General features: G+C 40.1%; 1 protein-coding gene and 2 long non-coding RNA genes across 7 annotated transcripts; 1 reads left to right on the top strand and 2 right to left on the bottom strand.

The window, feature by feature from the left end:
• Positions 1–11144: 11144 nt before the first annotated feature.
• On the bottom strand, positions 11145–239106 carry whrna (whirlin a). Of its 5 annotated transcripts, none has more exons than XM_086300185.1 (12): positions 237525–239103; positions 135253–135471; positions 127527–127652; positions 75229–75512; positions 66234–66270; positions 45347–45559; positions 41572–41793; positions 34233–34307; positions 31448–32033; positions 29768–29937; positions 21319–21441; positions 11150–16073 (listed from the first exon to the last, which is right to left on the bottom strand). In XM_086300185.1, the coding sequence occupies exons 1-12, from the start codon at positions 238266–238268 to the stop codon at positions 15891–15893; spliced, it is 2982 nt and encodes a 993-aa protein (XP_086156311.1). In that variant the 5' UTR covers positions 238269–239103; the 3' UTR covers positions 11150–15890. The 5 variants fall into 5 exon arrangements, 4 of the variants coding, with proteins under 4 accessions (XP_086156314.1, XP_086156311.1, XP_086156312.1 ...); XM_086300186.1 differs by having other exon boundaries at positions 11151–16073; positions 75229–75437; positions 237525–239102; XR_015130362.1 differs by lacking the exon at positions 11150–16073 and adding an exon at positions 28324–28760 and having other exon boundaries at positions 237525–239106.
• On the top strand, positions 77906–79244 carry LOC147325611 (uncharacterized). Its single transcript, XR_015130360.1, has 3 exons — positions 77906–77967; positions 78632–78712; positions 78900–79244. It is a non-coding gene; the product is annotated as an uncharacterized LOC147325611 (long non-coding RNA).
• Positions 182440–183124, bottom strand: LOC147325610 (uncharacterized). The gene is made up of 3 exons (XR_015130363.1): positions 182921–183124; positions 182724–182835; positions 182440–182643 (listed from the first exon to the last, which is right to left on the bottom strand). It is a non-coding gene; the product is annotated as an uncharacterized LOC147325610 (long non-coding RNA).
• Positions 239107–239331: the final 225 nt, after the last annotated feature.

Below are 239331 nucleotides of genomic sequence, written 5' to 3'. Positions count from 1 at the left end.
ATAATTTTAACATACGCACCCAAAGCTTGAAAGCTTCAACTCAACATCTGAGTAGTGATTGGTTATGATGGTGCTCAGGGGCGGGACTTCTCTTAAATCAACATACAAGGGAGGGTGAGACCACAAGAGGGCACCGTTGCACATGGTTTAATTTTTTTCCTCCCATATTTAAAGGCAAGAAAATTTATCTTATTGATACTCCGCACAGGTTTGCACAAACTTAAAGACACAATTTAACAAAATAACACAAAAGACATGAAATTCCTTATTTGTTTTATTTGTTAATGAACTACTGTGCGCTCTAGGGAGATATCAATTTTGTTGTATTCATTTAATAACAATAAAGGTGTTCAATTCAGTTTTTAAAAAGCTAAAAGGGAATTTTTAATACAATGTAAAGGGGAGTAGCGTGTACAGTGCTGTGCAAAACTCTTGAGCCATCACTCATTTCTTTATAGTTTCCATTGCTTCCAATATGTGAGGATTCTTTAAAAGAGTGGCCATGATCTTGAGCAATAGTTCTCCAGACTTTCTGAAGGTATTTCTAAATTTTCATTTGGACATTGGCTGTTTTGTTTTGTTTTTTCAGTCCAGTCTTTATACCTGACACATTTCAGAGGAATCTATTTTGGTTGTTAAGCCACTTAACACTGATCTACAAATCATTCAAGCATAATGAAGACACCTACCTCAAATGACACAAATATTAACAGACAACAAAGAATCAGTTTTAAAGTGTTTCTTCAGGCACCTTCTGTGATGTATGGTTTGGAGATGGTGGCACTGACAAAAAGACAGGAGGCAGAGCTGGAGGTGGCAGAGCTGAAGATGTTAATATTTCACTGGCAGTGACCAGAATGGATAAGATTAGAAATGAGTACATCGGAGAGACAGCTCAGGTTGAGTGATTTACAGACAGTTAGAGAGGCAAGGCAGAATTTTTTTTTTTGGACATGTGCACCCTTTGTTCAGTGGATACAGTGAACAAAGGATGTTGAGCATGAAGCTATCAGAAAGGAGGAAAAGAGGAAGACCATAGTAACAAAAAAAGTCAGAATGAAAGAAAGGAAATGTAAAAAAAAAAGAAAGAAAGAAAGAAAGAAAGAAAGAAACAAAGACACAAAAAACAAAAACATGGTTGTAGGGAAAGAGGATATGAGGTGTGACAGAATGGGACTAGGGAAGATGGAGGCAGTAAAGCAAGCACCCAAAAGAAAAAGGGGAATGCACCTTTTTTTTTTTACTGTCAGATTGTTACAAAAACACATCTTTTTTCCCATTTCTTGAGCTCAATTCATGAAAACTGCCAAAGATGACACAGTGTGGAATGCATTAAATAGTACTTTTTGCATCAACAAGGTGATTCCCAAACAGCTACTAGCTGAAAACTTGGCATATCCATACCTGGCCAGGGTGTACCCTGCACCAGTCCTATGGGAGCTACCCCTGCAACCCTGATAAGGATGAGCAGCAGAGAATAGATGGATCTGACAGAATCTGTGAGATGCATCTAGCCCTTCAGTTGATCCATCTACTGTTAGCTGAAGGCTCATTAGAAACGGCCTCAGTGGGTGGATGGCTGTAAAGCCAGAGGTATGCTAAATTACACAAGAACTAGACTGGAAATTGGTGACAACAGATATGATGGAGTAATGAATCAAAATGTAAAAATTGTTGCTCAAATGATCATCTGTATATACAAAGGATTTCAGGAAATAGGCAAACAGTACAGCCATCTCTAAAACATGGTGGAAGCTCTGTTATGGTTTGGGTCTGTGTTTTTAGCCTGTGTTTTTTTATCTTTTCAAAACTGAACTGACTGAATTACGAATGCAGAAAAGTACCATCAGATTTTGATCCACCATGCAATACCATCTGAAAAGCATCTGATTGGAAACAGTTTTTTTTTTTAGCATGACAGTGACCTTAAACACACTTCAAATGCATATCTGGATAGAGAAACACAAAATAGAACATTATCAGGTATGCACTGGCGTTCCTGAAACACAGACCTCAATCTTATTGAAGCAATGTGTGATCATTTTGACAGAGAGCTGAGGAAAAGGAAGCCAACATCCAAAGAAGAGCTTTGAATGTCCTTCAAAAAGCCTGGAGAGCTATTCTCGAAGACTACCTAAAGAAATGGCAAGAAACCTTGCTCATAAGAATTCAGGCTGTGTTGAAGATTAATGGCAGTAATATCAAATATTACATTCCAAGTCAACTGGAACTATGCAACATATATTTGGTTGTAACATGTTTCAATAAATCCCTTCACCTATTTAAATAAATATGGCAAAATGAAGGGTGGCACAAGACTTCTACTGTACTATATATATGTACAGTAGAAGTTAATATTTTTCATCTGCCTTACCTAGTCTGTATTTGTAAACTAATTCACATATTTCGGTGCTAATGAGTAGTTGGAAACATCTTGAGAATGCAAATAAAAAACAAAACAAAAAAACTTCTGTGGTATGAGTCTTATTCTGAACCCTTGGAGAGACTCAGTGCAGTAAAAAAAAAAAAATAGTGCAAAGGTGTCATTTTAAGGTGTCTGCATATATAAGACAAAAGAGTGTACTGTATATCAGAACATGCATAAAAATTCTCCCCATGGTGTTTGTATGTATAAGAGTGACTTCTCTGTAGGATCTGAGGGACTAAACCGAGAGAAACAGAAAGACATTTGTCCATTAAACTGACATTGACCAGCCATCTCATATCTTCTGACATTATCTGTTGAATACAAACCTTTTATTTTTAAAAGGAAAGCCATAATCCCCTTTGGTAAGGAGCAGCAACAAAAGACAAACTGTGGTAGATTGCTTTCTGGCTTTAATAGAGGGTGCACAATGGCAGAGCTTTATGTGGTCCCTGGCACAGAATTGCCAGGAGAGATTACCTGTATGTTTCCTGTTTCCAGGAAAATACATTTAAGAGGGTTTTTTTTTCAGATAACAAAAAAGTTAAATATACCAAACAAAACCAAGTCACTACCTTATAATCGTCTTTTGAGATCTGACGGCAGACACACAAGCTGGTGACATGAGGACTTTCAATCATAATCTTTCTTAGAAGCAGGCATATTGTAGCTGAATATCTGTCATCTTTTAGGAATTTGTATTACCATTACTGTTTCACAATGCTCAAGGGGATGTGTTCTGATTACAGTTCATCATTGAAATATGCAGATGTTACAATGACAAATGAAATAGCAGGAAATATCTCAATAACCCTGGGAAGTATGAGTGCATGGCATTTTTTATTTTTAGTATAAAAAATTGGTCACTTTATTTAACTGACATTTTTGCCCCTACAAGAAAAAAGAAAAACAAAACTATGATGTAACATCATTTACCAGATTTATATTATCAGTAGCTTAAACAGAGCTATCGAGGCTCTCATGAGTCTCAGCTGGAGACAGAATTGGATTTGCGGCTTGCTGAGGATGGGCTCTGCTATTTGTGCAGCACTTGCTCGAACAGGATACTCATGCTTTCACACAACACTAAAAAGGTGAGCAGTTTACAAATACAATTTAATAGAGGATGTTCCAATAGCAAAATAAAAGCCGTGGTTTTTTTAACTGAAGAAGGGGTTCACCTGCTTCCAGTGCGACTTCAGCAAAGCCAATAAATGCTTTGGTCCAACAATAAAGTTGTTTTACTTGCTGCAAGTGCTGCTGGCTTTGTGACCTCTTTATGATTTTTCAAATTAATATTCAAACGAATGTATTGTTGAACTTGAGAGAGGCTTGTGTATTACAGATAACTGCATTTTCTTGCTGCTTTTATATCTTTGCTTTGGAAAGGAAGACCATCAAAAACAGTAATACTACTGTTACAAAAACAGTAACAGTAGTAAATCGGAGGATTGTGTGCATATTATCAGAAATGCAAATTTGGCTCTTAACTTGAGGGTCAAGGGAACGGTGCTAAACGGAGTTAATGTGAAAAACAATTTTGTGATGCCACAAAAACATAATTTTAAGGCTAGTTTATATTGATTTTTTTCTTCTGCTTCTGTCCTTGAACTCTCAGAGCTGCACACAGATTGTGTACTCAACAATGGAGACTTAATAAGTTTCTCAACATCTATTGGACACACAAAAAATGTAGAAAAGCAAATAACCCAAAGCAAGGGAATTGTTGCGTTGAGCATTTCGAAAATCATGAGCATTTATTTCGAGCACGCAGAACGAAGCAGAAGCGGCCTGCTAAGTGTCTCAAAGCAACACGAGCACGAGTGTTGCCCGGCCCTCATGTTGAGTGATGTGGCCTGTTTCACAGAGTCAATGTTCCATTCATCCATGTTTCAGACTGAGTTCAGGCCAAGGCTTCAGGCAGCCCAGAGAGGTTCTTTCACATTAAACTGGAAATGGTCTTTAGCCAATTTTGTCAGTTACCACTTTAAAACCCTTGCTTTAAAGTTATAGACACTCTACAACTTTCCTTTTATCAAAACTAAAGGACCAAGCTAAAACTTCATGAAACAGCCACAGAGCAAATTGTATGAAGAAAATGTTTAAGATCATTTGAAATAGTTTAAACAAGAAAATGTAGATGCTGCAGTCAACCCCAGCCTTAAGGACAAGCTGCAAAATAGACCACATTTCACAGTATTTCAAAAGCATGTACTCTTTTTCAATATGTAGTATTATTTAGCTGTAGGCCTCCAGTCATATTACAGCATTATTATCTTTGGTCGTATTTACTGAATAGCAGTTATTAACTCTTCTTTACGTGTAGAATAGTCAGTGTGCAGATTCTATTCAGTCTCTATAATTTAGTGATAGTGGAAAAAAAGGATATATGTGTGATTTGTGCTCCTTTTTTCTGCTTTGTTGTTCTTTCACAACAGATTTTATCACATCTGCAGTGCATGTGAATTATAAACCTGTGTTTTTGGAAAAAAAAACCCCATTAAAGTCTAAAAGAGCCAATTTTGTCACGTAACCCAACAGATGCAACAAGTCATTTTGTTTCATTTTGTTCATCATTAGCTTCTCTTTGTGTTATAATGTACTCCCAACAGGTGCTGGTAGCACTCCTCAAGCATATTGATTTGATAGCATCACACAGTTGCTGCAGATTAGTTGGCTGGACATCGACAGGATTGCTCTGTGAGTGTAGAGGTCATCTGAGCACAATGAACTCACTGTCATGGTCAAGAACCCAGTATGTGAGATGGTATATTATCCTGCTGGGAACTGTCATTAGTAGATGGGTACACTGTGATCATAAGGGGTGAACGGTCAGCAACAATACTCAGGTGACCAGTGGTGTTTAAAACATGCTCGGTTGGTATTAAAAGGCCCAAAATGTACTAAGAAAATACCCTTCATGGATTACACCACCACCACCAGCCTGAATCATTGATGCGAGGCAGGTTGCTTCTGTGTTGTTTACACCAAATTCTGAGATTATGATCTGAATGTCACAGCAGAAGTCAAGAACCATGAACCAGGTGAAAGTCTTTCCGTCTTCTATTGTTTGGTGAGATCTTGTGAACTGTAGCCTCAGTTTCCTGTTGTTAGCTGAAGGGAGTGGGACTTGGTATGGTCTTCTGCTGCTGGAGCTCATTTTCTTCAAAGTTCAACATGATGCACATTCAGAGATGCTCTTATGCATACCTTGATTGTAACAAGTGGTTTTTTTAAAGTTACTTTTGCCTTACCATGAGCTTAAAGCATTTTAGCGATTCACCCCTGACCTCTGAAAACTTGACATTGTCACCAACTGCTATTCACTGGATTGGTTTGAACTTCAGCAGGTCATCTTGACCATTTCCACATGTGTGGTACTACTACTCAATCCACTGAGGTACTTCCATGCGATTGGTTGGTTAGCTATTTGAGTTTAGGAGCACTTGGATGGGTGTACCTAACAAAGTGCCCTGTGAGTGTATATTTACCTGTTGTGTTCATTATAGGAAATGACATAAACACGTAGTGGCATTTGGACTGCATAGTGATCCCAGCCATTCCCACCCTATTACTCATAACAAAACACTTGGCCCTAGTGGGCACAACAAGTCTGACACAAGCTACAGTAACGGTGTTCCTTAGAAGTCAGTAAAATGGCAATAGATAGAAGTTATATTAGATAAATTCATATAGAGGACAATATTAAAACATAAAACTAATTAAAAAAATACTTTTAAGTTAACCAAAGAGTTTTTAGTTCGGTTCAATTTTAATTTATTTATATATGGCTAATTCAAAAAAGACCCTAAAATATTAGAGCAAAATACCCAACCAGTAGCTCAGTCCCCTATGAGCAGCGCTTTCCTGATCAGTTTGATATGTTTTCGAGAGTACCTGCTGTCTACCTGATTATCAAGACGAGTCTAAATTAGAATTTGCTTCGAGGGTTTTGACTGTTGCAACTGTCCCGACTTATACCTGCCATTGACGTAAACCAGTAATGTCTCCCACCTCAAAATAAAAGCGCACAGGTTGACAGGTTTTGTTCAGTTATCTTAATTGAAAAATTAAACACACTTTCTGTGTAAAGAGCAGGTCAAACACTTCTCATTAACATGCAGGGAGCAGGTACAAAGCTGGGCTGACTGGGAAACAAAAAGATGCAGCTGAAGAGCAGGAAGAGAAAGTGAACACCAACAAAATCCACTTGTGCAGCTAATAAAGCCAGAGGCACACTCACTGAAACAAATAAACATTATCAATAAAGTCAACAGGTGGTGCTGGCAACGATATGAGTCTGACATTTGCAGAGGAGAGGAGAGGGGCGTAGTGTTGTGCATAGCCACACCATAAGCAGCAAGTCAGCGCGTGAGCTCTGGAGTTTCATGTCGGAGCCAAGGCCAGCACCTTTCAGTCTCGACTTCTGATTAATGGTGCTGTCATCTGCTGCCATCATTTCTCTCCATCATCGCTTCCTCCTGGATGGCCCTTTAATATCAAACAGAATATTAAAGAGAAGGTCGAGCTTGCTGCTGACACCTGTATAACACATGGGGGGTTAAGTCATGAAAAATGTTCAGATCTTGCACTTAAAATATGGTTTAAACGTTTGTTTAATATAATTATGGCCTCTAAACAAGATCACATTAGAAATCACACAGCAATTTTTAAAACCATATTATTTACTGCAGTTCAGTAAAAACATATACAATACTTGCATATTCTAAAATTATATTATATCAAAATTTATATACTGTACTTTTCTAGAACTATATCTTTGAGATAAAAAGCTAGACAGCTATTAAAGTGCAACAGCCAACAGCAAGTGAGAAATGGACAAATTGTTGGCTTTTTTCTTTTTATCCTTTAAAACCTTTAAATTCAAGAGGCTTTTGCAGGAAAACATGAAAAAGGTTAGGCAGTGGGTATTTTATGGTAATGATGTTCTTCTAAAATTCTTGTAAAATCAGATAATCCCTTAGGAGGAAAGCAAATACTCTGTAGTTTAGTTATATAGACTTAAGAGAGCAGATCTAGGCAAATTCTACATCATTAGAGCTATTGTATGTCATTGTTACCAGACAGATTTACTATTTTTAATATTTGCTGTTAAATTTGTGGCCTTTTCTTTTCCCTCTTTCGTCCTCTCTCTGATGGTATGAGTCATCTTTATGTCTGCAACTACTTCCACAATAGGCTGTTTCCATCTCTAACCTACCTCATAGTCATTCACACACAATCAGTCATTTGCACACATTCACACTGATGCAGCTTGTCTTTTTCAGTTTATGTTGGGCTGTGAATAGATCTTAGTTGATAAAACTAAGATAGAACTTAGTTTCCCCTGATGCATCCATATGAGGGTTTGTGAGAGTGCTAGAAAAGTGCTGCGTGTGTGTGTGATTAGATGAATGAGACTTATACTAGACGTCCTATATACGTACCAGCCTACCATTTATATCATGACAGGGTTGATTTGGTAAAAACTCTTCCACAACCTTCTTTAAATGAATACACAGGACCAAAGAAGGAGATATGTTTAGGTTAGGTCTTTTGTACATCAGGCTACTGCTGTCAGTGAAGGTGTTTCTGTATGCAGATGGTGATATATTGATTCACTTTTATTTATACAGGGGTAAATCACAACAGCGGTCCCCACAAAGGTGCTTTATAGTAAAGGTAAAGACGCCCAAATAATACAGAGAAAACTCCAACCATCAAACCATCCCTGAAATCATCAAAAATAAATTAACAAAACTGTGCAGATATCAAGCTTATACTGTTTATGCCAATATGGTTTGGAATTCAATAAATTTAACCTTGTAGGACTCGTTTTCTGTGTGACTTTATCAGTGTCTCACGTCATGATTTTGGCCCACTCCTCTTTACAATGTTGCTTCTGTTGTTTGGGGTTTGTGCGCATTTGTTCATGCACAGCTATTGAGATCTGGACTTTGACTGGACCACTGCAGTCTTGTGGTTTGATCAGATGCAAGTTTGCAAACCTAAGCATGCTACCATGTTCTTTTCATAGTCACACTTGGTCAGTCTTTTTCTAAAGGCCTACAGAGTTTGAGGTGCAGCTCTTTTGTTTTGTTTTTTTGTTTTGTTTTTTGTATATTTGACACTGAACATGAATTTACTGAGGCATCCACCCCTGTGATGATTATAGCACTGTGCTAACACACTCCTGAATACTCCAGACTGGCAAATTTCCAAAGTGTTCTTTCTATTAGAGGCAGTCACACTTGCTGATTATCAGTTTAGGCATTTGATCAGCAGCACCTGGCTTATATTCTTTATTTCTAGGGAAGCAGTGAGGATATACTTGGTTTTTAAGGACTACATAAAGGTCCTGTAAAAACATTTTACAGAATTAGGACCTTGATTAGGGTTAAAGATGTTCTACTAAATGCAAAACAGCAAATAAAACAATAAAACAGTTTTGCCTGGAGAAAACATTAAGTACTGCTTTTTTTCTGGGTGGGTAAGGTTTAAATGCAGTCTCATTTATTCACTTGGATCTATTATTGGAAAAGAACACAGAAATCAATCCTTCCATTGGCCAATGGAAAGATTTCCAAGATAATTTGGAAAACTTCTAAAAGACCCTGTAAAGTGCCTCAACTGTGCAGGTTAGACTTAATACAGCAGAACTAGATACAAACTGTTAGAGATCAAATACATGAAGGAGACGCCTTCTTTTGAGATTTTAATTGCCTGGGTGAAACCGTCCAGTAAAATATTTAATTTATTTTTGTGGTTTACAGGTTCCAACATCTTAAGAGAGGGCACAGATTTATTTATTTTATTTATTTATTTATTTTTGGAGTGTATGATGACACAAAAAGGACAAATACCCTGTATTTCATTGCACTTTCTACAGTACATTCTTTCTTTATACATCTATTTTCAAATATTTATACTTAGCTTTTATCCAAATTAAGTTAGGATGTACTCAGACGAACTTGGTGGATTAATGGACACACTCTAAAGCCTGAACAATCTTAAAGAGCTTTTCCACATTTCCCTCAGATGCTACATCTTAACACACTGTAGTAGCTCACTAAGTTTTCATCAAGCATTTCCAAAAACACACTTGTAACTGTCACAGCTTTAACTGTTGAAGAGTCATAGTTAAAAAGTCTGAATGTAAAAGATTTTATGTGATTACAAAATAAACTAAGTTTCCCTAGTTTGACATATTTTCAAATGAGCAGATGAATGGTTGATAAATTTCCTACCAGCCAAATTTGGATTATTGCTAGAGATGCACTTAAGTTTTTTTTTTGGCAAACGTGCTTCAGTTTAAAGCCAAAGTTTTATCATTTTATCTTAACAATGCTTCAGATGACGTGGGTGCAGACAATCCTGTCTCATAGAAAATATGTATCTATACAAGAAAAGTGCAATCGCAGCTTTATATTTTTAAGGTAATGTATTTGCATCTGTGTTATCTTTTCCATCAATGTAATTAGACGTCTTGTGTAGATTTGCTGGCATTCTTGGGATCGTTGTGATGTGAATTATGGCCAAACATCTCTATTTTATTCTTGTCTGTTCAAAGGACATTGTTCTTGTGATTTTCTTAGATGTAACTTTGCAAATCTAAGCTCTGCTACAATGCTCTTCATAAAGGGAATATACTTTCTCTTGGAAACCCTTCCATAGAAGTCATACTTGTTTAGTCTTTTTCTAATTGTACTGTCATGAACTTTAATATAATACACATCCTCTAGGATGTGTTCATCCACCTCAACCTATATCTTATTACAGCTATCCCAAGGTACATCTAAACACAAATGGTTAGAAAATGAAGGGTTGCAGAAATATAATTTCAAGTAAATCTGTAGTGATATCACCTTTGTGTGTCTTGTTTTAGCTCATTTAATTTGAAAACCACATTTACTGAGAAGCCAGGTTTTTCTTTTTTGTATGATTGACACTGAGCATTTGGTTTATTCATTCCACACGCCCAAGCAGTGAAACCACATCCATGCCTATACTCTGGCCAAGTCTGTTTGTGTTTATTTTTGTCATGGTCCTGGGTCGTGCGACCCAGTGTTTTGTGTTTTAGCCTATTTTGATGTTTATTCTTTGTTTAGGGTCACTAAGGCAGTCCAGCCATTTGTACATACTACCCGTGTATTAAGTCTCCCTTGCCCTTCGTGTGGTTATGTCATCTCCCCTGTACTACGTCTCCCCGGTTCATGTGTCTTGTCTAATCTCCATGTTTCCTGTTTTACTTTGAAAGTCTGTATTCACGGTCAGTGTATTCAGTTTCACTCCTTCTGTCCTGTCGTTAAGTTCATGTGTGTCAGCTGTGTTCCCATGTGTGGCCACTTCCCCTGATCATCCCTCATGTGTATTTAGTCTCTGTGTTTCATACAGTCTGTCTCGTGTCGTCTGTGTTATCTCCCCTACCCCTTGTCATAGTATCCCAGCCATAGTTTGTATTTTGCAGTCTAAATCTCATTAGAGTCATAGTTTCCCAGTCTATGTTCAGGTTTTCCCTCAGTTACTTTGTTGTTCTTTTCCATGAGTTTTTCAGCCATAATAAAAGGCTCGTTTTGGTTGGAATCCACTCCTGCATCCTTGTTTGTGTTCGCACCTGGGTCCACCACACACCTTTCCGCACGGTCTGCCTCCGCAGACCTTGACAATTTTGCCCCCGACTGATCTCAGAACTCTCACAAAGCTCTAGTTATTTTTACTTCCCTCCAGTTTCTTTAAAAAAACAACAACTTGTTGTTTCATCTTTGTGAGCAGCTTTGTAAAGCCATGGGATACATTTTTCATCATTAGAGATTCAAGATCTTGGGACATTTAAAAAAACAAAACAAAAATAAACTACCAGCTAATCAGACAGTTTTAGTATCAGCATAAAGCTTTTTATTATTAAAGAAAACATGACATATGAAAACGGTCATATTTTTGTCACTGTCGTTTTTAGAAAACAATAACTCCCCATACTCAGTTCTATTTTATTATGGCAACTCAATGCAATAATAATTCTGTATTTGGTAATACAGTAATGGCTCTCATTAAGACTTTTTTTACTGCAGGATATCTAAAGATGAGCTGGTATAAACAATCCAAAAAAGAAAAGAAAAGGGACATATAGCAGCTTCACAGCCAGACAGAGATAAAGAAATTGATGTAGACTACACCAGAGCTAAAATGAGAGATATGTTTAGATGGATTAAAACTTTACTCAGAATGATTCTCTTCAGAGCAAATGTAAGAACTGTAGCTTCTTGAGGAGTTCTGAGGAAAAATAGCTTTATATCTAGTGGATTTTTCTTAGGACCAATCTTCTTGAAAAGTGCATTTTTAATAAGCCTTAAAAAAAAACAGATAGGTAAAGCATAAAAATAGAGATCAGCTAATGTTTGAAGTTTTATTGTCACAACAAAAAAGGATCTTCAGGCAGTCCAAGTATTTAATCAGACTTCAGCCTCTTATTTTTTGCCCCATAATATATATTGGTGTCATATTTACAAGTACAAACATAGATATGAGATTAAAACAAATATTTTTTTTCATGATGATTCATTGAAGGTTGACACACAAGGATATGTTGTAAAATCAAAGCATGAACACAATGCTCTCTATTCTCCGTTTGTGTCCAGAATGAATCGGGCATCTTTGACAGCCATTTCTCACAGAGCTGCACTGTTGGCATTCTTCTAAAAAGCCCGGACTACCAGACTCCGGCTCCCCTGTTTGTCTCGTCCAACAGCTCCCTTGATGGCGCTTACATGTGTCTTTATTTGCTGTCTCTTTGTTTTCAAAATGTTCTTGTTTCCATAATTTCATGCGGTATCTGCAGGCAGACACACATCAATTGCATAAAACGCTTAACGATCACACGTTCACACACAGAGCACTTGGATTAATTACTGTAATCACTCCAAGTTTCTACCTGCAGCCTAATGTGAGTCTCTAGAGTGACACATGCAGGATGTTTGCTGTACATCCTCCCCACGCTTGCACTCTTCCTGTGAGGAAGCAGAGCATCTCCACAACAACAAGTGCATCTCATTTGTTACTTCAGTAACTCCCTCATTGTCATTCTCTCTCACTCCATCTCTCACTCTATGTCATTGCTTATCTCCTAATTGCTTTTCTATAAATGGATAAAATGTGACTGTGCATCCAACCACAAGTGCAAAGGAGCGTTACAGAAATCTTTGGCAGTGTCGTCCTCTAAATGTCCCATTACTCCCTCCTTGGGAATAATTACTGCACCGACCATGGCTTCAGCAAGGCCCCCCTGGGTGAAAATAATTATAACTCTGAAATTATGAAATAAAATCATCAATTGTTATTCAGTGGGGGGGAAAGCAGAAGAAAAACTGAGCAATCCGAGAGGGGATTTCATGATCTTTGAGAATACCTCCACACTAAGCTAGCCAAATCTGAAAAACATATCTTTGATTCAGAGTTTTGGGAACATAAACGGGGAGCTCCAGAATCCTTTTGCAGGCAGAGATGGCAAAGGTGCACACATTTGTCACAAGTACAGATCCTTGTGTTAAAAGGTACTCTGATAAAAGCTGAAGTACTGATTCAACTTTTTTACTCAAGTAAAAGTGGAAAAGCTGAAGCTCGTTATTAAAACAAAACAAGGAAATGCAAACTTCATTCTGGCTTCTATTCTATTCTAATTCTGCGATATAGACAAAGGAGACAAAAGTAATGGGAATTTTAAAAAAGTAGCTACAGTACTACAAACTAACAAATGTAGATAGGTGACTGTTTCTGCACCTAAACAGAAACATTTGTATAGTCGAGAGTTAAAGTGGGATTCAGCAGGTGTGGGTGCAGCATGGGGAAATAGTCACTTAGCAACCATTTCCATTGTGTGGTCCAGTAGATTTAGTATACAGGCTGTGATCAGCGGCTGCTGCTCGTGGATTTAGCCAACTGCCTTCAACAAGTTATAAACCAAAGCTCAATGAGCTATCACGGCTGATTTCCATCTCATACACACCTTTATATTAGAATAAAGCTAATACGAAAGTGTAATTCAACTTAAATTTAATGTGATATCTGCTACTCATCTCAACCTCACACTGACCGTGAAGACCACAGCCTACTCTGCAACAGACGAACAAAGTATTTCAACTAACCACTGTAACCTGCACTAAACTGCCTTTCACGCAACCTCTGAGTAACAAAAAGTTTGTACACCTCAATTTGTGGCAAGGGGTCACCACAGCGGGTAGCTCTACATGCTTGATTTGGCAGATTTCTTTCTGGCAGATGCAGGATGCTTCCTGACACTACCCCCAAGGGATTGGTGTTTCCTCCCAGAATCAAATGGGGATCTTTTGCTGTTAGGAAAATGTGTAAACTACTACCCTACACTAATATGAAAAAAAGAGACATAAACTGAGCAACAAATCATGTATATCTGTTAATAAAACAACAACTCTAAAATAAATAAGGACATTAAATGGACATTTTAAATTTCCAGCCTTTTAAATATCACCTTATAATAATAATTTCTTTCTTCTTCTCCCATCCTGTCTTTTCTCCATCTTTCTCCATCTCTGAGTGAATTAGTGGTGCAGTTTGTGTGTATACTGATGATCTCTGCACCAGAATTGCCTCTCTGGATACCCCACATGGATTGCCATTTATATGTTATTGTTCAACCCAAATAGGTTCAAGGCAGTTTGATGTTTGAAGACGCACAGTGACAGGAAATACTCCCCTCAAATGTCTTAAACCTCACGTAACAACCCAGGTAAAGAGTAGAACGTGAAAATAAATACTGAAGTAATGTACAGATACTTGCAATAATGAGGTATTTTTATTTTGTTACTTGCAGAAGTAAGGTCTGATTTATGAGTGTGTAGATAAACTGTAGCAACGCTATAGTCTTTAAAGCTGGAATCTGACACATTTGTTTAAAAATCTAAAGTATGTATTTGCAATTTTACAGGCTGTGTTAATCCGTAGGGCGGCTTTGATTCATATTCATATTAAGTAATGATCATCTCGCTGATGTAAATTACTCCTAAGGCAAAGTGAACATTTTCTCTTTCAGATGCTAACACCATTAAAAAGGTGAAACAAAGAGCGACTTTTATTGTGAAGGAGTCAAAGATAAACAACATAATTGTCACAGTCATTGGTCTATGAAAAAGTGCATTTAAAAATAATTAAGATCAAATCAGTTTTAAATGTTGGGAGTAATCAAACGTTAAGCAGCAGGCACCCTTGGCTCACTCCTACAGCAGTGCAACCAACTCTGCTGCTGTTATGTCCAAATATAATCGTGATGTGTTTAGAGTCATATCAGACTCTAAACACATCACAACTAACATTTTTCCATCGTGCAATGATGAAAAAATGTCTAATTATTGGCTGACAGCTCTAGATAGTAATGTTGTTTTGGCTGACACACCAGCTGTTTGTGATTTTTATTGGCCCCTGAGCAGTAAACGCTACTACTGTTCACCCGGTTAACAAGTAGCATTTATGAGCTCCACTCAAGTCACTATAATAACCTAATTCAGGAGAGAAAAACATACCAATTAAATTATGATATTGGATATAATAAAACACAGTAGAAGTCCTCCACAGAGGTTTTGAATATGATGCAGAATCCCGTTTTTGCATATCGTACTGTGGATGGATAATATTTTCCAATTTGGCCGTCCTAATGTGAAGGCAGAGTTTTAAACACAGATATAAAGAGAGGTGTGTAAGTGCAAAGTCAGGGTTCATGTCGGAGTAAACAAATATCGGTATTTTATTTCTATTTTTGTCACTATGACAAGAACACCCCCCCCCCATTTCCTCTTTGTGAAAGGATGGTATTTTGCTGATGGTCACCGTTATTCTGGTAAAACTTGTGGATTCATGTATTGTCCTCAAATCATCACCATATTTCAGATATATTTAGATATATAGATGATGCGACAGAGGTTACAGGTTCTTTTTTAATTCTATAGGAGTACTTTTATGTGTACATTATATATGCATCTGTATCTACATTTGTCCATTTTTACATATACAAATCCAAACTTGTAAAGCCAAGCAATCAGTTTATCTTAGATGTGCAGTTGTCTCAGTTAAAAGCAGAAAGTAAGTAAAATAAAGTTAGCATGAGACATGGGAGTGTTATGAGAAGTTCCAGAAATCCACACGGTTTAACACAAAAGGTACAGGTTTTCCACTGCAGCGCATAATGTCTCACAGTGGGGAGGTAACAAGTTGAGGAGAATCCTGGACAAAGTCCACGGTGAAAGTAATGCCTTGTAAATTCAAGAGTGGGTTTTCCGAGAAAGGAGAAGGGCTCAGATCAGTTGGTGGTTTGTTTAGGTTTATCCAAGAGTTGTGCCATATAAATCAATAGAATACTTGAATATTTCTGCATCATCACCCCTTTGAAGTCCTCTTCTCTTGGTGCTACCTTCGTCATCGTACTCCCTCCTCTTCCACTCAGCTATAGTGCCACATTGAACTCAGTCACCAAGAAGTCTACGTAGTCTCTGTCTTTGGTCTTGAAGGCCTCGGCAATGAGGCGCGCTGCGTCCCTGTGCTCGCGGCCCCTCAGGGAAACCCCGTTTACCTCCAGTATAATCTGTCCCACCTTCAGCTGGCCGCAGTTATGAGCTGAACCACCCCTCTGAGAGAGACAGAGAAAGAGAGGGGAATTTTAGGGAGATCTTATTTAAAACCCGCCATGATTACATCCAAAATAAATCGGCCTCTTGTGGGAAATACTTGTACTAATATATTTGTTCTTAAAAGAGTCAAGGAGAACAGAAATTCCTCTAAGGTAATAATGGTAAAATAAAATTCAGGAATAAATTTGTTAAATTTTTGTCTCTGAATTTTCTGGACCTGAAGCTGCACTGTGAATACTCTTCTTTTTCCTCCTGGATAATATTTCTGTGAATGATATTTGCCAGCAAATGCAGAATAGGCAGCCTTGGACAAGCCTTGCAGTCTGAAAGTGTTATTTATATGAATTTTAACTTCTAAAAAAAAGAATGACAGAGACATAATCTTGAAATTGGGCTTTAAATCTCCTAATAATAAGTCAAGTCAAATTATACATGAGGTTATATATGTAAAATATTTAATAAATATGAATAGAAAAGGCATTATTTTAGATAATTAAGCCACACAAAAGCTTCAGATTCAAGTCTATTCCAAAAAGCAACATTTATTTGCTTTTTATATGGTCAGAGTTTATGAAAGTGATTTAAACTGGCTTTACTCTTCAGCCAGCCAGAATATATTTGTTTCTAACCTGCCAAACAGGGTTACTTTACCACTTACTTTACCAGGTTTAAAAAGCTTCCTAGAGTTGATGATAATTACTGCCGTTCACTTACACCAAAGTCATTTAAATTGTTTCGGTACCAAATAAAATGTAAATAAGGCAGCATAAATATGAGAAAAAGTATTTAATCAGCATAAACACACCCAATCATATAAAATACAGGCATTAAGATGTTTTTCTATCAAAAAAAGTTGAAAATATTATAAAAATATTAATACAAATGTATAAAACACTCTGCATGCACAAGACATGACATGATTTCATGGTCTTTGTTTTATGATCTATTGTCTCTACAAACTTTCCCTGTTACTGTTTAGTGCATGTTTTGTCAAAAAAATATCAGCTTCCAGTGTCATGCAGTCAGCTATTAGGTGCACTGAAGAATCTCAGTCTAGTAATAAAGTAATAGTAGCTTGGTTTTAACAATAGGTAAGTTGGGAATATGAGAGGATAAAGGGCATAATTATAATATTCAGTTTATAAATTTATACCTTCATTTTTTTTTATTTATAACCAAATCCAACTTCACAGATTAATATAATTGTTAGTATGTATCCACATTATTATGAAATTATTTCACCACTATACTAAATAGCTTTGCTTCATTGCATTCCTGGCTATTATTTTCTGTTTTTGACACATTTCTACTCTTTTACATATTTGATAGCCAGAATATCAGAACGACCTGTCTAATATTGTGTAGCTTCATCTTGTGCCAGCTAACACACCTCAGCTTGCTGACAAATGGACTCAGGATATGTGGTATCTATCACTGGGATACTGTCAATGGATTGTTTGGGACCACTGATGAAACTTGTTCATTTTGCAGGTGTTTGATTAAAATAGGAGTTCAGATGTCAGATAAATGCCTTGGACTTTCTGAGGAGCTTCTACATTATGAATTGTTGGAGAGGCTGGTGCAGTCAGGGAGTGCTGTTATTCACTTTATCTGAGTTTAGGTAAAGACTGTTCTGCTGTACATGATTACCTTTTTATCACCAGCTTATTACCTCACTATAACAAAATGATTGCAGAGCATCAAAATCCAAAAATAATTCTTTAAAGCCAAACATAACAGGATGCATTTTGAAAATAGTTTTCATCTTAAAGAAAAACAACAAAAAAAACACCAGTTTTATGTCTTTCTTCCTGTGACCCTGCTAGGTGACCTCATTATATGTGACTATGAGAGCTAAAAACATCAATATTTCTTTCCAGACAAGGGCTGCATCATCATGTTGGTTATTTAAGCTACAACAATTACTCAGTGTTAGGGGAGCACTTGGTCATCATAATGTGAAGATGGCTGTGATAAAGAGCTGTCGCTTCAATGAGCGGTGATGGGGACTGATAACAAGTGGAAAGGCCAGCCAGCAGCAGTGTTTTTGTCGTCACTTCATCCTCTGTATTTGTGATTGAAGTGACCTAAGATGACAGCCCCGGTGCCCAGAGAGATACGAAACACATAAGCCAGAGGTTTGCCGTATTATGACTCCACAGTGTTTACTTTCAATACTGCAGAGAGTGTCCATTGTACAGGGTACCTGCTCTGATGTGATGCCTGCATTTTTCCCCTGGGTGAGGTGGATGCCAAGTGGAAAGCTAAAAACATTTTTTTTATTTTATTTCCAGAGCAAGTTTATCATTCTGATGCTTGGTCCTGACTGTGAGAAGTACTGAGGTTGTGTGCCTTGCTCAAGGGCCTAATAACATCGAGTTAGCATTCCCCGGGTGACAGAGCAAACTTTTCACAGCCTTCTTTTCCACCTTGAAACCTGAGCATGTGGAAGTCTCCTTTCGCTTTGTTACAAGTGACCTTAAGGCTGCCTTATTATTAATGTCTGTAAATAACTGTGAAGCTATATAGCATTATTGTTCAGGGATGTAGCAAGGGTATCATAAAGCTTGTGGTTTTGTCTTAAAGGTAATAACCCAAGTGAACCACTGTGCTGAAAATGTGCTAATTAGTTTCAGAAATAACTTCGACTTGATTTTAAAAATTGATTTGCATGAATAATTTAACTTATCTTTAGCCGAGTTAAACTTCTCTCATGAAATGAGCTCTAACCTTGTGTCCAATGGCTCCACTGGGGCTCCCCATGCAAGAAAAAGCACCTACTTCCTTTGCTATTAGCCACTGCAATGAGGCACTTTTTCATGTTTATTACTCTCTTGGAGAAGTGTCTGAGGTTAAAAAGAAATAGTTTGGGGTCAAACCTTTTGAGTGGTTGCATCTTTTAAGTTGAACTTCCTTGCTCTCTGTGCTTATGAAACCTTCGATATCACAGACCATCCGGGGCTGAAGGCCTGCTGGCTTGCATATCAGAGTGGAGGCTGAATGGAAGTACAAAACCGCTGCAGTGCTGGCCGTCTTGAAAAGTGATAAGACACCACTTGCTCATTTCTTTCGAAAGCTTAGTTTAATATTTGAGCTAAGCAAAAATGCATAAAAAATAAGACTTGTACTGTTTATCTCTTTAATACGAGAGCTCTCCTGATAAGCTGAGCTTCAGGAGCCTACGATGGACCAACACAACGCCCGATGATGCATGATGCAGAAAAATCCATTCAAGCAAAACAAGTGCTATCTGAGATTTTCCTGTTTATTAAGGACCTGGTGTCTTTTTTTCTCTCACTGAATGAATGCACATGAAACTTCTATTGAGGATTGTACAATAACCAAAGAGATGAATGTGAAACAAAACTTTGTTCTTCTTTGAGGAAAACACAAAAAAGGAACATAAGACATAAGAAAAGCGAGAGCAAGACATTTGAAGGGTAGAGAATACTTGTCTGGGAGATTTGTAGCACTAGCACAGCTACTAGTGCTTCAAATCCCTTTGCAACCCTCCTAACAATCACTTTTGAAACACCCACACAAATACCCAAATACAGGATCTACCCACCAAACCTCCAGTTTATCATCTGTACAAATCCTCCTCATCCTTCTTCTCCTTATTAACACTGCTCTCACTTTTTTGTGTCCTTTACTCACACTTGCTGTCCTTTCTTCCAGCCTGCTTTTGATTTTGAATGTGCTGATTTCCAATCCTTTTATCCCTTCCTTTGCAATCAGCCACCTTTTTTTTTATTTCAATCACCACCTCTGTGGAGTTGGAGGCTGAGAGACAGCTTTGACTGGAGAGTAGACTGGAGTCTGTAGCTGCTCCTAGCACTGATATTAAAATTGTAACTGTCTCATTGTCTGTGTTTAGAAAATGATTAGTGTGGCATATAGTCCTGAACTAGAGCAAGATTTGTTGGCTTGTAAATTACCATGGCAGACAGATATATGCATTCACAGCCACAAGTAATACCTGTCTTTAGAGGTGACTAACCTGCCATTTCAAGCAAAGCTTTCAGAATTTTTCTGTCACTCCGCATAGCTGGGAGCTCAGAATTTTGAGTATTTTTAAATATGACAGATATGCTATAAATGAAAAAGTCTTTGTGGGAAATATAACTGCAACTCTATTTAGCCACAGCATTAAACTGAACATTAAGTATTTGAAATGAGCCTATGACTTCTACCTTTTAGATAAAAAGGTGCTGTGTAATTTGCTGTTTCTGCCCTTTGCCTTTACCCTTTAACTAACACACACACACACACACACACACACACACACACACACACACACACACACACACACACACACACACACACACACACACACACACACACACACACACACACACACACAATACCAAGTGCCTCATCCCGACAAAGTAATTACCAAAATCTCCAGGCAGCTAGGGCTTATACATGTAGGCCATTAATGTTGTAATCATCTCTGTAGAGCCCCAATGACGACAAAATTAGCAGAAATCTCAGTGTGAGTTCAGCTGCTGTGTGAATCCTTATGAAGCCTTAAAGAACACAAGATCCCAGCTGGAAGGTGTGCACGTGGCACTATTACAGAAAATCCAAAGTGTTTCAAGGATAAAGAAAACACAGCTCAACCACGCGAGGACAGTACTCATGAAAATACTGCATGTTAGCAGAGTAAGCAGAGAACTGAATTTAGCAGTGTTATTATGGTGACTGTTTATTTTAAACGCATATTAAAGATTATTCTACTCTTGGTTCAGTATATGAGGGGGTAGCCTAATATGGTCATCTCACTGAAGCTCTGGTTGTGAGTCCAGAAGTCCCACATATATATGGTTCCTCCATTCAGGTGGAAAACGTATTGGAGTGACAGCATTGTGTACATCAAATATCCATCTATCAACCCCTTAGCCGTTCCTAGGCTAGCTGAGAGACATAATCTTTCCAGTGTGTCCTTGATTTACCACGTGGCCTCCTCTCGATTGGATATGGTCAGAACACTTTGCCCTGAAGGCACCCAGGAGGCATCCTAGTCAGATAACCAAGCAACCTTTGCTGGCTCCTCAAACTATGAATTTTGTTTTACAGGCACAAAAATCATAACCAATCGGTATAAGTAGGCGAAGTCCAGTTTAAGATAAATATGCGTTATTTTGAATTGTTAAACATGGAAAGCTACTCTACTAGTGATACACTGGAAATGAGCATAAGAGGTCCAACTTTCAATGTTATTTTATGTTCTTCCTGACTTACCTGTATTGTCACAATTCGTGGCAGCGGCTGGCGAGTGTTGGCTCCACCTTCAATGGCAATACCCAGGGTGCTGGCAGTCTTTGCCACCCTCACTAGTGTAGCGGTAGGCTCCAAAAGCCCTGGCTGAAATAAGGCAGAGTGAGGAACACGAAATGAAAGGCATATTTATAAATACATTCATAACTTTATAAGATAATCTGCCTTCGATTTGTTGCAATTTGCATGGATTACACTGTACTATACTGTATGTTTGGCTATTTTAATGGAGCAACAATGAGCTTCCTAATGGTTTCCCTTGTTTATTCTGAATGAGCAATCAATTTAACACCTTCACAAGTCAGAGGACAAAATAAAACACATTTAATTTCCATTTCCATGATGTAGTCATGTTTATGCTGGGTCTTGTACAGTTTCCTTCCATTTATAGGTGTTTATTTCCTTTATAAATGAATCTGAAACATGTTTTTGGGTTTTTATGTCCAGGTTCCAAGATCAGTGTGAGTTAAAGGGATTCAGTGTAGTGGTTAACTTGTATAACATGTATAATTTAAAAAACATTAACTATTAAAAGTTCCAATGTGCTTTGGGCTTGAGTGTACTACAACAATCACTGGATTACTGAATACTTCAGACATCCTGAAAACCTGTTAACCAAGCCATTATTTCTGTTATAAGAGGACTTGGGCCTGGATCCCTGATAAACTCCCAGAGGATCCAAGGAATCAACAATAAAAGTGCTTTAAGAAAAAAAAAAGGAGACAGAGAGGTTGAATCAGAAATAAAACAAAGGTTTAACAAGCTACACTTTCTGCCAAGAACTGAAATAAAAACTACAGCAGCTCGTTTTTTTTAGTAGTAAGGAAAGGGTTACGTTATTAACCCTTTAAGACCTACCATAGAACCAAGTCCGCCAGAGCTTATATTATATTTTTACATGCTGTAGAGCCATTTTTGGGAGCATTTCAAGTTGCTGTACACCAATACAACCATTATAGCCCAGATTGTAATATATGTATGCATTAAGTGCATAGTAAGTAAGTAAGTAAGTAAGTAAACTTTATTTATTAAGCGCTTTTCGCAGACAGGCAATCACAAAGCGCTGTACACAAATATTAAAATATTAAAATAAACAATAAAACCAATAGACATTATATACAATGTAAAAAATCAAATGTAAATAATGTAAAAAAAATAAAATAAAATATGTAGATCAACAAAAGGCTTGTTTGAACAGAAGAGTTTTTAACTGTTTTTTAAAAGAATCCACAGAGTCAAGCAAACGTAATTGTAGTGGTAAACTGTTCCACAGCCTTCATCATCATCATCATCATCGTTTATTTGTATAGCACTTTAAGAACACACCAGGCAGACCAAAGTGCTGAACAACACAGATCAAAACAACAAGCAAATTAAAAATACCATAAAATCATTACAAACAATAAAATAATAAGAAGGTGTCAGTTTCCTACAGAGTTAAAAGCCAGGGAATAAAAATAGGTTTTCAATCTGGACTTAAAGACCTGCACTGATGACGCTTGTCTAATTTGGAGGGGAAGGTTATTCCAGAGCATCGGAGCCGCAATTGAAAAGGCACGGTCTCCTCTGCATTTCAGCCGCGACTTAGGGACCGACAGCAGCAGCTGCTCAGCTGAACGGAGCGAGCGAGGAGGAACATGTGACTTCAGCAAGTCAGTTAAGTACACAGGAGCCAGACCATTTAAAGATTTAAAAACCAATAAAAGGACCTTAAAACGAACCCTAAAATCAATGGGAAGCCAATGCAAGGAAGCCAGAACCGGAGTGATGTGATCGAATTTCCTACTACCGGTTAAAAATCGCGCCGCCGCGTTTTGCACTAACTGCAGGCGTGACAAGGTGCCCGACCCGACCCCTATTAAAAGGGAATTACAATAGTCCAGACGTGAGGTGATAAAAGCATGAATAAGAGTTTCCAAATTGGGTTTGGAAAGGAAAGGCTTAACCTTCGACAGGCGTCTGAGGTGATAAAAAGCTGATTTTACCACCCCACTTACATGACCTTCAAAAGTAAGCGCAGAATCAAGTTTAACACCAAGATTAGTGACTGAACTTTTCAGATGAGAGGTCAAATCACCAAAATCAACATCTGGAGAATCAGTAGAACGATGCGGGCCATATAAAATTGCTTCCGTTTTGCGACCATTAAAATTCAAAAAATTATTTGCCATCCATAATTTAATATCGCTAAGACAGTCAAGCAGTGATTGACATGGGGAGGTATCCAAATGACTAAAAGGTAAGTAAAGCTGACAGTCATCGGCATACAAATGAAATGACACTCCGTGTTTACGAAAAATCGCACCAAGGGGGAGTAAATACAGCGAGAAAAGTAATGGCCCAAGGATAGATCCCTGGGGCACACCCCAAAGCAGAGGGGCCACAGAGGAAGCGGCCAACCCCAGCTTGACACAAAAACTCCTTTCGGAAAGATATGATTTTATCCATGACAATGCCAGATCAGAAATTCCCACACAGTGATGTAAGCGGGAGATCAGCAGGTCGTGGTCCACTGTATCAAATGCAGCTGTCATATCCAATAAGACAAGCACAGCATATTTACCACGATCAGTAGCAACAAGAATGTCATTCATAACTTTAACAAGAGCTGTCTCCGTACTGTGAAAGGGCTTAAAACCAGATTGGAAAATTTCAGACAATTGCGAGTCGCTCAAATAATCCAACAGTTGGGTATGTACAATCCTCTCCAAGATCTTGCTTAAAAAGGGAAGTTTGGAGATAGGTCTAAAATTTGACATAGTAGAACTATCAAGGCCAGGTTTCTTAAGTAAGGGGTGTATGACTGCATGTTTAAACCCACTAGGAACTTGACCGGTTAACAGACTAGTATTGATAATTTTCAGGATATAAGGTCCAAGGATGGGAAATACTTTTTGGAGAAAGCGGGGAGTAACAACATCATTTGGGGAGCCACAGGGCTTAGCATGTAGCACCAACTCCTCTAAGTCACGCAGAGAAATCGGTGCAAAAGCAGGGAATAAGCTTGAGCAAGGAGAATGCATGGCCGGATCAACAATAGGTGGAATCAGAGGCCTCAGGCTAGCAATTTTGTCCACAAAAAAGGTGATAAACTTATTGCACATAGCCTCAGAGGACGGCAAAAGGTTGTAACCCTCCAAGTTAAGTACAGAATTAATCGTATTGTATAAAACACGAGGGTTATGAGAGTTGGCCGAAATAAGTTGAGAAAAGTAGGAGTGTTTATCGGCCTTAACTGCCCTCTGATAAGTTTTCCAACTAATCTTTAGGGCTTCCAGGGAGACATGCAATCTGTCTTTTTTCCACTGTCTTTCACATTTCCTACATTGTCTTCTAATAGCTCGGGTATGATCTGTTAACCAAGGATTAGTCTTTGATTTACATTTTCTTACTCTCAAAGGGGCAACAACATCAAGCACAGATTTACAAGCAAAATCAAAATACAAAAGTAGGTCATCTGCAGTGGGCAACTCAGGGGCATAAGACATTAATTTGTCAAACAGTATAGAAAACCGTTCGGCAGAATCAGAGCCAAAGGCACGATAACATCGAGCAGGTGCAGTCTGATTTGCAAAAGCGTTAGAAGGAGCAATATCAAATAAGATAGGCATATGATCAGAAAATACTGCATCTTCAACCCGTACATTGCAAACAGATAAACCATGAGATAAAACTAAGTCCAGTGTGTGACCACGTTCTTGAGTGGCACCACTAACAAATTGGACAAAATTAAAAGAGTTCACTAAGTCCAGAAAGTCCTTGGCCAGGGGCTTCCCCGGACAGCAAACGTGAATATTAAAATCACCAAGCAGGAGGATCTGGTCATATCGTGATGCACAATCTGCAAGAAACTCGGAGAACTCTGATAAGAACACCTTGTTATATTTCGGCGGGCGATAAACAATCGCACATAACAACGAAGGCGAGTGGCCCAGTTTACATAAACAGAGTTCAAAGCTGGTGTAGCGAGACGAAGGGAAAAGCTGCTTCAAGTCCAAGTGAGCCTTAAAAACAACAGCAAGCCCTCCTCCGCGACCAGAAGCTCTCGGAACATTAAAAAAGGTACAGTCAGCGGGTACTAGTTCAATGAAAGCGCTTAACTCACCGGGAGATATCCAGGTTTCAGTCAAGAAGAGTAAATCCAGAACACGAGAGAGAAAAAAATCCTTCAATATGAAGGTCTTGTTGACCACCGACCTGGTATTTATTATGACTGGTAGATGGATAGTAATTACATAAATTGCAAAAAAGTGAAATAAACTACAAAAAAAATGAAAATTGTTTTTGTTTTTTTAACATATATTTCTAGTTAGAGAAATTTAAGAGGCTTATCCCTCAAAACTGTAAATACAAAAAAGTTGCACAAAATAGTTTCCCACCACAGGAAATTTATTTTGAGTGTCTTCATAGTTTTATTTTTGAAATTCACCAATTTTTACATACTGCAGGAAAAACGAAAATAAGTATTATAATGCAAATTTGCAAAAAAAATAGCATATGCATCAAAATACACTATTTCCAGCAGTGCAATTTGAGTCCTAAGCATCCCAGAAACGACACAGAAAGTCATAAAGTCAAACATAACTTATAAAAACACCAGTATAGCCTTACAAGGCCCTGATGGGTTGTACTGGCTGTGGTTTAACAGCTACAGTTGCTAATATATTTATAATCATGGCTATTAGACAGTAGAACATTAGATTATTAGATTATTATACTATAAATAGACTCATGCAAAATGGCTGAGTAGGGACTTCAGAACTTGTCAGAACAACCGCCCATTTCTTAGATTTCTTCTGAACCAAAGTTGTCCCGTGATAGTTGTCAGTACATTCAAAAGGAACTGTTTATAATTTACAACTTAAAATGACACCCACACTGCTGCCACAGTGTAACTTAGTTTAACACAGTTAACCGAAGCCGTCAGTCACTGAGATGTGCGTGTCAGTGCCTTGTGATGGCTCATAAGAGGCTCAATTACTCCCTTGGTTTCCGCCCCCAAACTGTCAAAAGGTTTGAGTTGAATTTGACAATCAGAATTCAGAATTCAACTTTGAGTGTGTTCCCTGCGACAGCATGTATAGCCAAAGCTCTCAATAAGCAGAAATTCTTATGGGTGTTGTGGCTGCTTTGTTCCCTTGCCTGTTAAGCTTCACAAACATTTGTTAAATTTGTGTGTGCATACTTATATTGTTGGAGTGGCAGTAAATACCTGCATACAGGAGTGTAACCTCTCAGCTACTATAGCCTCACCGACTCATGAGTTCCCCTCAGCACACAGAAGAGGCAGAGACTAGTTCGTGCCATCACCAAACGTCTATTCAGATCTGCCAAACACACTCTGTGCAATGACACTTACCCGGTGGGTAAAGTCCACTCAACTTCACTACAATAACACAGGAACACAGACTTCTGTCTGCTGTGATTCCTTTGTCTCAAACGCCAAGTTCCAGCATCCAACTGCAGAATAAGTAAGATACTAATCAGTTACCATTTGTAACTGCGTCAACTTACTGGGCAATACTCCACCTGCAGTCTCTAAACCACACTCCACTGCTACATGGAGCTACTATTTTTCTCCTGAGCTTGTTTTTAGGAGGCTTGTATAGTGCCATACATATTCCTGGCAATCAACTGGCAATTGGTCATAAAAGGAAAAGTGAGTGTTCCCCAATTAGCTGCTGGCAGTTGATGTGAAATTGGCTACAAAAGCCCAAGTCACAAAAACCTTGAGACCAGTCAGTAACTCCTTGGAAACCATCAGTCGCTAGGGAAAAATGAGTGATCCCTGACTGGTTAGTGACTGGTAGATGGATATTGCTGTTGCAAGGTGAAATTGGTTGCAAACTGGTTTGTGATGGTGGATTCAAAACCTCCTTACAATTCCTTTGGTTGCTAGCAGATCCTTATTGTTGCCTGTAATTTGCACTGAAGGTCCTGCATTGTCTGCAAACACTCACCAACTGCTTGCTAAGAAAAAGTGAAACTGTGAAGAGTGCAGTACAAACTGGAAATGAACATCAGTAAGCTTCAAAGTAAAAGTTGTGCCTTTTGAAATGTGTTGGTTTCAGCAGTAAGGCATACATTTTACTTTGGAGGTCAATGTGCTCCATTTCTGATTTGGATTATATGAGTGTTTGCAGGCATGTTGGCTTCTTTCATGCAAACGAATGTTTGCAGGCAACCAACACAATCACAAGGATGTTTCCTTTTGGATTTCACACAGCACCAGTTAGCAATCTCCAGCAACCACTTGCCAACCAGTCAGGTAGTACAGATTTGACCGAAGACCAGCTAAAACAGGTGGCCAAAGGGTTGCTTACAGGCCTGTGTGACTGAGGACTAAGAGATATGCTTATATAATCATCCATACTCATTTTAGCCTTGCGTAAGTGAGGGCTACATCACCTCCAGAGTAAAATATCTAGCCCTTTAAATGCTTGACATTCTATCTCTCACTTTGTTCCTTTTGTCCGTCTCATATTTTGGATCCAACACGTCTTTTCCCAAAACCTTTATCAAAACCTGTTTGTTTTACTCTTGGATTAAGAAAACCAGTCTATGAGTGACCTTTCTGACATAAAGGAGTGTGTAGTAGGGATGTGGTTTGGAAGAGATGGATGTGGGACATCCATTAATCAACTCTCTCTTTTATGCAGTAGCATGCTGGAACTTGGAGACAATGACAATCTAGAGCTTCTTAGTGAAAACCTTAAGCAAAACAATTCCCTACACCACTGACATACTTCAATAGCCCAGAGAATATTATTGCTTGGTGCCAATGAAAGGAAGTTGTGAATGCTATTACCCAGGACAACATCAGATACTCATCTATCTTAGAACATGAACGGAAGACCCACAAAAACATGTTTCAGCATTTTAAAACTGGCAAGAGAGAAATATCCAGTTACGTGATCAGTGGTTTACTCTATTTTCTTGAATGAATTCAAGCCATACTTATATACTTACTCAGGTAACTGCCCCACAGTTCTGCTTTCTGCTGTCTTTTGTTTGACATAAAGATGAGAAGACTTAAAAATGCCTTCCTTAAGTTTATTAAGGGCAAGATTTTATGAGCACATAACTCCACTCTTTTCTGCAACCACTTGCCTGACACTCAGGAACAAGCAGAAGAAAACATTTTTGCTTCTTGGTAGTAAAAAGGCAGCTTTTTTTATGTTACACAATCTCTTTGGATGCTGAATTTATCAGCTCTCTCTCCATAAACAATCAGACTACTCCCATCCTTGCTTGTTATTCCTTCCATCAATCATTAAGAACCAGAGAGGGATTTGTGAATTTCATTAGGCTACAGCGCAGTCAGTGATTAAACAAATGATGGAGCATGTGACTCGATGAATGACATGGGTAAGAAATAAACAAATGAGTGAGACAAAGGAAACAATCTGCATGAGCAAACAGAGGGAGGAGAGAAAAGATCAAGGTTAGGATTAAGAACAGACTCTCGAGGAGGATTAGCAATTAAGTGCACACACACACACACACACACACACACACACACACACACACACACACACACACACACACACACACACACACACACACACACACACACACACTTGTACTTCTCTGCTTGTGAGGACCCACTCTGTCCTTGGACGGACATTCATTTCTTAACACATAAATCCTTAACTACAAGCCGAATACAGTTCTGACCCATTTCCCCTGAACCTGAGCCCTTTGATGAAGTGAGGATCCAAGAAAATCTGTCCACTTTTCATATTTATTTTCAAAAAGATGTCTCTACTTTCCCACAAGGTTACCAAAAATGCCCTTGAGTTTAAAATACCAAAGATATAGCTTTCAAAACTGCTTCTAAAAAAGACCCACAGTTTAAAAAAAGGTATTTTTCAGATTTCCAAAACAGCTGTTGTTCAAGAACATCCCCACCTTGGAGAAATGTTATTTAATATTGAAATGTGACCTTAAAAGTCCAAAAATGCCCTTTAATTTCTAAATGTGGCCATTTAATAATAAAGCCTTTTTCCTATTTTGTAGGATAGAGGTGCTTGAAGAATGAAATTGTCCCATGGAGTTGTATCACACATTAGCTGTTGTTTAATCAGAACAATGTATGAATAGTGGAGGTACTAGTCTGGTGGATTTGCCTCTAGCTCCTCGGCATAATGAGTAGTTGCTCTTGCATGATTTACCTTGACCAAACGGCACAGAGTAATTCCACTAGTGAGAATGTGCCTTTGATAATGTCTGAGGTGCAAGTGTGAAAACGACTCGCGAATGTCATTCTTAAACCATAATCTGGTCCTCACAAAGAGAGAAATACAAGAGTACTCATGGCTAAATTATACATGTCTAATTTCCTGAAGTTTGAGCGTTAATTCAATCTTCCATGCATGTTTAGCTTTGAGCTGCACTGAAGAACCCCCCTCACCGGTTTGGAGGGGTTGTCCCCCCCGCCTCCCTCCTGGGTGTCTCGGGGGAGGTGTGTGCGTGAGGAATGGGAGCTACTTTCTTTCCTGACGTGTCCTGACTCAGCTATGTCCACCCCGCTGTCCTCACTGAGGGTTTGGCCACTGTCTGACAGCTGAGACAGGGTGCCACCTGAGGGGAAGCAGGCACACATTAAGTCAGGGAATCTAAACATAGCATGCATTTTTTTGACCTCTAAACCATTAAAATTCAAAGTGTGTATATAGCTCACTGAAGTAGAACATGGTATCAAATAAAGGGAAGTTTTTTAGGTAAAGATGTTATTAAGCAAAAAAAACTATTTTTTGATGTCTTTTGGAAAATCATCTTATTTGATGCCAAATTAAAAGCTTGTTTAGATTAGTGATGTTTGCATACAGTATGAGTAATTTCCAATCTTCTGGGTATTTGCTCAATTAAGCTCATTAAGCCCAAGCAAACACATATTTAGAAAGATTATACACCGAACATTTTTCACCCTCCTTTATATCTGACACTGCATATTTAATAATAATTAGCAAATCTGAGAATTTGAACAGTATCAGTAAATGTGTTCAAACTTCAGCACGTTTAATTCTGTCAATTCTGTATCCAAAGCACAGTTTCATAACCTGCTGACCAGGATCCCACTGACTGAAAGGATTACAATTGCAGCAAACTGCCCATGTGAATGATGCATCAGTCGTTTAATTCATAGATGTTAGATTAGATCACACAGGGTTAGAAAATCCCAAGACATTAAATATTGTCCCTAAATGCAAAGCACAATCTTTTAATTTGAGTTTGTCTGTAGTGCTTAAATTATCAGCTCCAAGTATTGGAACCGATTAATTCGTGCAAATAATTTTTCATTTTATTTTGGAATATTTTATAGATAAATACCCAGTCACTTAAATTGAATTGTTAACAGATTAATTTTAAAACAAATCTGTAACCATATGTATCAAATTCTTTTAAAAACAAACAAACTTCATCCTCGATTTATTTCATTGTTTGGCTCATAGACTGTATATAAAAGACGGCTCTACCTTTCAGGTCTGAAAACTGAGAGGCTTTAAACCTGCATTCTCCCTAATGGTCAGCAGGGGGTAACTGCTTTGGATGCGTTTCCCTGTGACCTGAGTAAACACTTTTTCAATGAAGGTATAGTCTCAAATGCCAGTTTAAATTCAGACTAAAGACGAAATGTTTATTTTAGTAAATTACGGTCTTCAACCACAAAGCTAAATATGACTGGGTAAAACAAATGATATCAAACCCCTCAGCTAGAAAGAAAATCTTCCTCATATTAAAAGGCAAAGTAAAAACTTTTGAAAAGCTTTGAGGATCATTTTTAGATTTGCATCTAACATAAGGTCAGTTTAGAATTTGTTTTTTTACTCTTCATACTCTTCACATGTACCTTTGTTTTATTTTCTTTTTGTTTTTAATGGTATCAAAAAGGCTAAGATTAAGGTAAAAAAAAAAGAAGCGTGCATTGGTTTCTCATTCGGATCTATCTCTCAAAAACACCATAATGGAGACAGTGAAACACTTGACTTTAAAATAGGACCAAACGTAAAGGTCACTTGGGCTGTTACCCATCTTTTCTATACAGCGCACGATTTTCAACATATCAGATCTGTAGCTCTGTATTTCATACCTCGAGCTTGGGGAAGTGGCCGCACCTCATTGACATCAGGTTCTGCGTTGGGCCTGTGAACCTCCACTGTAACAAACTGCTGTTTAGACCCAGGAGAGGAGGTGGGGGAGGATTTGGTCTTGGACGCTGGCTTAAGGGACAGAGAAGGGGGCGGAGGAGGGGCAGGGAGTGGAGGAGGAGGCGGAGGTGAAGGGGACGGGGCAGCGGGTTTAGTGCCTCTGCTGGGCGACTGCACCCTGGGGAAAGGGCCAATGTTGTGCTGAGTGACTGTGGACAACTGAGCGGATGTTGTTTTCTGTTTCTTGGCCAATGCAGAGGGCTCTCTCTTTCTGATAGCTGCGTATTCTTGAGACGGGTCCCTCTGGCGTTCTCGTTTGTGGTGTAAAGAGGGTGAGGCAGGAGCGTGTCCTGGCTCGTTGCCGTGGTTCTTAGAGGCTGTGGCTGTAAAGTACAAGCCTGAGTGTGAGGATTCGGAAGAGGGGCACTTGTTGAGCGGATCTCTTCTACTTGGGCCCCTCTGCACCCCTGGTGGGGGCGGAGGCTTGAAGGAGGGAGGGGACTCGGCTGTGGCGGACTGAACATCATCCTGAAGTGAGAGGATATATTCATCATCATTGATTAGGGGTGTAACAAAATATTGTAGCATAATGTGCTGTGATTAAAAATGTAACCATGTGATTGATGGAGCTGAAACTCGCAAATCAGATCAGTTCTGCGTCTGGAAAGGTTCAACTTTTGTCTGTAGTCATTAAACACCAGAGGATGCAGCGACACTGTCAAATGGGTCGTGCGCCAATATTTTGAAATTAGTTTTTTAGACAATTTGACAGAAGAATTTTTATATGATCTGTTTATGTGTAAGTCTATAATATGCAGGGTCGGTCAGTGTACCTATATTTAGATTTATGGTGATATTATATGTAATTTTGTTTTTCTTTGTCAGGAGTTTGAGACTGCTGAAATGGACTTTCTTTTTCTGCTTATTGAAAAAAATTCACTACACACCCGAATGATTGGAAGGTCCCTTTAAGAAAAACAAACCAAAAACCTTTGTTGAACCAACTATGCATAACTCCTGCACAGTGTCTTGCAGACTGCCGAAATATTTATTGGATTATCATATTTTGGGCTTTTTTCAGTGTTGTTAAAATGTAATTTTCCCCCTCCCCCCTGGAGGAAATTGGTAAAGCTTTTGGTAAATTAGATTAAATTTTCAATCCATATTTATTCTGATAAGTTGCTTGGGAAACTCACAAACTGTGAGAACAAAGTTATAATAGCAGTTAAACAAGATGTATCCAAAATTATTATCCTTCCTTATATTTTTTTTTCACCTTAAAAACACGGCCAGACGATGAGGTTAGCATATGTAGAAATAAACCCAGTGGCACAAGGCTGCATGCTTTAGTCCTAAAAGCTCAGTTTCCAATTACTTTTTCCCCCCAACATAGTTTTTTAATGGCTTTAATGTATACAGTTTCAGTGAAACTAATGAGCATTTTCAATTTTGCTAAACTGTTATAATTCTCATCACTTTTGCAACCTGCTTTTATGATTTGAAAGCAGTTAACGACAACCACACATTGATTTCTAAGCACCTATAATTTTACTCATGTATCCTTCATTCTGATATGTTAGTAACACTCAGTGCATACATCAAAGTACAAATTTTAGTGTGAAAAAAAAAGAAAAATATATTTTTTTGTAGTTTTAAAGATTGTTTTTGAATGCTCTCCTTTGATTCTTGGGCAATGCTGAGAGTTCTCTCGCCAGGGACAGGAACGGGTGCTCACAAGTACTGTGTCCTGTTTGCAGAAACCAGGTGAGGGGCAACCAATCAGAGAAAGGTGCATTTAAACCAAGAGTAAACTTAAAGGGGCAGGATCTACACACTGTACTTCAGACAGTAGATTTTTGTTTAACTGCTTCTAGTGGAGTCCATCACTGAACAGAACATAATAGGTCCCCTTTAAGATGAGTTCATATTGTTTTCTTGTCATTCACGCCATTTTTTTTTTCACTCACTCCCTTGCATTCACATATTAGACACACAATCAACAACTCCCACCAGCTTCACCACCAATTCTTGTTGAATTGAAGTCATTTAACTTGGTGGTTTGATGCTGCTGGGATCCTGGGTTTACAGGCAAGAGTGCTCAAACAAAAACTCAACAGTGGAATGAACAACACTGTGTGACACGAGTGCTGTGCCAGCATGTGGAGCGAGACATAAAATGAGTGTAAAAAAATGGTTTAAAAAAACAAAAGGTATGATTTGAGCAGCAGGTAGCCTTGGGTGATAGCAGGCTGAAAGCTTTCTCCTTAACCTCACTCTTTTATCCTTCTGCAGACAATAAACAAACGAGCCCCCTGATATGTCTATAACTTTGGAAACTGGGGTTGCCATGGTATCTTTTTTAACACAATAGCGCAACAACATGGCTAGCTCAGGTAGGGAGCGAATTGGACAAATGGCACAAAGTGCTGAGTCTAATCTCTTCTTTCTACACTACAACAAAAAAGGACAGAGTGTGCACAGGCTCTTACTTTTACAAAGCTCTACCTCTGTTTCTTTTTGTTTTCGTGAAGTGCAAACACTTATCATCAGTATAAAATTCAAACCCTGCAGGTCACCATGTCTAAAGCATCTCTATCCAGCCTCCACACACAAACACACATCTTTTTCTACCTGTTTTTCTCCCACACCTACTCACTGCTCCCTTGTGCAGTATCCATCTTTATCAGGCTAAAGCAGGGGCTATGCCTGCCTGTCTGCCAAGCTCACCAGAGAGATGTCGGTCAGCAGCATGTTCAGGCTCTCTGGGGGATCCTCCTCATTACTCTCCACAACGCTGTCATTCTGGGAAAAGCAGGACAGAAGCAGAGGAAGAGGATCGGAAGATGGAAAGGTGAAAGAGAAAGAATGGGATGGTGAAAACGGAGACCAAAGACAGAAACAAGGGGTGTTTGAGTTTGATTCAAGTGAAAGTGAGAAAGCTTCTGAACAGATGTTAAACACAGATGTCTATTTATCCCAAAACAAAGCCGAACTGGGTTTGGCGAATGTTCCTCATCTCCTAGAAAAGGGAAAGACGTCATTTCTGTTCGCATTTTCTTGCCAGTCTCAGAGGATGGCAAGCAAATAGGACACGCACATACACAACCACACTCACTGCATAATGTCTTCTTTCATAAGCAAAACACACATGCTGCGAAATCGATAAAGAACCATCAGCTCAGTTCAAAGCAGGATTTGCAGGCTCAGTCCCACTGGCGTGGTAGAGAGGAGGTAATTTGCAGAAGATCTGTGAGCGATTCCAGAGCAGAGGAACTGAGTTCAGAGAATTGCTGCCCTTCATTTAACTCTGACACTAAACCAAAACAAAAGCCCCATCAATTTGGCTTAATTACCCCTCCTTGCCGCATGTGGAGCACTTACGGCCAATTTATTTATCATAAGAGTCAATCGACTTTCTACGCGGAGAGATGCAATTTTACACTGTAAGCAGTCAGAGCCTGCTGCATCCGTATGTACAGTTTGTATGATTATGCTTAGCCACAGTTACAATGCACAGCAGAAACATTACAGTAGGTACAAATGCAGGAAATACTGGGATGTTTGTCGCCTGGGAAGACTGCTGATTCTCCAGTTTTAAAACCTAAGCAGTTATGCAAGTTATACCATTCGTGCTGGTGTAATGTCTGCAACCCACTGCTTTATATGTTGATATTCCTGATCATCTCTTCCCTCTTGACAAACTGCGAGCCAATATTGGTACTACATGCAATCTCAGTCTTAAAATCTTGCATTTTCATTACATTACACTGAAAGGCTACACACTGTTCCCTGATCAATAGGGATGTAATGGTCAATGTCATAATACTGTGATAGCAAAAGTATCAATGGTGTTGAGAAATGTGACACTATAAAACAATATGTTTAACAGGCAAAAGACTAGTAGTCTGAATTCAGCCTAAGTGAAGTAAGGCAAAAGAAAGTGAGATCTACAGAAACCTAATGAATCCTTCCATCATCCTGCTGCACTCCTGCAGAACAGTGAAAATGGCAGATGCTGGTGTTTTGAGGGCACGGATGTAGGAGAGAGATGGTTATGGAACTGTCTGCAGCCGACATCGCAGATGCTCATGACATCAAGACTGTGTATCAGCTTTTATAAAGTCTCTCATGCACACATGATATAATGGAGCATTGCACAGTGCGATGAGGACTCAAAGACCAACACGTAAGTAATGTTGTACTGAAAGACTTTGCAGAGTGATACCAAGGAGTTTGTAAGAGACAAACCTGGTCCTGTTTTAATTGTTCATTGTCCAGGTGTACAGCCAGTAGGTCGTTTTACTTTTACTGGAGGTTGTTGTTTCAAATTGACTTGACTTCTTTGTTTCTTATGCTTGCCATCTTTCATAACATGAATGATATTATATGGAAGGTGGTACTAGCTAGCCAAATCTCTTAAAGGAATGTAAAGACACAGCACCTTGTCCAGTGGTGTGTCTGAAACCTGCTATCTAGCAACATCACACACTAATTTTGTTTTGTCATGATCACAGGTGTATACAGGTCAGTAGTAGGAAATACTTTTAGTGCCTGGTGTAGCTCACTGTCCTCATAAGTGTCAACCTGATGGAACAGAGAGAAAAACAGGAAAAGCCATGCTGGACTTCTTCTTGTCTAGCCTCATCATAAGGCCTCACTCACACTAGAGTGGAAAAAAGAGAAGAACCTCAGTGTTGCCAGGAAAACCCTGTGGTTGGTGAGTGATTGCACTGAATGTTTTAGCTGTCTCAGACTGATTACATGTACAGTTGTGGCCAAAAGTTTTGACAATTACATAAATATTGGAAATTGGAAAAGTTGCTGCTTAAGTTTGTATAATAGCAATTTGCATATACTCCAGAATGTTATGACGAGTGATCAGATGAATTGCATAATCCTTCTTTGCCATGAAAATTAACTTAATCCCATTGCTGTCATCAAAGGACCTGCTGAGATCATTTCAGTAATCGTCTTGTTAACTCAGATGAGAATTTTGACGAGCACAAGGCTGGAGATCATTATGTCAGGCTGATTGGGTTAGAATAGCACACCTGACATGTTAAAAGGAGGGTGATGCTTGAAATCATTGTTCTTCCACTGTTAACCATGGTGACCTGCAAAGAAACGCGTGCAGCCATTATTGCGTTGCATAAAAATGGCTTTACAGGCAAGGATATCGTGGCTACTAAGATTGCACCTAAATCAACAATTTATAGGATCATCAAGAACTTCAAGGAAAGAGGTTCAATTTTTGTTAAGAAGGCTTCAGGGCGTCTAAAAAATTCCAGCAAGCGCCAGGATCGTCTCCTAAAGAGGATTCAGCTGCGGGATCGGAGTGCCACAAGTGCAGAGCTTGCTCGGCAATGGCAGCAGGCAGGTGTGATCGAAGACTGTTGGAAGATGGCCTGGTGTCAAGAAGGGCAGCAAAGAAGCCACTTCTCTCCAAAAAAACCATCAGGGACAGATTGATCCTCTGCAGAAAGTATGGTGAATGGACTGCTGAGGACTGGGGCAAAGTCATATTCTCCGATGAAGCCTCTTTCCGATTGTTTGGGGCATCTGGAAAAAGGCTTGTCTGGAGAAGAAAAGGTGAGCGTGACCATCAGTCGTGTGTCATGCCAACAGTAAAGCATCCTGAGACCGTTCACGTGTGGGGTTGCTTCTCATCCAAGGGAGTGGGCTCACTCACAATTTTGCCCAAAAACACAGCCATGAATAAAGAATGGTACCAAAACACCCTCCAACAGCAACTTCTTCCAACAATCCAACAACAGTTTGGTGAAGAACAATGCATTTTCCCGCACGATGGAGCACTGCGCCATAAGGCAAAAGTGATAACTAAGTGGCTCGGGGAACAAAACGTTGATATTTTGGGTCCATGGCCTGGAAACTCCCCAGACTTAATCCCATTGAGAACTTGTGGTCAATCCTCGAGAGGTGGGTGGACAAACAAAAACCCACTAATGCTGACAAACTCCAAGAAGTGATTATGGCAGAATGGGTTGCTATCAGTCAGTATTTGGCCCAGAAGCTGATTGAGAGCATGCCCAGTCGAATTGCAGAGGTCCTGAAAAAGAAGGGCCAACACTGCAAATACTGACTCTTTGCATAAATGTTATGTAATTGTCGATAAAAGCCTTTGAAACGTATGAAGTGCTTGTTATTATATTTCACTACATCACAGAAACAACTGAGACAAAGATCTAACAGCAGTTTAGCAGCAAACTTTGTGAAAACTAATATTTGTGTCATTCTCAAAACTTTTGGCCACGACTGTAGTTGCGGTGACCAGCTGGTTGAGGTTGAGGGTGCTGACACACTAAGAGTATATTCATTAACACACAGATGGCTTGGGATCAGATGGTAAATAAAGTTTTGTTTTCTTCTACACTTCAGCTGTTACACGCAAATCCCAAGTTCGTCTGGAGAAAGAGTTTGTGACAAAACAGCTCTATCTAAACCAAATAATAATCCCTGCGCTTCACCTGTGTCTCAGTTCTCAGGTCCACTCACAGACCCCATCAACTTCTAACAGAAGAGTTTCATAAACATACCAATTCTTCTTCAGCCTCCCCTCGTTCATTTGAACTGCCACACTGTTTTCACAGAGAGAAACCTGCACTTATACTATATTGCTTTCTGATTATGTGTCCTTATTTTTGAGCCCCCTAATTGCACTGCTCTCGGTAGAATGTTGGTCATTAATGAAATAAACTAACTCTTTCCTTTTGTTTATAAATTTATAATTTATAAATCTAACCCATGGATTCAGCCCAGTCTTTGGCTGAGAGAGTCCACCTGATGTGTGGATTCTGTGCAGCCCCATTAGAGATTTATCACAGATAATCAAAGTATTGTGGAATACAGATTGCATGTAAGTGCCAACTTAACCTTGTTCAATCGAAAACTGAAAGACTGGAGTGTTTTCTTCTGACTTCCCAAACTGAAGAAATGACTTGAAAAGCAGCTTCCAGATGAACAGAATCAGCTTTCTGGCCGTGGTCTCCAACCATTGTTTTCCTTAGTGTGACTGTAGCCTACGGCAGCATGTTTTTTTTTTCTATTAGGAATTTACAACATCCTGTATAATGTGTAACAATGATCAACTGTGCACAGCACCTATTTTCATTCCCAGCCAGATGATGCCCCTACATTGTTCAGCTCTTACCATAATCAAGCTTTTATTGTGTAGCCTAAATCTAGCATGATGTTCTATCTTCAAAAGGAAACATAATACAGTCTGGTCCTGTCCATCCACAAATCCATTTTTTTGCAACTTATTCAGGTCCAAGTTGGTGGAGCAAGACTCTAAGCAGACATACCAGGACCCCATCTCTCCCCAGCCAGCTTCCTAAGCTCTAATGTGTGAATAGGAGGCAGGATGTCCTGCTTGTATCCACAAACCAATGGTAATATTTTAATGTTTAAAATGTAAATAATGTTTAGTTAGAGTGTTCAGACTAGGTCCACGAGGTTCACGTGAGGGTAAGGGTGGGGGTTTGGCAGTTAGTTGTAGGGTAGAAGTTAAGAAGTCAATGAGTATCCACACTATTATAAAAACATGTGAGCATCAGAGGGTGTGCATTTGTATTCACTTGGGTATACCATGCTTTGACTCTAGTTCAGAAATCTACTGTTTTTATTCTCCCAAACCCACCCAGTCACCCATGGGCCCAAAACAGCACCACAAGACACACACATAGATGCAAGGTAAGAATGCAGACCACCACGCACACACCCAGTATCTGTCACACATGTAAATGTTGCTTCTCAGAGGGGAAAGTATAAAGGCAGGCAAAACCCATCCTGGGCATCTGAATGAGAAGGACTGTTTGGTGAATAAATCTGCAGACAGTCGACAGCTTATCTCCGCTGTCAGCTTAGAAACTGTGTGTATGTGTGTGCAGGTTTGCGTGTTCGTGCGTGCAACCACTTATCTTTATCCAGCCAAAGACCAAGATGCTGACACACTCACTACATGCTTACATATTTGTGTTTGAGTTGCTGGCATCTGTAGTGGGATCTACTGTAAATTGAACTGTGCAAAAAGCTTCCTGGTAAACTAGAGCTGTGATTAAAATTATGCAGACAGGCTCATTGTCCCTTATCACAAGAACATTGTGATCAATAACAAGGATAAAATCAAGGAATCTGGTATATTCCATTGCAGGGTGTCTCAGAATGGCTAAATCCAAAGTTTTAGTCTTTGCCCGAGAAAAGCAGCCTTTAACTACTTTGCAGGAACAGCAATTTCCCATGTGGAGCGGCTGCAGTATACTATAGAAAATATTAGGCTCATTAGGTTAGTGTCATATAATAAATGCAATGTAATGACCATTGTCATTGTTGCCTTTTGGTAATAACACTGCAGAGAAAAATGAGGGGATGTAATATTTACTGAAAATTCTTAATAGAATTCCTTCAGAGGAAATAGACCTGGTGATAGTTTGTTGAACTTTTGTCTTAGTGACAGGAATCTCATTGAGACTGAAGCTGAGGGCAAAACAGCAACCGCCATTGGGTGGAAAACGAAGCCAGTGAGGACATGACAAAAACTATAGGAACTGACTCACATTTAAAGCCTCAAGTGGCAATTAGAGGAACTAAAAACTGTTAAAAAGAGTTATAAATATTCTGATTGTGAAGTTTATGGTTAATGCTAAGCACCATTACAGTCAAGCTCACTTTGAGTGACAAGTACGTGCATACGCAGGAAGATGTAGATTGGTGTAGCCACTGTGGGGTCACCCACCTGCACTTTAGTTTTGTGAGTTAGTGTTTCTGACTTTCTGAAACCAAAACTGAACATAATTAGACAAGCATGTGATATTATAAACAGTATAAAAGTTGAATGGAGCCTCTGATTCTGAAAAGTAAAGTCAGCTATGACTGGCAAGTCATTAGCCAATAAACTCCAAAACAGGATTCTGAAACCAGTAGGTGACATCATGGCAGCTACGGCCATAATTTATACTGTCTGTGATTTAATTAATGCTACAAAGTTTGGCTGTCAGGCAATTCTTTGAAAAATACTTCAAAGGCACCGAAACCCACAAAAACAGTCAAGATGACTGTAGCATTAGCCAGCTTTAGTTGATAACTTATCACCTGTAACAGTTTACATATGGGACCTTGTGGCTCAATAATGCCAAGAAGTTGATGGCGAAATTGGGACATATCAGCTTAAAAATGTCAGTCGTGGATATCATTTTATATAATATCCAGAGCAGTTGGTGCTTACACCCTTTTGACATTTCTTGTTCAAATTAAGGAAAGAAAGAAAAAGGCAAGAAGGAAGAAAAGCACTGCAAACCATTTAAAAACACCACAAACCAAGGTGAGAGCTGGAACGCATGCATGTCTGTCTGCCTACGGAGGAACTTAACTCGAGTGTGTATTCTGTATGTGTGGGTCTGTGATGGAAAGCATTCATCATTTTCAGCAGTAATTCCTACCTCCATAATATCTATCAGCCACAGCAGCCTCTCCTACAGAGGGAGAGAGGGAGGGAAGGTTTTTAGGGGTGAGATGGAAGTGAGGGGGTTATCAAGGTGGAAGAAAAACGCAGCCTATCAAATATCAGCAAAAAGACTTTGTAATCTCAGAAGGTAGGCAGCGAAACATATCACTGTTCAGCCAACAAAGTCCACACCAGAAGAGTATCTATTCTGCAGTAGAAACTGTAATAATCCATGGAGACATATCACACTACCATCTCTGTCTTTCACACTAAGCCAAGAGAGACAGAGGAGTGAGCAGACAGCCAAACAGGAAAGGAAGCAATTGTAATACAAACAGTCAGACAGCAAGGCGAACTAGGAAAAAAGGAAATACTCCAATCCATCCATCATATTATATGCAGCAGACTAGACTGCTGCTTTGCCCTCAAAGTGTCAGAAATAAATAGTAATAGCAGCAGGTTCAAAATTACTGTAAGTATTTTTTAAGGAAATAAATTAATTTAAATGTTTTAATGTTGTTTTCTATTGTAAACGTTCATCTTAGTTAAGAGTACCCACTAATTAAGTAGAATCACATAATCATTCCACTAGTAAGCACTACTTACCCGTGCAGAGCTGAGGGTGGTGTTGGTCATGAAGCTGGCTGAAGATGATGTCAGAGTGTCTGGATATGACACCATGGACAGGGAGTCTGGCTGCAGGGCTGAGGCGCCAGCTGCCCCCTGTCGAGCTTTAAGGGCCTGAATTTCCCGTCGAAGGACCAGCCCATCAAAACGCTCCAGGTCCTGTGGCGCAACCAGGCCTCGTACTTCAGACAGCAAGGAGAACTGAGGGGAGGAAAGTACAGAGAAGGAGAAACAAGGAGACAGAGTGATTTGACAGACTCTGTTGGGGGACTGATCTTTAATTAGGAGTAAATCCTTTTTTTTTCTAATGGTAATGCTATCATCTGGAAAATGTTAGAACAACAGTGTCACTGTTCACAGTGAAGTTAGTTTTACATCACCACGGACGAACAAGAGGTCAACTGAGAAAGAAGCCCCTGCTCCACGATCAAAGCCAAGTCCCTTTTTGGAAAAAAACTTGTAGTCAGATAAGACAAAGGTTGAGGTTTTTGGCCACAGTGATAAGAAGTATGTTTAGGGAAGAAAAGGTGAGGCTTTTAAACCTATACTGTTAAACATGCTGTTGGATGCAACTTGCTGAGGAACAATTAACCAAATATTACTGGGGGTGTTTACAAGTTGAAGTAAGTGAACTTATTTATATTGGGCTCTTTAAGATACAAATCACAAGTTACGGTACTTAAAACCAACCAACCACAAAACAAACCCCCCCCCCCCCCCCCCAAAAAAAAAAAAAAAAAAACCCCAACAAAATCCCCTTACCAAAAGGATTTCAGAGATAAAAATAAAGATAAAAAACCAAAAGAAAAAATAATATCCAAATCCAGAACAAGTCCGCTGATCTTACAGATTGTAGATTGGAGTGTTTTGAAAGAGTGGAGGCCATGACACTTTAGTCCAGATTTAGGGGTGGATATAGAGCCCACATTAGATGACTTGAGGGTCCCGCTTGAGAGTCATATATGGGTGCAAAAGTTTGCTGATGTGATTCACCATTCAAAGACTTAAAGGTGAACTCCAGAAGCTTGAAAGAATTCTGAATAATGGGAGCAAGTACAGTGAGACTGGCACAGGTGTGAGGTGAGAGTGCTTCGAGGATCTGGTAAGGAGCTTTGCAGCTGCGTTTGATCCAGGGAGGCTTTACTGAACAGGTGAAGACTGAGTTACAATAGTTCTGGTGAGAGAAAATGAAAGCATGGATAGAATGAGCATGAACCTGTAGGTTTTGATGTACTGATATTTCTCATCCACTTCCCCAGTAAATACCACTCTCAGGGAGTAGTGAGTGAACCCAGTCCTCACAATAACTGTAGTATTTAAAAATGAAACACTGACTTTGTGCTCACAGCATCATGCAAAAGTCTTTTATTTATAATTTATGAGAAAATAGGTCCACCAATTTATTTAAATACGCAAAAATATGGAAAACAGAGTTCATACAAATCTAATAAGGCTGAAAGTCAATATTTTATATGACCAACCAATCTCTTAGGCAAGCTTTCTTGTAAATTCTTTTAGTAGTTTTCAGGAATAGTTCTCCAGGCGTCTCGTCAGCAGACACTCACTGTTGCACCTCTCTCCTGACCTCTTATGTACTTATTGATGACAATTTGAGCCAAATATTTCAAATTTGGATCCATTATTCCTGCTGCTGCTAATTTTTAGTCCAGTTTTTTTTGTAATTTGACACATCTCCTGTTTCCTTCCTTAAGAATGGCTTCTTGATGAGGTCACTCTCAAATTATTAGATTTTTGTGACAGGCTGATATTAAAAATTGAAAGATATATTTAAAATTTAAAATTGGTTCTTTGGTAATTGTCTGTTATTTGAAGACAAAACACTGATTAATCTCTTCACTTAGGTGCATTTTTCATCTGTGAACAGTGTGTAAGTGGCTTAACTAAAAACAAACAAACAAAAATACCCCACAAATAAAAGGCTCAGGTAGAAAGATGGGACTGACAATGAGTGAAAAAGCAGTTTACACTGAAAGACCACTTTAAAAATTACAAGGAAAATTTTGATTTCTTGAAAGCAAAATATAAAAAGCAAGGGACAGCTCAAGACTTTTTGCACAGAACTGTACAATACATATAAATTATACATGATAATATTGTAAGTCATGCCACAGTGGTTCTTTTTCTGTGGTTATAGTTATACAGTTACACGGAAAAGGGACAGAACACACAATAAACAAACCCAACGAGTTTTCCTGATATTTTGCTCCTAGACAGTAACAAGTATGTTTTCCTTGATAACACACTCGCTGTATAACTGTGTAGTAAAAATCTGATATTGTAACTAGCCCTAGACTGAACTATTTGAATAATACATTATTTTGATGTAGAGAACCAAAATAAAATTAAACCGTGTATCATCATAACTCTACAGATGCAACCATATACCAGCAGACCATATTTTCTTTCTACTTTAGCTGATCTAGCAGCAACTCTCCTGTCATTAACCTGTAATTGTGTTTACGTTTTTGGTGATGCAATGAATATAAAATAATTAAATTTGCAGCTGAGCAGACTGGTAATGACTGCCGGTCAACAGAGTATTTGTGAGCAAATTGCATTCCCATTTTACTGTCTGAACTGGCAAATATGTAAATGAGAACAACTGTGTTGTGAATATGACTTTGTTAAGGTGCAGTAAGTCATTGCAGAGAGCAGAGAAAGGCCAAACACAATCAGACAGGTGGTCTCCTTCCCTTATTTCCTCCCTTTATCTCCTGCTTCTTTCTCTCTAACCACAAACATAATTTGGTTTGTTTAAACAATGTCAGAAACAAATAAAATGCGCCACTGAGTTTTAGGTTAATTGCTAATAATGAATGGCATTAATCTACGCTCTTAAGTGAGCTGCATCAGCGGCTCTGATAAAAATAGATCCAATGCCTAAGGATAGCAGAGTGGACAAAAGAGCTGGGAATGAGTCACTCCATATGTGCAGTCAGTCGACAACACAGACTGTCTACAATGGCATCAGATCAGCTGCAGTAACCATGGTGAAGCTGGAGCACTATCCAGTCCTGGGCACATTCTCCAGTTAGATGAAAAGTACGTAGTGCCTGAGGTATTTGGCTTCATGTGAAAAACTGTGTCAGATACAGAGAATTATGTTAAAAGATTTCCTGCGTGAAAATGAAATGAGGGATTCTTCAGTGTTAGGTTTACCTGTGAAAAACAACCAACACAGGCTGGTTTTTGAAATTACTGTAAATTGTGTGTGTGTGTTTTTTTTCATTTGTGGGTTTTTTTGGTACATTTTACACATTATACTGAGAAAACTAAGTGCACTAAGATGGAGCTTCTTTATTTATACATTAGCTTTATTTTGTGGTCACTTTGGCTCATTGAAGTTGAATAAAATTTAGTTTTCTAAATTATTTTTTAAATGAAATTGCTTTTTTGGTGTACTTGCTCGTACAGTATCTCTAAATACATTAATGCCATTTGCACAGGCTTTCTGTCGGCCCATGATACTGCAGTGTACTTAAGAAATTGGAAATAAAATGTCTTTGATTTATCGTGTTTTTTTATAAGGTGAACTTCTGCAGACTATGAGAAAATCACAACACTTTTAAGAGCTGGGGAGGAAGGAAAAATAAAACAAGCATAAATCTCAGAAGAGCTAAGAAAACTTCAATCCCACACAGAGACTTTACAGGAGAACACAGGCAGAAAATGTATTCTCTTTTGATCTTTCTCTTTACTTTGTCAGACTCACACAAGCCTCCTCATAGATTACCTTTGCGTGCGTGTTCAGCAGCTCAAACAGCGCCATGACCAGCTGCTCCACTCCTATGTGTCCGTCCCGGTACTCCTCCACGTAGTAGACCATGGTCTGTCGCTCCGCCTCTGTCAGCAGGTGGCGTGCCTGCTCCTCCAGCATGGCACGGGATTGATTCACTAGACTGGAAAGGGTTACCTGTGAGCCTGCCACACCCTTATAAAAGCCAGACTAGATAAAAGAAAAGAAAAGAGACAAATGATTGACAAAGGCAATCAGGACTTGTATTATTTTATTTTTAAAACTGATTTTGATGTCTTGTTTATTTATTTTGGTGATGGAGTGAAGAAGCAAGCTGAACTGAAGGGGTGAAGAACAGGTCAGGGAGAGGAGTGGTGGTGGAGGCAGTTAAATACAATTAAGAGATGTTTTAGTGAAAGACGAGGCCATGCCTGATGGAGGAGGAAGAGGAGGAGAAGGAGAACATGGGATGAGATGAAGAAAGAAAACCAGAAAGAAGTAGATGTTACAGAAGTAGGAGGCGTGTTCGAGTGGCAGGAAACAGATCAAGGCAGACATAAGATGTCAATCCCATACACACAAAACTATCCATCAAGCCCTTAATTCCTCATATAAAAATTATCATTCTACTTCCCTTTTCCAGCTGTCCAACTACCATCTATTATCATTCGCGCTTTGTGGTGCCAGCACCACAGCTTGCAGGAGGACAGATACTGTGCTGTTCACACATGTGGGTGGCGTTTACAGCCTTTATATCCATCTCTGTAGTGCCAGCTGGTTTTTCTGTCAATCATAAAAACTCTCTGGCAACTTATAAATGCCAATATCACTTCTTCCGCTCCTTTTCTCTCACTGTCTCTTCCCTTTCTTTTCTCAGTTATCTGCTAGCCTGCATGCAGCTTTTCTTTAATTAACTCCTTAATCAAAGACACAACTTCAAAGTCACAGCTTCAGGGTCTGTGTCTGCCTGTGTTTGTACAGACAGAACCAGGAGAAGGAAACAGGCTCGGCGCCGCCTTCCCCTCCTCCCTTCCTATTCTCTGCCTTCACCTCATCCTCAACTCTTTTTAGCACTTGACCGTGTGTATCATCGGCTGTAGCTGTTGCAGTGTCCCAATCTCAGCAGAGCCAACAACTGTTTAATGCCCAAGGTGAACTGTGGCACTACCACACCCGAATCTTAATCGCTGCAATGCTTACCGCGAGAATTTCTCTAAAGCGTCTATGTCCCAGTTATTTACCTCAAGGGCACAGTGGATTGAACTGAAGAGGCCACAGAAGGCATGTTAGTCTGTCTCTTGCTGTCATATTAGAGGGCAGATTGGCACTTGAGGGAACTAATGAAATCGGTCATCAGTCTACTGGAGTGGAACACCGGCAGACTCGTGCTAATAACTTCTGCTGGAAAATGTGAGGATGGAGAGAGGCCGCTTTTACTGTAAAGCTGTGGTTTTACAGTTAATGGACATCCGGAAAAGGCCAGCCTGTTCCCTGGACCTGGTCCATCTCTGAGGTCACTCATTGGCAGGGTTTGTTAAATGCCAGATAAACGGATTGGCAATTTTATCAGAGTGACAGACAACAACGGCTAGGACCACAGCCGACATCCAGTCGATAAAGAGCAAATCAGATAAAGTCAGTTCAAAAACTTGCCCATTTAAATGTCACAACCCTTATCTTTGCCAGAACTTGAGTCTGATTTAAAATAAGGAGGAAAACTTGAGAGGCAAAAGATATGAGAAGATGCGTCTCGTTGAGTCAGTCTCTGCTCGTGCCAGGGTCACAATAATGTAGTGTACAGCAGAGTATTATTCCACTACATCTAGTAGACAAGTAGATGCTGAAAACAATGAGCAAAATGTGTATGACAGCTCCACACGGTTGTCACACTCCATTCTGTACCAGTCTAAAATCTGGGTGGGGAATTAAGCAGTAGAACAATCTCAGCTATTAAAAATTATTCTTACAGTTTTCTTTAAAAGTGGTTATATGCTGTTTTCTGGAGCTGAACCAATATCGGCTTAAAGTGACCAGTCACACACATACTGGTATCGGCGTATATTTATTATCTGATAGAAGAACATAATTAAAAATAATAATTTAAGCATTAAAATAACAACTGAAAATCCCAAAGAATGTGCGAAATACACTACTGATTTATAAGCTAAGTGTTAGGTTCATCGCCAGACATAACTGCTGAAAACTACACAGACTGTATATCAGAGATGAAGGTAGTCATCATGACACGAGCCGATGGTTAATGAAATCCTGTTTCAAGGAATTTAACTGTTGCTAGCTTAGTCTTTCGAAATCAAATGTGATGTGGAAAGGATGAATCTGAGAAACCAAGGGACCCTCATGTTTCAGCGACTTGCCAATCAAAAGGTGGTTCGGCTCTGAAGAATATCTCGTTTTGCTCTTCTGTTTTACTCTAAAACTGACCTTTATTTATGAGCATCATGTAAATAAGATGAGGCACTAGCGATTAAGATCATTAGCTCCACAATTTCTCTACAACTCGATTTGTTTTTGCAATCAGAGGAGGCTATCAAAAAGAATGAGTTCATTTTTCATTTCCTGGAAATCATACCTATTTTTTATACACAGCCCAGATACATATTTTTTCTATATCTTTAAATTACCACTCAGACTGTGTATGTGGTTAAAAGTGGGAGTGGCTATGGTTATGACTAGTTTAGAAAAAAAAATCTAAACGGGCCAAAACAGCTACACAGACTAAAACCCTGTGGAGGAGGTTGTCACATTTGTGTTTCAGTTACTGGGTAATATTCTTTGATGATTGTTATTCCTGGTTTTGGTTATCTTTCATTTATGCTCAGTGATCTTAGTTCTTCCTTCCTGTGGATTCTTCTTAGCCTGTGTTTAGTCTCTGTCCCCATGTTTTCTCTGTACCTGTCCTGGTCCCACGCCTCATGTCTAGTGACCCTTGTCTCTATGTTCCCTCTGACTCCGACTCAGTCATGTCTCAGTGTGAAGCCCATGTCTCTGAGTCTGTGTCTTTGCGTATGTGTCATGTTTCTTGTTTTGCTTTGATAGTCTCGTGCGGTATGTCAGTGTGTCTAGTTTTGCTTCCCTTTGTCTCGTTATGTCTAATTAATCCCAGCTGTGTTTCCCTCCTGTTTCCCATTCCCTCATTACTCCCTTGTATATTTAAGCCCTGTGTTTTCCTCTGTCTGCTGTTGCGTCATACTCTCACTATACTATGTGTTTCTTCCCTCTGTGTTTCAAGTCAATTCAAGTTTTCAATTCCTGGTTTAGTTTCTAGTTTTGCTTTGTGTTTGGATGTGAAGTTCTCCAGCATTAAAGCTGAGTTTTGAGTTTACTCCTCCGTTTATGAGTCCTGCGTTTTGGGTCCAACATCCTGCCACACAGCACACCATGACAGAGGTGGTCTCAGTCCAGTTTCAAAAGAATTCCAGAGTGATTCTCATGTGGTGAGAATGGGATCTAAGCTTGTCCGGGTCTGAGTTAAACATAGCCATGTATATGTTTTCATTCTAGGATATGGAAGAGCGCGGCAGACATTCTGACTGCTGTAGATGGTAGGCATAAAGTCAATGTAAATTCTTCAATCAAAAACACAGCAGCTTCTCCGTGTATTTATTATTGTAGCTCTCAATAAGTGGACTGATTGTTCTCATGTGGCTTGTAGTGACACATTTTTGCTTATTTCTCTGTGTTACAAGAAACCAAATCACTGGAAAAAGCTGTACATTTTACACACTCATTAAACGATTCAGACCACAGTAAGTATGGTGGGAAATAGTTAGAAATGGATTGAAATCTGTAAACATCTGTTATTACATGACCAGATATTATAATAAATGAGGGCTTGTTCTGTATAGCTGTGCCACACTCCCAACCCCAACAAAGAGATTAAGTAGTCAAAGAAAATCAACAGCATTGTAATATGATTGTGTTTTTAGTTTGTTACAGCAGCTTCCAAAAAATAAAAATAAAACTACTTGTTTAAATATGACAGCTGTGATTGAGATTAACCCTGTGATATTACCTTGACAATGAATTTGTCCATCCACACTGTCTTGAGTTCTAATTTTAATGAGGATGCAGATTCAGTGAAAACAAAGCTATATATTAGTGACCAATGAAATTAATTCATGTTTTTCTTCTTGACTTTTGAGAACAGTATAAAGCTGACAAGAACAATCATAGGCTGCATATTTACAGCTCTTATTATCATGACAACAAGTTCAATCCCCACTAAAAGTGCAGATTTCCACAGTTTCTCACATTCCTGATCTCTGTTTGTGGACAGTTCAGTACCATTTTTCCTCACACAGGTTCATGCACCTTTATAACGAGTCGAGGAAAACAACTGGAGAAAGGCTAGAGGGAAGATTACCATGCTGTAGCTGTAACAGTTGACTGCAAATAATGATGGTACAGATCGGGCCTGACCTTGGAGGGCAGAGCTTAGTATTAAAACCTGACACTGTTTCTTCTGGTGTGTTGAAATATTAGAACCTCAGAAAAACAGAATACAACAGCTTTTCGACTCCATCATTAGCTTCATCTGTCAGAACCTGAATATGTTAAATTTAAAGAGGCATTATGGACCTACATTCGTAGGGTGATTGTGTTTGAATATCCGTTTGAACATCATACTATAATGCTCCACCACCAACAGAAGCAGCCATAAACAAGCGGGTTTAATTGGTGGATTCAGATCTCGTGAGCTGTTTTTATTCTGCACACATCTGAGATGTGAAATCGACCGTCCTCTTAATTCACCTGTGGACTGCAAATCAACTTCATTAATGGGACAGGTGTGGTCGCTTATTACTGCAAAGGTTTCTTTCAACCCAATGGTTCTTAAATAAATATGAACGAGAAAAACTTTAACTTTTTGTCTTTGGGAAAATCTTCCATGTATTGGAAAATAAAAATTAGTAAAGAAATCAATCTGCGACAGATCAGGAGTGTTTGAAATTCTTAGAAGACAGGTTAATTTACAATATGTGGTTATAAAACACGGCGCTTTTTGATTACCTCTGCTCACAATGCATGTCTGCTGCCTGCAAATGCTCACATCTATTAAACATCTGACTCATAGACAGAAACATATATTTCTGTACAGCTGAAATTATTATTATTGGCAGACTTGATTTTGCATTCATATTTGATTGAAGTTTGAGTGAAACTGTTTAATTAAAAATATGCACAAACTTCTGATTTGTTGATTGCTTAAATGGATTTAATGTAGAGGTAGTGTTAAAGCAGATAGATAGGTAAGTAAGATAGTTAAGAATTGAAAGGAAATTAATACCTAGCAATACTGAAAACTGGACTGTTTTCCTAACTTGACATTTGCAAGGCACCTGTATGGGTGTGCCATAAAGTTGCACAGTTGCACTCAAGGAAAAAAAGGTTTCCCTTATAACAGAGTAACACTTATGTTCTAAAAAGCTGAAATGAAATAATAAAATGAAATCAAGTCCTTCGGATTTTGCCAAATCCCACTGAAAATACAAAAAAGTATTTTTTAAAAAAAGGTCAGACCACACCTTGTTGTAAAGCTTATCCAGATGGTGTGCAAGCAAACCCACATCTCCTATCAGAGATTTTAGATTTCATTAGGCTTGCTGTCAATATATTCAGACATATCAGCTGCAATCTTTAGATTGCTAACTCAGATGCATTGGCGAGCTTCAGTGGAGACTAGCGTGCTGACAGACGGGATCCATTGGTTTGGAAATCACACCCTCTCAAAGTTTGTGCCCGATCAAGCACAATCACTGTGATAGTTCCAGTTTACAGCTGACAGAGTTTAAACGTGTGTGTATTGGTAACATTTACGTAAGAACCATTGCAATTTGATTTACCATCAGTCATTGCTTCAGATTTATCTGCTTTGTGTTTGTACTGTTTCTGTACCTATTTATCTTTACACAGACTGATGGTCATCATTCCACACTGTAATCTGATCTGTGGTACTTGGAACACACTGAGCAAAGGTATGCCATTCAAATATCTAATTTGCCTTTCAAATTTCTACTGCTTTTTTCTGTATATTTTGCTTTTTAAGGAATCAGAATTTCTTGCAATTTTTTAAAGTAGTCTTTAAAATTTTGAATTTGATTTTTTTGTTAACGGCAGGTCCCATTCCTTCAGTTAAACCTATAAAAAATGCCAAAGATAACAAAGATCGCAAGGCATAAAATGGTATTTTGTACCAGCTAGGTGATTTCTAAAGAGCTATTAGCTGAAAATGTAGGCTATGCTGTTATTTGAGGAAACAGGACAAGTGAAGTACAAGAGAACTATCTATAGCAGATGAACATTATCTAAAAGTCATGTCATAGAAATAGAAAAATAATCCAGCTCCAGATCTGAGAGATAAATCTGGCCCTTCAGCTAATGCATCTACTGTTCACTGAAGCATGATCAGTAAAAGGTCTCAGTGGAAGTGTGGCTGTTAAGAAACACACTTAAGGAAGTGAAAGAGAAACAAAAAAGTCTGAGGTATGCCAAATTACACAAGAACTGGACTGTGAATCAGCACCAACAGGTCAGATGGAGTGATCAATCCAAATTTTAAAATTGTGGTTCAAACCATCGTCCGTATGTACAGAGAGGATCGGGAGAGAGGTAAACAGTGTGTCTACAGCCATCTGTAAAACATGTTGGAGGCTTGATCATGGTTTGTCATTTCAGCCAGTGGTTTTGGGATCTTGTCAAAATTGATGGAATTATGAAGGCTGAAAAGTACCACCAGATTTTGATCCACCAACAGTTCCATGTTTGCGCATGACAATCACCCCAAACACACTGCCAATGCAGTAAAAGCATACCTGGATAGAAAAACACACAGTGGAACACTATCAGTCATGGACCGGCGCTGCTTATTTGCTGTAATGCATTTTGTTGTCTCTCAAACAACATTGACTTGCTTTAGATCAGAGCCCAAATGGGGTCAGAGCAGAATTAATGATTGAGGATTGCTGTGTGACCTATTCTTAATTAATTTGCTTATCGGTCTGGTTTGGCCTTTGGGCTGCAATTACAGGATGAAGGGAGTGAGGAAGGGGGCATGTAGGACAGCTGATGTGACCACTGGGATAAACTGACTCTACAGGCACCAGCCCGAGGATGTGATGAGAGGAGGATACAGGAAATTATAGGATAAACAGAAACCCCTTTGCTTGTTTAAGCAGCAAAATCAGCAGCAGATCACTCTGAGAGAGATTAATATTTATGCCGAGGATGTGTTGCCACAGTGTGAGGTTAGCAGCAGGGGTCGACTCTGACAGTGGCTGCCTAGCTCATGTGGAGGAGCTGCAGAGCTGTGAATTATCACCTTCCTCTGTTCTGCTGAGCCCTAAAGCCCTGCTGTTATACATCTTACCCTCTTAATTCGTCCCCATGCACCCCCTCTTTGTCTTTGTGTGCGTCTCTCCCTCACACACACAAACACACAGACATACACTCTCTCTCATACATATGCAGCATATTTGAGTACAGAGCCTCCACTTTTCCTCGGATATACTGTGCATTAGCTGTTTTTAGGTTATTCTGCACTCATGCATTTGGTTTTATTTCTAACACTGCTTTATTTTCTCTACCTGTGTGCCTACAGAAAGCACCTGGTGTTCTTACAGCCAGCTCAGGGATTTCTAGTGATTCTGTAGAAGCCTGTGCTTTTATATTAAAGCAACTTTAAAGTGATACAGAACAAAATATATTGTGTGAAAACCCAGAAAGTATGTGGATACCTGAACATTGCGAGTGGGGCCCCAGGTGTGGCTGGGGACATCCACAGGAAAAAAACACAACAACAAAACAGACCACAAACCATACAAAGCAGCAAAGAGGCACGCAAAACAAAAAGTCAAAAAACTCCAAAGTACCAAACACAACATACGATGTAATGCAAGAGCTTATTCCCACAGACAATCAGACTCCCGAGGCTTGTACTAAGCAGCAGGATTTCTTCTTCTCTAGGTAACATAAATGTTAACAGGTATGAAATCCTACTGACCAATCAATTCCCCGGGAAATAGCATCGCTATTCCTAGAAGATACTTCTGTGTGCAGATAGTAGGAGGGTGTCAAGTTTTTGTTATTAGTGTCTTTGTGTCGTAGAGCCTTGGATGCACCTATATTGCTCAATTTTTTTTGCCCTGTTGGCAAAACAGATTTTCAACAATTGTATTGTTTTCTAAGCTCCTAAAGCAGAGCATCTATTTGTACTTGCTGAGCTTAGAACAAATTTGCACAAAGACTAAGCCTACATTTGAAATCTGTTGTTGTACTCTCATAGCTTTAACCACCACCGGGGCTACAGCTAAAAGAATTAAAAACTAAAACAGTCTTTTAAACATTTATAAAATGAAATCCTCGATTATAATCCATCACTTCTTCATGCCTTAATGATAGAATTGTGATACTGATGAGCCCATTAACTTGCAATACACAGTAAGCACTTTTGATGGCTTTTTTTGCATGCTTCAAATAGGGTAAGCTTTTTTAATTTAACAGCTCTTTTCCAGTCTTTCTGACTAAAACATTTGAAGCACTCACACATTCATACAGCACCTTTAATACTAAACTACTATACAGTGCTTTTATCTCACACACAGTCACACAGCTGATTTATCTGTGACAGCTCTCTTACTTTCAGTCTGTATGATGTGTTTACATTTCCCTGATATTATGGTTTTCTTTTTGCAAAATCAGCTACTCTGCTGCCAGTACACTTATCCATGCTTATGACCGGTCAGCTTATCCTGATTGCGAATATTAAGGTCAGTAAATACAGATAACAGCACGATACTGAGTATGCCTAAGTTGCTTCGTAGTACAGGGCCCTGAACCCTCTTTAAATATACACAATCATAAACTATAAATACTCACTCCCAGAAGTGTTATGTATGTGAAGTCTGTTTCCTTCTTTATATCTAAGAGAAAAACAATTTCATTCTACCACAGTCTCCTTGCTTTATGGCCCAAGGACAATAAAGTTAACTTTGACTTTAAAGGAAGGAGTTAACAGAACTGAAATTACTTGTTTTAGATAAGGATGAATCCAAATAAGGATTATTTTGAACATCAGTCATGCAAAGCTGCTGCTATAGAGTCCAAGAATAAAAAAATACCCAATTCAGCATTTACAGCCACTGAATGCATTATACACAACAAGATGCATAATCTGTCATCACAATTCTAATACTGCAAAACACTGAACATCTCAAAGAAACAACATATACAAGGTATATATATGTAAATACATTTACTGGGATCTTTGCTTCTGTTTTGGGGGTGGCTGTGGCTCAAGAGAGAGAGCAAATTGTAAGGTCTGTAGTTCAAGCCATGGCTCCTCCAACCTGCACAGTATCCTTGGGCAAGATACTGACCCTGAGTCGTGCCTGAAGCATCTGTTGGAGTTGAGTGGCTGAACATTAGGTTAAAAGTGGTTAGTAGGGCTGGGCCATATTATACCGTTGATGGTAATACCGGTACAATGTTAGGCAACGATAAGAAAATGAAATATCGCGATAGAATATGGGTAAAACGCGCATGCGCAGTGCCTTTGTTTTCATACGCACATTGCCGAAAAAGCATGGCGGCAACGGAGAATGAGAATGGGGAAAGCGGATTGTTGAGTGAAAAGGATGAACCAGAATTGGTTTTTTAAAAATGGTGCAACTTCACTGGTTTTGTGTTTGTCTGTCAGATACACAACAAAGCACATTTTTTTTGTAGAACATGCAAGCGGGCCATCGTTATTGCCGTATTTGTCGGACTAAGGTGCTCCTAAATCTGGGAGTAATCTGGGTCCTAAACTCCGTCCTATTCAGGTCCCAAAGTCAAACAACACTGCAGCATCACTGAGAGTTAGAAAACGTCTAAATTCTTTCATCTTTAATAAAACGATCAGCATTGCTGCTTTACCAGGTGTAACTATGAAGTTTAACATCCAGGCATCCATGTAAACAGAATTTGTTACATTTAATGGCATTAGAAGTTAGCAGGAAGTTAGCAGAAGTTAGCTTGCTAGTTACCTAAGCATGGGATGGGCTGTAGTTACATCCTAAGGTTTTAAAAACTGAGCTTAAATAAATAATTAGCGGTAATAAAAGCAGAGGGAGGTCAACAGTGATCACTGACTGTTTTAGGAGCTTTTTGAGATCAAATAGAAGAAAATACATAGCATTAAACATGTTAACAACACAAAAGCCATATTAAACGCTACTACTTTAGGCCCGGAAGTAGGATTTGTCGCGTCATCACTGAACAACCGGATAGAGCAGCTGTGATACAATACAGCATTAATGAATCAAAGGTACAGAAGTGGAGGAAGCAAGAAGAATGATTTGAATAAAGTTGGATTTATCTGACTGCTTTGTTTCACTTAATGTGCCTTATAATCCCGTGCACTTTATGGTCCAAAAAATATGTATTTGACTTTTTTATTTGGCACACTGCAGTTTAATGTTGCAAAGCACCTCTTTTTAACTTCAGTGGATATTATTCATGGTTATGCTCAGGATATGTCAGCCCATTTCTACTGGAAATGCCTTTTGGTTAAACTTTCAGCAAGGAATTTGCATTTGCACCGTTAAATGTTTATATAGCTTTAATGCATATAAAAATACAGCTGCTTGTTTAAGTGACAATAAATGGATGGGTTGTTTTTTTTGCGCTAGTGCTGAGGCAAGAAAAAAAAAGCTGTAGTATGAATTACAGATTTTTATTGGTTATTCATCATTTTATCTATGTTGCGATCTAAGAGTGGTTATAAAACTTACATTTTTGGAATCCTCTACAGTAGGGGTGCTGAAATTCAGCCTTGCTTTCAGAGGGGACAAATCCACAATGTTTTTGATGCAGTAGTATTCATTTGCTCACAATCTTATGTGACAAATGGCATATTCAGCGAGGATTATAGAGACCATTTGTAGACCAGTCAAGCTCTTTGGTAATAAACTTATTAAAGAAGGAATGAGCACTCTGAACTTCTGCCTGTGTAACTGTGCACATAACATCATAAAACATCCACAAATCTGTAAATTTAGGAAGCTGATTGCAAAAAGTAGGGACTAGCAGGGGAGGAAAAGCAAACACAAAACTCAAACAAGCAAGGAAATGATATACAGTACAAAAATCCACTGGTACACACAGCTGTGTAAAGGTATGCACATTGAAATGCACACGAACAGAATACTTTGATCTAGAGAATCAAAAGGAACCACGACCATCATGACAACATGTATTTCACCAAGGACAGGCTCTACGACAAGGCTTTCAAATGAATGCACAGTATGTTTCAAACAGCATGATACAAGACCAGTGATATCACACTGCTGACACTTTAATAACAGTATCAGACAGTATTACTATCAAAGCGCTTCAGTGACCATGAGGAGTATATACATCATAAAGGAACGGTATAAACTGCTGGTTTCCAGATACTGACAGCGCCATGTATGAATAGACAACCATCTAAGCATCAGGTTGCTGCTGTATATAAACATATTTATTGCTATGCGGCGGTAAGAGCCCAGAGACTCCCAGGGCTCACTATGCTGTCACTCTATGCATTAGGACGAAATGCCTTCATAATGAATGTATGCCTGTTTTGTTTTCCCTTCCTGGCACGGTGGTGAGTTGTAGCAGCTCACACTGTCGTTTTTATTTATTTATTGTTGTGATAGCTTTAACACCTGTTAAAGTTGATTTTTTAAATTTGTGATTCAAGGAACAGTGAAATGGCTACTTTTTATTTTGCAGGGCTTGTAAAGTCAGGTTTTACAAGTCTATTGGTTTTTCTTTGCACTTTGGCCACCTGAGAACCTTCACCAGCTGATTATTTCCATTCCTCAGAGCGAGGCTTGAGGGGCCACAGAGGAAACGATGGGGTTTTAGCGCTGTTCTATGATCATTATGGGGCATGTGAGGTGTTTGGACAATAATATGGAAGATCTCGCTGACCTGACTAAACCCTAGAATGAGCACTGTGAATGATGTGCTTCATGGACCATTGCAGCATGGCAGTGAGATCACATTCACACGGACAATCTGAGCGGCAAGAGGAAATGTGAAAGGACTGGACCACGTGTGACTGAAAAGTGGTGCAATTCCAAATATGTTACTGTGAATAAATGTTCTTGTGGTCTGAATATTGACCTGATAATTGCTGGTATAGGTCTGTATTACTCGCAGAGGGATTTCATTATTGCTTTTGCTGTTTGGATTTCTCAATCAGGTGACACTGAGGTCATCCAAATGACTGTGGCTGTGGTTAATAAACAGATCCACTTACTGGACATGCAGCTGAACACTTTCTCTAACATCTGTCTAAGCTCTGCTGCCACAGGCACATACACAGAAAACCTGCATTTATTCTTGACTAACGCTACTTATTAAACAATATTAGATTTTGATTTATTGAACTCTTTGCTTTTTTGTATCATACGTATCATTTAGATTTCTTCAAACTGAATATGGTAAATATTATGTTGCAAAATTGCTCTTTCCATAAATAAATAATGTTGGTTGGCTTGGATAATGCAGGTTTAAGGAACTTATGCACTCGCTTTACATTTCACAGATGATACATCCACCTTTTTTGTACAGTTAATAAATCTAATTTAAGCTACAAACACTTCCATGCACAAGTCTGACAAAGCAAGGCCTCCACTGCGTTCTGTCACTAGGACAATGTAATAACTCCTTGCAGACAAGAACCAAAACTGTGCTGTGTCTAATATTGCACCATGTGTGAATTATATGTTGCCCACTAAGCTGTCATTAAAATAGCACTTTAAAGTCCTTCTGCGGAGAATATGCCCTTTGCAGTCAGATTATAAATATCTCTTTAAAAGGAAAAATTATGACTTGTTGCTCTTTCTAAAGTCCAGGGGTGTAGGGGCATTGTTAATATTAATTGTCTTTGTCAAATGAGCTGAATACTGTCTGATTTTATTACTTGTGCCTACTGCCCTGCTGTGGTTCAGATGAAAATCAAAGGCTCCATTGACGTCACAAGCAAGAGGGCACTGTTTTAAATTTGTAGCTGAAAACCAAACAAATTCGATCAATAACAGATCAAAATACAAAGCTTTGGGTTTTGTATTTGTATAAGTCCGTCTTTGCTTCAAAATTACCTTAAAACCATGCCAATTATTACTAATTTTTAATTGAATTAAATTATTATTATATATATATATTTTTTTTACAAATATGGATTGGAACAAGATTAGGCTATATTTGTGAGGAACAGGTTAAAGCAGGTAAAAGTGCAGAAAAATGATTCTCTTTCAAAAAAAAAGTAGGGCTGATATTTAAAATGGAAATAAAAGAAGTGATTTGTAAATCTCATAGACCCATATTTTATTCACAACACAGAGTTAGGACAGGTACAAGTTTACCATCTGTTCTTCTTTTAACAACATCTTGTAAATGACTGGAAACTTATTTTTAATTTCAGGATGCACAAACTGTTTAATGCAGGAAAAGTCTGGAGTGTAGAGTCCGCGCCAGTACAGCATCTGGACTCTTCTACTTTGAAGCCGTACTCTTATAATAGATGTACTTGCAGCTAAGGAAGGCCTTACCGAAATAAAGAACCGACAAGCTTTGCCCCCTGAAGATGGCGGTGTTTCTCATGTTCACATATGGTTTTAACCTGCATTTGTGGACGGCACAGTGAGCTGTGTTACAGACAGCAGCCTCTGGAAGTGTTCTGAGCCCATGCAGTGATTTCCATGACAGAATCACAGCTGTTTTTAATTCAGCGTTGCCTTAAGACCCAAATCACAGGCAACCAATAATGTCACTTGCGTACAGAGATTTCTCCAAATTCTTGGAACCTTCAGATAACATTATGTACTGTAGATGATGAGAGTTTTTTAGTGTTGAGGAACAATTTGTAGATGCAGTGTTAATCCACTGGTGAACCTCTGCTCATCTTTAATTCTGAGAGATTTAGCTTCTTTAAGATGCTCTTTTTACACACAGCTATGTTATTTAATGACCTTAATTATTTGCAAAGTTCCTCCACCCACTTCCTTTTAGCACTACTTCTTTTTTAACTTTTGTTGTCCTGTCTCAACATTTTTGAGACATTTAGCTGACATCAAATTCAAAATGAGGTAATATTTTTCAAGACATATTAAAATGTCTCAGTGTAAATAGTTCACATTTTTCTATGTCCTATTGGGGATAAAATATGGGCTTTTGAAATTTGGAAATCATAGCATTCTGTTTTTATTTACAGTTTACAAAACCTATTTTTTGAAATAGGGGTATACTTATAAGCTTTAAAACCTGTGCTAGTGATTGATGAAGTCTACTGCTATATAAATGTCTGCACATTTGAACACCTTGCGAGAAATTTTTTAAACACATTTTCATCAAATTTCTTCCTCTTGTAGTATATGTTCTTGGCATTGATGCATAGGCACCGAGTGAGGAGATGTGATAACTTGTATAAAGCACGGGTGTTCTGCCAGTTAAATTCACAACGACACCAGTTATAAAACTGCAACATCAAAAGCTCAAATCCCCCCTGAGACTTGGACTTTTATCCTGTTACCTCAAATTTACAGTGAACTGCAAAATGAATCTGAAAAGCCAAACAAAAAACCTAAAAGGTGTCTTTCAACAGAAACGCGATTGGCAACATACATGAAATTCTCAAGAAGCAGTTAAAAAATGCTTATGTATTTTGTGCAGGGAAACCGTATTTCCAGCAATGTCCTGCAACATTATATTTAGCACATTAATGGTGTCATCTAGTTGAGTCGCAGTCCCACCTCCACAGTTCATGTATGCAACCAATTCTGGGAGTTTTTCATCAGATGCCAATATTTCTCTGCAGACACTGGATAGCAGAGTGGATAGGATGGCAAGTGTCCTGTAAATTCTTGGAGAAGATGAAAGAAACTAAGTGGTCATAAATTCTCCTGGCTGAGTCCGCTGAAAGAGCCAGAATGGCTTTCCACACATGACAAACACACAGAGCTTGTAATGCAGGGGTAGAATACACATAACAATAATTGTAGAAATGTATGGCGCTGAAATGGCAATGCTTTTACTCCAACAACTAATGACGTGCGATAATATTAATAAAGTTACTGGTAGACAAACGTCAGGTTACTCTCCTCTAATTTACAAAGGTGGGGGAAGTATAACACTGGTAAAGTCAGAACATGAGTCTGAACAATTTCAAAGTGTGTATGATAATCAATAAATCAGGCAAATAAATAAATAAAGACATCATGCTCATGTGAAGAATACAGATCTATTTAGAAATCTATAAATAGCCTACCCGATATTAAATTGATGATTACTGTTTAATCAATCAAACAGAGAGTAGGGAGAATGTTTTTTATTAGTATTATCTTGGAACATGTATTCTTTGAAAAAAACAACTTCTACTATGTACTTTAGCATAATTATGTAACCCTAATGAATAATATTTTATTGAACGTGAAACTGGATAAACGGGGGGCGTGGCTGGAGCCAGCTGCCACAGGGCAGGCGGGTGGGCGGGGGTCACCCTGGGCAGAGGGATAACAATGAAAGACAGACAAACATTCACACTCACATTCACACCTACAGACACCACCACAGAACGCGATGTGAGGTGCTGCTGACTGCTAAATTCAGCAAATGGCCCAAAATTTGAGCTGTGCTGCCCACTGCGCTCTATACTCTCATTTTTTTGATCTTTATACTTAGTCTATGTGCTCACTCCCTGTCAGCCTTTGTTACTACTGGTCACACAAATGTACATCACAACACGGTTGTTGCATTCATGAGTGCTCCCTGGACAGTGTGCTGCTCTTAGCTCAACATAGCACGAAACTGTTCATGCGTGGCAGAGGCCACTGGAAAAATGGGGTTTCAAAAAAGCAGAGGTGCCATTTATGAAGGGCCATTTACGTTTTTTTACTGTGTCACTGTTTTGCGGTCCCTCTTCATGACCCTTTAAAGAAGAGCAGATGCTCTGCGGGAAGCTAAGCAGTGAAGCTAAGCTAATTTCTCTTGATTTGATCGATGCTGGTGGACCTGAAAATCCTTTGCAATAGATGCAGGTCAGATCTGACACAGAGCAGCTCAAATGTTTTAAAATACTTTCATCTTTGACAGAATCCATTTAATGCAAATCAATTTAAAATTGAGATAGTGTTTATTTATTTATTTTTTACTGTTTGTTTAATGTCAAGAGGGAACACACGTGGCCTAAACAGTATGTAAAGTCAAATTTATTTATATAGCACATTTAAAACAAAAACTGTTGACCAAGGTGCTGAACATTTAAGATCATCAAGGGTTAAACTTAGCCATAGAGATGATAGCACTGACAGTAAAACCAATTTTGCTATCTTGGCAGATTATAGCCATTAGCATACAGCGGGATTACTGCGACGTTATTTCTATGAATAATCATACCTGCATATTTAACCTTTTATCTCTGAGCTCCTGATCAGTGAGCACAACCCTTTAGTTTGCATGGCACAAGTTAGCTTTCTTTCCAAAATGGAAACTCTGACACAGTACATAGAAGACATTGCTGTGCAAAACAATGTCTATAACTTACTTTTGGGATCATGTCTGGAGGAAATGTCTTTTATTCTCAAAATACCCCTTGCCTATCTTCCCTGCCTTGGCTCTTTCTTACACAGGAGCTTCATGGCCTCCCTGCTCTGTCAGGAGACTGTCCATCAGAGCTTCCATAATGAAAAGTGAGCTCTCCCTCTCACCCTCTTTCTCTGCAGTCAGCTGCTGTCTCTTCCAGCTTCCCTTTTGTTTCTACAGTCCAGCAAACTTTACTCTTGCTTTGCAATGTCACGGTCAAAGTCAGCAATAAGGACAGCACAAGTGCATTTTATGGTGAGTGAATGAAAATTTAATGTGTTGGGTTTACCACATTATCTGGGTTGATTTAATGTTTTAATAGTGAGTAAATTGTATTAACATGTGTATTAACATGCGAGTGTAAGACTGAAACATGGATCCTTGTAAACAATGTATTACGTAAAATCCCCAAGTGGCCTTATTAGCCCAAATCTGAACTGTACGTGCAGAAAATCTAAAATATGCACAAAATATATACTTAATTTAAAATGACTGCAGTAGTGTCTCCCCAGCTCCTGACAAGACCAATCAAAGTATCTGAAAGTTTTCAACACCAGCTCTGCAGCACATCTAGACTTAATGCCTCTTCTTATTCACACATTTCCAAATTAATTGTCAGTGTAATGTCCCATGACTGGTGAGACTTTTAATGATGGAGTTAGCCTTTAAAACTGAATAGCACAAAGTCTTACAAAGGTTATTAGCAAGCGACATGACTTTAGCAGGACAAATCAGGACAGGATCAACAACAGCAAGTAGCTTCTTTTTTTTTCACCAATGGACTGATGGAATGACAAATGTCTGCAAATTCAGAGTCAACAGTGAAGAAGTGCTCGACATAGTGAGTAGATTCAGAAAAAAAAAAATCACAGAAAAATGTGATCCTCATCTTTTTTGTTTGCTGACTAAATGCAAATGTAATTAATTAATGAACTATATACTGTAGTAATTGTTGTTATTGCTTTAGCAGTGCTTGGGTCGATTTATTGTAAACTATTACCTTTAAACTACAATTAAAATATTTATCTAAGAGACTAAAGGTGAGAATTTACAGGCATAACTTATTCATTCACAACCAGTAACTGAATCAGAATAATATACTATGGTATGCTATGATATTATAGCTTGATACTGGCCTAAAATAGATACATCAGTATCAGTCTGCGTATATGCTTTTCATCCCAGGGTGTAATATTATGCTCTTTTCTCATCAGTACTGTACCCGTATTTGCTGCAGCAAGATAAAAGTCCTCTTTAGAGTCTCTATCAAGGGGTTCGATGGGTGGTGATGTTATAAGTCATGTTTGTCAACAAGAAGTGCCACAAATTGGTGAAGACAAGATCTAAATGTAAGAAGTGTAGGTGGTAACCAATCAATAAAGCAAGCATTTGGTTGCTGATTAGAGAATAAAAAAAAAAAACCACACAAATGGAGGGCAGCAGACAAGAAGAGAGGCAAGACTGTGCGTATACATTCACGCAGGACAGACTCGGCACACGTGAATGCAATGAGACTGGGGCCAATAATCACACAGGAGGGAATACAGAGACAAGCACAGACATTCAAGGAATTGGGATAAGATAAAGCGAGAAAGTCCAGGGATAGGTAACAACACATGGAAATGTAAGTACTAAGGCCTTAGTTGCAGCAACCTGCAAGAGAAAAATGTGTATTCTTCAGGTGGTCAGTAAGTTGTTGCTGGAGGTCTGTGATAACTGGTTGCAAGGCGTTATATGATGCTCCACCAAAAATGTCCTTGTGATTCCTTTGGATCTGCTTGATAAGTTACAGTGAAAGTGTAAAAAATTGCAAAACAAACCATAATGTTAAATGTTCTCCTGCAAAGTAAAAGTTGTGCCTTACCACCCCAACAAACACAATTCAAAAGGCACATCTTTAACTGTGACAGCAAATGTTTTCCATTTCTCGTAGCTTCTAATTGTGAGTAAATGGCCAGTGTTTGCAGACAACCCATGTTTTCATGCAAACTGCAGGCAAACACAGAAATGTTCTGGCAAGTAAAGCAATCAAAAGTAGACTTTTGGTATAGCACCCTCTTTGTGACCAGTTTCACCTGGCAACAACCAGCAGCCTCCAGCAATCACTCTACATCCAGTTAGGGAATCCAAATATTTTTCCTAGCTACCAGAGGTTGCCAAGGACTCGCCAACTGGCCTGTGGGCCTGTGTGACTGAGGTCTAAAATTAAACAGGAAGTAGAAACAAAGTATGACACAGACAAACCAGATGGAGACAAAGACAAGAGAAACATTGGACACATTTACAAAAATCTAACATCAGAAATACAAGAATGAAACAAAACTAATAAATCAAATAAATATGAATATCAAAAAAAAGCCCAAACTCCACAAAACTTTACAAGAGTCCAGGACATACAGGGAGTGCAGAATTATTAGGCAAGTTGTATTTTTGAGGAATAATTTTATTATTGAACAACAACCATGTTCTCAATGAACCCAAAAAACTCATTAATATCAAAGCTGAATGTTTATGGAAGTAGTTTTTAGTTTGTTTTTAGTTTTAGCTATTTTAGGGGGATATCTGTGTGTGCAGGTGACTATTACTGTGCATAATTATTAGGCAACTTAACAAAAAACAAATATATACCCATTTAAATTATTTATTTTTACCAGTGAAACCAATATAACATCTCCACATTCACAAATATACATTTCTGACATTCAAAAACAAAACAAAAACAAATCAGCGACCAATATAGCCACCTTTCTTTGCAAGGACACTCAAAAGCCTGCCATCCATGGATTCTGTCAGTGTTTTGATCTGTTCACCATCAACATTGCGTGCAGCAGCAACCACAGCCTCCCAGACACTGTTCAGAGAGGTGTACTGTTTTCCCTCCTTGTAAATCTCACATTTGATGATGGACCACAGGTTCTCAATGGGGTTCAGATCAGGTGAACAAGGAGGCCATGTCATTAGTTTTTCTTCTTTTATACCCTTTCTTGCCAGCCACGCTGTGGAGTACTTGGACGCGTGTGATGGAGCATTGTCCTGCATGAAAATCATGTTTTTCTTGAAGGATGCAGACTTCTTCCTGTACCACTGCTTGAAGAAGGTGTCTTCCAGAAACTGGCAGTAGGACTGGGAGTTGAGCTTGACTCCATCCTCAACCCGAAAAGGCCCCACAAGCTCATCTTTGATGATACCAGCCCAAACCAGTACTCCACCTCCACCTTGCTGGCGTCTGAGTGGGACTGGAGCTCTCTGCCCTTTACCAATCCAGCCACGGGCCCATCCATCTGGCCCATCAAGACTCACTCTCATTTCATCAGTCCATAAAACCTTAGAAAAACCAGTCTTGAGATATTTCTTGGCCCAGTCTTGACGTTTCAGCTTGTGTGTCTTGTTCAGTGGTGGTCGTCTTTCAGCCTTTCTTACCTTGGCCATGTCTCTGAGTATTGCACACCTTGTGCTTTTGGGCACTCCAGTGATGTTGCAGCTCTGAAATATGGCCAAACTGGTGGCAAGTGGCATCTTGGCAGCTGCATGCTTGACTTTTCTCAGTTCATGGGCAGTTATTTTGCGCCTTGGTTTTTCCACACGCTTCTTGCGACCCTGTTGACTATTTTGAATGAAACGCTTGATTGTTCGATGATCACGCTTCAGAAGCTTTGCAATTTTGAGATTGCTGCATCCCTCTGCAAGAGATCTCACTATTTTTGACTTTTCTGAGCCTGTCAAGTCCTTCTTTTGACCCATTTTGCCAAAGGAAAGGACATTGCCTAATAATTATGCACACCTGATATAGGGTGTTGATGTCATTAGACCACACCCCTTCTCATTACAGAGATGCACATCACCTAATATGCTTAATTGGTAGTAGGCTTTCGAGCCTATACAGCTTGGAGTAAGACAACATGCATGAAGAGGATGATGTGGACAAAATACTCATTTGCCTAATAATTCTGCACTCCCTGTATGGTAAGGAGGTTGTAATTTGTGCTGTTTTGGGACCTCTGTGCTTGTTGATTTTCTTGGTTTTCACCTAATTTTATTGATTTATTTCTTCATCTAATTTTCCATTACTGGTTTGGTTTAGGCACTAAAAACAGGTTAGGTTTAAGAGAAATGCATAACATCTTCCATATAATTCCATGAGGACAGCCACAGAAATAAATTATACCACCTATGAAATACTAGACGCACACAAACATATATAGCTTCTGTGTACAGCTTCCAGTGCATGCACATAGAAAGAGCACATTACTTGTCTTACCTTTCCTGATGCAGAAGCTCCTTGATCCACAGAAAAGCTGCAGAGAAACAAACAAAGAGAAGAAACAAATCACTGAGTCTTAGTGACCATGCAAAAATTAAACAAATGCACTTGTCCTTCCTTGCAGAAATATTTATTCTTTAACTGACAAATATGAGGCATTAATAATCAGCCAATTAATGCAGCACTTCCACCACATATTTCTAAAGTATGCCTACGTATTATCTATAGATACACTAACAAACACTACATTAACACACATTAGTAGATGTTGCAGGCACACTGCAGCAAATGTGTACACACCCTTCTCCAATGAGTGTAAAGCTTATGTGTCTCGTGTGACACAAAGTATTGCCATGCTTTCAAATGTTTGGCCAGATCCTATAGATGTCCTAAATATGTCCTCACAGTTCTGACTTCTGACGGTGACACATTAACCTAAACATCAGACTACTTCTGCAGGAATAAAAACAAACTGTGCAAAGCAAGCTATGATGAGTGACATGGCCAAATATCAAAGAATGGTTAATGTAGTGACAGATAAATGTGTATTAGCCGCTTTATTTCCTTTATGACGCAAACTTGATCCAATTTTCCAGACTGAAAATACCTTTTGACAGTATTGACTGATAGGAATAAATAGATGTGAAAGCAAAGTTAAAGTGGCAAGCAATGCCGATGTTCAAGTACGATGAGTGCACACACAAGAGATCCTCATAATGGGCTCTTCTGCATTAAAGGAGCAAACTTTGAGCCTGTCTAAACAGCTAATAGCAACTCAGTTTCTCCAGCTCAAGTACTTCCTCTCTCAAATACAAATATATTTGGAGCTTTGAATTGAAAGGGGGATTTGATATCTTGAAAGGCCACTTTTTTTTTTAATATAGTTTTGAAAATATCTTTCAGTTATCACAGGCTGATAAATGCACACTACTGGAGATTTGAAGTCTTTGTCATGGCTTAGAGATGTGGCAGAAACAGCTGTGCAGTAAGACATTTCACTAGGAAATGTAAAGACGTGCTTGTCTTCAGGCCAAGCTTTCCAGTAAATATAAAGCACACACTAAAATTCATTTTGGGGGGGGGGAAGAAAAACACCCACACTCTCTCTTCAAGGACATGAAAAGAGGGATTTTCAAACATGTGTCATTTTCTCAGCACCACGTCTCTACTAGAGTGAAATGACTCGAGTCTTTACATTCTGAAGTGCCGGCAATGTAAAAGGCTCTAAATCCACAAGTAAACGTGACAACTCAGCACTGCCTTCAGGAGCAGGAATAAAAAACAGAATATAAAATTAAACTGGAAACACTGCAGTGCAACCGCTCAGTGACACACAGACACACAGTGTGTAGAGCTTGTTTAGGGATTTCAATTCAATAAGACCAGTGGACTTCTGAGACCAGTTTAGCCATTTATTCTTTCTTCTTTAAGTTTTTTTCCCTGTGTTTTCTCTTTGGCTGCTCTCTTTGTAATGCCAGATATGTGTCATGTGCAGTGGTTCTTAAACTTTTCCTCCATGTACCACTTCACAAGTCGAAAAAAGTTAGCGCCCAACACGCTACAATTTTTGGCAATCAGTAAAAATAATCATGGATCCAAGCTAAATGTAAAGTGAAACATATTGCAGCACTGTTGTATCAGATCCCTGGTTTGATAAGATCCTCATGGAGTTGCATCAGGAATGGGATTCTCGTGTGCAAATCTGCCAAATTAAACATGTGGGGCTTCCTGCTGGGGTGATGACAATAGAAGAAGCTTCTACTATATTATCAGCAAGAAGGGGGAAAAACAATCAGTCTCATTTTATCTATAAAAATTATGGTGATGAAAGGGAAAACTCATCAGGGAAGCATATAAGCTAAAATGATCACTATCAACTATTAATTTAATTATAAATGTAAATGATGCATGGAATGATCAACATTTACTGGATTCCTGTTTATTATCCCTGCTTGAGCATAATCCATATTCATAAAAATGTAAGAAAAGTGAAACTGAATTAAAAACCTTGATGGAAATTCACCTATGGAATTTATGGAAATACATGCAACCAATATGCTGAAGAGATGAGTGAAGAGAGGGAAAAACATCTTTAGTATTTGAGTTTTTAGTATTTTTCCCTGCCTCGTGGTGCATGTCCCACCTTCTTCTTTTGATGTTATTAAGACACTGTGTGAAAATTATGTAAATGCACTCATTGCATTTATGTAGATTTATTAAAATGAGAAAAGTCTGTTTAAGTCAAACCAAAATGACATGTAGTTTCAGCTATGTCTTAATGGTTTCACAGAGAGATATCGTACAGAAACCAGTGAACACAAAGTATAAACATCTACCTCACAGCTGAGCTGCAAGAACCCACATAATAACCATGAAGAGACGTCTCAGATGGGAGGAATGAGCAGATATTCATTGTGAATGTAAACAGATTTTTGTTTAGCCCTTGGTGAATCAGAGCACTTTCAAGTTCTGGGTTGTTGGGTCGATGTGTTGTGTGCTACGGAGTTGATGAGAAAAATCAGTCTGGCATTTACATCAGATTTTAATTTGGTTGTTGGGGAGCACATTAATTCCAGGTTGTGAGCTGCAGATGAGTTGTTCAGGTGTGGCATTTAGAGAGGAGCTCCACACTGGAGGGGGTGGGAGTCCCGCCAGAAGTCAGACGTCTGAATACATTAAATGCTTAAAGACGCTAAAATTCATCAGAGACCAACAGGATGTTTTCTCTGCACTTCATCATGTTCTCTTTCTTTTCTGAGCTGTAGGTGTCTCAGGTTTCAAGTTGTTCCTTGTGTCTGTTTTCATCACTGAATGTAGAATAGTTTGAATATTTACTATTGTTATTATTAATAGTAGTAGCAAGAAATGAGAAACTCAGTGCGTCATTTAGCTCAAGTTCTTTTGATTTACTACTACTATTAATAGTAGTAGCAGTATTTTTTTTTGTTAAAAGTTTCTGTTGTGTTGATAATTATAGATTTTCAGTTTCTCTTTGGTACCTGCACTAAGGTAGATTTAGTGAATCCCAGGCCAATCAATCTAATGACACTGTGTTTTTCCACAGGCCAGTGTTAACACTAAAACCCTAAAACATAACAATTATCAGTTCATTATTTATGATCACGTTTTTCATTAAATCAAATCTTCTATAGCAGATTCCCTGGTGAAATCTAGTGTATAATGCATACACTAAAATGCTAAATGCTAAACCTTCTGTGACACGTGCATCAAAGGTACTTCATGTAAACCTCTGAAGCTAATAAAAAAATATTAATGTGGCTGAGTAATATTCAGTGTTTTGCATGCAGTGTTGAGAACAAGTAATAAACCCTCATTTAGTCATTTAAAAACACATTATGAAACACGGAGCATCACAGCAGCAACCACTAAGCCATTGATCCGTGAACTGCTACTACTCTCCTTTAGCACTGACTCACAGCACGAACTACACTTCAGCTGAATGACTGCTCACCGCGGAAAGTAAGTCTACTCCGAGGAGAAGATATTGTAAGAGGATTGATATCACTCTCATGTCTGAATGTTTAATAGCGGATATAAATATGGGACAGATAACTCAAGCAAAAAGACTGTCAATACAGTGAGCCTCGTCATCAGGCAGCCCCGGATGGACTCCAGGCTGTGTTGGCTTTCATGCTCTGGTTTTTGCACAAATCAAACAAATGACACACAAACTGGTATGTTGTGTCATACTGTTTGTATGACACACAAACACAGTTGATGTTTGGACTGGTTTCTTTAAATCAAAACAAGGTGGTCACTTATATGTTGATTAATTTATATTTGGTCTGTTTAGAGACCTCGCCACCCTTCATACATAGAAAGTCAGGAAGATCAGCACAGGAAGGGAAGGGAGCAGGAGATTGATGAATTGGTACACTGTCTGCATCACTGCAGACAGTGTACCAGCCTGCTGTGGTGAAGAGGAAGCTGAGATTGAAAGAGGAGCTGTCGATTAACCGGTCAGTCTACGTTCCCACTGTCATGTATGATCACGAGCTGTGAATAGTGACTGAAAGAATGAGATTCCAGATACAAGGAGCTTCAAAGGGTAGCCTGGCTCTTCCTTAGACATACGTTAAGGTCATTTTGGTGGGTGCTACTCCTCCACTTTGCAGGAGGGAGCCCTTTGAGGTGGTTCGTGCATTTAACTGCTAGGCCTCCTGAATGCCCCTTATATGAGGTGTTGGGACATAACCAACTGGAAGGAAACCCCAAGGCACACCCAAGAAAGGCTGAAAGGACTACAGTATGTTTTTTGGCTGGTTTGGGAACACCCCAGTGTCTTCAAAAGATATGAAGGAGGTGGCTGGAGAAAGAGGCCTGGGAATCTCTGCTTAGACTATGGCCCCTGCAACCCAGATTAGCAGCAGAAAATGGATGAATCGATGAGATTTGCCATATCAGTGCAAAAATGGGTATCAGCCAGGGTATTAGCTAAGCAGCTTCTTCTGTTGAGATTGGCTTTTATCAACTGATACATGGGAACTGCAGGCTAAGCTTAACTCTGTGCCTGGCTTAAAGTAATGGCTCAGTTTAACTTTGTCATAACAAGAGTGAGATCTAGAAAAGAATCTCAGAAACATGCTGGCATCCAGGACTACTATGAGGAGTCATTTTTGGCCAGAATATGTTCTTTAATATGTATACTAAACAAACAGCTCGGACCAACAAAACTACAGTGGCTTGCAAAAGTATTCGGCCCCTTTGAACTTTTCCACATTTTGTCACATTACAGCCACAAACATGAATCAATTTTATTGGAATTCCACGTGAAAGACCAACACAAAGTGGTGTACACGTGAGAAGTGGAACGAAATTCATACATGATTCCAAACATGTTTTACAAATAAATAACTGCAAAGTAGGGTGTGCGTAATTATTCAGCCCCTTTGGTCTGAGTGCAGTCAGTTGCCCATAGACATTGCCTGATGAGTGCTAATGACTAAATAGAGTGCACCTGTGTGTAATCTAGTGTCAGTACAAATACAGCTGCTCTGTGACGGCCTCAGAGGTTGTCTAATGCTGAGCTTACACTGTGTGATTTTTGGCCCATTTTGAGATGATTTTTGAGTTGTGCGACCGTTTTGGCGATCGGCCCGATTTTGGCCTTCATCGTGCATCGAGAAGCGATTAACATCTCACGACCAGCTCCCGATCATCAATCGCTTGGTCGTGAGGCTGTCACCGCAGCTTCTCACACTGCGCACGTGCAAACACAAATGTCAGCGAAAAAGACGACGCAGCACGGCAGTGTAGCGTGTGATCTGGACACAAGCGATGGAGGCACAACTTGTAGAACTTTGGAAAGCTCATCCGAGCCTTTTCGATGTGGCATCACAAAATTATCACGACCACAACAACCGTGAAAATAGTTGGATTTACACTGCTGCTCAATCACAGCTGCCTGATCAATGTTTTTCATTAGCAATTTAGCAAAGTTGATGGTGGTGGTGTGTCTGTGTGAGTGAAAGACAGAGAGGGAGAGCGACAGAATTTCTGTTATAACCTTCATTTTATGGACGCACAGTGTGAGCACTCAGGTCGCATCAGAGCATCGGGCCATATAGTGTGAGACCTGCATCGTGACCTACGAACTTCTAATCCCTGCGAGTCAATTGTACAGTTTGAGCAGGAGCTGAATCGCGCGACTGAAAAAAATCGCACAGTGTAAGCCCAGCATAAGAGAATATTGGGAGCAGCAACACCATGAAGTCCAAAGAACACACCAGACAGGTCAGGGATAAAATTATTGAGAAATTTAAAGCAGGCTTAGGCTACAAAAAGATTTCCCAAGCCTTGAACATCCCACGGAGCACTGTTCAAGCCATCATTCAGAAATGGAAGGAGTATGGCACAACTGTAAACCTACCAAGACAAGGCCGTCCACCTAAACTCACAGGCCGAACAAGGAGAGCGCTGATCAGAAATGCAGCCAAGAGGCCCATGGTGACTCTGGACGAGCTGCAGAGATCTACAGCTCAGGTGGGGGAATCTGTCCATAGGACAACTATTAGTCTTGCACTGCACAAAGTTGGCCTTTATGGAAGAGTGGCAAGAAGAAAGCCATTGTTAACAGAAAACCATAAGAAGTCCCGTTTGCAGTTTGCAACAAGCCATGTGGGGGACACAGCAAACATGTGGAAGAAGGTGCTCTGGTCAGATGAGACCAAAATGGAACTTTTTGGTCAAAATGCAAAACGCTATGTGTGGCGGAAAACTAACACTGCACATCACTCTGAACACACCATCCCCACTGTCAAATATGGTGGTGGCAGCATCATGCTCTGGGGGTGCTTCTCTTCAGCAGGGACAGGGAAGCTGGTCAGAGTTTATGGGAAGATGGATGGAGCCAAATACAGGGCAATCTTGGAAGAAAACCTCTTGGAGTCTGCAAAAGATTTGAGAGGTTCAGCTTCCAGCAGGACAACGACCCTAAACATAAAGCCAGGGCAACAATGCAGTGGTTTAAACCAAAACATATCCACGTGTTCGAATGGCCCAGTCAAAGTCCAGATCTAAATCCAATCGAGAATCTGTGGCAAGATCTGAAAACTGCTGTTCACAAATGCTGTCCATCTAATCTGACTGAGCTGTTTTGCAAAGAAGAATGGGCAAGGATTTCAGTCTCTAGATGTGCTAAGTAGAGATGGACCGATCCGATATTACGTATCGGTCCGATAATGACCTAAATTACTGGGTCGGATATTGGAGAGAAATAAAAAATGTAATTCGATCCATTCAATATCACAAAAGCACCTCACAAAACTTGCGACATGGTGTAACCCAGCTCATAACCTTAGCACGTTGGAGCAGTATGCGTCATGTGATAGAGCGGCTGTGGCTTGCGAGACCTGTCGGCGGTCTGGTTGAGCATTTGGAGCTCACTACCAAATCGGCATTTAATCTCCGACAAAGTTATCCCAGAGAGAAGTAAAGCAAGTGTGTAAATTCACCTCTGAATGTCTGTAAAGCATTATGAGCCAGAGGGTGGGGGGTGGTTCCCTATTTTTGGGGGGTTTTTTGTTCGGAGTTGGCGACCCTATTAGTTAGGTTGCTTAATATTTCCACTAAGTACTCTTAAAATACCAGAATACGGAGGATTGAGTAGGTTTAAGTTTACTGGATTGATCAGTATTGCTGATCCATGAAATATTTTGGGTGCAGTGTATTTTTTACATACAGGTTTAACAGAATAGCTTTAGTTTTGTTTTGTTTTTTAAACTTGAGTATGAACTTATACAAAATGTAGCAAGATATTAAAAAAAAAAACCATTTTATTGATTATAAAATACGCTACATCGGATTTATATCAGTATCGGCAGATATCCAAATTTATGATATCGGTATGGGACATAAAAAAGTGGTATTGTGCCATCTCTAGTGCAAAGCTGGTAGAGACATACCCTAAAACACTGGCAGCTGTAATTGCAGCAAAAGGTGGTTCTACAAAGTATTGACTCAGGGGGCTGAATAATTACGCACACCCCACTTTACAGTTATTTATTTGTAAAAAAGGTTTGGAATCATGTATGATTTTCGTTCCACTTCTCACGTGTACACCACTTTGTATTGGTCTTTCACGTGGAATTTCAATAAAACTGATTCATGTTTGGGGCTGTAATGTGACAAAATGTGGAAAAGTTCAATACTTTTCCAAGCCACTGTAGATACAGTGATGCTGAAAAACTAGGCCATGTCTTCGGCATGAGGCTGGACTACTATTATTCCCTTTTTGTTACTTTTCTAAAAGCTCAATGAAAATCCTTCAGTTCAGGATTCAAAGAGTAAACACTTGGCAACGGTGTGAAGGAAAAACTTTCTTTTAACAGGAAGAAACCTCAACCTCAAGAAACCTGACAGATCCACGCTAATGGAGGAGCAACCATCTGCTGCGACTGGTTGAGGGTGAGGGAAGGGACATAGAACAAAAGATGCATCATAAAGGAGAGTCTGACTTTAATAATAACTACTAATTAAATGCAAACTGGTGTATAACACATAGAGAGGGAAAAGAGGTGAGTGAAGAAGACACACTTGGTTGCATCATTGGAAGCCTGCAGCAGCCTAGGCCCATTGCAGCGTAACTACAGGAGGTTTCTGGGTCACCGGATCCAGTCTTAACTGTAAGCTTTATCAAAAAGGAAAGTTTTAAGCCTAATCTGGTTGGGGCTGGTTCTGTTTTTCCCTTTTGTTTTCCCCTGTGCTTCAAGAAAACCTTGTTTTCCTGTGATATTTCAGTCATCTGGCTCTCTCTGGACCCACAAAACCATATTTGGCTTCAGAGAAGAACTACACTTTGCAAAACTTAAGCTTCCTGCATTAACCCACCTGGCTTCCTAGCTCACCTGCCTGCCTACTCTCTATCGCCATCTCGTCTCCCCATTTGTTCCTGTTGTTTCATTTAGTTACAGCCACTTCTTTATTTCTAACGCTGGTTTTCACCCTCTTTCAGATCACCCCGCTAAATCTGTACCAGTAGCGATTCATTATTTTAAGTTTTTGTTTAACTTTACATAAAATCCTTTCACTGTTTTCATTTTTTGTGAGTCTGCTCATTGGGTCCTTTTGGCTCGTTGTGATGATATTATGCCAACAGATTTTCTTAAAGTAGAATGCCTAGTAGAGCCTTGATCCTCTTCTGTGGAATGACTTCCCAATTTGGATTCCAGAAACGATTCGGTCAAAAAGGACACAACTAGGCAAAAAGTCAGCTTATAGGGAGGATAGCTTTAAGGGGAAAAGGGCTAAAATTGCTTGTTTTTGACAGTATGCGAACTGAAGGGCTGCAAATCCCAAGATGATTGAGGATTTTTTTTTAGCTGACTCATGTAAATCTACTTTACTATATTGCAAGAATAAAAATAGCTGGAATCTGGAAATGAGTATAAAAGGGCTGTTTAATATTTCATGCAGTATCAGAAAGTCATCTTTTTCAAAACCATCATATAATTTTGGGACTGTCAGGACTTACCTTGCCACGCTGCTATTGGCAGAGCTCTCTGCAATCTGTGAGCTGGCGATCCACTTGGTCTCACCCACCACCGTCCTGGTGTGCGGCAGGCGGCCTACGTCTTTCACTGTCATCATCAGATGGCGTGATGACTTCAGGACTCTGACGGCCTCATCGTGCGGGATGCTCAGGAAACTGCGGCCATTCACCTCCAAGATCTGGTCACCAACCTGAGTGGGGGGAGGGGAAGAGACAGGAGTGGCGGAGGGGACTGAGCAAGGCGTTGAGGGTGGAGCAGGCAGAGACTGTCACATGCACAGGTTGACAGGTCAAAGGTCAAAGAAAGGTAACAGTGGATGGAGGTGTTGGAGGTGTATATGAAGTATAAGGTGTGTAATGGATGAGAATTAGAAAATTAGGTTACAGGTTTCTTGTTAAAAGTTTGGGCTCTTTCAGATTGGGCGGTGAACAGAAATAATTACACAAAGATTAAAGAACTCCCTGCTCACTGACAGGTTGAGGACCAGAACTGTTCAATATGTAATTGAAAAAGTTTTCATATGTAATTTCACTTTCTATCAAAGAGCTGAGCCTGGAGGCAGCGGCAGAAGGAGAATAATGATGTCCATACTAAACACCACCTTGGATCGTACCTTCTGTCTCCTGTAATGAACTGATATATTGTAGCTTTAACCCTCCAAGGTGTGTTTTATTTCAGTGCTGGGTAAAGATGAACCTCCAGGACTGCCTCAAACAGCATCTCTTTATTTCTACAGTTATGGCATTTACATATTTACATATGTATGTGTAACAGAGTTAATAATACATATGAAAAACATGCACTTACCTGTTCTTAATTATCATTTTAAGTGTGAATTTTATCATCTTTTTTTATTGTATTTTATTTTGAAAACCCAGAAACCGGATCTCACCCTAACGTTTAGAAGCTGCTAAGGCTTCCGCTCCTCACAGCGCGCGCTTGCACTGTGAGGGTAAGTCCGGTAATGAAAGGCTCTGGCATTTTTATGGTTTCTGGTGTGAATGTTGTTACATAAGTTATATATGTCGATGTATATAGGTTCATATTGATATTAGAAAGTTTCGGTGTAACTGAAACAAAGGCGGGTTGCTGTTAAACAGTGTTTCTGCCGTATTTATGCTCTTTGGCAGTTAGTCTTGGTCAGCCCCCTAGTGGTTGCTGCGCATAGCAGGAAATGTGTTTGGATTTACCGTTTTTCTGTGCTTTTTGTGATGTTGCTTTACATTGTAGGAGCTACAATTGCCAGTACCACCAGAAGACACCTGTTGAATGTGTTTTATGTCTTCTGCAGGTATGTGAGCTTGTTAACAGCCATTTTGTCTGTAAAGCACAAGCAAGTGAAGATGTAATGCGCTATTGTTAATTTGTCCACTAGAGGGAAATGTTTAGTCGGTGGTATTTATGTTTATCCTGTTATTTTGTTTTATACGATTGTGGAATGTATTTTATTAGTCATAAGATTTCTTTTGTATACAAGCTCAGTATGACAGACTGTAAAATGGGAGAAATTATTATTTTCCACCTTTTCTTTATTAAAAAGTTAATTGTAAGTCTGTTAAGACAGCGTGCGCTTGCACTGTGAGGGAGCTACAATTGCCGGTACCACCAGAAGACACCTGTTGAATGTGTTTTATGTCTTCTGCAGAAGTAAACTGTGAAAAGCCAACCCTTCTGAGCGTCTGTGATTCTTGAAGAGCTGGAAGTGTTACATATGTACAGATGAAAACTTGCTCCCAAGGTTGGGCTACTGAATATGGGCAATGAGTACTATCTTAAAAATATACAGTTTGAATACCACTACATGAATGTAAAAAAGTGGTCTATTTCAACCTGTTATATTATTCTTGAGCAACAGATTAAAAGTAAGGTTGGCGATTTGAAAAAGACATCTTGCCTTGGTGTCAATTTTTCTGTGTTTCTGTTTTAGTTTTTCAAATTTAGTGTAGTTGCTGTATAGTACCACAAGACAGTTCCTCTATCCTTTTTGCAGTGATTTACTAGACTGGAGGACAAGCATAGACCCTGATGATTAGATGTATTACAATGAAGACCTGGAAACATGGTTGTTGCGAAGTACTGCAAAACAACGGATCAATGGGGAAGTCTCAGTTCCTGTGTCTAACAAACTGCTAAGCTAGCCATGTTGTAGCTTATGTTAGGTCTCAGTCAAACAGGCCTACAGATTGGTATGCAACCCTCTGACAACCTCTGATCCTTACGGTGTGTTCACACCGAACGCAATGGACGTGAATAGAGCGTCAGGTTTACATGTAAAGTCAATGGAAAAGCGCGATGACACGCGATTGCGGGTCCCGTGAAAATTTGGAAGCAGATTTGCGTCGCGAAAACGCCAAAACGCGTGAAACGTGCGTCAGTGTAGCGCGTCTGGCGCGTTTGACTCGCGAATAAAATCACGCGCGTGAGTTTTTGTGTTGCATTTTGTGCATACGCACGTTTCGTGTCTACTGCTCGAGTTGGAAAAATCTGAACTCCAGCGTCAAATCACGCCACGACAACCAATCAGGAGCCTGGTGACGTGACTGTGACCTAGGTCAAAGGGGCAGATCCAGCCAAAGCCCTTCATACTTCAAAGGAGGGAAGGCTAATCAATGCCGTAGCAAACAACCCGGAGCTGTACGACACCAGCTGCTTTCTGTACCGAGACAGGAATAAAAAGGACCGAGCTTGGAGGAAGATATGTGAAGAGATCGGACAACCTGGTAAGTTCATTCATTTCACTTTTGAAAGTTTTCGCTGACCCGGGGAAGCCGCACAAAAGCTAGCAAGCCACCGCTATTTTCCCACTGACGTACAAATACCGTTCTGCTTTTATGCATGTTGTCATTTAGGAATATATTTTATTGTTTATTAATAAACAGCACACAGTGGTCCCGCTCATCCGTCACTGCTTTGCTTTTTCGCAGATTTTTTTTTCTTTTTGCACCATACAGCATTGCATTCTGCAGCCTGATTGACAAATCTGCTCCGTGTCGTGTCGCCTGCGCTTGCCAGATTTATCACGTTTGGTTTTGATAACCATCACGTCCAATAGAAAAAACAGCACAAAAACACCCATAACTATGACCCTCTTTCGGAAATAGACACCTGCACCCCGAGGGAAAAAGGCGCACGAAAGTGGCAGGCAGATGAAGACAAACCACGGCATAATAATACTTTTACGTTTTGCAATCTACAAAGGTTTGCACTTTGAGAATCAATTGTGAGAACTGTGACCAATGTTCATGTGTGTGGGGAAAAAAAGTGTACAAAGTGCGTGGTGAGGGGCTAGTTATTCTGAGAACCCCTGCTGCAATAAATGAGGGACCACTGTCTACTCTATGATTATTATATTCAACCTGTTAACATGTAATATTGTATTGATAGAACCAACTGATTCTGCAGCAGAGCATCCCCTGTAGCTTCTCCTGGCTCCCCAGTCCCTGAGCTCCTGCTGCTGCACCACAGGTATGTAACTGTAGCATCAGATGTACAGCAAGCACTGATAGCTTTTTACTCGGTGGGATTGCCTTGTGATCACCTTTACTAAATGTCTTCAACCTATCTGATTATATCCTGTTTGTTTTTTTTCGATGTTGAAATTAAAATCTAGTAGCAGTCTTCTCATTTCTTTGTGTTTTGTGCTGTTTTACAGGCCCACAGAGGAGGACGGCTCCGAGGCAGATGAGGGACGGGTCCCAGGACGGTCCATCGGTGGTGGAGCTGGCCATCCTGGTGTCCCTGAAGAGGCCACACCAGTCTCCAATGGAGCATTTCCTCCTCAGCCTTGTTCCTGCACTGGAGAGCAGCTGGTCCTTTTTATTCCTGTCTCTCTGTAAATTCTTATATTTTATATATTCATGTTTAATGTTTTTCTGTTTGAGAATTTTAATATTATTTCAAATAAATTTTTATAATGACTAATGTCTCAGTTCTACTACACAGCAAATGTTGGCACACGACTTGACACATGTAGAATTTATTTCATATTATACTAATGACAAAATATACTAATACAGTGGGATGCAAAAGTTTGGGCAACATTGTTAATAGACATCATTTTCCTGTATAAATCGTTGTTACAATAAAAAAATGTCAGTTAAATATATCATACAGGAGACACACACAGTGATATTTGAGAAGTGAAAAGAAGTTCACTGGATTTACAGAAAGTGTGCAATAATTGTTTAAACAAAATCAAGCAGGTGCATAAATTTGGGCACCACAAAAAAAGAAATGGAATAAATATTTAGTGTATATCAATGTGTGTGTCTCCTATATGATATATGGGGTGCCTTTGTCTGGACGTGCTTCCCATCCAGAGCTGCACAGCACAGAGGGAAGTTCCAGCGCTCCTGGAATCCCTCTGTGATGGACCGCCAGTCTCCAGGTGAAGGCGCAGCCATGAAATCGTCCACTAGACAGTCCCAGATGGCCGTCGCTACCTGGGGGGTGATCTGGCACACTGTGGACACACCAACTCGAAAACTGAACGCGATGGTCCTGAAGGAGTCCCCGGTGGCAAGGAGCCTGGACAAAATTGTTTAAAATGAGTATTATGTGTACTGCAGTTACCGTATTTTCACGACCATAAGGCGCACTTAAAAGTCTTCGATTTTCTTCAAAAAGTACGGCGCGCCCTATAGCGCAGTGCGCCCTGTGTGTTGTAAGGAGGACGTAGTAGAGAACACCATGAGAACGCTAAAGGGTGAAGTGTGGGCGCAACCCTGAAAATGGCAACGAGACACGCTTATGAAGCACAGTTTAAACTGAAGGCCATCAGCTACGCGGAGGAACATGGAAATCGAGCAGCGGCGAGAGAATTTAAGATTAACGAATCGATGGTTCGCAAATGGAGGAAGCTGGAAAACAAGCTCCGGCAGGTCAAGAAAACGCAGCTGAGTTTCCGCGGACATAAGGCGAGGTGGCCCGAGTTGGAGGAAAGACTCGAGCGGTGGATCATCGAGCAAAGAACGAGCGGGAGAAGCGTTTCGACGGTCACCATTCGGCTAAAAGCAGTTTCACTTTCCCTTTTTATGAAACGGTGCCATTTTTCCATCCGGACCAGGACTACGGTAGCGCAGCAACTTCCAGCGGATTATAAGGAAAAGCTGGCCATCTTCCGCTCCTACTGCAGCAAACACATCGGCGACAAAAACATCCAGCCCAGCCACATCACAAACATGGACGAGGTCCCGCTCACTTTTGACATCCCGGTGAGTCACACTGTGGAGAAGAAGGGGACCAGCACGGTAGCGATACGCACAACGGGGCACGAAAAGTCTTCTTTTACTGTTGTGCTTGACTGCCATGCTAATGGACAGAAGCTGCCGCCTATGGTGATTTTTAAGAGAAAGACTTTGCCTAAAGAGAAGTTTCCAGCAGGAATCATCATTAAGGCAAATGAAAAGGGCTGGATGGATGAGGAAATGATGAAAGAGTGGCTGAGGGAGGTGTATGTAAGGAGACCAGGTGGTTTTTTCCACGCATCACCATCGCTGTTGATCTGTGACTCTATGCGTGCCCATCTCACAGCCGATGTGAAAAAACTAATGAAACAAATGAACTGTGAGCTTGCTGTCATTCCGGGAGGCCTGACAAAGGAACTCCAACCGCTGGACATCGGTGTGAACCGCCCGTTCAAAGTAAGGCTGCGAGCGGCCTGGGAGCGATGGATGACCGATGGAGACCACAGTTTCACTAAGAGTGGAAGGCAGCGCCGGGCGAGTTACGCCACAATTTGCCAATGGATTGTAGATGCTTGGGCTAACATGTCTGCTGGCACTGTTGTTCGAGCTTTCGCAAAAGCCGGCATCATTTCCGAGGAGCCGCACGGCACGGAAAGTGACTCTGACAGTGAAGACAGTGAACCTGGCATGTTTGATGGAGATTTAGCGCAGCTGTTCAATTCAGACACAGAAGATGAGGACTTCGATGGGTTTGATTGATGATAAAAATGTGAGTACCAAACTTTGTTTTGCTCCTGCTTTATTGTTAAATATGCACACTTGTATGCTTGTGTGTTGTTGATGATGACGATTACTGGTAATAAAAATGTGAGTAAGGTACCGAACTCAGGTTTGCTCCCGCTTTATTTTTAAATACGCATACGGTACTTGTATGCGCCCTATGGTCCAGTGCGCCTTATGTGTGTGTTAAATACAGTAAGGGCACACATAACTGAGACTGCGCCTTTTAGCACAGTGCGCCTTATGGTCGTGAAAATACGGTACAAAATACATTATTGAAATTACAAAATTACAAATTACAAAATTACAAATTACAAAACATAAATCTTACATAAAACATTTTGTAATTATAAGGATAATTACATGATATATATTAGATATAATCTAAAACAGTCTGCGGTGATGATATACAAATATTCAACTATCCCAGAATTAAACCAGGTCTAAATAAAAAGGAGTGAGTATCACTACAAAGGTTAACTTAGTGGTCCTAATGCTACAGTTTCATATCAGCAAACACCGAGCGCATACATTCATAGGACACCACAGCCATGCTATCATTGCAAACACTGATAACAGCATAAATCGAATTAAATCAGGACTTGATGAGACCTGAGTATCACTAGAAATATTATAAACAGTCGTCTCGATACCACAGTTTGCTTTCAGTAAACACCGAGAGCATTCACTGTTAGCATAGCACATCCATGTTAGCAGTGTATAAATGGATGGTTTAGCATATTAGCACAGGTATCAATAAAGGACTACCGTATTAAATACTTTTACTAACCTCAGGCAGACGGACAGGCGCTCTGCAGGTGGGATTGAGCGCCTATAATTGGTGTCTAGGCGGGCGATTCTTGGACACGCGTTGAGGCGCGAATGTGCACGCGTCAAATTAGGGGCGTTTGGGGCGTTTTTGTTTGTGTCCATCGCGTTCGGTGTGAACACACCGTTAGTCAAAAATGTATATTCCTAAGCAGTTGCTGCTGGCAGAAGCTGGGTGAAATTGTCTGCAAAGAGGGTGCTGGCACCAACAACTGCCTTGTGATTGCTTTTCTTGTTAGCAGTTTGCCTTGATTGCCCACAGTGTGCACTGAAGACACTGACTTTACTCACTGGAATGTGCAAGGTTCAACAGTTCAACAGTTGTTGTTTTACAACTGCTTAGATACAGTCAGCAACCACCAGTTCCTTTCATATCAAAAATCCTTGAAAGAGTAGTTGTCAAACAGCTAACAGATCATCTGCAGAGGAATGGCTTATTTGAAGAGCTTCAGTCAGGTTTCAGAGCTCATCACAGCACAGAAACAGCTTTAGTGAAGGTTACAAATGATCTTCTTATGGCCTTTGACAGTGGACTCATCTCTGTGCTTGTCTTGCTAGACCTCAGTGCAGCGTTTGATACTGTTGACCATAATATTCTATTAGAGCGATTAGAACATGCTGTAGGTATTACAGGTACTGTGCTGCAGTGGTTTGTATCATATCTATCTAATAGACTCCAATTTGTGCATGTAAATGGAGAGTCCTCTTCACACACTAAGGTCAGTTATGGAGGTCCACAGGGTTTGGTGCTAGGACCAGTTCTGTTTACACTATACATGCTTCCCCTAGGCAGCATCATTAGAAGACATAGCATACATTTTCACTGCTATGCAGATGACACCCAGCTTTATCTATCCATGAAGCCAGATAACACACACCAATTAGTTAAACTGCAGGAATGTCTTAAAGACATAAAGACCTGGATGGCCGCTAACTTTCTGCTTCTTAATTCAGATAAAACTGAGGTTATTGTACTCGGCCCTGAAAATCTTAGAAATATGGTATCTAACCAGAGTACCAAAGAGTACTGACAGGGACTAGAAAGAGAGAGCATATTTCTCCTGTTTTGACTTCCCTTCATTGGCTTCCTGTTAAATCCAGAATTGAATTCAAAATCCTGCTCCTCACATACAAGGTCTTAAATAATCAGGCCCCATCTTATCTTAATGACCTTGTAGTACCATATCACCCTATTAGAGCACTTCGCTCTCGCTCTGCAGGCCTACTTGTTGTTCCTAGAGTATTTAAAAGTAGAATGGGAGGGAGAGCCTTCAGTTTTCAGGCCCCTCTTCTGTGGAACCAGCTTCCAGTTTGGATTCGGGAGACAGACACTATCTCTACTTTCATTAGGCTTAAAACTTTCCTTTTTGCTAAAGCATATAGTTAGGGCTGGACCAGGTGACCCTGAATCCTCCCTTAGTTATGCTGCAATAGACGTAGGCTGCCGAGGATTCCCATGATGCATTGAGTTCTTCCTTTTCAGTCACCTTACTCGCTATGTGTTAATAGACCTCTCTGCATTGAATCATATCTGTTATTAACCTCTGTCTCTCTTCCACAGCATGTCTTTTATCCTGTCTTCTTTCTCTCACCCCAACCGGTTGCAGCAGATGGCCCCGCCCCTCCCTGAGCCTGGTTCTGCTGGAGGTTTCTTCCTGTTAAAAGGGAGTTTTTCCTTCCCACTGTCGCCAAAGTGCTTGCTCATAGGGGGGTCATATGATTGTTGGGTTTTTCTCTGTATCTATGAAGCGCCTTGAGGCGACTTTTGTTGTGATTTGGTGCTATATAAATAAAATTTAATTGAATTGAATAGACAGAGCCTGTAATTCACTAACTCGCTTGGCTGTGGTTAGAGCCAACAGCAGAGCGGTTTTAAGAGAGAGAAACTTTAACCCCACTGCCCCGATAGGCTCAAAGGGGTGGTGGGAGAGGGCGTCTAAAACGACTGACAAATCCCATAAAGGGACCAGTGGTCTAGAGACTGGGAGTGTTCGACACGCCCCCCACATGAAGCGACATACTATGGCGTTATTTTTGTGCCAATATTCTGAGCGCACGTAAAAAAAAAAATTGAGCGCACGTAAAAAAAGTTTGCGGGTGCAAGTGTTGCATGAGAAATTTATTTTGAGCGAAGAAAAGCTGAATTTGAGTGAACAAAATTCATTGCTGCATGCAAAAAAATGTATTTCAGTGTTTGCTATTATACACACACAACTTTCGCTCAGTTTTTGCATTTGCGCTTGCTCGCAATGTGTTGCTCGCGCTCAACTCGCTCTCTACACCGTTATAGTTGTGCCACAAAACCAGCCAATCACAGACTTGGATGCAAAAATATCTGATTGGCTGTTCTGGTCTCCAATCAGCTCGAAATGACGAAATGTAATATCCCAGAATCCATTTCGTCCAAAACTCAAACGAGGCAGTGGCGGAGGAACACAGAGTGGTGGAGTTTGAAATATTTCTCTGTCCGGGTCACAAAACTTTTAAGATATTTTCATGCGAGAATGTAGCTGTGTAAACTTGAAATATCTGCTCGATTCATCAAGACATCACATATTTCCATAAGTGCTCTAACGTTTTTGGAGATTGGGTTAGGGTGTGTGATTGGTGAACTAAATGACCTTCTATTAATATACTGACAATCGGTCAAACTGAAAGTGGGTGCTTGGAAACTTAACATATCACCCAACATCTGTAGAAAATAGCAGGTCAGGACATTAAATAATACTTTGTCTCCTAAGTATACAGGAACAAATGAATTCTGGTGGTTTGCCTTATAGTGACTCTATTAAATATAACTGTCATCACAAGTATGTTATAAATTAGTCACAGAGGATGAGCACAGCACTCCCCCCTGACACTGCCACTTGTCTTTTTAATTACTTTGTTCTGGCATTTAGACTTTGTGTAGCGTTTAGCATTTTTAAAGTCTACAAATGTCACTTTCTACCTTTTTTCCCATTCAAATTTTATTGTGGTCAGCCAACCAATCCTCACAATCCTTTTAATATTCTGCTGGAGCAGCGACCAATGCAGATCGCAGACTGAAAAAAAACATTCAGAATCTGCAATGTTTCAGTTTCTTGCGTATTTTCCAACAACCCGAGTTCACCCAACTGCATATCTGCAATACTAATGCACAGTACCACCTCTACCGCTCCATGTCTAAGCACAAAAAAAGCTCTGTCTCTGTAAGCTTCTGCAGTACCATGTTTAATCATTTTTAGTGAGGTCATTTAAATTTGCTAATAGAAATGACACACGTAGGTATGCAAAAGCAATCAATCAAGAAGGCTAACAAGCACCACTGCAGTAAGAGCTGATGCCACTGCAAACCCTTTTTATTTGAGCTGTCAGACTGAGCTGAAGCCTCAGGGACACAAGACAGATCTTAACACAGATTACAAGCTGTTTGTTCCAGCTGTTTGCTTTACAAAAAGCCACTAAAAGGAATCTAGCTGGAGTTCTTAAAGCGTTTGAGAACAGCGCAGCTCAGTTTACTCTGAACTCAGCCCGATTCATCTTTGTTTTACTTGGATTTCACACAGCTTATCCGCACACATGTGTAGAAGACATTTAAAAACGAGCTAAGACATAAAACTCTTGTCACCGTTCTCACTTTAGTGTGCCTGTACAAATATATATGAATATTATTGTCTCCAGAAAACAGTGGTCTCCATACTCTGTTGGGTTCAAGTTAACTTTCTGACAAACCAAACACAGGTTTTTAGAAAAGTTTGGAAATTTATTAAAAGTCAAAGACTCAAATCTGAGTTTTACTTTTTTTAAATTTTTTTAATTTGGCTTTGATGAGTCTATCTGGCAATACATGTCTGAGAGCAGGCACTAATGCGTGCATAATTCCACACTTAAACTGTTTTGTGGTTCTTAAAAGACAGCCAGAATGACTGGAGCGTTAGCTTAAATATACAAGTCAGCTTCCCTGTAAGATAAACTAAATGAGATTTGCTTATTTTATCCTTTAAAAATTCTAGTCTTATCAATGTATTTCTCTGCAGGCTTGAAAAAAAATGGCATAAAAATTGTAGCCGTTAGCTCCATTCACTCATTTTCACTGAAGACCATCTCACAAGTGCCCTTTGCTTTCTCCTGGCTAATAAGCAACCAATTTCTGTGTGAAACAGCTCTCACAGATCACCCATCAAACTTTTCTCAGGTAGTAAAAACAGGACAGCATTGAAGATGACGCCAGCACATTAAATTTTGCTTTTAAATCTGCCAAAACTTTGTTGTTGCTCGGTACCATTGTGTTCAGTTTCCTCCCATTGCATACAATGACATTATGTTCTTCAGTGAACATATCTGAGAAAATCCGAGAATCTATGGAAGAAATATTTAAAAAAAAGATGCTCTGGAGCGAACACATCCTCAGAAAGATTACCTTTCAGATAAAGAAAATAGACAAGACAACACTGGGGTGTTCTCATGATAAGTCTGTAAATGTTCTTAAAAGGCTCGGTCAAAGTGTGGATGTAAATGCCACAGAACAGCTACAGATTTTGGACTCTTGTCTAAGATTCAAAGCTTACAAAAGATGCTAAAAAAAAGCTCTAAATGTTTTTGATCAAAGTTCTGATGCATGCAAGTTTGCACCCAGGATGTTAGAAGGTGTGAATGACATATCACATTGGGGACACAATAAAACAGAAATCATCATGACTTATTTTGTGGTTTTATGCATGTTGAATCACTGCGACACTGTCATGGCTTATTTGGAGTCTTCGAGAGAACACGTTCATTATCACCTGAGCTTGTTGGAAAAAACAAACAAACCCAAAACTGTTCATTTCTGTGGTGAGGGTAGGGTTTTATACCTCAGGGCCTCAAACAAAGCTTAGGGGTTTTGTATAAATGCAACTCTTGCAAAGGAACTAGCAGGTACAATAACATCAAACTAACCTAAAAACAAGCTTTGTACTTTTTAACCCCCCTCTGGCTTTCTAGTACATTTAAGAAAATGAATTAAAAATAAATTAAAAGATATATGCTTGGGAAGTATTATGGTCTCACTGTGCTAAAGTGATGTATTTCAGTGCAGTGTATGAAAATAGCATCGGGGGGTAGTCTCCATAGAGCTTCATTGAGCTCAGTGAGCTGCGAAGTAAAAGTAGGGGAGTTTGTGAGGCGTAGTTTATAAAAGTGAGCCAGCCTGCACAGAAGAAGCTGTACACACTATTTGTCTCTCAAATCTCTGGAAAGTTCTGACTAAAATCGTCAACACGTTCTGCTGCTTCTCCATTCAGCCCACTAACATGAAGACTGCTGCAGCGACAAAATCTCCTTTAATGAGAAGGTGGGTCAAAAGCTACTAATTTCCTCAATGGGAATTTGTATTAATAAACTAGAGTAAAAGTAAGAAAACACTAATACTGTGGCTAACAGCTTTAGCACTATTAACCATATTAAATATGGTTTGGAGTAGTTGTATATCAGTTAATGCTTATGCAGAATTCATGGCATTGTAATTGTATCTGTTTGTGTAGGTATTTGTCTATGCAAAGTGAATTATCCAGGGTATTATGCACCCAATGCAGACAATCTTGTATTCATTCCACCACAAAAACCAGCACTGTAAAGCCTGACGATGTTGAGGCTATGCATAGGTAGAATGATGATTTTCGGAAAAGTTGACTTAAGGAAAGTGAGCATGTTCACCATGAAAGGGGAGAAGTGCTAAACTAACACCGCCACTGAAAATCAAAAAAAGAGTCCAGGAAGCACAAAGAGTGACTGCTGTGGACAGTTTTCATTATTTTTAACATTTCGTTCATTTCTGCCAATGGACTCGCAACATTACATCTCATGAGTGTTTTTGTGTGTTTGATGGATCATTTGGTGGCACATTCATGATTGTACAACTGCAAAAGTGGAGCATAAAGTAACTGAATCTAAGTGACATAAATGTTTTCGATGTATGTCTCCTAACCAAGGGGGGACATAATGGAAGGAACAAAGACATAGAGGACTTGTGGTCAAAAGAATTGGATTTTCCCTTCCTTCAGTTTTACATTTAGAGGGAAATCATGTACCATACCAGGCTCTGTGTAGGACCAACATGCCAGTCTCTTTTAACAACCTACATACAACTGTTCATTTTCTGGATCAAGAGGCTGTGGATGGAAGTGTACTTTTGGCCTCTTCAAATAAAAAGTCCCCCTATAGAAGAAGCACTAAAACTATATCCTTGTTAATGCTCAACTGGTTGCAAACATAAATCCGGTTTACGCCTCTGCGTTGAAAACAGCCTTCGACTACCTTTTCACTAACTTCAATAAACTCTTCTCAGTGAGACCGTGGGCTTAATCACTGAGTGCAAGTCTTACTGAACACAACGTCATGGAAATTAGGAGTGAGAACGGAGGATAAGCACACAGTACTGCTACTCACTTGATTTGCTGTGTTTTGAAATATCAATATGACGACAGTTGTGGTTACACTTTGACCACATCCATGTTTTTTATAGGGTTTATGGTAGTAACAGGTGGTCGCTTAACCAATCAGTGAAATAGTGTTATGATTACATTAATACTTAATTAGAAGTCTGTTCAACTGCTTATTAATACCAGTATCTAATCAACCAATCATATGGCAGCTACTCAATGCATTTAGGCATGTAAACATGATCAAGGTGATTTGTTGAAGCAAAGTTAGCATCAGATGGGGAAGAAAGGTGATTTAAAAGACTTTGTATGCAGAATGGTCGTTGGTGCCAGACAGTCTGATCTGAGTATTTCAGAAACTGCTGATCTGCTGGAACTTTCCCACGTAACCACTCTAGGGTTTACAGAGAATGGTCTGAAAAAGAGACAATATCCAGTGAGCAGCAGCTCTCTAAGCAAAAATGCATTATTGATGTCAGAGGCCAGAGGAGCATGGCAACACTGCTTCAAGCTGAAACAGTACATACATACGTATATACATGCTATACAGTAACTTAAACAACCAGTTGTAAAAACCAAGGTATGTAGAAGAGCATCTCTGAATGCTCAACATATCACACAACGTGAAGACGACTGAGGCTGCAATTAACATGGGCTCACCAAAATTAGTCAACAGAAGATTTTGATGAATTGTTGCCTGGTCTGATGAGTCTGCTGTGTCATTCTGGTAGGGTCAGAATTTGCCATAAACAGTATGAAAGCATGGACTCACTCTGCCTTGTATCAGCGGTTCAGCCTGCTGCCGGTGGAGTAATGATGTGGAAAATATCTTCTTGGCACACTTTGTTCCTCTTAGCACCCACTGAGCATCGGCTCCAACATCATTGTGAAGTTTGCGGACGACACTACAGTGGTGGGTCTTATCACCAACGGTGATGAGACGGCTTACAGGGAGGAGGTCAGCGCCCTGACCCACTGGTGTCAAGACAACCATCTCACCCTCAACGTCGCAAAGACAAAGGAGTTGATAGTGGACTTCCGGAGGTGCAGAGAAGTACACACCCCCATCACCATCAGCGGCGCTGCTGTGGAGAGAGTGAGCAGCTTCCGGTTCCTTGGCGTACACCTGGCTGAGGATCTTACGTGGTCAGTACACACAAACAAAACAGTGAAGAAGGCACAGCAGCGCCTCTTCTTTCTCAGGAGACTGAAAAGATTCGGCATGAGCCCCCGCATCCTCAGGACCTTCTATCACTGTGCCATTGAGAGCATCCTCACTGGATGCATCACCACCTGGTATGGCAACAGCACCGCCTACAACTGCAAAGCTCTCCAGCGAGTAGTGCGGTGCTCTGAACGGATAATTGGAGGTGAGCTTCCCTCCCTCCAAGACATCTACAGGAAGCGGTGCCTGAGGAAAGCGGGGAGGATCATCAAGGACTCCAGTCACCCCAGACATAAACTGTTCAGACTGCTTCCATCAGGAAGGAGGTTCTGCAGCATCCGGTCCCGTACCAGCAGACTGAGAGACAGCTTCTTCCACCAGGCCATCAGACTGCTGAACACGTCATAGACACCTCAGCTTCACTACTGGAACTTCAACATTATGCACTCCACACTGTATATAAATGCCACTTGTTTTGCACATATTCAACTCTGTATATTTTATATATTTTATTATTATTATTTTATTTTTTTACTATTTAATTTGTAAAAATGTGTATACACACACACACACACACACACACACACACACACACACACACACACACACACACGTAGGAAAATATTTAGTATACACATCCAGAAATGCATACACTATTATATATTGTACATATATTTATTAGTTTCAGGTTGGCCATTCTTGTATTTTGCTCGTTTGTGTTGTTGTGTTTGCACATCTCTGTTGCTTGTGGGGCTCGCACACAAGAATTTCACTCGCATGTGCTGTGCCAGTGTGCCTGCACATGTGATGTGACAATAAAAAGTGATTTGATTTGATTTGATTTGTCTGAACACCACAGCTTACAGTACGCAAATATTGTCGCTGACCATATCTGTCCCATTATGACTGGATCACAAAAATATTCTGATGGCTGCTTCCATCAGGATAGAACGCAATGTCACAAAGCTCAAATCATCTCAAACTGGTTTCTTGAACAGTAAATTCACTGTATTCAAATGGCCTCCACATTCACTAGATCCATTCAATACAGCACCTTTTACATGTCCTGGAGTGGGAGATGTGGATCATGAGTGTGCAACTGACAAATCTGCAGCCACTCCAAATCTCTGAGGAATGTTTCCAGCTCCTTGTTGAATCTATGCCATGAAGAATTAAATAAATTTAAAAGACAAAAGGAAGTCTAACTTAGGACTAGAAAGATGTACCTAGAAAAACTAGGTAAAACTAGGTGAGTGTAGTATTTCTGGTGCCAGATGGCTGTGGGAGCAAAATTTGTTCAAATTGTTCAGCTAACCTCTCAAGTACTGCCATGTACTGTATACCAGGGGAAATGTGCATACAGAAGGTGTGAAAATATGAAAAAATAAGGCCCGCTCAACACTGTATGTAACTGATGAATTCGTTTGTTAGAGCCGTGCTGTGTATCAGCAGCTGTTAATAAAATCACATTATTTACACCTGTTTGATGAATTAATACAACTTTGATTATGACTCTAATTACACACTGATGAAGTTTTATGACCCTTCACTCAAAACCACATCATTAATTACAGAAAAATAAATTGGAGAATGCCAGGATACAGCATTAAATTTCCTATAACTAACTATTATTCTAATGGCTCAGGACAGACCGATCAATATTTCAGAAAAAAGAATACCCTCAGGTTATTTTTGACTTTATCTTTGATCGTTTTACAAACAGGCATGTTCTCTGTGTGTACATCCTCTGCAGCAGTTATCAGCACGCATGCACAAAGACGTGGTTAAATCTAAGCCACTTGCTGCTGCTGTCATGAAACTGCAGCTGACGTGTATCACTTCCTCTCCCTCTCTCTCCTCATTATTTTGCTCCTCCATCCTCCCCTCCTCTCGCTCATTATGCTTCTATTTGAGAGTAGATGGGCTGTGTTACAAGCACTTAATTTTTTCTGATCGACCTCTTGCGTCACATCAGAGGAGTCATTGCGACGTCGGATTCTGGACAATTAAGCAACAACCGCTAGCTGTTTGCAATTCTATTTCTAATCATTGCTGCTGTTTTAATAACAACAAAAACACAGCCTTCGCATAAAGGGGCAAAAACAAATCAGGTGGTGGCGTGTAGTTCAACTGACTGCAGCAAAACACAGCACACAGCTTTAGTGAAACATTGCCAATTATAAACTCTATATGTTTACAATGGTTTCCCCTGTAAGTGAACAAACAGCTGGACAGGGCCACGCACACGGTGAAATGTTTCTCTGCTATTTTTGTGCCTGGATGGACTGTTAAAGGGAGGTAAATGTAGGTAAACAACCAGTCAGTACTACAGTGGCATTTCGGCATAAATTACTTTAACAGCTTTTCACAGCTTGTCCAAGAAATGTGTGTAATAAAGAGTGATATATGCTGAAATCATTAAAATGCTGTGTGAACGACGGGATGCTTTTTAACAAAGGAGAATTCTCCGGTGTGCAATGAAAGTCTAGTAGTAGCTTGCTTGTCCACTTGTCCACACCTTCAGTGTAGTAGTAAAAGTGTGAAAACAATTAGAATAATACTGCAATATTAATAATAAACTTTCCATATATGTAGTACTGTGTAAAAGTTTTTTAGCCACCCTTCATTTTTTTTTACAAAAGGGAAAAAGGTGCAATGATTCACTGAAACAGACACCAATGGAAATAGAGTACACAAGGGTGCCTTTTGTTCTGTTCTCTGTCAAGATGATCCCGCAGTGCTTCAATAATGTTGTGACTCAGGCTCTGGGAGGCCAGTCCATGACTGTTAGTCGTTCATTTTATGATTTTCTATTCAGGTGCGCTTCACTGCATTGGGATCATTGTCATTCTAAAAACCTAAGATGTTGTTAATCTGATATTTTCCAGACAGCATTGTATGGTGGATCAAAATTTGATGGTACTTTTTCCTCAATTCTGACAAGATCCCCAACACAACTGACTGAAATGAAGCCAATAACCACAACAGAGCCTCCACCATGTTTTACAAATGACAGTAGACACTTACTGTTGCACCTCTCTCCTGACCTCTTCCGTACACAATTTGAACCACTGATATCAAATTTCATCACTCCTGTTGATGATGATTTTTAGTCCAGTTCTTGAGCACTTTGTCTAACCTCAGACTTTTCTTTCTGTTTCCCTTCCTTAACAATGGCTTCTTGACAGCCATCCTTCCACTGACGCCATGATGAGGCTTCAATAAACAGTTGATAGATCAACCAAAGGACCAGGTACATCTCTCTTTCCTATTTCTACAGGACATGACTTTCAGATACTGTTCATCTGGAGTAGATTGTTTTGTTTTGTTTTGTTTTATCTCCCGCTTGTCCAGTTTCCAGTCTAGTTTGTCGAGTTTGACACAAGGTCACTACACAGCATGCCAAGATATGCCAAGTTTTCAGCTAATAGCTCTTTAAGAATCACCTTGTTGGTGCAAAAATACTATTTTATGCCTGTCAAACCGAGTTATCGTTGGCATTCCTCATAGTTCAGCTAAAGAAATGGGAACAAATGATGTCCCTTTGCAACCAGCTGCTAGTAAACAAAGTGTCCAAAGATACAATTTAAAACTGGTTCTTTGTTTAAGTTGTCTCTTATTTATAGACAGAACACCATTTAAACCCTTGTGTTTGGTGCCTTTTTTAATGCTTGAATGATTCACAGGTCAGTGTTTCAGTAAAAAGAGGACTTTTTGGTTATTATCCATTCATTTATGTATGAATGAGTGGATAAATATTAAATGAATACTTAAGGTTAAGGTCAGCATGACAGTGCCAGCAAAGTCTTATTTAATTGGACGATAAAAATCTCATTCATCCAGTTTACCTTGACTGTGATTTTCCCTCATCATTCACGCCTCGCCTGCAACATTTTTTGTGCCCCAGCATGGGGCCTGTTGCCTAGTTTGAGAACCACTGCATTACACCATGTAAAAATAAAATGAATCTTTTAAACAGACATAAAAATCAACATTTACCGAATTTCCCGGAGGAACCCACCCGAGGGATTAATGAAGTTTTATCTAATCTAATTATTGAAAAAATTAAATTAACACCAACCACAGTCCAAAGTACAAATAGACAAACATCAAGCTGCATTGGGTACATAGATGTGAATAAATTGTAGAGTGCACATTGTCTATACGCAGCCTGACGAAGTTCTAGTACAGAAATGTTGCAAATAAATATATTTTTGCAAGTTAGACAGTCTGCAGGAATCTCTGCGATGCTCGTCCTAAAACTATTTTAAAAAGCAGAGAGACGTTTCCACCTGCTTAAATGTTTCTGTGTCACCGTGCACATGCGCTCTCTAGTTTATTTTGAGTCAGTGCTGACTATGTTGGGGCTCCACAGGAGAAAATGATCTTGCCAGTTTTATTTACTGTTTGGATGAATACAGGGTTAATTCATCTGATTTTCTGATAATCACAATACCTTTGGAGAATCAAATAAGGTATTGTCACTTGTTGCAGGAATGCCAATTATAAAATGCAAGGATTATTATCATGACTAGTTATTCAAGCAGTCCAAGTCCAAGAATCATAAATAAAAATGTAAAGCAAGCTTGATCAAATTTGAAGTTTTACACTCGTAAAACTAAGAAAACTGAGGAAATTCACTGATTTAATTTGCAGGGCAGGATTACAGTGATTATACTGTTTGTTGAAGCTGTGAAAGTTTGGAATGGAGGAATATGCACCATTCAAAGAGAATTTCAACCCTGCCTTCCGCCATCTTGCCCATCCACATATCAAAAACAGTTAGAAACCTTTGAACAAGAGATGAATGCTGACCGTAATCACTCGAGCAATTTGCTTCATAATGGCTGTGGACCTGCAGTGTGCCATATTATTCCAGTGCAGTAATGTGACTGTCACCGGAGAGTGCAACGCATTAGTCATGTAGCAGATAAGTTCTGCAATGTAACATGCAACAATTAAACAAGTAAATGTGTACTGTAATGCATGACAGAGTGTTTAACAGACCAGCGGTAAAAAGATTAAACCAGAAAATTACAGGACCACTAACAATTATTCTCCCTCTCCTCTGTGTTGCTTTACAAATAATTCTTAAAAGAGAGTATAGTCTCCATTTGTAGAAAGATTTAAATGCTAATTAAAGTGCATCATTTGGCAAGTGGTAAGTGATGAATCATATCCTCTGTCTTCCTCTGCTCACACTAATTGCTCCCCAAAAAAATCTATTCTGGCTCTGTCCCCAGCTCCTTTTCTTTCTGCTTTTCCGAGGTGACTCTGATCACAGAAACGCAGTCTGACAAAAAAGCATTTCTTCAAATGTAAGTGTCTTTTTTACTTTTTATATCATGAGCAGGTAAAAAATGTAACAGTTGTGCAAAAGTTACCATTAAGAGTCGCTGGTTGAGGACATTTCCAGCGCTTGAAGAAGTCATCTGACTCCTCAAACTTTGCAGTAATGCTCAGCAAACATGGACATTTTATGAGAAAGTGACTGAAAATCAATGCTTTTGATGGCTGCAAGAATGAGAAAAGCTATAAAAAAAAAGATATAAAAGGGTTTCTGGTATGCAATTTCTACTGTCCAACCTGTCATTAAGAAATGGCAGTTACGAGAAGATATGAAGGACAAGAGTTGTAAGACGAAGAACCATTCGCAAAACCCCCAAAACGCTACCATTTTGTCAGATGCCATCTGGGTCTCACTATGACACATGAAGTTAATGGTGCCATAGTGTACTGCCCCGTTTTGGGGCGAAGCCTATTTTAGGAAGTTCAGGCAGTGGTAGAAGTTGCTGGCTTATCTGCTTGGAGACTAGCTTGCCATAACCCAGGACATGGCAATGACATTGACCTGAGCTGGCACAGGAGCGGCAGTGCAGCGTTTTACTGTGTGGTGTTGGTGTACAAAGAAGCTCAACAAGTAACAGTAATCAGAAAGAAACCTTACCCAAAATCTAATTACAAAAGCCCTTTTCTGAAGTCTACAAAGAAACATCTGCATAACGGATGAAGTTCAAATGCAGAAGTTCATCTGATGATAAGAATGCCTTACCAGCTGTTGAGACTGGAGATTAAAATACTCAGCTTTGGCAGAATAGCAGCCAGTGGTATGATACAGATGGATTTCAGTAAAACCTGTCTAACGACAGGTGTGCTGCTGTAACAGGACAATTATCCAAATTATCCATACTTCAAAATCTGTGATGACTAACTTCAAGTAAAGTCTGGATGATACAATATTACAGTACCTGAAGTCATCTGAGAGTGGAGAAAATAACGAAATTAACAATAAGAAGACCCCCAAATCATTTTTCAAGCTGTGGCATTGACAGGCTTCATATGTACTGATGTAATTGAGCACCTAAATGTGTCTAACAGTTGTTTTGTTTTTTTGAGTGTCTCATTTTTAGGGCTATAATTACATTAGCATTAGGGGTAAAAAAGGATGTTGATTTCAAAACTGGGGTGTCATGACTTTGGCACTCATGATAGTTAATACTGTGTGTTCCAGTCTTTAAATAGCATCCGCAGCACAACTTTGTTACTTCACAGCAGGGTTTTACAAACCTCAACATGTCCTGGGTGGTACAAATATGTACCTGCTGCAGAGCAGTGACAGAAAACAGAAGAGGCAAGGAGAGAGACCATTACACTACCTCTGAAATGTCCTACTAGAGCTGTTCGATCAGGACTATTGTCAAAGATTCATCTGACATTATCGGAGCTCTGTGATGAACAGTCCAGGTCAGACAGCTCAGCTCTGAATGGTGGTGGACAGAAAGGGGAGATACAGGGATAAAGTGGCAGCCACAAACCACTGATCCCTAAAGCTACATTGAGAACAGGGAAGCAGCTTTCTCAGGTCCTTTGGCACTTCCTTCACTTAAATACTTCCTTTTCTGTCGCTCACTCTAAGATATCAGGTCATTCTCTCTCTAAACGGCTGTTGAATCATATTTAAAGATTCTTGCAACTATAGCTCAAAGTCACACTGTGTCTAAAATTTCTTTTTCAGTTAGAAAATACTCAAAATACTGGCAAAACACTGATAACCATCACTGAAAGCTGCTCCTGTTGACAAAGACGACTGTCACTCTTGGAGTTTTAGTGAAGGTCTAGTAAATATTAGTTAATAAAACTATAAATTACTATATTTTAACATGATCTATGCCACTAAAAGTCTACATGTAAAAACGTAATAATTAAAACCAGACCTCTCAATGTTGTTTCTGTTGCTGGAGCCTTTTGAAGCATTTCTACTACAACTATTTTTGCTTTCTGTGCAGTTAATTATACAAAAAAGAACCATCTGCAAGTCTGTCCTCCAGTTTTGATGAGTAAGATTATAGTTTTGTATTTGGATGTTACTTATCCACAATTTGTATATATCTGTGACTACAGATGTAACGTGCTAGCCAAGCCTGCAGGGGTTGGCTTTTAACATAAAATTCCACCTTCTTGTCTAAAATCAGTTTACCCTAGAACACTTTTAAAGCTTCGAATCCAATATTAGCAATTATGACTTTTTTTTTATGTATTTTATTTTATTTTAAGATGTCCCAGAATCATGTAACACAATCAGTGACACAGCAGTAAAACTGTAGTCATATCACATCACATCTTACAGGCCATGCTGGCTCAGAGATGTATCGCAATCACAGCTGCATTCAGGGCTGCTCAATCATATGAGAAGTGGTAGAAACAGTGTGGGCTGCCTGTCTCCAATCTCTTCAGGTCTCCTGGATTTCCTTCTATTTCCTTCAGTCCCTTGGAGGTTAGAAGAATGTCAGAGCGTCCAGATACAGACTTCAAATAGATTCAAGTTTATAGATGATTTGTAGCTTCTTCCAACACGCAAGCGGACAGAAAGAGTGCGCCAAAGACATCACATTTATCTCTGTTTGAGACCTTTATTGGAAATGATTAAACTTTAATTAGGCCGTTTGGCTTCCCTAACTTTCTTTGTATTGCTCATGATTATATGGGCTGCTTTTAACAACTAATTTCCTGATTCTTTTATTACTTTAGCAGTCTGACTTTCATTGTACTTTCCCCTAGCCCACACTGTCTGCTTGCCTTCCTTTTTTTATGTTTAATTTTCTCCTCTTCTATTTCTTCTTTTCTCCTTTGTCTTTTTCTAATCCTCACCTTGTGTATCTCCCATATATTCGTTCTTTACACTCACCTTTTTTCTTTCCCTTCATTTTATCTCTGTATGCTCTGTCCTCTACATCCAGGCACATGTGCGGCTAACCAACATCAGGAGTGCTTATCCACCATCTGTAACTCTGCACATTTCTTAACTTGCACCTTCGCGTTTTATAAAGCTAAATGAAATTCAACCGTGGAGCCAAAGAACCCCCTTAATAAGGCTGTTTAGTTAAAACATGACTTCAGAATATTACTGCCACTGTGAGGAACTAATCCATAATCATAACATCCATCCAAACACCCGAAGAAGCTGACCCTAGAATTCAAATGAACTATCAAACTGTGATATAGCCCCCCCCCCCACCCACCCCTTTCTTCTCTTATGTATTGAGGCGTTCCTTAGTAATTACCCTTATAATTATCTGGAGTCTCATGGCATGTTGCTGAATAAGCAGAATAGTTTTCAGCAGGGCATATATTGATTATACTTAGGTCAGGACTGCTTAAATCAAACAACTGTAGTTGTTTTCATCTGCAGTAAATTATATTTTGCAGCAGAGATTTGTTCTACAATCTCTCTATACTTCATCATGCAGGAAAAGAAGGATCAATGGCAACAGACGTGATGCTGCTTATGGAAAACACAGCGTAAAAAGAAGCTGCAGTGGAGGTGGGTTGCAAAGTGGCTCTCAGAGGAAGCATTAACTGTATGCAGGCTAAAGTTATATATAGTGTTTGTTTTGTTTAACTTGTACAACACGTTGGTCAAGTTAGATTGTTGAAAATGTGCTATAGAAGTAACCTCTGACATAACTTAAGTTGGCTGTATCAATTAGTGAAATGGCATGTACCACAACTTGTTAAAAAAAGGACTCTGGGAGGAGAGGCTGACCAACCAGCTCAAATAAAAAAGTGTGCCGATTTTCAGACATGATGTTCAGGCTACACATTATTCAAACTGAAAAACATGTTCCAGAAAGCAGGTACATTTTATCCAAGTGCAGCCCTTGTTTTGTTCAAGAAGATCTTAGATGTAAAAACTAATTAATCAAATCTTCTCTCTGGGGCTTTTTGAAACTTCTTAAAGGTTAACTCTTGAACTTAAAATAGATTAATGAGTAACCTTATTTTGTAGGATGAAATTTTATATTTCAAACTTAAGACACGATGTTGGCCAAAAATGAAGCGTTTTTTTTATAGCTTCACTGGACAGGACTGACCTTCAAAGGAAAGCTACATTTGGTCTAAAAATGTCATGTAGAAAATAGTTACAGATGTTAAAAATCTTTTTCTTTATAAAATAAGGAAAATCTTTTTTTTTTCCACTCCAAATAAAAGTTTAAAATAGGTAATTATGCACTATTCTATGACATGGTGGAAGTTTTGGAGTATCCTATTTGTGTTATGCTTCTAACATGTTTCCAGAAAGCTGGATAAAATTTTATCCAGGTTTGAATCAATAATGTGACATCTGAACACCTGATCCAGGTTTCTGAATATTCTTGGTTTGTATAAGTAATTTAAACACAACTGCACATATGATTAGAAACCCGTGTTAAATGCCGTCTACACAGAAATATAAATAACCAGGTTTCTCATTAAAAAGCCAACTGGGAAATCATATTGCATGCGAAACACATTTCATTAGTAAATAATTAGCATCATCTAACTTGCTAAATCCTGGCGTGTGCTGATGGTCATTTTGGAAACTACTGCTATGTTAAGAGGATTTAGGCGCTCACAGAAGGCTCTGATATCTGCTACGTGGCTGAGGATTGACAGCCAGATTGACAGTTTCAACGCCTGCTGTTATAAACTCAGCCTGCCTCTGACATTTACAACTTCTGTTTAAGAAATTAAGAAGCAATTTTCTTCCAGACATGCATTTCTATTGTGTTTGCGGTTAAAGAGTTGGACTTAGTTTATCCCACTTTGTGGAGTGCTGTGAAAAAGTATTTGCCCCCTTCCTGATTTCTTTTTCTTGCATATTTGACCTGAGTAAATTCAAAATGCACCTTTTAAGTGATGATTTAATTTACTAATTAAGGGGAAACTATTCAACTTGGGCCTATGTGAAAAAGAAAGTATCACCCCCTGATAACATATATAAATGAACTCAATTTCTCATCTCAAAAAGCAACACACCACGTGATGATCTAAAGAAACAGTTGAAAAACAAAGTAACTGACATATATTAGTCTGGAAAATGTTGCAAACCCTTTGGGACTCCGGTGGGCCACCGTTAGAACAGTGGGGACCCTTTCTAGAAGATTTATCCTAGAGGTCAAAGGAGGTAAGAATAACATCTAAAGCCTGGCAGGTCTCAATTGCCTCAATTAAGGTCAGTGTTCATGATTCAATAAGATAGAGTGAACTGGGAAAAAATAGCATCCATGGAGGAGTTCCAAGGCAAAAACCCCACATTTGCCAAAAAAAAAAGAAAAAAAAAAGAAAAGAAAACCCATCTTGATTATCCCCAAGATAAAAAAATATTCTCTGGACTCTTGAGACAAAAGTTTTAGAACATAAAAAATTAAAAAGAGAAGTTCCCCTAACCTCACAGAAGAATTTCTTCTTCACCCATCCATATATTTATATACTCTTTTGAAGACTGCTTCTTTTTCAAAACAAGCTGATAAGCAGAGCAGGAAAAACATCTTAATGATGCAGCTTTGACAGCAGTGAAGTGCAGCACAGCGAGATGCACCTGATAGGCTGATCATGTGTGAGCATACTAATAACCCACTCCTCCAGACTCCCATCACATAATCCGTCCGCACCACAGTGACATATAAACGTGTGGCCAAAAGTTCAGATCTGTGTACAAAGTCGGATCATTTGTTATCAGACCAGCAGGAGCACTTTCTGTTGTGTACCATCACATTTCAACAAAGAACTCCTGTTGATAGGAGGACATGGATCGTTCCCAAAACAAATCCATTACGTGAACTGGAATCTATGGAGCTTCTTTTCGGTGTTCAAACCAAAACCAGACGTCATCCAAACTTACAGATGTTAGAATAACATCGCAAACACTGGTCCGATTTTTTCTATGTAAATACAAAGTGATTCTGTTTGTTATTGCATTGTATTACACAGAAAAATGGATTTATCCAGTATCCAGACTGCATAACACAGATGTACTGATGTAATTATAACCAAACTGGTGGCATGGCGCAATGGGGTGCAATATCATTTCATAGACCCACCAAGTTGGTCTAGACTTAAATACCTCAACAAATACTACTACTGGCACTTTAATATCTATATTCAAGAAAAAACACTGATTATAGGTGTTTTTCTCTAGTGACAAGACAGTAAAGATGACAACGTTATTAAAATTTGGTATTCTCACCACACTTAACTTGCCTTGTTTTTTAAGGTATAAACATTACAAATTAGGCAATGAGCATGGTTAATATTAAACTCACGGTCACTGTTAACATGTCACTGTCACCTACACACTGAAATACAGTTCTGGTTATAGGTTTACATACACATATCATGGGCATGAATGTCATGGTAATTTGGGGCTTTTAATGATTTATTTTAACTGCTCTTTTTCCAGTGTGTAATGATTTACAGCATACGTCTTTAACAACTGAAAAAAAAAAAGAACTGAATGCATACATTTGAATTCATGCTGGATTTTCTCTAATCCACACACAGTATATATGCATGTTCAAATATATGCATACACCCCCATTAGTATTTGGTTAAATGTCCCTTAGCAAGCTGCACCTCCATCAGAGACTTTTAGTTACCAGTATGACAAGAAGCATATTTCTCTTCTTTCACTATTCTTGGCTGAAATGCTGGAGATCTTAAATTAGCTGGTTTCCTGTCATAGACTTGACTTTTAAGGATAATCCACAATAGATTTCAATAGATTTGATGTTGGGAGTTTGGTAAGGCCATTCCAGAAGCTTAATATTAGCCTGTTTGCTTGGGATCAATGTCCTGTTGGAACACCCAACTGTGTCCAAGTTTCAACTGTCTAGCGGTTGATTTGAGGTGAAGTTAAAGAATAATGATGTAGTTTTCCTCCTTCATTATTCCACCCGTGTTGTGCAATGTACCAGTACCACTGGCAGCAAAACAGCACCAGAGCACGACACAACCACCGCCATGCTTGAAAAATGGTACAATGTTCTTAGGTTTGAAAGCCTAACTTTTAGTCCACCAAACGTCTCGTCACTGTGGTCAAATAGCTAAATCTTTGTCTCAACTCGCCATAAAACCTTTCACCAGGAAGAATTCAGCTTGTTCATGCGGGCACCTACAACTTCCAGCCAAGCTTGAATGTGTCGATTTTGGAGCAGAGGCTTCTTCCTTGGTCAGCAAAGTCTCAGGCCATGGTGATTTAAAACTTCCAGTTCATGGCAGGCTTGAGCATTCGTGGTTACTGGGTTGTTCTGAAAAACATCCTCTCATCAGAAGGTGACTGTTTGGGAGTTCTTTAATATCTTGGTAAAATGGTGATAATTTCAAACACCATGCACTTTCAAACAATTGTTTGAACTGATGATCTTGGAATCTGCAGTTGTTTAGAAACGGCTCTTGTCAATCCATCCATCCTCTTCCGCTTATTCTTGTCAGGGTTGCGAGGGAGCTGGAGCCTATCCCAGCTCCCAGGGAGAGACAGGTTACACCCCTGGACAGGTCACCAGAGTGACGCAGGGGTCTTATACACCCAGTTTTTGTTTTTTAAAGTAATTAAAGAATAATGCTGTACAGTCATTCCCATTGGAAAACAAAACTTCAAAGAATTCATTAAATACCCTAAATTACCATGACGTTTATGCTTAGGGTATGTTAACTTCTACCCACAACTAAGTGCAAAAGTGCAGGAATTGCTCACATATAGTTAAAATGGCACTATATTTTTACATACAAGGGAAAAAGCAGAAACAGGAATAGCATGATGTGTTGTTTTACTGTACAAAAAGATTCACCCTCTCACCATTTTTAACTGCCCCCTCATCCACTCTATCCTGGCGCCAAGCCTCAAGTGCAGTCCACTTCTGTCAAGTGCAAGCCATCCATTTTTTATGCTCTATGACTCTAATCATTGATGAAGTCAAAGTGTTTCCTCTTTAAACTTATGACAATCAAAATACTTGAAAAATTATTTTTAAGGCTCACCTACCCAATTAACCAGTGATTCCACATACAGAAAGCTTCTTTTACTAAAAAAAACCCAAAACAAAACTATCTGTGATTTAATTTGAATCATAGTACCAGTAGACTTTTATCAAGACTGAACATCAGAATGTGTGGCAAGACTAATATCTTTAAAAAGAAAAGAATGGTTTTGCACAGATGCACCATCTTAGAGAGGGGTATTTGCGCTTTTACCTATTTTATGTTGCGTTAGTATGATTATAGAGGTGGAGACTTGCATTGAACATGGACAAAGGTTTTTAAAAATGAGATCAGCACATGGACAAATGATTCAGATTTCAGACTGCTTTAAATGCTTGGCTGCAGACTGGACTTTTTTCTCTCTTAGCTCTGTATGATGCAAATGAAACTGGATATTCTTAATATACTCATCTCAGATGCACAGCTCTAGCTGTGAGCATACAGCATACAGACCCAGTATAAGATTAAAAGGCGATATTTTGAAATGTGGTTTTCAACATTTAAGAAATAAGCTGGAAATTAACGAAACAGGCCTCCTTAATGTGCATTGTTTACACTTCCAGGCTGTACTCAACAATATATGAGGTGTCACTCGATTCAGGTATGAAAGCAGAAAACTCACCACAAAGGACTGTGCATATGACACAGGGCTACCTACAGAAGTTTGATACCAAAATTAACCAGGAAGTAAAGAAGTCCCAGCTAGACATTTACAAGAAAAGTCATGATTATCGACAAATGTTTTTAACTATATTCTTTCTTAGCAAAACTAAAACCTTACGAGTCCCTAAACCAAGTTTTTAATAAGAGGTTTTAGAGTTTAGAGCTCACAGACAACTACGCAGATCACGACTTTAACTTGTAATCCTGTTTCAAACATTATATGGCATTCATTTCTAGGAACGTTTTTGCTGTGGCAGCGACACTTCTGTTGGCCATTTTCCTATCTCTGGTTACTGAAACTATAAACATGTACATTTTTAAAAACAGAAACAGAAGGGGATTATAAAGACTAAAAACAGCCAAAGGAAAATATTTCTCCACAGATAATTATCTTATTCTGTGGAAAAGCAGCTGCACACATAAGAACAGAAAAACAAGGACACAACACCAATGTAATACCTAATTCTGGATGAAACAAAAATTATGTTTCTGTTCAATATGCTTGGAAAAAATTAAATGTGAGATATGTAAGCAGCTTTCTGTCAGCTTATTTTAAGCAGTTGCCTGTTTTTCCCCAATAAACACATTAGTAATTTTAAAATCATATACTTATTTTTTACCTTTCTGTTTAGTTACTTTAGCAGAAGCTCTCTGCAGTTTGGGGTTAGTCACTGTATTATATGTCATTTAAAAGAGCTCTTTTAAGTTAGCTTTCTTTAAAAAACATCCATAAATCTGCAGGTATTGTTCTATTAATCGATACACAGTGTCCTTGGCATCTAAATAAATGCACCAAAAGAAGAGTGTAAGCCTTTTGTTGCTGCACTTGCCAATTTACAGTCTGCCTTCTATAAGAATAAGTCATAATAGAAAGTGGATCAACACTGACTTAAACATTCAGGTCTTCTGCAACTTATCAAGGGTTGCATGTTATCATCTATTTAACACAAATAAATAAATAAATAAATAAAAATGAAATGCAGAAGCAGTGTGTCACAAACTAAGCACACAATTCCAGAGGAATTAAGAGCAGAAGTAGCAAATCAACAAATCAAAAAATGTGACAAAATCTATAAAAGCACATGTTTTGTCAGTTTTTTGGCCCAAAATACTCGGGTGTGTGTTAACACAATGTCGAGAAGGAAAAACATCAGTAATGATCTAGATTGATGAAAGCAAATACTGCTGCCCACCAATCCTGGATGGGTTACATGGCAATTTCTGAAGTCCATCATTTTATAGAAGGAAAGATTATTCACGAGTGGACGGCATTTTATGACAGTTGTCAATCTGCCCACCAAAATCACCCAGAGGTCAGGCTGTGCAATGGTCAGAGAGAGTGCAAAAAACCCAAGAGCTACATCTCACTGTTAAATGCTGACAGTACGACTAGAAACAGACTGAACGAGTATGGCTCTTTTGGAAGGGTTGCCAGGGAAACACCTCTTCTCTCTAAATAGAACATAGCAGCACAGCTTAGGTCTGCAAAGATGCATCTAAACAAAGCACAAACTCCTAGAACAATGCTGTTTGGACAGACAAGACCAAAGTGCAGATGTTTGTCTATGTTTAGCCAAAACCAGACAAAGCATATCAGCACAAAAACAAAACTCTCAAGCATGAGGGTGGTAGAGTGACGATCAGGCCTTATTTCACAGTCTTGATTTTGAGTCGATCATGAACTCTTCGGTATACCAAAATGTTCTAGAGTCAAATGTGAGGCATGCTGCAGCAGTCCAAGGTCCAAACTAGGGCTGCCTCAAATTACTATTTTGAGTCGACTAGTCACCAATTATTTTTTCCGATTAGTCGACTAATCAGATCATACAAGGATGTAAAACGTACAGCTTATTGCACCAGCATGCATCTGCTCTTATATAACTATCATTAGCTCACAGCTTGACGTGTTTAAGGTATGTGCTAACTAAAAATAAAGACAAGATGATAGTTTAATAAACTTTTAGTCAAATTTGCAGATTGTCTCGGTAGAGTTTAATAAAGTCAGCCGTCTGCTCTTTGCTCCTTAAAACATAAGAGAAGACTGGAGTAAAATCTCGACCATCTCACACTTCTGTTTAATCAGTTTTCTGCTTGACGTTTATTCAGCTGTGTACAAACTGTAACTTTAATCTCAGCCAAACCCATTTACTCAGGAACAAATAAAACACTGAAAAAAGCCAAACAATAACATTTTTAAGTTATCTAAGTGACTTATATATCATGTTTAACCTGAGTAGCGAAAGACCGTGTGCCGGGGGGGGGGGGGGGGGGGGTATCTGAAAACGATGTGCTGGGAGTTCGCTGTTCTCACCAGCTCTAGTGGGCCTGACCTCCCGGTCAGCTGTCGAGCGGGTGGGTAACAGACATCTTGTCATGGTCCTGGGCCATGTTGGCCCAGCATTCTTAGTTTTCTTGTATTTTTGTATTTTGTTCCGTATGCCGTGGTTCCTAGCTTCTGTTAAAGATGTTCCTTATTTGATTACCCCGTGTGCCCCTCTTGTATCTATGAGCCCTCGTTTCCCCTCGTGTTTCATTTAATGTTTTCCCCAGCCCGTTATGTCTGTGCTCTCTCTCCTCCTGTCTGAACCTCTGTGTACTTCCTGTTTTACTTTGACAGTCTCTCGTCAGTATGCGTCATGTTGTGTTCACTCCTGCCCTGTCTCCTTATGATTATCTGTGTCAGCTGTGTTCCCCGTGTGCTCCCACTTCCCTCATTAACCCTCTGTGTATTTATGTGCATGTCTCCCTCAGTTCAGTGTCGCGTCGTCAATGTCTCCTCCCCTAACCTGTGTGTCTTTCTGTGTTCCCTCGGTCTTCTGTTAGCATTCCCAGTTTAGTTCTGTTTCCTTGTGAACCCTACAATAAAGCAGTGATTTTGAGTTCAGTTCCTGTCTCCGTGAGTTTTGCGTTTGGGTCCTCATCTGCCTCCACACAGCCAGTTCATGATACATCTCCAAAAACGTCTGAGCATTTTTGCAAATATGTGATGTCTTGATAAATCTAGCAGATATTTGAAGTTTATACAGCTACATTCTCGCCTGAAAATATCTTTTTTTTTTTATTCTGTGACCCAGAAAGAGTAATATTAAAAGTAGCTGCCGCCATTGTTGGAAACTGGAATTGGCTGGGCCATGCACTGAATTCTGGGATAGGTTGGGCCATGAAGGATACACCTGACCCATCTTTCAAATCTGGGGAAAAGGAGGAAGCATTTGTTCGCCACATTTGGAGGAGTCTTCAAATTTGGACAGCCTTCGTCGAGTCGCTGTGACGTAAGCGGCCTACAAAGGCCACCTCCGAAGGATGCGGCCCCTGAATTTGGACACAGCTACGATTCCGGAGACTGCTTCTTCTTCTTCAGCGTTTAATGGCAGCTGGCATCCTCGTAGATACATTACTGCCATTTTTTGTTTCAGTCCGTTATTACAATGTTAAACACTACTACTTATTCTTGCGTCTTTCAGGATCTCACAAAAGTTCAAACGCCACATCGACTATTAAATTAGTTGTCAACGATTTTGATAGGTGACGTAATTGTGAGTAGTTCCCTAATCGTGGCAGCCCTAGTCCAGACCTCACTTTGATTGAAAAGCTGCGGTAGATAAATTAATGATCACAAACCTCAAAGAACTGAAGTGCAAGTTGTCAAAAAAGTGGGCCAAAATTCCTGCTAAAGGTGGTTTTACAAGTTACTGAATCATGGGGTGTATTTTCTCACACACTCTTTCTGCACTTTGGCATAAATCGTATTAAATAAATAATGAAATATGTGCAACATGTCATGTGTTGTTGCTTTCATGCTTTATCTGTTTTTATGTCTTGTCACATATTTATAACATGTGCAGTCAGCACTGAATTGGAGAAATAAAAACAAAACGCAGTTCCCATGTTTGTGCTTCAGTAACGAAACAGTTGTACTTGATGTGACTATAAGGTTAAGATTTCTCTTTTTGTGAAACATTTGTTTTGATATGGTCTACTGAGAAAGGCGTTTCTTTATCACCGAGCACTTGCGCCTTGAGGCACAGGCACTTTTTTTTATGCCTCTCACACACACACACAGAGTGTAGACTTGTCTCATAAATGTGTAGATTCTATCTAAAGCATTCTTTTTTTAAGATAAAAAGGGATGCGCATTTGCAAGTAAATGTTTGGAAAATGTGATAAAAGCCCCTTTAACCGAATTGTCTGTAGTGTAAACCTGCGTGCTCACGTAAATGTTTTAAATCAATGTTTACTCCAAGCTAAGGATGGAAAAAACATTTTACCCTTGCTGTTTCCAAAAAGACCAAATTGAGTGAAAGAGGAGAGAAATGCAACAGAGCACGCATTTGTTCCATCTGTGTTACTGGCTGGCAGCCTGATAACCATGAGAGTACAGTTATTGACAGTTACTTTCACAGGAAATGTGCAGCTTGCATTTATGAACAGCACCTTTCCAAAATCCACAGAGCCTTTTCCCATTTGTCCTCTGTTGAAATTGTATCACAGAGCCGTTGCTGTGACTTTGTAGTCTGAGCCAGTAGATATGATACAATTACCAGTATTTGGCTCAGTGGGGCAATTGATAATGTAGCGAGAACGCTCTGCAGGAGCCACATCACAGAGAAACAGATGGGCTGTATTCCTGCCTTAGCCTAGCTCCTAATGTGAGAGAACATCTGAGTGTCATACCAATCAGAGCAGGTGTGGGTACAGTAAAAATATATGAAGGGAAGGAACATTTAGCAGAAAGACTGTGATTAAACAAAAATGTAATCCTCAGTTCTCAGTGCTAGTGGTTATGATCTGTTTTTCTATCATGATTATTAAGATTTTCACTAGTTGCTACACAACAATCGTTCCTTTGACTCCTCTGGTCTGGGAAAACTGCGGTTCCTACACTGCAACGAATCGGTTATCCTCTTATGCACCTCTGTTGCAGATGTAGAACTGGAAGCAGTCCAAAGTCCCATTCTGACCCTTTGGAATAGCGCATGGACATAACGTGCTGGATCTCCTCTACTATAGCAAAAGGTCAGCCATTTAACTTAAAATTCATTTAGGTGATGAACATACAGTCGCAGGATGCCAAATTGAGCTAGCAGAGTGGGCAGTGCATGATGATCGTGTATGTACAATAAAAAATTCTAAAGTTTTTTCTATGTGCCCTTTGAGGGAGTACAATGGCACGCATGTATCTGAGGTCATTTGCAGTAAATCTCCCTCTGATATTTCAGTATGTAACAGTACTCTGCTTTCACAGTCTGAGCCTGGGGGACAAATCCACAGCCCACTAATGGGTGAATGTCAAAAATACAACAATCCTAGCACGATACATGTCCTTCAGCCTTGAAGACTGCAGGTTTTCCACTGAAAATAACTGTTTTGTCTCTAGGTCGCAGCTGGAGACTCCCTCCTACTCCCCCTTGACAGGAAAGCTGGATCAGTTTGACACAAAAGCTGATGTCTGCTCTTAAGATCCTTGATCACATGTGAGATTTGTTTACATTTTTGGCCACTCCCAATAGAGTGTGTGTGGGTTTGCTGCTGAGAAAGGTAGAGTCTGGTGACTGGCCAATTCAATGAGACTGCTGTCTCTGGAGTTGAACATTGGATGGACAGCAGCCTCTTAAACTTCAGCTGACATCTCACCCCTCTCGCTGCCTCTTCTACAGCTAAAAATGGGCCAGCGGACAGTTTATTTATTGACTCAAGAGCTCTGTGCAAGTAGTGTGCTGTTAAAATACAAAGTCGTACATACTGCAAATATTTGGCACTTTATTATGAGTGAGAAGGTGTTTTGCTGAATACATTATCCTCTTTTTTTCTAATAGGACTTTAGGTTGGAGAATTGTCATTTGCTTGCTTTTTGACTTTTTTTGGGGAAAAGTACAATTCGGTTAGAAGCTACATTTGTTGTTTTGGAATTGCTCACTATATTGAATAATTATGGTGTTCTCCCTTTTTTGGGAATAGGAATAGTGGAATACAATGGAATCATCATACCTTCTTTATATATTTTTTAAAAAGATAATGTTCATGACAGCAGGAATGGATCATACAGTAAATACAGTCCAGCACTTAATCGCTTTACTGATGCAATGTGGAGACCTTTCAAAACAAAATAGTGTGTTTTTTCTACAAAATCCAACGCCATAAAACTTGTAATGGACACCAATAGAGTTGAATAACATCTGTGCCACTTAAATATATAAAATTCTGAAAAAAAGATTTGCTTGATTCTATAATTTTACCATAAACGGTTGAGTTTGCCAATACCACTGGACACACAGGACAACCTTATTGATGCTGTTTGCAGGTAGCAAGGACTGAATGAGTCAACTTCACTTTTACATATAAAAGGGCAGCTCTTGGAGAAATGCAACAAAATCACAGGACTTTGAGTTGAGCTACCGGTTGTCTTGCCCCTCCTCTACCTCTGGCTGTTATTAGTAAACAACCATGGATTTTCTAAAATACTCGAGAGAGTGCATTTGCGTGACTAATCTGCTTGTTTGGTTTTTACTCCAACAATATTGACTAATAACAGAGTAAATTTGCAGTTAGTGCCATCCATCCATCCAGATGGATCATGGGCCCAGCAGGCTAAACAGAGATGCCCAGACCTCCATCTCCTCCGCCCACCCCTCTAGCTCGTCTGGGGTGAATACTGAGATGTTCTCAAACGAGCAGAGTCATGGATCCATCTTGGATATTTTGTCTGCGTTTTGGTCTTCTTTATAAACTTTATTTTTTCTCCTTCTTAATTTTTAAAATTTTTTCTTCTGTTTTACTTTTGTTAAGTTAATGCATTTTAAAACTAGAAAACAAACATTCAGCCAACTTAATGGCAGAAAATAACTTGCTTTGTTAAAAATACTGAATATACACAATTTATATATAAATTGTACTAACTGCAAAAGTACAAAATCAGAGAGTTTAAACAGCTGGTGGTGAAACGGGTATTGTTTTCATGTGAAGAGCAACAGTTGTTATTCACTTCTCAATGGTCCCCGGTGAGCCGGGAAAGTGAGGAAGCTCAGGTGCCTGTCAACAAGCCACACTTTGATCAATGATCCTTTGGATAGCAGGAACACTTTCCTGTTGTCTGTGGAGTCTGCATGCCATATTTGAATCTCATGTTTGCTAAAGTGAGAAACAAGGAAGGCTTCTCCTTCCTTCAAGCTCAGCAGGGGTTTTCCAGTGGTGTGGACCGACACAGTCATAGCTATAATAAGTAGAAATAAATGGCCTGCTTTGCCTTTAAACTGCTTTCCAGCTGGGAAGTCAGAAATAGTGCAATATGGAGCACTGTTTCCACTCCACGGAGCAGGCACATTGTAAAACTGTACCTGCAGCCTGGATTTTCTATTGGATCACAGGGCCTTAATGTTTTATATAAGCAGTGAGAGGATCAACATGTTTTTATGCTTTGAATATTAGTTGACTAACTGTTTATTCTACAAGGGTCGGTGTAAATACAAGGACAATAAAAGCGAATGCTAGTTGAGCTGTTTTAAATTATTTTTAGCTGATGTCAGCCAGTTAGCGCCGTCTGTCCTTGAAACCATGGGGTACACAAACAATGAGCACAAGGTAACTGCAGTGCTTGTTATTCTCTCTACCAGGGACTCAATTAGCATCACACAATTGTTACCAGGCTGCCAGTTTACTGTTGGGTATAGATCATGCAATGCAAGCTTGTAAGTGGTGACATATATGATATCATCAACTCAGTGTACTTTGCTAAATACTCTGACATGACTGCGTTAACTGCATTACAAAAAAGAAAATACTGGCAACTGCCAACGGTACCCCTCACACTCCTAGTATCACCTTGCTCTCAGGTTTTCGCATTTACAAGATTTTAAGAGGACTCACTCTGACCTTGTGGTTGATTTCACTGAGATTCGCCCCAAATTTTTAGTAGATCCTATGGGATCATTTTGAAGCTTTTACGTCGCCTTATTCTCGAGTTATTACATTCACAAACTTCAGTGTACGCCTGCCTGCACGCCCGGCGGGATGACCACAATACCCAATCAGCCTTTTACTGCTGAGTTACTGTGTTTGTACGATCTGTACCATACAATGGCGGGGCACACTTTTTAAACATGAATAAAGTAAATACAGCATACAAGTATTTACAATGCATGTCTGCATGTTGCCTTCTTGGATACACAAAGTGTTTTTGCATCACAATGAAATCCATCAATAAAAATACCACTGAGTAAATGTGCTGACTAATAAACCTTGATATGCAATATAATGATTGTAAACAACTGTTAAATAGAAATGTCCAACAATCTAGTGAAAACGCAAGTGACATTTTGTGGACGCTACGTCTGAATATTTAAAAATATAACTTCCAGTGTCCCTCCTTATCTGAAAACACAATCACCTGTCCACTATATTAGGTACACCTGTGTTAATGTAAATAACTAATCAGGTCACTTCCACAGTGGCTTTACTATTCAACACATACTCAAAATAAGTGGTACAGTGGACATATATACATACAGTATGTATAAACCTACTCTTTCCTAGCTGTTCAGCAATATTTTACTTCTTATTCTCTCCCTGTAATTTTTAGATTGGTTTGCTGGCTACCTTTGACCAGAACTCAGACATATTTCCACACTGAGAAGAGTATGCGGATGCCTCAGTCACCAAATCTTCAAAAAATGTTGTAGGGAAGGGTCACATCCCAGACATTCAATACCATTTATGGAGAAATGCTCTTTTAAAGATTACTTTTATGGCATTTCTGCTGTATTAGACTGCTCACAGTGAAAAGAGGAAGAAATGATGGGCAAGAGAAAATGTAACAAAGCAACAAAAGGATCCTGGTTAATTTCAAACCCATCATAACAGAGCAGCGAGCTCACCAAGCAAGTTGCTATTTCATATTCTGTTTTACCCTTTCTATGAGCCTGTACTGAATTTCCTTCTTGATAATCACAGTTGCTTAAAATTATATCCAGAGAGAGGATAACACAAGCGAACAGCTCTGTTTCAAGTCTGGGCAACGTTATATGTGTTTAAAGATGTTTTTTTCCAGTGTCTGACATCTTCTTTAAGTCTGTTGAAATCTCAAACACTTCATCAGCAGCAGGAGCAGCTTTGAGTAGATATACCAATTATTGCTGTGGGATTTTTGCATGTTGTGGCTATAAAGTCTACATGCTTAAAGTTTGCTGATCTTTGAAACTGTTGCTCGCCATGCTTTCTGTATTTCACCGTTCATCCTGAGCTTCCACACTATAAACAAGTAGCTGAACAGCCCTGCAGGACTTCAGCAAATGCAAAACAAATAGCACTCAATATTCAAGTCACTGTGCTCCCAAAGGATTCACTAGACCTGAACTAGTGAGGCTTCAACACCTAGAGGAAGTTAACTCTGGAAATCCAACACCAAAAATAATCTTGTTTAGTGCTTTTTCAACAGGAATGGATGGAAAACCACCTCTGTGTAAACTTTAATCCATCCATGTGCCACCTAGTTGATCTCCTTAAATAAAAGTTTCTTAAATGCCTCATGAACCAACAACAGCAGGAAAAAGAGGAGGTCAAATCCATCTTACAAAGTCTGAAGTGTGCCCAGATGCCACTCTGGTTAACTTCATGTTTTGCCATCACAGTAGGCATGACCTTTCGCTCGGCCTTAATTAAATTAAAACTGATCCAGGCAGATGTCAACCAAAAGGGCACTGGGCAAGGCTGACCTTTCTTCTCTCTTAGAGTGCAGTGGGTAGGCAGAGGTGCAATTTTAGTAGCTTGGCATGTATGTATGTGGACTAACATTAATGCTACATACTAACAGCAAAGGTTTTTATAAGACTCACAATGCAAAGTGACAAGAGAGCAAAATGATGTAACATTTACTCAGCCGCACTTTCATTTTCTCTGCAGGCAAAGGCAGTGACATCTCAGCGGTGTGATGATTATAGAAGCCTGGGAATAATACAAGCCATCCATCACAGTAGCCAGATGAGAATAAGCTTATAGACACGCAGAGTGAAGCAGTCGGCTGCAGGGTAAGGAGCTGAAGCGTTGTGGGCAGTTATGAGGGAGCATCCTCTCTCCTCCTGAGCACTGACAAGACAGCGCTCAGAGACATCTTTAGTTTACCCGAGTCTGAGCCCCGAGGGTGTTTGCAACACCAGTGATTTATTACGGTACATTAAAAGCTCAGACATTCTTGGCTCTTCTGTAACAAAGAAAATCCTAATTTGAAAAATAAATTAAGTGGTTTAGATTGAACAATAATCACATTTGTTCAGAGAGTCCTTCCAAGTGTTATAAGCCTGGAGTTGTTTGAACCTCAGCCTATTAGTGTCTCCTCTGATCTCCTGCGCATGCGTTTGTGGCTTTCTCTCTCCTTCTCCTTAGCGAACGTCCTGTGTTCCCTGCGTGATGGGAGGCAGGTAAGCCTGGGTGATTGGCTAAGTAAGTGATTGTGACTGTGGTTGTGAGAGAAATGATTTGTTTCAGCCAGCAGACACAAGGTTTCCTTATCTGACCACGACTAATCTGTGTGTAGGATGTGAAAACATGCCTGGATCAGTAGTTACGTTAATCACTTCTTTTTCTCTTATCAAGTAAGGTTATAAGGTTGTATTCTATGGGTTACCTTAAATGGGGAAAAAAGCAGTCTCATGCATTCATGTTGCACCAGGGTGTCCTTAGGCCTGATCATAGCACGAACGGAATTCTGAATCAGCAGAAAAGTCCTTATATATTCTTTTTCCCTCCAAGACCTTTATCTCCAGTCACAAATGAAAACAGAAAGTGTTTGGCTGAATTCCAGGATGAGCCATAAAGAGACCAAGGTATTAACCTCAGTCACTCATCCAGACAAGATAACACAGACAAATCAGGGTAGAAATACTACCCAGTGAGACACAAATACACTCCGCTATTATCACTGCATCAAATTTCACCAAAGACCTTATTAATACATAACTGAAGCTAAGTGAGTCTAATACAAATGCCAAAATATGCCTGTTGTTTTACAAACAGGCGCATAATGTTGCATATGTTGCATACGATGAGGCCGCCTACAGGGAGGAGGTGGATCGTCTGGCTGAGTGGTGCGACAGAAACAACCTGCTGCTTAACACCGAGAAGACCAAGGAGCTCATCGTGGACTACAGGAGGAATGCTGACCCACATCCACCCATCCACATTAAGGGGAGGGCTGTGGAGCGTGTGAGCAGCTTCAAGTTCCTGGGAGTCCACATCTCCGAGGATCTCACCTGGACGACCAACTGCTCCAAGCTGGTCAAGAAGGCTCACCAGCGCCTCTTCTTCTTGAGGACTCTGAGGAAGAACCACCTGTCCTCAGACATCCTGGTGAACTTCGATCGCTGCACCATCGAGAGCATCCTGACCAACTGTATAACAGTCTGGTACGGGAACTGCTCTGCCTCGGACCGGAAGGCGTTGCAGAGGGTCGTGAAAACTGCCCAGCGCATCGCCGGAGCACCACTTCCTGCCATAAAAGACATCTACAGGAAGCGGTGTCTGAAAAGGGCTGGGAAAATCATCAGAGACCCCAGTCACCCATCACATGGACTCTTCACCCTCCTGCCCTCTGGGAGACGCCACAGGAGCCTCCGGACTAAGACCACCAGGTACCGGAACAGCTTCTTCCCCACAGCTGTCAGACTCCTGAACTCTGCCTCCTGACATCTGACCCACGTTAAACTCATGGACTGAACATACACACACCCACAATGGACAACTGTATCCTCAAACACAATAATAACATGGACTGAACCACCACTCACAACCACTAGCACTTTATATAGCCTCTGTAGAAACTATCTACACCCTCACTTATCTTAACTGCACTACTGTATAGCTCTGTGTAAATAATCATTCTGTACATTCGATAATCTTTAATCCTACAACTGTTTACAACTTGCATAGTTCCCATTTCTGTATAGCTGTATATCCCAGATTCTGTAAAGTTATTTATTTCATATTCTGTATAGTTTTTCATATTTATATCCTGTTCATATCCTGTACATAGCTTGTACTCACTACAGCCTGTACATACTTATAGTTATAGAATATTCACAACATACTTCATACCGTGTACATTATAACATACCATAATAGACCCATTTCTGTAATATACTCACATATCTATATTATTGCTAATATATATTGTAATATATCTATATCACTAAAGCACTTCTGGATGGATGCAAACTGCATTTCGTTGCCCTGTACCTGTGCATGTGCAATGACAATAAAGTTGAATTCTATTCTATTCTATTCTATATGAGAGGCCAATATGGACGCTAAGGTCTAAGATAGCTGCTTACATCCTCTTGCGCATACAAATCTATAATAAAGGTGTTTGCAGAATCCGACAGCCTCGTCAAGCAGTTGGAAAGGTCAGGATGTGACATCACACAATGATCTATAACTATGCTAATGTTTAGTATGTGGAAAATCAAGCACACGTCTTGATCTCACTGAATTTCTGAATATTTGATGAAATTACTTTTTTCCAAATATATGTATACTAAAATGCAAGAAAGTAAACAAATTGCCTGTCATAATTTCTCACGAGGCACAGGTAATGTTTTTGTGTCATTGGGTTTGATTAGCAAAAATGTAACACACAGCACAGACTGCCAAAACAATATTTAAAAAAAGGCAAATACACACTTTGAAGCTGAAACCATCCTTGTGCGTATCTATTTATTTTGAATGTGCCCAGCCATCTGTCAGCCTGACGTGGAGGACTATACAGTACTTTATTCAGAAAGTGCTGTGCTGAACCATAAAGTCTCAGTACAGGTGTAATTTGCCAAATTCAGCCTCTTTTTTTTTTATCACAAGGTACGAAACCTAGTTTAAAATTCTTATACGACTGGGAAATAGCCTGTGAACAGCATTCAAGTGTGGGTAGAGTACATATTTTTTTTATTCATGCCCCAAGACAAACTCAACCCAGCTTTAGTGCTACAGCATTACGTTAAATTTGTTAGACAGAGCTCGAGGGCTCCACACAGCCCACAAGCCGTACACTTCAGAATGAGTGCACATTATAAAATCACACTGCTCTGCACAATCTTGAGATCTTTTTAGGCCAGAAGTCTGAGAGCAGTGCAGACTTCCTGCTGAGTGATGAACCCCTGGTCTCTGAAGACAGCGGGGAGCTCATCATCAGCGCTGACATTTGCTGACACAAATATGGAAACACTGACGACGACGACGCATAAATACATCAACAATAAGGTCACTTTAATGTTTTAATTCTTTTCTAAAAGTTTTGCTCCTATGTATTCTTTGTGAAAATATATACATTTGCATAGCTGTTTACATTGCTGTCCTTTATGATAGTGCACTGTGGTCTTAATTTTGACAGTTTAACAAGGGCAGGCTTTAATTACAAATTTTCAATAAAGCAACAGTAGCAAGCTGTTTTTGTGTTGGTTTTGGACGCTTAAATTAGCATCCACTGAATATTAATTCATTTTTTTTTCTTTTCATGATATCCTGACAGACATTGTTTTAATACGGAAAACATGTTTTAACAGCTTTTGCTTTGGACAGCTGACAGTGACTGCTATGCTACTGGTGTCAGTGGGAAAGGTTAGTAATTAGAATTTCACAGACATGAGGCCGTGTATGCTGCAGGTAAATCTGTGACTCATTTTAATGACTAAATACCATAACAGAGATTAATTTTCTGCATTTTTGGGCCTCACCAGATTTCACACTTAAGGAAACTATTTTGGTTTGACCAAAATTCTTGCAACTATGTGCAATAAGTTTTTGTTGCCTTTCGTTGCTCTGAAGACTGGGATAGATCTGGGATCACTCAGTGAGGTGATACACTTATGGTATGGTTTGAAACTCCTACGTCGCCTTGTTCTTGAGTTATCACACTCACAAACTTGGGTGTTCAAAGAGTCATTATTTGCAAACCTTATCAAATCTTAGAGTGACTGCAGTCTGTCTGAGTCGGACTGAAAATGTTTAAAGACAGAAAGGCTGAGGGCAACTATTTGCAATCATTTGCCAAATATAAAAAAATTGAATACAATAACTGGCAATCACAGATTTTTCCTAGTCACAAGAAGGTTTCTGTCCTATTTTTTCCTCTTGTGTGAGCGATCCACATGTGAAAGATTATTTGTGACTAGGGCTGGGCCATATTATACCGTTCACGGTAATACCGGTATAATGTTAGGCAACGATAGGAAAATGAAATATCGCGATAGAATATAAGTAAAACGCGCATGCGCAGTGCCTTTGTTTTCATACGCACATGGCCGATTGTTGAGTGAAACAGATGAACCAGAATTGGTTTGTAAAAATGGTGCAACTTCCGTGATGTGGAACTGGTTTGGTGTTTGTCCGTCAGATACACGACAAAGCACATTTTTTTGCAGAACATGCAAGCGGTCGTATTTGTCGGACTAAGATGCTCTTAAATCTGGGAGTAATCTGGGTCCTAAACTCCGTATGCTTCAGGTCAAACAACACTGCAGCATCACTTAGAGTTAAAAACTGTCTAAATTCTTTCATCTTTAATAAAACGATCAGCATGCTGCTTTACCAGGTGTAACTATAAAGTTTAACTTCCAGGCATCCATGAAAACAAAATGTATTACATTTAACGGAGTTAGAAGTTAGCAGGAAGCTAGCGGAAGTTAGCTCGCTAGTTTCGCTAGTTACCCAAGCATGATATTGCATGTTCTGACGGAGAGATTTCTGAAAAAAATCAAACGTACAGCTCTGCTATCACTTCCAACATAAATGAAGACAGGAAACTAAACAGCAGTGATGTTTGTAGGGTTACTGAAGTTGGGCTAGCTGGTATATAATGATGTGCTACGTGATCGCTAGCGACACAGCTATGTTAGCATAACATACACAGTGAAGCTGGAGGACGAACGCTAACACTTTTCCACTTATAAAAGTTAACGTGAAGGTTCTTCATGGTTAGAGACAAATGCAATCGCATGGCAGGATGCTGTAAACGGACCAAACTTCAGTCAGGAGAACAACTGAGATAATCCATCCACAATACGAGGTTAGTCATTAATATACTGCAACAACATGGGAATAGAGCCGCTGCCAGAGAATTCAACATTAATGAATCAATGGTACAGAAGTGGAGGAAGCAAGAAGAATGAGTTTAATAAAGTTTGATTTATCTGACTGCTTTGTTTCGCTTAATGTGCCTTATAATCCCGTGCACCTTATGGTCCGAAAAATGCGTACTGCACACTGCAGTTTAATGTTGCAAAGCACCTCTTTTTAACTTCAGTGGATATTATACATGTTATGCTCAGGATATGTCAGCCCATTTCTACTGGAAATGCCTTTTGGTTAAAGTTTCAGCAAGGAATTTGCATTTGCACTGTTACATTTTTATAAAGCTTTAATGTACATAAAAACCAGCTTCTTGTTTAAGTGAAAATAAATGGAAGGTTGTCTTTTTGCGCTAGTAATGTTGTGGAGTTGTATTTTGTCTCGCATCAATTATATCGTCGGTTATATCGTTATCGCAAATTTTCAAATATATATCGTGATAAATATTTTTGGCCATATCGCCCTGCTCTATTTGTGACTGTGTTTTTTCCTCTTCTCTTGCGGGTTTCTTGACCTCTTCCTCAACCTCTTGAGACAGTGTTTGGCATTTGGCCCTGGAGGCAAAGCCAGGTGTGCGGTGGAGCATCACCCTAAATCAGCAAAGGCCTCATGGAGACATATTGTACCAGGGAGAAAAACAAGCTTTTTTTTTTTTTAGAGCTGTTACTTATTTAGTTATTTATTTATACATCTGAGCCCTGGATTCAAGTGTAAATGTGCTTGTAATAGAAGTGCCACTGCTTTGTTTTTAGTCAGGTGTTTCTTAATGAGAAACTTCCACTCCACATGCTAAGCACTAGGCACCAAAACAAAGAAAATGGGGGAAATTGGGGCAAGAGGAAAAAACTGTTTGAGTGCTGAAAAATCCAGTTTGATGGTTTCACAGATAAGAAGTGGCTCCCAAGTAGAAAACACATATGAAAAATAAAAACAAACAGAAAAGGGGTGAAAAAAAAATTTCATTCTTATTTTCTTTTTGATAAAAGTTCTTTTTTTGTGGTTGCTAACAGCAATCAAGATATGCTATGCTGAGTGTGTATACCCGTGTGGGCCTTTTAATAGGAGTCTGGCCAATTGGCTGGTTGACGGGCATGAGATGAAGGGCTCAGGGGAGGAGATGTCCAGCCCTCTGTTGCCATGCCACAAAGAATACACAAATCTGTCTGCAATCCAACCAAAGCTATGCACTCAAAGGATCAATGCTGTACTACCTGAGAATAAAATGGTCAGTCTAAGCCCAGTTTTTGTTTAATAGTGTAAAAATAAATAAATAAATAAAATTGCCGCACCATTTAGTCTGTCATATTTGTAGTTTTACTTCTGTTTATTTCTCTTGTTTCCTCTGGGATTTTCTCTGTCATATTTGTAGTTTTACTTCTGTTTATTTCTCTTGTTTCCTCTGGGATTTTCTCATTTCTCTAATTTGTGCCTCCCCATCTCATCTGTCCTCATACTCCTGCCTGTGACCCAGAAATTACTCTTAGCGCATATTGAATGGGGGCTTGCTGGAGAAGCTATAATCGGGGAAGCACAGGTGCATCCTTTGTGTTTTCACCCTTGAGGCATAAAAGAGGCACGGCACACAGCTGGAATATACAAGCCTATCATCTACAAAGTATTTCTTTGCATTAAGTTCATCTGCTTGATACTTTATCCCTTTCACAGCTAATGGGTGCATGGTAAACAGAGATATATATGATATCAGTACATTGTGGCACATGAGAAGAATTTTTATCTGAGATCATAAAACACAGTAATAAGCTATGAAAAAAAGAGAACAGATTGACTCAATACACACATCGTATTTAAGAGACATCGTTTTAAAATTATGGATCCTAATTAAGAATGTCTGAGTTTGTTAATTGACCGTTATCTCGACTCTATTCATGTCTCCTCCTCGCCTCATCTGCTTGCATCTCTGGTAGGAAGGACTGAGGCGTAGAGGAGCAGGAGAGGAAAAGAATCAAGTTTGTACAAAGTGAAAAATGAGAAGATAAAGAAGTGTTTTTCTACATGTCCCTTTACCTTAATGGGTGGCTGTAACTGAGGAAATGGAGGAGGTCATGTATTGTTTGGAAGGCTGGTGGTTCGATCCCTGGCTTTTCCAGTCTGCAGTATCCTTGGGCAAGTTACTGAACCCTGAGTTGCTCTCAGATGTGTTTACTTGAGTGTGAATGTTAGTTAGAAAGCACTTATGTGTGGAAAAAAAGTATTTTTATGAATGTGTGTTAACGGGTGAAGGCATGGTAAATAAAGTGCTTTGAGTGCTCAGGTAGAGTAGAAAAGCCCAATTTAAGGACCAGTCCATTTACCCTTTACCTTCTTCTCGATTGCTTTGATTGAACAATTTTTGTTCTTTGGAAGTAATTTCCAGGTTATTAAAGCCTGGATTTCCTCTGAAAACTGAAAACAGCACATCTTGTTTCAGCACAGCACAGTATGCGCTGCCCCCCCATGGTGAAGAAAAATAGAGATATCAGTCTTTTTAAGGAATGGTCAACCGGTTTACTGGTAGCAGTAAATATGTATAGAAGAAAAGTGGTGAATTGGAAAACTCCATCTGTTGTTTGCAGATTCACTGAAACATCTCTCAAAGGAAATGTCATAACTGGTCAGAGATGTTTGAGACGACAGAAACAGCAGATGTGAAAGGCAAATCCGATTCTTCTAAGAATATGTGCTGGCCCATTGGTTAGAAAGATCGCTGTGCTGATGCACCATGGCCCCACATGGCTGCTTGGCAGTTTTAATGTACACCATTAAATACCCACCACCTGTTTTATGTCTGACCCTCTGATCTGACCTCGTTGTAGGACTAGCATGTGGCACAAATGATTTTCTGCTAAATTAGCTATCACTTCATGGTGGTGCTGAGTTACACTCACTCTGATCATGACCAAGTAGTTATTGTTAACTAGTGACCAACAGGATAGTGTTTCCTGAACGTTTAAGTGTTTGGTAGTTTTTCAGGAGGTTGTTCATTAAACTGTTGATCTAAACTTGTTCTTTCTTTTTTTTTAATGTTTAATGTGACAAGTTTGTAGAGAGAGGCAGATCCCAATGAGAATCCACAGAACACTTGCGTGAAAGACTCAGTCACTAGTTTGCTCCAGTCCATAAAGAAAACCATCCATCCATTCGCTTCCGCTTATCCTTTTCAGGGTCGCGGGGGGTGCTGGAGCCAATCCCAGCTGTCATAGGGCGAGAGGCGGGGCACACCCTGGACAGGTCGCCAGTCTGTCGCAGGTCTAACACACAGGGACAGACAACTATTCGCATTCACATTCACTCCCGCATTCACACCTATGGGCAATTTAGAGTTTCCAACTGAGTCCATTGGAGAAGTCCATGTACGGTAAAAGTCCATTTACCCCGCATTCACACCTATAGTGAATGCAGTCAATGGTCAATTAACCTATCCCCACAAAGTGCATGTCTTTGGACTGTGGGAGGAAGCCGGAGTACCCAGGGAGAACCCACGCAAACACGGGGAGAAACTCCACACAGAAAGACCCTGCACTCAGGACCTTCTTGCTGTGAGGCAACAGTGCTAACCACCGTGCTGAGAAAACCATGATGCATCATATTTCTTTTCACTATAAGGGAGACTATAATGTACAAAATAAGACTTGAAACCTAAAGCACATCTATACTGGCTTCACTTGACCACAAAGCTTTTTTATAGTGAAGTGTTGGTTGTAATGCATTAGTTTAGCAGTTCAGGTAAACAAAGGGATCCACAGCAATATTTGTTTCTGTTTCTTTTCCTCTTTTAAGGGCTGTTGCATAATTTTTGAGTGCACATGTGTTGCTTAGCTAGAGAGACAGCAGAAAGGATAACCTTTATGTGCTGGAGGCATTTGTATTATTTTGAATTTTGTTAGTGGAAAGGACAAAAATAACATCATCGTGTAAATTTCCAACTGTGCCTGGTTGATATGTGTCTGTCACCTGGGAAGAGCTCTAATTTCAGATGCTTCTGCTGGCTGCGCACAGCAGCTCCACAAAGTGGTCCAATGGCGTGATTTTTACAGGGCTGCCTTAGACGATGGCACAGCTTCGCTATTTTGCTTCTGCAGAGCAAATTGCTGTAGAGAAAATACTCAGTTTTTGACTGCAAGGTCGAAGTGGCTTTCGGACTCATAATATACTTTTTTTGTGCAATTACAAATCTGGAACTATTGCTTATGTTATTTTTTTAAAATTGCTGATAATCAGAGAATGGCAGACAGACAGACTTTACACAGGCTTCCTCATTACCTATATGTACTAGGGGTGCAACGATATTCGTATCGATATTGAACCGTTCGATACAGTGCTTTCGGTTCGGTACGCATATGTATCGAACAATACAACATTTGTAATTTATTTTATCAACTTTCCTTCCGATGATGCTGTCTGTGTTGAGCGCTCAGTGAATCTGCGTTCGACTACTCCGCCTAGGCTGCACTGTCGAGCGCAGATCCACTGAGCGCTCAACACAGACAGCATAGTCAGAAGGAAGAGCGCAGGGCAAGCTAGCAAGACACATGGACCTCCCGCACCCTCATTCAGATCTGGCGTTTGGAATTATTTTGGTTTTCATGTGACGTATGACCCTGAAGGTAAGCGAGTCATGGACTAAAGTAAAACAGTATGTTGGATGTGCCATGCAATGCTCAATTACATGGGTGGGAACTAGTGTGTTAGCGCAGTTAGCTCGTTAACGTGTTGGCTGTCTAGCCCCACACACGGGGCGATCGGCAGTAGCTCGTTAACGGAGATTTGCCGTGTTGTGGCGTTAAGGTCATTTCAACGAGATTAACCTGAAAGCACTAGTGGGAACACAACGAATATGACTGCACATTTAAACCGACATCATCCTAGTGCATAGACCAAAACAACAAGCATGCTACTAACTTTAGCCGAGTCATTTAGACAGCTGTTAGCACATGATTCTCCTTATGCTGCTGAGAATATAGCCCAGAAGAAGCGGATAGTATAGCTTTTATTTTGGAAAGAGACATTTCTCTGTAATAAACTCTCTTTTCCAAAGATGAGTGATTCCTCAATCAGATACAGGGCTTGCAATATCGCTAGCCCGACGTCCTGGAGCTAGCGATTTTTTTTCAGTCGGGCTACCAAAATCTATCTCTTCCCTGCCCGTCGGGCTATTGTAGGAAGGAAAAATATATGTCAATGCTTTTGCATTCTTTCAGAAATGTAGCTGGGTAATTATGTCATTGGCATCTGTGAGCCACTGTCAATATGTGACATATTAAAATCGCGTTTGAATTTGCGCTTGTTTTTTTGCTTTCACTTTGCAATCGTGCGAACTGTGTATAGAGAGCGACAGCACTGATCTGTGAGTGATTATAATTTGCGCACCAATTCCTCTGACATCGTCTTATTAATCGTTAGCTTACTATGCAAACATGACAAGTGAAATCTCCCGCAGCTTAAACATGTGAGAGGTTGATTGCGCAGAGAATCGCTGAGCTTATGTGAGTGCGTGTGTAAAAGCAGCAGGATATATATATTTTAGTTCTGCTGAGCCAAATAAGACAGGTCAGGGTGAAGAAGTGACAGCCAAAGAAAAGCTTACCACAAAACGGAGAAGTTATGACAAATCAGACTATAAGGCAAAAAGAAAGTGCAGCTTTATGGTTTCATGGACAAAATAATTTCTGTGGCTGCAATATGACGAACTATATAACCAGGGCTGCACATAAGTGGTCCGCAGGTGCGCATTCGCTGTCAAAATAAAAAACACGCACAAGGGTTAGGGTTAAATTTAAAAACTGTACTTTTGAGTTAAAATATAAATTTATAATTTTAATAAATGAAAAATTAAAAAGGCATGAACATTTTTTTTGTATCGAAAAAATATCAAACCGTGACACCAAAGTATCGAACCGAACCGAACCGTGAATTTTGTGTATCGTTGCACCCCTAATATGTACATATAACAATAATGTTAATGATAACGAAAAACAGCAATATTCAGATGAGCAGAGTGAGAACTCGACAGAACTGAAAAGTAAAATCACCCTGATATTCAGTGTTACTCCCTTGACTGTAATGCTGTAATATTTACTATTAACCCTTAAACACATAATTTCCTCTCAGTGCATGTTTTTTTTTGTCAGACTTGAAAAAACTGAATATTTATCTTGCTCCGTACATAATTTGGACTGTTTTAAGCTCGGCCAGGTCAATAAATTTAAGTGTGTTTAATTTAAGAGTAAGTTAGATGGTGGATTGAAGCCAGTTCTATTAATGACTTTAATTGCTCATTTACAATGTAAATCAAGACTGTGCTGTGAAAATGTATCCAGGTGACATATCGAGAAATGTTTTTGGAAAAGGTATTTTAGAAAAATTAAATAATTGTCTCCAGTCATTAATAAATCCAGTTCTGTGAATATATGACTCACATTAAGTCTTCATGATATGTTTGTGGGGTGGTTAAAAGGATGGCTACACTTTAGTTTAGCCAAACCTTAGCCAACTCCTTTAAGCCAACCCTTTACTCTGCTCCTGGGTGCAAATGCACATAAAAAGCAATGACTCACTTTGGTTTCAAGTAAAACAACTTAGTTTTGTTACTGACCAACAAAGTAACATTACAAGACACTGCTGGACGTTAAATGGTAAATGGGACTGATACTCATATAGTGCCTTTTGACTCATTTGAGGAATCAAAGCGTTTCTACTGTAAGTGTCATTCACCCAATCACACACAGCAACATGGGGTTTAGCATCTTGCCCAAGGATACTTCAGCATATGGACTGGAGTATGGATCGATCCACCAATATTTACAGTTTAACTGCTACTCATGTGCTCCTCCTTATATTGTACAATTGATGTTATGCATATATGTACGTATATGTACGTACTAGAATTTCTAAAAACTTAAAAATATCAGTATTTAATGTCACAGGGAAAAACTGAGTCCACATCATTGTAATTTGTAGGTACTCAGTAGATAAATATAACAAGGCAACTAAGACGAATGACAAGAACACAGCACTGTGAGAGAACAAGAGGAGGCGGTGCTATGCTGGCAGTTGGTGTGTGTGTGTGTGTGTGTGTGTGTCTGCATGTTAGCTTGCTGTTGGAGCATAACTGGCATCAGCCCATTAATACTGTGAAAAATAAGTGATGACAGCTTAGAATATTCAGAACTGACATACAATGAAAAAATCATTAGATTTTGATAACATCAGTTTGCAATTCCATTTGTAGTCATCAACTACAAAGATCGACTGAGGCACACATCTGCTCTCCAAATCACTTGCCCTCTTCAAATTTTGGGAGAAAAAAAATGAAACCAAAAGGGAAAATATATTTTCTATATTTGTGTCTTCATGGCAGGTTCCTCCTGCTAATGTCAGTTTTCAACGCTCGACAGCAAATAAGCTACTCAGCCGAAACACATTAAACAGCATGTACAAGTCACTCGGGTCTGTTGAGATGCTGCCGGGCTTCTTGCGCCTCAGCACCACTAACAACATGCTGTCTGCCCGTGACATGTAAGTTACAGTGCGAGTTTGATTACTTTCTCTCTCATTCCTCCTGGTGTATCAGCAGCAGACAAACACAGGAACAAGAATGACTTGAGCTGGCCTTTTCAGCCTTAGATGGTTATGTGCATTTATCTGGCATGCCTCCTATCCTGATGCAATAATAATATTGTTTACAATAATATTTTGAAATTCGAGTCAGGTCAGTGCATTTGAAAACAAGAGATCAATGCTAAAAGAGTAATAATAAAACAATACAACACATTCAAGTTATAGTTATGAAAAAAATAATCAGAGCTCTGTCTGGTTTAAAAGACAAGTTGTAAAAATTTGTTTTATAACAGTCCGAAGATTTTGCAGCAACTACTGTAAAAGAGACGATATCCTTTATATTTAAATCTGTACAATAGGACATCAAGGATTACCTGCTCAGCAGATAACAGTGAGTAACGTTTAAAGATCAGCGAGGTAGGTGCCAACCCATGTAATGACTTAAAAACGAACAATAAAATCTTAAAATCTAACATGGGTGAAATGCAGTGTTGTTTGCGAATACCAGGTCAGAGTCCCACAGCAGCCTTTTAGACGAGCTGCAGTCGAGCAAGAAACAACTGACTGACACCTGAATAGAGACTATTGCAGAAGTCACGCCGAGATGAAATGAAGGCATGAATAACCTTTTAGAAAGTCTCTGAAGCAGAGAAACGGTTTCACCTTCACAAGTATCACTAAGTTGAAAGAAGCTAACTTTGACAGCAGCATTTATTTGTTCATCAAAAGAAAAAAAATACTGCAGAGGATCAATCCCATGTTAAAGGTTTTTTTTTTGGATCCTTAAAGGATCGACATTGTCAGGTCAAGGCTTTCCAAACGATGTTTCTGATCGTTTAAATTAGGAACACCTAATGGCATCCAGAAACAAGCCACAATAATGTAATACAGCTGTTAAAAGAAAAGCATTATGCATATATATTTTTTAACCCAGTGGTTTATCTGATGGCAAACCGAGCAGAGCCTGAGCTCAGCAGAGGAAGCTGCAGATGTAGCCTGCAGGTACTTTTGCATTTGTAATGAACAATCTCGAACAGACCATATAAAGAAGCTATTTCCTCATATCGCAAAATCAATACAGTGAGATGCACTGTAAAGCAATATAATGAGACTTTTGGCATACAGCAAGTGTTTTTGGCATGAAAACCGTGTGGGGGAGGAGCATACTAAAATGATTTCAAATAGCTAGCTAATCTTCTCATGTGAATTCCAAAGTATAAGTAGCTATGCCGCAAGACATAAGTTAGATAAACAATGTAAAACAATGTAGTGAGAGAAAAATGAAATTGAAGCAATACCTTCAGTCCTCCACACTCTGCTGCTGACCCTTGGTCCACTCCAGTGATGTAAATACCCAAAGCGTATTCCGCTCCCCCTCGGATCATCAGACCCAGAGACCGGCCATCATCTAAAACCAGGTTGACCTATTTAACACAAAGAGAGAAACCAATAAAACAGGATGAATAAGGGTATAAATATCTGAAGTATAATATAAATATCAACATTTTAAATGACACTGCAGTCTCGATTGTTTTCCTTGACGGGCTGCCAGATTTGCTCATGGTGTCGGGCTGCTCACATTGAAATGAAGTTGTGAAACACAATCCATGGAGCAAATGACAGCCCTGCTCTGAGATGGCATTTGAGAGCAAGGAGATGAAGAATTTCAGGAACTACTTAGATGCGGTGAGTCAGCACCATTAATGGGGGAGTCAGAATCTGTTTTGATTAGAGGAACGGCTCTCTGAATTGGTCAATCAGTTGGTTCACAAGGCTCATCCGTGTCATTTCCTCTGATAAGCAGCATGGACAATATCGGACACAGTTTGAATTCAAATAAACCACCACAGGAATTGTTGGGGGACTACAAGATATCTCTGCTACACCACCCAATTAAAGTGCTTCTGCAGGGAGTGAGTGATTTGTAGACGATGTACTGTGCATGACTAATCCGGTGCTTCCCTTAAACTTGTTTTCAAAAGATATTCCACTAGAACCACAGCGTCTATTCGGTTTGTGGCCTAATGAAAAAAAATGTGGTCTCTGATAAAATATGGCCATTACCAATGTTATCCTTGCGCACTAAAATAATTGTGCTTAAGGGCACCTTGTGTGCATCACTCAGATGCCACTGGCTTGGCAACACAGTAGTACACTACGAGAAAAGAGCAGGTCAATGAATCCGACTAAACCAACTAAACCAACTAACTAAAACACTGACGTGAATTTAAACCAATTCAAATAAATAAGGTCAATAAGGTAAAAACTTGTTGGCATATTTTTTTAACCAATAAATACAATTCAGTTTGTTTATATTCTTGGATACTATTGTCAGATTTTATTCTACAAAGTTAGGAAAGCAAGGAAGTCAAATCTGATTTTGCCTCACACATGCAGAGAGGAGATGCTATGTTATAAAGAAGTATAAATGTAATAAATGTAAATGTGTCTGTTTTCTTATACTTTCAAAACTAGAAACATTAGAAGACAGTATTTATGTGTTTCCTTGTTTGTCATGTATACTGTCACAGTACATGCTTATCTTAACCAAAGTTTTAAATACTGAGGTCAGTGTGTGTACAAGCAATCAAAAAATCCCAAACTTCAGACTGTTGTAAATGTTTATTTTAGATATTTTCCCTATTTTTTTTTTAAACAGTATGATGTAACTGAAGGGGGTATGCTTAATATATCATGTAACCTCAGGCATTTTAAGATAAATAGAGATTATCCTCGAGTCCTTGAGTAAAATTATGGACCTGGAAATGAGCATAATAGTTCCCCTTTAAAACAGGCATGGCACTTTTACCCCAGGTTATATATAGTACTGCAGCTGTAGATATTAACCACCCAGCTGCTGCCAAATGACTTGGTTAGCAGAAGAGTTTGAAAGACTTAGGTGGTCCTATTTGCAGTGTGTGCAAGTGTAATGATGGGTTCATTCGACTGTTAAACCACTTTATTGTAAACTGTCAGGAATTCTAGCAGGGCATTGTTTAGTGCCTCTGGGTCATCTCATCAAGACTTTCCTTCAACTCCACAGCTATTTGCATTGGCCCTTGAGCCTCTAGCTCACTTAATTAAGTAATCTTCTAATGTCAAAGGCATCTCTTATTTTATGACACACAACATTACATGCTAATGATTTTCAAATGTGATTCTACCCCAAAACAACAATAAAAAGATATTAGGAAAAAAAAAAAACATCCTAGGCCCATTGTTTGCTCCATCCCCCCCCCCCCCCCTTTCTACTACTTTATACCAGAGCACTAAGCCATGCTTTTTAATTAACAGTTGGTCAAGCTTACCCAGCTTAAACTTCAAAATACTCTGGTTTCTCTATAATTGCCATTGGGGCTACTTGGATGAACCTAGCATTTGTAGAATATCTACATTTGGAAAGCAAAGAAACAACATCAAATTTTACTCTGTCCACGTGGGGAGGCTCAGTATTGCTTAGCTATGCCAGACTATAAATTGTACTTTTCTCCATCACAATGAGGCTCTTGATTACTTGGTTTGATCAGAGTGCAGCTGTCTCTTGCCAGATTTGAAACGAGGGATCAGTTGCACACTGGCGGCTACAAGATGGCACATATGCTAATATCTGTATTAAACAATGTCACTTTCATCCAAGTGATATACCCCTTGGCAAAGACTTGACATCTGACGCAGAGGTTTTACTTTCATTCAGAGCATATTGCACTGTGGTCCTCCTTTTTAATAACAGCTATCTGCCTATCGGCGATAAGCGAGCCACCTTTGCTCACTTCTAGGAATATGCAGGCATTCATGTTTTCTGTGACATTTATGCAGGACATGGAGCATAGTTTTAATTACCAGATTCATTCTGCTTTTTCTGGCACAATATAGCAACTATTGGTGCACACTATATTCCCCAGCATCACTTTAATGCTCTGTCTGTCTAAAAGAAGTCCCAGTGTTCTAATGTTTCTGGTTTCTAAGCAATGGCCCTTGAGACCTGTTTATTTTGGACAGACAAATGCAATTATGTGTGCAAGTTATACTATTTTACTGTATTGAGTGGAATTTGTAGGTACTGTATAAAAAGTTAAACTGTACCACTTCTCACTGATAACGCCATGCCAGCCATTCATTTGTTAAGTTTACTACTGGGCTGAGATCAGTTGACTGACCAGGCCACTGAAGAAGATCCCATTTATGGGGCGATCGTGGCTCAAGAGTTGGGAGTTTGCCTTGTAATCAGAAGGTTGCCGGTTCGAGCCCCGGCTCGGACAGTCTCAGTCGTTGGGTCCTTGGGCAAGACACTTCACCCGTTGCCTACTGGTGGTGGTCAGAGGGCCCGGTGGCGCCAGTGTCCGGCAGCCTCGCCTCTGTCAGTGCGCCCCAGGGTGGCTGTGGCTACAATGTAGCTTGCCATCACCAGTGTGTGAATGTGTGTGTGAATGGGTGAATGACTGGATGTGTAAAGCGCTTTGGGGTCCTTAGGGACTAGTAAAGCGCTATATAAATACAGGCCATTTACCATTTATTTGGCTTGAGAAAGTCTTGAGTTACATTTGCAGAATTTTCTTCTTCAGTATCCACTTGCACTGCGAAGCATCATCTGATCATTTTGCAGCATGTGACTGAGTCTGAGCAGAGGTTATAGCCCTGCACGCTTTAGAATCCTGCTACTGCTATCATAAATCAGAGAGCGCCACTCTTCCCCCAAAGGGAAGGGCAATACTAAAACTCTGACACTCTCTCCATGCTCCATTTTTTTCATGGTCAACTTTGATCTTGGGTACTAACAATGAACGTCAAGGTCAAATGCTTAGCTCAAGTAGCTACTCATGTCCCCCAAGGCCTACAATTTTGTTGTGAAGTTCGAAGACGACTCATAAAAAGTTGTGGGTAAAATATGAAGTTTTTACTGATTTTCACATTTGATGTGACGATGTGAGTTTCACTGAAATGAAATCACATGGAGTTATTGGTATCTAACACAACACAAAATTTTGAAAAATTGTATTTTGAAAACTGTGGATACTAGATAAACAAACAGACAAACAAACAGACAGAACCGATTACATAATGTCTCCATTTGGGAGAAGAATTAACACTAAAGTCACCAGTTCCACTGCAGCCATAAATGCACATAACAGTGTCTCCACTACATTTGACAGATGTTGTAGATTGCTTCAGATCATGAACTGTTCCCCTCGCTTTACTTTTCTCTCCTCATCAAGTACAAGTTAATTTTGGTTTCATCTGTAAAAATATTAATATATTTGTTTTTGGTTGTTGTTGTTTTTCACAGAACTGTGCCAGCTGTGATGTGTTTTTGGTCTAATCTGGCCTTTCTGCTTCTGACTATAACCACTGTTTTGCATCTTGTTGTGAACTCTCTGTATATACATTCATGCTCTTGGTGTTGCCATGGCTAGATGTTGTGAAGGATTCTTGACCAGGGAAAGAGCTGATGATCACAGAATTCTTTCCATGGTTAAAAGAAAAATCTGTATTCATCAATTTTCTGTGATGTTACTGAGCTGGCTGGTGTTAAACTTTTCCATTTTTAATGTATTTTAAAAATATTTTAAGTGCCAGGTTGCCTAAAGTTTTGCTAATTCTTTATAAGTTTATTTTACTTTTTCAAAATTTTACATTGAGTAACATTCTGAATTTTTTCCACAATTTGTAGACAGGTATTAGCAGATTCATGCACATTTGTCCATGTTTACTTCTGAGAAACTCTTAAATGCTCTTTTTATATCAAATTATGTTATTGACCTGTTGCCAATTAACCTAGTTACAAAATGTTCCTCCAGCTGTTTGTGTTTAATTCAATAACTTTTTAAGCCCTCTTTTGTTCCCATTTCAACTTTTTTTTACGATGTATTGCTGTCATCATATTCAAATTGACCAGATATTCATCCATCCATTTGCTTTCACTTATCCTTCTTCAGGGTCGTGGGGTGGGGGGGTGGGGGTGGAGCCTATCGCAGCCGTCTTAGGGCAAGAGGAATACTGCATGTGCAAGTGCCTAATGTAACAAGTGACAAGTGATAAGTGGCATCATATGGCAGGCAGAAAATACCAAAATCAGACAAACCCGCAGCCAACAACACAAAGTAATTCATTAATTTATTGCTGCATGGTTTGAATTATTTACTACCAAGAAGTTATGATCCTAAGCTAAACCTGAGCCTTAGCTGGCCAAACAGTGATTGATTTCTGAAGCATCAATATGAGTGTCTGCGGCACCCAAAGCCAGAGGCGTTTTGAAAACCAAGTTAGATTGGAGGCTTGCTACATTTTAATATAGCTAATAAAAAGTTGTACTACAGTAGAATGACAATAAAATTCCACCTTCCCGAAGAAGTAGCTGAGAGAGCATTGGATGTTTTAAGAAATTTGCCAATAAAAAGCAAAGCCATACATGTACTGTCCGGATGCTACAAAGCAACTTTCAGTAGTTGTGGTATTGATACAAAGCACCTGATTGGACTTGGATGCCGTTCACTTACAAATTCATACATTTCAAATTAATGAATGATTAGTAGGTTTCAGATTATCCAAAAGGGGAACAGTTCTGTCATTATCAGAACAGCTGTGGATCAAAGGAACTCTAGCTTGCATAATTCAGAGCATGGTCTCACTCACAGACTAGAGAGCTGAATGAAGCAATTCCAAAAGAAAATAAACTTAATTGAGACATATTTTCTAACATATTTCTAATTCCATCCTATGCATGACTCAAAATTAATAATATCAGAAATAGAAACTAGAATTTCAATGAACTGCCAAACTCTATTTAGTACTGGATTAATATTTGCTCATCTGCAATGCAGAGCTGAAGTCTGCATTAATAGAGCTGAAGCAGTTAAGATTAATATGTAGCTCTTAGGTGCTAAAAAATTGAAAGTTCTAGTGCAATAAATCTTTTAAACAGCTCTGATAGCTCCTTTCCTGCAGGTCATGAGGTGATGAGAGCGTAAGGTTTTACGGCACTCGAGGTCCAATTATTTTTATCGTTTAAGTTTTTAATTTTAGCATCCAGTGTTATACACTTCTTTTACTGTGCCTAAAGTTAGCCGGCTCACACAACCAAACTTAAAACCAACTCCCATTAAAATTCAGCATCTGAAACATATCTTTTCAAATTTATTCAAACTGTTTTTAACTGTCTCATTTTAAGAAGATTAGAAATTACAAGATAGGACTAATATTTATCCAGTGGCTGTATTTGTCCAGTCAGGTGATGAAATGCTTAAAGTTCAACCTCATGATTATTGTTCTCTAAGGTCAGTTAATTGAACTCTATGAATATGTAGGATGAATGGAGGATGAAGCCTTTTCTAGCTGTCACTGGATTAGAGCTGGGGTGAACTGGTCGCCACCCCATCAGGCTAACACAGTGCAATAGACAACCTTTTCTCCTCACATTCTCACAAACAGCCAATTTAGAATTTCACCAGTTAACCGAACAGGTATGACTTGGAGAAGAAGCTGGAGTTCCCTGTGAGAAAATATGCAGTCACAAGAACATGCATTATAACACCACACAAAAAGGCCTCTGCACGAACATTTTCTGCAATTCTGGGATGTGATCAAATAGTCAGTTTTGCTTAGGAAGGTTCCTAAATACAAATAGTGGACAAGCAGTGCAGGTCGTGTAAATGTTAATTACCAGTGAGTCTTCATTTCATGCTACAATGTCCTGATATGTTCTGGACCTGAACAAACTGTTAAACCCACAGGTTAACTATAGCAATTATGCCGCAGTAATGCAATCTGTCTGTTATGAAGATCAGAGTGAGCTTAAGGTTTACTATAATTCAGCTTGCATTAGTTATGTGCTGAGTGTTGCTGCATTGCCAGCCTTTAGGATTATAATTAATTATTTTGCTTTAGTCACAGAGGCTGAGAGGAGCAATAAAGGCAGGAGTTACCCTGCATCATGTCTGTAGTGGGAAGAGTGAGGGGACAGGATAAATGACAAACATTTCACTTCACTTTACACATTCCCTTTCTAAACATTCTAGCCTTGATAATAACGTCACCAGTTCATCTGAGTTTATAAAGCCTGCGTCAAGCAACACAACAAGAATAAAGTATCTAAAATGGGCTAGGGGACATTGTCATTTCCACACTGCAGACAAATGTCAAAAATACCTACTGTCACTTTATTAAACGGTGTACTCTAAGTGTATGAACCGTCTTGCTGTTTTTTGTTGAGGTCAAGCGAAAGTGACAGGGACTTCAGAGAAAAACATCAAAAACATCAAGTTGTGCCTCAAATGACTCAAGCAAGAGTTAAATAGAGTGGGCATCAGAGTCCAAACAAAGCAGTGCTGCATGGGGACTCGTTGATCTGTATCAGTACAGTGAAAAACCTTCCCTAAAGTGAATACTCCCATCTCAGTCTTAAACCTTGTTCACAGCGTGACGTCTTTTCCAGAGGCAAATTTTTAGTCTGTGCCACTGGAGGAAGTCGAATAGGATTTTTATTTTGTGAAATCTATGAGACGTTTGATGATTTATGTATCAAATGCTTTTAGACTTTGTTACTTACTTTAGCATCACAAAATTTAGCCTTAGCATACACCATTAATCTTTTGGGGGTGCATTCTTCTGCCCCTTAAAACATACTGGTCAATATAGAGCGTCTCTCTAGAAGTTCTGTGGATGTCTGTGTGCAAGACAGGTGCAGAACACTGACAGGTTATCAGTTAACTGTCCATTTCATTTAAAGTTTCTCATTGGGAGTTATGTTGGTGAACTGCTTGTCAAAGCAAACGATTCTTGCTGTTGTTTCCGCGTACTGTCCAAAACCTAATAAAAAGATATAGTAAATGACAGTTGGCTTCTTTCTGACCAATGCTGAAACTAAAAATGTTTTGGAGGCTTCTTTGCTCCAATCAGTGCACATAGTGTAGTGTAATAGTAAACATAGCAAATACAGGCTGTTAAAAGTACAGGAAGGAACTAATTTTATGTTTTTTTAAAAGGCATTTTTGGTCCTCTAGTTTAATGGTTTGCATGTAAGGTCTCTACCTTCTTCTCATCCCCTTCCTGCAGTAGCTGCATGTTGCTTCGGCGCTGACTGTCAGTTCTTCTCAGAGTGGCGCTGCGATGCTCAGGCAGGTCAGGAGGAGGAGACACGCTTCGGCCCTGAGGGTCAACCCAGGTATAAACGTGGTTGGTGACATAGCCGCCTGGAATGCGACCGACTGAACGCACTGAGAGGCAAAGCTTTTTACTTCCCTTGAGCACCTGAGGAGAAGAAAAGAGAGCGGAGGAGAATAAATTGAGGCCAAATAAAAATTAAAAATAAAAATTTGCTTTTCAGTATGTGCTTGAGTTGAAGGAGCAAAGTATACTCGCATATCTACACTTGAGTCAATTTAATTTGATTTGACAAAGCCAAAACATACTCCCACACATAAACATCCATGGTTATAAAATCAGTGTGAGGGCTTAGAAGAAGATATTGAAGTGAGAGACAACACACACAAAAAGAATCAAGCTGAAACGAATGTTTGGTCGAAAATTAAAGATTGCAGAGAGAAATGGCCAATATTTGGAAGGCTTTTCTAATATCCAAAAACCCCAAATGACCAAACAGCACCACCACCCACCCACACAAACAACAACACTTCTAACACATTTCTACAGAAAATTGCTGTTGGCTGTGCCTCATTGCCTTCTGATAGCTTGCATATGTGCAATCCCTCTGCAGATCGATGTATTCCCATGTGCCTCGTGGTCTGGAGGAATCAAGCTGAATAGGGTTGAATCTCTTAATGATCAAAAAAATCCTTGTGTACCACCAACACAAAAGGACTCTCGACTTTCATTTCATACTAACGAAACACACTGTTGATTTTTAAAACAGATACTGCAACAATCTCAAGATTTGTGAAATACTGGCTCACTATAGAGCTAGAGTCCAAGACTGTCACAACAAAGACCACACCACAGCGTGGTAAAAGACTTCCCAAAGTTCCTCTTTGTCAGGAATCCAATTTAATTTGTTACACAGTGTCCCTCCATTCTCTTCTTTAGTGAGCTACAATTAAGCTACCCCTCCCATCAATCTTTGTTCATTTGTCTTCTTGCTACAGTTCTCGCAAGGAACTACTAAATGCTTCTGTTGAAATGCCTATTAACATATGCTCAGAGCAACAACTAAAATCATTACTTGTCAGAGTGCTGTGGATTGCAGCGGAGGCCCATCTCTTTGAGCACAACAACCCGACTGAATCAATTTCACAATTTTGATTTGTGCTGAGAGATAATAACTTCAATTCTGAGGCAACAAACCCCTGTCAGCAGTGAAGATGCCTGATTGTATTGCCATGCCTTTGAGCACTCTCTCCCTCTTTCACCTCCTGCTCCCTTTCTGGGCGGCATCGATGCAGAACTGTAGATAAACATACATAGCAGATAAGTTGAGTAACACATGAGCAAAGAAGGAAGAAATGTGTGCATATAATATCCAAGAAAAACCACAAACTGCATGAAGTAGAAAGGGAAAACTGCATGTCTTCGTGATTAACTGCGCCAATTATGACTGTGGTAACGTCAAAAACAATCTCCTTGTTTTGAGCAATGCGTATTGTCACCAGAACATGAAATGTGTTGCATCCGTCTGAGCCAGAAGACATCACCAGAGGGTCCTGGGAATCAAAACATAATCATGATGGAAGGCTGATACTGAAAAAAGCAAATAAACTTCATTCATTGTTTAGTCAGCATTGGCATTCCCATTGCTGGGTCCATTAATAGTCTAACAGCACAAAACTAGTAAATTAATTTTTATTACCTACAAGCATGGTGAAATAAGTAAGAGTCACTATATATTACTCTAGAACTGGGACACAGCTATAATTACAACTATAGTTATTATAGAGGAGGACAGAAATTTGTATTGCATGGTGATTAAATCACTGCAGAACCTTTAAAAATCAATTCAGGCTTTGAATGTGCTGCACCATCTATAATCTAAAGCGGTTAATTATAGTTGCAAAAAATGTTTTTGAGATGAAGAGTTCTGCACTGATTGCTCATAAAATGTGGTCTGACTTTCATCTAAGTCACGATTACAAACAAACCCCCACTGCTGCTGTTCCACCTCTGACACCTCAGACACTTCACACCCTGCTCACTCCTCCCCACCCCCAACAACAGCATCCAATACACACTCAACACAAGGCTCCAGCCTGTCTCTCTCAACCACCCAGGTTAGGAGGGAACTGAGGAGGATTAATGGCAAGAAGGCAGCGGGTCCAGATGGCATCAGCTCGAGGGTCGTCAGGTCCTGCGCGGACCAACTGTGTGGGGTGATGGAGCACCTCTTCAACCTGAGCCTGAGGTTGGGAAGAGTCCCACAGCTCTGGAAAACCTCCTGTGTTGTACCAGTGCCAAAGACTTCACGCCCCAAGGACCTCAACAGCTACAGGCCGGTGGCTCTGACATCCCACCTGATGAAGACCCTGGAGCGGTTGGTCCTGGCTCAGCTTCGGCGCCTAACAAGCTCATCACTGGACCCACTTCAGTTTGCCTACCAGCCTGGCATTGGAGCGGATGATGCCGTCATTCACCTCCTACATCGTTCCCTCGCTCACCTGGAGACCGCTGGAAGCACTGTGAGAATCATGTTCTTTGATTTCTCCAGTGCCTTCAACACCATTCTTCCCTCGGTTCTGAAGGACAAGCTGGAGAACTCTGGAGTGGACCATCACCTCACTACCTGGATTTTGGACTACCTCACCGACCGACCACAGTATGTGAGGACTCAGGGCTGTGTGTCGGACAGGGTCGTCTGCAGTACGGGGGCCCCACAGGGAACGGTTCTGGCTCCGTTCCTCTTCACCATCTACACTGCAGACTTCTCCCACAATTCCACCCAGTGCTTCCTGCAGAAGTTCTCTGATGACTCTGCAATAGTCGGCCTCATCACTGATGGGGACGACAAGGAGTACAGAGGACTGACTCAAGACTTTGTGGACTGGTGCCAGCTGAACTACCTCCAGATCAACGCCAGTAAAACCAAGGAGCTGGTGGTAGACTTCCGCAGGCACAAGCATTCTCCACTGCAACCACTGAACATCCAGGGTATGGACATTGAGGCTGTGGACAGCTACAGGTACCTTGGTGTTCATCTGAACAACAGACTGGACTGGACTCATAACTCAGACGCCCTCTACAGGAAAGGGCAGAGCAGGTTGTACCTGCTGCGGAGACTCAGGTCGTTTGGGGTGGAGGGCCCACTCCTGAAGACCTTCTATGACTCTGTGGTGGCTTCTGCTATCTTTTATGGTGTGGTCTGCTGGGGCGGCAGCATCTCTGCTGGGGACAGGAAGAGACTGAACAGGGTGATCCGAAGGGCCAGCTCTGTTCTAGGATGCCCTCTGGACCCAGTGGAGGTGGTGAGTGACAGGAGAATGGCGGCTAAGCTGTCATCCCTGTTGGACAACATCTCCCACCCCATGCAGCAGACTGTGACAGCACTGAGCAGCTCCTTCAGTGGGAGACTGCGGCACCCACGGTGTGGGACGGAGAGATTTCGCAGGTCTTTCCTCCCCACTGCTGTCAGACTCCACAACAAAGACTTTAACTGAACAAACACACACATCCACACATGTGCAATAACACTAAGTGCAATAATCCTTTCTGGCATCGTTGTATTTTTACTCAGTTGTATATAGCATTCGTATTCTATTTTTATCTTATTGTATATTTTTATTCTATTTTATTCTACTGTATATAGTATATTATTTTATTCTATTCTGTACAGCTGTGTACTGTATTTATTCTTATTGTATTCTAATTTTTGCGTCATAACTTTTGCACTGTCCACTTCCTGCTGTGACAAAACAAATTTCCCACGTGTGGGACTAATAAAGGTTATCTTATCTTATCTTATCTTAAACAACCTTTGACTAACATTACAACACGACAACAGCTGTACTTTTCAGGTCGTCATTAACACGTTGAATAATCGCACACAGAGATAGTTGAAGTGTGTGAAACTGTGATAATCAGTCAAATAAAGTTGGAGTCAGATGTTTCACTTAAGAAGATGGGACTGCAAGTATTAGATGTACAGACAAAGTCTTGTTATTGACAGTTGGTTGATGAATGTGACCTTACAAACAGCTTTACATAGATGCATTGTGCTGGAAAATGATAGTATAACATTTCTTAAGATCTGGCTATTTAGTACTTTGCAATAACACAAATGGAAATTCGGCACACTCTCTTAGGATTGGGCATCTTCCAAGGATTGCACCAAGAGCAGAATGTGCAATCCTGAAATAGGAAAAAATGCACATGAAGGTAACAAGAAAATTAGAGATACAGTTAAAGTTCTGGCAACAATACAAAAGCCTATGTAGCCTTAGTACTGTGTGCCCACACCAAAACCTTATGCATACTGAAATATTACAGCCACACTAGGGCAAATAGCAGTTAGATACTGGCATGATCAAAATTATTGTGACTGTATGCAATGAACTTGCGATCTTGTTGTTTTGAAATGGTTGCTTTAAAGATGCGAACCATATCTCCAACCACTCGCAGTCAGCTGCAGTCTTTAAATCGACTTTAGCCCATTAAGACAGTGATAAAAATAGAAATGTCTGCTATCAGTTTGAGTCGATTAAACACCATCTGTTTGTAATATTATGGCAATTAACTGTGAGAAATCAGTGAAAATTGGGAGTCTGCTGCAATCCATTGCAGTTCTATTACCATCTAAGCACACACATGTTAAAAAGCAATTCACATTAACTACTCAGATTTAAAGTTTACCTCAAACCTTGTAGATTAGAAATAGAAATTCCTCCACAAACAAAGAAATACTTGCTTCAGGATGGCAACTTAACTGCAAAGTGACGCTCAGTAGCCTTGCTTGTTGTTAGGAACATAACCAGAAAGTTGGCAACAAGTTGAAACAAGATGCATAGACGGACTCAGACTAATTGCAATGTATCTGCAATCTTGGCAATTATAAATTAAACAGCAGGTATTGCACACTTCACATCTGATCAAGGCAGTTGATCATCACGACTACTTGTAATAGCAAAATTACCACCAACTGATGCTACTTTTCGTAGTTGTAAGGAGTCTGCTATCCTATTATATACTTTAGTGTGAATGAGCCATAAAGCATGGTGGTGGTATGAATACAGTTTAGGGCTTTTTTGCATTGGTTTGCTGCGTCAGTCTCATATGTAAGCAGCTATGAAACATCTGGCCCCCTGTAGATTCTCCTTTAGCACCAACAACCTACAAGATACAAAAATCAAGTGTTTACTTATCTATCCAGCCTGTAAGTGATGATTAAACTGCTTGTTGTTTGTTAATTTAGTCAGATTTTGTTTTACAATAGCTGACTTAGATGAAGATCCTGATTCCAAAGGCTTTAAAAACGTTTTGCTCTAACTGTGACACACTTTTGTGGCTTTTTTTGCAGTGATTGCTTGGTCCAGGGGTAGACTGGTTTCCTTTTCCAACCAGCATGCACACAGCCTCTCTTTGATTTATAGCTCCACGCAGGCGCTATCATTGTGTGTGCTGGTCTGAGAATCTTGACTGCATTTAGAGGAAATAGAGGGGGAAGGCAAATGAGCAGTGTTTAGACGCAATGAGAAGAGGGAGAGCAGGGCGTTAGGATAACATGACACACAAGGAGAAAACGGGAAGATGGAGGGTAATGGAGGTAGCGGTGGGAGGGCAGCAGGTTTAACAGGGTCTCTCGTCCTGTGAATAAGAAGCAGCAGTAATCAACAAAGCAGCTGGGGTACACTGGTCCTAATGCCTCATCCCTGGATGAAAGTGCTGATAGTGACACCGGGCTGATGAAGCTCACCACTGCTTCCGAAGCAGAACAAAAACCATTAGGACAATAATGGAATATATAGTAGGGGATAATCAAAACGGCAACGGCAGGTGAACCGCTTTCATACAATGCCATACTCTCACGGGAGTCCAGGCAATCCATTTCATACGCAGAAGCTTACTGCACAAAGCCCGGCTGCAGAGACCAACCACTTCCATCTCTTAGATATGCACGGTTCTATACTGCAGGAGGTTTGTGGCAGGAAAATTACTGACTAAGAAATTACTTAGGAAGTCTGAGGAGTCAAACTATAAAGCCTGGTTATATCGTGGCTATTAAATGGTCCCTATGGTATTGTAAATAATTTTCAACTGGGATAGCTAAAGCTTCAAAAACACACTAAACACAAATCCTTTGATTATGTTCTATGCCTCTTATATGCCATAACTACAAGTTATGTAAATACTAGTTCCTCAATTAGATTTATAACGGTAAAATCTTTAAATACATTTAAATAAAAAATGATCGTTATGAGGTTGGAGCAACATCACCTTTACCTCTGCCCATTTGTGGTGCAGCAGCAGTTTTACAATATAGACCCACGCAGTGTTAAACCACACAATAAACGTGGGTGTAGTGAAGACTGGATATACTTCGGTTCCACAACTATTAGTTAAGACTTAAGAGTTATATTATCTGAACTTTATAATAATTGCTATAAGCCTTTATTAAAGCTCTGTTACAATATTTGGATGGGATTAAATCATTAGCAGCATTAGCTATATTCTAGACAGTTTCTCATGAGGTGCAAAATTATAGAGACAGAGAGAAAAAGAGTGAGAGTAATGTGTGCAAGCTGACAAGGAGACTAATATGAGCTAATGATATCTGACAGCAAGAAGAAGAAACGTTATTCATTTAAATGGGCCTGTTTTGTTAGAAAAGAAGTTAGGAGGACAAAATAGGTTAATATCTATAGACTTATGTACCATCTATCCTCTGACCCAGTGGCTGCTGAAGTAGGCCCAGCTTGGCCACGACCCTGAATTAGGTAAACAGTTATACATGTGATGTCACCTGCTGGTCAAATAGGGTTTTGTTTTTTTTTTGTTTTTTTTAGCATTTTGGCAGTTGCCTTGATTTTTGTGTGTTTTTGTTAAATAAATGTCAAAAGTGCATCTGACATTTTCCACATGTCACTTGCTAACAAAAGGTACGGTAGCTATGTCGTGCATCTTAAAGCATGCCTGTCACTAACTCTATCCCTGCAAACACAGAGGTCAGCACTTGGTACCCATTAAAAAGAATGCAGACCCAGAAGTACTTTTATATACAGTCTATGGTTCAGATAAGGCGAAGTAATATAATCCTTTAGTCTTCTGTTACATTTATTTATTTTTTTGTGCTGGCTGATGATTTGGCTCTAAGAGATTAAGCCAGTCAAAGCTCATTTTACCAAGTGACTTCACATGCTTGAGAAATTATCATGACTGTGTGACCCCCGTACACAGTCACGCACAGAGACACAAAACAAGCGGCTAACGCACAGATGTTCAAGTTCAACAAAGCACAGGTAAAACGTCTTTCATCACTTTATTTACTGCTGTCACAAAACATTTGTCAGCAATAGGAGATTTTTTTTGTTTATCTTTACAAACGTTACACAAAGGTTTGTTCACTCACTACCACACTACTACTATTAGCACAAATTATATTTAAGTACTTCATACACAGTGCTCCTGGGGACATGTCTGGGGACAAACATCTTTTTCCCATTTCGTCATTGTGCTGGTCGATTTATTAATGTTTTATGTAAAAAAAAAAAAAAAAAAAATCCTAATTCCAATCACAGTATCCTGCTCACAGGAGAAATCGAGCATATTCTGTAAGGAATCACGCAAATACAAACATAAAAGCCTATATTCTTTTTATTTGTATAAGTGTATACATTTTAAGAAAGCAAAATTAGGGGTTATGCTTTCATTTTTAGGACCCTCTATAGGTTACGCCTCATGCGGTGATGGATTGCTTCCCACTCCTGGCATATATTTACAAGTGATATTGTCTTTCTGAAACCCTAATGAAGTGTTTAAGAGGTTTTTTGTTTGTTTGTTTGTTTGTTTTGTATTTTCTACTCTAGCTTATAGTAACAAATGAATGACAGCATTTAACTTGAAAGAGTTTCCATAATTCTCCCCGCAGCCCATAATATTCAGACTTCCTGTATGCTTGAGTTGTTGGAGCTGAAAGTCTTTTGGAGCATGATGATTTGATTGTCTTTGTTTTTGTTTCCGTCAGAGGCCTCAAAGAAAGCATAGAGTACTCTAATCTGTCAAGAGATATAAAAATGTTTCATGTGAAAGAACAGGTTTAGAACTGGATGATCATACCTGATATATTAACAGTATTTTTAAAAGGACATAGTTGTGTTATATACTTATAGATGCCCAACTGCAGAGACATGCAGTCCATGCTTTTTCCTTTTTTTAAAAACAAGCAAACACACCAACAAAAACAAATGCAAAGACGAGCCTATTCCTTAATTGTATAAATAGAACATCCCAGAAAACTGACACAGTCAAGTCCCACAAATACAAGCGTATTGTTACCCCTTGGCCCCAGAACTATTCCAAGACTGAAAGGCCTCTTGCAGCTGAAGCAGGGAAAGATCCAATTGATGTACACGAGAAACAAACTCTGAGACAGCTGATCCAACTTTGGTTTGACTTCTTCATAAAAGCAGACTGTTTTCTACACAGATTTACCAGTGAATGAACTCAAGGAAAGGTCTGTGAAGGTTCTCCGTCATCCAGGTCATCGTAGTCTAAGGAGGAAGGAAAGGGTTGTCAACAGTATTGTCTAAATTTTTACTATAGGAAAGTTTCTTGGACTTGAATATGAATAACAACATATGGGGAGTCACTGTTATGGAAACTGGCCACTTTCTGTGTCACTCGATGCTGGCAACATGGAAAGGTCATTGACCAAACAGACCGTACGTAAGAAAAATATGAGTAAATGTGAGTAAAATACATGTAACAGCTGTCCAATGCAATTTTAGAAAGGACTGGAGACTGTAGTGAATTGCCAAATAAGTGGATCCTCTCTTACTTTTTTGTATAGAAAATTGCTGCTGTGACAAAAGATGTCTAGGCTCAGTTTTGCTCCTGATTTACAAGAGCTTTTGGTAACAATATTAATAGTTTTATTTCCATATTTGGTTCCATATTTAGAAGAAACTGACTGCTCGAATAAGGTCTCAGCAATTCTGCAATTCATGTCAAGCAAGGCTTTCCTTGTGACGAATACGATTTCAAAGTGAATTTTAAATGCAAACAGCAAGAACAATATTGATGTGTGGTAACTGGCAAGTTACCAGCTGCTAACAATAACTTCCATTACTCAGGGAGGACTGAGCTGTTCAAGAAAAAAGTGGCTTACAATCTAGATGGAAGAAGAGTGTGTAGTAAAAGCCCTGGGCGACCGTGGCTCAGGGGGTTGGGAATCGCATCTGTAACCGGAAGGTCGCCGGTTCGATCCCTGGGCTCTCTGTCCTGGTCGTTGTGTCCTTGGGCAAGACACTTTACCCTACTTGCCTACTGGTGTTGGCCAGAGGGGCCGATGGCGCGATATGGCAGCCTCGCTTCTGTCAGTCTGCCCCAGGGAAGCTGTGGCTACAACTGTAGCTTGCCTCCACCAGTGTGTGAATGTGAGAGTGAATGAATAGTGGTATTGTAAAGCGCTTTGGGTGCCTTGAAAAGCGCTATATAAATCCAATCCATTATTATTATAAAAGTTCCAAGTTATTGACTGAAAGAATGTTTTATTTTTATTTCAGCTTTTTGTAGCTGAAATAACCAAGACAGGATGACTGGAGAGATGTGAAATCCAATGTTCAGTGCCGGTCAAAAATAAGATTCTCAGTACAGATACTGGGGGATGCTGTTTGCTTTCCACTACCTGATGCAAGGTGTTTTGCCCAAACTGGGATTTTCTGGCTCTATTAACAATGTACAAAAGAAGTAAGTAAGTGCCAGGAGCACAAAATGAAAAGACAACAAACAACAAGGAGTGTAATTCTGCACCCACATTATCTTAGAAAGGCCTAGGAGATTAAAATGACTGATTACTCTTTGCTGGCACTGCTACATTGTGTGTTCATAATGTGTGTATGTGTTCAATTACAGCAGGCCTGGGGAACTCCAGAGAACAAGCGAGCTGCAACAAAAGTAGAACGTGCGTTTGTTTGATGGCTTGTTGGAAATCCGAGTGCGCCTGGGAGGAAAGCGGATCTGTCAGCGGTGTCAATGGATCATAGCTGTGCAGCGTTGGCACAATTTTCAAAGTTCGATCTATCGGCTGCATGCGTTTGTGCCTTTAGGAGAAAGGCGAAGCGTGTGAGTGTTGATGAAGTGCGTTACCCCGACGCTGAGCGGAAACAGAACGAACGCAGGAATCACACGAGCTCGTTTCCACATCAGTTGAGCTTGCATGTGTCACTCTGACAGGTAGGCCCACAAGGTGTCAGCTTCACAGCACTGGGTGCAGTCAGTATGCATTATGACAACAATATGTTTTTATGGTGGTGAGCTACAGTCAAATGGACAGTGAAGATTCAATACCCCATCCCTTGTCCGACTATGTACTAAAATGTTTTTAGTACCTTCAGTTTTCATCTCACATGATACTGTGTTATTTTCTGTTATTTAGCACACAATAACATTTCGCTGCTTAGATATTGTATCAGTCACACCTTGAATGGTAAATAGTAAATGTACTTACATTTATACAGCACTTTTTAAAGTCTTAATGACTACTCAGAACCACACATTTACATGCGCAAACACAGTCACACTGTGCTTTTATTGTATGCATACATCTTTATCTGTCACACAAACATGCACTCACACACCAGTGTATGCCTCACACCACCCATGTCCCAACTAGTGAACGTGGACCAAACCACTGTGAAGGAGTAGGATTGTCTCAATACTGAAAACTGCAAGCTTGATATTATACACAGAAAGATATTTGATAATGTTTGACATTTTTGATACCACATGGGCCAAGAATCACAAAAATTAAGAGGTAATATTATTATTATTTATATATCAATATTAGAACAATACAACCTACCAAAAGATTATCTTAGGTAGTGTAAAAAAAAAAAAAAGTAAATAAATAACAGCAATATTTTTAGGTTATTTGAGGTAATGCTGTGCTTTAACTGAATTGAAACCATATTACATTGCTGATCCAATAGAGTTGTCTCAGCTTCAATCTGGGGCTTTCAGGGAGGCACAACACTTTGTAGACACCGTGTAACGTTTTATTATTAGCATTGCCTCTAGCTGCTATCTTAATGATAACTTAACAGATGGCTACTGTGGCTATCGGATAATGATGCTTTTGGCTGCTCCTTCGAGTCTTGTTTAAACTTTCTGCATCCACAAGTCCACCAGGGTAGGCTTGGGTCTGAGTGACATGAATTTAATTAACAAACGAGCAGCGGACAGCCATGTGCCCACCTGCTTTTTTGTAAGCACGTGGATTCGTCCACTGAGATTTAACATTGCAATGCACCAACTGTGTGCTCCAGGCAGTGGACTTCAAATAAGTCTAACAGGAATGCCTACTTGACCATACTGTCTCCAGCTGTCCCTGGTCTAGAGATTTATGTCACTGGGACCTAGAGGAATAAATGAATAATAAATAAATAAATAAATAAATAAATAAATAAATAAGCTACTTTTGGCAATTCAGTTGCCACAAGGGGTGGCACTGCACACTTGATTTGGCAGAGTTTTACACCAAATGTAAAATTCTGATAAAACCTCACAAGGGATTTGTGTTTCTGGCTGGAACTCAACCAGCAGTCTTTCCTTTGCTAAGCAAAAATGTTAACCACTACAACATTGGAGACATTTGACACAGAAAGTATAATCCTGGTTTAATCAACTTTATTTCCCAAGGGATTTCCAGAGCAGATGGAGCTTCATGTTTGGTTTAGCTAAGATTTTACATTGGATTCTCTTCCTGAAGCACCATTCTCAATTCTGTGACTCCCTGAAGCTCAGTTTGTGTCCTTTAGATAGTTGCTAATAGCTAAAGGGAAAATGTTAACATGTGCATCAGCCAGGTTAACTTTTATGATAACTGTTTAATACTTCAGTGTTGGTGAAATGGGGGCTATACTGACCTCTCAAAAGTCCTCATAAAGACTTTTCAGTGTTGTGACATCAACTACTTCTGTAATATACAGCCATTTACTGTAAAATAACTCATCTGAATTATATGTGGCAGACTGTATAATGTTTTTGTCACAGGACTTACAGCCTTTACAGATATGCAGTGGGATAGCAAAACTGTTAGCTAAAAAGTACAGCTCATTTTTTCACCAATTTCTTTTTGAAAAATAGCTCTGAAAATGGATCAAATCTAACAACAAATTAAGTTGGTAATAAATTGAACTGAAGCATGATCCAATAAATCCAAAGTAGAAACAGAATCCCTGTTTATCTAAAGATTGAGGATCTGAATAATCCAATATTTGGCTAGTTCCAGTCTTAGTATCTCACTGTCAAAAGGCCTTTAGTGAGACCTTTGGGTCATCTTTTATTAAACTGATGATCTTTCTTGCCATTTTAGTGATTTTAAAATGTGAGCGTAGTGGTGTACTATGTGTATAAGCCGACACATGCACATTTGTTAGACATAGGGAAGCAGTTTAGGCTCCAAATGAAGTAAACACTTCAAGGATTAATGAGTAATTGACAGGGCTGCAAACACAGAGACTTAATGGAGCCAAGTCATCACTCACAGGGATTTGCCAGAGGAAAACATCCACAATGCATCTCTGCTACCCAAGCCATCTTCGTTAATCCTTCTATTCCCTAATCCATCTTGAACTGTGTTTTGTTTTCCCATTTTAATTTGAATAAATAGCTTCAGCTACCTGCATATGTACACACGTATGCACACTCATCTCTGCAAGTTGCATACAAAATACAAAAACAGTCTGACACCAAGTATGCCGAAAAAAGACTCGGGAAGCAATCAGTAGTAACACTGTATCTGCTGACGATTTTCTCTGTGTTTCATTTAATCTTTTCTGCTGCTGAGCCCATCCTTTCATCACAATTCACAAGGATGTGAATTATTGTGCCTAGAACTCTACTCTGTGATTGATATCTCTACTTTAAGTTAAAAGTAGAAAAAGATTGATGCTAGCTTTATGCAAATGACAGGATGGATAAAAAAAATTTTCTCTCAGTGTGGCAACAAAGAAAAATCTAATGTTAAAGACTGTTAACCAATTCATCTTATGCAAAGGGCAATCAAAAAGTTCTTCAACTTCAACCAAAAAAGAAAAACAAGAGTCCAAACCAAATTTAAATGTGTCTGCCATATCTGCTTGTATTACTCAGTACTGCTTTCAGTCTGTTATGACCACTTGATTGTAAGTGTTTCAGTTTCACAATACATCTCAAACCTTCACAGAGAGCAAACCTGTTTAGGATCATCACTGGTGGCAAAAGCTGGGACTGCCTATGAGTAAGAGATGAAATGGCAGTCTTCACTGTGCAAGCCCAAAATCTGCATATCAGCTGAGGAGTGCAGCCAGAAGCATGATCATCAGAATTTTCTTGCATATCCACTGGTTGTACACCATGAATCTGAGCCCCAGGATCAGGCTGCCAATGAGAGTTCCACATCGCTCATCCCTTCGTCACTGATGGTCAGTCCAGTCTCCAGTTGCCAAGGAAACCCCCTTATTTAACATCCAGTCAGATGTCAATTAATGGCATCCTGTGCTCTCATTAGTAGTCACTATAATCGTTCACCTTCAAGTTGAGAGCAGTTTTAACTCTTTTGCATTGCCAGCAGTTATTTCACCAATCCTCACTTGAAGCCACTGAATGTCATCGGCTTTTGACGGCCTCTGGTCATTACATCACTGCTAGTTTATTCCTGTGTGGACAACTTATAAGATTTTGATGTGTCTAAGAGAGAATATAGTGGAGCAATCTGGAACAATTTTTGACCGCAGACTTCACACTCAGCCCTCCCGCATTCCCGAAATTCTTCAACTTCATAGTCTGCCCGAAAATGAAATTCAACTTGAAGCCCCACTATTATTATGAAGATGCAGTTTCACACCCACTGATCCTGCTGCACATGGGCCATATGAAGCGGAGTGTCCTCGGTATAATGCATTTTTTGTCCTGATTTCATGAGTTAAATTACTGACGCTTTAGACCCACGGCATTTTCTCCAAAGTATGCACAATACACATTTGCGAGAACCATAAAAATGCAGTGGGAACATGCATGTTTTTAAGAAATTTCAAGCCCTCCTACCTGCAAACAGTGACACCAAAGACTAATAGGAGGATACATCTATGGCTAATAAGTTATAATTATGCAGTGATCAATATGGACACTGAAGTGCGTAAAATTGTACAAAGAGAACAAAGTGTCAAGGCGGCAAGTGTTACTATGGATTAATTTACCCCCCACTTGTTCCTTTAGACCACCTCATTAATCAAGCTCGTCTCCTATAGCTCCTCTCCTCCCTGCCATATCTCTTGTATTGAACCCCATATCTCTCAGTGGATGTTATATATGATGCTGCCTCCAGGACATAGATGCCCACCATCTTTCAATGAAATTTACTCACACAGACAGAGAGCAAGAAAAAGGGAGAGGGCAGATAATGAGACCAGCAAATGCCAATTCATTGCTCGCTCTCTGCTTCATTCATTCACAGCCCTATTGCGCTTCACTGCAAATGAGTATAAATTTTCTGTTTGTGTCAATTTAGAATGACTGCATTTGTCATTGTTTTGTTGTGAAACAACACAATAGCGAGGGCACAGTGGTGCAGTTAGCACTATCACCTCATAAGCCTGCTGGTTAACTCCTTTCTATGAGGAGTTTGCAGGTTCTATCTGAGCCTCCAGATGCTCTCGTTTGTCTAAAGCATATTAGGTAAACTGGTGTTTCTAAACTGGCTGTAATATAGATGTGATCTCAGTATGATTTCAGAGCTATCGCCCTTTTCATTAAGCTCAGTCCGTCCTTTGTTCTAAATTGTGCAAAAAGCCTGTTTTGATTGTCCTGCAGGCAACTGCAGATGCTGAAAGCTCTGTTTCTACCGCAAAACAGAATCAATTAATGCACCTCAGCATTAAGACCTGAGATCTGCATGGACACATCGGAAAAGTGCCTCAAATATCAAATTGGATGGTTCTGAGTAATTATCACTGCTGCGGCACAGAGCCTTATGAAAGCATGTGCCAAGACAAACTGAGTTACTGCAGCTACATCAGTAAATTTAGAGATGGTAAAGAAGTGAAGATGCTTAGCATAGATTGAAAATGTAAATGAGACAAAATGCATTTCTTCATGAAGCATTTGAATGCCTGACGACATGACTAATTTTTTATATTTAGACTTCGGACATAAGAGGAAATGATTAAATACTGTAAATTATCAGATTTTCTCATCTGAACTAACAGAAGATTAATATCATTGCCTCTGAGTATTTGTTCCATCTCCAGAATAAAATGATTATTATGGTTCAGCTAATATATATTTTTTAAATGGTTGGCCATGGTTTAAGAAAATACACTGTTAGTGAGGCTATTTCTAAAGCACTTTAAATCATTGCGCCTAGCATCTGAACTCCAATACATGAAAAATGCATTAAACAGACTGCAATTATATGTATTAAATTGCCTTTAGTGCCTTGCTTCATAAAATACAGGATAAATAGATACAATTATTAACTAGTGGAACTTTAAAGCAGAGGTATAGACTGCTGTACTTGTATAAATTCTTTCATTTTTGTTTGCAGCGGAACTAGAAATAGACAAGGTCCAGGCATTTAACCGCTGTGATTACAGCAACATACAGCAATTTAAGAAGCAGAGGGCAGACAGTCTCCTGAAGGACATATTCAACTGCTGCCTTCTTGGGTGAAGATGATCACACATAAAGGGGTCAAAAAAAATTGGCATCTCTGTCAGTGGGCAGTGTTTCTAACCAGCAGTCTACTGTCCACAAATATACTGTCAGTCTGAAGGCTTTATTCATCTGCCCTCATTTCTGTAAAAGACACTTCTGCAGGGAAGAGGCATGAATTATAGAAAACCGGAACTACAGCACCTCAGCAGGAGCTAGTGCATGTCTGCATACGGTATAAGACAGTCTCATTACGCACCACTAAACTGTGAGTGGCTCTAAGTGTGCGTGAGTATTTCTGTCTGTGTGTGTTTTCCTGTGTCTGCATGTGTGTTTATCTTTGTTTTCAGGCAAGTTTGCCTGTGTGTGGGAAGATCAAAAGAGTGTGGAGGCAGTAAAGTTTCTACTGTGGTACCTGGATAGGAACTTTTAATGCCTGGAGACCTGACGTGTAACTAACAAGTGTAGGAAGGCGCTTTATCCATCACTGTACATGCATGTATACTGTCTGCTTATAGGAGGCATTTTATCATTCTTTCCAGTTATATAATAAAAATTTAAAGTTGCCTTTCATACTATTAACTATTAAAATATGTGTCCAAGATCTAGGCTAGTAACTCCAGCCTGCCAAGGGGAAGAAAAAAAGTTAGATGATATTCTAAGCTTCTGATCTTCTGCCTTAACCCAGGTTAAAGCACATGAAAGAATCATGAATGTGAACAAACTGCAGCAATACTTTTAGGCTCCAAAACGGTCGTTCTGTGAGATAGCCTTGGACAAAATTCTCAGTCAGTAGACGCATATCATAGCAGCAGTAACACTTAAAATGGGCTGTCCTAAATTTCTACCTATTAGGAAAGAACAATTATATGACACACGGATCAATGAAACACCAGCAGCATTGTAAACTTAAATGGAAACAACATGGTTAATAAATATAGTTAAGGTGTGGTTGAAAATGCCTCGCTCATATGATTTGTCTTCCAGATGTTACCATGAAGATTAAAACATACATCACAGTCTAGGATTCAGTGGGCTTCATTATCATATATCAAGCCTATATCTTTATCCAAGTATATCTGATTCAAAGTTTTGCTGTAATAAACTTTGCTGAAACTTTACAGTCTGCATCTGACTTAAGCCTTGATTGTACTCTGTTGCAACCACAGCACAGTGATGACATAAGAGTATACAGAAGTATACTCAGAGCTTTATGGTACATTTGATGCAAAGTACTTGTGTCAGACATAGCTAGTAAAATCACATTCAAATGATACAGATGACCAATCATAACACAAACTTTAATATTAGACAAATATAAACGTAAAGTAGTAAAGCATACGTAGAAAACAACTGAAGTCATCATTTAGAAAATACGGAGAAAAAAAGTTATCCAATTCTAGCTGACTGCAAAAAAAACATGCCCCCTTGCTAAAGATTAACCACATTATTTGGAGAGCTAAGTTCAATTTCCCTTTAGACACATCCAGGTCTTATTACTTGGAAGACATGTTGAATGAAGAAATCATTTAAATAGAACCTGTCTGATAATATAATGTACGTTAAAGGATCTGAAAAAGCAACACATCATGCCATGATATTTGCCAGGAAACACTATGATGACTCCCAGGACTTTTTGGAAAACATTGTGTGGACTGACGAGACAAAAGTTGAACTTCTTTTGAAGATTTGCATCCTGTTACAGCTGGTGTAAGCACTTTGAGATCACCTGAAACAGGCCATTCGTGCTACCAAACGCTCCAAAGTGGCTGAACCCACCTCCACAGTGATGTGAGTGACTGCCAGTCAATTCATTTCAATCCAGTTACATTTATAAACCCAAAACACAATGACATTTGCCTCAAGGTACTTTATATTATAAGCTAAAGACCCAATAAGTTAAGTTTGATTTCAGTTCTTGCTGCCAAGAGTGGTGGTACCATTTATTGGGTTTAGGGGACAATTGCTTTTTCAAATAGCGCCAGGAAGGTTTGGGTAGCTTTTTCACTGAATAAAATCATCATTTAACAACTGCATGTTGTGTTTACTTGGATTACCTTTGTCTAATAGTTTAATTTGTTTGATGATCTAAAGCATAAAAGTGTGAGCATCATGCAAAAAACTAAGAAATCAGAAGGGAGGCAAATATTTTTTCACTGCACTGTAGACACCTTTGTCCCTCAGAGCAAAAACAGAGAAACTGGTTTAGCCTTCTCTTCAACATGCCTGTGAAATAGTAAGCAGAGCCTCCAGCAGGTCCCTGGGGTCTGACATCACTGGGGAGAATGGCACACACACACACACACACACACACACACACACACACACACACACACACACACACACACACACACACACACACACACTCTCTTCAGGCACTACCCAGACACACAAACATAAAAGCGCTGCCTAACTTCTGTTTTTCATGCAAGCAGACACACACATGCACATTCATTCATGTCCTAGGTCACCTTTGATGTGCACAGCTGTGTTGCTATGTGACAATGAAAACAGAAAATCAAAAAAAGAAGATAATTGAGAAAAACAATGTAAGCCAGTGAACAAAGAAATAACCGAGGAGTCCCAGGATACCGAACAATATTATGTGCATTACTTTAAGGATGTCTAGCTACAAGAAGCACCGAGTACCTTGTTTGACAACTACAATGTTATCACATGGCATTAACGCTTCACAATGAATCATAAGTAGATAAAACTACATATTAACATACTAACATCCCTGATGACTTTATTAACATAATAAAAGGTTCTCATCTGGGATCCAGGCCCAGTTTATTATGTTCCAGCTGTCTCTAACAGCAAACATATTTATTGACACCAAAAAAGGTCAAAGTCTATTGAACGTTTGAGTAGATGAATACATAAATAATAAAGATATACAGTAACAAGCACCTTAAAAGTGCTGCTGCAGCACACTGGACAGTGAGAGAAAGAGAGTAAGATGAGCCCAACACACAAGCCAACACAAGTGCTTGTCAATCAGCTAATCAACACTGAAACAGAGCATAGTATTTACTATAACATCAAAGTAATTTTAAGCATTTGTAATAATGCAACAATGATTTAGAAGCATAAAAGGCTAGTTAAACATTTAACCCAAAGAGGTTCAGAGGAAAATAACTTTATTAATTAGTAAAATTAACAGAAATGTATTAAAAAGAAGATTGTACCCACAGGCCTATCTCAGCTGAAATAAAGGTGGCTAAATCTCCAGTCTATTACAGGTCCCAAAGAATACCTATGGTTATTTATATATAAATAATTACATTTATTGCCCATGCTAATAAATAAACAGGTTATTGAATGAGGGGATAAATAAAGAAAGAAATTATTTTAAAAAGCTAAATAAATAATCCAGAAATATTTCCTTATTTTGAATTTTATAACTTAATTAACACCTACAATAATATTTGTCAACGCATTTAGTAAGATAGGCAGTCATTTATTTATCTAGCTTAAATTTTGAGAGTTGTGGTATTCCATATATGAGTTTTGTGTGGTTTACACAAAGCTGGATGCACGGAAATATAAAAGGCTGCTACTTAAACATATGTTAAAACAGTAGAGGAGAAAAGCAAATAAAGTATGCTATAATACAAGGGCACATTGAACCTCTGTAGCTTCAAAAGCATTTGATTTACTGCTCTGCTTTACTGTTTATTTGATTTGGGTTTACAAAAGCAGAGAGGGGCAAGGAGAGAGGAAAATAGGAGGGGATGCAAATGAGTGCATGCGACAAAGGGGAAACAGATTCATACTCTGAAGTCCTGTGCATGTTTTGTTACCCTGCATTAGTCATGCATCATTTACAAACATAAGTCTGGAAAATCACCGTAGAGCTGCAAAGTTTCCAAGTTTCTGATAACATCAGTCAATCATAAAAAAGATTAGACATTTGGTTTTCCAAAGGGCTTTGATTTAATGTCTTAAATCATCATACTTCTGCTGTGAGCACTATCTGGGCGCACACATTTACCGCAGCATGCTGAACACATAATCGGCCATGCCATAAATCAATCAATACCAACCGACAGAAAACCACTAACTTCAACTGAACAGACAGTTTCAACTCCAGTTGTTTTATCCTCATCTTTTTATCCTACTCGTCTTCCTCCCTTCCTATCAGCGATTGTAAAGAGCCTGATTTAGATCCAGAGAACTCATGGTCAGCTTCTCATCTCATCTCAGAAATCAAGAGGAAGAAAAGCAGGTGCAGCCAAAAATTACATAAGCTTTCAGGTAATAAACAAATGCAATCAACGACTGCCAAAAATGCCATCAAAGCCTATTTCATCTCCATTCTGCTGAATAATCTCAACCAGGAAACCTTTCTGAAATATGAATGAAAAACATCCAAATAAGAGCCTCTACGAACACCTTAAAATACATCTTCTTTATGAGCTCCCTGTTCCCCACGTGCCTGGCAAGTCAAAAGCCATTTAGAGCTTTTATATAATATGAGTTTATGAACATACTGAAGCTTTTTATGGGGCCAGTAGTAGGCTGGGAAAGCATTCAGAATACTGCAGTCAGCACCAATAAATAAGCCCTACTCAAGACCAAGTAGCAGTCAATGCCACATCGGTCCATGGAGGATACTTAGGGGGGCAGCCAATTAAATATACAGGTGAGTGGGACAGGTGGTCATGAATAATGCTGCAGAGACCAGCTTATTTGGGTTTAGCCACTTGCACAGGTTTTCCATCTGTGTTTACCTGCATTTGTCAAGGTGCTGCATCTGGCTAAAAGAGATTAAACTTAAACTGAAATGAAATGTCTGTGGCTTTACCTTGGTTCACTCATTCATCTCGTTAATGCTATTCTTGCATTCCAAATATGTTTTCCTTTTCTAAAAAAAAAAAAAAAAAAAAAGAAGAAGAAAAGTCAAAACTGAGACTTTTCTTTCTGAAGTGTGTCTCTGTCTCTCTTCAGAAGGTCTTGGTGCTCAGACTGAATCCCGCTGGAACAATGCAAGTATTCTGCATCTGCAGAGGTCTGCAAAGGCCTGAGAAGAAACTCGCTCCTCTAATTTTAAGGGAGTAAACAAGGCAACATAAGAGAAGGCTGCACAAGCAAATTATGTTTATTTTGTCAATATTTTTAATAAATACAGGTATAAACTTAAGCAGTTTTAAAGAAAGATCATTTCCACATTTTTAGACTCAGCTGTAAATTTTTCTAAATTCTTTGACTCTTTCTACTGGAGAAACACCAGCTCTACAGCATTTGCATTTCTGGACAAATGAGTGGACCTGAATCAGGGTTTTCAACGCTAATAAGGCATCCCAATCCACCCATCCATCTTCCCTCATTTATCCAACGCAGGGATTCTACAGCAGCTGGTTAAGCAGGTTTTTGCAGGCATTCTTTTCCTTTTTTTTAAGTTTCTCCTGTGGGATGTTGCTGCACTTCCAGGCCAGATGAGATAATAATCTCTCTAGCGGTTTCTGAGTTTACCCCAGGGTCTTCTCCCAGTATGGTGTTTGCTGAAAACCTCCAATGGGAGGTGCACAGGAAGTTTTCTGATTAGATGTCAAAACCACCCCAGCCTTGTGATAAAAAAAGAGAACGGTACGCTTTAAAGAACCACAGACCACAGGTGAGGGTTGGAATGTAGATCGACTTGTAAATCAAGCACTTTGCCTTCCGGCACAGCTCTCTTTACCAAGGCCAATGTGCAGACCATCTCATTCTTCAGTTTTCCATCATTTTTGATACTTTAATTTAAGCTTGTTTAGTTATGTGCCAACCGATGACACAAGAACAATCAGACATTGGTGTTAAAAAATGGGAAATTATTTTCACTCTGTCACTGTTGAAAATATCGTTGTTGAAAACAATATAGACCTCCAATATATTAGAGTACTTGAGATTTTGTCTCATTTGTAACTGCAAAGTAATTAGCTTCTCTGCCCAGCCATTAAGAGCCGTTTAAGCCTTCACTGATTTCAAATACTTATCTCAACTGTTCCATCTAGGACATAAGTCTTGTATCTTTCAGCTAATCACATAAAGCAGAAAGACTGATGCTCTCTGCCTCCGACACAGGCTCTTAAAGCTGAGATGTGTCATTATTATTATTCATTATTATTCTGTCTCATTTCCGGTCTTATCCATATTCCAAAGTTTTTTGTCAACTGAAGTTAAACTAAAAATAAAACCTCTAATTTCCAACGTGGAAAAAGTCTCGGTGACCTTTTCATACACCAATTTGTAACATCTGTTTGCTTTGACACCATTTTTTTAAGGTGGAAAAACTACTCCGAAATTCTTCTCGTACTTCATAGATGCACTAGTGACAGGACCTTTCCACAGCAGATATTTTGACTTTATATGAAAAGCACCAGGGTCACTAATAACATTACTCCTCAAGTGTTTCCCTGACTGTGTGACAGTGAGTCAGCAATAACAACAGCCGGACGCTTCATCAAACAGCGCGCTAGTGGGTGGAAATACACTTGACACAGTATTTTCACTTTGTTTACAAAAATGGCAGCACCCTACTAGCTTTGTGTATCATGCATTTAAAATTATGCACGGTCAGAAGCGAGCTGGACAGCATTTGTGTCACAGTGGAATTACAGCACCTGTTTTCATTTGCATTTGAATTAAAATACTGTATTTGAATCCCTAATAAACTTTCAGAGTTTAGCTCTTTATTTTACACATGTGTACAGCTAAATCTCAGCTCCAAAGTAACAAGTAGCATCAGACAGGACCATGATGTCAAATGCATGCTGGTGTTTTCTAGCTCCACACTGTCATAGAAATTTCATGGCTATATAAAAATAATGTCAAAGTCATTCTCCAACCCTGTTTGACGTGTAACTTTGCACACTCTGTGACACTGTCCTATGAATTCAAAGACCTCTGAGGAGGCAGCACTGCAGTAACCGCCTGAAGACATACACGCGCTGTCAAGCCACCTTCCAGCACCCTGCAGTTCTGCTCTGTCTTAAGAATGGCCATCTCCCTGCAATACGCAGCTGTTTTTCACGCTTTCAGTGCTCAGCTATGCAGAAAATTAACTCCAGCGGCTACAGCATTTCCACACAAGCCAACCTAAACACAGTCTCCACCTTTATCCACTCCCTACATCTCGTTTCCTCCTCCTTTCTCTCCTGGATGCGGAATCAAGATGACGTTTCCTATACACCTGCAAACATCCATCTACTCCGTCACATCAGCAGCAGTCAATCACCTGGACACTATTTTATTTGCAAGCATGCATTAAATCTTCTGTCCGCACTGTGTACCAGCACATTATTCACAAGGTCCCCTCCCTAAACTCATTGTATTATCTGTCGATCCATCCATTTTCTTAACTGCCCATCCAGCTTGGGTTTGCAGCAGGGCTGAAGCCTATCCCAGCTGTCACTGGGCAAGAGGCACAGTACAAGCTTGACAGGTCAGCAGTCCACAACAATGCCAACACAGAGACAGACAACCACAAAACCTTCACCTTCATCCCGTGGCTAAGTCACAATCAAGAAGCGCAAGGGGCAAGGGAACACAAGTTGTTGTTTTTTTTCTTTTGCTGCATTGTCCACAGATGTAACATTTAACAAAAACCTCCCAACAGGTAGGGCAGTAATGTGCATGATACGTTAAGAACTTTAATAACCTATGAAGAGTGGAAAACACAGACGTTCTAAGTGACCTTAAAGTGGGCTTAAAGTGCCTAACTGGAAAGCACTTTGGCTCAACTGCAGCCGTTTTAAATGTGCTAAATAAATAAAAATGATTCAACTTAAGTTGTTCCCGGGTCAAATCTGGCCTTTGAGACTGCTTGTTGTGCATCCTTTCCCCTTCATTTTCAAGTAATCTCTCCAGCAGCCCTGAAACAATAAAGTCTAGAGCCCTATAATTCTGTTATTTTAGCAGTTGGGTCAGGTCTGCTCTTGTAGTGCACTGGCTTGTAGTATAATATGACAGAGGCTATAAATAACATAGAATTTCTACAACAGAAAAGTGCCATTAAAGTGTATTCTTTACGTTAAAACTATTAATAAAAACATGGCAGTTGGGATACTGTTAGAATAGAACCAAGATGCCTCCTACTGCTAAATATTATCTCTCAGTTAGCCTCAGCAGTAAAGGGGTGCCAGACAAATCTTCACTGGCACAGGGCACAGACGTGTGCACACACACACAAACACGCAATGAGTCTTTCATTTTGCTGTCAGCTGTCACTGTCGCTATGAGCGCCTTCCCTCTTCCCCCTCCTTGTCCACACACCCATTTATGGCAGTGGCAGGTCTAAAAAGACGTGGGAGGACAGGGGATGTAGAAACAGATGGATGCTGGCACCAGCCGAAAACCAGAGTCTGGCAGAAATGGGCCCAAAGAGAGGCCGAAAGAGACTACCCCATCTGGGCTTGATTCTGCTCAACCAGCCAGCAGCAAACCACGGATTCAGAAAACAAGAATAAAGGGTCCTGTCGCCTGAACACATGTTACTTTTCTGCACTGTTCTGATCTGATTTACAGTTTTGGCTTCACAGCAAATATTTAAAGTAACTATGTGAGTTAGTCAATTTGAATGTTATGATTTTATTTTTATTCCATCTTCAGTGAAGCTATACGTTCAAACAACAAATCGTATGTCATGCCCTCTGCCTCCTCTTCCTACAAGACAAGAGTGTTTCTCTTCCCTTTCTTTCTCCCTGTACATGTCTCTCTGTTGTCTTTTAATTATAAGAGTGGGATCAGGTGCACAGAGTGGGGCAGTCAGCTGCTATCTATCTCCAATCTTCTACTACTTGGCTGCCAGTTCATAAACTACAGCTACACAGTTAGTCATGTTTGAGCAATTCTTCTAGCTTCTTCAAGTCTTAATGGAAAATTCTGCACTTCACGTGCGTGCAGTTGTCCTGGATGTGACTCCTTCCACCGTACTCGCTTTTTGCTTGCCTGCAATCCTCGCTAGACTTGCTCAGTTTCACTGCTTGTTCTCTCTCTTACTGGCTCTGCCAATTCGGCAGCTCCTGTTACAGGCTCTTCTGCTATCCACCTGTAACCTCTACTCATCTGTTAACACAGTCTCTGCTGGATTCTGAATCCCTGCTACTGTGTTTCTCATATTTATTGTCTCTAAAACACAATCTCAAAATCATAACAATACACAAGTACAATCACAAGTACAGTCAGCAACTTTCCGAAATGTGTGTTTGCTTGTGTTCAGTTTGTTCATGCCTTCCAGGGTGCCACTGTTTGAAACTTTTCGAAATGTCTAACACTAGCTAAAACAGAAATTTGCCGACTACATAGTATCGGATCAAGATCTCCCCTGAGTTCTAGCTCACAGATATTTATTAATTATTAACATTTATTTAGGCAGGTAGCAAAACTCTTGAGATTTTAATCTAGCATTTTTTTTTTAATTGCAAGAGAATGCATGTCCAAACATGGGAGAACATGCAAACTTTACAAAGAAACGGCCTGACAGGGTTTGGACCTGTGAGATACTGATGACAACCACTGTTTCACCATACTGGAGTCGATCCGATAAGAGATGAAGTTAACCACTGAAGCCCCACGCCCTGGTACCTGGGGCAAAAAGGAGGATTTCATGTCTAACCGGTTATAACACGGGGTGAGAAATATAAGTCCCAACATGTGTGGTATCCACAGAAACCAATGAATCTCAGCTAAAATCTCATATAAACCATTTCTACAACCACCAAACACAACGAAAACAAGCCATAATTAAACAGACAGTTACATAAATGCGCACAAGTCCACTAAACAAACAAAACCCAACAAGAAATTCTTCAAACTTCATGTAACTGGCTAAAGAAAGGCTGGTTATCTTCCAGAGCTATCACTGACTCCAAACTCCAAGTTTCAGCACACTCTGACCAACATTTACTGAATGAGCTGTATAAGAAGACCACAAAAACACACAGCGGCACTAATGCGCTAAGACAGAAATTGGCTTACCGTCGTGATTTGCTCCGTTATTTTCACCGGTAGCCACGTGATTATCAGCAGTTACCACGCCCACCTAGCCGCATCAGAGCCGTTTTCCATCAACAACCTCCATTTTAGACCCACCTACAGACAAGTAGGTGTAAATTTGCAGTAAATTTGGGCCCACGTGGATTATGGCCTTGCAACGTCTCATTGGTTGAAGTGGTGAATGTGGCATCGTTACTATGATTCTATTGGCTCAAACGATTAAAAAGAGGTGTCAGTCATGTTTGTGAAGGTTCTCAGTCATCCAGGTCATCGTAGTCTAAGAAGTTTGGAAAGAAAAGCGTCTGGACTTCTTTAAGTTGCTTGAAGACGTTTCACCTCTCATCCGAGAAGCTTCTTCAGTTATGAGGTCAAATGGTGGAGAGTCCCAGATTTAAGCTCTGTGGGAGTGACCCACCAAGAGGGGCAATGGACCCCCTAATGATCCTCTACCTAAGCACATGAGCCAAGGTGTGAAAATGGGTGTGGGTCCCAATCAGTCAAGGTTTCAGGTGAGCTCATTGTGAAACCTGGCCCCACCCTATCATGTGATTTCCTGAGGTCAGATGGCCCAGGATGTGAGTGGGCGTTAAGGCGTCTGGGAAGGGATCTCAAAACTGGATTATAGATGGCAGATGCATGTCAATCATGCAAATTTACCAAAAAAAAAAACAAAAAAACCCCCAAAGTTACAGCCCCTCAGAGTTTAAAGAGCCAGAGGCCAATTAAACTCCATGCACACGGCAAAAAAGGGTCATTGCCATGTAAATGTGTGGGTAATTCTTCACAAATATATTTTTTTTAAAAAGCATTTTAGGCCTGTTAATAAAATTAATTAATTTCTGCTCTTTAATACTTAAAAAATTCAACTGGCATGGTGTCCAATTGTGTGCCATAATTGGACATTTTTGTACAATGTCTGGATATTCATGTATTGACAGTGCTGTATTTTTCACTGTTTCACTTCAGAAACATAAATCTTTGCACAGATGTTGTTTATATGTCGGTCACTGAATTTCTGGAATGAAATGTGAACTGAGGCATATTTTTAAAAGGGTTATATGCTTTAAAAAAAAAAAAAAAGGATAAAATCTACGTACTTTTTCTGTGTTCCAGTCTCAGTAACTTTGACACAGTAATATCTGCTTCAATATTTACACCTCTGATGACATTTCACAAGTGTTAGCTTTATTTTGATACTAAGATTGTAAGGACAGAGTTTGTAATTACAGAGAAATAATCAATTAATTTGGGGCATTTCATTTTCGAGCAGGAAGCTCAGAAACCCCTTTGGGGCTTAAGAGGTTAAGTAATACAAATCAGATTAACAACAAAATGCAAACATAATGAGGAAGAGCAGGCCAATTGAGAATGAAGCAAACATTGCAAGCATGCTTACCGTCAACCATTTCCAGGTGTGTCATCTCGCGAAAAACAAACAGAACACCTGTTGGAGTTGTATGTGTGAAATACACTAAAAGTATTGACCTAAAAGTATTGCCAAAAGTATTGACCTATCCAAATCATTGAATTCAGGTGTTCCAATCACTTCTATGGCCACAGGTGAGCTTCTTTTTCAGAGCCAAGTGCCGCTTTTAAAAAAAAGTAGTGCTTGGCTCTTTAGTTTCAGTGAAAGGAACTCCTAATGCATACAAAGACGTTTTGGACAATTTCATGCTCCCAAATTGGAACAGTTTGGGGACGGCCCCTTCCTGTTCCAATATGACTGTGCACCAGTGTACAAAGCAAGGTACATAAAGACGTGTGAGTGAGTTTGGTGTTGAAGAACTTGTCTAGCCTGCATAGAGTCCTGATCTCAAGCCGACAGAACACTTTCGGGATGAATGGGAGCAGAGACGGCGAGCCAAGCTATCTCGTCCAACATCAGTGTCTGATCTCACAAATGAGATCAGAGTTGAAGCTGATATAGCTGCAAAGGGCGACCCAGCATGAATCTAAAGGGAGACGAATACCTTTGGCAATATAGCGTACATTGAAGCTGCTGATGATATAGATCTGCCCACTGCTATTCAATATAGCTTTTTAAGTGAAGATTATACCAATATCTGATCCAAACATTATATCAGTGGGGCAAAAAAGTATTTAGTCAGATTAGATTAGATTAGATTAGATAGAACTTTATTAATCCCTCGGGTGGGTTCCTCTGGGAAATTCGATTTCCAAAAAAGCACAGCACCGACAGAAGTTACAGAGTTACAGAATATTATATATATATATATATATATATATATATATATATATATATATATATATATATATATATATATATATATATATATATATATATATATATAATACACACACACACACACACACACACACACACACACACACACACACACACACATATATATATATATATAAATACAGAGACAATATAAATAAAATATACGAAGGGGATAAATAGAATAAATAGGAATAAAAATAAAAAGTCAGCCACCGATTGTGCAAGTTCCCCCACTTAAAATGATGACAGAGGTCAGTAATTTGCACCAGAGGTACACTTCAACTGTGAGAGACAGAATGTGAAAAAAAAATCCATGAATTCACATGGTAGGATTTGTAAAGAATTTATTCGTAAATCAGGGTGGAAAATAAGTATTTGGTCACCTCAAACATGGAAAATCTCTGGCTCTCACAGACCTGTAACGTCTTCTGTAAGACGCTTTTCTGTCCCCCACTCGTTACCTGTACACAGCAAATTCAAAAGTGTTAAATTTTTTGGTGTTAATGGTCTTCTTGCAAAAGTAGAGTTAATTTTACTCTAAGCAGAGTCACATTCTTTTAATGTAACTGTGGCACTATGTTAAAGACAGAGACATGAAAATAGTAGCCCCCCCATTTTATTTGATGCTCAGAGACATTTTCTTTTAGTAAGGCCACTGCAATGTAAGTTTTACTGTTGTATAAGTTCCGCCAGCAGAGGGCGCTCGGTCCTGCACGCATCGGTAGCTGACGCTACACTAGAAGAAGTAGTGTCAGTGGCGAAGAGGCAGCGTACGGCCTGCGCGCCAAAGAGAACTGATTGTCTTATTTTTCTGTTTTTACAGGTAAGCTGGGTGGTTGATAATATAAACAGATGTTATAAAAGTGACAGACAGCAGTGGCGATTAATGATAAATGTCTTGTGTGTGGCGAATGTTAAGCTAAAGAGCTAATTTCCAAGTTGGTCCAGTTGTTAGCCTGTGCCGATCCAAGTGTTAGACTGTACCGAAACTCTGTGAGCTCGGTGCAGGTGTATTTTTGGGTTAAAGCCACAAGATATATATTTTGCACAATAAGAGAAAATGTGAATTGCTTTATGTTTAGTTCATGAAGAGTGAATGCTGTAGAAATATGTTAAGAAAAACATTTATTTGAAAGAGATCTAGTTTATTAAATACAGTTAAGAAGACAGGTTCATAAATAGATTAAAACAGTAGTAAAAACAAGATAAAACTGTAATGAGAGTTCACTATGTTATTCATGTGTATAGTAAAATGTATTTGTGTGATTTAACCAGTTTACAAAGGTGGTGCATGTGAATGTAAAATTGTATAAGTTACTTGTATAAAGTAATGTCAGCTACACTAGAAGAAGTAGTGTCAGTGGCGAAGAGGCAGCGTACGGCCTGCGCGCCAAAGAGAACTGATTGTCTTATTTTTCTGTTTTTACAGTTTTCTGTAAAAATAAATCTGTTGCATGGGAGATGAGTTGGCCCATCATTTCAACAGTGTAACATATTTTGGCGAGCCAGCCAGGAGGTGGCGCTAGTGAGTCAACACCATCACCAACCACCTTCTTTCCCAAGAGACGAACCTTCAACCAAAAGAAATGGAATCTCTGCAACCTCTGCGTGACGAAGTGAGTGCAGCCTTGTGGCAGTTGGAGAGAGAGCATCTTGTGGATGTCTGCAGGCGACTGAAATGTTCCGGCCTGGACAGCGCAGAGTCTCACAGCAAGACCAAGAGGACACTCATCAGGTTGGCAGAGGGCATGTTTGATGATGTGGAGAAAAGTGAGGAAGAGGATCAAGTGAAACAGTTTTATAAAGACATTGCTGTATACATCCAGAGACTAAGCAAAGGGGAGAGTCAGTCAGAAAGGGAACCCCAAGGCATAGAGTCTATGCAAAAGAAAGATCTTGAGAACACCGCATGTGCTACTCCAGTACATATTGCAGATTACTCACCCAGAGCCCGACCAGAGGCAATGCGAACTCTTCAAGAGGTAACACTGAAGAGGGAGTTTAAAATCTGTGGGCAGATTGGAGAGCATGGGCAGAAGGACAAGCTATCCTATCTCAGCTTGATTCGCCAGATTGAGAATGGGAGTGAAAAAGGGCACTCGGAGACTGAAATTGTGGAAGCGGTAATTAGGGCCATTAGTCCAGGAATGCCCCTAAGAGACATGTTGGAGATTAAACGTGGGTTAACACTTAGCAAACTGCTCACCATATTAAAGGGACACTATAGGGAAGACAGCCCCACTGAGCTTTACCATCAGCTCCTCAATATCTCCCAAGAGCCCAAAGAAACTGCTTTAAACTTTGTATTTCGTGCCATTGAACTTAAAGAGAAGTTGTTATGGAAAGCGGCAAATGAGGAGACAGATGAACTGTATAGCAGAGCCACCATCCAGCGCAAATTCCTCCGCTCCATTGAAACTGGGCTGCTCAGTGACTCTATCAAGTATCAGCTACTGCCCCCCCTAAACGACATAACCATAACAGATGAAGAACTGATTGAGAAAGTCAATGAAGCTTCAAAGCTAGAAAATGAAAGATTTGAGAAACGGAAAAGGTCCACTGCAGCCAAGATTCCCAGGGTCCAAGAGCTCCAAACAGAATGCCAAACAGCCCTGACATCTGCTCAGAGCCCCTCCAAACCCAGAGAATCCCCCGCTACAGTGGCCATGACAACAGTGAAAAATAAAGAGACTAAGTCAGACACGCAGCAGATTATAGAAGAACTACGTAAAGAGATGAAACAAATGTTTATGGCTGCTATGGAAACCAGTCCCCGCCCCATGGCACCAAAGCAACGAGAAAAACGCTGTAAAAAAGTGCAAAGAAGAGGGGAAAGGAGAGAACTGCCTGCACTGTTTCAAATGTGGGCGAGAGGGCCACTACTCCCGTGGATGCCGAGCACCGAGACTGCCATCGGGAAACGGGGAGGGACTACTGAGATGGGACCAACAGTAGTCCAAAGCCCACGGTCCCATAATGAACAGTCAAGCCCACCAACATCCTCCAAAGAAACTGCAGCTAGTGTCCCATCAGCGGTAACTGAGGTTCACTGTCTACCCCCTTAACGAAAGTCACGGTTAGTAAGTGTAACGATGTAAAAGAATGGATATGGTTTTGTTGTTGTTAAATTCCTGTTAAACTTGGGATCCCAAGTTTAACAGGAATTTAACAACAACAAAACCATATCCATTCTTTTACATCGTTACATACACCCCCCTTAAATTCTGTTAAACTCCAAACCAGTTCAAGGGAGTATCAAGGGCCAGAAACAAAAGAACTATGAACAGCAGGTGCTTCGGGGTAAAATCGATACACTAATATTAATCATTGTCGATACAGAATCCTTTTATATAAAAGTGTCGAGACATTGGGTGGTACCAAGCCCAATACCTTCAACAGACTAGAGAAGATGCCATCTACACCTCCTTAACATCACATATAAGAGCACCCGAAATAATACTCCAAATCACAACCTGGACCACACAAAAAAATAAGTCGATGGGATCGCAACCAATGTTGGTAATGGTGTTTGCGCCTGACGAGGCAACTGCCCTTCAGCGTCTTGAGATGGTCTTCTCTCGGTTGAGGAGTCACAACCTTAAGCTGGCCCCTAAGAAATGCCATCTTCTTAAGAGGTCAGTTAGATTTCTTGGACATGTCATTTGTGCGGATGGTGTGAGAACTGATCCGGACAAGGTTAACACCATTACCAACATCAGGGAAGAACAGCTTATGGAGAGCGATGGTGTGACTCCCTCCCAGAAGAAGATCCGGTCCTTCTTAGGAATGATCCTCTATTACCAACATTTCATCCCTGATTGTTCTGCGAAGGCCAAGCCCTTGTTTAGGTTACTTTCGGGACGACAGGCAATTCCCCATGGGAGGAAAGGAAAGAAGCTCAGGAAGCAACCCTCTGCCAAACCATCTCTGACACCAAGTGACTGGACATCAGCATGTCGCACATCATTTCAAACGCTCAAGATGGAACTAGTTAATGTTGTCACCCTGGCTCATCCCAACTTTAGTGAGCCTTTCATCCTGGCGGTTGATGCCTCCTTTGATGGCATCGGGGCAGTACTCTCACAGGTTTCTCCTGGCGAGACAGTGGCTCGACCTGTTGCCTTTGCCAGCAAGACATTGTCACGGTCTCAGATGAACTACCCAGCGCACAGACTAGAGTTCTTGGCGCTTAAATGGGCCGTGTGTGACAAGTTCAGCCACTGGCTGAAAGGAAGGCACTTCACTGCTTGGACAGACAATAACCCCTTGTCCTACATCTTGACAAAGCCACGTTTAGATGCTTGTGAGCAGAGATGGGTGGCGAAGCTCGCGGCATATGATTTTGATCTAAAGTATGTGCCAGGGGTTAGAAATACAGTTGCTGATGCTTTGAGCCGTGAACCATTTGTCGAGTCATGTATTGGTCATCGTTTGCTGAAAGAACCTTATGTTGCCCTGCTAGATGAGGTCAACGGGGTTGTGAGAGGTACTGTGCAGGATGCTTTTCGGCTGACTAACAACTGCCACATTGTTCAAGACACAGAGCCAGACTCACCAGACTCTGTTTCTGAGTGCGACCTTCAGAGCGAGAGGGGTTCGATCGATGCTGATGAGGTGTCAGCTGTGCTGAGTGCGCAGTGTGACCATGGTTTGACCAATGTCAACCCACCTTTATCACAGCTCCCTGAGGTGGACCCGGTCGTTCCTCTTCCCCAAAGCCAGCTCTCGAGCCTTCAGCAACAAGATCAGGCAATAAACAGAGTCCTTTTCTATGTGCGAAGAAAAAGGAAGGCTACGAGGCGAGAAGCAGCTTCAGAACCAGGTGGTGTTGGTGGACTTCTCAGGCAGTGGAAGAAGCTTAAAGTACAGAACGGCATCCTGTACAGGGTGATAAGGCATCACCGCTTGAGTAGAAAGATTTTTCAGTTTGTTGTTCCTGATAGCCTGAAGGTTCAAGTCCTCCTCAGCCTTCATGATAATGCAGGCCATCAGGGCCAGGCACGAACACTTTCCCTCGCCCGTGAGAGGTTTTTCTGGGTCGGGATGGAGAGAGACATAACCAACCATGTTCGACAGTGTGAGAGATGTGTGGTTGGAAAAACACCTGAACCTCATGCCTGTGCACCACTAGAGAACATCCAGACGTCAGAGCCGATGGAGCTAGTGTGCATAGACTTTTGGACTGCTGAGCTCAGCGATAATAAGAAAGTGGATGTCCTGGTCGTAACCGATCATTTCTCCAAGATGGCACATGCCTTCCCCTGCCGAAACCAGTCTGCAAAACATGTCGCACGCAGGTTGTGGGATGATTTCTTTTGTGTTTATGGCTTTCCCAAGAGGATTCATTCGGATCAGGGATCAAACTTTGAGAGCAGACTGTTGAAGGACCTCTTAGAGATGGCAGGTGTGCAGAAATCGCATACTACGCCATATCATCCTATGGGCAATGGGGTCACTGAACGGTTCAACAGGACACTTGGGAATATGCTGAGGACTCTCCCTTCTACAGCCAAGGCTAGGTGGCCTCAGATGTTACGCACTCTCACGTTCTGCTACAATTGCACAGTGCATGAGACGACTGGTTTGGCCCCCTTTTATGTCATGTTTGGGCGAGTCCCACGCCTCCCTGTTGACATGATGTTCCAACATGTGCTGCAAAATGATGATGTGATCAGCCACCATGAGTTTGTCTCACGGTTGCGGAAAGACCTGTTTGATGCCTCACAGATTGCCCAGAACCACGCTTTTCACGAGCAAGCGCGCCATGCCAGACTCTACAACCGCAAAGTCAAAGGCTCACCTCTGGCTGTAGGTGATAGAGTGTTGTTGGCCAATCGTGGTGAAAGGGGAAAAAGAAAGTTAGCCGACAAGTGGGATCCCACGCCTTATGATGTTGTGTCAGTTAGGTCTGGGATCAATGTGTACAGGATAAGAGAGAACCACACAGGCAAGGAAAGAGTTGTACACAGGAACCTCCTTCTCCCTGTTAACTTCCTGGGCTTAGGTGTGGAAGGGAGTCTGGCCTCCCGTGCTGACTTGGACGGAGGGAACCCGAACAGTGGAGATGACCAAGGGTCTGTGAGGTCAACACAGATGGATCATCATGACAGGACACTGGACTGGCTGCTGAAAACGCCAGAGATACAGGGTCTCGCTAATGAGCCGGTGGAAGTTGAAGGTTCCCTCGACGTGGGACACCATTCTCTCTGCGTTGTGGACCCCAGCAGTGGCTCTATCGCAGCGGAGGACCCACCCCCTGAAGTTAATGCTGAAGTGTTTGAAAACTCCATTAGTGAATTCCCCTTGCCTGCTCCCGTGATCAGTGATGCTGCTCTCCGTCAAGGCTCTGAACCTGTTGCCGTGGCTCCTGTGGTTCCCATGGCTGATGTTGACTTAGATCTTGCTATTTGCACACAGCCTCAGACTATTCAGGCGGGCATGCATGGGCTAGCTATCACTAGGTATGGGAGAAGTGTTAGGCCTCCCAAGAGACTGATTTGTGAGATGGCAGCGCAGAAAGTTGAGGAAACTTCTTCTGTTTCAGGGTCAGTTTTTGCATTTCTGACTAGTATGTTTTAGCTCTGAGGGAATTGACTTGGTTTCATGTATCTTTCGACTTATTTTTTTGTGTGGTCCAGGATGTGATTTGGAGTATTATTTCGGGTGCTCTTATATGTGATGTTAAGGAGGTGTAGATGGCATCTTCTCTAGTCTGTTGAAGGTATTGGGCTTGGTACCACCCAATGTCTCGACACTTTTATATAAAAGGATTCTGTATCGACAATGATTAATATTAGTGTATCGATTTTACCCCGAAGCACCTGCTGTTCATAGTTCTTTTGTTTCTGGCCCTTGATACTCCCTTGAACTGGTTTGGAGTTTAACAGAATTTAAGGGGGGTGTATGTAACGATGTAAAAGAATGGATATGGTTTTGTTGTTGTTAAATTCCTGTTAAACTTGGGATCGCAACCATGGGTTTATTTTGGAACTTTTATTTTGAAAATCCGCAGCGGAAGTCTGCTACTGGTAAACAGGCTACCCCCTAAGCCTATAGTTAGTAGCAATGAAGCTTTCGCTGTGTTTGGGCGGAATCCTGTTGCTGAAACCCATGGTTATTCATGTCCCATGTTATTGCAGGGGAATAAATCACGCCTGAGCTCTACCCACTTCGAGTCCAGAGAGTTTTATTCACACAGCGCTGGAAAGAGAAGCTGACCAGGGGTTACATAAGCCTAGTGGGAAACAGATGTACTGTGAACTGTTTTATGGACAATCACCCAGCTAAGGTGTTGTGGGATTCAGGGGCACAGTCCAGCATAGTAAATGAAAACTGGCGGCAAAACCACCTCCCTCACACAGTCGTCAGACCTGTTTCAGAACTGTTAGACAATGAGACGCTCACAGTGTTTGCTGCAAATGACACACCCATTCCCTACATTGGTTGGATAGAAGTCAGCTTCAGACTAGGCAGTGATTTGTCCCCAACCAGTGAGCTGCAAGTTCCAATATTGGTATCCAGTGACCCGGCTGTGGCCAGTGATCCCATCATTGGCTACAATGTCATTGAAGCTATCGTGAACCAGGAAGAAGTAAAGACCAAAGGAGGAAGAAAACAGCTAGCACACTATGTGAGTAAAGCATTTGAAATAACTGTACGCACTGCACATAATGTTGTCAAGCTTGTGCAGAACAGCAGTGAAGGCCCAGAGACAGGTGTGGTAAGGACTGGTGTAAGAAGAGTGCCTTTGTCAGCGAACCAAGTCACTACAGTTTATGTACGGGCACACGTTAGTTCACATGCCCGGGGCCAAGACATGCTCTTTCTACCTGATGGAGCTGACCCACAACCAGAGGGCATAATATTCAGTGATGTACTGGTGAAAATCCCAGACAGAAAAGTACCATATGTGCCCATCCCTGTGACTAACACCACAGACCACACCGTTTATCTGGAGAGCCGTAAAGTGATTGGATACCTTGAACCAGTAAAGACAGCTGGTATACACAGCTGGCATCCAGACTAAAGTAAATGAGCTGACACAAGAGAACAAAAATGGTACAGAGCTAAAGTCACACAACCCGAGTAACACACAGACACGAGAGAACCAACAGAGACCAAAGTCATGGGACCCACCAGTGGATCTCCAGCATCTGGATGAAAATCAGCGAGCGGCTGCGAGGAAGATGTTGCGAGAGGAATGTGAGGCGTTTGCATATGACAGTGACGATGTCGGCTGCATACCATCCCTGAGGATGCATATAAGCCTCCATGACACAAATCCTGTGAAAAAGACTTACATGTCCATCCCAAAACCCCTGCACAACGAAGTGAAAGAGTATTTGCAAGACCTGCTTAACAAAGGCTGGATCACACCATCACGGTCCCCCTACTCATCACCTGTGGTGTGTGTCCGCAAGAAAGACGGCACTCTCCGCCTTTGTTGTGACTTTAGGGAGCTCAACCGCAAGTCAGTCCCAGACCGCCATCCAATCCCAAGGATCTAAGACATGTTGGATGCTCTGGGCGGGAGCTCCTGGTTTTCTGTGTTAGACCAGGGTAAGGCGTACCACCAGGGTTTCTTGGATGAAGAAAGCCGCCCCTTAACCGCCTTCATCACACCCTGGGGTCTCTATCAGTGGGTACGCATTCCCTTTGGCCTGAGCTCCGCACCCGCTGAGTTCCAGAGAAGCATGGAGCACTGTATGGCAGGCCTCAGAGACACTATCTGCCTCCCATACCTGGACGACAACCTGGTGCACAGCAGCAGCTTTGATGAACACTTGGAACATATCCGCCTTGTCCTCCAGCGTTACAGAGAGCATGGTGTTAAGCTGACCCCAAAGAAATGTGAACTGTTCAGGCGAAGTGTGAAGTTTCTGGGAAAGCTGGTAACAGGTGAAGGCTACACAATGGACCCGGCAGAGTTGGCCCCGGTAATGGCATTAAAGGAAAAGACACCTGCAACCGTCGGAGAGGTACGTCAAATGCTTGGTTTCCTCTCTTATTACAGGCCTTTCATCCCCAACTTCTCCCGTGTAGCCCATCCACTCTACAGCCTGCTCAGCCCTCCATCTTCTGAGAACTCTGCTCCAGTCTCAGTCGACAAGTCCAAAAAGGAAGTGAAGAAAAGTAAAGGCCACTTACCATCACGGGCGCTCATTCAGTGGACGACCTCCCACCAAGAGACATTGAACCAGCTTGTAGATGCACTTACACGACCCCCCATTCTCGGGTACCCCGACTTCACAGAGCCTTTTGTGTTACATTGTGATGCATCACAGGTTGGGCTAGGTGCTGTTTTGTATCAGCGGCAGCAAGGCAAGATGAGAGTCATAGCATATGGCTCCCGCACCCTGAGTCCAGCAGAGAAAAAGTACCACCTGCACTCTGGCAAATTAGAGTTTTTGGCTATGAAGTGGGCGATTTGTGAACGTTTCCGGGATTATCTGTACCATGCCCCATCGTTCGTGGTGTACACTGATAATAACCCACTAACATATGTGCTCACTACTGCGAAGCTTAACGCCACAGGTCACAGATGGGTCGCGGAGCTGGCCAGCTACAACTTCACCATCCGCTACCGTCCAGGCAAGACCAACGCAGATGCTGATGGGCTGTCGCGAATGCCGCTGGACATTGAGAGCTACATGAAGAGCTGTACAGCTGAAGTTGGACAGGAAGCCATAAGCGCATCAATGGAGTCTGTAACGGTGGAGGAGAGAGACCCTTGCCAAGGCGTTGGAGTTATCCAGGTGAGTGCTCTGAAATTAATCAAAGATTCTGACACTACCCAGTCTTTTACACCAGACCAGATACGCAGAGCCCAGGAGGCAGATGAAGTTCTGGCAAGAGTGCTCTGGTATAAGTCGCTGGGTAGAAGACCAAGTAGAACTGAGGTGAAGTCAGAGCATCCTGCAGTAGCTGCACTACTCAAGCAGTGGTTGAAGCTTCACGTCGACCAGAATGGTGTCCTGCGTCGCCAAACATCACGGCGAGAGCAGCTACTGGTCCCTAAAGCCTATCGTTCCCTGGTTTTTAAAGAACTCCACCAAGACATGGGCCACTTAGGGGTGGAAAGGACGCTCGACCTGATTCGAGACAGGTTCTACTGGCCGCAGATGGCGAAAGAGGTTGAACACTTTGTTACAGAAGAATGTGAGTGTCTTAAGAAGAAGAAACCGAGTAAGCAGACCCGTGCACCTTTGTCCTCGATCCAGTCCACTTACCCATTCCAGCTGGTGTCCATAGACTTCCTTCACCTGGAAAAGTGTAAGCAGGGCTACGAGTATATACTTGTTATCATGGATCACTTCACGAGGTTTGCCCAAGCCTATGCAACGAAGAACAAAGCAGCTAAAACAGTCGCTGACAAGCTCTTCAATGATTTTGCACTCAAGTTTGGCTTCCCGACCAGACTACACCACGACATGGGCAAGGAGTTTGAAAATAAACTCATGGCAAGACTGAAAGAACTCTCTGGTATCCAGGGCTCCCACACGACACCCTACCACCCACAGGGTAATGGACAGGTAGAGAGATTCAACCGCACCCTGCTGTCCATGTTGCGGACCCTGGAGGACAAGGAGAAGGATGATTGGAAAGAGTCGCTAGCTAAAGTCGTCCACGCGTACAACTGTACGAAGAATGAGGCAACAGGCTACGCCCCATATTACCTCATCTTCGGACGTTCCCCACGCCTGCCCATCGACTTGCTCTTCAACCTGAAAAGGGATGAAGCTCATGTGGACTATGATGACTATGTTAGCTGCTGGAAAAAGAGAATGCAGGAGGCGTACACAGTGGCTTCTCAAACTGCTACCAAGGAAGCTGCTCGAGGCAAAGCGTACTGCGACAAGAAAGTTAAAGGGAGAGATCTTCAGCCTGGGGATAGAGTGCTCCTCCGAAATCTCACTCCTCGTGGTGGTCCCGCGAAGATCCAGTCCTTTTGGGAGAACCAAGTCTACAAAGTGAAGGAGAGGAAAGCAGATGACAGTCCAGTGTATGTGATCAGCCCTGAAAATGGCCAAGGCAGAGATAAAGTGGTGCACAGAAATCTCCTACTGCCCTGTGACTTCCTACCAAGTGAGAAGCCACCAACACAGACTGTTCAGCCCCAAAAAGACTCTCCAACTGTGACAAGGAAGAAGTTCAGACCTCCGCGTAGACAGCAGCAGCCAGGGAATGGCGACACATCGGATGATGACGACAGTGGCACCTTCCAGTGGTACCTCAGGCCGGTTCCAGGGAGACGACAGAGGCAGACTCCGCTTAACCCTTTGGCAGAGTCCTTCCAGCCTCATCTGAGCCTCCACTGTCAAGAAGAGGATTTGCCACTACAGAACGAAGAGGATTTGCCACTACAGAGCGAAGAGGATTTGCCACTACAGAGCGAAGAGGATTTGCCACTACAAACTGAAGAGACTGGGCCTGGGCAGATCCAAGGCCCTGACTCTGACAATGACAGGCCACTGAGTGGTGATGCTATGACTGACATTCTAGCTGCAACTGGTGGTGAGACTGACTCTGTGAGGCAGCGACCTCAAAGACAAAGACAGCAACCAACGGTACTGAGCTATGACACTTTAGGTCAGCCAACTTTGGTTCAGAGGAACTGTACAGTGACTATGGCTCAGGTTATTGACTGTAATGGCTTCTGGAGACCATGGGCTGTGGGAGTGTGTTAAAGCTATGGTTGAATAGATGATGCACACAGAAATGTCAGGTGACATTTAATTTTGTGGGGGAGAGTGTGGCACTATGTTAAAGACAGAGACATGAAAATAGTAGCCCCCCCATTTTATTTGATGCTCAGAGACATTTTCTTTTAGTAAGGCCACTGCAATGTAAGTTTTACTGTTGTATAAGTTCCGCCAGCAGAGGGTGCTCGGTCCTGCACGCATCGGTAGCTGACGCTACACTAGAAGAAGTAGTGTCAGTGGCGAAGAGGCAGCGTACGGCCTGCGCGCCAAAGAGAACTGATTGTCTTATTTTTCTGTTTTTACAGGTAAGCTGGGTGGTTGATAATATAAACAGATGTTATAAAAGTGACAGACAGCAGTGGCGATTAATGATAAATGTCTTGTGTGTGGCGAATGTTAAGCTAAAGAGCTAATTTCCAAGTTGGTCCAGTTGTTAGCCTGTGCCGATCCAAGTGTTAGACTGTACCGAAACTCTGTGAGCTCGGTGCAGGTGTATTTTTGGGTTAAAGCCACAAGATATATATTTTGCACAATAAGAGAAAATGTGAATTGCTTTATGTTTAGTTCATGAAGAGTGAATGCTGTAGAAATATGTTAAGAAAAACATTTATTTGAAAGAGATCTAGTTTATTAAATACAGTTAAGAAGACAGGTTCATAAATAGATTAAAACAGTAGTAAAAACAAGATAAAACTGTAATGAGAGTTCACTATGTTATTCATGTGTATAGTAAAATGTATTTGTGTGATTTAACCAGTTTACAAAGGTGGTGCATGTGAATGTAAAATTGTATAAGTTACTTGTATAAAGTAATGTCAGCTACACTAGAAGAAGTAGTGTCAGTGGCGAAGAGGCAGCGTACGGCCTGCGCGCCAAAGAGAACTGATTGTCTTATTTTTCTGTTTTTACAGTTTTCTGTAAAAATAAATATGTTGCACGGGAGATGAGCTGGCCCATCATTTCAACAGTGTAACATAACTCTGAGGTGTAAAATGATAGTAGTTAAAATCGAGTGTTAAAAATGAGTGTTTCTCTGTCAAATCTGGAGGTGTTACAATGGAAACATTAACTCTTGACCTCTTAACTCTGAACTCCTAGAGGGGCTATGACACCAACAGAGTAAATTCACAGACTCCGCCCCCAGCACGGCTCCAATCGAAGCTGAAGTGAAGCCGTTTCAGAACATTTTGCTCTACATATTTGAGTTGTTTGCCATGCTTGGTAAGTCATTTTTTCAAAGATTGTTTCAATTATTATTATGAGCTTTTACTTCTGTGGCTCTTTGGAGTTGAGACAAAGCTGTGTGAAAGGCATTAGCCATGTTGCTCGCTGATAGCATAATATTCTGTTTTAGCTAGCTGAAAGGTATTGTTTGCGGGCAAATACCACAGCCTTGAAAAACAGCTTGCATGTGAATTTTCAGTCAAACTTTTGGTCAAATACACCTAAAACAATGTCTAGAATGTGAAATGTTGGTGTAATGGTGCTACTTGAAGCCTGAAAATGATCACCCATAAAAAAACAAAAACGAGCAAACAGCAGTAGCAGACGTCCTGACTGGGTTCTACGTTAGCATAGATCCCTCCAGAGTTTTGTGCACACGGTTTAGGTAAAAATTTAAAAGGTTGAGGTTTTACATTTAGTTCAGTATTACCTGTTGCCTGTGTCTTTGTCTTTTGGGAAAATACTTTACACAAGTAATGGCTCAAAGAGGATTCCTTTTTTTTTTTTTTTTTTACTGTGCTGCAATTGTTTACTGGATTATTTGTGCCATTAATTAGTGTCAACTAATTTTTATTCAATCTCCACACAGGGTATGCTTGTGCAGATGGAATATGGGGGAGAGCAGAAGTGCGTTGAAGTTCCACAAAGGGATGAATGAAGGACATGCATATTGTATTGAAGAAATAAGTGATGAAATTCTGTTATTTGCATTTACCATGTCAGACCTTTTGATAAACAAAATTCTAATGAAAGTGAGAACATGTATACTGTTACATCTTTCAGAAAATGTTTTGAAATTGTGGCGCACAGTTCAGAATAAATGTTTTTCAAAAACCATTGCATCTTTTTAGTAAATGTTTATTTCCAAAAGAAATTTCAGAACAGTAAAATTCCCGCTTTTTAGAATGAATTAGAAGATAACTCTTACGTAGTTAAACTAAAATACTCTTTTGAGAGTTAATATATAAACTCTTAACACCAAGTGTTAAATTATCAACTCCAGACAGAGTTGGTGTTTAACACTAAATCAGAGTTAACGTACCAACTCTCCAAAAAGTGTTAAATTAACACTCTCTGGTGTGGACCCATATAGGCACTTTAATAGTGTTGAAATCAAATCAGACAGTGTTAATTTGGACATGCTGGATTTGCTGTGTATGAATGGCACCTGTTTGAACTCATCATCTGTATAAAAGACACCTGTTCACAGCCTCAAACAGTCAGACTCCAAACTCCGCCATGGCCAAGACCAAAGAGCTTTCGAAGGACACCAGGAAAAGTATTGTAGACCTGCACCAGACTGGGAAGAGTGAATCTACAATAGGCAAGCAGCTTGGTGTGAAAAAATCAACTGTGGGAGCAATCATCAGAAAATGGAAGACATACAAGACCACTGATAATCTCCCTCGATCTGGGGCTCCACGCAAGATCTCATCCCGTGGGGTCAAAATGATCATGAGAACGGTGAGCAAAGATCCCAGAACCACACGGGGGGACCTGGTGAATGACCTGCAGAGAGCTGGGACCAAAGTAACAAAGGTCACCATCAGTAACACACTACAACGGCAGGGAATCAAATCCCGCAGTGCCAGACGTGTTCCGCTGCTGAAGCCAGTGCATGTCCAGGCCCGTCTGAAGTTTGCCAGAGAGCACATGGATGATACAGCAGAGGATTGGGAGAATGTCATGTGGTCAGATGAAACCAAAGTAGAACTTTTTGGTATAAACTCAACTCGTCGTGTTTGGAGGAAGAAGAATACTGAGTTGCATCCCAAGAACACCATACCTACTGTGAAGCATGGGGGTGGAAACATCATGCTATGGGGCTGTTTTTCTGCCAAGGGGACAGGACGACTGATCCGTGTTAAGGACAGAATGAATGGGGCCATGTATTGTGAGATTTTGAGCCAAAACCTCCTTCCAACAGTGAGAACTTTGAAGATGAAACGAGGCTGGGTCTTCCAACATGACAATGATCCAAAACACACCGCCCGGGCAACAAAGGAGTGGCTCCGTAAGAAGCATTTGAAAGTCTTGGAGTGGCCTAGCCAGTCTCCAGACCTCAACCCCATAGAAAATCTGTGGCGGGAGTTGAAAGTCCGTGTTGCTCGGCGACAGCCCCAAAACATCACTGCTCTCGAAAAGATCTGCATGGAGGAATGGGCCAAAATACCAGCTACTGTGTGTGCAAACCTGGTAAAGACCTATAGTAAACGTTTGACCTCTGTTATTGCCAACAAAGGTTATGTTACAAAGTATTGAGTTGTATTTTTGTTATTAACCAAATACTTATTTTCCACCCTGATTTACGAATAAATTCTTTACAAATCCTACCATGTGGATTCATGGATTTTTTTTCACATTCTGTCTCTCACAGTTGAAGTGTACCTCTGGTGCAAATTACTGACCTCTGTCATCATTTTAGGTGGGGGAACTTGCACAATCGGTGGCTGACTAAATACTTTTTTGCCCCACTGTATCAGTGGAGCCCTAACTTAAAAGAACCCTATTGTATCCAAACCATTTCAAACATAACAATGGCATCAAATATAATAAGTATCTTAAATGTGACCGACAAAACTCTGCATTTAAAGCCCAAATGCAGCTTTATTTTTTCATTTTTTTCCTGATTCTCCCAATTAATCAACTGAAAGACGTCAAGGATCAATATTTCCACTGAAAGTTTTAATACATAAAGCAATAACATTCAAGTTATATTCATTATAGCCTTCTTCCACTGTTGTTAAAGTTAACCTGTGGAGTTTTTTTTCCTTTTGTAAAACTCCCTTACAAGGCAGATTTTTCGTACCATAGCTCACAGGTGCAGCTGTTTGCATTCATTTGCATTTTCTTGCAATGGCACTATTGAAAGGACAGCGTGTCATTCACATTCAAAATTCAGGAAAACACATGTAAACATGTAATAACACACGTATAAATATTCTTGGTACATGTATTGTTACTTGCGAACAACTTGTAAGTGCTTCATTAGATCAAAGGATGCAATGGAGTGAGGAAACCTAATTAACCAAAACATAATTAAAAGGACTGTTGAAGCACATTATTGCTCAGATTAGTTTGCCAACAGCCATTTTCCTCCCACAGTGTGTGTGTGTGTGTGTGTGTGTGTGTGTGTGTGTGTGTGTGTGTGTGTGTGTGTGTGTGAGACAGACAAATGCAGAAAGACAGAGAAGAGGATAAAAAAACCTTTAAAACAATGACATGAAATATATTTGAGATTTTATATAACAAAGATATTTTCATGCATAATACTTTTTGCTTTTCTGCAGGGATTACTGTGACTTAACAGATTAATGATAACACTACAGTGTGCAAATGATCATTGTCTGATCATAAGTCTTGATTTTGACTTGTAAGTAGGGCACTTCAGAAGGAATAATTCATGTCCTTCTGAATCCGTGAAGCAGTGATGAAGCAGAGAACACTGAGCTGTGCTAAGAGAGCTGTGTCAGAGATTATGATTTCGGCTATGTGAGTTGATTTCATCACGCTTAAGATGTCATCACTCAGAAATAATGAGGGCACAGCTTTTTAACAGTTTCACATATTCTGCATTAGTTAAACTTTCAAAATCCAAAGGTGAATTTGTTTTTATAAAAATTGGGTGAAATATATTTAGGTCAGTTGCCACCTGCTTAGTTTAATTTAACTAAATACATTCAAATTCTATGATACTGTAGTTAAATTCAAATATGATCATTAAACTGCCACAAACCATTAAACAGTGGCAGCAGAAGAAAGTCTCACAACTTGGCAGGTAGTTTAAATGAAGGGGGAGAGAGCTATAACTTTAATTTCATTGGTCAGCAGGACATAAAAACAAAATGCGCAGATTCGTTTTTGCTGAGCTTGCCTCACAATAAGTTTTAAAAAGTTGCTTTTTTCTCTCCCTGTGTGTCACATGAAACAGAGCGACATGATTGGCTAATACATTTCTGGTGTTGGCCGTTGATTGGCTCTTTGAGTGCAGGGATGTCTTTGGTGTTTCAGTATTGTCCCACAGGATTCTCTTCAGGTTTCTTTCAGTGGCGTGTCACTGGTTGAACTCTTTTATAGGCCTTGTTAGGAGAAATCTGAATCCCATTTACCTTCTTCAAGGTCCTGGCACTGTGCACGTTGATCCACTGTCACACTGTCATGAATTATTGAGGTTAATATTATCGGCATCAGACAGTTGTGGCGAGCCAGCCAAAGAGCCTTAACTACACAGCGGCCGTACTGAAAGAGGGTCTAACATAATGCAGTGTTGTTTTTCCTCACTTGTTATTTAATTTTATTCTTGTTATTTAATTTTCAAAAACAACAACAGGGAAACTTTAATTTTTCTTCTTTTTGATTAGATTCTTCTGTAGTTTTAGTCAAATCAATATGCGCTGTACATGCTTCACCCTAATCCACTGCTATAAATAAAAAGAAACTTGGACCAGTTTAGTGGTTGTTCATTTCTACCGTCACTGCTAATATACATAGTGGATCCTTGTTCAGCAGACATAATTTTCTACAGGATATTATACAGCTACACTATATACAAAAATGTACCGGGCCATGTACAAATTACACCTTCACAAGCTGCTCGATCATGTAAACCCACGCCATGAAGCTCCTGGGCCCTGTTTCAGGAAGCCGGTTTGGAAAACTCAGAGTGAAAAACGACACTCACGGTTGAGTAACCCCGAACTGTCCAACTCGGAATATTCCGTTTCAGAAAGGCTGATAACAATTAGTTCAATCAACGCGGAGTTGCTTTAACCCCAAGTGAAGCGCGCGGACGAGGATACATAAAGCCCTGATAAGCGGAGCACAGATTAAGCGAGTCACCATGGAGACGGAGGGAAAGAAGGCGCGGTCAATGTATTTCACAGCGCTTGAGGCCGAAATTCTGATGGCAGCATATGCCGATAACATGCAAATTCCGCGGAAAAAAGTAACACAGCCACAGCTGCAAAAGCATGCATGGCAAAACATAGCCGACAGAGTCAATGCGTGAGTGTTAATTTAAACATTGATCGAGGGATTTCCACCCATTTAACACGTTATTTTATCATATGTTATTTTATTTGTTATTTTATACATTTTATTTTGTGATGTGATGTGAGCGCAGGTGCAACCCAACAGGCCCCAAACGTGCCTGGCAGCAAGTAAAAATGAAATATAAAAATATAGTCCAAACAGGTAAGGTGTAATTGTATTATGAGCCATAGTGCTTGGTCTGTTTGTCCCATGTAAATCAATTGCAGTTAGAGGCTACATTAATTTTCTTTCTGTAAGCACTTATTGAAATTATCTGAGCACATTACAAGTACATATTTGCTTACTCTGTATGCTCAAATGTGGCCCGTTATAGCCAACAGAAAAAAAGCGGAGGCCCGAAAAACAGGTGGGGGTCCACCACCACCACTCACAGAGGCTGAGCAGTTGGCCCTCAGCCAAAACAGTGGGCGCCCTGTGGCCGAAGGCATCTCTGCGGGGACATCCTCTGAGGCAATAACCCCGCAAGACACAAGTGCCTACATAAGGGGTAAATTCAAAATAATACATGATGTGCATACATCCTTTCTTCACAGTCACCTTTGCAGTGTGACACATTCATTTGATAAACTCTTTACCATAATGGATTATTTTGTAGTGAAGTTATTTTCCTACTGATTTTGCCTTCCCTCAGCCTTGGTTGTCTTTGAGAGCATAATGACAATGAAGTGTAAGGTGCTTGGTATGTTTGTTAATTGCCATTTGGTCCCTTGTAAGTTATAAGTGACCTGTATAAACCTCATATTCTATCAGTTGATGGTGATGGTGTACTGCATCTGGTGCAGCCTCCTGTTGAGCCAGACCAACATGCAGTTGTGAGTAATACTCCACAGATTATATGAGTTTACAGTAGAACAGCAATGTTGTCTATTTCTTTACTACAGGAAAATAATGAAGAAACATTGACAGCTGTTACAGAGGAGGAAGCAATAGAGACACTTTATGAGGTTTACATCTTTTAATACTTTGTGTACAGGAAACACAGGCGACCAATAAAGCCAGTTGAACAAAAAATCTGTTTATTCTTCTTTCAACATGTTGAGGTGATGGGTCAAAAGAAATGATTGTGACATATGGTGTCTCTGACTGCGCTTCCATCTTGTATGTCCGTGGGAGGGTCAGGATGTTCATGGTTTGGATCACTGCTGATGTTTGGTTCAGAAGGACAGTGTTCTCCTCTAATTGTGGCAATGTTGTGAAGAATCACACATGTCACAATAATGTCACATGCCCTTTCTGGGGTGACCCTGAGTCTTTGCAGGCACTGGAACCGGGCCTTAAGCATTCCGATAGTCATTTCAATTCTGGCTCTTGTCCTGCAATTAGCCAGATTATATCGCTGCTGTGGGCCCGGTTCAGGGTCAGAGTAAGGGGTAAGCAAATAGGGTAAACATGGATACCCCCTATCACCAAGCAAGTAGCCAGTGAACTCTCCTAAGACAGAAGGGTACACTTCAGTTCAAATGTCCCTGAAGCAATTGGTCTTTATATATTTTAAAGTATTCTCAACTCACCATGTCCAAATTTTGTGCTCAGTGTACATTCACGGAATATTTGTGAGTCATGGACAGAGCCTGGCCACTTGGCTTCCACATTTGTGATAATGTTGGCAGCATCATATATGATCTTCACAGTGCAGAGAACACAAATTAGCATCCATTACTATAATGAAATAATTTGTTAGTTTGACATGCTACAGGGAACTATGTACCTGTACATTAATGCTGTGGAAAGACTTCCTGTTCACATAGTCTCCTTCATTTACTGAAGGAGCAATGATTGGAATGTGAGTGCCATCTGTACAGCCAATCACGCCTGGGAACCCTGAAAATAAATGTGCAATTTAAGTAGTAGTCCAAGTATCACCACATCATACATTAAGTTTTGGTCATCCTGATACCTGCAATTTTGTGGCATCTCTCTTTGATAAATCTTGTGGGTCTATGACCGGGGAACACCACAAACGAGTACAGGAGACGTTTCAGTGCAACTGTAACATTCCTGACTGCCCGACAGACGGTAGCCTTGGAAACGTGCTCAGCGTCACCAATATTATACAGAAAGCTCCCGTTTGCAAGAAACCGAAGTGCAATACAAATAATATGCAATGAACTGAGAGCATGTCCGCGATGTGTCACATGCGTAATATATGGCCTGAGGATGTTATCCAAATAAATTATAGATTGTGCTGAGAAACGGTAACGTTCGCACAGAAAATCATCAGGAAATGATAAAATGTCCAAACGCGTTCTGATCACTCTCTCCCGGCGGTGAGCTCTGCGGAGAATTTGGGCTTCACGATCTACTGGCTCTTCAAGGAAGTGGCACGCCATGTCCGACACTTCCTACTGTCAGGTTTCCGACAAAGGGGCGGAGACAGTCAGGGTTAGTTGTAGTAAACCTGCTAGGGGGCAGGTTAGCTTCACGGAGTGTGTCGTCATAGTGACTCACTGAGGCTTCATCTGAACTCTCTTTGTGAAACCGAAAACCCAGAGTTTTCGTTAACTCAGGGTATACTTACTCAGTTTTTCCACTAAACCGGCTTCCTGAAACAGGGCCCTGGTGACCAGTTTTTGTGCTGATGTTAATGCCAGAGGAGGTTTGGAACTCTGCAGTTGACACAGCAGAGCACGCTTACGTGCCCGACGACACCACGCTATAATTTTATGGGATCTGCCACTTTATGGCTGAGTTGTGGTGATTCCCAAATGCTTCAACTTTACAATAATACACGTTCTGTATGCCAAAGGTTATTAACTGACCTGCTGTAATAGTGACATCCTACTACTGTACTGTACCACTTTATGCCTGAATTATGGTTCAGCTGGAAATTTAAATCATACCTTATAACATAATCTGAAACCCCTCTTAGCCCTACACTGCAACCTGCCATGCCACTCAGTCAGTGCGGGCTGCATCTATTTGATGTGTAGTTACATTTCTCAGGAGATGCACATAGAGCGCTACGGGAGGAAACTAGAGTCACAACTCCAACAGAGTGACTCTAGGAGCCTGTGGCGGGGACTAAGGACAATAACGGACTATAAAGCACCAACAACCGGTATGACGAACGCGGCCGTGACTCTGGCAGACGAGCTGAACACTTTCTATGCTCGCTTCGAGGCTGCAGCTAAGGACTCCAACAATGCTAGTGCTAGCGGCACTAACGGCTGCAGACAGGAAGATACTGCCAGCACCGGAAACGTGCTCGTCATCTCCGAGCATGAAGTAAGGAGAGCCTTCAAGACAGTGAACACCAGGAAAGCAGCAGGACCAGACGGCATCCCAGGTCGCATCCTCAGAGACTGCGCATACCAGCTAGCTCCTGTGTTCACTGAGATATTCAGCATCTCTTTATCTCAGTCGGTGATCCCCACATGCTTCAAAGAGTCCATCATTGTTCCTGTCCCGAAGAAACCCCACCCTGCTTCTCTCAATGACTATTGCCCTGTAGCCCTCACCTCAGTAGTGATGAAGTGCTTTGAACGCCTGGTCAGAGACTTCATCATTTCTTCACTACCAGACACACTGGACCCACTACAGTTCGCTTACCGTCCAAATCGTTCCACAGACGATGCCATCTCTCATCTCCTCCACACATCACTCACTCACTTGGACACTAGAAGGGGGAAATTATGTTAAAATGCTCTTCATAGACTACAGCTCTGCATTTAACACCATAATTCCCTCCACACTCACCACCAAGCTGGAGCATCTGGGACTCAGCTCATCTATGTGTCAGTGGATCTCCAACTGGCAGACCACAGGCAGTAAGGATGGGCGGACATGTCTCAGCCTCCACCACTCTCAGCACTGGAGCCCCCCAGGGGTGTGTTCTGAGCCCCCTGCTGTACTCTTTGTACACATATGACTGTGTGGCCACTACCAGCTCCACCACATTCATCAAGTTTGCTGACGACACCGTTGTGGTGGGCCTGATCTCTGATAACAACGAGGCGGCCTACCTGAAGGAGATTAGGAATCTGGAGAACTGGTGCCAGAGGAGCAACCTCCTTCTAAACGTCAGTAAGACAAAGGAGCTGATAGTGGACTTCAGCACTAAGCAGGAGAGGAACTACCAGACCCCCGTCATCAACGAGTGCCCAGTGGAGAGAGTGGACAGCTTCAAATACCTCTGAGTTCACATCACGCAGGACCTGTCATGGTCCTGTCACATCAACACCGTGGTGAAAAAGGCCCGTCAGCGTCTCTACCACCTCAGACGCTTGAGAGACTTCCAACTGCCCTCCAAGGTGCTCAGGAACTTTTACTCGTGCACCATAGAGAGCATCCTGACGGGAAACATCTTAACCTGGTTCGGGAACAGCACCATGCAGGACAGACGAGCTCTACAGAGGGTTGTGCGATCAGCTGAGCACACCATCCGCTCCGAGCTCCCTGACCTGCACTCAATCTACAGCAGGCGGTGCTGGACCAAGGCCAGGAAGATCGTGAAGGACCTCAGCCATCCCAACAATGGACTGTTCTCTCTGTTGAGGTCAGGAAAGCGATTCCGCTCCCTGAAGACCAACACAGAGAGACTGAGGAGGAGCTTCTTCCCACAGGCGATACGGTCTCTCAATCACACCACCACACAGTACTGACCCACACATACAGTTCTTACACACACACTGGACATTCTGGACATTGTTTTCACTTCATCACTTAAATCACTTTAAGCATATTTGCACTGCACAAGACATAATGTGGATTGCACAACACTGGTCACTACATTCTTCATTTCCAGTTAATACTTGTACAGCTGCTGTTATTGTGTATATATTTATTTATATTTCGTCATACATTCTTATATAGTTCTATATTGTGTATTTTGTTGTACAGTTATTTTATTTTCAACTTTAATTTATATATTTTATCTTATTCTTTCCCAGTTAAATTTACCCTTCATTCTAATTTGTGTTGTACAGTTATTTCATTTTTAACCTTAATTTATATTTTATTCCTTCCTAGTTAAATTTACCCTTTTTAATTTTTCATATTTATTTCCTATCTTATTCATAGCCTTTTCCTTTTTTGTTTTCTTTAGGTCACGAGCAGTTGTCCAAGCATTTCACTACATATCGTACTGTGTATGACTGTGTACGTGACAAATAAAATTTGAATTTGAATTTGAGAGTAGAGAAGTCTAAATCAGGCATTGGAATGACCTGTTCTTTCACAAATGTTTGAAAAGGCTGCATGGATAGGTGCTTGATTTTATATACCTTTGGCAAAGTGACTGGCAACACCTCAGTTAAAAGATTAAAACCCAATGGCCTAATACTTTAGTACATATAGTGTACATCATGATGGGACAAATCAAGCAGATGGTTACATCTAACTGGGTGACCTCACCTTTGTTTGGAGAAGTCCCAATATTTTGGGGAGGCCTAAATGGTCAGGCCTGGGGAAGCCTCTTTTGAATATGATCACTTGACCATCTTAATTTGGCGTCTTTGCTCTTGCCTCTGTGCCATTGGTACAGTGGAGAACCAGCGGCACTGTTACTTGCTCTATTCTGGGTTTAAAAATATTGGCCAGGACTTTCTGTGTTGAGTCTTCATGTTGTGTCTCTGTGTCTGCGTGGGTTTCTTCATTCATGCTGGGTGGTCAATAAGACAAGAAAAGTGCTGCATAAATGCCAGTCTTGTGCCTATCAGTGGGTGTATAAAGAAAATTCTCTTTGAAACATACAGTAACATGGATGTTCATATGTACTGTAACACATGCATATATGCACTGTAGATAGTAATTACTGTATTTTTTGAGCAACAATCCGCTAATCAAAATTAAATTTGGGATTTTTTAACTATGTGTAATCACCATTTAGATCAGAACATTCAGAGGATTCAGTGTGTGCTGCAGCTCAGCAGAGCTCACAGAAAGAAAAAGAAAAAGGAAAAGTTATTTTTGACATCAGAAATGTTCAATCGTTAGTGGAGACCTTTTCAGATAAGGTTAGAGACCGGCGACAGAGATGTGACTCAACGGGACCCGTCATCCAGTGTGACTCACCACAGGACAAACGCAGGCAATTAAAATACAAACAGCGACGTCGGTAACAATTACTCTCCAAGGTAACCTGCTAAATATAAAATCACAGGAATTCCACACAGGTGAGGTGACATTAACAGAAGATTTTTAAACTTTGTATGACATACCACTGTCATAGAAACAAGCAGACGCAGGCTCCATCCCAAACAGTCAGAAGTGAATCAACTGATGGAAGAGATTGCCTCCCCCCCTTCCCCCTCAAGCTAAAGGACCTAAACACAAACAGGTGAGGATAACATTTAACTAACCTGTTTGTGCCTGTATCAAGGTGCCTGAAAATGCACATTTAGTGGTCATTTTTTTGTTTGTTTTTTAATAGCTTTTCAGCATCAATCAGACAGCAGCCACATCCAGTCTTTTGCAAAGTAAGACCCTATGAGTCCCACCCCAAACATCCAGTTTCTATTAGCCCACATGCTGAATGTTAATTATTTACAGAGTTCAATTCTCATGAAGGTAGACCATTAAATTATCTGCATAAACAGGCAAAAATCCCATAGTAGTTTGCCCCAGAAAACCTACCCGACAACTGCCAATTTATCAATAAAATCATTAATCTGTGGATAAATTGAGGTAACTAATAATGCTCAACTCAGATTAAAAAGCAATGGTTGAATGAAACCACCTACTGAAAGGAGTTTAAGCATTTTCCACATTTATCCTGATGCAGAGTAACTTGGAATAAAGTGGAATAATGGTAACACTAACATCTAATATCTGAATTTCTCATTTTTTTGAAAAAGCATTTGGAGCTAATTTACAGTCTTGCCATACCTATAGTATACTTATAGGTATAGTTGAGGATCGCAAGGACCAGAGCCACAGCATCCTGAGAAAGGTGTTTTTCATACACAAAACATAAGTAAAACACCTGTAAAAAGTGTAACTGTAAGATATATATTTAAATCTAGTGGTCCCCACTACAGAACCTTCAATAAAAAGCAATAGCCTATAAATAAAGAACAGACTGAGTTAAAAGCTGCTTCGCTGCGGGAGTCCTGAATGTCTCTTATAGACATTTCAATTTATTTCATGACATCTCCTGAAATGCTTATTCCAACATTAGATCACTGGAGGGAGAAAAATGTGCATCCTGTTGCCTGCAAATCCCTGTGATGTTGTGGAAAATGGATGCATGGGTATGACAGTTTGATTTCTATTTATGAGAATATTAAACTGCATACAGTCAACATTGGAAATAATTGGCACAAAGAGCTCCTGATACCGTTTTTAATAAGACGCCTGTACAAACCTTCCTGTAATGGAAATCAGAGCCACATGGCTTCATTTTGCAGCAAATCAAGCAATGCAAACGACAGAGTCCAAAACACTTTTTGTACTTTAAATGTAGCTTGAAATTGGCCACAGATACGCCTGGGTGCCTAGCACTGCCTTAATGTTGGATTATTTAATTCCTTCTCCATGGACTGTAACATGTTCTAGTCAGCAGAAAGACTTAGGTATATTGCTGTGTGACCTACTATAAATACATAAAATATAACATAGACAGGAATAAATGCAAATTAGGTGATTATACACTGTCCTCTGCGTATTAGACTGTGTTAATATATTTTCCAGAAATTTAACTGATAAAAGATTAAAGTTAAAATGTCTATACAGAATAGTCAAATATACCCCAACAAGGGGTTATAGCACACTCAGGTCCCAACAGCCCTGTATAAAGAGCAAGGCAAAATCTCTAATGGGAATCAAAATTTAACTGTCCAGTTACCCTCACGTGGCCCATAGATTATCTGGTAAAGCACACAAAATCCCAGAGAACACTGGTTAGCAAGCTAAAAAAAAAAAAAAGTAATGAAAATGGATGAAGGAAATATAAAAGACAGGAGTGTTTGCGTCGATGTGAGGAATACTGCAACTAGGGATGTCACCAAAACTAATAACAATGATACTTTTCGATACCATACATTAGGGCTGGGCCATATTATACCGTTCACGGTAATACCGGTATAATGTTAGGCAACGATAGAAAAATGAAATATCGCGATAGAATATGAGTAAAACGCGCATGCGCAGTTCCTTTGTTTTCATACGCACATGGCCGATTGTTGAGTGAAACAGATGAACCAGAATTGGTTTGTAAAAATGGTGCAACTTCAGTGATGTGGAACTGGTTTGGTGTTTGTCCGTCAGATACACGACAAAGCACATTTTTTTGCAGAACATGCAAGCGGCCGTCGTTATTGTCGTATTTGTCGGACTAAGATGCTCTTAAATCTGGGAGTAATGTGGGTCCTAAACCCCCCTCTTCAGGTCAAAAGAACACTGCAGCAGCAATGAGAGTTAAAAACTGTCTAAATTCTTTCATCTTTAATAAAACGATCAGCATTGCTGCTTTACCAGGTGTAACTATGAAGTTTAACTTCCAGGCATCCATGAAAACAAAATGTATTACATTTAACGGAGTTAGAAGTTAGCAGGAAGCTAGCGGAAGTTAGCTCGCTAGTTTCGCTAGTTACCCAAGCATGATATTGCATGTTCTGACTGAGAGATTTCTGAAAAAAATCAAACGTACAGCTCTGCTATCACTTCCAACATAAATGAAGAAAGGAAACTAAACAGCAGTGACGTTTGTAGGGTTACTGAAGTTGGGCTAGCTGGTATATAATGATGTGCTACGTGATCGCTAGCGACACAGCTATGTTAGCATAACATAAACAGTGAAGCTGGAGGACGAACACTAACACTTTTCCACTTATAAAAGTTAACGTGAAGGTTCCTCATGATTAGAGACAAATCGCATGGCAGGATGCTGTAAACGGACCAAACTTCAGTCAGGAGAACAACTGAGATAATCCATCCACAATACAAGGTTAGTCATTAATATACTGCAACAACATGGGAATAGAGCAGCGGCCAGAGAATTCAACATTAATGAATCAATGGTACAGAAGTGGAGGAAGCAAGAAGAATGAGTTTAATAAAGTTTGATTTCCTGACTGCTTTGTTTCGCTTAATGTGCCTTATAATCCTGTGCACCTTATGGTCCGAAAAAAAAACGTACTGCACACTGCAGTTTAATGTTGCAAAGCACCTCTTTTTAACTTCAGTGGATATTATACATGGTTATGCTCAGGATATGTCAGCCCATTTCTACTGGAAATGCCTTTTGGTTAAACTTTCAGCAAGGAATTTGCATTTGCACTGTTAAATTTTTATAAAGCTTTAATGTATATAAAAACCAGCTTCTTGTTTAAGTGAAAATAAATGGAAGGTTGTCTTTTTGCGCTAGTAATGCTGTGGAGTTGTATTTTGTCTCGCATCAATTATATCGTCAGTTATATCGTTATCGCAAATTTTCGAATATATATCGTGATAAATATTTTTGGCCATATCGCCCTGCTCTACCTTACATGGTGAAGAAGAAGAAGAACACGGTCCACACAGCACAGAAAAAACTACACATGAAAGATAGGAATAGCAATAGCAACAGCACTGGCCTGACTCACTGATAGCAAAAGACAGTAAGAGTCAAGTATGGAAGGACTATTTATTGAAGGCAGATCACCAAACAATGCCACTGTGCACAGGACTCCATACAGCCTCATCAAAACTCTAGAATACTTTGGTATACAGACGACGGCATGTCAACTCCATAACTTTAAAGTTCCGAGATCCTGTGGTGGCAAAAACAAGCTCAAATCATCTCTCCTTCTCCACCGTGCTTGACAGTTAATATTATGTGTTTGTTTTGATATGCTGCCTTTGTTTTGTTTTTTTAACCAAATGCGGTGCCGTGCATTACAATCAAACATCTCCAACGTGGTCTCGTCTGTCCAAAGATGTTTTTCCAGAAGGCTTATAGTTTGTTTAGATGCAACTGGTGCTGTCGAGCTCTCTTTAGAAAGAACAGACTTTCTCCTGGTAAACTTTTCAAGCAAGCCACACTTGTTCATTTTTCTCTAATTATACTGTCAAGCACTTTAAAATTTAATATGCTAACCTAGGCCTGTAGCATCGACATCTGTGATGTAGCTCTTGGAATTGTTACGGGTCCTCTGTGCATAGCACAGCTTGGCCTTAGGGTGAATTAGCTGGTGCATCCACACATGGAAAGACTGTGGCAATGTGCTGCTTTCATCAGCTTCTCCAGAACCTCACAGTAACTACCACAACAAACACCCAAACTGAATGGGTCCCCATGATACCACCTGGTCTTTATAGTCCACAAAATGATCTCCTATTGTGATCATAGACTGTGTCCCAATTGCTATCCAGCCTCTACACCCACTACCTTCACGTTCTGTTGCATTATGTGCTATTTCAAACCAACTATCCTTTAGCAGAAGAGGATTATAAAGTCCTTCAGCACCAAGTCTGCACTGAATCAGGATTAGTAACCACACTCTCTGAAGGCACAGCACCTGTTTGTGTCCGATAGGGAGGAAACGTTACACAATGACAGATATGAGTTTTGTGTGAATATTTCAGGACTGTTGCTGCAATCAACACATAGAAATACCTTTTACTGGTCTTCAGTTTGGGTACGACTTTATACCTGATTTTGAAAAGTGTTTCATAACCGTCTTCTGGTGTTATAAATGCCAATGTTAAACAATAAGAAACAAGAAAACAATAAGTGTGGAATTATAGACAATTACATATTATAGATGTGTTTTCCAATAAGTGACACATGGACATAATAAAACCATCTAACAAATGTCGCATAAATGTCAGAGGGAGCCTTCAGCTTCCACACGTGCGATTTCATGCACTCATCACAGAATAATGGGGTAAAGGGTGCCATTTGAATTGGTTCTGGTCCTTTGAAGAGCAGTAGCAGGGGAATACTTTCCAGTAATAGCATGGGCTGCAGCAGCAACAATCCTAGACACAACCGCTTGAGATCTTTTTAATGTAATGAAGTTCTTTTACACTGATCAGAGCTTAGAGAATCTGCTTGTTTACCTAATAGTCAAGCAGGAAATGTGGCCCACGTAAGTTAAGCAAACAAAAATAATATCGCTGCAAGTTAGAACATGGTTTTTGTCAAAAATCTAACCCAAATCTAAAAGTTGCCTTTTATTGACAACATTAAATTTTGAGCAGTGCTTTCACAGAAAACCAAATCTTACAGAACACGAATGTCCAACAAAAGTAAGGCATGGATGTAATGCAGCTGGAACAAGAAGTGACTCCACACTGTAGATGCAAATGCCTGACCATTTTTACTGGATTAGATTCAAGTGGATGATTAGAAAAGTCAGTGAGCATTTGTGCCAGGCCAAGTAAGGGCACATGCCAGGAGCCAGTCAGCATCAGCTGGCCTGTATATATTTAATTAAGAAAAAAGACATCTGTAAAGGACACAGTTGGTGATTACTGTGATTAATGTAACAATAACAGGACTTTTCTTTGCTAATTTGCCTTCTTTCACACAGAGGTTGAAGTATGAGAAAAAAAAAAAAGGAGTTGTCATGAGGGATATTTTAGTAGACTTGGCCTTTTGATACCATCCTTGTCTAGATTATTATGTTATGCTATGTTGTATAACATAGCATAGGAAACGAATAATAGGCCCCCCTCAATAATTATGACCACACTGAACAAAAGCGTCCAGGTTTCAGAGGCACCACTTCAACTCCCTGGGTTGAGCAGGTGATTCAGTTTGCTGTGTGCCTTCCCCCTGCTCTGTCCCAGCTTTCATATCCAATCCCGAAAATAAAAGCTAAAAGCTCTCCACGTTTCTGAATCCAGAATATGTGCAAACAGCAGTAATAACCTCCTAAAAATCTTGTTACCAAGGCTCTCCTGTGCATCTGAAAATATAAATCAGAGACCAAACAGAAGAAAGGAGGAGCAGACCAACAGGCAATCTGTCTGCAGTCACTCCATCCTCGCATGAAAGTTGTGCCTCATTTGTCGCACCAGGAAACTGTTGGGCAGCTACATGTTTTTCCCAGTTTTTCACGCTTTGTGATTAACTGTTTTAATATGCCACTGTTTTGCGTGTGTGTGTGTGTGTGTGTGTGTGTGTGTGTGTGTTTGTGTGTTGTGCGATCAACGTGAATGCTGGCAACCACTTGTATCTACATGAAAGTCAGTTAATTAAAACAAAATATTAAAACATTCATCTCTAGCTTGATAAAAGAGCAAGAGTACAACACACATGCTGACACACTTCAAAGGACAATATTTGATAACCCGCTGACAATGTCAAGATGTTTCCTGCCTCTCGGCGTTTGATGTGAAGAGCGTATGATCACACAAACAAACCAATTTACCAATGAGATGAGCAACATCATGACTGGCAGCATCTTGATCAACTTTGGATGTCAAAATATTGGAGTTTTTATACTCAAAACCCTGGATTTAGGTCTCAAGTCTCTAAAAGACAGTGCTCTTCAAGACAGTGAAGTAATCTAAAGATATCTATACTGAAATATTTTACTCTGGCAGCTTATCTTTTGTTTTCTTTTATGTAGCTGTTCTGTACTATCAGTAAATGATCAATGCTGAGGGCGCAAAAAGGGTAGATACTTTCTGTTTAACATGGGCTCACACCACAGTATGCCCTTTAAAAGTTTGATTTTTAAGACAGTTGGAAACAGTACAGGATGTAAAGTGATAATGTATGGAGTACTAAAAGTGTCAAAACCCTAAACAAATAATAAACTGTCACTATAGAAATTAATAAATTATTAAAATCTATCATAAATTGATGATACAATTTTCATTAATTTATTCACTTTAAATATCAATATTTTAATTATATTTTTCAAAAAAAAAAAATTTTTTTTTTGATGGACTTACAGAGATATTCATTGGTTTACTGACTTAAAGCTACGATCACTGATTTTAGGAAAAATACTCGTATACAAGAGGTCACTCATACACCATCTACAGTGCTTAACAAATTTCTCAGACCTACTGTGATTGTGCATAAAAACAAGAAAAAAAATTTGTGTGTATATATATATATATATATATATATATATATATATATTAGGGGTGCAACGATATTCGTATCGATATTGAACTGTTCGATACAGTGCTTTCGGTTCGGTACGCATATGTATCGAACAATACAATTTTTTTCAATTTTTTTTTTTTTTTTGTGTCCCATTTGGATCTATAGCCATCAGAATTGTTGTCTTGAGGCCAAGAAAGATGCCAAGAGGATTTATTTTAAGTGGATCATCATATTGGTCCATTTGATTGACCTTTATTATAATTATGAATTTATTTTATTTTCAGTTGCAAACGGGACAGACATGACTGTGGGATAGGACAGGGGGAAAGAATGAAAGAAAGAGGGGGAGAGAAAGAAAGAAAACCAAAGGGGAGAAAAAAAAAAAAGAACAATACAAAATTTGTAATTTATTTTATCAACTTTCCTTCTGACGATGCTGTCTGTGTTGAGCGCTCAGTGAATCTGCATTTGACTACTCCGCCTAGGCTCGAGAGTGCAGCCTAGGCGGAGTAGTCGAACGCAGATTCACTGAGCGCTCAACACAGACAGCATCGTCAGAAGGAAGAGCGCAGGGCAAGCTAGCGAGACAGAAGTGGACCTCCCCACCCTCATTCAGATCTGGCGTTTGGAATTATTTTGGTTTTCATGTGACGTATGACCCTGAAGGTAAGCGAGTCATGGACTAAAGTAAAACAGTATGTTGGATGTGCCATGCAATGCTCAATTACATGGGTGGGAGCTAGTGTGTTAGCGCAGTTAGCTCGTTAACGTGTTGGCCGTCTAGCCCCTCTGTATAGGGTAGCTCGTTAACGGAGATTTGCCGTGTTGTGGCGTTAAGGTTATTTCAACGAGATTAAACTGAAAGCACTAGTGGGAACACAACGAATATGACTGCACATTTACGCCGACATCATCCTAGTGCAAAGACAAAAACAACAAGCATGCTACAAACTTTAGCCGAGTCATTTAGACAGCTGTTAGCACAGGATTCTCCTTATGGAGACCTGATATGTTTAATATGCTGCTGAGAATATAGCCCAGAAGAAGCGGATAGTATATAGCTTTTATTTTGGAAAGAGACATTTCTCTGTAATAAACTCTCTTTTCCAAAGATGAGTGATTCCTCAATCAGATACAGGGCTCGCAATATCGCTCTCTGCCCTGCCTGTCGGGCTATTGTAGGAAGGAAAAATATATGTCAATGCTTTTGCATTCTTTCAGAAATGTAGCTGGGTAATTATGTCATTGGGTGAGCCACTGTCAATATGTGACATATTGAAATCGTGTTTGAATTTGCGCTTGTTTTTTTGCTTTCACTGATCTGTGAGTGATGATAATTTGTGCACCAATTCCTCTGACATCGTCTTATTAATCGTTAGCTTACTATGCAAACATGACAAGTGAAATCTCCCGCAGCAAGCTTAAACATGTGAGAGGTTGATCGCGCAGAGAATCGCTGAGCTTATGTGAGTGCGGCAGGATATATATTTCACTACAATGACCTGGATGATTGAGAACCTTCACAGACAGATATATATTTTAGTTCTGCTGAGCCAAATAAGACAGGTCAGGGTGAAGAAGTGACAGCCAAAGAAAAGCTTACCACAAAACGGAGAAGTTATGACAAATCAGACTATAAGGCAAAAAGAAAGTGCAGCTTTATGGTTTCATGGACAAAAGAATTTCTGTGGCTGCAATATGACGAGCTAAAAAACAACACGCACAAGGGTTAGGGTTAAATTTAAAAACTGTACTTTTGTGTTAAAATATATATTTATAATTTTAATAAATGACAAATTAAAAAGGCATGAACATTTTTTTTTGTATCGAAAAAATATCGAACCGTGACACCAAAGTATCGAACCGAACCGAACCGTGAATTTTGTGTATCGTTGCACCCCTAATATATATATATATATATATATATATATATATATATATATATATATATATATATATATATATATATATATATTCACATTTGTTTACATGTGAGCTGCCACACTGGAGTTCTCAGAGACATCAGAAATTAATCAAGCATAACGGTCAACCACCAAAACCGATTTTTCTGTCCAGGCAGGCAAATAAATAACTGAGATCAATCTAAAAGTTGAAAAAGTCTTAAGTTATTTCTCTTTTTTTTTTTTTTTTTTTTTTTTTACATTTGTTCATGAAAAAAATGGATGTTAACACCACTTATATTTTAGCTTTAAAAGAAGTCTCAAAGCACTTGTGCACACTGGTGGATTAATATTACAGAATCATAAAAATGGTTTTGGTAATTAACAATATTCTTCGTGTAGGGCACAAACCTGAATGAACCTGTGAAGCAGTCCCAAAAAATGTGTATTGCACAGTCTGTGTGCAGACTATGTCTGTGATGACTGAATGAATAAATAAATGTTAAAAACTTATCAACTGTGTTAAGTTTAATTGATGATTATTTTATTTTACTGTGCTTTCGTAGAGTCCATTTTCATTTTTTAACTCTTGTTTGTCTTGGTTTAGATATTTATCTGTAAAGAGCAGAAACTCGCTCATGTTAAATGGTCAAACAGGCTTATTGTTGGGACACCTGACCCGAGCATCCTTGTATACCAGATTGTGGCTGGGTGGTTCACTTTTCCTTGACAAGTTTCCATCCTTTCCGTAGTAAGTTCAGTTTCTTTCTTCTGGATTAAGTTTTATAGTTAATCCAGAAGAAAGGCATGGATGGCATTTACTTGGTGCATCTCCAGTCTTAGTGTAGACACAGATTACTTTATAGCACAAAACACATCTACCCATATTTACTCAGCAGTTTTTCTTATCACACAGGTAGCTACAATACACCCTGGTAGTTTTCAGGTTCATTATCTTGCCTGAGGGCCCTTTGACATCCAGACTGGAAAAGCCTGGAACGGAACAACTAACCTTATTAAAATCAGTGGACAATACGCTCGACCGCCTCACAGTCACTCCCTAAATGAGCGTCTTGAATACCTTGCATTTTAAAGTGGTCTGTCCAATCTAATCATGCGAAATACCCATCTTGCCCTGACTAATAAATATGCTGGGCTAAGGTTATGAAAATAAGCTTAAAACCTTTAGAATTTATCCCTCATAAAAAGTTTTAATGGTGCCATTAAAACTCAGATGTGAATAGCGTATGCAAATTCTGTGTAGACCATAAACTAAAAACAGGACAGCCGAAAAGCCAAACAGTGCACACTAACCTCACATCCAGTGCGTTATTTAAGCCCCGACTCAAACACTCGAGTACTAAATTTCATTACTGCTGAAGCTGATTGGTCCAGTGGTTTTTATGATATTCTGCAAATGGAGGCTCATTCGGGGCACTTTGTAATGCAGCTGGAACAAGAAGTGACTCCACACTGTAGATGCAAATGCCTGACCATTTTTACTGGATTAGATTCAAGTGGATGATTAGAAAAGTCAGTAATAGTAAGTTCAGTTTCTTTCTTCTGGATTAAGTTTTATAGTTTCACAGTACAGAACAATAGAAACTGAAAAACAACAATGTGCATGGACAGATGACTCGCCTACTGCAGCTCAAATAGCCCTATGGGTACAGTTAACCTGATCCTGAACTTTATTAGTTTTTGATTTCAGCTGTTTTGGTTCTTCATAACAGTGAAACTGAAAACAGTGTAACTAAGCAGTCAAAGTCATCTGAAACAAGAGGATTTCTTTGTCTTGTGTGAATTTCAGATTTGAGCTCTGCTTGTGCTCAGAGGAAATCAAAACATTCTCTGCAGTGAGTCTGTGTTTCAGATCAGCATGCTGCCCTGCGACTCAGACTGACTCTGAGGCATCTCGAGGCAGCCGGTAGTTTGGCGGAAAGCTTCACATTCATCTGTAGGCAGGTGGTGAGGATAAAGAAAACATGAAGATTAAACTTGTGGTTTGAAACAAACCAACTACTCACTGTGTCTTTGATGTGAGCGAGATTGAAATTTAAAAGAAAAACTGCATCGGTCAAAGCAAAACACATCAAGAAATTGATATTTCATGATTTGTTTTTCTTTGACTCTTCTAATTTGTTCTATATAGTCAATAAAATCACCAAGCTATAGTAGAAATTGCTTTTGAACAAAGTTTTTCAAAACAAGTTGATGATCTTCCAGTTCATATTTTTATCAATTCCCCCACATAAAGAAATAAAATATCACAATGTAACATATTCATGAGTTGAGGAAAATAACATTTTTTTTATGTTTGGGGCTTTGCAATGCATCCTGATAGCACATCAGTACCAAGTTTCATTTGAGTGTGTTGCTTTTTCATCCTGACTGCTTTCCTCTGTACATCTTTGACTTGTATCATAAGGGAGGACTGTGCATTACATGTGTGTTGTGAAATCTTCTTGTAAGGCTCGTGGTAAGAGTAGTCCTCTTTTGTTTTTTGGCCTGCTTGCCTTAACTATTAGGGTCTATTTCAATAAGGGGATGCACTCTCAAATGAAACTTGGAACAGAGAAAGTACGTTGCGCAGGACACCCTGTCAGCCTGAAGCAAACCTCTGAACAATGTTTGGTGAGTTAGAGTTCTTTCTGAAGCACATTAGGAAGACATGGTGTTTACACAGTATGTTACTGATGTGCTATCTTATTTGGGCAGTAAAATCAATCGAGCATAACATCGAGCACAACATGAAGAAGAATATAGAAGAATTTGTTTTAGCAGAATATTTTTTAGCCAAAAAACAAAGGAAGAAATGCCATAAAACTATCTTTTTAAAAAACATCAACAACAGGGGATTCATTTACTTGAATTATTATTCAAGTATTTAGGTCTTGAAAATATAAATCTGACATTAAAATAAAGCAGTGAAGAGCTTTGAGATTTTATGATTGAATTATAAAAGTTAATTTTTAGGTATATTTTCAAACATCTACAGCAAAAGAATGGAAATAAAAGCATGCTTTCTGACCCTAGAGCTTGGCCTCTTGTCTGCAAGGTGGGAAAATATAGAGTGGTAACACTTGGGTGGGGAGGTGGGGATTCGTGAAACAGACTATGAAGTAGATGTGTAAACATTTATTTCATAACAGCAAGAAAAACACACAAACTGCTTTTTTATCCCATGTGTGGACTTTAAACTGTGACCAGCTTTGTTAGGTAACCAAGAATATAAAATCAGACAGGACAAAGAGAATCTCTCCTAGTGACATAAACTTAAAGGCTTTTGGTCCAAATCCAGTGGAACCACTGCACATTCTCCTCTTACTCCTTAGCTTTGTGAGTTGGCTGACCAACAGCTGAACTACAGCAACTGGGACTAACTACAGCCCCACTTTGATGCTAGCTGGATAAGCTGTTAAGAAAGTGGAGGAATGGAAATGTACGTTAAAGGTAAAAAGAAAGTACCCCATCTCTTAATTTAAAGGTTTTATATATCAGGACATATTGACACACTTTTCTTTGCTTTCTTTGCTGCTTCAGTTCATTGAGGTTTGCAGGCATTTGTTTATAGACAAGTAACAAAAATACAACTAACTCAGGTATCTTAATATCTTGCTACAGCACTTCAATCTGAACTTTGAATGGACCATTGCAACATCTTGATATTTTTCTTTTTCAGCCAATTTCTTGTAGATGTGCTGCTGCTGTTGGGGATCATTGTCCTATTGCATGACGTAATTCTGGCCGAGCTTTAGCTGTGAAACAGATGGCCTCACATTTGGTACGAGGTGTTTGTGCTGATATGGTGTGCTTGATTTTTGCCAAAGATTTCACTGTGTGTTATGGCCAAACAACTCGACTTTGGTTTTGTCTGTCCAAAGAACATTGTTTCAAAAGCCTTGCAGTTTGTTCAGATGCAACCTTACAAGCCTAGGCTCTGCTGCCATGTTCTTTTAGAGAAAAGCAGCATAGCATTTGCTTTATCTGAGCATTTGGGTGAATCTCCCAGGACTTCTACTCCAGGGAAGATTGGCACCTGTCTTGAAAGTTTTCCACTTGAGAATATTTTTTCTCACTGTGGCATGATGGCCTTCAAATCATTTGGAAATGGTACTATAACCCTTCACAGATTGATTGGCAGCAAAAATTACTTCTTTAAGATCACTGCTGATGTTTTTCCTCCTCGGAATTGTGTTAAAGTACACCTGAAGGTTCCAGACCAGCAAACTGCCAAAACCTCTTTTATGATCAGTTATTCAAGTGCATTTGATTTGTAGCACCTGGCTGCTCTGGGATTTTTATTCTATTAACAGTCACAGAGGTAAGAGGGAAAAAATAAAAACAAATGAATAAATATCAATATATAATAATACATAATAAATAATAATAACCTCCAAGTACTAAAACACTGTTTTTTTAAATCAGCATTAACTACAAATTTAAAAGCCTACATAGTTTGGTTGAATAAAATCAAATGTGTGAGGAGTTGCTTTTTTATATTTTCAATAAATTTGCTCTCTTTTGATTCTGGGCTGCTGTTTGAGTCAAAGAAGCAATTTTATGGCATCACGTTGGGTTGTGGGAATTTGTGATTAAACTATCCACATATAAATTCTGCTAACATAATAATGATACTAATATAAAACAATTGTAGGTTACAGCCCCACAAATCAGCATTTGCATTTAAACTAACTTTACATGAGGACGTCTGATCTGATCTCGGTTTCCCTCTGCCTCTCTCTCTGTCTCTGCTGCCCTCTTCCTTCAGCCTGTTTGGGAACAGTGATTATCTAAAGCTAATTAAGCTATGACCACACTCCACTGACTGACACGACACCAGCAGCCCAATATAAATCCCCTCAGCACAGAAAAAGCTTTAGGATCATTTATATAGAATGAGTGTGTTTGTGTATTTGGACTTGTCCTTTTCATGATCTCTGCACACGTGAGTACCTATATTGATAACTGGCTCTCGCTGCAGTGCGGTGACGATGATTTTATGGCCCACATTGCTACAGCCAAATCCATTTCTCACCGTGCTGGTGGATCCTAATGGCCCAACACCGGGTGGTCAATGATGAGGTGATGTTCTGCCCTGGCACAGATATCGACTCCATTGACAAGCGCTGGCCTCAGTGGCTGGCCTACTTCTCCTGGGTGCATTTAGAGAAACACCACACGGCTCACTGGGCAAACCGATAACGACCCAACAAACCTTGTGACAAACTCTCTCAAATAAACGAGGCGATGACGTATGATGTGGATTGGCAAGCAAGGAATTATCCTCTCTTTTTTCATTTAACAAGAAAAACTGATGAAATGAAAAGGATCAGATTAAAAGAAAGAAAGAAATATCGTGTGTCCAGAAGCCTGGCTACCTTTCCCCCTGATTAAAAAAGTGCAATGTAGTGTTTTTGACTGAGCTGTTCTAAATCCTCCCACTTGCTGCCTGCTACCATATGTTACTCCTCCATCCCTGGCACATGGGATTTTATTCACAAGAGCAGAGACCACGTCACTGTTGCTGTCAGGAGAAAACAGTTGCACTCTGATTGATGAAACACAATTTTTCGACAATATCATGTTCCATATTTGTCAGACAGATCCAGTGAAGTGGTACAGCTCAGGACTGTGAGTGACTATGTTTCAGTCTGTGCAAGTAAAGAGGGACTCTGATGAAAGTCAAAGGGGGAAGAAAGCATTATAAAAAGGACAGATCCAACATAATTGCAGTCATTTGTGCCAAGTTTTCTGAGCTTGTGAAAGCTGTAAAGACATCAGACACGCTGTTCCACTCAACTATACCGCTCAAGATATAGTGGGTTTGCTAAAGGAGCTGATTTGCAAAACATTAGCAAATCAGCCAATTCTTAAACAAAATTGTTATGTTTAAAAATGATAGGACAATTAAACTGAAAGGAACCAAAAATAAACATCTTATAGCAAAACATTTTAAATTAGAGTAAGTGCAGTGTTGGGGTGATGTAAAAAAAGTAAAAAAAAATTAAAAAAAATTCTAAAACTAAATTCCCAGTATCTCTTTCATAAAGTAACAACATCAGTAAAATTCTAATTTGAACAATTTTCTATTAAGCCTTGAATATTTAGATTCAGGGCTGTAAATTGGCTACCCATAGGCTACTTTGCTCATTGCCCACAAGAGGAAAAAGCTATTTTTTCACCACTTCCAGTATAGCCAGGATATCTGGATAATATCTACCAGTAGCACTTAAATTAAAAAGCTAATAAAAAGCTAGTCATGGTATGGTGCCTTTTCTATCAATTCTGCATATGCAGATATCTGATTAAGGACATTTACTTCAGTCTTCAGTCTGTCGCTGCTTCCTCTCTAACCTGTACCCCTAATCAATCACTATAGACCAACACAGCCTCACATCATTAAGTAAACACTGATGCATAGCCATGTCAACATATTGCGTTTTGCCATAGTTTTGAAAGAGTGGCACAAACATAAACACAGCTCAGCACATTTTTCCATTTGTCATTCTGAACTGTGCCTCGGGGACGCTTAAAAAAAAAAAAAAAAGCGACCAATGGATGTTTAAAATGCGCCTGTCCTGGTACACAGTTTCAAGTGACGTCACTTATTAGAAGTCCTTGTTTTTTTTAGCCGAGAAACTACCGTTTCATCTCAAGACTCTAGAAGAATCAACCAACTTAATGGAGTCAGATTTAAAGATCCAGACATGCTCCTCTACACAACCAACAAGGAAGACGATTATCATTAATTTGAACAAGTGTTTGTTTCTGTCTGGTGAGTCTAATATTGTCCAATATTTGTTGTCTGTGTTTAGTCTCTACCGATTCCCGAGGGAAATAGGACTCATTATCTATGGAGTGAAATAATTCCTCATAGTTGACAGAAATGCTGAGGCAACAGAGGACAGATATATCAAGCGAAGATGAGTGTAAATGATGCATAATGCAAAATGTTTTGAAAAAATAAAAATCAGCCCTGTAAATGTTTTATGAGGGAGAACAATGACTCAACACATTTGTTCAAGTTCAAAGATGCACCACCAACACTGTTAACTAAGACCTCAAAGGCCTAGAAAACAATCTGTAACAATGTGGTGGCCACTGGTCATGAGGGACTGGTTGGTGAGTAGTTACTGGGGGTTGCTGGGAGTTGGTAGGTGAATCATAAGGAGGGCACTGCATCGAAAACCCTTGTTATCTTGCAGACAGGTATAAACCATTGCTGTTGTCACCTGTAGTTGGAACCAGCTACAAGTTGAGCAGAAAACTTGAGAACCCACAATACATGTTGGCAAGTGTTTGCAGTCTTCCAAAGCAATCACAGTCTTCAGTTAAGCAACGTATCTTTTTGTTACCAGTTTCATCTTGCAGTTGCTAGAAACCTCAAGCAACTGGTTTTTGCCAACCAATGAGGGAATATGTCTTGTCAACCTGTGGTTGAAGGTTACTGATCAGTCTCTAGTCTTGCATGACTGGGGCAGTCAGTTTCACAGCAACAGCCATCAACCTTGAGGAACAACTACCGACTGGTCTGGGACATTTTTCACTCACATCCGGTGTTTGCCAGATAATCACGGACCAGACTCAAGGCCTGTGCACTGCCTAAACTCAACAACTGCGCACAAGGCGCCCTTGAAAACCTTTGTTTTCAGTATAACATAATGCAACAAGACAATGCTGCAAAGAATCCTCACAAAAGGGATTGCCAACAAAAGAGAGGCTGTCTGATGAGACAGGAGGCACTGACTGGAATTTCTCTGGGAATTCTCCATTTCATTAAGCCATCAAGTGAATGAGCATATGCATGTGCTTGTTCGATGGGGGATTAAAAACTTATGTCGTTAATCTCACTCTCTGTTTGTTTACAATCTGAAGATAATGACAACCACGAGCCCTGAGGGGAGAAAAAGCCAAATCCTGCTATAAAGTTATTCATCTCTGATTTATCATTATTATGAAAGCAGAGAGAGATCCTGTGAACATAGAAAAAAATTACATCTTCACCCACTGATATGATCACACAAACAAGAATTAAAATCTGTTCCAGATTGAGCTGCTTCCAGCCAGTTTTTCAAGAGCTAAGCTGATTAGCTGCTGGCTGGTACTGATATGTGTGTTTGTGCATCTATCTCTGTGAGGACCTGAGTTTTATGCCTCTGGAATGAGGACATTTCTGAAGAGTGAGGACAATCTGACTAGTACTCACTTTGAGAACAGATCTTCAAAAGGTTGTTTGTTGTTGTAAAGATGAGCAAAGGGTAAAGATGTTGGGGTAAGGGGTTTTATATTTAGCTTAGAGATGATCCAAGTTATAGTAAGGCAGAGAATAAATCCCTTGTTATCAATATTTAAGTCTCAAATCACAGAGCCAAAATTGGCACAAGACGCAAGTCTAGAGAGAGGACCTCATAAAAGTAAGGATCTATCAGCATCCAGCAGCTTGAGTAGCATTAAAATGCTGTAGTAAGGTGAAGAAGAACTCACAAAAATGTAGGTAGGTGTATGACTAAGGGAGACTGCAGGAGTAGAGAAATAAGGGACAGCCAGTTCACTGGTTTGTTCCTAATCCAGTTTAATTAAGCTAAAAGTCCTCCAGCGTTTTATCACAGCGGGCCCTATGGAGAAACAAAGTCGGACAGATGTGTAAGCTGTCATTTCCAAAACACCCTCTTACTGCCTCTATCCAAAACACACTATGATGTGTACAGTCCTTCGTCTCTAACACTTACACATTCCTGTTCACTCTCCATGTGCCTCACTCAGACGACCAGCTGCAGAGTATGTGTGAAGCAGGAAGTCAGAGAAAAGAAGGTCTTGTACTTTCCACGGGTCTTTTATGCTGCACCACTTAACTTTGAGTGACCCTTGAACCAAAGGCACTTAGAGGACACGCACACTTTGACATCAGAGTAGGTAGGCCACTCAGCTGGAAGAAGGCAACACTGAGAGCAATCAGTCATCCACCTAAATTGGCTTTCTCCAGTTTCAGAGCCTACTTCCTGAAATATACTGCAATTCAGATGTATAGGAAGTCTTTTTTATTAAGTTTTGCTGCAGCGACAAGTCTGTTCTGTTTCGCATTATGTGAAGCACAAACAATGACCAGCAAACTAATTGTATCATTATTGGCCCATGAAAGCATTTGTCACACCGGCAATGCTTCAAAAACAGCATGTCTGCACAAGAGCTTGGTCAAAAAAGTGTGTCGGTGACAGCCTGGCAACCTGCAGTTGAAAAATGTGTAGTACAGTGGTTGTCAACCAGTCTCTAGGCTTGTTCGACTGGGGTCTAAGTGAGATGGATAACTGCAAACTGTGGCTGGAATACCTCCCCTGTATAAGACATGTTAAAATTTCTTGAACTGAAAAAATTTATTCCACAAACTGCAAAAACCCACTTGAGTCCAAATCCAAAAGAGAGACAACTATCATACACTCCATTCAGTGAGCCTGTTTACACCCTGCAAGGAACATTTATGCTAATTTACTTAACTGGACTTCTCTACCTTTTAATACGTTTTAATGCAATTATCTGACAAACAACATGGCTTTCTGTTTGGTTCGTTTCATTAAAAGCCCAAATAAGTTCTAGTGTTCTGCTTCACACTCAGCAGATGTATATGTCTGTGAGCTGTGAGGCTTCAACACGCAACTCAAACCAGTGAGTGATATGCATCTTTTTCTCTTAGAGTCAATAAATTCAATCAAAATACTCAGCAAAAAGTAGAAGCAAGTGCAGCAACTACAAACATTACATGCAATGTGTAGCTAGTTTAACTGTTTATATCTTACACCATAATAAACTTATTTCCACTAACTTAAGAGTCATAACTGATAAAAGCACATTAAAATCAACTCTTATAGTTCACATATAAGTCAATTACATTATGTAGAACTAAAATGTGATCTATTGTTGAATAATCTGTCCTAAAACCTGCTTTTTCAAGGAAATCATCTCCTCAGGAGTTGCCTTTATAAACTCATTCAAATTATTACTACATTACACATTTTCAAATACTATCCAGTCCTAAGCAATATAACTACCTTGCTATATAAACTACAGCCCTGAATGTAATCCACAAATTTAAATACTAAATGGAACAGGCTGATCAGCATTCATATTTTGAAGACTTGAACAGTGTGTTACATTCAGCCATGTCCTTAGGTAAACTGCTAACGTATCCTCGAACATAACCCTGCAGTTTGATTGCTTTTACCTTCTTACATGACAGAAATACACCCACAGCTTCCAGCCTAATGACTCACATGCAAAGCAGTCAGTGAAAGCTGAAAACGCCGATACTGTTACATGATAGCAGGGACAAAGACCGACACCATGAGTAAGTGTTGGATGTGGGTGACGACGGTGCTGAGTGCCAACGAGGAGCTCTTATGATATAATGAAGCTGACGACTGCATCGCTTTGCATTTATTATATCCCTCAGGTACATGCCAACAGTTTTTCTATAGCACTGCAGATCTGCACGGTTTTTATAGTTTAGAAAGCCTGTCTGCATTTAAAGTGTCATAACAGAGATTCAACAGCTTCAGCTCAGTCTTACAGCAAAATATTGTATAATAACTTTGTTGGCCAACAGCAAAAATCGCAAAAACTTCTTTTTAGAAGTAATGCTTCCTGAGATTGTCCTTTTTCATGGTATTCATGGGATGGGACTTAATATCATGAATACCAATCTAACGAAATGGAAACTAGAAAATCTCACAGTTTCGCTATGCATGCATAAACTAAACAAACAAAACAGTCGTATTTCCTCTATTTAAAAAAATAAGCTAAGCTGTTATTAAAGCAAGTGTCAGGGTCCCTGGAATTTATTATGTTTTTAGGGTTTCAGTTCATATTTAACATTGGCAAGTAAAATATTAGTTCATTAACTTTTTTTATTTAGGTTTTTTAATGTCATGTGGGGTTCTTCTCTTGGGTTGATCATTTTTACTTCACCTTTGGTAGTTTTCTTGTTTCCATTTTCACATCCTGTTTGTGTGATTGTCTTGACTCCTTTCACTGTTGTCTCATTTACCTCCCGTTTCCCCGATCAGTCAGGTCCTTCCCCTTAATCACTGTCACAGTGTCTGTGCATCTGCCCCCGTGTGCCCTTTGCTTTGCTTGGCTACATTTGAGGACCTTGGATTTCTGTTTGTTCCTATTTTGGACATTCTTTGTTTTGGGTTTTTTATGTTTGTATCCCATTTTATTTGCAAACACTCCCAAAATCGTGTATCTGTGCAATTTTTAACATATCTCTGAAAGTTTTTTCAGTTTATCCAAAAGTATATTTAACTACTTGCTTGATAGTTTAGGCTTTTTTCCTTTTTTTGTTTTCTTTTTTGCTCTTCAACATCAATATTCGCGAGTATCAGACCAGCACGCCTGTACTTACTGCTGTGAACTAAAATTATAATCTTTTCCTAAAATTAACCAGGTAATTGTGCTCCCTCAATCTAATCAAAAATTGAGTAAAAAAAATTCACTAAAATCACCACAAAAAGTATAACAGATGTTGACCTCAGTATCCTGGGTGAGAGTCCAGTTAGGTTAAACATATACCTTGTTAAGCTCTGTTTTAAGGTTACTGAAGTAATGTCTGTGTGTGTCTGGTTATTTAGTGCTGAATTTAAACATACACTCATAAGAATAATATTGATCTTAAATCAGCGTTGCTTATATTTAATGTGATTTTTTTTTAGCCTCTAAGGAACATAAGTAATATATTTAATTCGTTTCAGCCGGTTATATGTTGCATGGATTCGCTAGTAAAACTCAAGGTCAGCCTTCTGCTCTTCTGGGACACATGAACAGGAGTTTAAGTGCCAGCAGCTCCTGCCATCTTTCTGAACCACTCATACACTTTGTCATTGTGCAACTGCAGTTGGCTTTTTTCAGATTGCTAAATCAAAGGAAGAAGCAGCTTCCTGCATCCCTACATCACCCCACCAGCGATTTTCTTTTTTACTGTAACTTTTTTATGACATGATTGCTAATTTTAAAACGTAACCATAGGTTGTAATAAGAGCTTGTGCCGTTGATGTATATGTATGTATATTGAATAAGACTGCTTCTCAGGTGAAAGCAGCCTTTGAATTTCTGGCATTTGCTACACATTGCAGAGAAAAGAAACTTGACAGTCACACGAAGCATCTGAAAGCAGAAAAGTAGACATCTCGCAATTTTATTCTTGAGCCTTCATTGTGTATTGAATATATAGCTGTTACATATTTTACTGGAAGACTCTGTTTACCTTTTCCATATTTAATATCCAAACTTGTTTTTATGGTTGTGCCATTATTACTTTGAGTAATTATCTAAGCATTTTTGGTTTTCAAATTTGAAACATGCATCATGTGTCTCACATTTCAAAAGCGAGATGCACAATGCACCAGTGACTGTCTAAATTGGCTCTCAAGGGTCTACTTCCTGTAGCCCCGTCACTTTCGAGTAAGTTCCTCAGGTAATTTGCATGTGTCATATATCTAACCTAGACACCCAAGTTTTCAAGTAATCCAGCCTAGGTGAATTTTTTGACCTGCAAATTATCAAAACAATTGGTTCCATCATTTTACTCTCTCCACTGTCTTCTTACTATATAAAGATTTTACACACTTTATACTTTTAGATTTACATCTAATACGCATCACCAGCAGGGAGCTGTCAGCTATGTCTCCAATTCATTGCATGCAGCATCTCCAGTGATCTCCAGTGATAAAATTGAACAAGGAGTCATGCAACAGATGGCATGTGCCCCAGAGAGGCCTGGTCTAAACATGGTGGAGTCAGTCTGGGATTATATCAGGGTAAGGCTAGTTCTCCAAGATGCTATCTGCATGCTTAAAAACTGAGTGCTAGGAGAAGAACAGGTGCTGTTTCAAAGGCAACGGCTGGTAAAGACCAAACATAGATTTTTGTTTAGCACCTTCAAAACAAATTCAAAAGTGACTAAAACCTTTGCACAGTATGCTAAGTTCATCTTTTCATTTTTTTTTTATGTAGAAATTTTACAAACAAGTTCAAGTTCTCATTTTCAACAGAGCATACAGACCTGACCGGAAAGCAATAATGAGTAGGAATGCACCTTCTATTTTTCATCTTTCTGTCCCTCCTCCTCCACACTTTCCATCCATCCCTGTGCTTTTGAAGCTCTTAGCTGTCAAGAAGTTGTTCAGGCTTGTTCAGGCGAAGTGTGGGTGTGTGTGAGGAAGTGAACGAGTAAGTGTTTGTAATCAGGGTCAGACAACAGGTATGAGTCAAGAAAAACTACAGAGCTGTTCCAGACAAAGAGTGCGTGTGTGTGTGTGTGTGTGTGTGTGTGTGTGTGTGTGTGTGTGTGTGTGTGTGTTCTAGCACTCCACAAGCATCAAATGCATACACACAACCAAGGCTGACCGGTCGTCCTGCGTCACGTTTTCCAGCTGTCTTATTGTGACACAGGCAAAAACAAAACCACAGCAACAACGCAAAAAGTCAGCAGCATCTCTCTCTCTCAGAATCACAACCCTAAAACAGAAACAGCAGCATCCAGTCACTTGGTGACTTAGATATAAATCCATCTTAACTGCTTGTCCAACAGAAACCTATCCCAGATGACATTGGGTGATAGCCAGGGCACACCCTGCCAGTCTATCACAGGGCCCAAAAGAGAGAAATACATTCATTCAATTAACTTAGCACACATGTCTTTGGGACTGTGGGGAGAAGTCGGAGTGGATAGAGAGAAGCCACACAGACACAGGCCATGGCTTGTATGAGCATAATAGATACATACACGTATAGATATCCATAGAATCTATATATGCATAAGACAAAGACACATATACATAAATCTTTACTGTATAAAAGAAAATCATGATTAATCACTTGACAAACCAAAAGCCAGTGATATTAGCTCAGATTGGACCACAGTGCCCCTTTTGTTTTTCAAAAGAAAAAACTAATTATTAAGGTGAAGTTACATTCTTTAAGTGACTTTGCAGCATTTTAAGTTTGCACAGTGATTATTGAACAATACTTCATGTGTAGCAGGGGTAATCTTTCCTATCCTTTATTAGGTGCTATTTCATTTCACACTTTGTATTATTGGTACAGACGTCATCCTACAAAACACTTAGAAGTGTTTCAAAGAACAAACTAGTTCTAAGTTATTTAACAATTAATCACTACAATTATTGTTAGTATACTTCATTCTGATGTATTTAGTGCAAGGCAGCAGCAAAACATTTCTTTGTATCACTGCTGTCAAAGGCATAAACGGGTACTTTGTTTCTTGGTTTCAGACTATGAATAACAGTTTATCTGGATGAATCCTGAAAGTTGTAAGGAGGAGTAACTGAAAGAGAAGAAGATGACCTGTGTTTTGGATAACATTTTGATTGGACCAGCTTTCAGTGTGTGTGAGGGCAAACATCAACGTGGGTGCCCAAATGTATGTGTAAGACCACCATTTATACAAGTCAGAAAGGGTATAATAGGTGGTGAATAGTGTAATTGCTCCACTGAGGGAGCCAGTGATCAGAGGTCCACTGAGCTATTATCAGAGCCTCTGAGAGCAATTGCTCCCATGAAACCTCTTCTCCTGCTCATACAGAGAACGAGAGCTGACAGGAGGCCCTGGCCTCTTATGGTGTGATGGGCTCTCCAGACAAGCAAGCACTAATGGCAGACGGCGGAGGTCAAAGCACAATATCAAGAATTGATGTATTAAAACCACAGGCAAAGCAGATATCCAGCTGCTTTCATAACGCTCTGACTGAATGCATAAGACCCAAATGAGAAAATGTCCCACTGAGACGTGACAAGGAGGACCAGAAATTCAGATCTTGGGGACTCTGCACAAGGGTGCTGTTTCACAACACTGTGTATTGCCTGTGGTGAGAGTGTATTCTAAGTGTAATGTCATGTGTGCGCTTGCCTGGATAAGGTGTAATAACTCTGTGGGTGCTGATAGCCTTGGGCTTGGAGAGGGAAGGTAATAAAGTATAAGAGTACTCACCCGGTACAGACAGAGGCACCACAGAGACTGTTACATCTCCCCAACACTTGACCTGTCCTGAACCTGAACTTGACTCCCCTCCTCTCTTCTCATGTATGCACGTAAACACACAGACACACGCACACTTACAGTACAAAATCAGCAAAAACACACATCTGCGGAGGTCCGAGTGCATTCCACCTTGCTGACTAAGCTTGACAGCACTCACACACACTTGAGGTTAATGGGGTGACAAGCTGAGGGTAAGGCCTGCATTACAACCTGGGCTCCTTGCCATGTTAGGCTGACACACACACACACACACACACACACACACACACACACACACACACACACCGTGTTATTCTGTATGAAATGACTAAAGGTAGATACAACAAGCTTTCTGGCTTCAGCAAAAGAGAAGTAGTGTAGTCAGGAACACTCTTTGATCTCTATAGGTTTGTCTTGCCTGCTGGGAACAGTGGCGCTGCGGTTACACGCACACATTTTTCTTCATTCAGACTGAAGTCCTTCCGACTGTAGATTTGAGACCAACTGTTTACATGAGATAAGATTTAATATGGCCTGGCATTTACATGCAGCATTGAATTTAATTTGAACGAGTGATACGGGTAATAGTGACGACTACTTCATACATTTGTCTCGTTCAGCGGCTATCTAATCTTTTTGAGTCATGTTTTCTCAGCTCTTTGAAGGTGTAGGGTCTTTTCAGCAATAGTCGCCAATATTCTGCCATCATTTTGTAAATCAACAGTTCAGATGGGAGGATGCAGCTTCTGGAAATAGGAGATGCATACGTCCCAACATGTTAGCATTTAGATGGATGACATTCAGCTAAAAGCCAGCCTGTAATTAATCAGGTTAAACTCTTTTTCTTCTCATTGGTATATGAAAAAAGGCTTTGGCCTTCTGTTAAAACAATGTTCACAAGACTACAGACAAATATTCAGAAGGTTTTTAACGAGTGTTTTTCCTGTTTCAGGAGAAAAGGGAAATGAGCTGCTGAGTATCTGCCCAAATCTCTTTAATACAGTGATGAGAAAAAAAAAGTGCTATGAAAAACAAAAACAGTTATAGTCTTTGCGCTGCAGTTCTGTATTAGCTATTCTAATCTCATTAAATCCAATAGTGTAATCGACTGTTATGCAAGGTAATCTTACAAAATGCACGCATGCTGCACAGCAGGAACAAGTATTTAATTTAATAAAATAAGAACTGCAGCAGAGTTCTCACTGGATAAAAAAGTAAATAATGATTAATGAAAATTAGAAGCTTACATACTGCAATGAAACAAAGATGATAAAGCTTCTCTTTTCATATCCCATTAAGAGCACGGCTGTGGCATCATCGTACCATTCACAATAATATCAGTACAATTCTTTATGTGATTAAAAATAAAGTGTCAACTGACATTATCAATGATCTAGCAGCATGTGTTTATGTTCACTGGTACACAACGACGACGCAAGCCCAAACCTATCAGCATGTCAACCTCTGATGATTTAGTTTCAAAAAAAACAAACTAGCTGACTGGAAGAGGTAAGACCTCCAACAAAGCATAGTGGGCTGCAAAATATGAAAGAAAACTGTTCAAGCTAATGGTTGAAACAACAAAATTATTTCACAACTTGAGGTAAAAACAAAACAAAAAACAAACAAACAGCAAAAAACAAACAAACAACAACAACAAAAAACCCACACTGTTGCGTACATCCAAAAATAAACAAATGAGTCAATTAGGCATTGCTGGAGCTTTTGCTAGTTGCACTCCATGTGACAGGGAGACCATTAATGGATAGACTGATATCTAATGTAGTTTCACAGTGAAATAAGAAAGATTTAAGCAACAGGTTAAAAAGCTCAACCAAGGACACAATATCCCAAGTAGAAAATAAACTTCAATTTTGTTTTGTGACAATATTACGCATCTACTGAAAAGTTACAAGTTAGTTTAACTACGTGTAAACTAAAGCGTATGCAGTGTTGCCACAAAGCTAAGCTACTTATGCTGTGTCACTCTACAAAATGCTGTATCAGCACTGTGATGCTGATGGAACCCATACACTCACACTTCAAAGTAAGTAGTCTGTCAGCATTGACAGGAGCTCATTGAGGAGAGATTGAAAATTCATTTCATTTTGTTTGCGTAAATACAAATTTCTGTTAAATTCAGCTTTATTTATATACCCCCAAAAAACAGCCTCCTCAGGCCACTTTATACAGGAAGAAAATGACAATCAGACAGCCTCATGTGGGTAAACACTAGGGGATGGTGGGAAGGACAAAAACTCCCCTTTTACAGGAAGAACTACTACTACTGTAGTAGGTCATAAGAAATGAAAGAATCAGTCAGCACAACTCTTTGAGCTCTAATGTAAAAAGTAGATGTCTAAAATTATAGAAAAAAAAACTTCTGGTACAGCAGCATAACTGAAAAATGCTTCAGGGTAACCTGATCTAGACCTAACTGTAAGCTTTATCAGAAAGGAAATAGGAGAGAATAATAAATACAATACATGCCGGCTCCTGAAAGATGTAATCGCAGATAGCATTTTTTTTCTATATCCTGAAAATATCATCATTGCAAATTTACTTGAAATGTTGCGATGATATAAACTTTTGAGATTTGAGAAAATGAGACAATCATAAATACTTTGTCCTTTCAATTCAGATAATAAAAAGTTAGGAAATCTGACCTGTTTTCTCCCTGTCACTTAATTCTGCCCTCTTTAGGGATCAAAGGGATCAAATCAGCAGAGGGCACATGGCTGAGGAGGACACTGGTGATAAGTGTGAATTGGAAAACACACCACAGCTGTGGACAGATGAAATGTCCAGCTCAATCACCTGATGTCGCGTCAGCTTCCTCCCCTCCTTCTCATCTCCCTTGATTCACTTTTTTTTAACCTTCATCCATCACTATAATCAGTTAATACAAAGAGGTAATAAATCAAAGCTGAAATGCTCATATTTCCTCAGCATGGAGACAATTATCCATCCGCAGCTGGATTTAAGTCTTTAAACAGGCCACCTTGTCAGCAGTCATAATCTAAGCCGAATCAGCATTTATCATGACCACAGCTGCTTAGTTTGACCCTGGGAATATCAGGGGAGAATTAAAGCCCATCATGTGATGCCACCCATATTGTCCTTCAGACTTCAATCTTCCAAATACCCTGCAGTCATCATCTTATCTCCGGGTAATTGTCTCGGCATGGCAGTTCAGACAGAGATTAGCCTCCGCTACTATAGCTTCAAATTGAGAAATAGATGTGGACTTTGGATGAATAACTACCTGAAAAGGAAGTTAATGTTACATAACTTTTAACTCTCTTTAATTTACATGAAATCCAATTACATAAAGGCAGGCTGCAGCCTTATGTCAATGCTGTGTCTGCTGAAAATAAAAAATAAAAACAAGGAGGAGGAGAGTGACTTTTCAGACATCCTGTTTCCATTAACCACCCTATATAATACTCTTTTTTTATGTATAAAATATGCATAAATTTCCATGCAAGTCTCAAGAGAATTTACATTTAAGCAATGAAAAGCATGTGAAATTAAAGATGCTCACTTGCTTTTCATAAAGCATTCCTGCAAATATACGAGGACGAGGCATCAAAAATGTCTTCCTGTGGTCTACTGTACCTCTGTGAAGACTCTACAGAGAGTGCAATTTACAGAGTCCCGTGTGTAAATACTTCTGATTATGGTCAGTAGACAGCAGAACTGTGAAACCTTCACTGTGCTGACTGAAAAGATGTTGAATCACATGTTGATGGTCCAATTATTTCATATTTCACGTTGAGGAAAACATAACAGTTGTTCCCCGTTTCACAGCAGAGCTCGCTCGTGTGTTAAACATCCATTTTATAGAGCTTACACTTGGGTCCATGCATGATGTGATTGTTTTCTGCTGTAAGTCTGTTTATACGGTATTTGGTACAGATGTCAAAACATTAAAATGTGAGGAAGCACAAGAATGCATGCATTAAATTTGGACGTTTCACAGCAGGAAACACTGTCGCTAGTTCTTAAAGTATAGATCATGTCATGAGAATGTAATTTTATGGTTTATTAGAGAACCGTTAGTACAAACTAACATTGGACATTTATTATATTACTGGCCATCGGGAAAGCTGTGGAGCATATTGGCAGGGAACCTCTGTTAACCACACGACCTTCTCACATTTCTTATGTGATTTAAAACTAATATAAGACAAGTTAACAATGCACAGCTAACCTTCTGCAGGAGGGCAGACAGAATTTTAACAGATATAACTGCACGTATGACCGGGAACCAGGTGAAGAATAATAATTCTAGCCACAGAGTTTGTAAGAATGAGTCAGAATAGATTCTTTTGAAGCTGCACTTCACATCTCTGTGGTGGAAACACTAATCAAAAGAAGTCATACGTGGATATTGTTTAAAAACAGCAGCAACAGAAAGTGGAATCACATCTAATCAAAAAGCAGAACAAACAGCCTGTTAAGGACTTACTTGTTTTTCTCTACATACTCTGACACCCATAAGACAACTTCTGTTCTTTATAGAAGACAGTCGCACAAATAGACACTGCATCTGCATCCATCTCACTCTGTCCCACAAGTCTCTGCATATTCTCCTTCACTGCATCTGTGAATCTTCTTTTCTTTTCGTCCTGCCTGACACCTCCATATTCAGCATCCTCTGTCCAGTATACCCACTCTGCACATGTCCAAACCAGCTCAGCTTTGCTTTGCCTCCAAACGGTTCAATCTGAGCCATATCGCTGATATACTCATTTCTAATCTTGTCCATTGTGGTTACTCACAATAATAATCTTAGCATCCTCAACTCTGCCACCTCCAGCTCAGCCTCTGTTTTTGACATCATAGCAGGTCTCCATAACATCTTGTAAACCATCCCTTTCACTCCTGCTGCTATCCTTTTGTCTTGTGCACTGTCTGTTTCTTTGGATGGTTTGCCTCACATATTTAAGCCCATCCATCCTCACTACCTTAAATCTTTATCTTTGCACCTGTGTCCCTCTCTTTCAAATGCATGTATTTTGTCTAATTTCTAGCAACTTTCATTGCTTTTCTCTCCTATGCTTACCTCCGCTTGCGCCCTGCAGATCACAATTTCATCTATGAATATCATAATCCACAAAGACTCCTGCCTGATCTCATCGGTCAGCCTGCCCACTGCAAACAAGAAGCCCAACTCTCTGGGCCCCTCTGAAAAGAAAACAAGCCTAATTCTTTCAAAACTAGACAAGAGTCCAAAGCAAAACCAATTTAGACAAGTTTCTTTAAGATGTTTAGGTTTAAGATTTTTTTTTAGCAGAAACTGAAATTTAAGCTCCTCTCAGTGAAATGCATTTTGCATCAGTCACAGTTAAAATCTCTCAAATACTTTATGTAGACAGGCTTAGATCCTTAAGCAAAGAACTATATATCTTCTAATACATCTCATCTTCATTGCTGATGACTCAACCAAGAGCTTTATCACACACACACACACACACACACACACACACACACACACACACACACACACACGGCTCAGTTGCCAATCACCTTAACAAATAATAAAAATAATAAAATTTGCAACACACCACAACAGAGCTTGAGCTGAATCTCATCGTGTCCTTTACACCTATTTCCAGAATTTCAACTCCTATTTTTTTCTTTGCCTCTTTTGTAAGAGTGGTGGACAGAAGATGGTTTGGAGTATGCAGGACTCTGAGTGTGTGTAGGAGATGGGAGAGAAAGCAATAGATGACCAGCAGGGCTCCTCTGTGGTTATCACAAACATAAAAGAAACATCTGGGCCACTTAACCAACTCCATGCTCGCTCTCACTGTGTGTGTCTTGAAGGAAATAATGTAACATGACAAACACACAAAAGAGGATTTAGGTTTATGCTGGTGGTCTCGCTTTGAATATGTGAGTGATTAACCCTAGGTAAAAAAAAAAAAAAAAAAGTCGATCAGAAAGCCCATGTGGCTTATACAACCCAGCCGCTCTCCTTTGAAGACTCCCAGTGTTTTTACTCCACCCCAGTCCTGATAATTCACACATCAGAGGACTCCACAACCTCCCAGGAAGTCCTTTTCTCAGGAAGAGATTATTTAAATCGTCTCTCTTCTGCTTACGTAACTCTATTAAATTCTTCTTCGTCCTCCTCCAGTAGAGCAATCACTGAATGGCTGCTTGCATCAGGCAGTGCCGGAAAATTTGCCAGTGTGTGTTTGTGTGTGAGTGAGAGCAAGAGAGAGAGCGAGAGAGTGTCCACTACAGAACTTACAAACCACAGAGGAAACCAGCGCTCAATTGCAACAACAGAAAAAGCAGCTCCTAACATTGACTGAGGCAACAATAATATGTAACCGTGCTGAGAGCATACTAAATTCACCGGTGCTATATTTCTCTTTATATCGTTGTTACATGATCACCAGAGTTACCCACACCATCTTACTCCAGCTGAGTAGGAATGGGAACAGAAAAGCTCCATCAGGTATCCATGGTCAGGTATCCAAGTCATTCTATGGGCCAATCCATTCTCTCGGCTGTGTTGTTGTGGAGCTACTGTGCAACACACCAGCAGTTCTGCACTAACATACTGTTAGCAGGAAGCTAACAGAAAACGTTCAGACAGATTTTTGTTACAAAGGGAAGAGCATTGCTTCTGCAAAGAGTTCACCTGGTCCTTTTATATAATGGCGGAGATTTTTTTTGGTAGTGGTAGTGGTGGTGTTTTGCACAACATATTAAATGTACTTATCAATGTTTGTTTTTTGTTTTTTTTATTTAAAATTGGTATTTAATGGGAAATTATTATACTGGCATATTATATTGCATTGGCAGATACACAAAACCAGGGTATCTGTATCATACTGGAACTGGGAAAAGTTGGATTGGCGCATCCCTATGTGACCTCACAATGTTATCAGTTCTAAATATCAATAAGAAATCTAAAATAAAATAAAAAGAAAATGTAAACAATGGCATAAAAACAGCCAAGTCCAGACACTTGAGGTTTGGATAGTAATAAGGTGTTTATTTTATTGGACTAAAGACAAAATTACATCAATGCATATCTGCAGTCGTAGCATCACTCGGACTAATTACATGAATCAGGACAAAAGACTATTTTAAATGACAAAAACAAGGAAAGAACTTCAACCAACCATAGTGTGTGTAGTCATTACAATCAGTGGAGTGGGTGAGTGCATGAGTGGAAAAGTGGTGTAGAGAATGTTATTTGGTGCAAAATCCAAACCAAATTCCAAGTAAGGTGTCTCATGCAGGAGAGCCAGGCAACAGAGCTCTGAGGGCCTTTACAGAACACTGGCACACTGTGCCCAGGTGTTGCCAGCGCCACTGATGAAAGCGAGCAATCACCCATGAAATACAAAAGCCATCTGTTAAAAACACTCTTCTATCCAAATGTAATGTGGATACAAGAAATTAAAGCCTGCAATAAAATATCAATCATATAGCACTTTTGTCTACGCCTAAGTGCTTTCACACACACTCAGACACCGATGGATGCATTGGGGCAACTCAGAGTTCAATATTTTGCCCAAGGACAGGTCGACATGTGGACTGGAGAAAGCAGGGATTGATCCACAACTTTCAGACTGGTAGATGATCTACTCTTCCACCTGTTATCATCTTAAAAGACATCAGTAGGTCAATCTAGTTAATTACACAGTGAGCCAAAATAACCAAGGTACTAACTATAAAATCATAAGATGGCTAAGTCATTATTATATTTGATTCTATTAATCTTGTCTGCGAACAAACTCCATTCTCCAGGATGACACCGCTTGCCCCCACAGAGCAGGGTTCACCTACAGAGTTTGGAAGTGGAGAGGATGGAATTGCCTGTCTGCAGTCATGACCTCAACCCCGTTGAACACTTGTGGGACCAGGCTGGGTGTGCTGTCTGTGCCAGAGTGACCAACACAACCACACTGGTTGACACAAATGTGGCACCACTGAAGAGGAATTAAACAGGCTTCATAATGGAATAAGATTTTTTGACAAGAAGCCTCGTTACAAAGAAATTATTGACCAAACAAATTTCCTTTCTTTTTGTGCCAAGTTTACTTTTATGCCCGTCAGACTTATTTTTTTCATAGGTGCAACTAAAGATTATGCAGATTTTTGCAAATGATGCAATGTTGTCATGATGTGCTTCCATCTAGTGTTTGACCATAGGATTATTAAAGTTCTCAATAAAAATTGCAAATAAATAATAGTAACATTTGTATTATTACATGCATGTAATCTAAAATATTCTCCCACCAATTTGACTCAGCAGATTGTGCTGGTGCTATCAAATCGATGACAGTAAACTGAAGGGAAGTTAAATGAGACTGTGATGAAGAAGAGGAACCTCACTGGTTAATTTATCATAATGTATCCTAGATCAAGTACTGTAGAATTGCTGTATCATGATGTCATTGTTATCGTTGGCAACTCATGGCAATATGTCTTAGTGTGAATTACACATATTCCCATATGGAGTATTCCCACATTGCCTGTGCTGACATCGGAAAGATGATGCGTTTAAAAACTTTTAGATACGCACTGGTTTGAATCAGCTGTGGACATGATCAAATCACAGATAATAGATAAAATAAAAGCAGACAATTACAATAAACTGATTTAAAAGTCAGCCTTATTAATGATTTAGAGGCCCTGTGGGACATACAAAAAAAAGGGGGAAATGCAAGCAAATTTATTTCCTTTAATAATGCATCTGTCACTCCAGAAAGGTCTCTGTATCTCTCTCTAATTGACTCTCTGAGCGGGATAATAATCACCTGGGCTTTTGTGTGTGCGTTGCAGCTACAGACACATCTCTCTTTTCCCTGTCCCCAGCTCCTGATAATGTGTCAGAGAGCAACAGACAAAAAAAAAGTAACAATAGAACCTCGCAAATCCTCATTGATATTCATGCAGAAATCCTGCAGCCTCATGACACCTTACAATGGCTGACATGCAGCCTCAGAGAGAAATGCCCAACAAGCTCAATTCAATCCCACCTAAGGTTAGGGCAAGTGCACGCACGCGGCATTACCTGTAATCTACAATCTCAAATGCAAGTTACAGCCTACACTGTAACTTGCATTTGAATGAAGGAGTTCACCTTTATCTTTCATCCATGCGTTTTTCTTACTTTCTAATTTTAAATATGCATTATGTATTATATTTCATGAATTAAATCTGCTTTTAGATCAATATGTGAACAGATTATGAAATGAGATATTTCCGGAGTTTCTCAGTTACCTACGACTTCCTCTCCCTTTTCTGCATTCATAATTCCATCTATTTTCACAAAATTCCCAAGACCACTGGCAAAAATGTAGTCTCAAAACATGACGGAGCCTCAAGGCTTTTTCATGGATGTCTGTAGACACTCGCTATTGGACCTCTCTCCTGACCTCCTCCATATATATTGAAGACAATAAGAGCCAAAAATCCATCTCTCGATCAGACCTGTTGTCACTGGTTTTCAGTCCAGTTCTTTTGTAACCTGGCCTTTTCTATCCAGTTTTCTCAAAATTAGAAGTACTCACTGCGGATTATGTCAAGATATGTCAACCAACTAGTACCTAGTGGCCAATAGGTCTTTGAGAATCACCTCATTGATGCAACAATACTACTTTATGCCTTTTAAAATGTTTTCTTTGGCAATTTTTAAAGATTCAACTAAATAAATTATGTGATTTTGCAACAGACTGCTAGTAATAAAGTGAATAATGATACAATTTAAGTTTTTGTCTTTGTTAATTTGTCAGTTGTAGACAACACTGGTTTATTTAGGTGGGTTTTTATGCTCATGGTGACTTAAAATAAGAAAAATATTGCCTCTGAAAATCATCAGGTACAAGGACCGGACTGAAAATGATTGAAAAAGCAGCCAGTGTCCAAAGAAAAACTTTGAAGACCTTCAAATGGACTAAGGTACAACAGCTGAAGACCAATTTAAAACATTACAAGAATGTCTGGCACAACATGAAGAAATGGATGGTGATTCAAGACTTTAGCACTGTAGCTCCCAGACCAACAAAGACTGCAACACAACACACAGACACAAAAATATTCATATTCCTCCAGGCCTCGGCTTCTGTTTGAATGCATCACCAGTTTCAATAAAAAATAGAAGACTATTGTTGTCTTCACGATTGCGTTATTAGTAACAGAAGCATTTGAGTGTATAAACCCAATTCTGTGTACCATTTGTGTACAAAATGAATTCAAAAACTGCAATTTTCACATGACGAGTGACCGTGGTAGTTTCACTCAATCTCACTCAAAAAAAATCTGATTTCTGTTAAACTCAGAGCACCCTGAGGCCTAATAGAATGAGCCACTTCCTACCTGCAGACAGAAGTCTCTAGAAATGGCGGGATTCAGCTCATTGACCGGATATTAATGGCTACTTCCGGTGATTTAGCGCTGTGGACTCCAGGTGATGGATTGGGGACACCTTCACTGTGAATTGGAGCATTTGGTGGCTCCATTGTAAAGCAATTAGACCATTACAATAGAGTCACTTTGGCAGGAAGTCTGTCTATGGGACACCAGGTGGACCAACTAGAGGAGAATGAAAATGCCTTTATTAAGATGGACAGAATGGTAAATGGTAAATGGCCTGTATTTGTATAGCGCTTTACTTAGTCCCTAAGGACCCCAAAGCGCTTTACACTACATTCAGTCATTCACACACACATTCACACACTGGCGGTGGCAAGCTACATTGTAGCCACAGCCACCCTGGGGCGCACTGACAGAGGCGAAGCTGCCAGACAGTGGCGCCACCGGGCCCTCTGACCACCACCAGTAGGCAACGGGTGAAGTGTCTTGCCCAAGGACACAACGACCGAGACCAAGACGAACTGCCAACTCTTGAGCCACAATTGCCCCAAATAGTTGATACCAAAGAAGGGGAGAGAGACGAGACACTTCTAGAAAGCTGGAGGTTAAAGTTGCTGTGAGTTTTTATTTCCATGTACATGAACATGAGTGACAAAAATGCTACAATTAGGAATAACAATGTAAAAAGCTGAACAAAATATCAACAAGCACACCATAGCTTAATAGTCAACATATAATTCAGCATGGAACATTATGTCCTGCAGAAACTTGGATCACAGTATGAGTGTGTTTCCTTAATCTCCCACTCAGTCTTCACCATCGAGCCTCCTAAGCCAGTAAACATTTCAATATTCATTGGTTTAGCATGCCACAACACAAAGCCAGTCAGAACTGGTTCCCGCCCACTTAATTAAAGCAATTTATAAATATTTTACAGTATAATTATGGAGACAAATTGAACAGAGGAGCTACAATAAACCTTCAGGTATTGCATTTGCTGGAAGGGAAGGACAATGTGATTAAAACCAGCCGTGATATATCATGATATAAATGCCACAATATGGCCAGAGTTGGACGAAAATCATATAAAAAGATCAATCGGCTGTTTTTCTTTGGAGCAAACTGTGTTCCTGTGTTACATTTCATCGCAAAAAAATAGTCATTAAGTGTTCCATTCATTCATTAGCTTCTTTTCTATCAATTTTCTCTTTCTCCTTCAGCAGCCAGAGCAGCAAAGCAACACTTAATCAAGAGTTTTGTGCTTTGACTTGTGAGCAGCTGCTTACCACCAACCTGAGCTGAACAAAAATACTTTTTTCTATTCTTTTCTAGGAGGAAAAAAAATGTAGAGATTTCTGATTTGCTCAGTTGTAGCTGCCAAAGTGAACATCTGTTGGTCAGGGAAAATTAAAGAGTTTGCACTGTGATAATATTAATTCACTGCGGGTTGAGTAAATGTTTGGAGAAAACTGTGGGAACGCTTCCAGCATTCTGCGAGGCAGCCGTAGTCTGAAGACCTCCTAATCTCATTCCCGGGCATGCTGTACATTTATCAAAGCATCTAGTGTCTCCAATATTCACACAAGGTGTCCTCTGGTTTGCTTTGGGTTTAGGAAGTAGCGAGACCGGTATCTATAGCAACTCCAAGCTCATCACATAATGATGTAAGATACTTTTTTTTTTGTCACATTTGGTGTCAGTTCGCAAAATGCCATTAATGATGTGAAGGGACTTGTTTTATCCCAACCAGATACCTTTCAGTGCCTAAATCAAACCAAACCATGGCAGACTGTATAACACATGAGTGTAGCCACCATCACCTACTGGACTCTGTAATTTGAAGCCTTAATGCTAGCTTTTTGGCTGATACCACATTGGTTTTTGAATCACACCTGCTAATTAGTGCAGGCTAATAAAATGCTAGAATTTTACTCATCAAAATGCAGAAACATTTTAGATCATCACACAGTGAGCCATTTAATATTAGCCAAACGATTAAGTGAAAAAAAGAACCTCTGATTCTAACTCTCTGCCTGGGAGGGATGTGAGGTGGGCAAATGAACTGAATCATTTCTTCAACAGATTTGACTCAGCCATGAGGCAGTCTGCAACATCGGCTGCAGACTCACCCACCCCCACTGCTGCTGTTCCACCTCAGACACTTCACACCTCCTCTATTCACCCTGCTCACTCCCCCCCACCCCCAACAACAGCATCCAATACACACTCAACACAAGGCTCCAGCCTGTCTCTCTCAACCACCCAGGTTAGGAGGGAACTGAGGAGGATTAATGGCAAGAAGGCAGCGGGTCCAGATGGCATCAGCTCGAGGGTCGTCAGGTCCTGCGCGGACCAACTGTGTGGGGTGATGGAGCACCTCTTCAACCTGAGCCTGAGGTTGGGAAGAGTCCCACAGCTCTGGAAAACCTCCTGTGTTGTACCAGTGCCAAAGACTTCACGCCCCAAGGACCTCAACAGCTACAGGCCGGTGGCTCTGACATCCCACCTGATGAAGACCCTGGAGCGGTTGGTCCTGGCTCAGCTTCGGCGCCTAACAAGCTCATCACTGGACCCACTTCAGTTTGCCTACCAGCCCGGCATTGGAGCGGATGATGCCGTCATTCACCTCCTACATCGTTCCCTCGCTCACCTGGAGACCGCTGGAAGCACTGTGAGAATCATGTTCTTTGATTTCTCCAGTGCCTTCAACACCATTCTTCCCTCGGTTCTAAAGGACAAGCTGGTGAACTCTGGAGTGGACCATCACCTCACTACCTGGATTTTGAACTACCTCACCGACCGACCACAGTATGTGAGGACTCAGGGCTGTGTGTCGGACAGGGTCGTCTGCAGTACGGGGGCCCCACAGGGAACGGTTCTGGCTCCGTTCCTCTTCACCATCTACACTGCAGACTTCTCCCACAATTCCACCCAGTGCTTCCTGCAGAAGTTCTCTGATGACTCTGCAATAGTCGGCCTCATCACTGATGGGGACGACAAGGAGTACAGAGGACTGACTCAAGACTTTGTGGACTGGTGCCAGCTGAACTACCTCCAGATCAACGCCAGTAAAACCAAGGAGCTGGTGGTAGACTTCCGCAGGCACAAGCATTCTCCACTGCAACCACTGAACATCCAGGGTATGGACATTGAGGCTGTGGACAGCTACAGGTACCTTGGTGTTCATCTGAACAACAGACTGGACTGGACTCATAACTCAGACGCCCTCTACAGGAAAGGGCAGAGCAGGTTGTACCTGCTGCGGAGACTCAGGTCGTTTGGGGTGGAGGGCCCACTCCTGAAGACCTTCTATGACTCTGTTGTGGCTTCTGCTATCTTTTATGGCGTGGTCTGCTGGGGCGGCAGCATCTCTGCTGGGGACAGGAAGAGACTGAACAGGGTGATCCGAAGGGCCAGCTCTGTTCTAGGATGCCCTCTGGACCCAGTGGAGGTGGTGAGTGACAGGAGAACGGCGGCTAAGCTGTCATCCCTGATGGACAACATCTCCCACCCCATGCAGCAGACTGTGACAGCACTGAGCAGCTCCTTCAGTGGGAGACTGCGGCACCCACGGTGTGGGACGGAGAGATTTCGCAGGTCTTTCCTCCCCACTGCTGTCAGACTCCATAATAAAGACTTTAACTGATCAAGCACACACATCCATACATATGCAATAATACTAAGTGCAATAATCCTTTCTGTCATCGTTGTATTTTTACTCAGTTGTATATAGTATTTGTATTTGTATTCTATTTTTATCTTATTGTATATTTATTTTATTTTATTCTACTGTATATAGTATTTTATTTTATTCTATTCTGTACAGTTGTGTACTGTATTTATTCTTATTGTATTCTAATTTTTGCCTCATAACTTTTGCACTGTCCACTTCCTGCTGTGACAAAACAAATTTCCCACGTGTGGGACTAATAAAGGTTATCTTATCTTATCTTATCTTAATCTCGCACTGAAAGCACCTTTTTACTACAAGCCGTATTCACTAAATTACACTCACACGGATACATCGGGGGCAATTCTACTTTTATTGCCCCTGACTGGAGTAGCCAGGGAATCAAACCACCGACGTTTTTATTTATTTACGATCCACAAAGCCACAGCTAATTTACATAGGAGGAAACAACCTTTTAGTTTTATTTACTTTGTGTAACAGGCTGTGAATGTGTCTTTTAATGCTGCAAAGTTTGGCATTTTAACATGGAAGCCATAGACTCCTAAAAGAACTGCAGCTTTTAGCATTTCACATTGGCTTCATTTTCAACCCCAAAGGTTTCCACTTAGCCTACCAGAAGCAAAAGTAAAAAGCAAGTAAAATATAAAAATAAATCAGTGAATGAAAACTAAGCAAAACAAAGCTCAAAATAGAAACTGAACTCTAGTCCGTCACATGTTATGTTTGATTCACTTCTGACTCCTCTGAGAAGTCCAGTGTGCTGCCTCAAATAAAAATGTGAATTAATTCTGTTATTTGCCTGATAAACAGCAACGTGATTTTTAGTTTTAAAGAAGTTTTTTGACAGATTTCTAAAATAGTTTTCATGTTTTTGTGACAGGTGGTCTGAGAACTTTAAGCACTTTGTGTATTAGCATTTTAAAAGAAGGCCATTAATCTCTCGAGGTCCAACATTGATGCCACAACCAGTGTGTGACATCATCTGACAGAACAGCAATATTTCACACCCTGGGATGAAAACAAAAAGAAAAGCAGGCATTTCTCTCAGGATAACGTCAGGTTTAGAGTGGTTTTCGTCCAAACTTGCAGACGATATGACGGAAAAGGCAAAGACCAGCATCAGGGGATCGTTGCAGGGGTACCTTTGTCCTTGAGGCAGAGAGTTCAAGCTGTCAAATGTAAGAATAATAAGGAGGAGGAGAAGCGCTGATCCTCCAAACTTAAGTCATGACTCATTTCACACTTGTACAGCCACACACACGGTCACAACTGGAAGCCAGCCAGTACAAGATGGTGGCCAAATAACTGTTGGCCAGTGGAGCAGTTAGGTGCTAAGTGTCTTGCTCAAGGGTACCCGCAAGGGCAGTTTTCAAAGAGACACCTGCTCGTTGGGTAAATCACAGTGTTCCAGCCAGCGCAACCCTTCAATCTCCTCCCTTAAATTACAGGCAGCTGCTGCCCAAATAAAATAATCCTTACAAGTATAAATCAAAATCTGTTTCTTGATTTTGTCACAGAACCATCAAATCAACACAAGTGCAGAAAACCATTTCAAAGTAAAACTTGCATTAAATATAAAAGTTTCAAGCAATCACAGGACTGTATTGCATTCACATGAAAATGATTTTTTAACTGGGGCCCCAACAGTATAACAGACTGAATCAGACACTGGCTGAAAGCTGTCAAAATGCAAAATATTTGACATTCATGTTCATTTACCGACCGTTTCCCCACAGTGTCTTTCCTACAGTCAATAAATTAATACATATTTGGTACTTACATTAAAAACATATTTATAAGTTATTAGAAACATTATATTCAAGTTAATGAGGCATTTAGCTATTGAATTATGCAATCATTTGCATAATTCCCACAAGAGAAATTTGAATACCAAGACAATCTGAGTTCAAAATTGCTTGTTTCAGGGTTGTTGGGGTTTTATTGCACATTAAAGTTTTTTTCCCCCTTTGGGAGTCAAAATGTTCTTCAAATAAAACTACATAAACAAACTCTAAAAATCTTAAGCATGAAAATAAATCAAATCAAAACTTGTAGGTTTGGTGTATGTAAGCACTACTGAAGTGAACATTTTGAGAAAAAAAAAAAATTAAGAAACCATCCTCTAAAAATACGAATTGTAAAACTTTCCTACATTTTTATTTATTTATAACATTTATTCACTGGTTAAAATACTTAATTAACAGATATCACCATGAAACTTTCACAGTTGTTTACTTATAAAACGTATGTTTTGTATTAACAGTTTGTGAAAATCACTCTATAAATATGCAAGTGATGCATTATCTCAGTTAAGGTGGACCAATTTGCCCAAATTATTTTGGCCATTTTTGTGTCATGGAAGCCGAAAATAGCCCCCAAAATCTCAAACTTCACTTGTGCATGTAGTATTTAAGGAATATAAATGGCTCATACACTGTACTCTTACTGGAAAAACTTTGAGATAAATGAAATGCAAACGTTTCTCACTTCTCCTGTCCCAGTAACTAATTCATACTGAAAAAGACTTAGCTTTACTTTCTTGCCAATGTTTTTTTTTAGTTGTCTTTGCAGCAGAGAAAAAAAAAATCAATTCTCATGAATATTGCCAGTGTTAATAACAATCTAAAAGTAATAAAAGCTCTGGCTAAAGCGTTATGGGTCAAGTTTTCTTTTTAAATGATTACTTACATAACCAGAAAAATCTTTACAGCTAAAGTTCCCCTCGCTTCACCATGAAAAGTTCAGTAAGACATGAAACAGATGTGGCATTGTCTACAGGCTACTGCATTCATACAGACCATTTAATAGTGCACCTTTCATACAAATCATATCAAGTACACAGAGTTGTATATTGTAAATATGAATTACTTGTAGGAGTGTGCATTTTCACCAGTAAATGAGCCTCTTGTGAAAGAAAATGCTGTCCAACGGCCCAGCGAAGTGCTTATGTAAGGCAATAGACTTTTAAAGTCTGTAATAATGGAAACATGTATGCAGAAAAAGGCCAAAAACAACTTGTAAACTGGTTTGGTTTTAGAGTTTTGTGCATCCTGAAAGGCTCGTTAGGTATGCATGCTTTCATCATTTTCATTAATCATTTTCAGCAACATACAGCAATGAATTCTTTAACTCTGGGTCACTTAATCCTTTAGATGTTAATTATCTTGCTCATGACTATGTTAGCTGCAGTTCAGCTGGGAATAAGGAAAGAGGAGGAATTTTTCTTTCCTTAGCTGTGAGCTCAACATTTGTGGCCTTTGCTCTTTAGTAAACAGCACAAATGTGGACCTTTACGATGCCTTAAGGGATCAAGAACGCACTCTGAACTCTGCCGATGCAGTAGGCAAATCTGCTGTCAGTGTGATTCGAAATGAAGGAACACAAGTATGTAAACACAAGGCCAGAGGCCAAGCCTAAAGGCACTCAAACTTGTTTATTCCAGACAGCTCTTAACCAGCTTAACAACCTACGTTCAGAGTTCTGAACTGCAAACAGTGGTGGTGAAAGACTTTTTAAACAAACTCTTTTCGCTGTGTCGTTGTTGGGAACACGTGCACAACTGGTCTATCCGTCACATACTCCCACTTTTTTCCTGTCAGGCTGGGTCAGGATTATTTTCTCTCTTATCATTTTTCTGCTTTTTTTCCCGCCCTCGTAGTGAAACTCTGAGCAGGGATTCTTGGCAGCTTGGCAGATGATTCAGTCCCTGGTCTGTCTCTGTGCTGAAGACATCAGTGGGCGCTTTCATCTCATATTTCCTCCTTGTCGGAAAAAAAAGATTAATATTTATTGTCATATCCAGACTAATATATAAGTATTATATGTATGTCATAGTGTTCAGTTACAAGTTAAGTGCCCTGCTTTGGCGTTCACATCCCAAAAACAAGCTCTGCCAAAAATTTGTCCACCCCAAGGATCCAGTTGTCCGGCACGAAGAGTAACATAGTGTACGCTGTTAAGTGCCAGGAGGCTTGCCAGGTTTTATACATCGGGGAAACCAAACAACCGCTGGCGAAGCATTTATTTATTGATTTTTAATTTACTGCGTACAGATGTTTCATGATTGTTTGAATGTCTAGTCTCCACTTTGCAGTCAGCCTTCAGTCCTTGAATTGTTAAGGATTAAATTACTTGTGTCTCAGCATGACTTCAAAAAGCTTGTCCATCTTAAGTCAACTTGACTATTGTAATGAGCATTTACAGGCTTCTTTAAAGAGATGATCAGACAGCTGCAGCTAATTCAGAACGTCGCTTCTCGAGTGCTCGCTGAGACCGTGAAAATGGCTCATAATGCGGCAGTTCTCAGATCTTCATGCAGGCTCCTGATTGTCAAACTATGAGGCAAAAAAAAGAAAGAAACGGTTAAAAAACATTTCTGACCGGCTGCTATGTTATACACCATCCAGTGCCCTCCGGTCCTTTGAAACGGCTCTAATTTCTATCTCTATGCTCCCTCTCCAGATCTGGAACAAACCCTCAGAGAGCTGCAGCTTTTATTCAGTCAAGTCATTTCTCATTTGTAAGAATGCACTGTACTTTTGTGTAATGTTTTTGTATTATTGGTCATATTTTTTTCCTCTTTTATTAGTTCTTTAATTTGAATTGTAATTAATTCCTGTCTACACACACACACACACACACACACAGCTTTATTCAATTATTTTATTTATTGAGCTTCTTTTTTATTAAATTGTAAATGGTAAATGGCCTGTATTTATATAGCACTTTTCTAGTCCCTAAGGACCCCAAAGCGCTTTACATATCCAGTCATCCACCCATTCACGCACACATTCACACACTGGTGATGGCAAGCTACATTGTAGCCACAGCCACCCTGGGGCGCACTGACAGAGGCGAGGCTGCCGGACACTGGCGCCACCGGGCCCTTTGACCACCACCAGTAGGCAACGGGTGAAGTGTCTTGCCCAAGGACACAACGACCGAGACTGTCGGAGCCGGGGCTCAAACTGGCAACCCTCCGATTACAAGGCGAATTCCCAACTCTTGAGCCACGATCGCCCCTACCTTCTTTTTTATCATTTCAATCTTATTTTGACTTTTCATTGTACTTTATTTTTATTAGGCTGTTCTACTTCATTTGAGCAATTTTTAGGTTTTTAACTCATTAATTTTATTTGCTTTTACATTTTACCTTGCTTTTAGATTTTATGTACAGAACTTTGCTAATTCTCCTGTAACATCTTTCATTGACAGCTACTGCTCTTTTTTCAGTTCCCTCTATTGATAAGATACAAGATGAGTTCAGGTTCCAGTACCTTCACACCCCACCAGGGGGCCATGGCCCATTCATTAATTATCCAGTTCAATGCTGCTGGTAGGTGGGCTGCTCCCCCAGTTGTCACAGAGCCAGAGAGAGGGTACGCCCTTGAAAACTTCCCAGTCTGTTCCAGATAATAAACTTTACTTACATTCAGTTGTAGTGTTTATTACCCTAAAGGCAATTAAAAGACCTGCATGATGGATGCATTAATGACTGAACCTGAACATGTGGACTGGTTGATTCAAATCATTAAAAAAAAAATGTTACCACTGCCATTTTAATTTAGTCTATAATTGTATTTACTTTTTGTTTTCCATTTCATTTCAGGTATAGAAAAAAAATAATCATCCAACCATTCATCCACCTAACTGTTGTTAATGGCAGCCAATAAATCAATGGAGTGGCCTTTTTGGATCCTGTGTTTAAACGTGCGCACCGAATCAGATGTTCTGTGAGTCAGTGTCATTTTTTCAGATGGTGAAGAAAGCAGAGCAACTACCAGCTAAAGAATGATTTGTACTTGTTAGAAACCTAAGCAGATATACACATATTTACTAATAACAATAAACACAGCTACAAATGATCATTTCGGTCCATCTCTTTTCGATGAGCCAAAAGCTGTTTCTTAGCAAACGTGTCATGCAGTTAAAACCCATCATTAAAGATCATTCTGTGCAACTCTGTTTAATTCATTAGCAAATATGTGGAAGTCTTGATTTTCACTGAAGTAAATCTATTGCTCATTTGCTTATCCAGATTGTTGCATGTTCTTTCCTTTACTGCCATCTCAGACCCACAAATAGCATCAATAATCCTGCCACAACAACAGGCTTGGCTTTAAATAAGCCTCTGCGTCTAATTTTATCATCAGCACATTACTCATTCACACCGTCCTTTCCCTCCTGTATAGTTCTCCACAGGCTTAATCCACTACACTTTAGCAAACCCGTGTTCGGAGATGGCCTCTGAAAGCAGTAGATTGCCGTTTCCCGTGTCAAGAACTTACAGCTGAATTTCTTTCCGACTCGCTCCTCTTCCTAAAAGCCTGCCTTGGCCTCAGTCTCCAGAGTCAATGCCAGGGTTGGCAACCAAGTATGCATCTACCCAGCACTAGCTTTTCATTAATCATCGTCTCTGCCGCGTGCCAGGTAGTCAGAAGATGTGACAGGATAGGGATAAGGACATCCATTTTGCTTTCCTGGCCAGAGACGTTAACAATAAGGCAGGCAAGTCTTGTCTCACCATTAGCCACAGGCTCTCTGATTTTGTTAATTTAATTGGTTTCAAGTCTGAGGAGGATTTGAGGAAGAAACAAAAGAGGAGCGGTGATGTAGCAGCACAAAGAACAAACAGAGAGCCAGCAAAGAACACAAAAGATAAGAGATGAGTTTGCTTTTCGATATGTTTACCCGTCTCCCTCAGCCTACAGTGAGCTGAAGAAATACTGTGTGCCTCTCCTGTGTTTGGAACAGTTGCTTTTTTATCACCATCCTGCAAAGGGACCAGAGAGTGAGGGGATTCAATAAGAGATGAAAACTTGGCCGCTGTCTAAATTCACTGGGTTGACACATAGTCTGCTGCCAGGGACATTGACATGCAAACACTTGGCCACAAGTTAGAGGAACGGGAGCCGAGTGGCCCGGAGCAGCTCCACAGACTGCTAATGGTCAGTGTGTCGATTAGATGGTGGGAGGCAGATAGAAATCTCGTTATACTATTAATTGATTCATAGCTTGGAGCTCAATCCAGGGTTGTGACGGAGGTTGGTCTAGCTCAGAAAGTGCCAACATGCAGACGGCACCGGACTGCCTGCTGTGAAGAGTCTGCAGATGTTTAACCCACTTTGCATTTATTATGCTTCGCTCCGAATTTAATTCAGAGAGCTCAGTGCAATGGCATCTTTACCGCATTAATGTGATCTTAAAGAGGATATAGTTGCAGTACAAAACTTAAAAACAAGCAATTATCAGATGTATCCCAAGTGATTACAAGTTAATGAGTTCGTATGATGTCACCAGGAGGGTTACAAATGAGGGGATTGCTCTTGGTAACTGTTCATAGAGCCAGAGGTTGCCTTTGGGATTAACATCAACATGTTTTAAAGATGTTTTTGTGGTGTGGAGGACAATCAAAGCATCTTCCGTGGAAAAACAGCTGCCTGTTCCTGCTGAAAACAGAGCTAATGAGATCGCTCAGCTCGAACCACTTAGTAAATGTGGCAGAAAACTATTTCTGGACTTGAAGATTAGAATTTAGGGCTGCAACAATTTCCACCTTAATAACATTTGGTTTGGCGTTAAAAACATAAATTAAAACTGAGAGTTGAAGTTGGATACTCGGAGCGTTCAGTTCAAGGCGACGAGACTGCTGAAATGAATTGCTGTCACAGCTGGATTCATCAAGAGCGTCCAGACAGCTGCTTATTCAGTGGTGAAATTTCATCTGTCACAAATGACAGAAGCTTAGATTCACTGAGCTTCACAGACGTGGCTGTTGGATTTTGAAAGGACTATAAACACAGAGATTCAGTCAGTTAATCATCAGAAAATTTTATTAGATGTGCTTTGGTTTGTTGTTTAAGGAGTCTAATGAGAAAACTATTTAGAGATGCAACGATGTATCAGGCAAACATATCAGCTTTGATTGTTGTAGAAAATCCTGAGACCAGGCTTCAACTCGTACAGAAATACTAACTCAAGAGAGCCAGTTATCAAAGCAGAGACCAGAGTTCTGAGATTTATCTGTTTTTTTTAAATAAATAATATAATTTGTGTAATATAATGACATAAACTGGAGACACATGCAGCACCGCTCCAGCAGTAGATAGCATCAACAAGTTTGAACATAAAAGTCACCTGTTTCTTAGAAGAACAATATGCTTTTAAAAAAAAAAAAAAAAAAAAGAAAGAAGAAGAAACAAAGAATTTCCAAATTAAAAGTTGGATCATTTCCACTCTTACTTATATACTATACTATTTATTGTATGTCATCAAGGTGCTCTAACGATGGGAGATTTTTCAAATAAAGGCCTTAACAGTTAACTGTTAAAAAAAACAACAACAAAAACCCACCAGTGTCAGATATATCTCTGATATTCAAAATAAAAATCCAGAGTTTATAAGAATAATAAAGGAATTTAATTGACACTCACTTTTTTCAAAGATGAAACCCTCTAAATACTTATTGAAGATCAATATAATTTAACACTGAAATTTTCTAAATAAAACCCCATAGGCCATTTTAGAACATTAGCATGATGCTCAGAAATATCGCCATTTTGAGAATAAAAACCTATTTACCACCAAATTTTTAGCAGCAAGCCACAGACCAAAATCCTGTAACAACAACAGTCCCACAGCAATTTCTCCAGAAACTGCATAGCTTATTTTAATGCTGCAAGTGGATATGTGGCAACAGTCAACAAAGTTCTTGATTTGGAGAAACAACACATTCAGAAAGAAATTCTCTTTTAAAACCACCAGACAAAACTGACAAAAGCAGTCATTTTTACCTCACAGAAAACAGGACCAGCTCCTTGTTCATCCACTTTGTGTGTTTAAGTTCTGAATTAATGTATTATAACACTGAGAAGTGGTAGACAAACAACTCCTGTGTTTTAAGGGGTAAAATCACTGCTTTTATCAGTGGAGCTTGGTAGAGTGTAACTGCTTCACTTCCTCAGCAGGAAGAGCTGTCGGGCAACAGGTAAACCGGTAACAATGTTCCAAATATAGGGTGCACTTAAACTGATATTGATTTGTTATTGGTGGCCAAAAATCTGCTTTGCCACTGACTGTGCTCACAGACATAAACACAGGTCAAATGGCTTCCAGGTCATCCACAGAATCTATTTATCATACAGAAAAAGGGCCCTGCTGTGCATGATCTCTTGGGACTTCACCAAATAAGCAGAAGCCACATCTAAAAATTCCCCTCTTATTGATGACTGCCATTGGTTAGGAGGATGGCATTTTCCGATGGCAGTGTTTGATGTTTATCTTTTGTTTCCCATCAATTTTGTGCCAAATAAATGTTCAAAAACATTGTGATGGAAGGATAAAAGACTTTAAAACTGTTGATAATGAGAATGTATTTGTTTCTCTTGTTGAAAAGGAGGATAGATGACATCAAAGACAACAAAAACAAGAACACGCGCGCGCACACACACACACACACACACACACACACACTTCAAGGTGCATCCCTAAAATTACAAATTAAGCTTTAGGGTGTACAAACAAGAAGTGATGCAGCACAAGATTAAAAACAATGTCGCCCAGCATCTTGACCTGAATATAAACTATATTTTACAATGTTTGGTTGCACAACATGAGTTTGTATTGATGGACTTTCAAGTGGGCCTGGAGTTTAAAAGGTTAAATTGATTACAGTTCTAAAAGCCTTTAATAAAATTTAGTCCAAACTGAGAAGGCATAAAAATAACTGAACTCAAGCATTAATGACCTCCAGGGGGACTTTATCTTAGACAAGGCTCCTCTCCTGCTGGCTGGATGCCTGCACTTTGCAGCTAATAACAGCACTAGGGCATGCAGCAGTGGTAACTAGTAGCAGTCACAGGTATAGACATGCTATCATCAATATGGAGCAGCTGAATTCTGATGACGGGAATTAAGGGATGAGAATGCTCCACTTCTTTATTTACAATAGCAATGATGAACGGCATTTTTTCCACAGATAAGAGACAACTTGAAATGATTGAGAAATAAAAAAAATTAAAAAAACTAAGACATGCCATTAGTATTCCAGCCAATGCATAAATGAGGCACAGTCACAGTCTCCTGCAGTTTTGTGAAAGACTGTAGTCAGCAGATTTAAGAGAATGTATTATTAAGACAAAAATAGGACAATGAATGCTTCACTTCAACGCACTAAAAGGTTATGAAAGTATATGTCCTATGTGTCTCCCTTATGGGCAGATCAAATGAACAAAGCTACAATAAGAAACGATACAGAATACACCAGGAATGAAGAGGCGATAACAGAGGGCCCATAAACAAAAGGAGGTTAAATATTATGTGTCAGGGACCTTGACCCCGTAAAGCCCAAAACTTGCCCTAAAGCAACCATGGGGAAGGAAAAGAGGCATAAAATGTTCTCATGTCTAAGCATTAGCCAAAAGCCTAAAGGTGCAGTTTTTTGGATTAAACGCAGATGGGGGATTGCCATGTGGCTGAGCCCTGAATAAAGTGAATTACAAAAACCCAGACGAGACCAGACAGAGCCTGGATGACTTTTTGAAGACCAGTGAAGGTTAGAAAGGACTCAATCTGAGCTATAATCCATGGTTGCTGGAGGGAACATAACAGTGACCTTTCAACTACAGATAACCACCATTTTAAAAAGCAGCTTGATACCTGGCACTTTTGGTCGCTACTTTTCTTTAGCTCGTCGACTTTAACAGAGAACTTTCTACCCTTTGAGTGCAAAAGATCCATGTGCTGAAACCATGGTTCTCAACGTGTGGCCCACGGGCCAAAGACAGCACATGGCAATGTAGAAAGAGTGAACACATTTCATTCATCCGCATTTTATGTCATAGGATACCAAGTGAACATTTCTCATTATCTTTAATTGCCATTGTAACTAACTAAATCTTGTTAACTAATACTTCCAACCTGTGTCAGAAAAATAAATCTTATGGACACTAAAAGTGTTTGACGAGCTCCCTTTTCCATGTGCCGGCTCCATAAACCGATATTCTAAACTCTGACAAGAGGTTTCTCTGAAATGAAATCTCTTTTCCATGAGACACCAGACCAACAACACATAATGATTACGACACACCAGCAAAATGCCCCAGTACTGAACTCCACAGCCTACCTGACTATTATTGCTGACCATGTCCATCCCTTTATGACCACAGTGTACCCATTTTCTGATGGCTGTTTCCATCAGGACAATGCACCATGTCACAAAGCTCAAATCAGCTCAAACTGGGAACATTACAATAACTTTACTGTACTCAAATGGCCTCCACAGTCACAGATCCCAACCCAACAGGGCACCTTTGGAAAGTGGTGGAATGGGCAACTGTTTAATGCTATCCATGTCAATATGGAACCACATCTCTGAGGAGGGTTCTTAGTTCTAAAGGAAAAAGAAGGTCCAATTTGGTACAAGCATACTAAAAATAGCTGGTGAGTGTATATTTACATATTCAGTGTAATTATGCATTAAGAAAGTGAGTTTCTGAATCTCTTAACAACATAAAACAATTAAAGTGAGATGCAACTTTACAACCCTGCTAAAACTGACTTGCGCTTTTGAACTGTGATTGCTTGAGCTGTGAGTACAACCTTGGTGTCAATGAGTGCAATCACAACAAAAATCCCTATGGGGGTAAGAACTGAGCCAAAGGGGAAAAGTCAGGATGAAGAGGTAAAAGAGTTAAGAGGACTCTTCAGCACCATGGACAGTTCACAAGGCTCATAAAACCAAGTCCTCAATAGAATTCCTCCTAAATCAATCTGCCCTGCACACTTATTCGCACATGCTCTTTTATCACCTCATTTACTAATAGGTGTCCTTTGCGCTCAATGTCATTAACAGTAGTGCTCGGGGATAAAGTCATCTTTATTCTAAGTTATAGCGTTAAATTAATGACCTCATTACACACACACACACACACACACACACACACACACACACACACACACACACTTCTATGATTACCAGCTGCTTTGAAGGTGTCTGGTTACATACGAGCTTCCTAGAAGTAATAGTTTAAAGCTGACACTCCAGTGTTGCTACAGCACATGCGTAGTGATATTACAAAGCTGCTTTCAGTGGACAAAATTAATTCCCCTGAACACATCGGAGCTTGTTAGTGCCAAGAGGTCAATTTCAGACACAGAGGCCAAACACGTAATTAATACGAGACGGGGGATAATCATACACGGGATAGTGAGGTCTAGAGCAGAAGTAGTTCCCAGGAGTTCGTGCCAGTTCAATGTTGCTGGGATCTAACATATATTAACAACACATCTATTGTTTATTATAAAGAGAATTTTGCTTCGGCTGTGTAAGAAAAATAAGAAAAATGCAACGCTTACCTTCACTGCTTCAGCATGGGTGACTTTATCGAAGACTTTGTCGTTGACTTTCATGATCTGGTCACCGACCCGGAGACCCTCTTTCTCCGCCAAGCTCCCGGGCTCCACCAGGGACACGTAGATCCCGACTCCGTGCTCCGAACCGCCGCGAATACTGAAGCCCAGGCCCTCGTTGCTCTTGTGCCGCTTCATGGTGACCTGGCGCAGCTCACCGGGCGGCTCGTGGATAAAGTTCCTCCCGAGAAGAGGTACCAGGGGAGCTGTCCCGTCGCTACTGGTGCTGAAGCTGTCCGGAGAGCCCCGCAGCGCCACTTGAAACTCGGGGGGGTTGTTTGGAGAGAAATGCCCCGGGGGCGTCGGGCTAGCACTGAGGAATTCGCCCGGGGACGGCTCGGCGTGTCCGTTGCTTGCAACTAAATCCGACTTTAAGTAAAGGCCCTCCGAGGTGTACTGCTCGAAAAGGAGCTGATCGGAGCGGGGGATCACCAGCCGAAGCATGGGCAGAAGTTGCCGTTTGCTGGGAGCGTTGAGGATGACATTGAGGGTCTGCACCAGGTCGTACACGTTGCGTTTGGAGTGGTAGACATTCAGGCAGTGGATGAACTGCTCCCTTTCGAAATCGTTGAGCAGGAGATTGAGCGCGTTGTGCAGCTTCCTCACGTTAGCTGACAGCGTCCGTGCGCTGGACGCCACAGAGTTTGCCGAAGAGCTGAGCGACATGCGCTCCAGGTCGGTGCTGCTCATCCTGGCGGTGTGACCGGGACAGGGCACCACACTTCTGCGGGGTTAGAGAGCGCACATAACGGGATGGACGCGCGGGATCAGACCGGCGCTTGGCATCACGACCACTGGAGCACTTGCAGCGCGGTTATACCCATGGTCTCCGGTACCGACAGATGAACCACTTCAGGCTGTTATTCTCGCAGACACGAAAGAAGTTCAGAGAATTATGCCCAACTCAATGTCAGCGTTCACCCAAATTATCTCGCTAATATTGATTAGATATCGCTAACAGTATTCCGCAAACTTCACGCGCAAACGGTGCGTCACGGCTGGGAATGCAACAGCCGCGTGGAAAACTCGTCCCACTCCGTCAGTGAGCTTACTAATGTGCCACGTAAAGCTCTCAGCCTGCGTGTCATCAGCTGCCGTCTTATTTTCCAGGAGGTCAGGTGGCTACCGAGCTGCCGCTTCTCTGGTGTCCGCCTCGCCGTCAACAGCCCCACTCCAGTTCAGAATAAACACCGGAACTGAAAATTACACGCATTCAGTCCAACAAATTCGGCAAAAAGGAATAACAATTCCTTCGATGAAGAAAACAGAAAAGGATGAAAACTTATTTTTGGGCTCCTGCCCCGCGTCTCGAGGAGTTCAATATCCCGCTGTGGTCACCGTTTTACTTCCAAACGACTTCAAGCTCGCAAAAAATATCTATCTATGCACATCCGCACGGAACAAGAGAGCTTTGTTGGTTTTTGCTTTTATTATCCGTTTGCTTGAAGTGCGACGGTGACCTGCAGCTCAGAGTCCGCTTCCCAAACGTTACTACAGCGACTGAGCAAAGACTGGCGGATCTCTCGCTTCTGACCGTCCCCTGTCAGGAAATGACGCAACCTCATGCAGCCAATTAGTAGGTGGGAATTAGCAACTAGCACTCGTGTCACAACTGACGCCAATAAGTTAGTAAATGGATCTTTAATTAGACACAACAATAAACTGCTCTTTACTCAGGGTCGTTTGAAGGATTTTATAAATGGGGTGGCACAAGAGGAACCAAGAACAAAGTGCCGACAAACACGTGAATGTC

This window comes from Aulonocara sp. 'chitande type north' Nkhata Bay, linkage group LG7 (genome assembly GCF_057382095.1).
Source record: "Aulonocara sp. 'chitande type north' Nkhata Bay isolate Kocher_YH1m ecotype deep benthic linkage group LG7, A_spYH_male_GT1.1, whole genome shotgun sequence".
Classification (NCBI taxonomy): Eukaryota; Metazoa; Chordata; class Actinopteri; order Cichliformes; family Cichlidae; genus Aulonocara; species Aulonocara sp. 'chitande type north' Nkhata Bay.
Note: the sequence above shows the minus strand (reverse complement) of the source record. Positions and strands in the feature narration are given on the sequence as shown.

Coding starts and splice junctions, on each gene's coding strand:
- whrna (XM_086300185.1), bottom strand. CDS start 238,268: ATGAGCAGCACCGACCTGGAGCGCATGTCGCTCAGCTCTTCGGCAAAC. Junction 66,271..75,228: donor GCCAATAGCAGCGTGGCAAG/GTAAGTCCTGAC, acceptor GTTTCTCTGCAG/CTTTTCTGTGGATCAAGGAG. Junction 32,034..34,232: donor TGCTGACCGACATCTCTCTG/GTGAGCTTGGCA, acceptor CTCTCACTTCAG/GATGATGTTCAGTCCGCCAC.